The 239,498-nt window shown below is 43.5% G+C and overlaps 5 protein-coding genes and 1 non-coding gene across 12 annotated transcripts; 3 read left to right on the plus strand and 3 right to left on the minus strand.

The window, feature by feature from the left end:
- Window positions 1–3,540: 3,540 nt before the first annotated feature.
- On the plus strand, window positions 3,541–3,623 carry TRNAL-CAG (transfer RNA leucine (anticodon CAG)). Its single transcript has one exon. It is a non-coding gene; the product is annotated as a tRNA-Leu (tRNA).
- Window positions 3,624–8,157: 4,534 nt separating this feature from the next.
- Window positions 8,158–38,939, plus strand: PLLP (plasmolipin). The gene is made up of 4 exons (XM_026714478.2): window positions 8,158–8,719; window positions 23,752–23,925; window positions 31,569–31,691; window positions 37,330–38,939. The coding sequence occupies exons 1-4, from the start codon at window positions 8,591–8,593 to the stop codon at window positions 37,447–37,449; spliced, it is 546 nt and encodes a 181-aa protein (XP_026570263.2). The 5' UTR covers window positions 8,158–8,590; the 3' UTR covers window positions 37,450–38,939.
- Window positions 38,940–40,272: 1,333 nt separating this feature from the next.
- ARL2BP (ARF like GTPase 2 binding protein) lies at window positions 40,273–54,766 on the minus strand. 2 transcript variants are annotated; one of them, XM_026714430.2, is made up of 7 exons: window positions 54,670–54,766; window positions 52,537–52,588; window positions 51,607–51,668; window positions 48,807–48,913; window positions 46,887–46,972; window positions 43,359–43,455; window positions 40,273–42,484 (listed from the first exon to the last, which is right to left on the minus strand). In XM_026714430.2, exons 2-7 carry the CDS (start codon window positions 52,572–52,574, stop codon window positions 42,386–42,388), a joined length of 489 nt encoding a protein of 162 aa, XP_026570215.1. In that variant the 5' UTR covers window positions 52,575–52,588; window positions 54,670–54,766; the 3' UTR covers window positions 40,273–42,385. The 2 variants fall into 2 exon arrangements, with proteins under 2 accessions (XP_026570215.1, XP_087796612.1); XM_087940486.1 differs by lacking the exon at window positions 52,537–52,588.
- A 2,900-nt stretch (window positions 54,767–57,666) lies between these two features.
- RSPRY1 (ring finger and SPRY domain containing 1) lies at window positions 57,667–88,909 on the minus strand. 2 transcript variants are annotated; one of them, XM_026714367.2, is made up of 15 exons: window positions 88,434–88,909; window positions 78,288–78,781; window positions 74,806–74,858; window positions 73,485–73,597; window positions 71,874–72,000; window positions 71,167–71,225; window positions 69,255–69,321; window positions 67,968–68,099; window positions 66,111–66,226; window positions 64,090–64,233; window positions 63,479–63,590; window positions 61,782–61,884; window positions 60,579–60,731; window positions 60,253–60,357; window positions 57,667–58,613 (listed from the first exon to the last, which is right to left on the minus strand). In XM_026714367.2, exons 2-15 carry the CDS (start codon window positions 78,632–78,634, stop codon window positions 58,517–58,519), a joined length of 1,728 nt encoding a protein of 575 aa, XP_026570152.1. In that variant the 5' UTR covers window positions 78,635–78,781; window positions 88,434–88,909; the 3' UTR covers window positions 57,667–58,516. The 2 variants fall into 2 exon arrangements, with proteins under 2 accessions (XP_026570152.1, XP_087796588.1); XM_087940462.1 differs by lacking the exons at window positions 57,667–58,613; window positions 60,253–60,357; window positions 60,579–60,731; ... (8 more) ...; window positions 73,485–73,597; window positions 74,806–74,858 and having other exon boundaries at window positions 78,284–78,781; window positions 88,434–88,720.
- A 165-nt stretch (window positions 88,910–89,074) lies between these two features.
- PSME3IP1 (proteasome activator subunit 3 interacting protein 1) lies at window positions 89,075–107,864 on the plus strand. 4 transcript variants are annotated; one of them, XM_087940482.1, is made up of 7 exons: window positions 89,075–89,164; window positions 90,838–90,978; window positions 91,973–92,071; window positions 94,224–94,350; window positions 98,104–98,229; window positions 100,838–100,905; window positions 106,653–107,864. In XM_087940482.1, the coding sequence occupies exons 2-7, from the start codon at window positions 90,849–90,851 to the stop codon at window positions 106,871–106,873; spliced, it is 771 nt and encodes a 256-aa protein (XP_087796608.1). In that variant the 5' UTR covers window positions 89,075–89,164; window positions 90,838–90,848; the 3' UTR covers window positions 106,874–107,864. The 4 variants fall into 4 exon arrangements, with proteins under 4 accessions (XP_087796608.1, XP_087796610.1, XP_087796609.1 ...); XM_087940484.1 differs by having other exon boundaries at window positions 94,224–94,345; window positions 98,102–98,229; XM_087940483.1 differs by having other exon boundaries at window positions 89,075–89,114.
- Window positions 107,865–111,677: 3,813 nt separating this feature from the next.
- On the minus strand, window positions 111,678–234,305 carry CPNE2 (copine 2). Of its 2 annotated transcripts, XM_087940461.1 has the most exons (17): window positions 232,272–234,305; window positions 209,493–209,591; window positions 208,554–208,750; window positions 196,140–196,319; window positions 186,950–187,024; window positions 164,088–164,159; window positions 159,639–159,722; window positions 155,260–155,349; window positions 154,094–154,186; window positions 145,637–145,723; window positions 138,618–138,677; window positions 128,892–129,025; window positions 127,789–127,843; window positions 120,859–120,910; window positions 116,158–116,291; window positions 113,760–113,996; window positions 111,678–112,268 (listed from the first exon to the last, which is right to left on the minus strand). In XM_087940461.1, the coding sequence occupies exons 3-17, from the start codon at window positions 208,719–208,721 to the stop codon at window positions 112,161–112,163; spliced, it is 1,629 nt and encodes a 542-aa protein (XP_087796587.1). In that variant the 5' UTR covers window positions 208,722–208,750; window positions 209,493–209,591; window positions 232,272–234,305; the 3' UTR covers window positions 111,678–112,160. The 2 variants fall into 2 exon arrangements, with proteins under 2 accessions (XP_087796587.1, XP_026570155.1); XM_026714370.2 differs by lacking the exon at window positions 209,493–209,591.
- Window positions 234,306–239,498: the final 5,193 nt, after the last annotated feature.

A 239,498-nucleotide genomic window follows, 5' to 3' on the forward strand; every position in this document is an offset into this window, starting at 1 on the left:
TCTCAAGTGAACTGCTAAGATATGGACTAAGGTCTGCACAAAATATTAGGATGGAACTGTGCTAGTTTAAGGGACATAGAAATAATGGGCAACATGAGAGGAGAAGGGGAGCAATCCATGCAGCAGCCCCTCTATCAATATACAGATAGTCCTCAACTTATGATCACAACTAGCCCAATATTTATATTGCTAAGTGAGAAATTTGTTCAGTGAGTTTTGCCCCATTATTTTATGACTTTTTCTTGCCAGCTTTGTTAAATGAATCACTGCAATCGTTAAATGAGTAAAACGGTTCTTAAGTGAATCTGGTTTTCCCCATTCACTGAGATTGTCAGGTCGTCGCAAAAGGGGATCACATGACCCTGGGAGGCATTGCAACCGTCATAAACGTGAGTCAGTTGTCAAGCATCCGAGTGTAAGTCATGTGACCCTGTGAGGGCTTTCTTAAGTTTAACAGACTGAACTGATAATCAGAGTTGGAAGGGACTTTGTAGGTCATCTAGTCCAACCCACTGCCAAAGCAGTAGACTCTACAGTATTTCTGACAGAGGGCAGTCCAATCGCTTCTTGAAAGCCTCCAGGGATGAAACTCCCACAACTTCTGAAGGCAACTTCTGTTCTATTGATTGATTGTTCTCACTGTCAGAAAATTCCTCCTTATTTCCAGGTTGAATCTCTCCTTGTTCGGTTTCCATCCATGATTCCTTGTCTGGCCTTCAAGTGCTTTGGAGAATAGCTTGACCCCTTCCTCCTCCCTAGGGCAGCCCCTCAAATATTGGAAGATGCTCTCCTATCTCCCCTGATCCTTCTCTTCTGTGAACTGCTAAGATATGGAGCTTAGTCCGCGCAAAATAGTAGGATGGAACCATGCATTTTTCCAAAAGAGTCAGTTTAAGGAATGCTAGTTTAAGGGACATTTTGAGGGAAATTGGTAACACGAGAGGAGAAGGAGAGAAATCCATCCAGAAGTCCTTCTTTCAATCTAGTCTGAACAACAAGGAGATTCGGACTTTACAGGGAGCAAAAAAAAACCACACTGCTGTTATTTGGGCTGGGCTACAATTCTGCAGCTGGTGTTGCCCTCCTGTGGCAATTTCATAATTGCTGCTACTATTTTCAGACTAATGAAAACAATGATGCTGTTCCGTGGCTTTCTCTGGAAGTGAAAGTTGGATTTTGAAGAAGCGGATAGGAAGAGAACCCACATTATTTTCAGATTACCACAGAAAAACATCAAAGCAAACTAACGGGTTCATGACCCTTGGGGTGTTTTTCCGAAAGGAAACTGGACTTTCTCGGTTTCATATCTTGAAAACATTTCATTTCTCATCCGAGAACTTCCTTTAGTTCTTCTTGGAGGAGAAGGGGGGATTTAAAACAAAAACAAAAAACACAAGGAAGTACAGTTGCATTTTGGAAATGCAGCTTTGAGGTAATGATGACAAGGATGATTGAGAATCTCCGTAGACTTAATGGTTCATGATTACACCAAATCAAAGTTATCGCTCAAGAGACACAAATGACTAGGTTCAAATTGTTGGCTTGCCTCAATATAAAAAAGATGCTGAGACTTTAGAAAGAATGTAGAGAAGAGCAACAAAGATGATTAGAGGCCTAGAGGCTAAAACATATGAAGAACCATTGCAGGAACTAAGTATGTCTAGTCTACTGAAAAGAAGGACCAGGGGAGACAGGAGAGCAGCCTTCCAATATTTGAGGGGCTGCCACAGAGAGGAGGAAGGGGTCAAGCTATTTTCCAAAGCCCCCAAAGGCCAGAATGGAATGAATGAATGTTTCCATGAATGGAAACTGATCAGGCAGAGATTCAACCTGGAAATAAGGAGAAATTTTATGGCAGTGAGAACAATCAACTCATGGAACAGAAGTTGCCTCCAGAAGTTGTGGGTGCTTCATCACTGGAGGTGTTTAAGAAGAGATTGGACAGCCATCTGTCTGAAATGGTATAGTCTCCTCCTTGAGCACGGGGCTGGACTAGAAGACCTCCAAGATCCCTTTCAAAATTGTTACTCTGCTTTTTTATTCTGTAAATTATAATCTTTTGGACCTAGCAGCCTTCTAGAGAAGGCTCTAATGAGGGGAAAGATGGATGGAAGGATATGACCAGCTCAGTGGTGGGATTCCATTTTTTTTTTACTACCGGTTCTGTGGGCGTGGCTTGGTGGGTGTGGCTTGGCTTGGTGGGCGTGGCAGGGGAAGGATACCGTAAAATCCCCCTTCCCTTCCCACCCCACTAACCTGCTTTCCAGCTCCGTTCTTCTGTGCAGGGCAACCGAAGGAGACTCAGCTGATCAGCTGGGATTCAATGGGAGGCAGAGAAGAGATGGGGTTAGCGGATCAGGTGGCATTGGCCGGTTCTCTGAACTATTCAAAATTTCCACTACTGGTTCTTCAAAACTGGTCAGAACCTGCTGAATACCACCTCTGGACCAGCTACAAGGGGGATGGATTCAGTTACATCGATGGGTGCACCTTTGGAAAATGCAAAGAACCAGGTTGGAGATATACCAACCTGAAGAAGGTTTGTCTACCTGGCTGCTAACAGTCAACATCAACTTGATGGTATATGATCCATCAATTTCTTTTCCCCAAGACCACCGCTTGTTAAGGAGGCAATGGTGCATTTCTGCTTTTCTGACCTAGGAAGGAGAACCTCAAGTCTTCATTGACAAGAATTTTTCCGAAGAAGAATGCTGCTGCTGTCCCTTTCCATGATATTTTTACATATTTCTCTGAAAAGCCATCTGAGGTTTACAGCCAGTGGGGTCTGATTATTAGAGCCACATCCCCAGTAAATTGTCAGGTTTTCCTTTACTGACATCTGTCAGAAATGGTGTAGGGTCTCCTTCTTGGTTGCAATGAGGGGTTGGACTAGATGATCTTCAAGGTCCCTTCCAACTCTGTGGTTCTGTTCTGTTCTTTATGGTTTTGATGTTCGGTGGTTTTTATGCTATTCCCCTTATTTATTTATTATTATTTTTTGAGGCAAAGTGAGATGTTCAGGCTGGATCTGGCATTTTTATTTTCACATTGAGTCCTTCCAAAGGGTCTGGGATAGACAGATCCTGTTGCTTCATACACAATAACAAGAGTTGGGAGGGACCCTGTAGGTCAGCTAGTCCAACCCCGCGCCCAAGCTGGAGACCCTCCACCATTTCTGATAGATGTCAGTAAATGAAAACCTGACCACTCCACCCCAAGCTGGAGACTCTACTACACCATCTTTGATGGTCTCGAAGTTTCTTCTCTTTTTTTTTATGGGCGTCTTGCGGACGATCAGCGAAACGCGGGTCGAAAAGGAATCGCGTCCAGATGGGCGCTAAGACCCAGAGGACACCGCCGATCCCTTTCCCGCCGCGGTGAGCCCGTTGTCTCCGACAGAAGAACCCAGCAAAGGAATATTAATAGCGGCCACTGAACGCCCAACTGCGCCTGCGCAAATAACCTGCCTGGTAAAATAAGCGACGTCACCAGCCTGTTTTGCCAATTTTGTATGAAAGAAAAGAGCGGATTGGCTAAGCAGTCAGGATGGCCGAGCGGTCTAAGGCGCTGCGTTCAGGTCGCAGTCTCCCCTGGAGGCGTGGGTTCGAATCCCACTTCTGACAAATGCTCATTTTTGTTTTTATTTTTGCAGAAGGTCTCTCGATGAGTTCTTCCTTTACCAGCCGCCACCAAAGCCCCGAATCTCAGCAGGCGAGAGGGAAAAGCCGCCAACTTCAACTGCTCCGGGCTTGGGAAGTAGCGCCTGTGCTCCCTCCGAATTAAGAGCAGCCCCGTGTAAACGGCTGCGTCCGAATCCGGATAGACAAGGCTTAAGACAGAAAAATTGGACCGCAAGTCCGGGTCCTTCGTCTTCCGTGGCTTCTTGGTTACTCCTCTTGATTGCAGCCTTCCAAAGCCAGTATATACACAGAAATTTTATCTATCTATCTATCTATCTATCTATCTATCTATCTATCTATCTATCTATCTATCTATGAGAGAGAGAGAGAGAGAGAGAGAGAGAGAGAGAGGTTGAGATGATAGAGATATAGAGATAGATAGATAGTTATAGTTATAGTTAAAGTTATATAGTGTGTGTGTGTATATATATCACAGACAGACACAATACAGAAGCCTGATGATGGCAGATGAGATTCTGCCGAAACGTCACTACAACTTTAAAAGCACAACTACAATGACGTGGGAAAATACCCGAACAAAGCTGAATGCCATACATGTAAGTACCCGCGAAAACTTAAGAAAACATATATATACACACACACACAATAAAACTAATTAGTTAACTAAAGTTAACTAAAACTAATACACACACATAATTAATAAAACTAGTTAACTAATTAGTTTTATTAATTATGTGTGTGTGTATTAGTGTATTAACTAAGTTAACTAAAACTAATACACACACCCACAAGCATTATATATCCTACAAATTTCTGTGCTTTTTCACCCTCTGAAGACCCCTTTCGGTTGCAGCCTTTTTCCTTTCCAGGGAAAAGCTAATAGAAGAGATCTCTGATGAGGTGGGAAAAGGGATGTTCCTTTTATTTATTAAAAAAAACAGGCATTAGTTTGTTGATTTATTTCTTTTCATTAATTTGTTGGGGTCTGTACTGTCTGCAGCAAAGCACATCCATGCAGCTTATTATAACCATCCAGAAAAACCCAAATGTCCTGTTTGAGAGACCAAAAGTGGCCAGAGGTGAAACAAAAAATTTTTTCCTAATGAATAACGATTGACTTCTGTTGATAAAATCTAATGCTTTCTTTAATTTTTCATAACACAGAGAGTTCACACACAAGGAGAGAGACATACAGCCAGTTAGAGAAATAAAGAGATAGAAAAAAATATAGATTAAATAATTAGACGGATGGATGAATGGATGGATGAAAAATAGAGACAGATATACTGTAGATAGATGATAGAGACAGAGATTGAGATAGATAGATGATTGATAGGTGATACATAGAAATAGATGGATGGATGGATGGATGGATGGATGGATGGATGGATGGATGGATAGATGGATAGATAGATAGACAGACAGACAGACAGACAGACAGACAGACAGACAGACAGACAGACAGACAGACCGATGGATGGATGGATGGATGGATAGGGATAGATAGGTGGATGGATGATAGATAGAGACAGAGATGATGATAGATAGAGACAGAAATAGAGATAGATGATAGAGATAAATAGATATAGATTGAGATAGATTGATAGATGATAGATGATTGATACAGATAAATAGGTAGGTGGGTAGGTAGACAAACAGACATATATAAAGCAGAATAAAGTACACATAGATATACACAGAAAAATAGAGATAGAAGAAAGATAAATGGATGAATTAAAGATAGATAGATAGACAGACAGACAGACAGACAGACAGACAGACAGACAGACAGATGATAGTTATAGGCAGAGCCTACCATGACCATATTTTTTGGAAAACAAACAAAGGGCAATCCTGCTAAAGAGGTAAATGTGAAAGAGGTTCAGAAGGACAAAAAATGTTTATAATTTTGCTTCACAAAGGAGAATTCAAGAGCAAACTTGAAGAAAGTAATTGAAATAAATATATATCTAAAGAACAGCTTTTTGAAGTAAAGGGCTGTCCCTTTATGACCCTACAATATAGATAGATATATAAAAGGAAAGACCTATTTGAAGGGAGGGAGGGAGGGAGGAAAGCGGGAGATGGCTACATTATGAGAATGAAGGATCTATTTACTGACTAGGACTGAATTCCAGAATGTCTTTTCATATCAAAACTGAGCTCAGGGCTCCTTTCAGCAGGGAGTTGCAGAACGTTACAGAAAGGTAACTCGGGGGGTGAGGGCTGTGTTAAATGGGGACGTTTCAGGGGTCCCTCCTCCTCCTCCTCCTCAGGGGCCACAGACTATGGGAAACTGCAACATCACCAATGCTAAAAGTGGGAGTGGGGTTTGCAGGGAGGAGAGGGAGGAAGGAAGGAGGAGGGGAGGGGAGGGGAGGAGGAGGAAGAGGACAACTTACAGTCCTTGATGCTCTTTGAGCCTTGTGGTTGCTTGCAAACATTTCATTACCCAACTAGGTAACTTCATCAGCGCTAGGAGGGAGTGGGGTTTGCAAGGAATAGTATCAGGAATTTCACCTTTCAACTTTGATTCGTAACTGCTGGCTAATTTTATATTCTGGGTTTCAACCCCTACCAATATCAGGACTGGGTCCCAAGGGCCGGCTTCCCTCAACTTACTGAACCCAACCACTTAAAGAGATACTCATTTTAATCATACTCCCTCTCCCCCGTTTTTTGCTTAGCCTGTAAGTGACTCCCTTGCGGTTAATATACTGGTGCAACAGATTGTAACCAAGGTAACTCCACATCTGCGGATTAAGCTTCAGTCGGGGGAGTTCACCTCTCAGAGGAAGATACAAATCACAGCTTAAAAGATGCAACGGTTGGAATCATGTCCGGGGAGATGCCAAAATTCAACCCCTTTTAAGCAACAGAGCACTGCTGTGAACCTGGCTGTGACTACACAGACTTTACTGGGACCTGTTGCGATTTGTGCCTCCATCCTTGGGGGGGGGCAGGGGGAGAGCAGCTGCCTGCCACAAATTTTGGGGCTAATAGTTAATGCTTTGGCGAGTTGAGAGAACCAGTAAAAGCACGAATAACAGAGTTGGAAGGGACCTTGGAGGTCTTCTAGTCCAACCCCCTGCTTGGGCAGGAAACCCTACACCACTTCAGACAAATTATTTTCCAAAGCACCTGAAGGCAGGACAAGAAGCAAACTGACCAAGGAGAGAAGCGACTTAGAACTAAGGAGGAATTTACTAACAGAACAATTGATCAGTGGAGCAACTTGCCTCCAGAAGCTGTGAATGCTCCAAAACCAGGAGTTTTAAAGAAGAGATTGGATAACCATTTGTTTGAAATTCAGGGGGTTGGACTAGAAGACCTCCAAGGTTCTGTTCTATTCTATTCTATTCTATTCCATTCCATTCCATTCCATTCCATATTCTATTCCATTCCATATTCCATTCCATTCCATTCCATATTCTATTCCATTCCATATTCCATATTCCATTCCATTCCATTCCATTCCATTCTAAATAGTTGTCCAATCTCTTCTTAAAAACTTCCAGTGTTTGGAGCATTCACAATTTCTAAGCTATTTTCCAAGGCACCCGAAGGCCAGACAAGGAATCATGGATGGAAACTGAACAAGGAGAGATTCAACCTGGAAATAAGGAGGAATTTTCTGAGAACAATCAACCCATGGAAGTTGTGGGAGCTTCATCCCTTCAGGCTTTCAAGAAGAGACTGGACATTCAGAAATGGACTGTCAGAAATGGTGTAGGGTCTCCTGCTTGGGCAGTGGGGGTGAACTAGATGACCTTCAAGGCCCCTTCCAACTCTGATTATCTGGAGGCAAGCCATTCCACTAGTTGATTGTTCTCACCGTCGGGAAATGTCTCCTTAGTTCTAGGTTGCTTCTATCCTTGTTTACTTTCCATCCATTTTCCTGCCCTCGGGTGCTTTGGAGACTAGCTTGACTCCCTCTTCTTTGGGGCAGCCCTTTCAGACATTGGAAGGCTGCTCTCGTGTCACCCCTGGTCCTTCTTTCCATTAAGCCACACCTCCCCAACTCCCGCACCCGTCCTTCATAGGTCGTAGCCTCCAGCCCTCCTAAGCATCTTCGTTGCTCTTCTCTCCACTCCTTTCTAGAGAGCACGTTGAGCCCCGAGCCGGCGCCCTTCCTGGGAGCGGTGTGGATGTGACCGTGGTCAGATTGAACAGATTTAAAACAGAGCGGAAGGGACCTTGGAGGTCATCTAGTCCAACCCCTCCCCCCCCCCCCAATATCCACCCATCCAAGCAGGAGGCCCTACACCAGGGGCGTCCAACCTTGGCAACTTTAAGACTTGTGGACTTCAACTCCCAGAATTCCTCAGCCAGCAAAGCTGGCTGAGGAATTCTGGGAGTTGAAGTCCACAAGCTGGCTGAGGAATTCTGGGAGTTGAAGTCCACAAGTCTTAAAGTTGCCAAGGTTGGACGCCCCTCCCCTTCACCATTTCTGACCAATGGCAGTCGAGTCTCTTCTTGAAAGCCTCCAGGGCGTGTGAACGCGGCCGCTGGGGGCAAACCCGCGTGGAAGTGGCCCGAAAGCGGCTGGTCCTCAGTGCCGGGGCTCCCGCGGATCCTCCTCCCCGCCTAAGGTCGGGCCAGCAGGTGGAAAGGGAGGGCTGCGGGCGAGGGGCGCGGCTCCTCCGCCCGGCTCGTCCCTCCTCCGACTCCCGGCGCCGCCAACCAGCAACCGGAGCGCCTCTCCGGCCGCGCCCCGGGCAAGGTGTCCCCCCTCCCTCCACCACCACCCCAGCTCCAAGCCGCAGCAGCCCCAGCGCCACCCACCCCGGCCGGCACCGGCACTTCCAGCTCGCCCGGCTGCTGCTGCGCTCCGGAGCCGCGTCCCCCCATCGCTCTGCGATCTCGCCTCAGCTTCCCCCCCAAACCCACCTCCACCGCCCCCCCGGGCTCAGCGCGTCTCCTCCGGGCTGGGGGGCCCCGCCGGCGGGATGGCCGAATTCCCGGCCAAAGTCAGCACCCGCACCAGCACCCCCGCCGGGGAGCCGGCTTTCCACGCCCCCGCCTTGGATCTGAATTTCGTCAAGTCCCCCTTCGGGATCCTGATGATCGTGGAAATCGTGAGTAGCCCACCCACCCCACCCCCGTGTGCCTCTGAGCTCCCGCGGAGGGTCCCCGGTCCCGCGGGGTGGCGGGGGTTGGACTAGATGACCTCCAAGGTCCCTTCCAACTCCGCTTAGCTGGAAATTGATTGAAAAGCAGCCGGCCGGCCGCCCTTCTGCCGCTGTGCAGCGGACCTGTGGGTGGGTGGCGGGGTCCCTGAAGCCGGGGGTGGGTTGGAGTCAGTTGCTCCTCTCGCTGCGCCCAAGAACGGTTCTTTTGCCCGGGGCGGAGAGAAGCCCGTCGGCTCCTTCCCCAGGTTGAGCTTTTCTTCCGAAGGAGGGCTAACCCCGAATCCTGGTTTGTGAACCGCGATTGTTTGGGCTTCGTCCCAGCTATTAACCCAGATGCGGAGAAAGTCACCTGCTCACACTTTGCGCGTTTGGTTTCTGTCCTTATTGCGCCCAGGAGAAAGGATGGGTGGGTGGGGGAACCACAAGGCGATTCCTTTTCTTACAACGATCTTCTTGCTAGGTAGGCTGGTCTGAGAGTAAGGGATAGATCCAAAGTCTGTGGCCGGAGTAAGATTTGAATCGGAGTCTCCCAAGCCTCTCCGCTACCCGTAGGGACTTTATATGGATTTTCTTCTCTCAGCTAAGAACAATCCTATTCCATAAAACCCAGCTGTATGCAATTACTATTAGTTTGTATAAACAATTAGTTTCAAGCTTAACTTGGTCTTTTTATTATATTTTATAGTAATCGTTCTTTTCAGTTCTTTGTGATTAATGCCCCAGAATTATTTTAATCTTGCAGGATAATTCTCCTTATATTGTACTTCCTTCTAAGTTGAATATTTGCTTCCTCTTCAGAAATTTAGAGAGACGTTTTATCTAAGAATTTTAGTTCTAATAATGTGCACCGTTCTAGCATTTGTGTTATTATATCATGTTAGCGCACTTGATCTTATAATACCTTTCCCTTTTCTCTTTTCCCTTCCCTCCCTTCCCTTCCCTTATCCCTTCCTTTCCTTTTCCGTTCTCTTCTCTTCTCTCTTCTCCCTTCCCTTCTCCCTTCCCTTTTCCCTCCCTTCCCTTCCCTCTTCCCCCTTCCCTTATTCTTTCCTTTATCCCTCTCCTCCCTTATTTTTTCCCTGGCTTCTTTCCTCTTTTTATCCCTTCTCTTCCCCCCTTTTTTTGCTTTCTTTTTAAGCTAGCCATGGATCAAAATTAATAAAATCTAACTTCCTCATTACACCCAGGCTAAGTCTCCGTGTAAGCTCAGCCTGCAGTATTCAAAAGGGCCATTTTCTTCAGCAGTGGGGGGGTCATTGCGCCACAACAGGACTCTGTAGAAAGATTTAGGGGAGTGAAAGAAATCCCCCCCCCAAGCGACCAAGACTGGAGTGGACAACTGGAAAAACAAACACACGCACACCCCAAGGCAGAAATCTCACAGGACTACTGGTCACAGAGCCACTATTGGTTGGGTCTCAATTGGCCCAGAGCCAGCAATAAGCTTGAGATCATCTCTAAGATGATCATCTCTACCTTTGATCTTTGAGAAAGGGCAAAATAATTCCATTTGGCTGGGGAATTCTGGGAGCTGAAGTCTACAAGTTTTAAAGTTGCCAAGGTTTGGACACCCCTGGTCTAAAGTAATAGGGCTTGAATGAAGTTTTAACAGATTAAGAGTTGGAAGGGACCTTGTACTAGGTCATCTAATCCAACCCCACTCCCACCCATCCAAGCAGGAAACCCTACACAGCATTTTTGACAAATGGCAGTTCAGTCTCTTCCTGAAAGCCTCCAAGTGATGAAGCTCCCACAACTTCTGAATGCAACTTCTGTTTCATGGGTGGGTTTGTTCTCCCTGTCAGAAAATTTATCCCTGTCAGAAAATTTCTTTAAATTTTTATTTCTAGGTTGTATTTCTCCTTGATCAGTTTCCATCCATTATTCCTTGTCTGGCCTTCGGGTGCCTTGGAAAAATTGCTCGACCCCCTCCTCCTCTCTGTGGCAGCCCCTCAAATATTGGAAGACTGTTCTCCTGTCTCCCCTGGTCCTTCTCTTCACTAGACCAGCCAGGCCCAGTTCCTGCAACCATTCTTCATATGTTTTAGTCTCCAGTCCCCCAATTATCTTGGTTGCTCTTCTCTTTCTAGAGTCTCAACATCTTTTTTTATAGTGTGGTGAGCAAAACTGGATGCAGTACTCTAGGCGTGGCCTTACTAAGGCTTTGTAGAGTGGTATTAGTACCTCCCTTGATCTTGATTGTATCCCTCTGTTAATACAGCTTAGGATTGCGTTGGCTTTTTTGGCCAGACACTGCTAGAATAGAAGCTTCTAGGATTTCTGCCTTTAAATAACCGGACAGTGTAAAACTGTGATGGGTGGAGTAGCCTTCAGTGCAGGGAGAGGCAAAGAATCTTTCCAGGGCTTGTGTGCAAATATATAAACATCCACACTTTCCTGTGAGTGGAATAAAAATAGTACTGCATGGAGTAGTGTTTTTCCCATAATAATCCAGCTGAGAATAGTGTTTCCTGTTTCTTTTTTTAAATTCTAATCAAGTAGGTGAAACCCGCATCGTATTTCCCAAGAGACCAGAGTCAGAGCCATAGATTGATTGAGGGGACCATTCTTATACAACCTGTGTTGCTCAGCTGAGTCATCCAGTAGCATGAGCTTTGTAGTGTCACTTGGAGGACATCCGACCTGGGGAAAGGCTGAAGGCTGAGATGTTCAGGGTGCAAGGATGTGGGACTGCAAGGAACAAGGGGAGTTCATGTTTCCTTCGTTGGGCTTTCGGATGCCAAGCTCACAGACTGTCATGAGGGGTGGCAGATGGGGGTGGGTTTGATAGAGCCAATAGAGCCAGTTCAGTCTAGTGGTTAAGGCATCAAGCTAGAAACTAGGAGATGGTGAGTTCTAGTTCCACTTTAGGCATGAAAGCTGGCTGGGTGATTTTGGGCCAATCACCAGGCAATGGTGAGTTCTAGTCCAGCCTTAGCCAAGAAAACTGGCTGGGTGACTTTGGATTATTCACCAAGAGATGGTGAGTTCTAGTCCAGTCTTAGACATGAAAACCAATTGGGTGATTTGGGGTCAATCACCAGGAGGCGATGAGTTGTAGTTCTGCCTTAGCCATGAAAGCCAGCTAGGTGACTTTGGACCAATCACCAGGAGATGGTGAGTTCTAGTCCAGCCTTAGCCAAGGAAACTGGCTGGGTGACTTTGGATCCTTCACCAGGAGATGGAGAGTTGTAGTCCTGCCTTAGGTAAGAAAAGTCAGCTGGGCGATTTGGGTCAATCACCAGGAGGCGATGGGTTCTAGTCCTGGTTTAGGTCTGAAAGCCAACTGGGTGACTTGGGCCAGTCCCTCTCCCTTAGCCCAAACCTCTACACAAGGTTGTTCTTGTGGGTAAATGAGGAGAAAGGAGTACGTTTCCTGAGTAACATAAATTAATAAAGACGGAAGTCACTAATGCATAATAGCTAAATGGCAAATACCAATGCCTGATTTTTTCCTAAGACCAGGAGGAAAAAAAGGTGATTATACAGAGCAGAGATGTATCTCAAAAGGGGAAAGCAGTAGATAATGCCAGGAAATTCCCATGCTATTTCTCATGACCCCTGTCCCAATTCTTCTCTTGACCCCTTCCTCTAGAAAAATGTACAAAATTTGGACCCTGCTTTGAAAGGGCCAAAAAATCCTCCCACGTGTTCAGGGAGGACAATGAACACACAACAAAACAGTCATGGTGGCAGAACACTTCATACAACCCCGGAGTTGTTTTCAGCAAACCGAGTCATGATGGCGGCTAAACAGGCTGCCAGTCTTCCCACAAACCTGAGCTACAGTACAGATATTTGTTTGTTTGTTTGTTTGTTTGCTCAATTTATAGAATCATTTATTGTTTATATTCCAGCTAGGGTGACGCGTTGTGCTTGCATCCCCATGACAGGCTTCCCGGTGAGGTTTTGCAGCAGGCAAGCAGGGTTCGTTTGCGGTAGCCGAAAGCTCCAGGAAAAGCACAAGGCTTTTCGTAAAATGCGTTAATTGGAAAATGTGCTTGCAAGCTTCTTCTGATTTGAGATTAGTTTGGGAATGATTTTGTGTATTGGTTTAATCCATCCTCTTCGGTTAGTTGAGGGTACCGTATGCAGAAGTAGAAAATGTTTTCAAACCAAATCTTGCATGAATTACTGACTAGCTAAAACGAATCCCATGTTAAAAAATATTCTGTTTCTTCCTTCTCCTTAATTTTAAGTGTTAATCTATCCATTTCTGCACATTCTAGGTTTTTTTATTACACTTCCTTCTGTAGGGATTTCTTCTTTTTTTTCCCACTGTTGTGCAAACACAATTCTTGCCACGGTTAACACATGTAAAATTAAATATGTATTTATTGTACTTTTCTGGTAAGATAGCCAACAAAAATATTTCTGGTTTTGGGTCTATATGTTGCTTTACTATTTTTTCTAATAGTAATAATATTTTTCTACTTTTTCTACATTTTTCCATGTATGTATTTTGTCCAATGACTAACTAACAGAAACAGAAGATAGAATTTTAAAAGCTTAAGGGAATGATTATTTATATAGTGAGGTTTTATTGAAATGGATAAGCTATTATGATGATGGTGATGGTTATTGTTATTAATGCTATGAATATTGTTGTTATTATTGTTGTTATTGTTGTTGTTGTTTAATCTTTAATGAGCCTTTGGGGCTGGTTGGTAGCTCAACAGCTCGAGTCCTAACCAAGGAACTGTTCAGGTAGCGTCGGAGGATATAAGCTGTTCCAAGTAGGGTGGTTTTTTGTAGACTCGGTATTCAAGTCTGATAAATTCAGGATTTCCAAATAGCGAGGTAGCCCTTTAGGTATTGCTCCAAGGGCTCCAATTACAATGGGGAAAACACGCAATTTCTTTTTCCGAAGTCGCTCAACTTCGATTTGGAAGTCCCGATACTTTGTGATTTTTTTCTTGCTGCGTGTCTACAATTCGTGCATCACTAGGTATTGCAATGTCAGTGAACCAAACCCTTTTCTTCTCAAGTATTGTTATGTCAGGCGTGTTGTGGGCCAAATGCCTGTCCGTCTGAATTCTGAAATTATTATTACTATTATTTCTCAAAATTAACTGTACTCATGAATTACTGACTAGCGATTCATTTTCAGGGGACAATTGTCTCCCCGGTTTCTTGACACAATAGTGGGTGCTTCAGAAGTGCCACTCCCTTCAACATCAATCAGAATAGAGCTGGAAGGGACCCTGGAGGTCTTCTAGTCCAACCCCCTGCTCAAGCAGGAGACCAGGCCTAGACCATTTCAATCAATCAACATCCCACCCTCCATCTGCTAAGGCTTTTGAGCCAAGTTGGATGGGGGGTTGGCTGAGCTGTTTTCTTTTCCTTTGTTTCACGCTAAGAATACTTTCAGGGCAACACTGAGCCAACCTTCCTCTGAATTTCTTTATTGCTCTGGGAAAAAGAAAAGGTGGAACACTCCCTTTTCCCCCCTCTTCCAACTGGTTGAAGATGGGTAGGGGAGAAAAAAAAATCAGGCTGAAAAGGTTTTCACTGCCCAGATTCAAAACATTTATTAGATTTTTTTAAATCCTGCTTTTATTACTTTGTAAGTACTTCAAAGTGGGGTGAATGTTCATAATACTCCTTGCTCCTCCTCTTTCCCCCCACAACAGTTCTGTGAGGTGGGCTGGGGTGGAAGAGAGTGATTGGGACAAGGTCACCCAGTCTTTTATGCCTAAAAGGGGACTAGAACTTACCTGCACCTGGTGATTGGCCCAAAGCCACCCACCCAGCTTTTATGCCTAAGGTGGAACTACAACTCACCCTCCCCTAGTGATTGGCCCAAAGCTACCCAGCCAACTTTCATGCCTAAGGAGGGACTAGAACTCACCCTCTCCTGGTGATTGTCCCAAAGCCACCCAGCCCCCTTTTATGCCTAAGGTAGAACTACAACTCACCTTCTCCTAGTGATGGTCCCAAAGCCACCCAGCTGGCTTTTATGCTTAAGGTGGAACTAGAACTCACCCTCTCCTGGTGATTGGCCCAAAGCTATCCAACGGGCTTTCATGCCCAAGAGGGACTAGAATTCACCATCTCCTGGTTTCTAGGCTCGCACCTTCACCAATACAATATTCTCTTCTTCTGGAGCCATCTTGCTGGATTAGAAGGTGGGAGATGCGAACTCTCTCAACCTACAGAAGCCAGTCAGATGCCTGTGAGCCAGCCAGTCCGTCTCTGCCAAGAACTAAAGGAGTGTAAAGATTCAGGTGCTGGCCCATAAATGGAAAGTCCCACTCGGAGCTCCCCCCCACTCAAGCACAGAAGCTCCCTAGGGGATTCCTGGACCCCTCCCTCAACCCGGAAGAAGACAGTGGCCAAATTAACCATGGGGTTGAGGGCTGGGGTGTGGTCAGAACCAAACCTGGTTCGTCAGACCTAGGAAATGGGGTCGGTTTTGATAAGCTGCGGCAGTTTGGTGGCTAGAAAGCAAACAATCCACCATTCAAACTGCAGATTCAGAAGTGGAGAAGAGGTCTGATTGTAGAAGGTCCTAAAAAGAAGGTAAAAATGAAAACAGGCAGAAGTATCTCTCTCTATAGGTTTGTATTGCTCAGGGGGCTGGACTAGAAGACCTCCCAGGTCCCTTCCTATTCCTAAATCACTTTTGAAAATGGAGATCCCAAAACTTCATGGCCTCATTATTGCTTCTTCTTCTTCTTCTTCTTCTTCTTCTTCTTCTTCTTCTTCTTCTTCTTCTTCTTCTTCTTCTTCTTCTTCTTCTTCTTCTTCTTCTTCTTCTTCTTCTTCTTCTTCTTCTTCTTCTTCTTCTTCTTCTTCTTCTTCTTCTTCTTCTTCTTCTTCTTCTTCTTCTTCTTCTTCTTCTTCTTCTTCTTCTTCTTCTTCTTCTTCTTCTTCTTTCTGATCGACAAGCTCAGCGTCTTAGCCTCTGAGCCACCGCATCCCTGGAAAAACTTGAAAACACCAGCATAAATCTGACCAGGGGTGTCCACAAGCTATGGACCTTGTTGCAGTCACCATCTTGATTGTTTTAACTGCGATTTGTGGACATTCCTGAATCTGTCCATTTTTCCAATGAAAATTTTTCCAGATGGGCTGTGGTCAAGCTAGAGATGTCCTCCAAAGAACTTCATATAGAAGTTGAAAAGGTTAATAGTAGTTGTAGGGTTTCGATGCTTGCATGAACCGTTGGGGATACGGCTTGTGAATGAAGCTGTGGGTGTCCTCACTAAATGAACTGGGTTTTGTTGCTTGTGAAGGTCTGTGGATGGCTTGGCAGCCCAGCTGGGAATGTGACCAGTCCACTTTACACACACACACATTGCATGGTAGGATGTCACACAAAAGGAATATCAATAGGTTTTAGAAGGAGGGAGGAAGAGGAGGAGGAGGAGGAAGGAAGGAAGGAGAAGGAGAAGAAGAGATAAGAAACCATAGATTTGAATTTTTGGAAGGCCAATTATAATTGGTGAAGAAATAGTAACATCTATCCTGCATTTAGCAACAGTTCTAAGAAATAGGTACAGATTTCAAGGAGGACATGAGGATGGAAAAATTTCTGCACTAGGAACTTATGAGGACATAGTCATCTAGTCCAACCATACCCCCACCCTATACCATTTCTGACAAATGGCAGTCCAGTTTCTTCTTGAAAGTCTCAAGTGATGAAGCTCCTACAACTTCCGAAAGCAACTTCTGTTCCATGAATTGATTATTCTGTCAGAAAATTTCTCCTTATTTCTAGGTTGAATCTCTCCTTGATCAGTTTCCATCCATTTTTCCTTGTCCGGCCTTCAGGTGCCTTGGAAAATAGCTTGATCCCTTCCTTCCCTCTGTGGCAGCCCCTCAAATATTGGAAGACTGCTATCATATCTCCCCTGGTCCTTCTCTTCCCTAGACTAGCCAGGCCCAGTTCCTGCAATCATTCTTTGTATGTTCTAACTTCCAGTCCCCTCATCATCCTGGTTGCTCTTCTCTGCACTCTTTCTAGAGTCTCAACATCTTCTTATAGTGTGGTGACCAAACTGGATGGCGTACCTTAGATGTGGCCTTACTAAGGCTTTATAGAGTAGAATTAGAATCTCCCTTCATCTTGATTGTATCCCTCTGTTAATGCAATTTAGAATTGCAAATTGTGTGGGGAAGGACTCGACCGGATGGGGAAGTCACAGACCGAGGAAGAAGGCGGCAGGGCAAAGTTGTTTCTGGCCAAGAAAACTCCATGGAAGATTGACTCAAAAGTGTACACATAAAGTGTATCAGTTGCCATCAATGCCTTGATTTAATTTATGGACTTCCCACAAACCAGAACTAAATTGGGAATTGAGCTGGCCACACGATGAGGTCGTTGCATACAAGTGGTTCAGAGGACATCGTTCAAATAAGCACACAGTTGTGCAAGTGGCCCAGATGACACCACTTGTATCAGTTGCTGCCAGCTGTGTGATGGCCTCATTACACAAATGGTGCTTGGGTTGTGTCATGACGTCATCATAGAAATTGGCCTCATTTACATCGCTGGGTACCTACTTTTCAGTTTATGAGATTTTGGAGCATAATTGGCACCTGTTTTTCTCTTGTGAATCCATTATTGTTATTATTTAGCATGTGATGAGTACACGACCAAAGAGAAGTAAACATATACAGGTGGTCCTTGGTTTACAATTGAGCCCAAAATGTATGTTGCTAAGTGAGAAGTGAGTTTTGCCTCATTTTGCAGTCTCCCTTGCCACAGCTGGTGAGTGAATCACTGCTGTGGTTAAGTTAGTAACTCAGTTATTAAGCGAATCACATGCCCCCCGCCCCAGGACATAGGAACGGTCATAGGTATGATCCAGTGGCCAAACATCTGAATTGTGATCACATGAACAAAAGTACTTTTGTTTCCACATGGAAACCGCTTCTGAACTTAGTGCTTGATGTGGAAAAGAATGAAACTTTGACTTTGGGTTTTATAGATTAGACTGATAGATTTTTATAGGAGTGACTGGTTCATATTATTATGGAAAAGCAAAAAGCGGCGATTTGATGCTAATGCAACAGAGAGAGTTGGAAGTCAATGCTTCTTTTTCTTCTCTTTTCCCTACCTTTCCTCTTTCCTCTCCCTCCTCACTGCTCTTTTATTTATTTTTGTATTTTATAATACTTTATAACTTAATTAAAAAAATGGTTGCAAAATGAATTTTGATTACATGACCAGGGAGATGCTACAAGGGTCGTAACCAGTGGTGGGATTCAAATTTTTTTACTACCGGTTCTGTGGGTGTGGCTTGGTGGGCGTGGCAGGGGAAGGATACTGCAAAATCCCCATTCCTTCCCGACCCCACTGACCTGCTTTCCAGCTTCGTTCTCCTGTGCAGGGCAACCAAAGAAGACCCAGCCGATCAGCTGGGACTCGATGGGAGGCAGAAAATGGATGGGGATAGGGCCAAGTCAGAAGTGGGATTTGCCGGTTCTCTGAACTACTCAAAATACCCGCTGTCAGTTCTCCAGATAAATACAAATCCGTTCATTCGGATGGGCATTTTTTTTCCTTGTCAGAAACCAGCCCAAACGTTGCAAATTGTACTTACGTGACTGCAGAATGCTGCAACCGGTCATAAAAGTTGCCATGTGGTTGTATGACCATGGACAGGTGGTGCAGCAATTTATGATGGCTGGGGTTTTGCTTTACAGCAGGGGTGGGATTCTACTGGTTTGGCCCGTTTCAAGTTAAGGTTAGAGTTCCGGCGTTCATTTGGCCCCGCCTACCCACCCCTGTCCTAGTCTGTCGGTTCTTTCCGTGTTTTGCAGCTCAGCTGATTAGCACTGTGCCACGCCTCAGCTGTTTTACTCACCGGGGCTGAAAATGGGTTGTTCTTAAAACGCTGCACGCTCACTGAATCAGTTGCTACAAGGGTTGAATCCCAGCACCGCTTTACAGCTTGTAAACTTATTCTGCTTTAGACACTATAAATGCCAGTGGCCTTTAAGCGATGGTCATAAGTGGAGGAATAATACCTGCATATTTATTTCCTTGTATTCTGAAACCTCTTTCCGTGTGCTACTCGATCTGTGCTTGCCTGACATTTTCTAACCTGTATTTCCCACCGAAGAGCAATTTGGCTTTCACCTCTCGTAGCGTTTCATAATCCATGGAGGAAACAAAAGACGGCAAGGCGGAAGAAAGAGGAAAGACAAAGAAATAAATCTGAAAGCAAGTGGGCCAGGAGGAGAGCTGCAGCTTTCAAGCAAAGACTTGAGGATTAGCCGTTAAATGAAGCATGAAAGGGAAAGGAGTTTCTCTCCGCTTGTTCTCACCAAACTGAAAGTCCAAAGTGCCTGAGGGCAGGACCAGAAGCAACTGGTGGAATGTCATTCAAGAGAGATTCAACCTGGAACTAAGGAGAAATTTCCGGTCAGTGAGAACAATTAACCAGTGGAATGACTTGCCACCAGAAATTGTGGGTGTTCCATCACTGGAGGCTTTCAAGAAGAGACTGGACAACCATTTGCCTGAAATGGTATAGGGTCTCCTGCTTGAGCAAGGGGTTGGACTAGAAGACCTCCAAGGTCCCTTCCAGCTCCTCTCCTCTCCTCTCCCTCTTCTTGTTATTCTATGTTTTATGTTTTATGAGCATTTGCTAATTCGAATAAAGTCTCCTAACCATGAATCACTCTTGCTCTGTTAAAGTTTTTATCTGCTGTGGGGGTTTGTTTAAAGATAGATGAGTTTAATGTGTTTCAGAGTCATCGGATATGGGATGGATGGCAAATATATTTTATAAAGTAAATGAACAAGCAAATAGCTGTATTTTTAGACCTCCAAGGTTGTCCTACCGTCAGCCTACTATGGACCTTGCTGAAGGCAAAATACCTTGGAGGAAGACCCAGCATCCTGTTTTCGGTGGCCTTTTGGGTTGCAGATTTTATATATATGTAAATTATAGTAACGTTCAGTGCAAATACAGATAATAAGGAAACGGGAAGGGGGGGAAACGAAGTGAGAAATAAAGGGGAAAAAAATGATTTCCAACTTTTTTTTCAGTGCGATAAAATACTAAAGAGAATTACTGCCTCGACTTTTTACTTTTACGTACTCAGGGGTTAGTTTGGGACAGGGGTACCTGTGAGGAAGGAATATGGGGGCATTAAAAAATAAGTCCGGGTTATGACTGCAACCGCAGGACCAAAATCCCACCCTATTGTGCATGTATCATTGTGATGTACTATACATAGAATAGCTTGGAGGTTCAATTGCGCGGTCACATCTTGTCTAGACACACCAAAGACATAACCCACTAATAAACACAGAGTTGGAGGTGACTATAGTCTAGATCAGGGGTGTCCAACCTTGGCAACTTTAAGGCTAGTGGAGTTCTACTCCCAGAAGTCTATGCTGGCTGAGGAATTCTGGGAATGGAAGTCCACAAGTTTTAAAATGGCCAAGGTTGGACACCCCTGGTCTAAAAGCTATACTTGATATCACAGGCCTGTTTTCCACCAAGATCTTAAGACAGACCATGACTGTGAGCCCAGAGAACAAGGATTAACAACTTGGACATGCTATATATATTTTTTGCCTCCATCCAATCATTGTTCTTTCACGGAAACGTCTCAGCTGGATTCCTAGTTAACACTCCCTCCTACTGGGCACGATTTGATCTCTTCCCAGAGCAGTGGAGAGGAATTTCCATCCTGCTCCATGGAACTGGACATCTAGTCCTCAGACCCTGTTTTTCTTGGCAGCCTCCCACCCCACAGTCCCTATGTCCAACTGTAGTCTCGTGGCTTGGTTTGTAGAAGAGCAGTGCAAAATGGAAGGGCACTTTGTGCGAGGTTCCTAAGCATCTAAGTCATGGCAGCCATGTCAATAATTCAGAGACCACTAATCAATAGAAGAGAATCTGTGTAACTGTGGGATCCCTGGTCTGTAGGCAAACAAAAGAGCATCAAGGCCGCCCCCCCCCCAGTTATCTTCCTCCTCCTCCTCCTCTTCGTCCTCTTCTTCCATCACTTCCCCTTCTCATTCTCCTCTACTTCCACAATTCCTACTCCCTTTTGACCGCCGATGATGTTCCCTAGTTGTGTCAAGAAACGTCTGTAGGAAAACAACCAAGCTTACAGAGCATCAAGGACCCCACAGTTCTCCCCCTCCTCTGCAAAAAAGGGTAGAATTGAACTCCACCCATCTTCTGGGAGTTGAAGTCCACCCATGTTCAAGGGGCCAAGGTTAAGAAACGCTTCTTCAGACCGTCTCGAATTATTTTTTTTTTTGTGGGTTGCTTTTTGTTCTGCTCCTAACAAAAATGGGAGTTTAGAGGGAAGAACACCAACAAATGTTCTAAAATAAAATTCTAAATAAAATAAAAGTCCACATGTGGTGGACTTGTCCTCATGCATGAAAATTTTGGCAAAAAAAATTAGAATTTGGATAGAGGAAATAACAAAGCAGAAAGGACAATTCAAACCGGATATTTTTTTTTTACTAGGCATGCTAGAACCAATTGTGAAGAAGCACCAATATTTGATTTTGCATATTGTAACAGCAGCTGGAATAAGTTTTGCTCAAAATTGGAAGTTGGCTACGACCCCTTCAGAAAACATGATAATCAATAACATACACGAATGTGCCGAGATGGATAGACTAACTGAACTGCTAAAAGATAATCAGGACAGTGAATATTACAAAACATGGGATACCTGGTACGACTGGCTAAAGAAATGGTGATATCCGATGACCCAGTAACATTTTGAAAATAAGGGTGACGTGTAAATAAATGTAAATAATCTATATGTATGCATATATAGAGCTTAAAAGGACGAAGGAGTTTTTATGACGATGTATAACACACTATCAGAAGGAAAGTACAAGTGTATCTATTGCTCAAACAATGCTGTAAAATGTACATATATGTTTTTAATTTTACAAACTTTGAATGAATATATTTAAAAAAAATAAAATAAATAAAATAAAATTCTCCCTTTTTCTTCCCCTTTCTGGAAAAATGAAATGTTACCCAATTCTTTTTTTCCCACTGGAAAAAAATTCTCTCATCTAGAGCGATGCCAGTGTGGGAACCTGGGCTCAATTAAGAGCTGTGTGTGTGTGTGTGTGTGTGTGTGTGTGTGTGTGTGTGCTGTAATTTTCATCTCCTAAACAAATGATCTTTTTTTTTAAAAAAAAATGCTTGTACTTCATCTGTTCTGGGAGCCGCTGGGAGCATTTGTGTTGAGTCAAACAATGTCTCTTTGGCAGCTGTGTGGCTGGCTTGTGGCTGCAACTGAGCGAGAGCTTTGTAGGACATAGAATGCTGGGGCTGGAAGGGACCTTGGAGGTCATCTAGTCCAACCCCCTGCTTAAGGCAGGAGACCTAATACTATCCTGGTCAAATAGTTGCCCCCATTTTTATTTTTATTTTGCCATGGCTGCATCTCTCCTGTCGAAGCTTCATGACAGCCTGACATTCGCCAAGGATGTGGGGGAAAGATTGGAATGTAAGGTGGAAGAAGGGCGGGATGGAAGCCCAGCCTAGCCTTGTGTGAGAAGCTTCTGCCAGCCAAGGTCAACCATCTGGATGCAGAGGTGGCCACCGAGAACCTGTTTCCTAAACAATATAGAAGCACCGGATTGGACATTTACAGATAACCGCGGCATGGCCGGGGGGAGGAAGAGGGAGTTTTACTTTGCATTGTTTGCGTGGGAAAATCTCAGATTCAGCTTCGCAACTTCTGCAATCTCTGAAGCTTCAGCAAAAGTATGTAGTCTTGGCAAAAAACATGTGGCCAGGGGTCTTTGTTTACTAGGTGACTGAGTGGGATGGTCGACACTTTCTTTGCAAAACCTCCAGTGAGGGAGCTCCCGCAACTTCTAGAAGCAAGCTGTCCTGGGGCTTGATTTTTCTCACGGTCAGGAAATTCCTCCTTAGCCCTGGGTTGCACCTCTCTTTGACAAGCTTTCATCCCTTGTTTCAAGGGGTTTGGAGAAGAGGTTGACCCTCTCTTGCCTGTGGCAGCCCCTCAAGTATATGAAGGCTGCTGTCATGTCACACTTGAGTCCTTCTCTTCCATAGGCTAGGCGTGCCAAGAGATTTACTGAGTTTCAGCAATTGCTGAAAAGTTTTGGTTTTTTTTTCTCAGGGTTGAATACAAGTGGTTTTCAATTAGAAATAAAAATAGAATCTTTTCTTTAATAAAACAGTCAATTTTGCCATCTCCACCAATTCCACCATTCATTCCTCTATTAGGGGAAAGAATGGTATGGAATGGAATAGAGATAGAGAGGAATAGAATAGAATGGAATGGAATGGAATGGAATGGAATAGAATAGAATAGAATGGAATGGAATGGAATAGAATAGAATAGAATAGAATAGAATGGAATGGAATGGAATGGAATGGAATGGAATGGAATGGAATGGAATGGAATGGAATGGAATAGAATAGTTGGGATGAAGAATATAATAAGATAGAATAGAACAGAATAGATTATTGGGATGAAGAATAGAATAGGAATAGAATAGAATAGAATAGGAAGAGAGTAGAGTAGAATAAGAAAGGAATAGGATAGACTAGACTAGAGTAGAGTAGACTAGACTAGAATATTGGTATGAAGGATAGAATAGAATATTGGGATGCAGAATAGAATAGAATAAATTTTATTGTCATTTTGAACGTACACTAATTGGCATACATTAAAAATGAAATTTCGTTGCATACAGCTCTTAGAGGACTTATGAGAACCCAAATTGTTGGGGGCAAGAGGCTGACTCTGTAAACCGCTTAGAGAGGACTGTAAAGCACTATAAAGTGGTATATAAGTCTAAGTGCTATTGCTATTGTTATTAAAGAGTCACCACCTCCAATTTTACATTGCATGAACATGACAAAATAACTAAATAACTGAATAAATACAAGATGATGTATATACTCACATATATGACACTAATGCATATAGCCTAAAGAAGATAGTGATCAGATCCCAGGGCGAGTGTGACCTTCTTCTTCTTGTGTTTTGCACAGGTGCTGGGCTGCTTGGTGTGGGCCCTGATTGCGGACACGTACTACCAACCCTACCCGTCCTACGGCTGGGTGATGTTTGTAGCTATCTTCTTCTGGATGGTGACGGTCATTCTTTTTGTGATGTACCTGTTTCAGCTTCAGTTGAAATTCTACATGATCCCTTGGCCTATTGTGGTGAGTGTGGAAGGCTGGGGAAAATATATAATTTAGGCTTCCTCCCAGGGGACCTGGGCTGAACTGGAATACCTTTCACATTTGGGGGTGTAACGATGGGAGTTGGGTTAGCTTTGAGGTCCTTGTGTGGTGTCAGATCTCCTGACCTTTCCCGGGTTACCTTGACTCCTCATCTTGACTTGGCTAAAACTTCTCCAAAGTGGCTTTGTTAGCTTAAGATCTTTATTGCAGAGAATAAAACTACACCAAGAGTTGATTGTCTACTGGCTGTAAGAAGATGTACATTATTTTTCCATCCTTGGGAATTTAAACTCCAAGTTTCTTACAAATTATTGGATACTCGGTGGCCTTCAAATCTAGGGGACAAGTCTATTGGTGGCTTCTAGCTGCTCCCTCCGGGCATGGAACAGTTCACTCTAGGTATTGGGTGCACAAGAGCCTGAATAGGAAAGGAAGACAAACTTGATAGCAATAGCCCTTAGACCTATATACCGCTTTACGGTGCTTTTCCTCTCTAAGCAGTTTGCAGAATCAGCCTCTTGCCCCCAATGATCTGGGTCCTCCTTTTACCCATCTTGGAAGGATGGAAGGCTGAGTCAAGGATTGAACTTCTGGCAGTGGGCAGAGTCAGCCTGCAATATTGCATTCTAACCACTGCTCCACCATGGCTCTCCCTCCCTCCCTTCTTCCCTACTTTCCTTAGCACTTAAATTTATATACTGCTTCACAGTGCTTTCCAGCCCTCTCTAAGCGGTTTACAGAGTCAGCCTCTTGCCCCCAACAATCTGGCTCCTCATTTTAACCACCTTGGAAGGATGGAAGGCTGAGTCAACCTTCAGCTGGTCAGGATTGAACTCCTGGCAGTGGGCAGAGTTTACCTGCAATACTGCATTCTTAACCACTTACGCCACCACGGCTCTTAGATAGATATAGAGATGGATGGATGGATGGGTAGGTGGATGTATAGATAGATAGATATAGATAAACAGATAGATGATAGATAGATAGAGAAGAGAGAGACAGACAGACAGATAGATAGCAATAGCCCTTAGACTTATATACTGCTTCACAGTGCTTCACAGCTCTCTCTAAGCAGTTTACAGAGTCAGCGTATTTCCCGCAATGATCTGGGTCCCCATTTTACCCACCTCAGAAGGACGGAAGGCTGAGTCAACCTTGAGCCAGTCAGAATCGAACTGCTGGCAGTGGGCAGTGAGTTAGCCCTGCAGTGCTGCATTCTAACCACTGCGCCACCACGGCTCTTTTTGGTGTGTGTATTGATTCTTAGCTGCTTCTGATAGGTTACCATGAAAGGTTGAAATGCTGGTTCCGAAGACTCACGTCTGTTTTCAGGTTCCCGAGCCAGGTAGTTATTTTAAGTTTACATAAAAGCGATCTTTTGCCTGGGAATCTCTGACCTCACCTGAAGCCTAACATGTAACTGTAGTTAGCAGTAGACCTTAAAGCTGTAGTTTTTTTGGCCTAATCACCCCCCCAAAGGAAAAAAAATAAGGTGGGAGGTAAAGAAGAGGAATATTTCACATCCCTATCAGAGAGTCTGTCATGTACAGTTAGTCCTTGACTCATGACCGGTGGTCTAACAACCATTCAAAGTTACAATGGCCTCAGAAAGGGGGCTTTTCAGCATGTCTGGCTGTAATAAAATGTTGCCCCCCCCTCTCCTGCAGTCATATGAACATGATGTGGGTGCTTAGCAATCTGTTTACACCAATAATTGGTTGGTGTAAAGTACCCCATGATTATGTGGACATTTGCAAACTTCTCTGCTGGCTTCCCCAGAAAGTCATTGGGGAAGCCAGCAGGAACGGTTGAAAGTTGATACTGTTGTCTACTTAGGAGACTCCCTCATCTCTGGGAGCTGGCTAGAAGAGCTCCCACTGAGGGGAGCTGAACTTCCCTGGCGGCTTGCAGAAACAGAACTCAAAACCCGAAATCCAAGGTCCGTTCCTGCAGCCTGCCGGGGCGGTTCTTTCCCTTGCGCAGAGGGGAGCTGGACTCTGCTGGCAGCTCTTTCTCTCTGTCCACTTAACAACCCGAGAGATCTTTTAAGGATCACAATCGTGAGTGCTGGGATTGCAGTTGTTGAGCAAAGCATCCATGTGAGCATCTCACAAAGTGACCGTTGGGCTTAATGACCGAGATCTTGGTCCCGTTGGTGCTTGTATCTCAAAGACTACCCACAGGATAAAAGAAAATTCAAGAGAATAGCAAGGAATAAGTCCACCTCGTTGCTTCTATCTTCAATGACGTGTTATCCCAGGGCATCTTGCGAGAGCCTCTACAATAAATGCACGTGTCTCATCCCTTCTCAAAAGATCTTATTCTCTTGAAGCTCTTCTGAGAGCTGAAATGCTCCTTCAGCTTTGAAGAATGGCATCTGGCATCTGGAGAGGTCCAGACCGATCCCTTGATTTCTCCAGCTAGGGTGACTCACCCTGTGAGATGCTGCTGGTCAAAGGCCAATATGCACCAGGCGTGGAACTCAGTTCCTGCACGGATTTCATTTTCTGCACTCACAACTTATGGTGAGCCGTGACATCCCTGAATGAACTTTGCCCAGCACCCTTAGCCACAAAAAAAAAAAAAACCTTCGTATTTGTGGCAAGTCACTACTTGAGTAATTTGTTCAAACAGGTTGGGTAAATAGAGCCAATACTGAGCTAGATGAAATAGGCTTATGCCTTGATTGTTCCCTAAATGAATCATGCCTTCAATTTTGTCCCTTTTCTTCTGCTTTAAATCATAAGACCGAGGAAATGCATTTTAAATCATAATTTAACAGATTTACAGAGTTGGTCATCTAGTCCAACCCCCTGCCCAAGCAGGAGACCCTACACCATTTCTGACAAATGACAGTCCAGTCTCTTCTTGAAAGCCTCCAGTGATGAAGCTCCCACAACTTCCGAAGGCAAGGTGCTTTTGAATAATGTCCCCAAAGGTGCTTTCAACTGGATTTTCTTGCTTTTTCTCTGAAGACATTTCGCTTCTCCTCCAAGAAGCTTCTTCAGCTCTGACTGGATGGTGGGGAATGGAAGGATTTATATTCCTTGCAGACAGCTGGTCATTTGCATCCTTTTTGCAAGTCCAGTTCCGCCTGAAAAAAAGCACCTTTGGGACTGCCATGACCTGGAGGGCTGAGACTCTCTACAGACTTTTAGCTATAACATTTGGGATGAACACCCTTGGAATGGTGTGGGAATAGGGAATGGGTTTCCAGAGGAAAAAATCGCAGACTACAGGCACCATTTACACCACTCAGGTGACCCTGAGGACACAGAAAAACCTCCAAGTGGCCTCAACAACCCTCTAAAAGGATGCAAATGACCAGCTGTCTTCAAGGAGTTTAAATCCTTCCCTTCCCCACCATTCAGTCAGAGCTGAAGAAGCTTCTTGGATGAGAAGCGAAACATCTTCAAAGAAAAAACAAGGGAGTCCAGTTGCCTCCTGAAAAAGCACCTTTGGGACAACCGTGACCTGAGAATTTCTACAGATTTTTATTATAAGTTTTTAAAAGCAAAGAACATAGGAGAGTTGGAAGAGACCCCAGAGGTCTTCTACTTCAGCCCCCTACTCAAGCGAAGGATTGTCTGGAAAACCAATCCAGACAAATGGCTGTCCAGTCATTAAAACCTTACAGTGATGGAGCCCCCATAACCCCTGAAGACAAGCTGTTCCACTGATTAATTGTTCTCACCTTTATGACATTTCTTCTTATTTCTGAGTGGCTTTTGAGATTATCTTGGTATTCCAACTAAGCAGAATAATGACTCACTATTCAAATAGTCTTCTTGCTGTTATCACCCAAAAGGATAAGTTTTATTGGTTGCTTAACAGGGAGGTAGACAGCATATAAAGAGATTATCAGTCCTTCTGTGATTAATATTTCACTTGTGCACACACCCTACACCCATACAATGAAAGAAGAGCCACATTGTGTTCACAAATAAGAAAAGCTTGTGAGAAACTTGGCTTTTAGATGTTGGTAAGAAAAACCCTTCCTTGGGAATTAACCTTCCTGGACTGAGGCACATCTTATTTTTGTACATGCTGTGGCCTGAGTTCTATTTTGGGTTTAATTGTGATTTTACAGAACTGGCTGTTTAAGGAAGCTTTTTGGGTTTGCACCGGCTTTCTCATAAGTGTAACCAGACTGTACATTCATTATTTTTAATTCCAACGCAATTGTTCTGAAGGTGGTTTCCAAAAGGCAACTGGACTTGCTTATTTTTTTTTCCCCCTTGAAAACATTTCACTTCTCATCTTTAAGCTTCCTCAGTTCTTCTTTCAATTCAGAAGCTTCTTGGATGAGAAGTGAAACATTTTCAAGGGAGGAAAAAAACCCCAAAAAGTCCAATTGCCTTTTGAAAAAGCTCCTTTGGGGCAACCATGATCTGGATGATTGAGAAGCTCCATAGATGCTTGCAACACAGAGAATTGCTCAAATTCGGTCTAGCTAGGAAAAAAATTGGTCATGCTACAGTACAGAGGTGGGATTCAGCCGGTTCTGACTGGTTCTGGAGAACTGGTCGTGGGAATGTTGAGTAGTTCGGAGAACCGGCTAATCCCACTTCTGACTGGCCCCACCAACCCCATCTCTTCTCTGCCTCCCATCGAGTCCCAGCTGATCGGCTGGGTCTCCTTTGGTTGCCCTGCACAGGAGAACAGAACTGGAAAGCAGGCTAGTGGGGTGGGGAGGGAAGGGGGATTTTGCAGTATCCTTCCCCTGCCACGCCCACCAAGCCATGCCCACCAAGCAACACCGCACCCACCAAGTCACATCCACAGAACCAGTAGTAAAAGTTTTTGAATCCCACCACTGCTACCATAACAGAAATTGGGGTCAGCGTTCCAGGTAACACACCCATAGGAAGCAGATCTTGGAGGCAGGAAAATTCCTCAAAGAGCAATCGATTGGATACATCATATTGGCACAACTGGGGAAAGCCAACTCTGAAAGTGCCTGTAGCTTTCACCTAATTAAAAAGTAAATGTTCCCCCTTTTTCCAAAGTCACTGGTCACGCCGTCCAATCAAGGTGCTGGCTGGTTGCTTGGTTACTTCACTCCTCCCCTGGCCAGCCACTTGTTGGGATGTTCTTGGTTCCCACAGGAAAACTTTTCTTGTTCTGGCTACAAAACCGCATCTCGCTATTTTTTCCCCCTCCTTTCCCTTTCTTCTGCTGTGTGGCAACCCTGAAGCCCCCAAGATGGCTTCAGCCAGGTTCACTTCAGGGTTGACAATGGGGTTTCCATTCCATCTCCATCTATAGCTCCAATTCAGAGTCCTCACCCCCAGCACTTAAGAGTCCCATCTCATGTGTCCTAGAGTGGCCAACAACCGCCTCTCCATTTCTGGTGGCCTTGCCCTGGGTGCCGGACAGTAATAGTGCTGCTTTTGTTACCCTTCTCTAAGCTGAAAGGGCAGTGCTGACTGGCAAGTCAGAGAAATACGGCTTGTTTCAGCCAGAAAACATCCCACGTCACCACCGTGGGGCAGCTATTTAAAAAAAAAAATGTGACCAATCACCACTGAATGGGTCGCTTACAGAATACAGAATAACAAACCTGGAAGGGACCTGGAGGTCTTAAAAGTCCAAACCTCCTGCTCTTGTTTTGCTTTCTACGTTGTTTCTTTGAATGGTGGCTCTGCTCCCAGGAATGACTGCATCAATCATGTTTAGATAATGGGAAACCAGCATACTGTAAAAGAAAGCACCACCGTGGAGCATTAGGGCTGAGTAGGCTGGCAAAAAAAAACAAAAAACCTAGAAATGTTATGTTCAGGAACGCCAATGAAGCCCTTGCCTGCAACTCATTAAAGCAGCTGCATCTTCTTACAGGTTCCCTGGCTGCAGAAATTTGCCCCAAACAGCTGGGGGATCCCAGAAAAAAAAAAAAAAGCGTTTTAGGGAGTTGTAGCTAAGGGTTGCCTTTCCACTCTTGTGCATGTCATTTCACTTGTCGGTGTCATATTCCGTGGCTCCAGGTCTCATGCCTTGAAAATAAGATGAATAGCTGCACCTCATCCCATCGTTCACCTTCTGCATTTGGCTGCCCTGTCAGTCGACACTAAAATATGACTTGCTTTATATAGTACATCTGTTGACTCAATTCTTCTCTTCGTTTGGATGAGCAGTTCTCTGCAACCCAGGCTCTTGAAAATCCCCCATTTTATTTACATCTTCTCCCTGTGTGGCAGAAGTGACCCAGAAGTGCCTTCACTGATCTGAAAGTGAATCTAATTTTTAGTATCTCCTATAATACCTGTTTTTCCTCTCCTCTTTGAAAAGGAAGATTTCCTACAGGTTAAAGCAACTAACCAGGATGGGCATCCACTAGTGAGTGTCCTTGTGATCCAAGCAAAGTTTTTTTGTCTTTTTCCAAAAGCAGGATGACGAACTGTTTAAGGATGTATGAGACATAGTGGCTCAGTGGTTAGAATGCAGTATTGCAGGCTAATTCTGCTCACTGCCAACAGTTCGATCCTGACCAAAGGCTGAAGGTGTCAAGCATCCAGAAGGTATCCATGATATCAATCCCTCCGAAACGTTATCTGTCCAATTGATTTATTAGGAACAGATCTGGCATGTTCAAAAGCAATTTCCCAAGGGAAAGCTTTTGTTGTGCGTTACACAGAATCCACTTTCTCTCTTCCCACTTCTACACTTCATAAATCAATGAGAACCAATTAACTGCAACTGGAAATTCTTAAGATGACACACAGAATAACCTTGAACTTTTCAACTCCTCTAACTCTCTAAAAATAAATATGTGGCAGTTGAATTTCAAAGCTGACACAAGGTAGACTCAGCCTTCCATCTTTCCGAGGTGGGTAAAATGAGGATTCAGATTGTTGTGGGGTGAGTCTCTTTATTGCTCAAAGAGGGCTGTAAAACATTGTGAAGTGATATATAAGCCTAAGTGCTATTGCTATTGCAATATAACGTTAAATAGGTGAGAGATGAAAGAGGAAGCCAATTTGTCAGTATAACCTATTGTATTCCACCAAAAATAAAACTGGGTCTTATATTAATTTTTGCTCCAAAAGATGCAGTAGGGCTTATTTTCTGGTTAGGCCTTATTTTCAGGAAAATATGGATAAATGCACCCATCTAGTTGATGATCTTAACTAGGGCTTATTTTGGGATAGAGCTTAATTAAGAGTGTCCCGTAAAATCATGATAGGGCTTATTTTCCAGTTAGGTCTTATTATCAGAAAACACGGTGTTTTTTTTAATCAAAAAGGAAGTGGAGAGAGCAAATTGGATGAGTAAATAGAGTTGTAAACATAAACTATGAGCCTGTTTCACAAGGGTGGGAGATATATTTATTTATCAGTATTCAACTAGGGGGAACAATTCATGTGTATGTTTTTTTTCTCTTTCTTTCTTGTATGTACTATGTTTTTATTTTATATGTTGTTTAGCTCTTTTTTGTATTTTTTCCTTTCTTTTTGGACTTTGTATTTTTTTAACATTGCAAATAAAATAATGAAAAAGAAAAAAAGAAACTGGGGCCAGCAAGGCTAAAACTTGGGCTGAGAGCCTTGGCCAAGACCCAGTCCAGAATCTTAAAGAGATTTTCACCTCAGGATCCCATGGTTCTCTCCTCTCTTCTCTCCCAGCTTGTGGTGTTAAATGTCTCAGCCTCCGTCATGTATGCAACAGCCTTCATAACCAGCGCTGCATCGGTTGAACCGTATTCCTGGCCCCATTCCCCAGACTACAACAAGAGGGCCTCGGCATCGGTAGGTAACCATTAAGCCATGTTATTTCTTTACGCTGAGCTATATGGAGTAGCTGTCAGTCCCAACAAGTTTTTGTTGCCCCCTTCCAAATGGGATTGAGCCCCCGTCCCTTTCCCCAATCATAGCAGAATAGAATAATAATGGAATGAGATAGGATGGGATGGGATAGGATACCATGCAGTGCAATGCAATGCAGTGCAGTGCAGTGCAGTGCAATGCAATGCAGTGCAGTGCAATGCAATGCAGTGCAATGCAATGCAATGCAATGCAATGCAATGCAATACAGGAGTGGAGTGGAATGGAATGGAATGGAATAGAATAGAATAGAATAGAATAGAATAGAATAGAATAGAATAGAATAGAATAGAATAGAACATAATTCTTTATTGGCCAAGTGTGACTGGACACACAGGAATTTATTTCTGTTGCATAAGCTCTCGGTGTACATACAAACAACAAAATGATAGGTCATAGATGATAAAGACTCATTAATCATAAGATATAAACAAGTGATATATCATAGGAGAAGATAGTACGAAATATTAGAAGATGAGAAATGAAAAGATAAGAAACGAGAAAGATGAAGATAATAGCTATATAGCGATATTTTATAGTTTTATAGTTGCCATCTACTACATCTTTAGGCCTAAGACAACGCTTTAGGAATTAAGTGTTCAGCGGAACGATGGCGTGGGCAAAAAACAACAACCCCTTTGTGTCTAGTTGTTTTGGCATGCAATGTCCTATTGTGGCATCCTGAGAGAAGTTGAAACAATTTATGTCCAGGATGTGAGGGGTCTGCAACCTTTTTCTCAGCCCTCAATGGAAGCCAGGGTTCTGTGACAATTTGCCACGGCCAACTTGCCACCAACTCACCAGAGCCAATTCACTGCGGGACAAGAGATTCACTAATATCAAAGAAATAATGGATTGGAATCATTAAAGAAAGGATGCCAAATGAGGGACAGAATGAAATGTGAATCGCAAAAATTATTATTCTTTAATTTGTTTTAAATAATTAGATAGAATTGTTAAATTGTTCTGCATCTAGTTGTCCCATGTGAGTGGCCCTGTTCCAGGAAGGCAGGCTGGTTGCAATAGTTCTTTCTGCAGTGCTAACCAGGAATGGGCTGCTGGGGGTTCGTGAGAGCCCTTAGCTAAGATTCGGTGCAGTTCGGAGAAGCCCCCAAATCCCATTCCTGGCTGGTCCCTCTCACCCTTCCCCTCAGGGGCGGGATTCTACCAGTTCGCACCTATTCGCTAGAACCAGTTGTTAACATTCTAAGCAGTTCAGAGAACCGGTTGTTAGAAGAAATTACTGGCCTAATCCTGTAAGGAAGGCAGGAAGGAAACATCCTGGTGTTGCTTACAGAAATTGCCTCTCCGTTAACCCTTATTACCTTCTTGGCAGGACTGGACTTCCTGTCTCTGGAATTTCTCTGAGTTTTTTTCCCCTTCTTTGCTGGTACTTTGCTTGTGTGGAGTGACCATTCAAAGTTACAACGGCACTGAAAAAAGTGACTTATGACCATTTTTCACACTTAGGACTGTTGCAGCATCCCCACAGTCATGAGAGGCCAGGCGAGGAGATGCGTGCCTCGATGTGAGTGATATTGAGTTGGCCATGCCCAGTCACATGACCACCAAGCTATGCCCACCAATCAAGCCACGCACACAGAACCGGTTAAAATTTTTGAATCCCACCTCTGCTTCCCCTCCCCTCCCAGGCATCCCCATGTGCAGGGCAGAGGCTCAGGGACTCCTGGAAGGCCGGGAAGACCAGAAATGGCCCCACTTCTGGCCTCCAGAGATCCTCCGGAGTCTGGGAAGGGCAAAAACGCCCCCTTTCCCACCATGGTGCAGGAGGCCGGCTAGGCCACACCCACCATGGCCACATCCACCCCAGCAACCAGGCAGAGAACTTTTGAAGTTCTAACATTTTTGAAGCCCACCTCTGGTCCTAACCTGTGTCTTGTTTGGTTGCTGTGCCAAACCAGACAGTTCTAGAGGTGCAAACGACAGACTCAATAATTCCTCTGCAGGAATGTATGATGCTATGAAGATGATTTATCATACGTTGATAAGAAATATGATGATTTCTCCCACACGTCTTGTTCTCCTCATCTTCTGTCTTTTCTAAAACAGGGCTGGCTTTTTAAGACCCCAAGTCTTGCAATGCCAGCCATGAGCTCATCTTGGTTCATGAAGGAAGCAGCAGCTGAGAGCTACATCATGCACCCAGAGATCCCTTCGCTTTCCAAGAGGGCCACATTTGGGCTCAAGGGTCAGTCACCAGCACGTAAACTGGGCCTTCCTCAAGGTGGCACCATCTGTGGGCCCCGGGTCCCACCTGCCACCCCAGTGGGGTCCTTGGCACAACTTCACTGAAGGAACCAGAGGGAGAGAGAGCCAGCTCTCAAAACAGCTGGGCTTCTTTGCCTTGGGTGAAATAGGAACTGGTACATTTTGGACTTTTTAGCATCATTGGCCTCCTGGGAAGTGACCAACTCTTCCCCCTTCCAAATTTTACTTCGATGGTGCACGAGGTTTTTTTTTTTTGTGACGGACCCAAGACTGATTTTTATGGACGCTGTTTCAGTTTCTCGGCTCCTGCCTGAACCTATTTGCATTTTGAACTGAATAGTGAATGGTGTGATTGTTTGTATGTGAAAATCGAAAAGAAACTCTAGCATTGTCTCCGCTTTTAACTAAATATTTTCACTGTCTTCGGCTGAACAGGCGGCTGGGCAGCTCATGTACAGCCAGTGGGAAGAATCAAAGTCTCTGACTTGCCAAGATCAGGTGGTCCTCGACTCAATTCAGCCCCAAATTCCTGTTCTTTAAGCGAGACATTTGTTCAGTTGAGTTCTGCCCCATTTTGACAAGCTGCCTTGCCACAGTTGTTACTCAGTTATTAAGTTACGAAGTTATTAAGTTAGCAACCTGGTTGTTAAGTGAATCGGGCTTCCCCATGGACTTTTGCTTGTCAAAAGATTGCAAAAGGGGATTACATGATCCCGGGACATTGCAGCTGTCATAAATATGAGTCAGTTGCCAATCGAGTGAATTTTGATCATGTGACCATGGGGAATGCTGCAATAGTCCCAATTGTGAAAAATGATCAAAAGTTGTTTTTTTTCAGTGCTGTTGCAACTGTTCTGACCAAGGCTTTCTGAGACCGTAATTAATCACACGCTTAGTCCAAACAACCCTCTTTTTATTTCAACGGCTGGGAATTATGTTCATTCACAGCCTGTAATGAGTCCCAAACAGTCTCTCGAGATAAGCGCCGACCTTTCTCTCCTTTGAATTGCTGCCGACGACTAAAGTGCTAAATTAACTGTAAAAAGCCAACCAAAGTACGAAGTCCACACAGAGCTTCAAGGTTTAATCTGACCAGAATGAACAAAGTTGCTTCCTGCAAAGGTTCCTGTCCCTTTGCTCCTCCTTTATGTCTTATGGGAGAGCGAATCACCTCCAAGCCTTTCTCCTGAGTTGCTCCTTTTGTCTTAGCTGCTCTTGCCTTCTGGCAGCTCTGCACATACGCGCACCGGGAACAGGCTCCCCTTGTTCCTCTGCCTTGCTCCTGTCAGATTCCGGAGGCTCCAGAGTCAGCACATAACTCCCAGATGGCCCTGGCCCCATCTCTGTACTGGACACAGTACCTTTGTCCCAGTCCTCCCCAGATTCCCGGATTGGCCCATGTTCCTCCCCACTGTCCGACTCTGCTGTCATCTCCGCAGGCTGCCAATGGATCACAACAGTAACTTTGAATAGTCACTAACTGAACTCTTGTAAGTCGAAGATTATCTGTAATTTTATGCTTTTTCTCTATCAGGTTTGAAGTTCCAGATGGCCTAGAAAGGGACTTCAGATCCAGTCCCAAAGGTGATTTTTTTTCGAGAGGCAACTGGACTTTGTTTCTTCTTTGAAGAGGTTTCGCTTCTCCTCCAAGAAGCTTCTTCAGCTCTGACTAGATGGTGGGGGATGGAAGGATTTATACTCCTTGCAGACAGCTGGTCATTTGCATCCTTATTAGAGAGTCGTTGAGGCCGCTTGGAGCTTCTTTCATTGAGAAGTTTGAGTTGTACTTTCTGCAGGATGTTTTTCTGCCCTGCGCCCCTTCCCTGCTGATGATAGGCAGAGGCTTTTGGGGATAACTCTGGGTTGTCTGCATCTCAAACTGAAGTGCAAATGGTTCCTGTAGTCTGTGATTTTTCTGGGAATCCTTCCATTCCCCACCATCCGGTCAGAACGGAAGAAGCTTCTTGGAGAAGTGACACATCTTCAAAGAAAAAAACAAAAAACAGAAAGTCCAATTGCCTCTTGAAAAAAAAAAAAAGCACCTTTGGGACAACAATGACCTGGAAGACTGAGAATCTACATAGATACTTCACATCCAGAGTACAGATAGAGATTGAGAGAATTGGAAGGTACCATGTAGGTCCGTGATGGCGAACCTATGGCCTCCGTGCCACAGACGGCACGCAGAGCCATTTCTGCAGGCACGTGAGCCCCAGCCAAACTTGCTTTCACTGCATGTGCACATGCCTCCCAACTGGTTTTGGGGGCCATTGGAGGCTGGTTTTGCCCTCCCAGAGGATTGAGGGAAGGCTCTGCAGCTTCGGGAGGCTAAAAAAACGGGCCTTCCGGAAATACCGGAAGTGCCGAAATGGGCCCGTTTTCAGTCACCGGAGGCTGCAGAGGCTTCCCTTGAGCCTCTGGGAGGACAAAAATGGCCTCAAACGGGCCAAAAATCAGCAGGGAGGCACGTGCATGCACAGTGCAGGTAAGGGGGCAGGGTGGGTGTATTTCGCGTGCATGTGCATGGGGGGGGCACGCGTTCGCACGTGTGCTTTCAAGCACACCACAACAAAAAGGTTCGCCATCACTGTTGTAGGTCATCTAGTCCAACCCTCCACCCAAGCAGGAGACCCTACTACACCATTTCTGATAGATGTCAATTCAGTCTCTTCTTGAAAGCCTCCAGTGATGAAGCTCCCACAACTTCTGAAGGCAACTTCTGTTCCTTTGGTTGATTGTTCTCACTGCCAGAAAATTCCTCCTTATTTCCAGGTTGAAGCTCTCCTTGGTCAGTTTCCATCAATTATTCCTTGTCTGGCCTTTGGGGGCTTTGGAAAATAGTTTGACCCCTTCCTCCTCTCTGTGGCAGCCCCTCAAATACTGAAAGATGCTCTCCTGTCTCCCCTGGTCCTTCTCTTCCCTAGACTAGCCAGGCCCAGTTCCTGCAACCATTCATGGTTCATCGTATATTTTAGTCTCGAGTCCCTAATCTTAACAGATTAAGAGAGTTGGAAGGGACCTTTTAGGTCATCTAGTCCAACCCCCACCCACCCAAGCAGGAGACCCTACACCATTCCTGACAGATGGCAGTCCAGTCTCTTCTCGAAGGCCTCCAATGATGAAGCCCCCACAATTTCCGAAGGCAACTTCTGTTCCATCGGTTGATTGTTCTCACGGTCAGAAAATATCTCCTTATTTCCAGGTTGAATCTCTCCTCGTTCAGTTTCCATCCGTTGTTCCTTGCCTGGCCTTCGGGTGCCTTGGGAAATAGCTTGATCCCCTTCCTCCCTTGACTTGACATTGCTTTAACTCCTACGCCTCTTGTCTTTCCCAGTTCTTTGCCTGCCTGGTGATGATCGGCTACGGCGTCAGTTCCTGCCTCAGCATCCGAGCCTGGAGGGGTTATGGGAGCAACGCGGCCACCAGCCAAGCGAGCATCTCCAATCATGCTTAAAAGAACTGTGCCTCCTTTTGAATCAACAGGGGCCAAGCTGGTGGCTTTTGCAGCTTCTGTCGCTTCTCTTCCACATGGGGCTTGGCCTGGAAACGATGCCCCGTCCCAGCTTCAGTAGGGCTGTTCCGATCACAGGGCTCACCTCCCTCTCCCGTGCTCTTAACTGGCACCCTCGACAGAGTGGCGAAGGCCCGGATGAGATAGGCAGCCTCATGCTGGTTTTCATGATTCCTGGTTTGTCTCTAACCCCCGAGCTAGACCTTTCAGTGTGCCTAATGCGACTTTCAGTGATTAACCTTTATGATGTATTTATATGTTATGGGTGCAAGTATATACATGTGTGTGTGTGTATGGCATGTCTTATATGTGCGCTGGGTGCGTGTACACGTTTGACTGCAGGCAAGAGAATTTCATTTTTTAATGCGTGCCACTGGGCCCAGTTTTAAAAAAAATGACAGTAACGGTGATCAACCTTCTCCCCGTTGTCAAAGATGATGTTAGCGGAGTATTGCAGCTGAGCATTAGTGTTACACTACAGGGGAGCGGAAGGGCACAAAGAGAGCCTTTAATGTCTCTTGGCTAAACAATTGGGATTATTAATATTGGGATAGTGTCAGAGCAAGGCGTGGCTGTCTTAATTTAAGCTAACTTGACTGTTCTCGTAGCGGTGTCCAACCTTGGCCATGTTAAAGACTTGTGGACTTCAACTCCCAGATTTCCCCAGTCAGCTGGTTAGGGAATTCTGGGAGTGAAAACTCCACAAGTCTTAACATTGTCAAGATTGGACACACCTGCATCACAATTTCTAGGAGTTGGAAGTCCACAGATCTTCAACCCTTGCATTACAGAATTCTGGGAGTTGAAGTCCACAGGTCTTAAAGTTGCCAAGGACGGACACTCCTGCTAGAATGTTTGCAGAGGAACGCAGCAAAGATGTGCAAAGCAATCCGGAGATTGCGTGTCTCTAGGGATGGCCAAGCGTTTCTCACCGGAACCAAGCAAACTGAAACCTGCTTGCAGCTAAAGCTTGTAAATAACGTTTAATTACTACTTTGTTAAAAACTACTTTGATTCAAGGAAAAAACGTAAGTACTTCATGCTTGAAGTGGAAAAGAATGAAACATTGATTTGGGGTTTTACCGAGTGGACTGTATAGAAATGGCTTGTTCATATTATTATGAAAAAGCAGAAAGTTGAGATTTGATGTTACTGCTTTATTTTACTGCAAGAGAGAGAGTGGGGAGTCAATGCTTTTTCTTTCTTTTTTAAAATCCTTCCTCACTCCTCTTCTCCCTCTTCCTCCCCACTGTTTTCCCATTTACTTTGGTATTTTGTATCTTATATTTTATAACTCAATAAAAATGTTAAACTGAAAAATTAATGTTGAATTATTAATTCCATTTTGTTTCATAGTAGCAGAAATGTGTATACACCCAACAAATGTTTTATTTCTAAAAAATAAAGCCTGTTTTAAATACATTTTTAAAAGACCTTCTCTGCCTTGTTCTCGTTCGTAAAAAGGAAGGTTCTTCAGAACATAATTTGCTTGGAAAAGATGCACGCAGAATCCTCGGGGAAAGTCTCTCCCTTCGATTTTAAAGATTTAGATAGCGTCGGGTATGATCTAGATAGGGATATCCAACCTTGGCCAACTTTTAAGACTTGTAGACTTCAACTCCCAGAATTCCCCAGTGTTGGCTAGGGAATTCTGGGAGTTGGAAGTCCCCGTAGTCTTAAAAGTCAACAAGGTTGGACACCCTTGATCTAGGGCTTCCAAGGTAGGAGTGTGTAAAATATACCCTGCAAATCTAACAATAATGACTTAGTATGAGAGAACCGTACTAGTTGTTTTCCTTCCGTGGCTACTCAGACTGTTGAACAGCGTTTTCAGTTTTTCCACTGGTAGAAATAAAAGGGAAGGACAGCAGAAGTCCAGTAGAATTTCAGAAGACTCAGCAACTAAGAATTAATGAGTCTCAAGCATACCAGGACATCTTAACTATTAAAGCTACTTATTACACTTTCTCATGCTTTCCTGAAGAATCTTGTATCTGGATGCCAAATGACTTTTTCTCCCAGGCACTGCTGGGGTGCTGGAGGATACATTTAAAATTACACAGAAAGCTGAATTATGAGCCTGCTCTCTGGCTCCCACATCTCTTCCCTTCATTAGTTCCACCTCAAAATCCGAAGGGAATATCAACAGCCACCTCCACCCTCTGCCGTGGAAACCGAACAAACAAGCCACGAAGGAGAACAGGGGGGTTGCGGTACCCCTTGGAGGCCTGCTGTGTTCTCCCATCAGCAGGGCTGACTTCTTTTTGAAACAGAGTAACAGAGAGTTGGAAGGGACCTTGGAGGTCTTCTAGTCCAGCCCTCTTCTCAAGCAGGAGAACCTGCACTATTTCAGGTAAGTGGCTGTCCGGCCTCTTCTTGAAAACCTCTGGTGATGGAGCGACCACAAATTTCTGAAGGGAATTTGTTTCCCTGGTTAATTGTTCTCACGGTGAGGAGGTTTCTCCAGATGGCTTCTCTCCTGGATAAATTTCCATCCATCGCTTTCTTCACCTTGGACAATTTAAGCAGCTGACAGAATACGAGGCTATTTCGGAGCTACTTCGGAGTCAAAGAACAGAGCAGAATGAAAATTGAGACCCACACTTACGTGCTTCGTTGATTAAGATCAGGAAATTGGGGAAGGGGATACGGAGGAGAAGGGCGTATCAAATGGCAAGAGCCATTGAATAAATGACTCAAAAATCTTTTTTTTTTTCTCTCTCCAAAAAGCTCCATCAGTTTTTTATCTGCACACAGAGGCTCATCTTTAACCTGTTGGAATAATTTATTTGCTACATGCCACAAGATATCTTTTTTTTTTTAAATCAAGCACACAGATTTTTTTATTAGCACAAAGCAAGCGAAATGCAGGAACAGTGTTCACATACCACCATAGGTGTTACTGCCACGAGACTCTGGAAGGCGGAGGTTTCCTAGATGCTACCTCTGTAACATTTTCTATGCAATGCTCTAAGGACCTCCCAAGCCTATTCCGTACTACAGGGAGTATCTTAAAAAAAACAGAAAACCCAAAGGTAGCCTATAGCGTTGTGAATCCGGCATACTTAACTCAGCCTTGCTGACTCTCCCTGGCTGTGTTGACTTCTAATTCCCCCTTATCCTAGCCCATCTGTTATCCAAGGTCTCCAGCCTTGGCAACTTTTAAGCAAAGCTGGCTGGGGCGTTCTGGGAGTTGAAGTCCGCCAGGCTTAAAGTTGCCAAGGTTGGAGACCCCTGATCTCACACGCCTGAAATGCCATTTCAACTAAGGAAGACAGACAAACGAACATTTTCCTTATTGTTCTTTTCGATGCAGCTCTGGCCTCTGGGATACCAAAACCTAGCGCCTTCCCATTTAAATTGGCAATCATGGCGAAATGAAAAAGAGAAATTCTGGATAGGATCCTGCAGTCTTATCCTAGCTAGCCAAATACGGAGAGACTGGACTTTTGAAAAAAGCAAAACAGTGCCAAGGTAAATACTGATTTAAGATTTCTAGCATGCTTGACTAGCTCTGTTTGCTTAACGCACCACCTGCACAATTCAATCTTTGGTAATGCTCAATACCTTTACATTTCGTGAGCAAGAACCCGAAACAACGAATACTTTTGGCTGAAAAGTTAGAATAAATTATCTTTTGCAAAGCTGAACGTGCTTCCGGATAAAGATCTCGAAAATGCTGCTGAAGACCAACTTCCAGGCTGAGAACATTACAGAAAAGAAATGTGCAAGGGAAACAACTGCAGCAAGTGTAAATATTATAACTGCTTATTAGAAACACTACGTTCTCTTTACCCTCCAGGCTGAAAACGTTGTCTGCGAGGGGGTTCCTGATTCTGTACTGAAGAGGATCTCCCTTACCCAAGGGGCACCTAGAAAACATTTTTCAGCCCCCATCAAGGAGCCACAGGGGAACATACTCGGGCTCCTACCAAGTGAGAACGTCAAGAACAGCTGCCTACTAACTATGGCTGGTCTTCCTGGATGGCACTCAAGATGGCTACAACTGCTCCGTTCTTCCCAGCCGGTGGAAGGCAAACTTATTCAAGGGTCAAAGACAAGGAGCTAGCTGTGAGTGGGCAATTCACATCACTGGCACTTGATTTGGCTCAATATGGAGGGCAGCAAGACTTGATGAACAAGAATGTGACTGAAGGAACCAGAAATGTTCTCAAAATACCTCGTGGGAAGTCACAAGAGCTACAGGGTCATTGCAGGACATGGCTGTATCCTTCTATTACGAGCTTACAGATCGTAGCGTGGATACTGCGTGGTAGTTTTCCTAGAAAGGATGAAATGTATATTTAAAAAATATGACCTCTCAGGTATGGGGGTGAAAGCCCTCTAAAGTGGAGAGAAAAAAGCCTGTTGACTGGAGAAGGACTCAAGTTCACCATCAGTTAGAAAACATTTTCATGCTATATATACAAAAAAAAAAAAAATACACATTTGCATCGAACACCGACATAAAGCACCCAAATGCGTATTACCTGTTAAGTCAACATGTTTCATTCTCAGTCCCAGACAACAAAGACAATTTGCCAGAGGTCCTGTGCTTGTGAACTCGGGGCAGAGTTTCACAAGCACGGCCCCCTCACACCCAAAACTAGTCCTCCATGTCCATTGTCCCACCCAAAAAAAAAAAGAAAAGAGCTTAGGATATCCTCAGAGAAACGATTGCACATTGATCTCCGCAATGTAAAATCTGGTTGGGTGGGAACCGCAAGAGTCCCGGTGCTCTGATGGAGAGACGATGATGGCGGCGGTGATGGAACCATCCATAGAAGGAGCCGAAGAGAAGACCAAGCCCGCTGAAATTCCTTCATTCCTCTCTTTCGTGTTGGAGGCACCCCAGCAGGCCTCCTCTGGAGCACACACCCTAATGCCAGAGGCTGTTCTGGGCGGGTGACCTGGAGGGCTTGCTTAAAGGGGTGACCACCAACCCGGCACTGAGGTCCAGGCCCCGTCCTTCTTTCTCCTAGAGCGAGACCCAAAAACACACTTCAGTTCGGGGGCATTTGTAAAGAAGAGACAGGTAGATGAAAAAAAGGGAAGGCCATTTACAAACACTGGGCTTTTATTTTGTCCCGGGCTCTGGAGCAGATATCCCAATGCCATCTAACCCCTCCTGAAAAAAGGTAGAATATTTTAACAACCATGGAAAGCAAGGGTTTTAGCGGTGGGACGCTGTGGGGAGGGAAAGCTCAGAGAGGATTCTAAGGGATCGTTGGTCCCCTACACAGCTACCTGCTCTTTCTTATAGAATAGAATAATGACTTTATTGTCACTTTGAATGTACACTAATAGGCATACATTAAAATGAAACTTCATGGCATACAGCTCTCAAAGGGTCACCACTTCCAATATACACTACATAACCACGACAGAACAAAGAAACAAATACAAAATTATGCACGTACCCACATATATCCTATGACCCAAATGCCACAGCCCCGTTCAGATGTAAACATGTACATGGTGAGAAAAAACTAATCTTGCAAGTTTGCCAGGGGGATGGCCTAGGGAACAAAGCTGTTACAGAATCTGGCAGTGCTTCATAACCTCCTCCCAGAGGGGAGCAACAGAAACAGAGACCGTGAAGTGGGTGTGTGGGGTCTCTAACAATGCTTTGAGCTTTAAGCACATAGTGCTTATAAGCAGTATCCTGAATAATGGGAAGTGAGCTTCCTATAATCTTCTCGGTTGTCCTTACCACTCTCTGTAGGGACTTTCTATCTGAGGCACTTCTCTTCCCATGACCCCGGAGAACCACTGTTAATGGGAAAACATGACTCCAGGTCAGAGGGACCAGCATACTGGTGTTCAGCTCAGCTCAGTTTTGAAATACTTACAGCTCTATAATCCAGGAACATCTCTTTAAATGCCAGAAAGTCAGTGAACGTGAGAAGCATATCAAAAATATCTCCAGCTATTTCATCCTTGTGCTGCCTGCAAGTGAGAGATTTGGATAGGTAATTAATGTGGAAAAGGTATTTGAGACTGTAAAGGATTACAAAATCTGTTCTGGAGAAGTGAAGAAGAAAACACTAGAGGTAGTCCTTGCTTAAAGACAACAGCTGGGACTGGCAACTTGGTTGATGAGTGCCATGGTCATTAAGTGAAACGTCGCGTGGCCATGACTTGCAGTTTCACTGCCAGCCTCTCCACTTGCTCTTCTCATCAGAAGCCAGTTATGAAGCCCTCAAATGGTGATCACATGCCTGCAGGATGTTGCAATGGTCATAAGTGTGAGGACCGTTCATAGTTATTTTTTCAGCATCACTGTAACCCCGAATGGTCGCAAAGCAGGAGGCTCTTAAGCATTGACTGCCTGTTGCCCCTTCCATAAATGTGATTGTGCAGAAAATGACAGGGTTACTTAGAATATTTCCAATAATCCCTGAAGAATTACTATACCATAAGTATTACATCATTACTACAATGAAGAATTAAGACGACAAGGAAAAAGGCCACACCTACAAAAAAGCAAATAAACCAACAAATAAGGCAAATAGAAGGAATTTCATAAATCAAAATGAAAACCCTGACATTAGCTTTGATCTAATTTAAAGAGGGATGACTAGCAGCCGTCATTGGAGGAAGGGCTGCCCCATTTTCTTCACGCTTCTCCAAGGGAGAATTTAACACCAAAGCCACCCAACAAATTGCATTAAGTTCAAATCTCAGTGTTAAATGAAACTCCCGCTCAAGGGTTCTGTCTTGAGATTGGTTCTTTCACTACCGTGTTCGGTGCCAAGCAATCTTGTGAAATTAGAAATTACCGCTTTGGCTGATCCCTTCATGCATCTCTTGTTCGTTGGAGACTCTCTGAAGTTGTAGTAGGTAGGCAGACCTCCTTGGGCAGGCAATCCCCCACTCCATATGGGGCTTAGGAAACGCAATCCCCCATTAAGAGGGAAGGATTAGGCCCCCAGCCTGCTGCCAGGTGCCACCTGCTAAGGGTCTGGGGGACGCTCTAAGAAATGATTTGAGAGTCTCTAGCTGCTGCAAATTCTCCCACCCAACGACTTGCAGCTTCTCCTCTCCAAAAGACTCTTACCATTGCTTTGCTGTTAGATCCGGGAAGTGACCACAGGACGAAGTTCCCGGCTTTGTGGACTGGTGGAGATGGGACAGGTCCACGCGAGTGGCTGACAAACGCACGCATGGCAGCTCCATTTGTGGAGCGGCACACACACGTGCGACCATGGTTCCCGCAAATGGAGTGCACAGGCATGTCGCTCGTGCAAACGGGGCTGAATGCGTGCCCTTGATGGCCACTCACGTGGAACCGTTCTCCCTCCGCCGGTCCACACAGCCAGAAAGGGGAATCCTCCCCTAGAACGTCATCCTGTAGTTACTTGCCAGAGCTAACAGCAAAACAATGGTGGAAGCATTGGGGAGACAAGAAGTTGCACATCGGCGGGTGGGGAGAATTTGCGGCAGCTAGAGGTGCTCCATTCATTTCTGTTTCCGCGGCAAACCTTTTGCCATGCCAACATTTCGGGGCTCACTGGTGGCCCAGGGGTTGGGGATCCTTCTTCTAGGGCAGGGGTCCCCAACCACCAGGCCCCGGACTGGTACCGGTCCGTGGAACATTTTCTACTGGGCCGCCGGTTTGCTGGGCGCCGCCATCTTGTTTTGATGAGAAAGTGCTTCCGGGTGAGCTTTTCCGGTTGGAAAGCGGCGTTTGGGTCCTGAAGGAATCCTCACGCCTTAGTTTCATCGAAGGGGGGGGGGCTTTGAACGAAACTAAGGCGCGAGGATTCTTTCAGCACCCAAGGCAAGGCGAGCCGAGCCGGGCGACCGTCCCGAAGCGAAGCCCATCGACAAAGGTACAAAGGAGGAGTTGAAGGTGGCGGGGAGAAGCGGGGCACGGCTGGCTGGCCGGTCGCTCGGCTCGCCTTGCCTTGTCATGCGTGCTGATGCCGGTACTGGGCCGCGGATCATTTTGTGATGCCGGTACCGGGCCGTGGCACATAAAAGGTTGGGGACCACTGTTCTAGGGGGCACAAAGACAAGAGAGTCTAATATAGATAGCCCTCGACTTAGGCCACGACTGAGCCATGGTGGGATTCAAATTTTTTTACTACTGGTTCTGTAGGCGTGGCTTGGTGGGCGTGGCAGAGGAAGGATATACTGCAAAATCCCCCTTCCCTCCCCACCCCACTAACCTGCTTTCCAGCTCCGTTCTCCTGTGCAGGGCAACCAAAGAAGACCCAGCCAATCAGCTGGGACTCAATGGGAGGCAGAGAAGAGAGATGGGGTTGGCGGGGCCAGTCAGAGGTGGGATTTGCTGGTTCTCTAAACTACTCAAAATTTCTGCTATTGGTTCTCCAGGTCGGAACCTGCTAAATGCCACCTCTGGACTGAGCCGGAAATTTCCATTGCTAAGCAAGACAGTCGTTAAGTGAGTTTTGCCCCATTTTCCGACCTTTTTTGCCACAGTTGTTAAATGAATCTGGTTTCCGTATTGACACTGCTTGTTGGAGGGTTGCAAAAGGGGATCACATGACCCAGGGACCCTGCAGCTCTCATAAATACACGCCAGTTGCCAAGTGTCCGAATTTTGATAATATGACACGGGGATGTTGCAACGGTTGTAAGTGTGAAAAACAGTCATAGGTCACTTTTTTCAGTGTCGCTGTACTTTCTGAATTGTCATGAAGCAAACAGTTGCAAGTTGAGAACTACCTCTAATCCATTTGTCCCTGTTGTCTGTAACAGATGTCAGGGTTTGTCTTGCTATTATTTCACTGGGTACCCATATGGGGGGGGGGGAAGATAGTATATATATGGTGGTACCCCAAGAATACACCCAGGTCCATATGCCATGAAACCCAATGGCAGCAGTTCACTTGCCCAAGATTCAAAAGATTCAAAAGGAGAGAGAAAGAATTACTGGGAGTCCTCGGCTTACAGCAGTTCACTTAGTGACTGTTTTAAAGGTACAACAGCACTGGAAAAAAATGATTTTTCACTCTTATGAAGGTTGCAGCATCCCCATGGTTGCGTGATTTGCATCTGGGTGCTTGGCAACTGACTCACATTTGTGATGGTGGCCGTGTACCAGGGCCATGTGCGATCACCTTTTTTGTGATATTCTGGCAAGCAAAGTCGATGGGGAAGCCATAATCACTTAAAAACAGTGTTACTAATTTAACAAACTGCAGTGATTCACTTAACAACAGTGGCAAGAAAAGCCATAAAAATGGGCAACACTCGCTTTACAAATTTCTCATTTAGCATCATAAATTTTGGGCTCAACTGTGCTGATAAGTTGAGGACTACTTGTACAGAGGAAAAACAGAGGAAGACTTCAGAACAGAAAGAACCCCACCAGCTTGAAAGGCCAAAAAGAAGACAGAAACTCAACTTACTGTAAAGACAAGGTGAAGGCAGACATGTTGAAACCAGGAATCCGGTCCAAGAGTTTCGCTTCAATGTATTTTTCAACTAAGCAGATCTAAAATGAGAAAGTTTTTATTTGCTTCTTCTTGAATTTATATGCCAATCCAATTGTGAGCAGGATACATAGCTGTACATCATGTGAGGAGAGGAGAGGGGGAGAGGAGAGGAGAGGAGAGGAGAGGAGAGGATAAAAATATAGAAATATAGGAATATAGGACAATAGGAAAATAGAATAGAATAGGATGGGATGGGATGAAGATGCAATGCAATGCAACGCAATGCAATACAATACAGGAGTGGGGTGGAGTGGAGTGGAGTGGAGTGGAGTGGAGTGGAAGAGAAGAGAAGAGAAGAGAAGAGAAGAGAAGAGAAGAGAAGAGAAGAGAAGAGAAGAGAAGAGAAGAGAAGAGAAGAGAGTAGAATATAGGAATACAGAAATATAGGAAAATAGAAGAGTAGAATACAGAAATATAGGAATATAGAATAGAATAGAATTCTTTATTGGCCAAGTGTGACGGGACACACAAGGAATTTGTCTTTGGTGCATATGCTCTCAGTGTACATAAAGGAAAAATAAAATACATTCATCAAGAATCATAAGATACAACACTTAGTGATAGTCATAGGTTACTAATAAGCAATCAAATCGTACTAGGAAACAAGTAAAACAACATAAATTGTAAAGACCAAGCAACATGGTCATAAGTGGGTAGAGATAGGTAATAGGAAGGATGAGAAGAAGAATAGTAATACAGTCTTAGTAAATCGTTTGACAGTGTTGTGGGAATTAGCAGAGTGATGGCATGCCGGGAAAAAACTAAATAGGATCTGGAGATAGACCATGCATTACTCCTCTTTAAAAAGGAACAACTTCTCCTTATTTAACATCGTAACATTAATTGTACAGGTAATCCTCAACTTACAACAGTTAATTTAGTGACCGTTCAAAGTTACAACGGCACTAAAAAAGTGACTTATGACTATTTTTCACACTTATAACCATTATAGCATCCTCATGGTCACGTGTTCAAAATTCAGGTGCTTGGCAACTGACTCATACTTATGATGGTTGCAGGTCACATGATCCCATTTTGTGACCTTCTGACAAGCAAAGTCAATGGGGGAGCCAGGTTCACTTAACAACCGTGTCACTAACTTAACTTAGTTTCACTTAAACCACTGTTGCAAGGAAGGTCGTAAAATGGGGCAAAACTCATTTAACAGCTGTCTCGCTTAGCATTTTGTGTTTGGTTGTGCTTCTTTCTCTAAGAGTCAAGGACATGTCGCCCTGCACCTGGAGAGAGTGTCTGGAGAGATGTCTCCAGTTGGGATGACGATTTGATTGGACCATGTGATGGACTGATGGGTGCAGAGGATGGATCTTGGATTTCTCTTTTGGGAAGGGAAAACCCGGAACTCTCAGATTCGGCTTTTCCCAGGTGTGCCAATATGACAACTCTAATAAATTGGAACTTTGAGAAGAAGCTGGTCTCGGAGTTTATTGGTTTGGAGTTTGTTAAGTTGGAACGCTGACAACGAACACATATCCCTACTTGCACGAGTGAGCATGGGTGAGCACACTCCATTTGTGAGTGGCGGGCATGTGGGCCTGCCACTCACGCAAACTGAGCTGCACGCACACTCACCCATCACCCGCATGGAACCATCCCCTCTCCTCCCCCTCCTGGGGTCCGCAAAGCCCCCCCAAAAATTGGGGAACTCTGTTTTATCAAGTTATACATTTCTCTGTATTTGAGTGAAGTCAGAAGACTCTCTGCACATTCTTACCCAGTTCAAGTTTTTAGCATCTTTATAAAACAGCAATTCAACCTCTAAGTGGGGAAAACAAATCTTATCCGTATGGACCAAAAAGACCATGACAAACTTACATATTCATTAAAGATAGGTGTGTAGACCAGTTTATTCTCTTCTGTGTCGTCAAACTCTCTGTAGTATTTATCCATGAAGTTTCTTTGCATAAGCTGGAAGTCATCGTCTGAAATCACAAAACAGCTGCTAAATAGGGTGGCTATTGAGCTGAAAGACAGTGACCCCATTGTTTGGGCCTGCTATGCTCAACTTGCAATCCAGCACATTGTGCTCTGGGTCAGGCATGACAACAGCACAGCTGCAACTTGGGGGGAGGGGCGCCATCTATGCAACCACTTCCATTTTTTGCTAGCTAGGAAGGCTCTTGTAGGACCAGAGTTCTTGGAAGCAAATCTCCTCAAAATCTTTTGGAGAAAGGACCTATTCCTACAACAGTGCTCCCTTCATCGTGATTAACAAGCTGGTTGATACAGAAAGAGCGAATTGACATTAAGCAGATTGTCTGGTCATTCCAAATCATCATGGAATCCTATTGGCTTTGGCATGTAGTTTGAAGAGCTGTGTTCCAGACAATGTGTGCAATGACAAAACACAGATCAAATCCATCCATTAAAAGGAGCAACACTGAAGATGTGTTTAAAATCTTCCATGAACTTTGAACTAAGAGATTTAACCAGCCATCTAGCAATGATCAGGGTTCTGCTTCAAGTGTCTTCCTCAGGTGAAGAGCAGGGCCAGAAGGAGGCAAATGACCCTGGACATCCTCTCGCCATTCTGGCAAAAGTCATGGATTCAGCAGAAGCTTCTGATCCCAGAGCAGAAGCAATATTTATAAACCAAGTCAAAAACAGATGACCACTATCCTCAGAAGGAGCTGAGGGTAGAAGAGTCAAAAGTGAGGCACAGAAAGAATTATCCTTAGAAACTTGGGACTACTCAGGAGAAAACCTTGTGAGAGAAGTCAGGTCTTCTCAAAGCTAGTCATGCTCAAATTAGGGCAAGGTGACATCTTATGCAGAAAATAGCCTGCCTTGGCGTATCTGCTAGAGCAACATCGCTCGAGCATGATAACTGCTTGGTATGAAGAGCATACCCATGTTCGACTTGGCTGCCTCCTCCTCATGCTGTCTTCCTGGTGAACTGGACAGACTACATTCATGACTGTGAGATTAGGAAAATATACACTGCTCAAAAAAATAAACAAAGGGAACACAAAAATAAGACATCCTAGATCTGAATGAAATATTCTTATGAAATACTTTGTTCATTACATAGTTGAGTGTGCTGACAACAAAATCATACAAAAATTATCAATGGAAATCAAATTGAGCAACCCATGGAGGTCTGGATTTGGAGTTACACTCAAAATTAAAGTGGAAAAAAACACTACAGGCTGATCCCAACTTTGATGTAATGTCCTTAAAATAAGTCAAAATGAGGCTCAGTAGTGTGTGTGGCCTCCATGTGCCTGTATGACCTCCCTACAACGCTTGGGCATGCTCCTGATGAGGTGGCGGATGGTCTCCTGAGGGATCTCCTCCCACACCTGGACTAAAGCATCCCCCAACTCCTGGACAGTCTGTGGTGCAAAGTGGTGTTGGTGGATGGAGCGAGACATAATGTCCCAGATGTGCTCAACTGGATTCAGGTCTGGGGAACGGGCGGGCCAGTCCGTAGCATCAATGCCTTCGTCTTGCAGGAACTGCTGACACACTCCGGCCACATGAGGTCTAGCATTGTTGTGCATTAGGAGGAACCCAGGGCCAACCGCACCAGCATATGGTCTCACAAGGGGTCTGAGGATCTCATCTCGGTACCTAATGGCAGTCAGGCTACCTCTGGTGAGCACATGGAGGGCTGTGCGGCCCCCTAAAGAAATGCCACCCCACACCATTACTGATCCACTGCCAAACCAGTCATGCTGGAGGATGTTGCAGGCAGGCAGACCGTTCTCCACGGTGATTCCAGACCCTGTCACGTCTGTCACATGTGCTCAGTGTGAACCTGCTTTCATCTGTGAAGAGCACAGGGCACCAGTGGCGAATTTGCCAATCTTGGTTTTCTCTGGCAAATGCCAAACGTCCTGCACAGTGTTGGGCTGTAAACACAACCCCCACCTGTGGACGTTGGGCCCTCATACTTCCCTCATGGAGTCTGTTTCTGACCGTTTGAGCAGCCACATGCACATTTGTGGCCCGCTGGAGGTCATTTTGCAGGGCTCTGGCAGTGTTCCTCCTGTCCCTCCTTGCACAAAGGCGGAGGTGGCAGTCCTGATGCTGGGTTGTTGCCCTCCTACGGCCTCCTCCACGTCTCCTGATGTACTGGCCTGTCTCCTGGTAGCACCTTCATGCTCTGGACACTACACTGACAGACACAGCAAACCTTCTTGCCACAGCTTGCATTGATGTGCCATCCTGGATGAGCTGCACTACCTGAGCCCCTTGTGTGGGTTGTAGACTCCGTCTCATGCTACCACTAGAGTGAAAGCACCGCCAACATTCAAAAATGACCAAACCATCAGCCAGAAAGCATAGGAACTGAGAAGTGGTCTGTGGTCACCACCTGCAGAACCACTCCTTTACTGGGGATGTCTTGCTAACTGCCTCTGCTTTCCATCTGTTGTCTATTCCATTTGCACAACAGCATGTGAAATTGATTGTCAATCGGTGTTGCTGCCTAAGTGGACAATTTGATTTCACAGAAGTGTGATTGACCTGGAGTTACATTGTGTTGTTTAAATGTTCCCTTTATACTTTTGAGCTGTATATTTTTAGGCCTATCAATCAAATACAACCAGTGAGGCTGGAGTACTGAGGGAGGCCTTTGAGGGGCAGTGTTAACTATTAAAGCAGAACTCACCCATTACGATATCTTCCAAATAGCCTACAATAGCATCGAATTCAGCATCAGAGGGTGATGAGCTGAAATAAAGAGATGAATGGTTTAGATTTCAGTAACCAGGAAAGGCAAAATGCACATCATGTAAAATGGGCTGGCATTGAATTTATTAAGAATTACATTAACTAACGCAGGCTTCTATTAGAAGTCTATCGTTTTGTGGCCTTTCAAGGATTTTTATTAATATTTGGCAGGAATTGAAGGACATAGAATAACAGGGTTGGAAGGGACCTGGGAGGCCTTCCAGTCTTAACCCCTTGAGTGAACAGATGATCCCCATACCATTTCGGACAAATGGCCGTCCAGTCTCTTCTTAAAACCCTCCAGTGATGGGAGCACCCACAACTTCTGGAGGGAAGCCATTCCACTGATTAACCGTTCTCACTCTCAAGAGATGTCTCCTTATTTCTAGGTCGGATCTCTCTTTAATGATCCTCTTGTTACTCCTTGTCCTGCCCTACGGTGTCTTAGAGTAGACAGTAAGTCAATCTTCTCCGCTTTGGGATAGCCCCTCGAGTACTGGAAGAGAGTTATGTCCTGTCTTTGTTAGGTAAGACATACTCAGCTCCCTCAACCATTCATATGATTTTGCCTCTAGAACCTTTATCGTTTTTGTTGCTGTTCCCTGCCCTCTTGCCAGCGAAATATCTTGGGAAACCTTCTGTTTCACTCCAAAATTTGCCACAATTGGTTGTTCCAGTTTCCCAGAGTCTCCCCTTTCCCTCTTGTACCCTTAACCACTCCCCCAAAAGAACCAGAATTTTCATCCCATCCTCTCAGGGCCCTATAGAAGATCACAAAGATGAGTTACCGCTCCCAATCCTCCAACATGTTGGTGTCTTTATGTTCCCAATGAAGTTGCATGCCTTGCAGAAGTACAAATAGACTTACATGGATACCCCGAAATTTTCTTCTTCTAAAGTCTCCATTCTTGTTTTGCTACCTGTGTTTACGAAGGAAAGATTTGAATATGGTTGACTGGTTTTCAGAACCCAGGGCACATCCCAGACACCCCTGATATGAATATTCCTCATAGGAGTGGACTTAAAATTCCCAGGATTGGGATTCTTTGCAACAGCCAGTTGGGGATGCCTCTTCTAAATGAAAATCGCTTGCCATTTTGTCACCAGGAAGTCTTCGTCTTAATCAGGGGTCCCCAAACTTGGCAACTTTAAGACGTGTGGACTTCAACTCCCAGAATTCTCCAGCCAGCAAATACTGGAACACTGCCATCATGTCACCCTTGTCCTCCTTTTCATTAAAATCAAATCAAATATTTCTGGTTGGTAATCAGACTAGAGCTGGAAGGGACCTTGGAGATCTTCTAGTCCAGCCTCCTGCTCAAGCAGGAGACCCTATACCAGGGGTGTCAAACTCGATTTCATTGAAGGCCGCATCAGGGTTGTATTTTATCTCTAAGGGCCAGAGTGGGCGTGGCCAGAGTGGGCGTGGTCAGCTCGACATCACTCGTGTCAGGAGTGCCTGTGGTGGCCTGAACCCTCTGCCAGAGAAAACTGAGCTCTGTTTTCGGCTGCAACGGCCTCCTGTAAGTAACCTTTTGCCAGAGAAAACAGAGGTCAAGAGGGCTGTGGGCAGCCCACCCGAGTTCTGTTTTGGCTGGCAGAGGCACCGCAGGTCAGTCTTTTGCCGTTTCCAGGGTGGCCCTTTGGGCCAGATCTAATCACCCCACGGGCCGGATCTGGCCCCCAGGCCTTGAGTTTGACACCCCTGCCCTATACCATTTGAGACAAATGGTTGCCCAGTCACTTCTTAAAAATCTCCAGTGATGGAGCACCCACAACTTCTGAAGGCAATTTGTTCCCCTGGTTAATTGTTCTCACTGTTAGAAGTTTCTCCTTAATTTCAGGTTGCTTCTCTCCTCGATTAGTTTCCATCCATTGTTTCTTGTCCTGCTTTCAAGTGCCTTGGAAAATAAGTGGACCCCCTCCTCTTTGTTAAAGCATTTAAAAAGTCGTAAGTCAAAAACTACCTATATTTACACAGTTCGGAACTGCTCCTCTTATTTAATTTTTCAGGAAGTTAATTTTGTTCCTTTGGAAACCTTTTACGGTATTGCCATAGACATGAATGAGTGGGGTGACATTAGGCTGAGCAATGCAAGAGGCTCCAGAATTTATTTATCAAATATATTTATATAGCTGCCCATCTCACCAAAGGCAGCATACCACCAATGTGAGCAATGAGCATGGGGAATTCTGGGAGATGAAGTGCACCCATTTGGAGGTCATCCAAACTGACCCAACAGGGATCCAGTATCAACGTTTATATTATTGGTGGGCTTTTTTATCAGCAGAGGAAGAGCCATAAAGGCAAATGTCAGGAAGGCTGCAAAAGTCAACCTTAATAGAGCCCTTTCGGCTGGGGCGGCTTTGCAATGCTGCTCAATCAATTCATCTAATTAAGTTAGGATTAAATAACTCTTTCCTTTGGGCTTGGAGAGGCTTTGAAATGCTGCTAAATCAAATAGGGGATATTATAAATTAAACAGGGAGCTTCTTCAGGCCCCGGGGGCCGCCCTCGAAATGCTGCTGAATCAATGAAATGCAATCAATTGAAATAAACCAGAATAAATAAGGCCTCCAGGCCTTTGAAAGGCCGCTACAGGATTAAATAAACAAACCTAAGTAAATAAGCGCTTGAGGCCCGGGGCAGCTTTGAAACGCTGCTCAATTAATGGAAAAACTGCCAGAACAAACCAACCCTCAGGGCTTTGGGGGCCCCAATAAATTGAAATATATTTTAATTTAGGCCGCCCAGAGATTTAAGCCGATTTCACTGAAAGGGGGGGGGGGGAGGCAGCCCCCCCCCAATCGGGGCTGCAGCGGCTCTTTCCCGCCGAAGCGCGCCCCTCTTGACTCGGGAGATGGAGCCTCCCGCTCCAAGCGCAGTCTACCTGCGGCCACACGCGGCGGGCGGGGCGGCCAGGGCCCTCTCCCCTCCCATCTTCAAAACCGACGGAGGGAGGGAAGAGGTCCTCTCTGCCCGGTTCTCCGCGCTACTCACCGGGATCAAAGCAGAAGCCAAGGCCGCGGCGGCGCCGCCATCGAAGTCCGTTAAAAGGGCCGCGGCTTCTCACTCTTCCACCCGTCGTCCGGGCAACGGCCGCTTCCGGTAACGCAAGCTTGAGCAAGGAGCCAATTGGGAGGAAGGGAGCGGGGGAAGGGGAGGGGCTTCTGGTCACCAAGGAAAGGCCAGTCAGAAGCCGAGGGGGCGGAGCTTCTCGCTTCTCACACCCTTGCAAAGGTGGGGTGGCAGTAGCGCTCCGCGAGGCGTGAAAATGCGCGCGCTTCCTTAGGTTGTGTAAATATTTGCAGCTTTGTGTGTGCTAATCAAATGGACTCGCATCTTGGGATAGACGCCACCCCTTTTATTAAGGTCTGAATCCAAAGGAAGGAAACGAATTAAAGTGATCACTCAGAGTAGAGCTGGAAGGGACCTTGGAGGTCTTCTCGTCCAGCTCCCTGATCAAGCAGGAGAACCTCTACTATTTCAGATAAGTGACCGTCCAGTCTCTTCTTAAAAAGCATCCACTGATGGAGCATTCACGACTTCTGAAGGCAAAGCTGTTCCACCGGTTAAATGTCCTCCCTGTTAGGAAGTTTCCCCTTAGTTCCAGGTCGCTTCTTTCCTTTGATGAGTTTCCATCCATTTGCTTGTTTTGGCTATTGGCAGCAATCTGCTTCGTTTTGCCTGTTTTCTACAGCATGTGTTAAAATTTTTGAACCTTGCTCTAATGATAGCATGATAGCAATGTTCCAATATCTCAGGGGCTGCCACAGAGAGGAGGGGGTCAAGCTATTTTCCAAGGCACCCGAAGGCCAGACAAGGAATAATGGATGAACTGACCAAGGAGAGATTCAACCTGGAAATAAGGAGGAATTTTTCTGACGGAGAGCAATCAACCCATGGAACGAGAAGTTGCCTTCGGAAGTTGTGGGACCTTCATCCCTGTAGGCTTTCAAGAAGAGATTGGACTGCCCTCTGTCAGAAATGGTGTAGGGTCTCCTGCTTGGGCGGAGGGGGGGGTTAGACTAGATAACCTACAAGGTCCCTTCCAACTCTGTTAGTCAAGTTAATGATTTTTTAAAAGAACATTTAGCATTTAAACTACTGCTAAAGATTATTTGTTTTGAAATTTATACTTATCTTTCTTATTTATGGTAACCAGCTCTGAGTTTGGTAGACACACCTCACCCATGTAGCTATCTAGGTCAAATCACTTATTATATGGAGGACAAATGCTGACTGAGCGCAGAACAAGGCAGGTGCAGATATTCTGGGGCGAGCAATCTAACAAAGCAATTGTTCCGGAAACAATTTTAGTTTGCACATTAACCAGCTTCCACTGTTCATTAACAGCTTGAGGAATTGTGCTGGTTTAGTTCTTGACTTACAATTGGGGCCAGAATTTCCATTGCTCAGCAAGGCAGTTGTTAAGTTGCACCCAACTTTACCATCGTTTTTGACATTGGGCACTGCAACTATCATAAATACGTGCCAGTTGCCAAGTATCCAAACTCTGATCATGTGACCCTATGGATGCTGTAATGGTCAAGTGTGAAAAATGGCCATGTCACATTTTTTTTCAGTGCACTCACTAAAACGAAGTTTTAAGTCAAGAACTACCTGTACGGATCAAAGCCATATATTGAACTACAGCACAGGCTTAATATCTAGAGCAGGGTTTCCAACCTTGGCAACTTTTAAGACGTGACGACTTCAACTCCTAGAATGCCCCAGCCAGCCATGCTGGGAGAATGAAATCCACCACCTCTGAATGTTGCTAAGGGTTGGGAAACCCTGATCTAGGGAGTCTTCTATGTTGCAAGAAGGAAAACTTCAGCCAACAATAAAAATAGACTTAATCCCCAAGGGAAGTGTTGGAGAAAGTAGTTTCCACATTAAGGATGGGGTTGCAAGGCAGCTATCGGATACAATAAATACATCCGCACGCTGGCTTGGGTTTGGCTTGACAATCACTGTTGTTGGACACCAGGATGGTACTGGTTTATTTTAACCTACACAGCCCTCCAATAAGAGATCGGCAATACAGGTGGTCCTCGGCTTTTAACAGTTCGTTTACTGACTGTTCAAAGTAACAACGGCAGTGAAAAAAAGTACCATTTTTACCGTTGTAGCATCCCCAGGGTCAAGTGATTTGCATTTGGATGCTTGACAACTGGTTCATATTTATGACAGTCGCAGTGTCACGTGATTCCCTTTTGCGACCTTCTGACAAGCGAAGTCCATGGGGGAAGCCGGATTCAATTAACAGCCACGTTGCTACTTTAACTGCAGTGGTTCATTTAACGACCGTGGCAAGAAAAGTTAAAGTTCCACTTAGCGCATTTCTCACTTAGCAATATAAATCTGTACCTGAGAATTTTTTTATAAAAGGTTCCTGGCATACATACTACTGGGAATCCATTTTGAGGCAGGGAGCCGCTAAACGCTCGGCACGTGTTAAATATTAACAATTACTCCCTAGTCCCCATCCACTTTTAATTTTTTTTTTTTATGGGACTGGTTTTGTGGTGCAACTTGTATTCCAGTGAGAGCTGCATTTCCCTGACTCTGCAAAAGATAAATGTGCTAGCATTAAGTGTGGCAATGCCATAAATTTGAAGAGGATTACACAATTTCTTTTACTCAGTCGTTCCTGAGTACTTTTTCTAACGTTTTATTCTGTTCTTGTCGGAAAAAGCTCATGTGTATCGTTATGACGACAAGCATCTTAAGGAAGGAGTCCATTAATTGTGAAGTTGGGATTCCCGCCTCCCCGCTTCTCTCTTCTTAAGGTCTAGCACAGCTTATTTCCTATCTCAGGATGAACAGTTCGATATGGCTTTGAATTATCTTACAACGTCTGCTTCTTCAGAAATCCACGGGGAACTCAGAGCAAGATTGAGGCAGCTGTTTTACAGGAGTCCCGTGAGCCAAACACCATAACATAAAAAATAGTTGGAATCGTCTTAAACAGGAGTTAACCCAATCAAGCTATTTGCTATTCAAACATGTATTTCTTCAAAACAATATTAACACATTCTTCCCGGATCTTAAGATCCATAGCTCACTATTTTCAAAATGTACAGAACTTGCAAGAACAGATTGTTTTTTTAAAAAAGCAATGATCAATGGTACCTTAAAAATGCCTAGAATATCAAACTATCTCCAGTCTCTTGCTGCATTTACAAGAATTCCTCCTGAAAATTAGTTTTTTTCTTTTTCACAAAATTGTAGGTACTGAAACTGAAGGAATTAGAAATACTATGAATGAAAATAACCAATTTTCCTCAGAAATCAGTTTCTTCATGTAGATTTCAAGTCTCTTTAACATTTCCATGCTAACAGTCCAAAATATATATATATATAGGGGTGTACTCTGACCAGCAGGAAGCTACAGTGACAAAGTAATAAAAAAATAATGCATAATGGCTGCCAAAAACAAAGGCTTTGGGAAACAGCTACGTCCCCGTTTTAGGAGATTATGCATTAAACGTTTCCAGTGCAAAAGTCTTCAGTGTGTGAGTGGAAGGAGTTGAGAAGGGAAGGCAAAAAAGAAAGGAATGAAGAAGGCTTTCCTAACAGTCTTGAATGAGGAATAAATTAAACGGTAAATCAGCTTTCACCACCAACTTTCATGACCGCTAAAAGAAAGCATCTGGCGAGGATGAGACGGTGCAGCAATTCAACAGGCTTCCCATCTGTGGCCCTTATGGGTATGAGGCTGGGCTTCGGCCCGGGGGTGGGGTGGGGTGGACGAGATGGAGCTTGTTTTGAGCTGCCTTTTTTCTGGCGCTGGAAGGAATGGACCGGAGGCAAATCTACACAAGAGACCGTTCTCCCCGTGTCATGAAATGTGAGCAATCTGTCGGACGCGGGTCTGAATTTCTTGCCGACACAAAGGGCAGGTTTCTAGTTGCAAGGCACATTCCATGCACAGATCGCTGAAAGAGACAAGGATGCAAGAGAGGTTATTCAGTTGGCTTCCTTCGGAAGAACGTCAAGCAAACTTTAAAAAGGTGCAAAATATATTGAGGGCTACTGTGGGTTTGGCCCACCCACCTCTACCTTGAAGGAAATTATTTGGAATGAACGGGGGAGTATGGTGCCTTCTAGGGCAGGAACTTCTTATACTGGTGTGGGAATGCATAGATTAGTGATGCTCAACATTGGCAATGGCAAGATACAGGGACTTCAACTCCCAGAATTCTATGCTGGCTGGGGACTTCTGGGAGTTGAAGTCCATGTATCTTAAGGTTGCCAACGTTGAGCAACACTGGCATAGATTTTAAGCAAGCAATGTTTACTTCCTCTTGGATCTAATCCAGGGATAATTAGGAATGATAACATGAACAACTGAGAGATTTGCTCTTGGTAACTCCATTGCTGAGGGATCCATTTTATTCTCCCTCCATTTATGGTTCTATTTGGGGCTTTTAGGATATTTATTATGATGGTTCTTATATTTGAATTTGCTGGGGGGGGGGGTGTTATACTTTTTGGTTTCTGTTGTGTACTGTGGCTCGCGGAGTTGCCTTTGGTGAGATGGGCGGCTACATAAATTCGATAAATAAATAAATGGGATAGAATCTTGTGGAAAAGAAGGAATTGGGTCTTCTCAGGCTGTGGGTAGGGAGTCACCCACGTAAGGCCCAGCTTGCAAGACTTGAACAGGGAAAGCAGCACACAAAAACAACCTTCCCCTCTTGCACGCTGAAGCTGTGTGTCAGTCAGCAAGATGGTGATCAGAGTGGTGTGAGGCAAGACCAGTCACTGAGGCACAGGCAGGGTTTGCAACACAACGCTCTGTCTATCACGGGGTTGATTTGGACACAATGCTGAATATTGCTTGAGGGAAAGCGGGGTTTACAGGTAGTCCTTGACTTACAACCATTTGTTTATGGGTAAAGTTACAACTGCATTGAAAAAAGTGACTTAGGACCAATGTTCACTCTTATGACCGTTGCAGCATCTCCATGGTCATGTGATCAAAATTCAGATGCAACTGGCATGTATTAATGGTGGTTGCAGTGTCCCAGGATAATGGGATGACCTTTTGTGACTTTCTGACAAGCAAAGTCAATGAAGGAAGCCAAATTTGATTAACGGATGCAGGATTCTTTTAAAAACTGTAATGATTCGCTTAACAACTGTGGCGAGAAAAGTTGTAAAATGGGGCAAAAGTCACTTAACAACTGGCTTCCATTTAGCAATAGAACTTTGGGACTAAATCATAAGTTGAGGACTCTATATACCGTTTCCCTGAAAATTAAGATCCAACCGGAAAATAAGCCCTAGTATGACTCGTAATATAAGCCCTACTCCAAAAATAAGCCCCAATTAAGATTGTCAGCCAGACGGACACATTTAGTATCATGTTTCCCTGAAAATAAGACCTAACACGTCTTTTGGAGCAAAAATTAATATAAGACCTGATCTTACTTTGGGGGAAACACGGATATATATATTTAGACCAGATGTGCTTGGTATGTATTCACTCTGCCAAAGACAATTGATGGGGGGTGGGGATGGGGAGAATTATAAGAAACAGAATCAGTCAAAAGTCCCTGTTTCTCAAAATACCTGTGTCCACAAGGCCTGAGTTCTGTGTCAGCTATTTCATCACAGCAAAGCGTACAGCAATTTTCTCGAATGCTCACTTGCTTTAACAAGGCCAGGCGTCTATGTCTGAAAATTAAAAAGGAGGAGGTGAAAAACAGACACACAATGGCTGAGGCGTTTGTTTGCACACTAATGTCTTCCTTGGGTGAGAAGTTAATGTATTGCTTGCTAACCTAAGCAAGGCATTAACTCCTCACCCAAGGAAGACAATCATTTACTATCTGCAAATAAAGGTAAGATGCAGAGCACAACAGTGCGCCCCAGCTTTCCAGATCCATGCACGTTACCTTGGTAAAATGATTTTCTCTTCGGCTGTCAGAAACGCATAATCGTTAAAGGTGTTAAATTTTGCAGAGGGTGGATATTTGAAAGGCTTTGCTCCAAAATTGAACTCACACTGTTGATAGGACATGAAACTAGCTGCAGCGAAGAAGCCAGAACTGTGCAGTGAAAGAGGAAAAACAAAAATCAGCGTGACAATGCAAGCTATCTATTGGAGTTAATTCTTCATAGTGAGTGGCTGAGTATTTCCCATGATTTATCATGATTTTAAAAGCTACCCAATGGCTGTGCAACTTTTGTGGCTCTCCGAATGCTGGACTAAAACTTTCATCACCTCCAACACTTTTATCGGCATAGGTTGATGGGCATTCTCTGCATCATCAAGTCAACCTAGATGACTTGAAGATGTGTGGACTTCAAGTCCCAGAATTCTCCAGTCAGAAAAGGGTGATCCAATTTACAATCAACACAAGTTATCTTCATGATGGGCAGGCCCCATTATGGTTGTAACTTGAGGACAGCATACAGGTGGTCTTCAAATTATGATTGTAAGGGAGCCTGTCCTTCACGATTATAACTTGTGATGGTCAAAAATCAGATCACCCACGACCCAATTTTTTTCTTTGCAACTGTTGTTAAGGTGTCACTTTGAGCAATTGCCTCTCCTTTTCTTAGCTGCAGGGACTGCAAATTCAAAATTGTTATGACCCACTAAGGAAGCAGCAAAATAAGCTTTGAGAGTTTACAAATAGGGACAGAAAAACAGTCACAGAAAACACAAAACTAGGATCTCCCCAAGAAAATAGGCTGGTGGAGGAAGGGAAAGCATATAGGAACTGGGTCAGCTATGCTTGAAAATAAAAGAACTATTTTAAAAGGCCACAGCAAAGCCATACTAGTGTTCACATCCAAGAACTTTTAAAAGCCATGATTTATTACACAAGCCACAGTGATTTAATACTGCATTAAATCAAAATGAGTGGATTTACCCATCATGCTTAGTAAAAACACAAGCCAATAAATCCTCATTGGGGATTAACGTTTTGTATGAATCAGACCAATCTGTATATACAGCTGGGTTCCTTCGGGTACATCAGGTTCTGGGCCTCCCCAAGGTCAAGTCTTACTTTACTAAATATTTATTGCTAATTCTGCAAAGATGGACCTCTACTGCAAAATGGGCATTGCCCTCAGAAGAACATACTTACACAGCTGATGAAAACACTTGCTTCTCAGCAGGAAGCTGGTTCCCATTTAAATAAAAAACCATCTTCTTCTCTTGCAAATCCAGTAAAAATCCTATTGTGTCACCTTAGTTAACATAAGAAAAGTTACTGAAACACAGCTATCACCAAGACACCATCACTGTGTCTTGACAAAGAGAAATAGGTCTTATCCATATGCCCCAAATCCATTTCAGCTGGGTTACGTTAGTGTTCCCCATAACACCCAATCCATACTATGGAAGGGGCTTGAAACGATCTGTGGACTTGTGTTTCCACCTTCCCCACTTTTGTATGTTTCTATCTCTATCTCTATATTTCAATCAATATTCAGATACGTGGAGAAAATATTTGACTGTTCTCTATAAATTACGTGTCTACAAATTAAGAGCCGGTATGACAAACAGGGGCACTACCTTAGATGCTATCTTCTTCCTTTAAGCAGTTTTAAACATATTTATTCCATCTAATAAAATCAAGAAATCTACCAACACCAGGTGTTATCTCAACCAGGATTGTAAACCTGCTTCAAATCTTTAAGATAAAATCTAAATTAGCATCTGAATTGATATTAGTTATTCTAGAAACAGTGGTATGCAGGGGGATAAAAATTCATATATGAGAAGAGAAAAAGAAAGAACCCATTTATGAAGTTGGCTTCTGATATGCCAACCATGGTTTACTAGTTGGGTTACTAGCAGCATTGTCATCAAAGGCATTTTAGCATGTTAAAAAAAGGATTTAGAAAATTACACAGAATTTGGCTGCAGGAAAATGTTTTCTTCTTAAAACTGAGCTATTTACAATTTGCAATATGAAGGGATGCTGCAAAAATTCCACCCCAAGATGAATTAATATGTTTATGTCTTAATAGGTTTGACATATTAAGAGAAGTATGGTCCTCATCAATGTGATATTCATGAAATGCAGCTGTGTCATAAATGACCGACAAATTCAGGCTTACTACAAAGCCCACTGCCATCTTCACAACATGCTGTCCATTGATTTTATTCTGCCTACCAAATATTAGCCTACTAATTAGCTACAGTATTTGCAATTTACTCCGTTTCCATGGAGGAAGCCCTCCTGAACTCACAAGACCACTGCGGGAAGCGCTGAACTAATAATAAGCACAGGAAACAGGTGTAGACATCCCCATAAAAAGATTACTGGGGAGCGGGACTCCTGCAGCTGCAGGTATCTTGCTCCATTGTTCAAAAATCTATTTCATGACATTTTTCTTCTGATTTTTAAGTTTCTGTGCTAGAATCACAGACAGGAAGGGTCCACTGAGCCCAACTCCTTTGCTCAATGCGGTCATCCAAATTAAGCCATCCCTGAGAAATGGCTGCCCACCTTCGGGTTGAATACCTGGAGCAAAAGGAAGCCGGCTATTTGTAATTGGTTCCACCTGCTCCCATGGTTAGATTTCCTAGCACTGGAAACTAGATAATTGTGCTCTAGGACAGGGGTCTTCAACCTTGACAGCTTTAAGACTTGTGGACTTTAACTCCCAGAATTCCTCCTCTAGTCATGTTAGCCTAGGAATTCTGGGAGTTGAAGTCCACAAGTCTTAAACTTGCCAAGTTTGAAGACCCTTGCTCTAGGATAATAGAAAACAAATGAAGGGCAACTGGATAGTGACATCAGCCAACGAGGAAACAAGTGGGACAATATCATACCTTCCTTCCAGCATGGGTGGGAATGTGGTTTACTTCGGGCATTATACCAGATCAGCTGCCGGCAGCCGTCGTAAGCACAGGAGTATTCATCGTCCCCGATACCATAACCTTCCTTCAGGAAATAGAGAATACAGTATTTCATTCTCTGAATTTGAGCCAGAATCACTTCAAGAGCTTTTTCCAATCCTTTTTTTAAAAAATTTAAAAACAGTATTTAAGCTGATTGCATCTTTTCTTAAGAATTTAAAGGACCCGCTGTGCTCTGCCTACACAAAATTATTTGGCTAATAATCAGGAGCAATACCAGCAGGGTGAAGGTCTCACCGTGCCCTCTGTAAGGAATGACTACCTTCTCTGCTCTGTGTAAAAGATACAAGTTACCAGGAGCCAGAGTTTACTTGGCTTCTACGAATACCTCAGTACAGCAAAATCCAGGAAAATATTGCTAGGGCAGATAGTTTAGCAAACTTGGCACCAAAAAATACTGTCCATGCAGGTTGCTTTCAAGTCAAACTTTCAGAAGTAGGATGAAGATGTAAGAGGATAGGGGGACTTGCCCGGTGCCAGTTCAATTGGCTGGACAGATTCCCACTGAAGAGAGCGGCACTTACGTGATTGAGAAACTTGCTGTCTTTCGTAGCCCATCCTATCTGCATCACTCCGGAAGTAATGACTGTGACTTCATAGTACCAAGCTCCAGAATCTACACAGAAGGTACATCGGACACTTTCAAAAGACGAAGCATCGCATCGGGCCTAGCAAACAGAAACGTGAAGGGAAAAAAAAAAAGTAAAGTCCATGTACAAACTTAGCGCCGAAGGGCACATTAAAGTGCTCAGCTTCCCAATTTGTTAATCTCACACTTGTTGGGAACTGTAAGTCTCATAAACCTCAACCAGCACAGTCTGGTTGGGCTGGCTAGGGATGAAGAATGCTGCAATATTATTCATCTTGAGGCTGGGAGCTGGAGAGTGCAGCACTGATTTGAGGCAGATCACTGAGCATCTGATAGAGAAAGGATGAAGAGGTGCAAAGAATATCGAGGAGACATGTGGTCAACCATCCCACTCAGTCATCCAGCAAAGAAAGACCCCCGGCCCATTGTTTTACCAAGAGTAATACTTGACTGAAGTTTAAGTGATTACAGAAGTAATGAAGCTGGATCTGGCATTTTCACTTGCAAAGTGATACAATTAGCTTTCCCTTCCCCCCTGGCCATCCCCCTATTATCAATTAATGTCCAATTAGGTGCCCATATGTTGTTTGGGGAAAGGACCCTCAGTTCAAGGGCTTTCCAGCTCTGCATTCCTATGAGTGACCTTTGGCTGGCTGATGTTCCTCCTTCCTGTGGTTGGTTCCCATTCTCTCTTCCCCCCACCCCAATTCCTCCCTACATTCCAATCCTCTCCTCCCTCCCCCCCATTGTCAGTCTATCAGTAAGCGATCCTTGGCTAGCAGAATGGCAGCCATGACACATGTACTGTTAATCCTCACTTAATTGCCCTGTTTAGCGACCACTTGAAATTACAACAATAATGAAAAAACTCTAGGACTGGCCCTCACACTTAGGATCTTTGGGGTGTCCCCTCGGACAAGTGTTGAGATTTAGTTGCTTCCAACCAGCAGGAATTTATGACTGTCGCTGCATCCCATGGTTATGTGACTGCCATTAGGCATGCTTCATAGCAGTGCAAGAACCAGCGGAATCAATGGAGAAATAAACAGCAAAATTGCGAGTCATGGCCACATGATGCTTTGCTTAATGTCCATGTTGCTGGACCCAATTATGATCTTTTGGGGACTACACAGATTTGAAAAACCGCCATTTTGAATTTTAACAGAAATTCAAGACCATCTGCATTTCACTAGACATTCTCTGACTTCGGAAACACCAACTTCTGAATAGGAGTTTGGAGAACACCTAGTGATCACCGTATCAGGTCTTTAGTCAATTTTTAAACAATGAGGGGAAATCCTGATGTGGTCTTTTACAAAATAGCATGCCAGGTTCGATGGGGTATGACTTCACTGGAACCTTTCATCGCTGTACAGGTAGACCTCGACTTACAACCATTTCTTTAGTGACTTGTTCAAAGTTAGAACAGCACTGAAAAGTGACCTATGACGGGTTCTCACATTTAGGACGTTCATAACATCATAGCATAAAAGGTCATAGAACTGGGCATGACTCACTTAACAACCACCTTGTTTAGCAACGGATATTCTGGTCCCAATTATAGTTATAAGCCAAGGATTGGCCTGACTGTATAGTATATTTTCATGCACTTATTAATAAAGGGGGGCCCATGTCCGTTTCTCAAGCTAAAAATCCATGTGGTGAGACAATCAGGAATGATGTATTTGTTTTGCGACTCCAAAAAGCTACACATCTTACCCAGCAGGCCTTTATACTATGCACTTTCCTCCATTAATTTGACAGAAATCTTATTTTTTTAAAAATGCTGTTTGATTTGAGTCAAAAGCAAAATAATTAAAACATACGCTCTGAAAGCAATATATCTTTTAGTTCATAGAAACGCCCTCCCTCCAGACCTCCCCTGCTATTCAGGGAAATTGAGCAAGCATAACAGTATTTCATAATTAATGCACAAAAACACACACACAAGGCTACCTCCAACCCATGCGGCGAGATCTTCAAATATTCACTGACATCATTGCTGTTCAGCATGGCCCTAATATTGGTCAGGTCGACTTTCTCGTATGTAAACTGTCTCCCTTCTTTCAAAACTGCAGGAAATAAGAAGAAAGGTTATAAAGGCCATCCTAGGAATGTAGAAATGCTAACCTGAATTCAGCTATCCTAATCTGGCCATTTTAAGAATAAATCAAATACTTTCTGAATCAGCAACTAACCCTTTAAATAACAGGCATTCAAAGACCAAATTCTTTAGAATTTGGGCTTAAGGGGAATGAGCCCACATGCTAAATGCTTCCTGCTTGTCTTCTGCCAGCAAAAGCAATTAAGCATAACTGCTCCATCTGTGCTTTGCTTAGCATTATGTGCAAATGGGAATCCCTAGCTGATTTTTCTTCCAACTAATTGAAGTCATTAGCTTGCCTTACAATTTGAGCATATCAAAAGACGAGCAATCCAGGGACTATGATTTCTAACCAAGATGAGAGAGGATCCATTCTCACCACCCCAGAAGAGCATACAAAAAGAAGCCTTCAAACAGCAGATACTAATATACAATATCCCCCAAAATGCAATTATATATTGAATTTAAGAGTGTCAGCTAAGGGTATAAATATTGACTAGGATACGGTAGTTGATATTTTTCCAGAAGGCTTATTTCTCTGATTAGAGATGGAAGAGAACAAAACCAGCGAATCGGTGCTTCTATACACATTCTATTAATACTAACTACATTTAGGTGCTGGCAGGAGATTATTTTCAATTTACTAATTAAGAAATTCAATTTCAATGGCTTTTCATTAATGGACTTCAAAATTGATACGGTATTTGTTTCAGGAATGAATTAGATTATCTAATATCTGCATTCAAAAGAGGACAAATAACACTGGGGTCATCCATTTTGTATTCTTTACCCTCCTGAGCTGGGTCTCAAACCAATTTATCTTTTTGGCTGACATTATTTAATCTACAAGATACAAGCCTAGAGAACCCAGTTTGAAGACTAAATAGACAGTTTAGAATCTTCAATTAAAACCTCTTCAGTCAGAAAACCCAACTATTTACCAGTTAAAACAGACAAGTTCATGGCTATGTTTCATTAAGACACTTGATTAACAGTGTAATTTGTATCTGCCACTTTCGTTGGAATTACCAACAGTGGAGAATTGGGTCTATAGCTAAATGCCAGCACAGGTACTAAAACAAGACCTTTGCAGAAATGGAGAAATGCGCTAATTTACCTGCTCCCTTTTAGTAATGGAGAATCCTGATAGGTTGTACTCTTCTATAACAGGAGTCTCCAAACCTGACAACTTTATGACTTATGGACTTCAACTCCCAGAATTCCTCAGCCAGCACATTGAAGTCTACAAGTTTTAAAGTTGTCAAGTTTGGACCCCCCCGATCTACAACAAAACAATGTATTATTTCTATTCATCTAATTTCCCAATTTATACTATATTGTGCCCTAATAATCACCATTACTAGTGTCTCAGATCTCTCACCAAGAGAATATTACATTTTAAGCGCAGATCCTAAAAACAATACGGGGTTTAGAAGAATTAAAATTCACAACAGCAGTATGTCAATGAAACGGCTGCTTTCCTCAGTTTTCCTCCTCCTGCTCCATCTTATACATGTAAGTTCAGGCACACCACTTATACACCACTCAGGAACTGTACCCCAAATATTTGATGAAATGAATATGCAAGTTTATTTTATAAGCATATTAGTTTTAAGGGTTGTTACTTTTGCTGCAAAGACTAGACATTTCTAATAACCATGCCACTTTCGAAGATTATCACTTCACAGTAGAAAAATATTATTACTTACATAGATTGTCTAAACTCCACTGAGCACAGAATCCAACTTGGCGTTTTAAATAGTCCGGATTATTTGTCCATTTCTCTAACAAAACCAGCTGATCACTGATGCAGGTATCAGAAACTGTCATTTTATTCTCACCTGGAGATAGAATGTGTTCACAATTATGAAAAAAAAAATCATGATCATTAAAAACCCAGCATTTCCAAGAGGAAAAAAGGGCTCTTGTGTTTCCCTCCCCACTTTTTTTTCCATATTCCCCATTCTCATACTATATAAATTCCACCAAAATCCATTAAAGCTTCAGCAGCTAGTAGCTGCTGGCAGACAGACAGACAGACAGGGACAGAGGCCAAGGAAACAACTCCAGCTGCAGCCATCATCAGGAGCTGAATTCATCTCAGGGGCATCTTGATTTTACTATCCATTTGTTCTTCAGGATATGAAAATGTTTGAACACAGACCACGCATGTCAAGCCAGAGGCATATTCAGGTCTGCCCCCATTTCTTGACAACGAATTTAGTCCCTTGCAGCTTTGAAATTTGGGGAAGAAGCCCTCAACAGCACCATCAAGGTCCTAATGGATGACGGAATTTGTCTTGCTTCTCCGCCCCTGAAGTCACATCTAGGGGTGGCTGAGGATTCAAAGCTTATGCTCTCAATTTGACACGCCTTCCTGCTTTCTCCACTGCCATCTCCAGTGGTGTGAAAGGAACAGCAGGAAGGAGATCTTGGAACCCACACAAATTGCTACCTGCTGGCTAGTTGCTTAAAACAGGGGTGATATCACCACTCCTGACATAGCCAAGTAGGATTTTAGAAGAAAGGAATAAATCCAACCCATGAAGACTTTCAAAAAGGCAGTTGAGGTCTGGTTCTTTCCCCAGGCCTTTGAGTCAGTGTGAACAGAGCAGATTTCAGAAGTAGTTTGCCACTGCCTCCTTCTTAGGGCAAGACAGACTGGCTGGCTCAAGGTCACCCAGTTGGCTTCATGTGTAATGCAAGTCTAGAACTCACATCTTCCCATTTTGTAACCCAGTGCTTTAATTACAGCACTGAACAGGCTCTCTAGAGGAGCTATAATGGAATGTATTTTAGTTCTGGCTGCATGTTATTATTTTAATTGGTTTTTAATGGTACATGTTTTTTGTATTGTTTATTTGTATCCTGGCCAAGTCTTGCTGTTTGATTTGGACAGCCATATAAATGCTCAAAATACTGTAAATATCCCACATAATAACCCATCCTGGGACATGTTTTGTTTTTAACTCTGCATTTCAAATGAGCACTCTTACTTGTTTGTGCAAACTTCTCCAGGGCTATTAGTGCAAAAAGCATGACTGTCGGATGGGACTGGAACTCCTAAGATAAAGAAGGAAAATTATTGCATTCAATATTCCCCAAAGTTGTCTTTAAAATCAAGCGTTGGTTAGTTTTTCCAACACAGGGAAAAAAGTGTAAAAAAAAATACTCTTTAACACAATAAAAATAGACTAAAGACAAGGTTTATTTCAGAGAGCCAGGCATCAATACAAACTGCTTTCCTACACAAAAGGAAATAAGATAACTCTTCTAGTTTAGCAAGTGAAAAAGCCAGAGGTTCTAGCTACAGGATCATCCCCTCCTCTTCCCCATTCAAAAGGTTCCTCATCTTCCAAACCACAGTTCCTGCACAGGTAAATTACACCAGAGGTCCCCAACCTTTCTAGCTTGGTGGCCCCGCATGGAGGTGGGGGACAAGGGTTCTTTGTCATTGGTAGGAGTGTGTGTGAATGTGCATAGCTCCATTTGCGCTCCCACAAACAGAGCTTTGTGCACAAGTGCAAGCACCTGACACTCATGCAAGTAAAGATGTGCGTGTGCACAGTCGCCCACTGCTTGCCTGGACTGGTTCTGCTCACTTCTGGGGAAGGGGGATGGTTCAGTGTGACTGCCCACCCTTCATGCAAGTGGAGCCGAGTGCATGCACACACACACACACTCGCCCACTGCTCACAGGATCCGGTTCCAAATGGGGGAGGGGTGATGCTTCTGTGCGAGTGCCCAACATTCGTGCAAGCACAGCTGCGTGCGTGCAAACACGCTCGCCCACTGGTCACAGGATCCAGTTCCAAATGGGCCGTAGCCCAGGGGTTGGGGGACATCCCATCCATTTGCAGCCTTCAGCACATCTTCCAGAATGTCAGAAACACTTCAAACCTTCATCCCAATTCAGATACATTTATTTCTTTGGAGGAAGGTTTAAAGATTAAATGGGGACTTTAAGGTTTTGATTCCAGGCCCACCTACCCTGTTACCATAAGCCACTTTTCTGCAGCCTCCAGGCAAGGCTGAAGGAGAGGCCTTTATCATTTTAATAGTCCTTCTAATAGTCCACTTTAGTGTAACTAATGACAAGATTCCCACGCCCCATGTAAATTATACTGCTAAAATGAAGAAAAGCAGGCACGGATTTCATGTAAAATGACAGTGACTGCAATTTTAATACTAAAAGGCAGCTGTGCCTTAAGCCAGGATCCTTATATTACCATGCTCTGCATGACTCTAGATATTGATCAATGATTAGAGAAAAGAATGCAGTAGATGCACAAGTATATTTAGTAGCACATAAGTAATTTACAGGAACTTTCCTTTAAGTTTTCAAATACATGTTGCTTGACCGCCTTAAAAAATGAAAAGGTTGTTAAATGTAAATGTTGCTGGTATTTCTATATTTCTCTACAGACGAAAATGGAGTGATTCACAACTTTTACTTATAATTACATATATAAATTCACAAAAAGCAAAAATAGGATTGTGATCAAGTGAGCATGACGTTTGTGTTTTGCCCAAGAAAATATGTTAGTAGTTATGTGATTGTTTCACTAAATGATAACATTCAAAATATCCTACAGTTGGACTGCTAGTCCATCCAGCTAGCAAAAATATTAAGTGCATTAGTAGCAGCTTTTGGCAGTAACCATGTAGAGACTGGCTTGGAAGGACGTCAGTGTCTTAAGCAAGTATGCTAACTTCTGAACTATGGCTCTTCTCTTCTTCACCAAAACTTATCAACCTTCACTGTGCCACTGAAAAATAATTGCAAGACACTATGCTGCGGTTTCCTTTTTTTTTTTAGTGACACAAGACTAAATGGGATCAGGACATAGAAATCCCTTGAAATGTTTACACACAATATTTAGCATACTGTTTTATTTTGGTACTCACCAAGCTCTGCAGTAAGTACTCCAAGATTCCTTGGCTGAGTAAACCTACACTTGCAGGGCCTGTAAAAACACTAAAAATGAAACACATGCATCGAAGGTGCTGTTTTACATTGTTTAAGAAGTCTCTTCAGAAAAGTTTAGGATCCTGCACTGCCTTCCCAGTTCTCTTGTTTTACGGAAGGAAGAAGCATGCAGCAAAGAAGATATAGCTGCAAAAATCTTTTTTGACTAAAGTTTTTTCTCTCTCATTATACAAGCAACACATAAAGTGATTTACATAATCTGACACCTCCAGTCTTGTTTGTCCTTCTAAAAAGGTTGGTTAAATTCAGTAGTGACATTTTGTTTCCCACCTTCCTTCTGATAAAACAAATTATAGACTTCCCCTCTGTAGATATTACCATATAAGGGGGAGTCAAAGGAAGAACAGGAATCTATATGTAAACATCTCACTCCTACCCACTCATAAACCACTGTACTGCATTCTGGCAAATGGCATCAGGGATTACAAATTAATTTAAAGAGATTAAAACACTCATGTCATCTGAAGGATGCTCTATGAGCAGATGTCTAATTATAGACAATATGTTTATTACAGATTAGAAGAGGGTGAAGCTGTAAAACCTAGAAACATGGTGTGTGGAGAAATCCTACAGAACTGAACTGTAACCTCCCCAAAGAGACATAAAGACATCCCAGAATCCTTACCTGCAAGCTTTTCTGCCAAACAGCCCAGGACTGCAGTGGTGTTCCGATGTTTGGCAGGATGACAGGCATCCTGGAGAGCCACTGCTCCATTTAAATTTAATATTTCTGTCAATTTCTGCAATGCATCCTACACAGGAAAAGGAGCAGGCTGTTGAATGTCAGATCACCAAAAGAAACGTTCCATTCCATTCATTTCTTAGTACCGTATAAGATAACGTATCTATACTTATACAGGCACAAGCTGAATTTAAAATAACCCTTGATTCTAATAGTAAGCACTGAATTTGCACCAACAAAATTTATAAAATAAAATAAAAATAATTAAAAAATAAAGGAGTGAATTAAAAAGAAAACAATAACAAAAACCCTTGAGAGGCAGATTCAATGGACCATTGAGTCTTTTTCTGCCATCCACTTTCTATGTTTCTATGAAATAACAAAACCAAGTTTTTTTCTTTTGGAGAGACTGTCCTTAAGACAACTTTCCAATACGGACGATAAGACACCAACCGTGATGGCTCACAACATTTAACTAGAAGTCACAAGAGTGAAGGAAGCTGAGAAACACTATTAAACACGTGAAAACTAGAAACCATATTTTCTCTGATTATGCTTCAAACAAATTTGCATTGTAAGTAGAATATATTTAAGTTTTACATCTGAAAGTCACAACTAAGAAAACACCCAAGGCCATTCTGCACGATGTCTGTTAACCTTGTCCCTACAATGGGTATCACTGTGGATTGTGGACTGAAGCAAAAGATCAGCAATCTGGAGAAAACTGATATACACAACATAATTGAATAATAATCAGTTAGCAAATGTAACCATTTTGAAGCTGCTTCAAATTTCTACTGTTTTTTGTTTTTTATATCTATATTGATACTCAAATTATATGTTCAAATATACAGCATTAGGAATCATATACTGAATTCTGATTATCTAAGATTTAGTTATTTAAAATAACTATTCAATTTTTTCAGAGCAAATAACTTTTTAGACCATTTTATAATAGAATTATCAGAATTTCAAAATTAGAGAAAAAAATACAAAAATGAAAGCGAGAGTTCTTAAGTTTCCTATTATTGAACTGCAAATACTTTTGATATTTTGATATTATGAGAAAAAAACATCGATATACAGCAATAGAATACAAAAACAACTATGAATTAACAAGGCACAAACTATAGATCTTTTTATATGAACAACTAGTGATGATGAATTAAAATAAATAATATAGAACTTGGAAAATTAATTACATAAACAATATCTGTATGTTTAGCATTACTCTGAGGACACATTACACAATGACCTTCCATGAAAGATATTGTATTGATTAAAATCAAATTGGTTTTGCTAGAACACATAGTTCGAATCACTGGTTTTTTATTTTCTGAATTTTTATTCAAGTTATATTTTTGATATAAAACTGACAAACATCTCCCATTCAATCACACTGAGGTATTTCATTCATTTGAGACCTGCATTTTTTTAAAAGGCACACACTTATAAAGATTACAATCAAGGAGATTAAAGTAGACTTTTAAAGCGGTTGCTTTAATTTTAAATTTAATCAGGTATTTATTTGACCAATTTGTATATTTAACTTACTTTGGTTGGTAATGGGCACTCATCCAAGAGTAAAGTTATAACAGCTGGTCCCAAGGGGTCTTCTAATGGAATAACTCTTATTAAGGACTGGACAACTTCCAGCCATCCTTCATCTGTCAACCACCAAAGAATAAAAGCAAAAATCTTAACTTAATGAAATAAAGAGACGTACCACTAATCAAAAGCAGGATTTTATCAGCATTTGAATAATTCAACGGGACAAATTCTCTCAGACATGTTAAAAATAAAATGATTGGCTGTTGATCCAGAGTGGAATGGCAGGACAAATTAGGCCTCTTGGAGTCAAGACAGATACTCTTAATACCCAAATGGAATGTCAGGGCAAACTTTCATTTGTACAAAATACAGCAACACAAGTTTGTGGAACCCAGGATGCTTTGGGCAGATGGTGCTAGAGAAAGAATTTAACACTTTTCACAGGTGAAACACACAATCAGTTGTGCAGCAAAATATTCTCCACTGAAGACAATGCATCTCATGGCATGCAAGATTATTAATGAGTTTCTACAATCCCTGCAGGGTCAGATTTTGTTCTCTTTAATGTGTGTGGGATGGGAAAGTTTATGTGACTTTGGGATAAAGCAATGGTCATAAGTAGGTATGTAACACTGTTTCCCATAAGTTATGCAACCAAACTGCAGAATTTTATGAGCAGCTTCCAGTTTCTTCAGCTGATCATGGAGCCTCAGAATAGAACAATTTAGACTTTCTGTAACTGTGCCAAGCAATCAAATACTTAATATGCATAGCAGCTTGGGGGAAATCTAGAGATATCCATACACCCTGGAGGTCTTCCCTGATCCTGCAAACCTTCTTGGTTTTTAATTACAACTTTCTTTTCCATTTAGATGGAAAGTACCATTCAGACAGCCCGCCGTGGTCCAAGTTTTGCAAAATTGCAAAATTCCCCTGCACAAAGAACAACTTGCAGGAAAACCTTCTACTTCAACTTTCTTCTGTAATTTCAGAACCCTTCCCCAACCTGTGGCTCTTTCTAGATTCCTTTGGGGATTCTAAGATCAATTACTCAATCACAATAGAAACAAAATAAGTCAGCTGGCAGGCTGATTTCCTCCAACGGCATAAGTCATAAATTTAGCCAGATTAAGCAGGTATGCTTATAATTATCAAAGAAATAGTTATTTTATTTTACCAAGCTTGCTGCCAGGCAGAAGTATCATTTAAATGATTGCTCAACCTCACATAATAAACAAACACGGCAACTCTGTATGTCTTTCCAGAGTGAAAAGTTTATTTCAACAAAGAATATCTGAAGTGCCACACAATGGAATGGAAATACCTGTTTCTGCCATTTCGTGCAAGGTCATCATCGAATAAGGAGGTTCCTGATCACTAAAAGAAAAAAAAAACCCTTGTTAATTATTACCGAGTTGGTACATTGCTATCTGCTCACATTGAATGAAAAACAGTACAGATAGTCAGGTAGTCCTCAACTTACGACCACAATTCAGCCCCAAATTTCCATTTCTAAGCAAGACAGTTAAGTGAGTTTTGCCCCATTTTACAACCATTCTTACCACAATTATTAAGTGAATCACTGCAGTTGTTAAGTTGGTAACATAGTTGTTAAGTAAATCTGGCTTCCCCATGGACTTTGCTTGTCAGAAAGTTGCAAAAGGGGATCATGTAAACTCAGGGCACCGCAACCGTGGTAAATGTGTGTGTTGCCAAGCGTCTGAATTTTGATCACGTGACCATGGGGATGCCGCAGTTGTCATAAATGTTTCGGTGCTGGTGTAAATTTGAATGGTCACTAAATGAATATTTGTAAGTCAAGGACTACCAACAGTCCCAACTCATGACAAAGCTCTCTATCTAATCTGTAGAATGGTCATGCTCTACTATCCAAGAAATTCTTCTTACATCATCCTTTCTTTAAGGAGTTTAGACCAGCAGGTATATCTTGCCTTTCATCCTTACAACAATTCTGCCAGCCTCTCTCCTAAAATGGAGGGCTTTTACTACTGCTAGCTTACAAAATAACATTAAGTGCAAGACCTCAGACAGACAACGCAGTTCAACTGCGGGTCTTTAGCATAGCTAATGTGATAGGATTATTTGGGGGATAAAATGGGGTAACTTTCTGGACACTGGATTCCATGGAAGGATAACTGGAGCCAAGTGAAATAAATGGCCATTCAAGCTACTGCTGCAGAGACCAAAATAACAATTACAGCTGTTTATCCAAGGATGTGCCAAAAAAAAAGGGGGGGGGTCGTACAATTTTGTGAAAAACTAGTCATTTCCCCCCCATAACAAAAGACCGATGGAAATAGGAACAGAACTAATTAGCCAACGAGGGGACTTCATAAAGAGCACCTGCAAAATCCAATGCAAGCAAAGGTCTGGCATGACATTGATATTCTGCCTGTCTTTTAATTATAGAACTCCAAGGAGAATATGCAGGGTTGCCTGGCTCTTTTACCTCCTTATATCAGTAACAGCCAGCATGATCATCTTTACTTCAGTGAAGTTACAATATTGCATGCCTTCCAAACATGCTTCGTTCCTTGCCGGAAAAGACACAAGAGGTACAGAATGACTGATAAAGAATTACCATCTGAAGAATTATGAGAGCTTTTGTTAACAGCAAAGGTACCCTGGAACAGGACTCTCCAATCTTGGCAACTCCCAGAATTCCCCACCAAGCCATGCTTCAGAGAGCAAGCTACAGGGTCGGGTGGGGTGGGAAGCAACTTGCAACCTTCTTCTAGCTTCCCCATTGACTCTGCTTGTGGGAAGTCAGCAGGGAAGATAGTGAATGGCAGTTATGTGATCAGGGGATGCTGCCGCTCTCTGAATTGCAACAAGCTAGTTGCCAAGCGGCTCAATCTTGATCACGGGCTGAAAGTTTGAGAACTGGTCATCCTTTCCTTAATTCAGCATTGTTGTAACTTCAAACAAGTGGTTGTAACCTGAAGGTTACCCGTAATAAGTGACATATGTTCAACTTTGTTTAAAATCACTTCTTTCATTCTTCTAGCATCCCAAGTTACCTACATAGCATCCCTTCTACTTTCACCATAACAAGTAAATGATGAGCTACATGGGCAATGACTAGTAAACCAGTGAGCTTCAACAGCTGAGGGTAGAATTGAAGCTGGATCTGATTCAACATCTTCACAACTACAGGTAGTTCTCAACTTACAAGTTTTCTTAGTGACCGTTCAAAGTTACAACAGCACTGAAAGAAGCAACTTATGGCCATTTCCCATACTTAGGACCACTGCAGCATCTCCACGGTCACATAATTTACATTCTGATACTTGGCAAGTGACTTGTATTTATGACGGTTGCAGAGTCCTGGGGTCATGTGATCCTCTTTTGCGACCCTCTGATAAGCAAAGTCAATGGGGAAGCCAGATTCCTTTAATAACTGTGTTACTAACTTAACAACTGCAGTGATTCACTTAACAAATGTGGCAAAAAAGTTGTAAAATGGGGCAAAACTCACTTCACAAATTTCTCACTTAGCAACATAAATGTTGGGTCCAATTGTGGTCGTAAGTTGATGACGACCTGTACCCATGTAGTATTTTTCCTCCAGCGAGTAATCAAATGCCAATAACAATTCAGGGGAACAACAGCTGTATCTTGATCCTTTGTCTAAATGCCTAGTATTTGGTGTATATGATTCTAATCTTATTGATGATCATGTCATCATAAGAGACACTGAGAAACCCATCCTCCACGACTTTATCTAGTCTTCTTTTAAAGCCACAAACTACTTTGCACTCTTCCTTCTCCATCACTTCTTTTTGTAACATGTCTATTACATCATCCAGAAACCAGTGCAACAGGGATGTCGTAGTAGAAGGCCACAGCTTGCTGGCTTGGCACCTCTGTGGTTTAAAAAACAGTTTTCTTTGTTAAGTTTGACTTCTGGTGACTGGATGGACACACACCCTATGCCATTTTTGGCAACAAAATGCAATGATCTCAAATTCCAGAGAGAGGAGTCAGATAAAGGTTTCTCCCAAAACTGTGTTGTAAGCAGGCATTTTCCAAAGTTTTCATCTAGTGATTCACTGTCAACATCCTGAAAAAGCGGTTTATGGAAAAAGTGGTTTATGGAAAAAGTGGTTTATGGAAATCCTGCATCAACAATGATCCCAGGAGTATTTACAAGTAACACACATTCTTTCCTCTGTCAAAAATGTGTGTGCTTTCAAAGACTGTGGAACCAGCTTTAGCCTCTTTCATTACAACTTGTGTGTGATTAATGCCTATTAACAACTTTTATATTGTACTTATATTGCTTAATTTGGTTATGTCACCCTTGACTGATGAAAGGCTATAAAGCAGAACTAGGGTGTGTTGGGTTACAAACCTAAAACAAAAGTTATAATCCAGGGAGCGTTAAAACTAAGGCTGGACCCAAAGAAACATAAATAGCTTCCCTATATCATTGAACTGCAGTTCCCCAAGTTCTCCAAGCAGCACGACCAAAAGTGGCTGGTCTAATATCTAATCCATTCAATCTTTTTTGAAAAGTTAGCAGAAATTACAAATCTGCTACCCTCAGACACCAAAAAACAGGGTTTAGCTAAGAGTTTCTCTCCAAAACTACCTTCTTAATAGGTACTTTCCAATGCTACTAATGATTCAGCATCCTGAAAACGTGTCTCAAGGAAGCCACAAACACACCCACTTTTATCTCATTAAGTCTACAGCTTCAGCCCCCTGATGGCTCCAGATAGCAACTGAGGAATCTGTAGCACTCGGGTTCATTCACTGCCTTATTGCTCTCCAGATACTTACTTGTCTACTAATGTCCGAATTACTGCCAGCGTGTCCAGTACTAACACATCGACATTATGTTTTTTCCTTCTGGGTTCATGTGGCCCCCTCCCCCGCCGAGGGGGACGTACTGGGTCCCTCTGATGGCTCCTTGTTTCAGGTACAGGCATTCTGCTGTTCTCTGCCTGGTGATTCCTGGATTCTGCATTCTCTTCTGCACCGCTGTCTTCTCGACAAACACAGGAATTGCCCATGCTGCTAACTCCCAAGGTTTGTAGCAAACAGAGAATATGCTGTTCAAAGGTCAGCCGTAAACCTTGGAAAAGGTTTCTGCTTGCATAGAGCACAACCAAAGCAACAACAATCATCTAGACAGTTTTAAAATCAATGTTTTTGGGAAGTTGAATTGTAGCCTTTGCATCATACAAGTTTGTAAAAACTGGAATGGGCAGGAAATGGTTGGTTTACTTTCTGACATCATCACTGGTGATACTCATTGGTTATCCAAAAGAGGCCTGCAAAAAAAAAAATCAATCTGGATTTAAATTATAATGAAGCAAACAAGCCTCCCACACCTCCATATTCAAATCATAGATTGACAGTGGCATGTCATTGTGCGTTAAACTCACCAATTACCTTTAGCAGAAAATATAAAATTTGGAATCTGTCCCACCTGCAAACCTTGCCTGATTATTCCAAAATTTGCTAAGGTCCACCAATGGTTTATTTATTATCTGTTCTAGGTTCAGACACGTTGTTATTCAAAGCTACATCAAGGACAATAAGCTAGAGCATGCCACAATTTATTTATTTATTTCTCTATAGCTTCTCCCCATATTAGAAAGCTTTGTATTCTTTGCAAGAAGTAATTTTCCAGGCTTTGTCTTCTTTGCTGCCCATCAATAATAGATTGATTGGTTCCAAGAAAAGACAAAGGGAGCACCAGTTAGTACAACAGATGACAGGGGGAGAAATTGAGGCCATCCAGCTTGGAGTTTCTTACCTATGATTATTTTGGGGGGGCTGTGCATACTTCTTGAAAATGATGCAAAAAGAACACACAGCCTTCTATTTATCTATCTATACCCAGAAAAAATAGTTTGGAAGCCAATGAACACAGAAAATCCTTCAGTTAATTCTCAGACATACTTTTTTCAGACTTCTACAAAGGAACATATCTGTCAATCACCCCAAGTCTTCCCAATATAAGGCAACCTGTTAGATGGACTGTCTACCAAATGAGACAATGCAAATGTAACAGGTAGCACAAAAAACTTTATGTCAAACAATTCACTTATAAATCACAAGTAGCAAAATTTGTGGAGACACATAATTTTAAATAGATTTAAGTAGAATTCTAGGACTCTTCCAAGGCAATGTGGTCTCTTTACTAATAAAGGGTAACTTGTTTCTCTTGTGTTTGCTAAGATACTCTTCCTTGAAATTGCAGCTCTGTAGAAACTGCAAAAACACCACAAAATCTTGTAATTAAAATGCCACTCTATTTATAAATGTATATGGCTATTTGGTTCAAATGTATGTCTTTGGGTGACTAAGAATAATTAAATACTACGCAAAAGCATAGGACATTATACAAACAGCATAAATATAGCAGCTGAAGTAAAAAGTGTCCCACTACCAAATTAACATGACCATTATTATGCTACAAGTTTTCCTATCTACCTATTCTTTTCACTATTATCTTTCTTCTACAAAGCCTTCCTCAACAGCTGCTTTCATCTCTCTTATGGCCGAGTATGTATTAAATAAATGGACATTAGCGGCTACATACTGTATATAAAGGTTAAGCCAAACCAGTGTTAGCATCCAATCTGCTGCCCGAAGCTGATGGACCACAGCCTTTTCTTTCGCAGCTCTGTTCTTTTTTTTAACCATTCAAAGGTTGGGATAGACTTAGCAGGATGCATCTTAAGGAAACTTCCTATCCTGAAAATACACTTATAGAAGTCAGCGCTTTTAAAAAGAATTTTATGAGCGTGCCAATGAAGTATGTGCAATACTACCAGTATGCTGCTTCGTACAGAACCAAAATCAACAGATCAGAGACTTCAGAAGACCATGCATGCATATTCAACAACGGTATCAATGGAAGCTCAGAGCTGAGCTGGGGATTCCTTGATGCTCTCAGAGCTTGGTGGTTTGTTTGCAAAGGTTTCGGTACCAGAATAGGGAACATTTTCTAGCACTGAAGATATTCTCTGAGCTTGGTTGTTTTCTTATAGTCGTTTCATTATCCAAACTAGGTAATATCATCAGTTGCTAGTTTCAACCCTGAGCTACAAATACTCTCTTTTATGCTACTGAAGATATTATCTAGCCTGGTAACAAAACATCTGTAAGCAAACCACCAGGCTCAGTCAGCACCAAGGACTTCACGTTCCACAATAACGGTTGGCAGCACTAAATACTTATGAAATGAGATTTGCAGAGAACAAGGACTTCAAACTACCAAGTTGCTTTCAGCTGTTATATCTTACTTGCCATTGGTATTTTTAGCAACATTCACCAACCAATTGCATCAGATATAAATACTTGGAGCAAGAATTCTATTTTTTTGAGTGACCCAGACATAAAACTGTGAATATGTTTCAGGATCTTTTGATATCTATTTCTTTATCAGAATAAAAGCTGCACACCATACTTCCTATGAGGTAGCTTAATGAACATAATCATGCAATTGCCATCTTTTATGCAATACATTTATTTAATTTGTTGGACAATGTACTCACATATGTATTTCCTCCTAAACATTGTTTTAAATCACAAATATATTTTCAAAGCTGATGAGGACTCTTTTGTAAGATATCCAAATGACTGAAAATTATAGAAATAGTACCAGTCCACTTATTTGTGTAACATGCAATGAAATAACCACTATTTCAGAGGTTCTTTTTACATCGTAACCATCAGGTAGAAAAAAATCCTTGCTCTAAATTATTGCTAAAATACCACATTTGAATATTTCAACCACCAAGCTTATCTCAATTTCTTTAGTGATTGCCAATATATGAAAACTCAGCTTTCAGATAGCTAACCCATAAAAGTTATTAGCAACATTGTTGTGATCACAGAAAATAAAAATATTTTTGTCTCTCTTGCAAAACATCCATATACGTGAGAACTTCCAATATGATGAATTACTGAGGACATGCCTTATCTCACCACATCAAGATTTGCCTTATATTCTAATATTAGATTTCTTTATATAAGTTCATATTTAATAAATTCCTATTTTAAAAAACATTTTCTTACCACAAGTTTGCCCTTCTTGTTTTTGTTAAATTCATTGGTCATTACAAAACATTCCAGAATCTCTATTTTAATCATAAAGTTGTTTTAACTGCAAGAATACTACAGCCTAAAGTCTGGATGACATTTGGCATTAACCTCAAAACTGCTTTTCAGGTTGACAAACCATTAATGGTGAACATAAATAAGCATGTATAAATAATTAAATGTTCATATCTTACTGGCCATTAGGCCATCTTCAATCAAAGCTTGAAGTTTGTCGAAGTGCAAAATATATCAACACATCAATTTCTGCTAATGGCTTGATCCTTATCCAACTTGAAATAGCGAGATGTTCAAGAACAGGCTAGATCAAGCATTCTGATAGCAAACTTCCTAAGAGAATACTGTACACAACACTTTCAAAGAACCATCAAAACAAAACACACAATTAATATATTCACATTCACTCCAGTTTCCATCATGATAAATAAAGGGCCACAATAAGAGGCATATGGCATTTTTTGAAGATAAGTTGGGGAAAAAGATTTTATGAGCTACAACAATACTATCTTAAGCATCTGCACGACTGGTTTTCTAGGCATATTTGAACCACAACTAAAGTCAATAAAATATAATTCAACTGTTATCAAATGTGAAAAGTTGGCTTAATCATAGTTTATTGAACAGGCCACAATTGGCTCGATTCAAACAGAGGAAACCAAACAAATGGATTATGGTTTAGTTAATATATAGTCTCCCGTAATGCAACACCCACAAAGAGCGGGAAGGACCAGGAGCCAGCCTTTTGAACAATAACTTACTCCACATTAGAACATGGATATGAATTTTATTCATAAAATTGCTGCAAACTAAAACCTATATTCTCCCATGAACAGTTTTAGGTTTTTTTCCTGAACCCTTGATTTTAAGACACCTTCTGCTCTGTTGAACAGTTTCAAACAACAGCCACAGATCTACGTGGCTCATAGTTCATCATACTATGCGCTGACTGGGATAAAATAATGCATTCCCACCCATTTTCTTCAAGTAATAAAAAACTACACAGATCCACAGGCTATGAAATTGTCTTTGAGGGAGATGGGTGATACATAAACGTGAAAAATAAAAAAAATACTGTAAGATTTTATATGTTGAACCAAGATCACTCAGTTATCCTGAGTCTATTGAAAAAAGCTGTAGGTCTGTAACCATTTTATTTCTTTCAACTACTACTGGAAAGTCCTAGCATTCTTTTCAATACATGTCTAGCAAATATGCTAAATCGCAAGCATTGGCTTTAGTCAGATATATATACATAGAACATGCCTTACTCGAGTCAAAATTAAGAAAATACTAATTCGAGATTTGACTTACAGGAATATTCATTTGAATCCATACCCTGTATATTTTCTCAACTTCACTTCTTTTTCTTTTCTATAACTTCAGTTCCTGGTGAGAGCATCCATGCATTTCGAATAGGTTGTCATGATGTTCTCGTAGGATGTTTTTCAATTTACAAATTTAGCGAATAGTCTGGGAATTTCAAGATAGTTTTCCAATCCAAAAAAAGCAGCTCAATTAATTTTTATCACAAACAAAGCAATCCAGGAGAATTCCACAATTTTTTCCATGCTGTCATTGAGTAGTTAAACTATTCTCTGTTCTCTGCCCAGTTTCTTATGAGAAAATGTGTGGGAAGAATTGTTGGAATGCCATAAAAATTTCACAGGCAGGTGAAATGTGTCTCAGCGTTCTGACCTCCCATCACAGTCAAATGAAACAAAAATACAGCTCATAATACTCAACTTGAAGGGCAGAAGACAGTTTTCGTTCTCTTCCAAGACTACCCATAACATTTCTCTTATTCTCAAAGTAGCAAACAACACCATCTGTAAAATTGGAAGAAACAAAGTTCCAAAATACAGATGGCTAAATTGCTTCCAGTTCCCATTGTTCAGCCATATTCAATCTCTTCAGTCACCAATATGGAGGAAAATTCAGCACTGTTGGATCATTTTTGTGTTTGAAGCTACAAATGTTCACCATCATTTGCAAGGAATCTACTGGATAGTTGTGTAGGGCTAGTAAGTATGCTGTTAGAACACAGAAAAGTAGCCAGGTAGTCCTTGATTTACAACAGTTCATTTAGTGACCGTTCAAAGTTGCAATGGCACAAAAATGACTTAGGACCAGTTTTTACTTATAACTGTTGTAGCATCCCCCTGATCAAGTGATCAAAATTCAGCTACTTGGCTTATTTATGATGGTTGCAATGTTACAGGGACACGATTCCCTCTTTGCGATCTTCTGACAAGTGAATTCAATGGGGAAGTCAGATTCACTTAACAACAGTGTTACTAATTTAACTACAGTGATTCACTTAACAACTGTGGCAAGAAAGGTTGTAAAATTGGTGAAATTAACTTAACAAATGCTTCACTTAGCAACAGATATTTTGGGGTCAATTGTGGTCGTAAATCGAAGACCTGTACCTGTAATCCACATTAAAATTATGAGAGGAACCTGCAGCCTCAGATTGAAATAGAGCTTCTTCACATGCAGCTTTATGACACTGTTTGGATCTTGCACGTGAATTTTAGAGCAGGGTAAATATTATTATCTTTTTCTTTGCCTTCCTATTCTACTGCAACAATCCTTTATTTTAAGACATAGTGCTAGCCAGCCCTGAAATCAAAACCTTAATTCCAATAACTTAGAAGGACTGGGGTGACATGATAGCAGTCTTCCAATGTCTAAGGCGTTGACACAAAAAACAGGGGGCCAACCTATATTCCCCAAAGCACCTGAAGGCAGCAAAGAATGGTAATTAATCAAGGAGAAAACCAACCTAAAACTAAGGAGAAATTTCCTTACAGTTAGAACAATTAGTGGAATGACTTGCCTGCAGAAGTTGTGGGTGCTCCAACACTGGAGGTTTTTTAAGAAAAGACTGGCCAGCCATTTGCCTGATATGGTACAGAGCAGGGGTCGCCAACCTTTTGGACCTCAGGGACCACCAAACTCATAATTTTAAATCCCGTGAATCAGAGACCCTGGGAAAATCCCCCCCAAAGTCTGCAGGAAAATTCCCCTACTGATCGACCATCTCCAGCTCTCAGGGGGACAGAGAGAGAGACACTTTTGACTTCATGCAAGGAAAGCAGCAAAAATCTTTCTTTCCCCCAAATTCCACCAGAAATGAGTCTTTGTGAGACTTGTGCACAGGCGCTGCCTCTTGGAGCGGGAGGCCTTGCAGGATCCCAAAGACTAATTTCTGGCAGAGTTTCGGGGAGTGAAAGAAAGACTTTTGATACTTTCTTTGCATGCAGCTGAAAGCAGGAGAAGAAAGAAGTGGAAATAAGTAGTCCGATGGCCAGGTGAGGCACATGGGGCGAGTGGGGCAAATTTCCCCCTTCCGTCCATTCCCCCTTCCACCCACTACCTCGTGTTGGTTGCAATGCAAGCGACGCAAGCCTTGTGTTCCCACAGGCCATGTGGGCAGCGCAGTCTTGTGCAGCCTGGATTAATTACTTTGGGGGGTGCTTTGGGGGTGACATTTCTCTGTGGACCACCACAATTTTCTCAAAGACCACTAGTGGTCCCTGGTCCACTGATTGGTGACCACTGGTATAGAATGTCCTGCTTCAGCAGGGAGTAGAAGACCTCCAAGGTCCCTTCCGACTCTGTTATTCTGTTAAATTCTATTAAATATTCTGAGATCCTAGTCTTGTTAAATCCATAATGGCTACATGAACAGTATGAACCAATTCTATGTGAAGAACTAGTTCTAGGTGAGGAAAATTAAAAAATTCAGAAGAAAAAGCAATCTCACTTAGAAGCATGCAAAACATTTAATAGTCAAAATATTTTGATTTCAAAACAGGCTGTTTTAAAAATACAGATTTCAAAATGATTGTGATTTCAAAATAAGTATTGTATATTTCATTTTGAGATTTATTACACAGTAACTTCCCCCTTTAATAGTTTTAATGTTTAAAAAATCCTTTTAATTTATTGTCAATTTTTCTACAAACATGAGAAGATCGGTAACTATGCAGAAACAGCAATTTTATTTGCAGGTTATTTCATTTTTCTACCCAACTGATAAGCACAAAATTGCAAGAAAACCTTAAAGGACACTTCTGCTAGCCTTAAGTAAACCAATAAAAGCAGTTATCTAGGGATGTGCAACATTTCATATCTGAAGCCAAAAAATGTGTTCCAAGTAAATGTGGGCATGTTGTTGGTGTTTCCTTAACTCAAATGCTTGTTTTCTTGGGAGCCAAGGAAACACACAGATTCTCTAAGGAGGCACTAACAGTTCCATCTTGATTTAGGATCCAAAGGGTCACTTACTGGTAGAAATCCCTAAAAACCAGAGCAACAGAGTCAAAAGAGAGATAAATCATGATATAGGAAGTAAAGATAAGCATTTAAAAGGAATAGACAGAAAATCCACAATTTCTTTAAAATTCTTATCAAAGTGATTTTTTTTTGGTGAGTCCTTTTCCTTTAGCATACTACTATGGGGAGAGGGGAGATTATAACAAAAAAAAGGAAAAAGGGAGATATCCAAAAATATGTATTCACCCACTGCTTGCTCCAACCATTACCACCACATATCCCTCAAAGATGACTCTTGAAGGAATGCTGCTTAAAATATCTGGAATATGAAATTTAACATTATGGGGAGCTTATCCCTCCATTTTGAACAGAGATAAATCCAGGGCAGGAACTCAAGAAGAGAAGCAACAGACAACCTCTCTCAAGAGATGGATAATTTTACTGTTTTGAAAGTGACTCAGTAATGCAAATAGGTCAGAATTATCTATATCCTGAGGAAGCCTACAATATTAGAAAAATACAAAGCTAATCACTGAAGCACAAAGAGGCAGCTATTTCACTGAGTTCGTATTTTGGGCTTTTAATAACCTCTCTTTCCTTACTTATCAGCAGCACATGTGATCTGTGCATTACTGGACTTAAGAAGAAAGAGGAAATAGCTGCCAATCTCCGAGAAACTCCAGTTTGTGATAAAAATACAATATCGAGCAAAGTCTGACGTCCTCAATCATTCCACTTCTGTGCATTTGGGGTGGGGAGGGCATTAAAATTCACAGTTCTTTCCAACAGATGTTTATCTCCAGTGAAACTTTCTTACCCTCTGGCTCTCCTTTCAGTAAAGTATCTCTTTCTTCACATTTCAGTTTTTTCGAGTTTCCAAACCTTTGAATCATAGAAATACATTTCCTCCTTCCCAAGATAAGGATGGGTTCACATTCACGGTTGTACTGGGTAGAGGTTCATAGGCACCTTAGCCTTAACGGCGAACAATTATGCTTATCTCTCTGCCAATGGAACTATACTGTGCATTGTGTACAGACCAAGAGAATAGCATGCAGGTGCTCCTCAACTTATGACCATCACTGAGTCCACAGTTTCAGTCATAAGGCAGGCCATCAATTTTACTGTGACCAATTTTACCATCTGGTTGTCAAGTGCATGCCACCATTGTGAACTCATTTGTTGCTATTTTTTAGCAACTAAAAGCTAGCAAAAATGGTGATTTATGCTGGGTTTGATAACTTTCAGTGAAAATGGCATAAATTGCCGTCATGTGACCCTGCAGCATTGCAAATGGTTGTAAATGGGGGCTGGTTGTTGAGTGCCCAAAATGCAGTCATGCGACTGGTGTGAGACACACACACACTTTGAATCCTCTGTTGGGATCTGTCGTAACTTCAGTCAGTAAGTGGCCAGTCATTAAGTCCCGGACTATCTGAATTGCCTCTCTTGTATTTTCTCTTTAGTTCCACTTATGAAAGGACAAAAGAAAATTAATGCAAGGCAAGGAGGCTGTTCTAGAGAAGAGGAATATAATGGAAGTGAGGAAGAAATTGCATTCGCTTTTTAGATTTAGTCATGCTTACAGACAGGCAACCACAGTATTGGGAGGCAAAGCAGAACAAATCAATAAAGAGGAAAGCCTATTTCAAAAAAAAAAAGATTCCCGAAAAGATTCCCGAAAATAGAAAGAAAAGCTACATCACCCTAATAAAATTTAAGCTGGAATAGTGCGTTTTAAAATGCTACCAGGGATATTTATTTTGGCAAACCAGAGCACCAGACCCCAAGAGTCTTGCATGTGAATGGCTGTTTTGTGCAAAATGCCAATTTTTCTTTCCCCCTCTCCCTTCTTTGATAATCTGCATTACATGAATATGTATGAATGTCTTTGAATTATTTACACAGCTACCACCACCTTAAAAATCACTCGAGGCAATTTGCTACCCGACCAAACCGTGTAAACCAGTATAAAAAACCAAGCTGGAGTCAGAAAATTGGGATGGCAAGCAGACAATTATATGCAGGCATCAAAGGGTCCCTTTCTACTGAATTGGGGCAGCTGATAAAATAAAAAAAGACCTCTCAAATCCGGTTGTACATATATATCTGCCCGCATATCTGCATCTCCAAAGGCGGGCAGGGGTTTAAATCCATGCATAAGTACCCAGATAGACCCCTCCCCTCATTGCACCCCCATATGCAAACGTGCAAATCTCCCCTGCCTGTATTTGTGGGCACGGCAGAGGAAGGGCAAACCCACCCACCCACCCATCCATCCATTCACACACACACACCTTTTGCACGTGTGCGTGCGTGTTCTCTCTCTCTGTGTGAATGCCGTATCGGAAGCGAGCCTGCAGAGAGCCCTCCTCCTCTGCGGAGACCAGGGAGCGCCAACGTGGGACCCCTCCCGGGAAGGGTGTGCAAGCGCTGCCTACGAGGAACAATGAAGCCCGCGGCGACACGTGTCTGCGCGAACGTGTGAACGGGGGCGGGTGGGCGGCGGCAGGGCATATTACCTCCCTCCCAAGGGGTCTCGCGCGAGGGCAGCCGGGCGCTCCTCCTCACCTCCCCAGACGAAGAAGACGCCTCAGGCGGCGGGGGGAGGAGCGGTTGCTCTTCCCCTCACTAGACGCCGCGGCGCTTTTCCTCCTTCTCCAGTCGCTCGGCAGGGGCTTCCCCGAAGGGCGAGACCCGGCTTCGCCTCAGGGCCTCGAGGGCGAAGCGGAAGCGGCAGCGGCAGTAACAACCCTCCCGTCTCTCCTCGCCATCAATTCTCCTCAGCAGCGGCCAGGCGGAAAGGCCCGGCGCGCCCGCCCTGAGCGCGCGCCTGCGCACGAGCGAGCCACTGAGCGCGCGCGCCCGGGAGGGGAGCGGGGCAGCCCCGCCCACTCCTCAGCGCCGCATCTCCGAGCAACCCAGCCGCGCCCCTTCCCCCCCACCCTCTCTCTGCCCCTCCCACTCTAAACTATAGCGAGGCCGAACCAATCGCTTCTCCCCTTCGTTGATTGACGACGGGTTCTGCAAGGCAGAGGAAGCGGGGGGGGAGGGGGAACCTTTCGGTGACTTGGATTGGAGGGTTAACCCCGCCCACCTGCCACGGATTTTGATTTCTCATTGGCCAGCAAGGCCGGCAGGCTTGGACGGGGACGCCGGGCGGCCTGAGAGCGGGCGGAAGAGGCGGTGCGGAAGTGCGGAGGGGTTGGTCGGGGGCGTGTCCTCGGGGAAGCCGGGCCTGTTGGCCGCGAGGTGGGTGTTGAGGGAAAGAAGCGGTCGCTTGAAGGGTCCATGGCGGCGAGGTGGGTGCTGAGGGGCGGCCTTTTTTGGACCTCTTGAGAGGCCAAAGAGTGGCTGGTCTTCGGAGGAGGAAGGGGTCGCGTGAGGAGAAGGCGGAGCGAAGACGAGGGAGGGACAAAACCTGATTCGAATCGGCCTTTGCGAAGCGCTCCCGGTTCGGCGTTTGCCAGGGACGCCGAGGATCCGGCGACAGACCAGTTTAAATTCATGATTGGGATGACGTGAACCCGCCCTTCATGCAAAAAGTCGGCTTCCCGAAATGGGGGCCCTCCGGATTCCCGCTCCCATCATTCCCAGCCAACTCCGCATGGGCTCGTTGGAGGCTACCGGAATGGCGGGGGGGGGTGTCTCTCGAGGGTCCAGAACCCTTTGGGGTCCCTTATAAAGTAAACGACCTCGAGCCAGGCCGGGAATCAGTAGGATGGGAGACCACCAACTGCCTGAGGCCTGTCTAAAAGTTAGAATAGCAGTAGAAATGAGAGAGAGAGAGAATTTAGTATTCACATTTTTATATTATAATAACAGGATAAAAGTAATCACTAGATGAAAAGGTTAGAGGTTGAAAAAGGGTATCACTGTCAAATAATATTGTGATTGGCATTGGAATGGCACATCGAAACAGTAAACTAAATAATGAAAGATAGCCTAATACAAATATGCGTACTAATATTAAAATTATATGTTTGATTAACGGGATAAATATTAACATTGTTATTTGTATCAAAATGAATGACATCCAGATGCCGCTCTGTTCACGTATTGATATTGATGTATATTTTAAAAATTTTATGTGTGTGTGTGTGCACACACACACAGACACACACACATAAAGGATGGGAGACCACCAGGAAACCATTCCAGATTTCAGGGAAAGAGCCATTTCAGGGAGAGAGCCATTCTGTACAGGTAGTCCTCTGCTTACAACAGTCCATTTAGTGACCCTTCAAAGTTGCAACAGCGCCAAAAACAATTACTCATTTTTTTATTTTTTTTATTTATTTTATCAAGCGATTATAACAGGTATAAGTATAAACATAGTTATGAATACATGAAATGGATACAAGAAAAATAAAAAGAAACAATAGGACAGGGACTGTAGGCACGTTGGTGCGCTTATGCACGCCCCCTTGGGACTATTTTTCGCACTTAACCGTTGCTGCGTCCCCATGTGATCAAAATTCAGCCATGTGATAATTGACTCGTATTTATGACTGTTGCAGCATCCCTGGGGTTAGATGATCCCCTTTTGTGACCTTCTGACAAGCAAAGTCAATGGGGAAGCCATAAGGTAGTAAAATGGGGAAAATATAACAATGTTTCACTTAGCAACATAAATTTTAGGCTCACTTGTGGTCATAAGTCAAGGATTACCTGTACTTCCAGTGTAGTAGTGAGCAATTGGGTAGGGAAGAGGAGATACGTAATAGAGACAGATCCACCGCTAAGAAAATCTAAAATGTTTGCTGGGCAAAATCAGAATACAGGTAACTCCTCAGGTTACATATCCTTTGTGTTCTCAGCTTCCTTTGTCTGTTTGCAAATGATCACACTTGCGAAGTGCTAGACCTGTGTTGTTAAGTCAAGATACAAGGCAAAAATTGCATTATTGACCATTCCAGGCCAGAAAGCCTAGCTTATGAATACAGGCCTGGTTCTAACCCTTTTCTCTGCATAGGCTGCTCCAGAATGGAAGGTGGAGAAAGCAGCACGGACCTGGTAATTAACAAAAGATTTGTCTCGGAGGCGGAGCTAGAAGAACGTCGCAAGCGAAGGCAGGAGGAATGGGAGAAGGTTCGGAAACCTGAAGACCCCAAAGGTACTTAACTGTCAGTTGGGGGATTGACTAAAGGGTCACAATCCCAAACAGTGGGATTAAATTGGTACGTTCAGCCAAGTTCTGGTCCATGGACAATGGCTGACCGGAAGGATATTTGAGCAAAATTATACGTAACAACCAAAATGAAACTAACAGACCAGTTCAGTGTCATCCTGAAAATATTCCTATTTATTTCACTGGAAAAGGAAGCTAAGGAAGAAAGTACAGTAACACAGAACAGATGACAGTCTTCCAATATCGAAGAGGTTGCATCGAAGAGGTTGCCGCAAAGAAGAGGGGGTCAACCTATTCTCCAAAGCACCAGAGGACAGGACAAGAAGCAACAGGTGGAAACTAATGAAGGAGAAACTAATGAAGCAGCCTGGAACTAAGGAGAAACTTCCTAACAGAACAATTAACCAGTGGAACAACTTGCCTCCAGAAGTCGTGAATGCTCCAACGCTGGAAGTTTTAAAGAAGAGATTGGACAACCATTTGTCTGAAATGATATAGGGTTTCCTGACTAAGTAGGGGTTGGACTAGAAGACCCCCAGAATCCCTTCCAATTCTGTTATTTTATGTTCTGTGTTCAAATCTTCCTGGGCATACGAGTGTTAGGAAGAGGTCAAAGGAAAATTCACATACTCAGCTATTAGCTTTTAGCACTCATCACATTTTTCAGTACTTCTGTGGGTTTTTTTTTAAAATATGGGAAACAAGTCATAATTTGCCAGGATAGAGGGAGGCTAATGGTTTTCTTGAAGTTTTGTAGAAAATGTGCATTAATTTCACCAATCACAATTGTAAACTCAATCATGTCTGGAATCGACAGATTAAAGTTTACAGGTATCAGTTCTTTTCCTAACATTAAAAAATGGCTAGTTGGATGTGCTTTAAGGCAGGAAGGCTTGTTATTACCTGTGGTAGATTAACTTGATGGATGGAGTAAATTTTCTATTAGAGCAATTCCTGACAGATCTATTTCTTCTTCTAGAATGTCCCGAAGAAGCGTATGACCCTCGATCTCTCTATGAAAGGCTTCAGGAACAGAAGGACAAGAAGCAGCAGGAGTTTGAAGAACAGTTCAAATTCAGTAAGTTTCACTAAGCGTCCCTGAAATTCAGTCACACGATGTGACCCCCTTCTGTGTGTGTGGTGTTTTTTTTTTCTTATCTCCCTCGTGTGGTAGCCTTAAGAACAGAACTGTCTCTCCTGAAATGCTTCCTTATGGCTTTGCCATCTTCTTACAGTTGTGCCAAGGTAACACAGCTGGCTTCCAGGAACCAGTCTGCCCACCTCTGCAGAGGAAAGGAAAAAGCATTGCCATCTGAAGCTTGGCATAGCTACCTGCTTTTTCTTCTTGGCTTCAAAAGTGGCAGATTCAGTTGCAGGTTTATTCCGCCTTCATACGTCTATGGACAATGGGGAAATGACCTGCAGGCGAAAGCATTTGTGTTTTATCTTTCCATCTGGCAGCACTTGTTGTTAACTTCCTGATCTTTCTTGCCTAGGTGAAGCTTTATGTCAAGGGTTTGACTTTAAGGCTCGTGGATTTCAACTCCCAGAATTCCCCAACCAAACATGGGAATTTGAAGTCCACCTATCTTAAAGTTGCTAAGTTTGATAAAGGCTGCCTTAGAGAAGTCCTATGATCCTTAAAAAAGAGGTGCATTGCCGCTGCTTTGAAGCATTAACAAATAGATGTTATGGTTGCGTTCCTGCATGCTCAGAAACATCTTTTGATGTTTGAATATAATGTGTTCTCCCATCCAGAATTATCTCAGTGTGGCCACTATATCCAATTATTCAGCTCCCTAGCTCAGTATTCCACAGTCTTGGCAGCTTTAAACTGTATGGATTTTCTGGCTGGGGAATTCTGGGAATTGTAGCCCACACAAGTTGCTAAAGGTAAGGATCATCCGGAGAGTTGTGAGATACGACATTTTTAGACTAGCCCTTTTTCACGGGCTTTCCTTCATTCTGTCGTGGAATCATTGGCTTTTGGGAAGGAGTGGCGGTACATTGTGCTGAGCCCCAATTGTCTTGGTTTCGGTTCAAAGGGTCCATTGATGCATTTTAAGTAATTGATTTTGTCTGCCCGTTGTGCTGCTTCATCGCCACCTCTCTTTATTGTATTTTGTTATCTTGGTGTACAAAGCATCACCTGGTCTGCAGACATCGGCTGTGTTCAGGGCTTGCTGATGATGAATAGAATTTCATATAGTTAACACACCATACTGTTTTGTTAATGTTTCTAGTCCTTAAGATTATAAAAATGGATGGGAATGTTTTTACTTAGCCTTTGGGCTAAGATCAAGCATTGTATCTTCAGTGGCCTTTAATCTCAGAGCCCAGGTTGTTGAATGAACCCCCAGATTTCATAGTGAGAAATTTTAGTTCAGGGTAACGCTCTTTCCTATAGTTATGTTTTCTGTTTCTGCATTCTGATAGGTTCACACATTATAGCAAGCAGTAAAAGTGGCTTGATTTTGCCTTAGCATGTTGCATTTTCCTGACCATTGGGTTCTATAAACAAAGCTTTCTCATTTCCATGATACACGTAAACCAGGTCACTGCAAGCTAGTTCATCAAATTGCAGTGAAGTTAAGCTTCATATAGTTTGGCAGCCCAGGCCCTAATATGATGAAACCTGTTTCTGGGCTGCTTCAGGTCGGCTGTGGGGTGTATGGGTAAGTGCTCCTCGGGCCAAAAAAATATTCCTGTATGTAGGAAGCTATAATGTTATAAAAGAAGGTTGTGTGAACTTTCCCATTCTTGGAAAATGTAGATCTTGAAAGCAGATTAAATGGGCAATCAAACAGGTAAATATGAATGTGTTATTTACTGTGATAGCATCAGCCAGGATGGTGGTTCAGCCTTTTTTTCAAAATTCAGTAGAACCTTGAATGGTGGAAGGAGCAGGTTTGTTGGAACCAAAGTCCGTTAAAGCCGTTTGATGACATTTCCATAATTAATGCAATTGTCAGACAAGTAAATCTACATAAACGATATAAGTTATTACATCAATTGTCTGGCGTTCTCCAGAAACAGAGTTTGTAAGTTGGAGGCGAGGTCCAAATGAAGATGTGGCCCATTGCATCAGAATGGGAGGTCCATCAAACGGGCTGTCCCGTATCTTCCTAACGGATGGAATAAAAAGGTGCTGAAATGAGACGGCAGAGGTGCTGTAGCCAAATTTGTGGGTTTATCGCAGCCTTGTGATAATCTTGGCTTGTTCTCTGCAGAAAATATGGTCAGGGGCCTGGATGAAGATGAGTCCAAGTTCCTTGATGAAGTTTCTCAGCAGCAAGCTCTGATAGAAAAGCAGCGTCACGAAGAAGACCTCAAGGAGCTGAATGAGTACCGGATATCCTTGGCCCTGAAAAGGGGTGTGGTCCTTCTTCCTCTTGGGGTGTGGCGGGGTTCAGAAGCAGCCCTTCGCATGTTTCTGGGAAGCCTTGTTCTTGTCTTTGAACTCTTTGGCGGGTTAAATTATTCTAAGACAGGTGCCAAGTTTACATTATTGGTGTGCAAGGCATTACAACTATTCCTCAATTTACCACCACAGTGGAGCCCAAAATTTCTGTGGCTGAGCGAGACAGTTGTTAAGTGAGTTTTGCCCCGTCCTTTGATCTTTCTTGCCACAGTTGCTAAGTGAATCCTTGTAGTTGTTAAGTCAGTACCCCGGTTGTTAAATGAATCTGGCTTCCCCGCTGACTTTGCTTGTCAGAAGGTCACAAAAAGGATGAGATGACTCCTGGGACGCTGCCCCCATCAGAAATACATGTCCAAATGCCAAGCATCCAATTTTTTGATCACATGACCTTGGGGATGCTCAACAATCCTAAGTGTGTAAAACGGTCATAAATCACTTTTTTAGTGTCGTCATAACTTTGGTCACTAAATTAATGGCTTTAATAGTTTAGTTGGGGTGAATAAGCTTCATTGCTATGCTATGATGTGTCACACTTTTAAACTATTTTACTGCTTTAAATTTTACTTTGGTCTGAGACAGTCAATACAATTTGATTTGAAAAGTAGACCGTCATGATATCCACACATTTATATTTATATTGCCACTTTTAGATTCTATTTTGTCATGAACTTTTAACATAGGACAACATTGTGCAGATAGTCCCCGATTTTCAGCCGTTTGTTTAGCTACGGTTCAAAGTTACAGTGCAATGAAAAAAGTTTTTTATGACCAGTCTTAACAATCATCACAACATAATCACATGGTCAACATTTGGGCACTTGGGCAGCCTTTCTCCTTTGCAGGGAGCGTCAATTTTTTCCATCCCTGTGCCTACAGGTAGTCCTCAGATTATGTCTGGTTTATACCAGACCTCCCATTTGTGTAGTTCCAACAGCTGCCTCCCTCTCCCTGGTCATCTGATTACATTTTGGGCATTTGGCAACCGATTTGCATTTTTGACCCAACTTTATGACATGGTTTGCAGATTTCTTCAGGTTTCCAGCAAAAAAAAAAATCCATTAGGTAAAAGAGCCTCATTTAATGACTGTCATGACTTACAACCCTCATTCTGGGCTTAATTACAGCCATAAGTTGAAGACTGCTGAAATAGTAATCTCACTGCAAACTGACTCCCATTTAAGATTTATAGTATTTTCTCTTCTTTAGTGACCAAACCAGTCAACTTGTACAAATCTAGAAATAACCATAAGGAATCATCATAAAAGTCCAAGTTCTTCTTTTTTTTTAAAAAAAAATGACCACAGAGTGTGAACATGTCTGCCCAGATCTCCAATTCAGGGAGTCCCTCATCATGGTCTGCCTGTCTCTTTAATTTTAAATATTTAAAACACCAAGTTTGTTGGATGTGGATTGGACAAACAGCAGGCTAGAATAAGAATAATAGAATAGAATAAGAATAGAATTAGAATAGAATAGAATAGAATAGAATAGAATAGAATAGAATAGAATAGAATAGAATAGAATAGAATAGAATACTTTATCGGCCAGGTGTGATTGGACACACAAGGAATTTGTCTTGGTGTAAAAGATTATTAGTGCAGCTAATAATGTAAATAAAATTTGTGGTGTGGGGAGGGAGAGAGATGAAAAGCCATTGAATTCCTGATCGAGCACACGTCTGCTAGCCTTTGCCAGACTAAGCTTCTCAGTGGCTAAGCTGTGTGCTGGCTGGTTGGGCTGGTTTGACTGAGGCTCTCTGCTCTAAATTTTCCATGATTTCATCCTTTTTATTTTTTGTTGGCTTAGTTCTTTCCAGTTTCCATCTGTGACTTACCAGTTCCTGCTTTGTGGGCTGTGCAGGACTATGCAGCGTCTATGAAAAAGAAACGCTAACGATTCTCTTTTTGCCCAGCAAACATTTTAGGTTGTTTATTAAGTATCTCCTCTTCCCCAACCAATGGCTTATGATTGCACTGGAAGTACAGGTAATCTTCACCTCACGACCACAGTTGAGCCCAAAATGTCTGTTATTAAATGAAACATTTGTGGTGTGAGTTTTGCCCCCATTTTACGACCTTTCTTCCCGCCGTCATTAAGTAAATCATCGCAATTGACAAGTTAGCCACCTGATTATTAAGTGAATGTGGCTTCCCAATTGACTTTGCTTTGCAAAGGGGGATCACATGACTTTGGGACAAGCCATGGTCATAAGTATGAACCAGTTGCCAAGCACCTGAATTTTGATCACCTGTTCATGGGGATTCAGGTTGTAACTATGAAAAATGGCCTTAAGCCGCTTTATTTCAGTCCCGTTGTAACTTTGAATGGTCACTAATGAACTGTTGTAAGTCGAGGACTACCTGTATTTTCCATCATGGAACTTTTGGGGAATCATTTTGAAGCCTCTCCCAGGTGTTTTCCCTCTTTTCCATGAAGATGGAAAACATGGTTTCATCATTCTGGTAGGTGAGGTTATCAGGGTCGTTAATTTTGCTCTGGAATGGCGTGAAAATTACCAAGGAGTCTCCTGTGGGTTTTACTCCACTAGTTAAAAGTCTGTAGAGATTCTCAGACATCCAGGTTATGGTTGTTCCAAAGGTGCTTTTTCAGGAGGCAGCTGGACTTTCTTGTTTTTTTTCTAAGAAGACATTTCACTTCTCATCCAAGAAACTTCTCCAGCTCTGACAAGATGATGGGGAATAGAAGGATTTATATTTCTTGCAGACAGCTGGTCATTTGTGTCCTTTTAGAGAGTAGTTGAAGCCACTTGGAGGTGTATCTGTGTCCTCGGGGTTACCTGAGTGGTGCTCTTGGTTCCTGTAGTCTGCATTTTTTCCTCTGGAAATCCATTTATACTCCCACACCATTCCAAAGGAGTTCGTCCCAAACTGTATAGCTAAAAATCTGTAGAGATTCTCAGTCCTCCAGGTCTGTAAACCACTTAGAGGATGCTGTAAAGCAGTGTGAAGCAGTATATAAGTCTAAGTGCTATTGCTATTTTGAGCTTCTTTCAAGAAAGATCCTGCCCAATCTTGGTTTTTGGTAAGTGTGCCATTCTTGGATTCAGTTGGTGGCACTAGAGAGCTAACTTAGTGGAGCTGCAAGCTAGTCATGATATGAAATTGATCTTGCAGAGATTAGGTCTCTAGACAGAAGGAAAGAGAGAGAGAAGGAGGGCAAGAGAGAGATGCATACATACACAGAAATATACACAGATTAGCTGGGGTAAAAACTAGGAAGGGTGGAATTTGAATCTAATCCTTATTTGGTTTTAAGAAAAAGCTCTTTGTTCGAACTCTGGTATTATAATAGACCAAGTTACATAGCTCAGTGGATGGTTAACTGGAATGGATTTGGTGTGCCACGTGCAAATTTTTTTGCTTTAGCTGAATAGGTCTTTCTATTAGTCCTCTTATGCTTGCTGGTGGGGGAAAAGTCCATTAAAGTTAGCTTACAGCCTTACACATACAGTACATACAGTACTCTCTTTCCAAACTTGTATGCCAGAACCAGATGCTAAGTAAGTATAGTAGCAAAGATATAAGAAAAAAAAACCTACTTGTTAATGCTTGAAGAACTGCAAATACGGCTATACCACAGTGTATAAAGCTGTAGCACAATTTTGTTGTGTGTCTTCTGTGTTTTCCCCCACTGCATTCTTTTTCTCCTTAACTTTGAGTTCACAACACTTTGTCAAAAGTCGGAGCCAGTGCTGACTTGAAAAAGGAAGTGGACAAGAAACCCTCGGTAAAATCAGAAAACAAGAGCAAATTCTCTCAGGCCAAGTTGTTGGCAGGAGCTGTGAAACACAGAAGGTATGTTTTGCAATTCAGTGGTTTTTGCCCCCATGGCTCAGAGTGGCAGCAGTAACAAAGGACTCAAGTCTTTAGATTTTTCCGTGCAATAAAACTAATTAAATGGCAGATATTTTTTTTTTTGCAGTTGGATGAAATCCATCTCTTTTTTTCTCTGTGGAATTAGAGAGAGTCTGTGACATGTATGTAAGTCTGGAAATGAGGTTCCACGTATCCAGAAGCATCTGGATATGTTCAGTTACCCTTGGACCCACAATGGGCAGCAGGTCTTCCCAAAGATCTCATGAGGAATTGCACCTCCCCCTGGACAACTTCCAGGCAAAGGAGGGGCCAGGCTTCACTAACAGATTCCTCAACTCTTTGTTCAGTGACAGTGGCACTGAAAAAAAGGGATGTGACCGTTTTTCACACTGACCAGCCTTGCAGCCTCTTCACGGTCATGCAATCAAAATCCAGACACTTGGCAACTGGTTCGTGTTTATGACGGTTGCCGTATTCTGGGAATCACGTGATTCCCCTTTTGCAACCTTCAGAGAAGCAAAAAATGGGGAAGCCAGATTCCCTTAACAACTGGGTTATTAACATCATAACTGCAGTTATTCCCTTAACAACTGTGGCAAGAAAGTTCATAAAATGGGGCAGAATTCACTTAAGTGTCTTATTTAGTAGTGGAAATTGGGGACTCAGTGGTGGTTGTATGTCGAGTATTACCCGTAACGCGGAGGAGAGCAATAGAATCGTCGTATAATGGATTCTCACCCCCAAAGTAGCCACGGTTTGGAGCCCTTAAGGCTGTGCTGAGTGCCGACAGACTTGACCTATGCCTGACGGGCTCCTGTCTCCCTCTTCACTATTTTTAGATTGTGAAGGTCAGTAGGTGGAAAACTGACACGTTGGGAGACACTGTTCCTCGACCCTGTAGCCTTTCCCAAAAGCCTCAGAGACAGGTTGATGGGATGCTTGTTAGGGATACACCCTAGCAGAATCTGCACGGCAGTCAGGCAAAATATGTGAGATAAACGTTTTTGTAGCTTACATTCAGTAAAACAGATACACCATGCTAGTTAAATAGTTTATTCCAGTAAGAGTTATAGCATAGTCAAACAGTCCGTATATCGTTCACTAATTCAGTCCGTCCAGGGATTATTCAGTTGCAAAGTCCAGTGTCGAAAAAGAGAGGTCAGTAAACTTACAAATATCAGTCCAGTAATATATCTCCTCGCAGTAGAAATATGAAGAAGTCAAAACTCCTCTCTTCCTTCAGCAACTCAGCAGTAGGGAAAACAAGCAGTTAGCAAACCATCAATCCATCAAACCATCAATCATCAGGAATCGTCAGCAATCAATCAGGTTCTCTTGCTCCCTCTTACGGCGGTTCAACACCGCACCCAAAATTACATGCTTTGCAGTTTAAAGTGACACACACTTAAACTTACTATCATAGTTTATATATATTATTTTACCCAAACTACGTTAGGTAACCTTGTTATTCCTAACAATGCTGACCTGATCAGGAGAAACAAGGGGTGAGCTGGGAGGACAGAATGAGAAAAGGCCTTGGAAGTCATCTAACCCAACTCCTCTGCCCAAGCAGGAGACTCGATACCATTTGGAACAAGCGTCTGTCCAGTCTCTTCTTAAAAGCCTCCAGTAATGGAGCACCCATAACTTTGGAAGCCATTCCAACTGATTTATTCAATTGAGCGCTACCCTCCATTCCTGCATGGTCGTGCCCAACGAAGATTCTTGGAATGGGTGGTAGGAAGCCACTTCTGAGTTGGCATTTGTGATTTGGAATGGGTTACAGGAGAGCATTATTTTCTTCTGGAGGAGGAAGGCTATCCAATGGGTGAACTATCAAGGAGACAAGCAACCTAGAACTAAGAAGAAATTAAAAGTGATTAAAATAAGATAACCTGTATTGTCATTTTTTTTCTTTTACTGTGACTGAGCACACTGGCCCACATTAAAAATGAAATTCTGTTGCCTGCTCTCAAAAGAAAGTATTATTAACCAGTGAAACAGCTTGCCTTCAGAAGTTGTGGGAGCAGGTTAGGCTAGAAAACCCTCCAGCTCCGTTCCAACTCTGTCCTCCTGCAGCCGTTTTTGTTCAGGCCTGTATCGCTTGCTCTCTTCATGGCTAATTTGCAAAGATAGTCTTGTCTTGTGATAAGCCACAAGGATGGTAGCATTCTTGGGTTTCTCTTCCTGTGACGGCTCACTAGCAGGCTAGCAACAGCACGAGAAGCAACAGCACGAGAAGCACTGGTGATGTTCCCTAGTCTGTCAATCAAACATGTGCAGGAAGAAAGCCAAGTTCAGACAAAAGCCACCTCTGTCCAGGTCTGAGCTACCTCTCTTCTCCATTCTTAATGCCACAATAGGGCTGTAAAAATTTTTTACATCTTCGGTTTACCATGCCAGATGAAAGCTTCCTTGTAGTTTGTAGCTCACCATTTATGGAGGATTGATGTACAACTTCAGCCAGCTGTGGCATCTGAACCAACTCTGGTCACCTTAGCATGATGTGCGCCTCTGATTGTGTCTTTTTGCCTGCCTGTTTTCCATAATTTTAAGTTCCGCTCTTTGGATTTGTGTCTCTTTGCAGTTCAGAAGGTGCCAACAGCGTAAAAAGGTTGAAACTGGACCCGGATCCTGACCATGATAAGGTTCCAGGTATGTATCTGCATGTGTCGGGAAGGTTCCAGGTTTATGGGCTTCAGTGCTTGGCATGGTTAGCTCTGCCCTGCTTTCACGCGTTGCCTTTGAGCGGTTGAGGTGGAAGGGGATTTTACTAATGTGACATTGGGGTGTTTCTCAGCCCTTGGCAACTTCAAGAGGGGTGAACTTCAAATCCCAGAATTCCCCAGCCAGCCTTTGACTGCGCTCTTCTTGGAAGAAGCTCTCCAGGGGTGGAATTCTACCGGTTCGGCCCAGTTTAGGCAAACCAGTAGCTCCGAGGATCATCTGTGAGCACCGGTTTGCTCCAACAATCAGCTGTTGGGCCCACCTGCCTACCCTGACTCTGTTCTGACCTTTTATTTCCTGGTTTTCAAGCTCAGCTGCTTTGTGTAGCACAGCGGATTGCCACGCACCAACTGTTTAACATACAGGATTGCAGAAGGTCAGCAGCAAACCCCGCTGCACTTCCATTTGGCATGTGTGCGCACGCTCACCAAAATGGTTGTTCTTACACCGGTTGAATCGCACCCCTGAAGCTCTCCGTGCAAGGGGGGCTGGTATGAGAAGCTGTTTATTTAGCGTATGGCAACAATATTAAAAAGAAAAACGTCCCAATTAACATTCTCAGTGAGCAATTCTGAAACTATTTCTTTACAAATTCAAAAGCAGGCTACTTGTCAAGTCAGCGTATGATGGAGTTGCAGGCAGAAAGTCTCCGTTCCAAGGGGCCATCCCACAACACGTCGCACTGTCTGCTTTGGAGCACCACAGCTACACTCCGAAGAGGGGAGCTTTCCCCATTTAGGGAGGAAATGAGCTCAACTGCCGTGTCGGGTCCTAACCCTATTAAGGTCTTGAGGGGTAGATAGAATGCAAGTTGAATATTTTGGTTCAGCTGCAATGCACCTGCCGTGTTGACTCCTAGTCCTGTTGTGGTCTTCTGGGGCAGACAGAATCCAGATAGACTGGAGTAGAGGAAACTGGAAGTGGAGCAGAACAGAATAAAATAGAATAGACTGGAATAGAACAGAACAAACTAGAATAGAATAGACTGGGGTGGAGTGGAGTAGAGTAGAGTAGAGTTAGGAAAAAGCACCTTTGGGCCAACTGTGATATGGATCTCCAACCTTGACAACTTTTAAGACTTGTGGACTTCAACTCCCAGAGTTCCTCTTAAAGTTGCCACGGTTGGGGACCCCTGACATGGATGATCGAAAATCTCTGTGAACATTCAGACAGAATTAATGTGGTCCAGCGCTGCAGTTGGAGGGGGGAGTAACCCAGTGTCCGAAAAGAGCAAAGATGACTTTTCCAAGCTCAGTATCCTGGTTTGAGAACAAGCGCCACTAGCCTCCATACAGATACGCCACTCTTTGTTCTCCTTGACCTAAATCACGCTCTGTTTTACTGATTGTGACCCTCGACGTCTCTCCCAACGCAGAACTGCTAGAGAACTCTGGGCAGAAGCTTCACCAAATTGCCCCCTGTCTTGTCTTTGTGATTGGGCCTGGTCCAGACTTTGGGCCGTTTGCTTCCAGAGGCAAGGCTTGTGCTTAATTCAAGAGATTTGCTGTTGCTGTTGCACATCGCCATCTGCTCACTGAGTTCTCCTTCTAAGGTCTCCAGGCTAATTAGCCACAGAAGGTTGGCCGTCTCTAATCTCTTTCAATATTAGTCATCCTCCCAACTGCTTGGCAGGGATGGTTGATCATTCATTCTGTGTGGCACTTGGCCCACAATGGCACGTTGCGCACACGCACACACAAAGTGGCATTTGAAGAGATGTTTCACTTCACTGGAGACAGAATGGGGCTTAGATCTTCTGGATGGAGAGTCTTCTGAGCCAAAGTTTTCAAATTCTTTCCCAGAGCCAGATATTTTTACTTTTTTATTTAATCCTACCTTTACTCTCTTTTTTTATTTATAAATAACACCAGGTGGCGAACAGTTCTAATCCTCTTCCCCCCTCTTTTCCCCACAAGAACCCTGTGAGGTGGGTTGTGCTGGGAGAGAATGACTGACCCAAACTCATCCAGCCGGTTTTCATGCTGTCTCCTAGGGATTGGCCCAAAGTCATCCAACTAGCTTTCATGCCTAAGGTGGGACTAGAATTCACCATCTCCTGGTGGTTGGCCCAGAGTCACCGAGCTGTGTTGATGCCAAAGGCTAATGGGTTTCATGCCTAAGACTAGAGTTCACCACCTCCTGGTTTCCAGCCCGATGCCTTCACTGCTAGACCCTCAGAACAGATGTTTTGTCATCCCCCACCTGCTCTTGCCTTTTCCCTTCAGTTTGATGTTTGATTGGCACCTGTGATGACATGGAGGGCCTGGGCTCACCAGTAAGATAGAAGCAGACTGCAACTTTGGGTGTACTTAGGCTGCAGTCAAGCAAAACAAAAACATAAAGACTGAGATTAAGAGGGCTGTTAAGATCAATTTTTATAAATGTGATAATGGTAATATCACTATTAAAGAGATGGAGAAAAAGACTACATAAAACAAGAAAAGTGAAAAAAATATGACAAGATATACCATTGTAACTAGTTACAATTCTATATATGCTTGTCTAAGGCAAACATTAGATAGATAGATAGATAGATAGATAGATAGATAGATGATAGAAAGAAAGAAAGAAAGAAAGAAAGAAAGAAAGAAAGAAAGAAAGAAAGAAAGAAAGAAAAAAAAAATACCCCTCAGGCATCATCAGAAAATCTCCAGAACCGTAAAGCCTACAAGCTTGAAATTTGGCACGTATGTTCATCTTGGCTTCTAGGTGCTCACTAAGAAAGGATTTTTCAAAATGACCATCAGAGCATTAGTATTTCATATATTATTATCATTAACACGCTCTGATGTTAAGGAGTTCTACTCCCCCTCCCCACCTGAAAAGAAATCTGTTCCAAATGCAAAACACAAGCAGAGGAGTTTCAGCTTAAGAGCACCAAGCAGCTTTAGTACAGAAACAGTTGAGCTAAGGCACGCCCAGGCTCCTTGCTGTCTCCTTGCTCACACAGCAAATACTGTTTTAGTTTCCAAACAGCCCTCAACTCACACACACTGACAGGACGCTAGCCAGATGAATACCGATGGATACTGGTAGGCAGAGGCAGAATTTTTTTTCTCCTTATTTTCCTCCCCAAAAACTAAGCGCGACCACATAGTTTCATAGCGAAGCGTGGCTATCGAGCTAGTATGTATATATTTCTGATACATTTTCACAACTATCTTTTTTATTTTAACCTACCGTGTTCTGTATAAAAGAGACCCATATTTATTTCATTACCCTTGCCCACACAAAGTCTGCATCTGGACAATCTGTTCAGAGACGACAACTGCAATCAGGACTTCAATCCGCTGGACTGTTTATAGGGCTATAAATTTTATCTTCCCAGTGTTCTCACCACGGCCAAAAGACTGAAATCGCAGCATTGCAGTTAAAGGGTTTTCATTGAAATGTCAAAATACGCGATTCGGCTTTTGATTGCCAAATCCAGTTGACCATCGATCATTTGGGTAGATCTGCAGCGGCATTCATCCAAACTCCTTCGCTCTTTGCAAACTTGAGAGAGCTCCAGCAAATAAAGATCAGAGGATATGCAAGTCAGGGATTCTAAGCGATTTCACTGGAGCTAAGAGCTCTTAACATTTTCTTTTGGATTTTGCATTCCGCCCCCGCCGCTCTTAGATCCAGGAAGCTGTTGCTCATGTAGCTTCCTGGACCATCTTGGAGCAATGTACCAAATAGCGAGGGAGTCGTGGAAGAGATTTTCAGTAGCAGGAATTTATTTCAATTCAGAACTGAGTTTGGGGTACGGATAGTCCTTGAGTTACGACCGTTAGGGAGCCTGTCCATGACAGTCGTAAGTCATAGCCACAAAACAGGTCGTGTGACAGAGCAAAGTTTATGCCTGTTTCCGTGGCAGTCATTAAGCAACTCCCGTGATCGTTAAGCAAACCCATTGACCACTGTGACCAGCTTTGCCTTCAGGCGTTGTGGGTGCTCCATCACTGGGGGTTTTTAAGAAGAGACTGGGCAGCCACTTGTCTGGAATGATAGAGGGACTCCTGCTTGAGCAGGGGGCTGGGCTAGATGACCTCCAAGGTCCCTTCCAATTCTGATTGACTGATTGATTGCTATGGTGTGGCTTGGCCAAAAACTAGAAGTGATGATTTTCAGCAAAACCGCCATAAAACACAGAGCCACGAGGCCACGGGACTCTGTAAACGGCTATAAATGCCGCAATGTTCTAAGCATCTGAAGTGCAGTCACATGACCAGAGGCGGGCAAGCATTGGAACTTCAGATCTGAGTCCCAGGTCCCCTTTTTCGGGTCCGTCGTACCTTTGAAGAGTCACTAAGCGACCAGTTACAAGTCAAGGACTACCTATACTGGAGGCAGAATTTCTAAAGAGATGAGAGCATTGTTTCTCAACCTCGGCAACTTTTTAAGACGTGTGGACTTCAACTCCCAGAATTGCCCAGCCAGGCATGGGAATTCTTGCTCTTGAGGGAATTTGGGGAGTTGGAAGTCCACATGTCTTAAAAGTTGCCACAGTTGAAGAGCGCTGGATTAAGGGGTTAAATGCCCATTTGGCTCCTGTCCTCACTTTTGGGCAGAAACCCCCTGCGGTCTATATGGCAAGAGCTGATTCTTTCACACAACTCTTTGTCTACCCAATCCTTCATTTTGACTGAAGACGTTAACTTGGATGTGTAAGAAGACATCTCAGTTTTAATAAACTTTGGTCCAGTGACCTTGGTTTAACCTTTTTAAGATATCCTGTCCTCAGTGATGTTCTATTCAACAGGAAACTGGACATGGAGCATACGATCCTAAGCCTTTACCAGATAGTCCTCGACTTAAAACAGTTCACTTAGTGACTGTTGGAAGTTTACAACAGCTGGAAAAAGTGACTTAGGACCATTTTCCACACTTATATGACCGTTACAGCATCCCCAGGGTCACGAGATTTACATTCAGCTGCTTGGCAACTGACTCACATTTATGACGGTTGCAGTGTCTCTGGGTCATGTGATCACCTGTGAATTTCGGATGAGCAACGTCAGTGGAGAAGCCAGGTCCGCTTAACAACCGTGTTTCTGACTTAACAACTGCAGTGATTCTCTTAACACTGGTTAAGCAGGATCGTAAAATGAGGTAAAACTTACCTGTAGCGAGAAAATATTGGATAAGGACCCAAAAATGGATAGAAGAAATAATCAAACAGCAAATTGAATAAAGACCGAAGGTTTTTCTATGAGGTGTAATAATGAGAAAATATGATAAGAAAACAGAGTATTAATGCTACACTTATTAATGGCAGCAAGAATAACTTATGCACAGAATTGGACAAACGATAGTATGCCACCAGAGGGAAAGGTGATAAGAAAAATCCTAGAGTGCCGAGATGGGTAAGTTGACCATGGAGACAAAGGAAAGAGAGGAAACGGAATGTACTGTAGGATTGGCTAAATAATAGACATAGAGTCGAACAGAGAAGAAGACAATAAGCTAAGGGATATAGTGGACAAAAAAGTTAAGATTTATGTAAAAGTGTATATATATCATCACGAAAGAAAAATAGTTTCATAAAAAAAAATTTTTTTTAAATGGGGCAAAACTCAACCCATTTCTTCTCACTTAGCATCGTAAATGTGTTGGGCTCCATTGTGGTCATAAGCTGAGGATCACCTGCATTCCCACAGTTCTTTTTTTTTTTTCCCCCCCTTCTCTTTCAGAAAAAGCATCGTGCGTCCCCCTGGGCGGCAGTGCCATGAGCGGCTCCGCCCTCCACTGCCCCTCGGCCGCCGTGTGCATCGGCATCCTGCCCGGCCTCGGGGCTTACTCAGGAAGCAGCGACTCCGAATCCAGCTCGGACAGCGAGGGCACCATCAATTCGACGGGCAAGATTGTCTCTTCCGTCTTCCGGGGCAGCAATTTTTTCGATGCGCCACTCTAGGCCGCTTCTTGGAGTCTCGCTCAGAACTCGTGTCCTCCTTCAGCCCAGGCGTTCCCTCGAGCTCACCCCCCCTTTCCCCCCCCCACCTCCTTTTTTGGGGGGGAGGGGACAATGCAAAAATCACGTCCTGCAATAGTTTTTCACAATGTTTCGGCCTCTTTCCTCCTGTCTCCCTCCTTCCCCCCCCCCCAAAAAAAAGGTCTTCCCCCCAAGACTCTGAGGGGAGTCTAGCCAGGCAGAAGTTTCAGGGGTACCCCTTGAGAATAAAGCAGTCCCCTGAAGCGGGGGGAGGTTGAGAAGAGCCTTCAGGGTGAAAGGCGATGTGGGTGACTGCCTGTCATTTTTGGAAATATTTTCAGATCAACGGCAGCATCTCTGCAAGGCGAAAATGCTCCTTTAGCTGTTAAGGGGCATTGTGTGACGTAATTAAAGAGGACGGGAGAGGCCACATAATCACACTAGTGACAAGAAGTGAATTTTGAGAAGTGTCAGAACCAAGTTCCCATGTTGTGTTCGATTAAAATATATATATATATCTCAAAGCATTTTTTTTAAAAAAAAGTCTTGGATTTTGCCCTTCGTGTTTCTCCACGTAGTCCTGCCGTGCTTTGCCATCATCTCTTGGTCTCCCTGCTGGATCTCCTTGGTAGCCCAAATTCCTTTTAACTGGGGTTTTAAAGGTGATGGTCAGTTCCAGGAAATCTTGAGCTTCCATTTAAGGCTATCGTGATTTTTTTTTCCCCCCCCTACAAGATGACTAAGGAGCTTTTGAAGGAGTGGCTGGCTTAGTGGAGGCATTACTGAAAAAAAATAACATCCCTGGTAGTTACTTCACAAGGCCTGAAACGCTAGAGTTCTTTCATAACAACTAGAAATCTGGGAGGAGGCCAGTCAAGCAACTGGGATTCTCTGGACTGGAGGACCTACCGTGCATGTAGTTCTACTTTAATGCTTTGATTGATGTACAAATGAAACCTTAAATGTTCACCCAGTTGATATTGTGAGCTCTGTTTATTGAAGAAAAGCTATTAAACCCCTGGCTCTTGGACAGCCTCCCTTGATCCTGGCTGCCTTGGGAGGAAGGCCTTAGAATCCAGGTTCTATTGGGCCAAGTTCCAACCACTTGGAGGGATGCGCTTTCGGCATCGAAACAAAGCTTGTGGTTTGGAGTAGTCCTAGGAAGAACGAGGCGCAAGTGCAGGTACAACTTCTGTTGCTAAGTGAGACAGTTGTTGAGTGAGTTTTGGCCCATGTTACGACCTTCCTTGCCACCGTTGTAAAGTGCATAACTTCACATAACTAAGTTACATAGCTAGCAACAACCGTAGTAGTTAAGTTAGTAACCCAGTTGTTAAAAAGAATCTGGCTTCCCCATTGGAGCTTTGCTTGTCGGAAGGTCACTGCACCCATCATAAATATGAGTCAGTTGCCAGTCTGAATTTTGATCACGTGACCCTGGGAATGCAGCACTGGTCGTGTGAAAAATGGTCATGAGTCCCTTTTTTCCAATGCCGCTGTAACTTCAAATGGTCACTAAGCATAAGTCAGGCGCTAGTAGTGTTCCCATGCTGTTTTAAGTTTCTGAGAACCAGCAGGGCAAATGTCAGCTTGATCTACATCTGTCCTCAATCACTGTAAAGAAAAAATATATTTTTGTTTTTTTACTATGTCATGATTGCTGACAAGGAAAACTCTAAATCAGTCAAGACGTTGCTATTTGCAGCTCAAGCTGTCACCTTGTAAAACAGCCCCTCCAGTGCACTATGTCTGTCTGTCTATTATCTATTTATTGTATATCACCTCTACTGTATATCATCTATATCTCATCTCTACTGTATATTACCTATATCTATTTGTCTGCCTCTTTTGTCTATATTTGTCGATTTGTCTATCCATCTATTATCTATGTCGATCGTCTGTCTATTTGTATCTATATATCTATTTATTATTTATCTAATCTATCTCTAATTTTGTTTTCTCCCCAACAATAGAACTTGGCAAAATGGACACTGGCATAATTTTTTGGCTAAATAATTCATAGACTGAATTCTCTAGCCAGATCACTTCAAATCTGATGTCAGTATGCTGAATGTAATTAATTTCACTTAGGGTGCAAGTGTGTCACTCACATTATGCAAATCCAGACCTTTTGATTAGTCATTTAGTCACTGCGTTTGTTACCCTGGAGTTAAATGTGTATTGTCATAACAGCCCTAAAGTTGAGACAATGCAACATTCCCTGGAATAGAAAGCGGCTTGATAAGCTTCTCCTGAACTTAACATTCAAATTAATCTTAACAGTTTAAAACAGGACTTTACTCAGCAATAAAATAGATGTATTCTCATGAACACAATTGTGAAAATGAGCCCAAAGTATATTTGCTGTGTGATACCTTTTAGTGAAATTAGCTGTACTCTGTTAAGTACTTAATGATATTACCAATACCTAAGATTTAGTCTGGTTTTATTTTGCATAGCACGCTAAATTTCTTGACTGAAGCCCCTTGAATGAGTTTGCCTCATATACAATATGAAGCCGCAAGAAAAAATAAAGTTAACATTAACCAAGCTTAAATCATTCTGTTTGCAGGTCTGAATTTAAAAATCAGACTCAGCAAAAACAGAGACGGCCCTAATTTAAGGCAGGTAACTCTCATCTGCTGAAGCCAAACTCTGGGAAGAAAAGCTCATTTGTCTCTAAATTATATTTTCAAATATATTTAATCCAAGACCACTTTAAAACTGGGGGGAAATTAACCAGTGCATATCAGATAAGATAAGATTTTATCTTTACTTTCAGGTTTGATTTAACTCCAGTTTAATTCCTGGTGAGATACATTCAGGTATTTTCTGGATTACAATATTAAAGTGGTTCTTCACTGACTTTTATCATCCAAGCTGACCGAAAAACCAGCAATGTCTTATTTTTATGGAAATTCATGTCTGAAAACAGCAACGGCTTATTTTTATGGAAATTTATTATTGAAACCAGCAATCTTTTTACTTTATGTAAATTCAGTAAGGTTCTGAGAATTCACGGCTGAATAGTAACAATCCTGAAATGCTCCCAATATTATTTGTTTCTTGGTATCAAAAGTTACAGGAATTGTGTTGCCCTGTACGTTGCTAAACTATAATACGTTCATTTAGTGCTAGGTAGGATGTACAGGTAAGCCATGACTTACGACTGGTTGCTTAGCAACCGTTTGAAGTTACAGTGGACCCTGAAAATGGGGCTTATGACCCAGATTTAAAGGTACAATATCTGGGGACCCCTTGCCGTCACATGGCTGGGCAGTTGGCCTACATTTATGGCTGTTTGCAGTGCCTTGTAACCATGCCTTACAATGTTTCTGCAAGAAATTGGGGTTTACTTCTGGTTTCCGGCATAAAAACCAATCCATAGCAAACAGTGTTTGCTTAATGACTGCCACGTTTGCTTAATGACCATCCATGGTGTTCACTTTACAGCTGTTGCAACATCAGGGTCACGCAGCAAGCTTGAGATTAGAACTATTGTGACTTATAATCAAAATTGTGGCCTCAGTTACAGCAAACCCTCGACTTAATGACCATAACTGCGAGCAGAATTTCCACTGCTAAGCAAACCATTGTGGTGGTTTAGGGAATCGTGCCTGATTTCTATGAACTTTTTGTAATGGTTGTTAAGTGAATCCTTTGGTCATTAAATGAATCCAGCTTTCCCCATTGACTTGTCAGAAGTTGGCTGGGACAGCTCCAAATATCAAATACATGACCCCAGCACACTGCAACTGCCCAGCACAAGGGCCCAAAGTGCGATCTTTGTGATCATAGGGATAGCCATAAGTGCGAGGACCAGTCATAAGTCTCCTTTTTTTTTTTTTATAGTGGCATTGTAACTTCAAACGGTTGCTAAACTGAGGTTTGTAAATCAAGGGTGAGCCCAATTATTCAGTTGGAGCTCACCCTTTTGCTCAACACAGATCCAGCATGTTTTGCAAATTCAACTGAGGTTATGAGAGTTGTAACCTGGCATTTAGGGAAGGGGGTCCCCCCCAGGATTCTCCTTGGGAGAGGCAAAGAGGGAGGGGAGAGACAGGCCAGGTGGCACAGCCACAACGTCAAAAAAGAGGATGAACATTTAGAACGAGTGCAGAAAAGATGATGACTGAAGCCCAGAACACCTGAGAAATGGTTGCAGGAATTACAGTAAGTCTAGCTGAATGGGGAGAGAAAAAAAGATTGGGGTGACATGATTATCTCATGTTTCAGTATCTGAAGGGGCTGCCGCAATAAAAAGTGGGGGTCAATATATTTTCCAAAGCACCAGAAAAATGCGGTACGTCTAATGAAAACAAGGACTAGGGGTGACATGATAGCAGTGTTCCAATATTGTGTGACTAAGTTAGCAACTGCAGTGGTTCACTGAACAACTGGCAGGAAAGGTCGTGGGATGGGGCAGAATTCACTTAGCAGCTGTCTCGCTTAGCAACGGAGACCTTGGCCTCAGTTGTGGTCTTACATCAAGGATTATCTGTACAGTATATGGAACAATGTTGACCATACCAGCCCCTGCAGGTTTCTAAAAAGAGGCCGAGCGACCATTTGTCCAGGATGCAATAAGGTTTCCTGCCTTGAGCAGAGGGTTGGACTAGAAGACCTCCAAGGTCCCTTCCAGCCCTCTGAAAAATGTAAGCACCAGATGGGTATTTGGTACAACCCTGGTCAGGAGTTGAGATGTAATTCACCTGGAGGGATTTGGTTCAAAGGAGCTGCAGGAGGACTCAGTGGGATCAAATCACAGCAGGCCTCAACGGAGATGTGAAGAGTTCAGGGTTCTTTATTAACCTGAGTATAACAAATAATCATGTGTACATGGTATAAAAATGAACGTAGAGCAAAGTACAAGTTACAACACGTTGTAGGACGGTCCACATTTCTTTGGGCAATGAGATTGTGAGAACGTCACACTTGGAGACAGTAAGTTGTGGCTGTAAAAAAAGTCATTCCACAAAACTCGTACAAAGTACATCCAGATACTTAAAAGTTGGATCTGTGGATTCGAGGCAGGGGAAATGTCCAGGATCCGGCCACGGTGGGTTCTTTCCTTCCAGGATTCTTGGATGCGGATCCCTAAACTGCTCACGATGCAAGTTGCCTTGGGAAGGAATCGGGTTATGCTTTGATCCTTTTGATTAAATGAATTTGGTTAAACGAAAAGTTATTGGAAACCACGTGAGACATGCAATCTTCTGCCACCAACGGATGTGGGATACATGCAGGCCAGGAGCAAACAGTTTGACTTCTAAGCGGGTTCTGAGTTGAGGGGTGGCAAATTCTGGTGCTTGAAGAATTGAACCACTTGCTGTGGGAGTTCTGCCAACACGGCCTTGGCCAACGTTTCTTTGGGTGCCTGAAACAACAAGAAAGCCAGAATGACAAAGGGCTGGTCCATATATCTGAGAAAGTGGAACCCCTTTTGCAGGGGGAAACGGAAGAAAACATGAAACTCTGCCTCGACCATGGTTAATCAGAATAGAGCTGGAAAGGACCTTGAAGGTCGTCTAGTCCAGCCCCCTGCTCAATCAGGAGACCCTATACAATTTGAGATAAGGGGCTGTCCAGTCTCTTCTTAAAAACCTCCAGTGTGCCTCCAGCACACGATTTCTAGAGATAAGTTGTTCCATTGGTTAATTGTTCTCACTATTAGGAAGTTTCTCCTTAATTCCAGGTTGATTCCTTGATCAGTTCCCAGCCATTGTTCCTTGTTCTCAACCGGGTCTTCCTGGCTTTCAGTTTTAATTTTAATTTTTATTTATTTATTTTGATTTGTCAATCGCTTTACAAGGTAATAGGTATAAGTATATACATAGTCATGAATACATGAAATGGGTACATCTAAGAAAAACAAACAATAGGACAGGGACGGGAGGCACGTTGGTGCTCCTGTACTCTGACATGGTTGGCCATACCCTGGATGGGCACCACCAAGCCTTTCCCTAGGTCCTCACATAGCAACCACCTGGCATAGCAGCAGCTTGGCATGCAAGTTTCCCTTTTGACCGTTTCATCCAAAGGTCCCTCTTCACAGAGTAAGGAAAATATCCCTGGCCAGTTCCAGAACCTATCAACATAGGACAGCCTTCTCCAAGGTTGAGTGGGAATTCTTTACAGGTTGAATGGGAATTCTAGCAGTTGTAAACAATAGTACACTCGGAAAGTACCATTGTAGGAAAAGCTTGGATGGCATTTTAGGTAACTCCAGAACTGGCATGAGGAGGAAAGGGGATCCTTCTGCTTCAGCAAGATTGCTGGGTCTTTGCTATTTTATCATATGCCAGCTCACTTATGAGGCTTCTCTGGAGTATCCAAGGAAGACTGTTACTTTCCTGAAGGAAAACTGAAAAATTGTATGCTGGAGGATTCCCTAAAACAAATAATGTGTAGAATAAAAGCCAATAAGGGCACAGCTGTGGTTCCATCTTAAAGATGGTATTTTTATAGACTCAATTCCTTAGGTATTGACAATGCTTTCCTTCCTTCCTTCTCTCCCTCCCTCCTTCCTTCCTTCCTTCCTTCCTTCCTTCCTTCCTTCCTTCCTTCCCTCCCTCCTTCCTTCCTTCTTTTTTCCCTCCCTCCACCCTTTCTTCTTTTCCTTCCCTTCTTTCCTTTCCTCCCTCCCTCCTTTTTCCATTTCCTTCTTTTCCTTCCTCCCTCTCTCCCTCCCTCCTTCCTTTCAGCTCTCCCTCCTTCCCTCCCTCCCTCCTCCCTTCCCTTCCTTTTCTTTCCTTCCTCTCCCTCCCTCCTTCCTTCCCTCTCTCCTTTCCCCCATTCCCTTGTTCCCTCCTCCCTTCCCTTCCTTTTCCTCCCTCTAATGCAAACAAGGAAATCCTTCTGCACTTACACTGCGGAATTCACGGAATGGCACAAACTGGACAATATCCCGCACCGCCTCCTCGCCCGTGTACGACCGAAGCATGCGGTTGTCTGCGTCCAGAAACTCCATGGCTGCAAAGTCTGCATTCCCAACCCCAACGATGATGATGGACATGGGCAGCCTGGAGGCTTGGACGACAGCATGCCGTGTCTCGTCCATGTCGCTGATGACACCATCGGTGATGATCAGGAGGATGAAATATTGCTGGGGAGGGAAAGCGGAGGAGAAAAATCAGGCCTCCCAGGAGGAGGGGACCAGCTCGTCTGTATGAAACCAAACTCGGCAACTTTAAAGACCCGTGAATTTAAAGACAACCATGTCTCCACGGAGTGTCACAGTCCTCCAGGTTGTCCCAGAGGTGCATTTTTCAAAAGGCAAGTGGACTTTCTCTGTTTTTCCTGGAGGCCATTTCGCTTCTCATCCAAGAAGCTTCTTCAGTTCTAAATGAATGGTGGCGAGAACAATGGAAGGATTCGGGATATCAGGAGTCACAAAAGGAGCAAAGATCATGAAACAGGATCAAAACTCCTTTCTGGAGAGGCAGGACCTGGCTCGGGATTGGCGAGGGGATGCTTACTGCCACACAGAGCAATTAAACACTTCCTTAATTATCATCGTCATCGTGTGATTGGAACCCCCTGCAATTTTAATCCAATTAAGCGCTCTTCTGTTCTTTGTGAGACCTGCAGAATACTCTGTTCCTCCCTTCAAAGGACGTCACGGGGGGGGGGTAGAAGGAGGGGGGGTTGCCCAAATGAAATGTGAATTCAATTGGGCCCCGATTCGATCCATCGGGAATACAAGAACATCTCTGTCCCCACAGTACAAGTCATTACAGGGCCTCAATTGTGCGGAAAGCTTTTTTTTACAGGCGATGTGAATCCGAACGAGGATATCTCAAAGGAGAATAGAGGTGGCTGTGTAACCACCGAGGCAGAATTTTGTTCTATCCTACATTGGCTCAAGACTAAATGAAGTTGGCTTCATTTAGAGTTCCAAGTTTTCATAGTTCAAGCTCACTGTGTCCTGTAAAGGCACAGGCCAATCAGAGCTATAAGCCACCTTTAAACTGGAGTTCGCTGTTTGTGGTTTGGAAATCTAGACTCGTCAGATGCAGCGGCAGCATTAACTCACATTTGGATGACCTCTTTCTGGCTTTCTTACCTTCTTTCATGAAGGCAAAGGGGTTGCATGTAGAAGAAAATGGTTGATTTGCATTACCATTTACAACATCAGGAAGGTCTCTGTCAATAACAGCTAATATGACACACGCACACACATACATATTTCAGAGTGGCAGCGCACAAAATGCAAAGCATGCTTTGGGCCGGAAATATCAAGCTAGAAACCAGACGTGCAAAAGTTTAAGCTGGAGAATGGAGGCTTCCGATTTGCTTCAACAGCACCTCCCAGGCCCTGGCTTGAAAGTCTGGCTAGGTGCGGGGGAGGTTTCCCCAAGCATTCAAAGCAAAATCCAAGTCAAGGTGCTCCCCTGAGCTTGGTTGTTTTGTTGCAGGTGTTTCAATGCCCAAAGTAGATAACATCATCACTGGGGGGGAGGAGGAGGAGAGGAGGAGGAAGAAAAGAAGAGGAGGAGGAGGAGGGGGGGGAGGAGAAGAAGAGGAAGAGGAAGTGGAAGAAGAGGAAGAAGAAGAAAAGAAGAAGAAGAAGAAGAAGAAGAAGAAGAAGAAGAAGAAGAAGAAGAAGAAGAAGAAGAAGAAGAAGAAGAAGAAGAAGAAGAAGAAGAAGAAGAAGAAGAAAGGGACAGGGAAGAAAGAGGAGGGAGGAGGAGGAGGAGGAGGAGGAGGAGGAGGAGGAGGAGGAGGAGGAGGAGGAGGAGGAGGAGGAGGAAAGAAGAATTAGAAGAAGAAGAGGAGGAGGAGGAAGAGGAGGAGGAAAGAAGAAGAAGAAGAAGAAGAAGAAGAAGAAGAAGAAGAAGAAGAAGAAGAAGAAGAAGAAGAAGAAGAAGAAGAAGAAGAAGAAGAAGAAGAAGAAGAAGAAGAAGAAATAATAATATCATCATCATCCTTGGTTGTTTTCTTGTGTATGTATCATTACTAAGCCTAGGTAACAGCAGGAGGAGGAGGAGGATTGAGCTTGATTGTTTTCTTTGCAGACATTTCATTACCCAAACTAGGTAACGTCATCAGTGCTAGAACTTCTCGCCCTTCTAGCACTGATGATGTTATACCTACTTTGGGTAACGAAACGTCTGCAAGAAACTGAACGAGCTCAGGGAGCACCAAGGACCCTTCAATCCAACCCTGAGCTACAAATATCCTCTCCTTTACTAGAATCCAAGTGAGGAAGGTGAAAGAGCACGAAAGACCCTTCTGGAACCGCAACAGGCGGTAAGAGAACTTACGCTGGCCGATTCCTGCTGGGTCGCTTGGGCCGCGAACCGAGCCACGTGGTTAATAATAGGGGAGAAGTTGGTTGGTCCGTAAAAGCGAATGTGAGGCAGGCAACTCGAGTAGGCCTGGATGATGCCTTCCACACCTGGGGAAGAGGGAGAAGAGAAAGGCAGCGTGAAGGAGGCCGCTCCCAACAGCACCCATGCGAGGCAAACAAACTCCATCCCAATTTGATGTAGGTAGTCTTCGACTTACGACTTAGCCACTGTTTGACGTTCTAACAAACCCTCACAGGAGTACTTACCCAGTTCTGGTGGTTGCCCACTACCAGGGCCCCAGGATGGATTGCATTTTACAACGTTTTTGCTCAAAACTGGCATTCACTTCCAGTTTTTGACAAAATGGGCACATAGCGCTTAATGACCATTGCAGTTGAATTACGACTGTGGTGTTCACTTAATAATGGCCACAGCAACAACAAGGTTTCAAACTCAGGTTGGTCATAGGGGTGGCCCATTTTATGACCATTGCAACTTACTCCATTGTCATCCTAAGTCGAGGACTATCTGTCTTCCTGTGCTTCTCAAGGAAAGGTGAAGTTTCCCCTGTCCAGTCATGTCCAACTTAAGAGGGTGGTGCTCATCTCCGCTTCCTAGCCAAGGGAGCCACAGTGTTGCCCGAAGACATTTCCATGGTCATGTGACTAACATGGCTATACACCAAGGCACATGGAATGCGGTTAGCAATAGCAATAGCACTTAGACTTATATACTGCTTCGCAATGCTTTACAGCCCTTTCTAAGTGATTTACAGAATGAGCCTATTGCCCCTAACAATCTGGGTCCTCATTTTACCCACCTCTGAAGGATGGAAGGCTGAGTCGACCTGGAGCTGGTCAGGATTGAACTGTTGGCAGTGGGCAGAGTCAGCCTGCAATATTGCATTCTAACCACTGCTCCACCGTGGCCCTCCCTCCCTTCTTCCCTACTTTCCTTAGCACTTAAACTTATATACTTCTTCGCAGTGCTTTCCAGCTCTCTCTTAAGCAGTTTGCAGAGTCAGCCTCTTGCCCCCAACCATCGGCGTCCTCATTTTACCAACCTCGGAAGGATGGAAGGTTGAGTTAACCTTGAGCTGGTCAGGATCGAACTCCAGGCTGTGGGCAGAGTTAGCCTGCAATACTGCATTCTAACCACTGCACACCATGGATGGATGGGCAATAACAATAGCACTTAGCCTTTACATGGCTTTATAGTGCTTTTTTTAAAATAAAGTTTTATTTGGGTTTTCACACAATACAAAAATACAAGTAAAACATCTTTTTTTGAAAATAGCATGATCCCGGGTTGAACTTCTTTATACAGACACAAACTCAATTTCATGCTCATTTTTGTGTTCTATTCCATATCTTAAACTATTCTATATTTTCTATATAGTTTTTCCCACTCTTTTAATTTTCTCAATTTTATTTTGATTATCTCATCTCAATTCAAATCATTATATTTATACTTTTGTCTGCTCTGTTTCAATTTCATATTATCTTTTCTCATTAAACAAATTTTCTCCTGTAGTTACTAATGACACCTTTATCCTTTAATTATATCCATTCAACTCTTATTTAAACTTCAATATATACCTTAAGGTTATGACCTTCAATATAATACATAATACATAACTTCCAATCGAATTCTGCTTGGTACATTCTTATAATACACACTATATTCTTTGAAAAAAAAGAATTATAAATATATGTAATTATAAACCCTCATTCCATTCCAATTCAGTTCTATCATTAATAATCATTAAAATCTTAACATCTTCAACATTTCTTTTCAATTAAATATCATACTTCCTTAAAGACACATATAATCTGCATAATTAATTTTTCTCTTATTTCTCTTCACATATGTTTGGTAAATCATTAAATATTCATTTTGTTACATTTATTGACAAGCATTCCACTGAGTTATGATAGCTATTTTATCAAACATTTTAATCATACATTGTTTCATATTTTCTGAAATTATTTCTATTTTTAATATAACAATACTATCTTATGTACCTTTGCAGAATCCCTTTTTCCATTAGATTTTCACCCATTATCTCTAAATAGGCCCTGTTTCTCTATATTTTGTTTCTGTCCTTTATAATTTCTTTTCCTTTCTTTCTTCCCTCTCATCTTCTCCCTCCCCTTTTTACCCCCTTGTCTCTCTACTTCTAATTCTCTCTTCTGCATTTCCCTCTTCTGTTGCTTTCTGATTTTATACTTATTTTTCAGTCTTTTTTTTTTTTTGGAGTTGTTTTTCCCAATCTTAAACTTTCCATTCTCTTTCCCCCTTTCCCTTTTTCCCCCACCTAAGATTACTTGTTCATTAAAGATGGCTTCTTCTTTGTCGCAATCTTCTTGTTCTGCAGGCATTTCTTGTTTCTCATAGTTCCAAATCTCCATTTCTAAGAACTGAAATATGAAGCCAAAAGAACCTCTCCCTTCTTGTGCATCTTCTTTGTACTTTTTTAGTTCCATTTTCAGTTCTTCTAAAAGTGGAGCCATTTTAAACAGTTTTAAACAACCACCTGATTGATTTTAGTCATTCAAATACAATAACCAAGAAGAATCCAGAGATCACCAAGTAATCCAAATAGTCCCAAGCTGTTTCTGCTTATTTCTTTTTCCACTTTCTCTTCCTGGGGTTTTACTATTTTGTTGTGATGTTTCAGTTAAGATGTATCTTTTGGAAGTCTTGTTGAGATTTTGTTGTAAATTATTTTTAATTCCAGGCAGTCTCCTCCCTTCCAGATCCTGCCCTTTTATTCTTTTTCTCTCCTTTCCTGTTTTCAAAAGCCTTTAATTATCCAGAAATCTTTATTATCCCTTTGACTTTTTGTTTTCAGCATTAAATGCCTATTAATGTCAAAGTGGATTTTTTTTCCAAGTTCTTGCTTAAGTCTCTTAGCTGTCAGTATAGGAAAAGGAGAAAAAAATACCAAATCTTTTCCCTTTTCTCTCTCCTTCGCAGCTTAAAAATCTTCTTAGGAAACAATTTCATTGTTTTTTTTAATAGTTTCAATTCCAGGGTACCTTATTTGTTGCTTTTGCTGTTTGACCCGGTCAAGCAAAACTTTCTCTTCATATCTCCCTCCTGCACATTCTTTTCTGGTTGAGTTCTTCTTGGTGGTGGCCATTTTTGACCACTGCTACAACCGCCTTCGGGAAAGGGAGTAATGGCCGGCTGGGGAGGAGAGATGCGGCTCTCCTCAACCCTGCAGGCAGTCTCCCCCTTCTTCACCACCTCTACGGAGTGGCTTAGCCCCGAAACCAGCTGGCTCAGGGCCCTCCAGCAGCGAGCACGGATCGAAACCATGCAGAGACGCAGCTTCAGTCTGTCGCCAAAGAAGCTCAAACCGGAAGTTCCTGCTTTATAGTGCTTTACAGCTCACTCTAAGAGGTTTTACAGAGTCAGCCTCCTGCCCCCAACAATCTGGATCCTCATTTTATCCACCTCGGAAGGATGGAAGACTAAGTCAACCTTGAGCCTGGTGAGATTCAAACTGCTGGCAGCCAGCAGATGTAGCCTGAAGTACTGCATTCAAACCACTGCGCCATCGCAGCTCTTACCTTATCACAGAAGTAGTACCTATTTATCTACTCGCATTTGCATGCTTTCAAACTGTTAAAAAATGGAAAGAGCTGAGGCAAGTAATGGGAACCCAATCCATCTCACAGCGTTTGGGCCTCAAACCTGGGCTGTCAGCTGACAAAATCAGCATCTTTAACCGCTGAGCCATCATGGCCCCTTTGCTCCCTCTCACTTACTTTGCCAGAAATACCTTGTTTCCTTCCCTTTCAGTTTTCCTCTTTTATTCCGCCAGAGGCCGAGAGGATGCGTACATCAATTCATATAATTTAATTTGATTGACAGGCCCAGGATATCGCATCAACCCAAATATTAGGGTTCAAAGTGCTCAGTTGCTGAACTCAGCTAATCTTGATGTATTCAATGGGCTGCAGTTCAACTCAATCATGGTCTCCGATATGCTTGGATGAAAAAGCGTCACAGATCTTCCACCACCACTCCACGGCTTTTGAAGAATCTGGTGGTGTTTTTATTCCTTTTAATTTTTATTGCAGAGGCCATGCTACATGGCTATTCCACCCCCATCTTACGTCTACCACTGTTCTGTGACATTTATGTCAAAGCTTGCCTTGAGTCAAGAAAAGATAATATTGATGGTGATTTGGTTTGATTTATCAAGGAAACTTCATTTAACGGTCTAAAAAGTGCATTATTTTTGTTGGCAGCTGCCCTGGAAGATCACTCAGAAAATATATAAGTTATATGTTCAGCCCTGTTCCTTACCATAATACATAAAATACATTTATTTGTATTGTTTATTTATTCATGTCAAGTGTTTAAGATGTTAGCCTAAAAATCGGAAGTTGGTGAGTTCTAGTCCCACATTAGACATGAAATCTAGCATGGTGACTTTGGCCAATCACTAGGAGACAATGAGTTCTAGTCCTGCCTTAGCCAATGAAGGCTGGCTAGGTGACTTTGGTCAATCACCAGGAGACCATGAGTTCTAGTCCTGCTCTAGGCACAAAAGCAGACTGGATGAGTCACTGTCTCTCAGTTCAACCGAACTCACAAGGTTGTTGTGGTAAAAACAGAGATTTCAAGGACTTGCTTTCAAGCCACTGTAGATGCACTTACCAAGGCAAAAAGGGTTGGTGGGATTAAAATTAATGGCAAATTCATGAGAAACCTGCAAAAGACAAAAGAAAAGGGGGAAAATGATTAAATTTAACAAGCCCGAAGCATCTCTTGTCATCAAAGCTTTAGGACAAAGCTTGAAATAGTATATTCACATGTCAATGTAAGCCTCAAACACAGACAACAAACCATCATAACTACATCTGTACCACATTCTAAACCAAAAGAAACTAAGTTATGGCTTACCATAAACTCATGTCACACAACTCCAGGGCACTGCAGTGATCATAAATACATGCCACTTGCCAAGTGCCCCAAATTTGAGCATGTTACCATGGGAGAATGCTGAAATGGTTGTAAGTGAGAGGACTGGTTACAAGTCATTTTTTTCAGTGCTATTCTAACTTCAAACAGACGCTAAATGAATGGTTGTAAGTTGAGGATGTCAGGATTCTGACACTTAACCCCCATTTAAATCATGAGTCTCAAGCCAAACTCCCAAAAGATTTATTGGGAGTTAAAAGGTCCAGCACTGCCTGGGTGTAGCCGACTCTGAGACACATCATTCATTGTCACCCTTGACCCTGGTTTTCCCCTCACCCCCTGGGTGTATCATAATTCATATTCTCCAATGGGACACACCCATAGCCCAGAGTCATCAATCATTACGAATGGTTAGACAGAAGAATAAGAAACTGAAATATGTGGTAATAGTAATAATATACTATAATTGATTAATCTTGAATGAGTAAGAGAATGAATATAATTTAGCAAGAATGAAATATGTCGTTGTTTTTTTAAAAAAAATCATATTCTCCAGTTAGAATTTTGCGTGGCAGAAACTTCCGTCACTTAGTTACTATCTTTGAAAACATTTATGGAATGTGCTTTCTGTTTGCAAGCTGCTGCACTGCTTCCCACTCCCTTTCTGTTGGCAACTCTAAAAAGACCACAGAAATATTTTATGAGTTGACAGAGGACTACCTATGTAAATGAACCTGATAACTCATCACCCCTTACAAAGGTTATAAACAAACCTCTCTTCTTCCGATAACCCATCCCTTATATACATCCATAAATAACCAGCTGTCTGGCAGAAAGCCCATAAAGGGTTTCCAGAGAAACCTACCTATCTTCAACTTTATGGGAAGCAAACCCCCCGGGGGCATTTTTTTTCTCCCCAGGCGGAGCTGCTTCCTCTCCTCTTTCCCAAACAGCTGGAATTTCTGATGTTATTTGACATTTGCAGCACGACTCCTGCGTCGGCCAGCCACCGTCTTCTCTCGGTTCTATGAAAGTATTTGTGCAGCACCATAGCAACAGGAGCATCAGGAGAACAAAGCATGATCTCTTTACGCCTTATCTTTCCATTTATATCTGACATCGGGTTTTATTACAGAATACAGAATGACAGAGTTGGAAGGGCCCTTGGAGATCTTCTAGTCTAACCCCCCCCCAAGTAGGAGATCCTATACTCGTGATGGCGAACCTATGGCACGCATGCCAGAGGTGGCACGCAGAACCCTCTCTGTGGGCATCCGTGCCATTGCCAGCTCCTCTTTTGTTTTCTGGTCTTTGCGGGAGCTGGAGCACTGGAAAATGGCTTGAAAACAGCCCGGAAAATGGCCAAAAAACCAGGCATGTGCACACCAGCCAAGTGGTATTCGGGTTTCTGGCACTCAGGCACACTCACATTTGCATCCGCGTTCTGGTTTGGGCACTTGGTACCAAAAAGGTTCGCCATCACTGCCCTAGACCGTTCTGGACGACTATCCAATCTCTTCTTAAAAGCCTCCATTGATGAGGCACCCACAACTTCTGAAGGGAAGATGCTCCGCTGGTTAATTGTTCTCCTTCTCAGGAAGTTTCTCCTTAGTCCTAGGTTGCTTTTCTCCTTGATTAATTTTGTCTTGCATTCTGGTGCTCTGGAGAATAAGTTGACCACCACCCCACCACCCCCGTTCTCTGTGGCAGCCCCTCAAATATTGGAATAAGGTGACTGCTACCATGTTATTCAAGAGCCTTTTATGAGGCACCTCTGTTCTGCATAGCAAATAACATGGTTGTGCGTATTTCTGTTCTCCTCTTGTGTTGCATTGGTGGGTCTGAATCCGGATCAGGATGTCGGGAGCAGGCTGCATACAATCTGCCCCAGGTAATGTGACTGGATCTTGGGGGTGGGTGGGTGGAGGTATTGGCACAATAGGAGCCACTATCCAATTCCCTGTTCCATAAATATACATCCGCGTAGTTTTTTTTTTCTACAAAATGATTTTCTCCACAGCCACGGTCTAGCTAGCTCATTTGACAGAATAATAAAGAGTTGGAAGGGACCTTGGAGGTCTTCTAGTCCAACCCCCTGCTTAGGCAGGAATCCCTATACCATTTCAGACAAATGGTTGTCCAATTTCTTCTTAAAAAACTTCCAGAGTTGGAGCATTCTCAACATCTACAAGTCATTCCCCTCCTTAGTTCTAGGTTGCTTCTCTCCTTGATTAGACCTGCCTTCAGGTCCTTTGGAGAATAGATTGACCCCCTTTTCTCTGGCAGTCTCTGGCAGTTACCCCCACCCACCCTTTTAAAGCTGTATCTTTCTTTTGCTGCTTTCCTCTGCCCTGCCAAATTGGGACTCCTGCTGTTGTGTACCAAATCGGTTGATAGATGGAGTCCCGGGGCCTTTAAATAACTTATTCCCAACATTCGGTTGAGTTGAAAAGGAAAAGGAAAAAAAGACTAGCAAGAGCTAAGTTAATAGCCTGCCTGTGCTTTGAAAGGGTGTGAAACGGTGCTTTTATTTTATTTTTTTTTTACTCCTGCAGGTTGCAAAGCAAAAAGTTCAAAGCAAGTACCGAAAATCTGATAACAGAACATCTGCCTCATTTAATGTTCATTCAGACTAACAATACGCTAGAATTGGGCCAGTGGGAAGTCTCTTCCACCAGAAGAGTGAAACTTTTAAATTTCCCTCTAATTCTTTGATTCTATTTCTGCATTCGGCACCTCCCGTTGAATTTTTAAATGCAGCCTTTCCTGAATATTTGTCCTTCCCAGCACCGGTTAATCAGATAGCAAATGTCCCTTAGGAGCATTGTCTGATACTTTGGATAAATTATCAATAAATAGACGGAGCCTTTCTTCTCCATGGGCAAGAAAAACAAACTTCAGATTATCCTTCCGATGTATACGGGGAAAAAAGATTTCCTATCTTAAACCCTTCAGAAACAAAATAGTACCTCACCCATTGTATGCTTTATTCTTCTACTTTATTTTAAATTCTATTAAAATGCCAGGGGCCACGAAGCAGTCACCTTCAAAAACCAAGCCAAGTTAAAGAGAAAAAGGACGGGTCCAATACCAATCGATGCTCCAGGACAGAATGAATCATTCCTTCAGAAGAACTGCACAGGCTCAGTCTTAGAATAACGGGGCTGCAGAATACAGAATCACAGAGTTGGAAGGGACCTTGGAGATCTTCTAGTCCAACCCCCTGCTGGAGCAGGAGACCCTATACCATTCCAGACAAGTGGCTGTTCAATCTGAAGGGACCTTGGAGGTCTTCTAGTCCAACCCCCTGCTGGAGCAGGAGACCCTATACCATTCCAGACAAGTGGCTGTTCAATCTGAAGGGACCTTGGAGATCTTCTAGTCCAACCCCTGCTGGAGCAGGAGACCCTATACCATTCCAGACAAGTGGCTGTTCAATCTGAAGGGACCTTGGAGATCTTCTAGTCCAACCCCCCCTGCTGGAGCAGGAGACCCTATACCATTCCAGACAAGTGGCTGTTCAATCTGAAGGGACCTTGGAGATCTTCTAGTCCAACCCCCCTGCTGGAGCAGGAGACCCTATACCATTCCAGACAAGTGGCTGTTCAATCTGAAGGGACCTTGGAGATCTTCTAGTCAACCCCTGCTGGAGCAGGAGACCCTACACCATTCCAGACAAGTGGCTGTTCAATCTGAAGGGACCTTGGAGATCTTCTAGTCCAACCCCTGCTGGAGCAGGAGACCCTACACCATTCCAGACAAGTGGCTGTTCAATCTGAAGGGACCTTGGAGATCTTCTAGTCCAACCCCTGCTGGAGCAGGAGACCCTATACCATTCCAGACAAGTGGCTGTTCAATCTGAAGGGACCTTGGAGATCTTCTAGTCCAACCCCTGCTGGAGCAGGAGACCCTACACCATTCCAGACAAGTGGCTGTTCAATCTGAAGGGACCTTGGAGATCTTCTAGTCCAACCCCCTGCTGGAGCAGGAGACCCTATACCATTCCAGACAAGTGGCTGTTCAATCTGAAGGGACCTTGGAGATCTTCTAGTCCAACCCCCTGCTGGAGCAGGAGACCCTATACCATTCCAGACAAGTGGCTGTTCAATCTGAAGGGACCTTGGAGATCTTCTAGTCCAACCCCTGCTGGAGCAGGAGACCCTACACCATTCCAGACAAGTGGCTGTTCAATCTGAAGGGACCTTGGAGATCTTCTAGTCAACCCCTGCTGGAGCAGGAGACCCTATACCATTCCAGACAAGTGGCTGTTCAATCTGAAGGGACCTTGGAGATCTTCTAGTCCAACCCCTGCTGGAGCAGGAGACCCTACACCATTCCAGACAAGTGGCTGTTCAATCTGAAGGGACCTTGGAGATCTTCTAGTCCAACCCCTGCTGGAGCAGGAGACCCTATACCATTCCAGACAAGTGGCTGTTCAATCTGAAGGGACCTTGGAGATCTTCTAGTCCAACCCCTGCTGGAGCAGGAGACCCTATACCATTCCAGACAAGTGGCTGTTCAATCTGAAGGGACCTTGGAGATCTTCTAGTCCAACCCCTGCTGGAGCAGGAGACCCTACACCATTCCAGACAAGTGGCTGTTCAATCTGAAGGGACCTTGGAGATCTTCTAGTCCAACCCCCTGCTGGAGCAGGAGACCCTATACCATTCCAGACAAGTGGCTGTTCAATCTGAAGGGACCTTGGAGATCTTCTAGTCCAACCCCTGCTGGAGCAGGAGACCCTACACCATTCCAGACAAGTGGCTGTTCAATCTGAAGGGACCTTGGAGATCTTCTAGTCCAACCCCCTGCTGGAGCAGGAGACCCTACACCATTCCAGACAAGTGGCTGTTCAATCTGAAGGGACCTTGGAGATCTTCTAGTCCAACCCCCTGCTGGAGCAGGAGACCCTATACCATTCCAGACAAGCGGCTGTTCAATCTGAAGGGACCTTGGAGATCTTCTAGTCAACCCCCTGCTGGAGCAGGAGACCCTATACCATTCCAGACAAGCGGCTGTTCAATCTGAAGGGACCTTGGAGATCTTCTAGTCCAACCCCCTTCTGGAGCAGGAGACCCTATACCATTCCAGACAAGCGGCTGTTCAATCTGAAGGGACCTTGGAGATCTTCTAGTCCAACCCCACTGCTGGAGCAGGAGACCCTATACCATTCCAGACAAGCGGCTGTCCAATCTGAGGGACCTTGGAGGTCTTCTGCAGGTAGTCCTCAACTTAACCACAACGAAGTTCAAAAGTTCTATTGCTAAGCAAGACAGTTGCTAAATGAGTTTCACCCCCATTTTACAGCTGCCCTTGCCATAATTGTTAAAAGAATCGCTGAAGTTCTTAAGTTAGTAACTTGGTTGTTAAGTGGATCTGACTTCCTGATTGACTTAGCTTGTCGGCAGGTCACAAAAAGGGGATCGCTTGGTCTTAGCTGGCTGGGGATTCTGGGAGTTGAAATCTACAAGTCTTAAAAGTTGCTAAGATTGTATAGGATCTCTAGTATAGGATCTCCTACTCCAGCAAGAGGTTGGTCTAGAACTCCCAAGTTCTGTTCCAACTGTGTTTTTCGGTGTTCTGTTCTGTAACCTTAGCAACCTCTTCAAAACTACGTATGACCCAGATTTGAAGTTCTGATGGCCAGAGCCCTCTGTCCTGGCTGTCACAGAATCACATTAATTTCAGGTTTCCATCCCAAAAAATGCCCATTACAGTCAATGGCTTTGCTGAACAATGACTGTGCCACTTTGCTATTGTTGCATGTGCTTAACAACCATTACAAAAAAAGAGTCCTAAAATCCAGTACGGTCATGTGGTGACTCACTTAAGAACTAGGCTGTTGGTTGGAGTTCCGAACTGGGCAATTTTGGTTACAAACATTTCATCACCGTTTGAGGAGACATCGTCAGTCGATTTTGAGTTGTGCTTGTCAGACAAGCACAATTCAAAATGCACCGACGGTGTTTCCTCGAACGATGATGAAACGTTTGCAACCAAATCGCCAAGCTCGGAGCTCAAACCAACAGTCCAACTACCAACCTGAGCTACTAATATTCAAACATATTTCCGTCACTTAACAACTGCCACAATTTAGAATCCTAATTCCATGCTTAATGATGACAGTAAATAGAGGATTACCTGCCATTGTAACCAGTCAAAGACCTAACAGGTGCATTGATACAACAACCTGAATTGAGGAATGTGTTGCGGTTTATCAGGGTGTGTAAACCCAGCTTGTGGAGTTAGGTTTTGATTCCATATGATGTGTTGAGCAACCAGGTTGAAAGGGTTGTGTGGAGATAGCTCTTGAGAGGCTCAACAATACCCAATGACCTCCAGAACTCAAGTAAGGATCTCAGCCTCAGTTACCCTATTAGATAAAAGTGATGATGATGATGGCTTCTTTAGTTTAGAATATTAACTTAAGCAACTACACGCTTTGTCCCCTTTGCAAAGGTCTGGTGGTCAACTCTCACAATTCCTGGCTGTTGCTAAGAATTCTGGGACTTGAAGTCAATCTCTTTTGGCCAGAACATCTCTCTGGGTTCTGAAGGAGCATCCCATTGGTTCAGAACCAAGAAAGAACCACTGAAACTTTCACCCCACCTAGAGATGCTCATACAGCCGTCGTGAGACACTCTAAAGCCAGGAACCCAAATTTACCTTCCAGTCCGGTGGGAGCTGGGCCCCAAATCCCAAGGCAGGAAACATTTTGTCTCTGCAAAAGAATCAAGAAGAAACAGAACAAATATGAGAGGCCCCGTGAGGAAATGTCCTTTGCCAATCCTGCCTTCTCCCATCTTTAACATCTCAAAGCAAACTGCTCCCCATTTGGAGCCGATGTGCAAAATCCTTCCGCTCAATTGTGATAGCAACCACCGAGTAAGTTCGGTTTGCAAACCACTTCTGAGAAACGCTCCAAGTGGCCCTTTTGTGCCTCCGAAGTTGATGTTCAGAATAGGACACTTGGTATGTGAAGCAGAGGTGGTCTTCAGCAGGTTCTGGCCAGTTCTGGAGAACTGGTAGCGGAAATTTTGAGTCGTTTGGAGAACCGGCAAATCCCACCTCTGATTGGAGATTTTATGGTATCCTTCCCCTGCCACACCCACCAAGCCACGCCCACAGAACCGGTAGTAAAATAAATTGAATCCCACCACTGGTCCAAATATAATCCCAGGCTTGAAGAGAGGGGAGGTGAAGGGAGGGGAGAGGAGAGGAGACGAAAAGAAAGGAGAAGGAAGGAAGGAAAAAAGAAAGGGAAAAGAAGAGAAGGAATTATGCTTTTTCTATTAAAAGCGGACTGGTTGAGCGAATGAATTATTTGATTGGCTGATGAAATATTTTTACCACTGTCAGGTTGCATTCCCAGGGAGATTGTGAAGAGAATAAAACAACGCCAATGTAAATGCGCACACACCAGGGGTGGTATTCAGCAGGTTCTGACCAGTTCTGGAGAACCAGTAGTGGAAATTTTGAGTAGTTGGGAGAACTGGCAAATCCCACCTCTGACTGGCCCCACCAACCCCATCTCTTCTCTGCCTCCCATTGAGTCCCAGCTGATTAGCTGAGTCTTCTTTGGTTGCCCTGCCCAGGAGAACAGAGCTGGAAAGCAGGTTAGTGGGGTGGGGAAGGAATGGGGATTTTGCAGTATGCTTCCCCTGCCACGCCCACCAAGCCATGCCCACCAAGCATGCCACGCCCACAGAACCGGTAGTAAAAAAAATGTGAACCCCACCACGGTGTGTGACCTCTTGTGTACCACTCACGTGTCATAGTCTTGGATAATTTGCCCGACTGCCCAGATGGCTGAAAGGTATTCGTTGGTCCCCATGGGGTTAATGTAGTGCAAAGATGTCGGATCCCGAGGATTTCCATTGGATGCTGTGAAGTCAATTCCAACCTGCATGGAAAGATGGCAAACAGACCTGAAGTTGCTCTGGGGGAAAAGGAGAGGCTGGCTGAGAGATTTAGCTTTGCTCCAGCAGGGCAGGTGGACTAGAAGTCCTCTGAGGCCCCTTCCAACTTTTGTTATTCTGTATTCTGTAAAATGAGTAACAGCACTTTCTTCTCCTTTGACCAGAAAGTCTCGTCTGTTGGAATTACATCTAAAAAGCAAGCTTTGATATTTACATCATAGCAGATGGAAGCAAATTAGGATCAGGACTGGTTAGCATTTGAATTGGAGTTCCAAAGGTGCTTATTCAAGAGGCAAACTGGACTTTCTGTTTTTTCTTTGAAGACGTTTCGCTTCTCATCCCAGAAGCTTCTTCAGCTCTGACGGGATGGTGAGGAATGGAATGATTTATATTCCTTACAGACAGCTGGTCATTTGCATCCTTTTACAGGGTCTTTGAGGCCACTTGGAGGTTTATCTGTGTCCTCAGGGTCACCTGAGTAGTTATAGAGTAGTTACAAAGCTACTCAGGTGAGCCTGAGGACACAGACAAACCTCCAAGTGGCCTCAACGACCCTCTAAAAGGACGCAAATGACCAGCTGTCTGCAAGGAATATAAATCATTCCATTCCCCACCAGCCAGTCAGAGCTGAAGAAGCTTCTTGGATGAGAATTGAAAGGTTTTCAAAGAAAAAAGACAGAAAGTCCAGGTTGCCTCTTGAAAAAAGCACCTTTGGAACAACCATGGCCCAGAGGACTGAGAATCTCCATAAATATTTGGATGGGAGATGACCAGGAAGGGCCAGAGCTGCAGATTAGACAGGTAAGTTTAGAAGCATCCTGTGGAAAAAAAAATCATACTACCGAAGCCAAGGAATCCACAAAGAAATCAAGTGTTCCTTGAAGGTAGCTTTTCACGAAATCCTTGAGTTATGACTGGTAATTGGGATCGGAATTTCCATCACTAAGCCATGCAGTCATTAAGTGAGCCATGCCCAATTTTTGCTACGGTTGTTAAGTGAACCACGCAATCGTTAAGCAAATCCAGCTGCCTCCATTGATTTTGCTTGTCCTTGGAAAGATCACAAACGGTGATCACTTGGTCCCAGGATACTCCAACCATTGTCACTAAATGCGAGTTGCCATGGGCTCAAATTTTGATCCTGTGAATGCGGGTATGCTGTGACCGTTGCAATTGTGAGGACCCAGTGATATTTCCCCTTTTTTTAGGGCAGTTGTAACTTTGAATGGTCGCTTAAAAAATCACTGTTAAGTTGAGGACGGTCTGCTTGCAGATGTGATAGGAAAGCTGTCAGGGATCAAAAGTGAGGAAGAGGATCTCCCACAGTGAACCCTTCACCCTCTAAATGGCTGCTCACCTCTGATCCAAACCAACTTCTTAATGTCTTCTACGCTCACCAGATTTAAGCCCAAACTAAGGGTGTCCATCATGGCTGGCTGGAGAATTCTGGCAGTTGGAAGTCCACGAGTCTTAAAAGTTGGCAAAGTTGGACATCCCTATTCTAAAACTTCCCCAAATAATCTACTCTAGAAATACAAAGAAATTTCCTGACAGTGAGAACGATTAACCAGTGGAACGACTTGCTACCAGAAGTTGTGGGTCTTTTATCACTGGAGGCTTTTAAGAAGAGATTGGACAGCTATTTGTCCAGCATGGTGGAGGGTCTCCTGCTTGAGAAGTGGGTTGGGCTAGATGACCTCCAAGGTCCTTTCCATCTCTGCTATTCTGTATTTCTTCCTTGATTTCAGTTTCGGGGAGATGCCAAGGTCCTGGTTTTGCCATTTTATCTGCCCTGAAATGGTGTCATTATGCAACAGTTCATGCTGTGCGAAGAACACGCTTGTGCCCAGTCCCGTTTCTATGGCAATACTTCCTCCCTTTTCCTGTGTGTCTCCTTAAGTCAACACAACAAATCAAAACTGAAGCCCCACATTTGTGCACAGCGCTTCAAAACCCCTGCAGGCTGCACCTCGAAAAGATTAGTTTGACACAAGGGGCTGGAAGGCCAAAATTCATAGCTTTCTCGGGATACCAAGCCAGCTGCCTGTGGGAAGAGAGAGTAAAATCCTCTTATTGCACACAGGAGATTTGAATAGAATAGAGCTGGAAAGGATCTTAGAGGTCTTCTAGTCCAGCCCCCTGCTCAAGCAGGGGACCCTATACCATTTCATACAAATGGCTGTCCAGTCTCTTCTTAAAAACCTCCAGTAATGAAGCACCCACAACTTTTGAAGGTAAGACGTTCCACTGGTTAATTGTCCTCCCTGTTCAGCAGTTTCTCCATTCCGGGTTGCTTCTCTCCTTGATTAATTTCCATCCATTGTTTCTTGTCCTGCCCTCTTCTAATTGGAAAATAAATTGACCCCTCTTCTTTGTGGCAGCCCCTCAAGTACTGGAATACTGCTATCATGTCTCCCCTAGTCCTTCTTTTCACTAGACTTAGCCAAAGCCAAAGCAAACCCTGCCATCATTTTTCATGTTTTAGTCTCTAGGCCTTTAATCATCCTAGTTGCTCTTCTCTGCACTTTTTCCAAAGTCTCAACATCTTTTTTGTAATGTGCTGACCAAAACTGGGCGCAGTATTTCCCTGTGAGGCTTTACTAAGGCTTAGTAAAATGGTATTAATACTTCTTCACAGGATTTTGATACCGTGCCTCTGTTTATACAACCAAGGATTGGTTTGGCCTTTTTGGCTGGTGCCGCAAACTGCTGGCTCATATTGACACATTTTCCAGTGGAAAGAGCTTTGAAGTTTTAATTCCGAATGTTATTAAAATCAGAGCAAGATCAGGCCAGTGGATCTTCTATGAAGCGTCTTGAGATTCTTTACCTAATACAGGTTGTGTTTTCCTATTTGTTTTAGTCCAAAAAAGCAATCACTTGAACATACCAATGTTGAATAACATTGAGCTAAGGTGGCGCAGTGGTTAGAATGCAGTACTGCAGGCTACTTCTGCCATCTGCCTGCAATTTGGCAGTTCAAATCTCACCAGGCTCAAGGTGGACTCTGCCCTCTATCCTTGTGAGGTGGGTAAAATGAGGACCCAGATTGTTGAGGCAAGAGGCTGACACTCTATGAACCACTTAGAGAACCTGTAAAGCACCATGAAGTGGTATACAAGACTAAGTGCTATTGCTATTGCTATTCCTTCCTTCCTTCCTTCCTTCCTTCCTTCCTTGTTGGTACAATAGTTAGAATGCAGTATTGCAAGCTCTGCCCACAGCCATCAGTTCGAATCTCACCAGGCTCAAGATTGATTCAGCCCTCCATCCTTCTGAGGTGGGTAAAATGGGGACTCAGATTGTTGGGGACAAGAGACTGACTCTGTAAACCACTTAGAGAGGGCTGGAAAGTGATATGTAAGTCTAAGTGCTATTGCTATACAGGTAATCCTTGACTTACAATCATTTATTTAGCAATCATTTGAAGATACAATAGCATTGGAAAAAGATGAAATCATTGAGTTCATTCATTCATTCATTGACCATTTCTGGACACAATTCCTGGCAGAGGGTGTGGGTTGTTGTTGTTTTTTATGATGGCATCAACAACTGCTTTGAAGCTATAAAAGGCAAAGGGTTCAAGGGAGGAAGCCTTCTGGTTCAAGTCAGGGAGATGCATTTTACAGCTGCAGCTTTGGAGATAACTCTTCAAGTCCATTTGGAAGCACCAGGAAGCTTTCTGTAAAACCCAGCAGAATTGATATCAGCAAGAAACACACGGACACCGTAATGCAAGGATGAAAGACCATGTTTCCCTCAAGTCAAGCCTGACTCTTTATGACTGTTGTTAGGGAATATAAGTCACCTAACAGGTATTTGGGTTCGAAATATATAAACCAGGAAAAACATTTTCGTGCTATGTCTTTAAGAGATTGCAAAAACTGCAATTGGGTGTGGTTTTTCAAAGGGCCATAAGATGGAGCCAGAAACCTGGGTTGTTTTAGTCTTAGTCTGAGTCTCAGGAGAGAGTGTGAGTGTATCGCTGTTTCCTTCTGTTGGAAAGTGTTGCCGTTCCTCCATTTTTCTTAATTGACTGCTATTTCTGGATTTAATGTAAGTCTGTTACTGAACTGTTTTTGACACTGGACTTTGATACTTGGATTATCCCTGGATTGAAAAACTGACTGATTTACCTGTGAATGATTTTGGATTGCTTGTTTGGACTTTGCTTAACGTTTCTGGAAGTAAAAACCTACATTTACTGTACAGTGTATCTGTGTGCTGTATGTGTATTATTCAAACACTTTTCTCAAATACGTCTCCCTGTATGCGCTCATTCTCCTAACGGGGAATTACCTCAACAACTGTAATGGCATATTAACCTTGGGGGAATGGAGCGAAGTGATGCTGCCTAGGGAACAGTAAGATAAGAGGCGGCATAACCCAGAGCTCCATAATGGGCAAGGCAAGAGGCTCGGAAGAGACCTTCCTTAGTTTCTTGGGCTGTAAAAGAGAGGGGGGAGAATTGCACTTTTAAAACTATCAAGATTCTCTAAAAACTAGTTTTACAACAAAGTAGCATTTGTTTATATGGCTGTGTTTCCTGTTGGGTCTACTTGATAAGGCAGCCAATGATATACAGCCATGATGGTATGGATATTGTTTGGTCGTCCTATCTTGATGGATGATTTTTCATTTTAATTCTTAACTGTAGCCCTGACATTCCTTGGTAGCTGTGAGGCACAAGAAACCAGGAGGCAGGATACGTTGTGGTCCACAGAATCAGAAAGTGGGCCAGTCCTGGAGTCTGGGGAGGGCTTGGATGAGGGATCTCTGTCCAGCACAGAGTTGGGGCCAGGGACATCTGAGAGTTATATGTTGACTCTGGAGCCTCCAAAATCTGACATCAGCGAGGCAGAGGAACAGGGGGAGCCTGTTCTCAGTGGCGCTTGCACAGAGCTGCCAAAAGGCAAGAGCAATTAAGACAAAAGGGGTGACTCAGGAGTAAGGCTTGGAGATGATTGGCCCTCCCATAAGACGTAAAGGAGCAAAGGGACATGAGACTTTGCAGGAAGCAACTTTGTTCATTCTCGTCGGTTTAAAATCTGAAGTTCCGTGTTGACTTTGTGCTCCATTTGGCCTTGTACAGCTAATTGGCAATTTAGTCGCTGGCAGCATTTCAAGGGAGAATAAGGTGGGTGCTTATCAGCCTTATCCTGAAGGATTGTGGCAGACTACTTTTGGACTATTCATAAACACTTTGGGACTCACTGTGGGCTGTGAATGCATATAATTCACAGCTGTTGAAATAAAAACAGGGGTTTTGGGACTAAGCATGTGATTGTTACTGTCTCAAGAAGCCTTGGTCAGAACAGGATAGAATTCAAAAGAGTTCAATAATTCCATGCAACCTATGTAAAAAAACCTGATCTACTAACAGTCAAGGCGAATTGACACTCTATATGAGTCAACAGATTTCAAGGGGGTTAGCAGTTAGGTCTCTTTCGGGGGCATAGGGACTCCAAACTAATGATGCATTTGACCCTACCATCAGGCTCAGCCTGGTCATCTCCTACAGTAGCTTCCCATTCAAATATTGACCAGACCAGACCATGCTTAGCTTCTAAGTTCAAATAAGATCTACCAAAAATTAAGGAATAAAAATGAGCAAACCAAGTCTAGCACAGATACTATGCCCATTTTCCACCATCAATGATTCTTAAAGCCATGGGAATTGTTTAACTGGGGTCCACAGCCCCCTCAAACTGCCAGTCCTGCATGTAAATAATTTAAACCAAATGGTTGAACTAATATTAATATCATTGGATTATAATAATATTAAATGTTATTATATTACAATAAGTATTAGAATAGAATTCTTTATTGGCCAAGCGTTATTTGACACACAAGGAATTTGTCTCTAATGCATAAGCTCACAGTGTACATTTAAACAGAAAGTAATAGGTCATAGATTATAATATAGATTATAATAATATAGCATAGCATAGCGTAACAATAATTATATGTGTGTGTGTGTGTGTGTGTACGTACACATACACACGATTGGCTTCTAGGTGCTCACTAAGAAAGGATTTTTCGAAATGACCATCGGAGTATTAGTATTTAGCATATTATTATTAACATGCTTTGATGCTAAGGAGTTCTACTCCCCCTCCCCACCTGAGAAGAAATCTTGTTCCAAATACAAAACACAAGCAGAGGAGAGGAGTTTCAGTTCCAGTTCCAGTTTCACAGCAGCAAGCAGCTTTAGTACAAAACAGTTGAGCTAAGCCACGCCCAGGCTCCTTGCTGTCTCCTTGCTCACACAGCAAATACTGTTTCAGTTTCCAAACAGCCCTCAACTCTCTCATACACTGACAGGATGCTAGCCAGATGAATACCAATGGATGCTGGTAGGCAGAGGCAGAATTCCCCTCCAACCTTATTTTCCTCCCCCCAAATTAAGCCGGATCACAAAATTTCATAGCAAAGTACGGGTATCCAGCTAGTTTATTAATAAAATTATATATACATATATATGTGTGTGTGTGTGTGTGTGTATGTATATATATCATACTATACTACATTACATTATATTATAATTAATTATTATTAATCCCGATGTCCTCCGTCCTACTGCCTGCTACCACATATAGAGGGATACAGTGATAGATTAATTCAGCAGTAACTTAACCTTTTTTTGCTTCAATATTGGGACTCCTGAGTCCACCCGATAGGTTCTCCCCTCCAAGTTGAACCCAAATCCTGGTTTGGTCAAGGAAATTGGGCCAAACTTTTTGGGGGCACAACGTCCCAAATTAATCAAGAGTGAAAATGTTTGAAAGGAAATTTGGATGTTCTGCCTTAGGCAGCAGCACACTTTATCTGCTTGGATGTGCCTAATTGGAACATAATTCTTTGTTTGCTCAAGTAACAAGGTTACCAAGGAAACGTGCATAAGAAATCGTAACAGGAATGGTCAGTGTGTTTGGGCCAAAGCAAATTCAGCCTGGTTATGGATTCCTAGGTCGAATAAAATGAATACATAGATGTGCTGGGTTGCTCTCCTTAAATCCCAGGGACTGGATTGATGTCATTGAGGATTTTTTGAACTTCAGAAGACAACCACAATCCGAATTGCAACGGATGGATTCCACACCCTCAGTAGGATGACTTTGAGATATATAATTCCCACTTATGCAACGGTGGATCAAAATAATCTTTGTGCATCCGATTTACCTACAGTTCCCAATCTGATCGACTGGAACAGTACTGTGAGAAAAACCGATGCAGGTATCACCCAAAGTCACTGGATTTAGAAGCTACAACTAGTCCAGAATTGAGAATTTGGAGAGCACGTGGCACAGTCATATAATACTTCTACTTGATGAGCTGCACTGGCACCTTGTAGTGGCAATGTGGAAGCCCAGGGTTACTTCTGATTTCTCCTTCATATTAAGAGAAGTCTAGAAGTTTAGAATTGTGATGACCCAGGGTGGGATACAAAATAAACACAGTCACAAAAAACAGGTGAAGCCCCTTTTATTCCTTCACTTTGCTTCCAAGCTCCAAATATCCTTGCCTGGAGACAAAAAACTCCCACATGAGCAGTTACCAGAAGAGGAAATGCCGTTTAAATAATAAAGAGTAAAAAAATAACACAAACCAGGCACGATAAGAGCTGGAGGACGTCCACAGATAACAGAAGACACACTGGGAAGGACTCCAAACTCAGAGAGGAACCATAAACTAGAGATATTTCCATACTTTGTTTCCAGCAGTCGCCCGTACGCATGTCCGTCCCCTTATTCAGTTGTCACAGCTGCAGCCCATGAAGGGGATCAGGGCCCTTTCCTTCCCCGTAGACCACACCACTCACGTTTCTCCCTTATCCACTCCTCCCTGCGTGCCCTAGGATGAAGAGGGGATGGGCCTGGGTCTTCCTCGGAATGCCCAGCCGGCCTGTGCCCTTCCCCAGCCTTCTCCACAACCTCTGGAGCCACACCTCCACTCCCTGTCGGCTGATCCTCCTCTCCCTCAGAGTCCATCTCCACCGGGGGCATAACAAGACTTCATTCTGAACTAGCTTTCCTTAATTTTTATTTCAGGTTATCCTCTACTTACCACCATTCAGTTAGTGACTGTTCAAAGTTATGAAAGTTGTTCACATTTTTCACACAAGCATTGCAACATCTCCAGTCATGTGATCAAAATGAAGGTGTTTGACAACTGACTCATATTTATGACGGTTGTAGCATCCCAGGGTCACGTGATTCCTTTTTGCAACCTTCTGACAAGCAAAGCCAATGGGAAAGCAATTCACTTCATAACCGGGTTACTGACTTAACAACTACAGCGACCCACTTAACAACTGTTGACCTTTAGGACCTTGAGAACGGTTGTAAAACGAGAAAAACTCACGAAACAGCTGTCTTGCTTAACAACAAAAATTCAAGGACTGTGGTTGCAATTCAAGGACTGTCCATTTTGTTGCTTTGGTTTTAAAAGATAGAGTGAGGGAGCTGCATCTCACAAATCGTAACCTACATCATTTCTAATCTTCAACAGAAACATTGCTTTGCGTTATTTTTATTTTTATTTTGCATTTCTATCCTGCCTCCATTGCAGGCAGGAACTCCTGCAATTGGGAGAAATCCCCAACTTGAAATGCCACAAAGAAGATGGGATCAGAATATTCTCCAAAGCACCGGAAGGCAGGACAAGAAGCAACGGTTGGAACTAATCAAGGAGAGAAGCAACCTGGAATTAAGGAGAAACTTCTTAACAATGAGGACAATTAACCCGTGGAAGAGCTGGCCACCAGAAGTTGTGGGCGCTCCATCAATGGAGCTTTTTAAAAAGAGACGGGACAATTACTTGTCTGAAATGATATAAGTTCTCCTGCTTGAGTAGGGGGCTAGACTAGAAGACCTCTAAGGTCCCTTCCAACTCTGTTACTATGTAGAAGTAGCATTCAACTTAACAAGCACAAATTAAGCCCAAAATTTCTATTGCTAAGCAAGAAAGTTGTTAAGTGAGTTTTGCCCCCATTTTAGGTCCTTGCTTGCCATAGTTTTTAAGGGAGTCGCTTAAGTTCTTAAGTTAGTAACCCCGTTGTTAAATGAATCTGGCTTCCCCATTGACTTTGCTTGTCAGAGGGTTGCAAAAGGGGATCACACGACCCAGAAATACTGCAACCGTCATAAATACGAATCACACTTGATCATGGAGATGCTGCAACGGTCATTAAGTGTGAAAAATGACCGCAAGTCCCTTTTTTATCAGGGACCTTGGAACTTTGATTGGTCACTAAATGAACTGTTGTAAGCCGAGGACCTCCTGTGCAGCATGGAAGGCCCCCTCCTGGATCTTTGGCGATGCATCCCCTTGTCGCTATTGCTCATCCTCCCAACGCGTCGCTAAGTGGGTGGCAAACTTCTTGTTGGGGTTTTGTCGAACCTGGGAGCAGCGCGCACCCTATAATTTTGCGGGCCACGGCGGGGCATATTTCTGCTCAGGAAACTTCCAGGCGTGAAGTGATGCTTTAATTAATGCTGAGATTTTAACCCAAAGGCCACAACAGTGATTATGTTGTTAGCGTTCATGGAAAAAAAAAATCACCAAGATCCTTACCGTAAACATTAATTGGCAGCCTCCAAGGATGTAATCCAGGAAGGAATAATCTCGGGTGATCTGAAAGATGAGGGGGAAGATTTGAAAGGAGGAGAGAAAGAAAAGGAGAAACAGAGCAAGTTAATGCAAAAAAGCAAGCTTATTTCACAAAATACTCATTTATTCTACCAAATTAATTCAGTGCTTCTCAACGTTGGCAATTTTAAGACTGTGGGGATTTCAACTCTCGGAATTCCCCAGCCAGGAATTGACGTCAACTCCCAGAATTCCCCAGCATGGCCAGCAAGGGAATTCTGGGAGTTGAAGTCCACATATCTTACAGTTGCCAAAGTTGAGAAACAGGCTTCTAGTTGGAATCTCTTGGCAGCCATCACATTTCCAAAAACTGTGGCTGGATTTACACCATACATTTACCATTTGAACCAAGGAAAATAAAGCCGCAACAGTTGTGCAGTTTGATATCGAGACAGTACATCGTGGTTTCAAGTCATAACTTGGTTCACATGGGGTAGCCTGGGAATGTTACGGTCCTCTGCATCCCAAGCCACTTAACCGTTGTTTTTAACTTCAGCCTGGAACATTGTGTGTATTCAACTGTGCAGCATATCAAAAGCAGCAGACTGGAGGGGTGTATGTTTGTGTATGAGACATTGCTAGCAAGGTTGCTGTTTTGTGTCAACAAAGGTCTTTGTCTTGCAAACATTCTCCTCTATTCTCTTTGACATGTTTGTCCGAGAAATCTCGTGATGTTTGAAGCATTCAGTGTTACTAAGTATGGCAGTGTTTTCCCGACTTCGACGACTGTAGGATGAGTAGACTTCAATTCCCAGAATTCCCCCGTCTTCGTGGGACCATAGGGAGGCTGAGGACTGTAATGGGAAAGTTTGCACACCATGGTAGCCTGTGATGACCCAAAGGGGCGTGGCACAAAAGCAACACAGTCAAAGAAGCAAGAAGAGTCCCTTTATTATCTCCAACTTTGCCCCCAATGTCCAGGTTACCTTCAGCTGGAGAAAAACTCTCCCAGGAACAGCCTTTAACTGTAGAAAATTCAGTCCAAAACAAGGTACATACAGACTGTAACTAAAAATCCAAACAAACCACACTGCAGTAATTAACTTGACAGGGCAGGAAAAGGAATTGCAACCTTGAAAGTACAGCCAAACACACCCAGTTGGAAAGACTCCAGTTGGAAAGACTCCTTGACGATACCAGATAATTCACGATTTGCTCCCAACAAGTTGCTGTGCGCAACTTCCCTTTTTAAACACTGTGTTCCCAGCTGCAGCTAATGAAGGGAATCAGGGCCCTTTCCTCCCCCATAAGCCATGCAACCCAAGTTGCTCCCTTCTCCGTTCCTCCCTGCGTGCCCTGGGATGAAGAGGGGGTGGGCCTGGGTCTTCCTTCGAATTCCCTCTCCCTTGCTCTACCTCTCCCCTGCTCTGCCCAGCCAGACTTTGCCCTTCCCCAGTTTCTTCCACAGCCAAAGGAGCCGCACTCCCATTCCCTGTCAGCAGCTCAGCCTCCCCCTCCGAATCAGATTCAGACAGGGGCACGACATAGCCTAAGCTCAAATGGGACTAGATGCAGAAACCCTGTATTGGCATGTTGTGCGAATTAGACCATGAAGCTTAAATAGGCTTTATATATAGCTCTCAACTTAGGACCATAAAAGAGCCTGCCCATTATAGACAACAGATGTAAACAATTGTAAAGAAGATCATCACATCATAAGACGCCAATTTACAAGTTATTTATTTTGCAGAGGTTTTAAGTGAATGCCATGGTTGTTAAACACACGGGTAAGTTGTTGATGAATTGACACGTACATGGTTTTGTTAAGCTCATCGATCACTATGGGCCTCCTTTGCTGAAAACTTTAAATGCAGAGGTGCTTTTTCAAAAGGCAGATGGTCTTTCTTGTTTTGTTTTGTTTTTTTAACTTTTAAAGATGTTTCACTTCTCCTCCAAGAAGCTTGTTGGAGTAGAAGCAAAATGTCCATAGACATTCTGTAAATGGAGACCTTTAGCAAAACCATCCCAGTCACATGTCCATGGGCAAATGGCCGTAAATGCTGACCAGTTGGTGAGCAGTGGAAATGTGGTCACGTGACCTGGGAGGAGCAGGCGATGGATCTTTGGAACTAGATTTTAAGTAACAGAATAACAAAGTTGGAAATGGACCTTGGAGGTCCTCTAGTCCAACCCCTTGCTCAAGCAGGAGACCCTATGCCGTTTCAGACAAATGGTTGTCCTATCTCTTCTTAAAAACCCCCAACCAATGGAGCACCTACAACTCATCATCTTTTGAGGAGGTCCATCTTAACTTCGAATGGTTGCTACCTGACTGGAGGTAAAGTCAAAGTCTTCTAGTATATATTTTGGGTGCAGCATGTTCCATGCGTCCAGCAATTGTGTTTCATTCATTCTATTGGGGTTTTTATACATTGTGTGAATCCAGGACATAGCACAGAATCAATGTGGAGCGGGGTTCAAATCTGGACCATTAGACTCTGCTGCTCCAGGCTGTTTTAGCTCATTTACTCACTCCTCTGAACTGAGTAAGAGGGAGGGAAGTGAAGAAAGCGATAGACAAGACATGATGTACGTAAACGCATCGGTGTTCAGTCTGAATGTAAATGCAAAATGAGAGCCAGAAAGAAGTACAAGTAGCAGGGACTTAAGAGTCATACATTTAGTGTCCGTTCGAAGTTACAACAGCACTGTCAAAAAAAAAAATCACATCTGACCATTTTTCACACTTGCGACCATTTGCAACATCATGTGTCATGTGATCAAAATTTGGATGCCTGGCAACCGGTATGTATTTATGATGGTTGCAGTGTCCTGGGATCAAGTGATCCACTTTTGGGACTTTCTTGCAAGCAGAGTCATTGGGGAAGCCAGATTCGCTGAACAACCTCGTTACTAAGTGAACAACTGCAGTAATTCATGGAGCAACTTTGGCAAATAGGTCATAAAACAGGGCAAAGCTCACTTAAATGGAAATTTGGGGCTCAACTGTGGCCATTTAGTCAAGGGCTAGCTGCAGCCTTCAAAGCAGGAGTCGAGAGGGACTAGAACCTTGGCCCCTTTGCAAAACCCTTGGCTGGCTTTAGAGCGGAGGGTGGCTCAGGGCCTGGATGGGGCAGCAATGCATCCTCCTCGCTGCCCATCTGACTACTCCAATTTGGTGGAATGACAGGTTAATCAGGCCTTCTGTTTGTCTTCATCCCGGCTTGTCAGAGTTTGGCATTTAAAAAAAATGATTGCATTTGTCCCAGAGTTGAGACCCTGCCCTTTCTGATGATTAGATGCCATTTTGGCAAATCTCGGTATTATGTCAGTAATTATGATTTTAATGCAAATCTGAAAGCAGTTTTAGCAGTTCTAATCCATCAAACGGAAAAGCAAAGGTCTTGTGAGTCTAAAGGAATAGTGAATCACTCAAGAAGGCTGCTATTTCAGAACCGGAGAAGATGTTAATTTATTGACTGCAGCGCTGAGCTAAGTAATAGAGTGTTTTGGCCATAATTTTCTGAGAAGAAGTTTATGCAGGTGAAGGTTCTTTATTTGGACTACTGGATAATATGCCACCGAGGGTTCAAAGGGACTTTTTCATTACAGTAAATTGCAGCATTTATACACTTTTACCAATATCTCAGTATCTCACTTCTACCTTCGCTTATGCTCAAGCATTTAAAAAAATATTTCAGTTCTGAGGCCATAAATACAGGTAGCCCTTGGTTTACAAGTGGTGGGATTCAAAAAATTTTAAGATTGGTTCTGTGGGCGTGGCTTTGTGGGCGTGGCAGGGGAAGGTTACTGCAAAATCCCCATTCTCTCTCCACCCCACAAACCTGCTTTCCAGTTCCGTTCTCCTGTGCAGGGCAACCAAAGGAGACCCAGCCGATCAGCTGGGACTCAATGGGAAGCAGAGAAGAGATGGGGTTGGCGGGGCCAGTCAGAGGTGGGATTTGCCAGTTCTGAACTACTTAAAATGTCCGCTACTGGTTCTCTAGAACTGGTCAGAACCGGCTGAAAACCACCTCTGACTGTGGATGAAATGAAGCAGTGTGTATATTAATAAATGTTTTAGCCTGGAGCTCCTGAGCGGAGTCAGTGTATAAACTGTAGCAGGAAATATTTAGCAAACAATAGAAGCATGTTTGGTACAGAAGAATAATTTCTGTATTGTATTTGTGGTTAGGCTTCAGAAGGAAGTTGGGCAAAGCAGCTAAGCTAGCTGAAGTCATGGTTTGTCATTTAGCAGTCACTTTTAGCCAGTATAAGACAGCAGCTCTGGCCTTTTTTAAACATAGTCTTTTTAATCGTTGATTTGCAACCCATCATACGGATAATCTTGTATTTCCTTGTTGCTGGATTATAAAAACAAACCATTTCCTGTTTGGGAGATCTTTCCTCTGGAGGGTTGCTGGACATATTCCTGCTCGCTTGACCCATCTTTGCAGATGGGGTTGGCGGGGCCAGTCAGAGGTGGGATTAGCCGGTTCTCTGAACTACTCAAAATTTCTCCTGCTGGTTCTCCAGAACTGGTCAGAACCTGCTAAATACCCACCTCTGCTTACAACCATTTATTTAATGACCGCATGATTTACTTAATGACTGTGGCAAAAAAAGGCCGTAAGATGAGTGCAAGTCACTTAACATCTGTCTTGCTTAGCTTAGTCCTCTACTTAGGACCAGTCAGTTAAAGAGTTGAAATTATTATTATTTTTTGTTGAAATTATAACCTAGTTTCAAAGCTTCTAAATAATTTGAAGTATTAACACAGCTTCATAAAACCTTAATAGGACCACATCTGGAATACTGCACCCAGTTTTGCTCACCACCTTTCAAAAAAGATGCTGAGACTTGGAAAAAGTTCCAAGAAGAGCAACTAAGATGATTAAAGGCCTGGAGACTAAACCATATGAAAAATAGTTGCAGAAATTTGGGTTTGGTTAGTCTGGAGTAAAAGAAGGACTAGAAGGGACATGATAGCAGTCTTCCAATATTTGAGGGGCTCCACAAAGAAGAGGGGGTCAACTTATTTTCCAAAGCACCTGCAGTCAAGACAAGAAACAATGGTTGGAAACTGACCAAAGTGAGAAGCATCTTGGAATTAAGGAGAAATTTCCTAAGAGTGAAGATAATCAACCAGGGGAACAGAAGTTGCCTCCAGAAATTGTGGGTGCTTCATCACTGGAGGATTTTAAGAAGGGACTGGACAGTCAACTGTCTGAAATGGTATAGGTTCTCCTGTTTGAGCAGGGGGCTGGACTAGAAGACCTCCAAGGTACCCTCCAGCTCTATTCTGATTGATTGAAAGTTCAGAAGGCTGCCCGTCCATCCTCATAGTCACATTTTGGGCACTTAGCAACCAGCATTTACAGCCATTTGCCGTGCCCTGCAGTCACATGATTATGATTTATAATATTTTGCTGGACACCAGTGTTTACACCCATTGAGTCTAATGGGTTTGTTTAGCCAATGCAGTGTTTGTTTTATGACTGTGGCATTTGTTAAAGACCACTGCAAAAAATTCAGGTGAGGTCCAGGCTTCATTACGGTGACAAATCAAGGACTACCTGTATTTGAGGTCAGCCGTAAAGCAGGGCAAAACTACAAATCCCACAGCTTTCTTCCCATCTACCCAGCACCCTGCCATATTCTACATTTAAACACGAACATGCCACTCAGAGAAGAATACAAGAATGTCTTTTGCAGCGTATCTGGAGGGAAAGAGCAGGCCAGGCTGTCTTAGGATAGAGTCCTTGGAAAGTCAAGTCTCTTCATCTGATTTCCAGCTGTAACATTCCTGTTTTTTTTCCCCTTATGTACAAGCCTATAGCAAACCACGCCCAAACGGCCTTCTTTTCCAATTACTGGTAGTCCTCCTCTTACAAGGTTCATTTAGTGACCGTTTGAAGTTACAATGGCACTGAAAAATGTGCTTATGACCAGTGGTGGGATTCAAAAATGTTTACTACCGGTTCTGTGGGTGTGGCTTGGTGGGCATGGCCATGTGACTGGGTGGGCGTGGCTTTTTTGCAGCATAACACCCCCCCCCCTATTTTGGGGGCCTCCTGGGCCTCAGGCAAGTGTCAGGTGGATGGGGTGTCAACTCATAAAACATTTTGTATACCTGTTTTATAGATGACAACAGAAAGAAGGGGGGGGGGGGTTGAAAGAGCAGGCGGCAGTGTGGAATCCAGAAAGAAGGGGGGGGGGGGTTGAAAGAGCAGGCGGCAGTGTGGAATCGAAAGCACATTCCATTCATATTTTCTTCAAAGACTGACTAGATGACCGAAGCTTCTGCCCCACAAAAATCTAATTGGAGAGCATGATTGACGACTCTTGGCTATGGACATGTTTCGTTGGACGATACACCCAGAGGGGTGTAGGGGAAAGCAGGATCAAGGGTGACAGTGAATTACGTATCTCCGAGTCGGCTACGCCCAGGTTAGTGCCGGACGTAGAATGTTAACTTCTAATAAATCCTTTTTAGTTTTGGGAGTGTGGCTTGAAGCTCATGATTTAATTGGAGTAACTGCCGGGATCCTGACATGGAGTGAGCAAGCAACCGGCGACTGGGTCGGGGGCATGGTTACTATCGGTTCGGCAACCCATGCCAAATCCTTGCTACAAGTTCGCCTGAACAAGTGCAAACCACCTGAACACCACCACTGCTTATGACCATTTTTCTCATGTACGATCGTTACAGGCTCCCCATGGTCACGTGATCAAAATTCAGGTGCTTGGGAACTGACTCATATAGTGTCCTTCCGACAAGCGGGGAAGCCAGATTTGTTGAACAACCATGCTACTAATTTAACAAGCACAGGAATTCGCTTCACGGCTGTGACAAGAAAGGGGCAAGATTCACTTAAGAAATGTCTCGCTTAGCAACGGAAACTGAGAAGGCTCGATTGTGGTCGTAAGTCGAGGACTGCCTGTATGTTATTTCTGAAACAGCCCAAACAAAATCATCGATCCTTCTGAGGAGCAGAACTTACTTTGCAGGACTTGACAATGATGACACCCGAATTCTTGTAGCTCCTTTTCTTCTTCTGTTTCTTGGGATTGATGCATTCAAACTCTACCTGCGTATTATTTTATTTGTAAAAAGAAAGGAAGACCATGGTAAATGCAGTAATCTTGATTTTTCTTTTTCTTTATTAGAGAAAATATATATTTTTTGTCCTGTAATTACTGGGAAAGCTGAGATTTACATTTTCAAAACATTTTAAGGGTAACCAAATTGGGAAATAAAATGGCTTAAATCAGTGTTTCTCAACCGTGGCACTTTAAGACGTGCGGACTTCAATTCCCAGAATTCCCCAGGCTGGAGAATTCTGGGAATTGAAGTCCGCATGTCTTAAAGTGATCACGGTTGAGAGACACTGGAAAACTACAGACATCCCAAACATGGACTCAAAAAATGCCTCTGTTCCCCAGTACTCCCATTGGAACCCCAATATGTATGGGGCAAAATTTCCAACCTTTTGGAGGGAAACTGGGATCATTAAGAAGTGAAAATGTGTGAAGTTTGGGCTCTGAAGATATAGGTATTCCTACCGTACTGACTGCAACCACAGTTAAAAAAACACAACTTTGTGACCAGTCCTTCCACTTATGACCGTCTCAACATCACGTGACTCTCATTTTTGCGCTTCATAGCTGTCTTCCAACAAGTCAATGATGAAGCCAATGGGAAGTTGCCAATTGTGCTCATGTAATGTCTCACTGAATGACCATGCTGATTTAATGGTGGAAGAATATGAGGTCATAAGTCTAGGACATAATGTTTTGCTTAGTGACCAGGGTACTTAGCGATGGAGTTGCCAGTCCCAATTTGGTTGCTAAGCGAAGACTACCTATATAAGAGGCAACAGATATCCTGCTGGTATCCTGGCTCCACCTACTCTAGCAATGTCACAACCACAGGTCACACCCCTCCAATTCTCCCCCCCACCCAAAAAAATCAGCATGGCTTCTGAGTCAAACAAGACTGAAGAATGAATCTGAACATAACTTGATTATTGATAGATAACAACTGAATACACAATGTTCAACTTATTTCATTAGAAGATGAACTTTCACAGGCAAGAAGATATTAGGGAACTTTACAATCCAGAGCGTGGTCTAATCCTGCAAAGTTTATTTTTGTCCTCATCCAGAATTTCACCTTATGAAAATGTGGCGGGAAAAAAAATCTTGATTTACAATAGAATAGAATAACAGAGTGGGAAGGGACCTTGGAGGTCTTCTAGTCTAACCCCCTGCTTAGGCAGGAAACCCTACACCACTTCAGACAAATGGTTATCCAATCTCTTATTAAAAATATCCAGTGATGGAGCATTTATAACTTCTGGAGGCAAGTTGTTGCATTGATTAATTGCCCACCCTGTCAGGAAATTTCTCCTTAGTTCTAAGTTGCTTCTCTCCTTGATTAGTTTCCACCCATTGCTTCTTGTCCTGCCCTCAGGTGCTTTGGAGAATAGCTTGACTCCCTCTTCTTTGGGGCAGCCCCTGAGATATTGGAAGACTGCTATCGTGTCACTCCTAGTCCTTCTTTCCATCAGACACCCCCAATTCCAGCAACCGTTCTTTGTGTGTTTTAACCTCCAGCCCCCTAATCATCTTTGTTGCTCTTCTCTGCACTCTTTCTGGAGTCTCAACATCTTTTTTGACCAAAATCTTTTCAAGAATTACAATCCTGTCACAACAGAAGATGATAGGAGAGCCAAACCCCCAAGGTCCAAGAAGACCTCAGCCCACCACAGTTTGTGTCACAGCCAAGGTTAAAACATTGACATGAATGTAACTTCTCAATCTTGCTTCAGCTACTCGTGAAAATAATGCAATTTACAAACATTCACCTCCTCTGCATGTGAACATTCATGTTAAGTATTTCACATTGCATTTTAATGCCATGACAAAGTGCTTCAGGTCATTTACATCTTAACTTCAAGATGGGCATGTCAGGCCCCTAAACAACAAGATACACAGAGTTTCTTCTAAGCCAGGGGTCTTCAAACTTGATAGCTTGAAGACTTGCAGACTTCAACTCCCAGAATTCCTCCTCCAGTCATGTTAGCTCAGGAATTCTGGGAGTTGAAGTCCACAAATCTTAAACTTGCCAAGTTTGAAGACCCTTGCTCTAAGCAATTTCCTTTATTGTTCTTCACCTCCCTGTTTCCCCGAGAATAAGACCCAACCAGAAAGTAAGCCCTAATGCGTCTTTTGGAACAAAAATTAATATAAGACCCAGTTTTTATTTTCAGGGAAACACAGGCCCACCCAGAAACCTTGCCAAGCTAAAGCAGATTACTTGTACCATAAAACATATGTTCTGGGACTTATTACGGAGGAACGATCTTCACCCTCTTTCGGCCACACAAACTAAAGGTAGTCCTTGATTTACAAGGTGAATATATATGTCCCGGAATAATGTTGCAGGATCTAATCTGGGTCATTCACTGGGACCAAAGATTTTGTCCTCTGCACTTTTGGACTTGTGCTGGAGCCCATTTTCAGGGAATTTCTCTCACACTTACGACCGTTGCAACAGCCCCATGGTCACAGGTTCAAAATTCAGATGCCTGGCACATATTTATGATGTTTGAAGTGTCCAGGGATCATATGATCCCCTTTTGTGACCTTCTGACAAAGCAAAGTCAATGGGGATGCCAGATTCACTTAACAACCGTGTTACTAACTTAACAATTGCAGTGATTCACTTAACAACTGTGTCAGGAAAAGTTGTGAAATGGAGCAAAACTCAAGATTTTCTCACGTAGCAACATAAATTTGGGGCTCCATTGTGGTTGGAAGTTGAGGGATACCTATATCTAACCTTCACAGCCTCTTTGCCTTCTGGAATGCAGCCTCTCTCTCTCTCTTGGGAATCCAGACTACAATCCACCATACTCAAGGCCTCACCTGATCCCTGGTCTCCCCTCAATTGCTCCACTTCCCTGCTTTACTTTCTATCCACACACTTCTGGATGCAACCCTTCAGGTTAGCTCTGGGCAGGCTCATTGGCAAGAATGGTGTGTTGGCTTCAGCCCAGAGCATCGTGCCAGGCCATGTAGCATCCCTAAGGTTTCCCAGAGTTTTGAGATGGGTTGAATATCTGCCTGAGCTATTTACAGCCAGCAACTACATATAGAAACTGTCAGGTTCCAGAGAGAAACCAACGTAGAAGCAGCAGATGAACTCAGTGGGGCTTCGAGCTGAAATGAGGAAGGATGTGATTACTCACTAGGTAAACAAATGCATGTATCCCATTTTATTTTTAAGCTCCTTACGCAGAAGCACAAGCTAGGATTGAGAAAGGCATAAATAAATAGCAGCCCAGAAGACAAAATTAAAATGCCATTTCTAGCCTCCAAAGAGCTTTGAAGTAATAACTGCAAACAGTCATTTAAACAAGAGATCTGCTGACGCTTGATGTCCCTGCAAAAGGGCTGAACATTCCTCACAATTTAGAAAGCATTTTCTTTCAGCCTCTGAGCACTAAGGAGATTCTGATTTTTTAATGGCCTAAATTGTGAAAGTTTGGAATTCTCCATTAGCTTCACATTTCATGAATTTAGACAGTAGGTGAGAAGCTGGCTATTTGCCAACTTACATAACTTTCCATCTGTTTATTTGATTTGGTAATTAAATTTATACCTTGTCTCTCCAAGATGGTAGAGATAGCACTTCCTCCTCCCAATATTTCCTTGCAATATCCCTGTGAGGTAGGCTGAGCTAGGAATGAGTGACTGCCTCACCCTTCCACAGCTGGGACTTCCTTAGTTAGGGTTTTATGACTTGTGGGCTTCAATTCCCAGAATTCCTGAGCCAGCTATGCTCTGGGAGTTGAATTCTGGGAGTTGAAGTCCACAAGTCATAAAAGGGCTATGCTTTCCCACCCCTGCCTTAGTTGATAGGAGACTAAAATTCTCCTAGTCCAATACTTTAACCATTGCCCCATCCTGTCTCTTGGGCTGAGATGGAACGCCTTGCCCCAAACCCTGCCATGGCTGAGGGCAATCTAAAACACTAGGTCTCCCTAGTCCTGGTCCAGAACCTTCACCATGGTCCAGAAGGGCTCTCTGATATTCTGGAATGCTAGAATAGGCAAACTCACATTGCCTGTCTTAACCAAGATCCTCAAAGAACCAAGACTTTCATTCAAAACAAACAGAATTTGAGTGAAACATGAGTGAAACATATTCAGGACCTTGGAGAGCTTTTATTTATTTAGTTAGTTAGTTAGTTAGTTAGTTAGTTAGTTAGTTAGTTAGTCAGTCTCCCCTTCCTTTCAAATCGTGTCCAATTCTTGGCAATTGCTTAGACAAATCCCTGTAATTTTCTGGACAAGGTTTTTCAGAGGTGATTCGCCTTTGCCTCCAAAAGAAAGCCAGTGCAATCTTAGGTTGCATTAACAAGGGATAGAATCAAGATCGTCTGAAGTATTAATACCACTGTCAGCCTTCAAGATTTTCTCCCTTTGCTTTGTATCTTTCGGCTGTCATAAGTAACGGGGGGGAGGAGGGGGGACATGGTTATGGGAAGTGAGCTGGAGGTGTTACAAACCAGAACTGTATAAGCTGGGGGGGTACATTCTTGCTTAGGTTTCTATCCTATGCTATGCGCAGCTGCAACTCTTTATCAAACTATGTCAAGGTCAACGGACAGAAGCCTCATCACCACCTGGAGATGTCCACATGATGATCTACACAACTTTTCATTGGATGAGCCAATTGAACTATTGGGGGTGGGAATGTTGCCATTACTTTGTATATGTGATTTACGCGCCCATTTTCTCAGATTCAGAATTATTTTGTTGCTACCACTTGATTTCCAGTAAAAGATATCTTTTTCTCTGATTAAAGGAGTCTAAGTATTTCTTTCTTGGATTTTGAATGGCGCACCAGCGGACAACCACTCTATAAAGCCTTAGTAAGGGCACACCTAGAATACTGCATCCAGTTTTGGTCACCATATTATAAAACAGAGGTTGAGACCCTGGAAAGAGTGCAGAGAAGAGCAACAAAGATGATTAGAGGGCTGGAGGCTAAAACATACGAAAAATGATTGCAGGAATTGGATATGTCTAGCCTGGTGAAAAGAAGGACCATGGGGACATGATAGCAGTATTTCAGTATTTGAAGGGCTGCCACAAAGAAGAGGGAGTCAAACTATTTTTCAAAACACCAGAGGGCAAGAGAAGAAACAATGGGTGCAAACTAATCCGGAACTAAGGAGAAATTTCCTAACAATGAGAACAAGCAACCAGTGGAATGGTTTGCCTCCAGAAATCACGCGAGCTCCATCACTGGAGGCTTTTAGGAAGAGACTGGACAGCCATTTGTCTGGTATAGGACCCCCTACTTGAGGAGAGGGTTGGACTAGAAGACCTCCAAGGTCCCTTCCAACTCTGTTATTCTATGTTCTATGTTCTGCATTCCTCAGTAGCTGGACTACATCAGGCACAAGAACCCAGGAGCCAGAATAGAATTCAAAAGCACTGCAACTTTATTTCATGCAATCCATTGACAAGAATCTGACCTAGTATTGTGGTTCACCGGCAGCAGGTGCGGACGGCTGAGGTCTCAGAGAGCGAGGACTCGGGTGAGGAGCCTGCGTGTGATGCAGGGATGGGGCCAGGACTATCAGGGAGTGGAGTGCTGCCTTTGGAGCTTGTGGAGGCTGGCACACAGGGCTGCTCGAAGGAAAGAGAAGCAGCAGCAGCATGGGTGACTTGGGAGTAAGACTGCAAGGTGATGGCCCCTCCCATAAGGGATAAAAACCAGCCTTCGGGGTTGGCTTCTTTGCAGGAAGCAAAGAAGTTCTTTCTACTCAGAGTCCTCTTTGAAGCCCTGCTTACTCCAGTTTGTTTTTTGAAACTTCTGGCCTTGGATATTTATCTGCAATTAGGTTTTTGTTCTTGGCAGCCTTTTGCGACCTTGACAGGGCTTGCTCTTATCTGGGACAATTAGTTTTAATGACTCTTTGCTGTGAATGCACAGAATTCACAGAGACGCATTAAAAAGGTTTGCTTTTATATATCCTTTCTGTTTCTTAGATTTGAACGGGGCTTGGGTCAGAACACCTACTAAGGGTCAAGGCAACGCAGAAGACCATTGTTATTTTGAGGAGTTGCAGCACCTCCATAGTCACATGATCAAAATTCAGGCCCTTGGCAACTGACTTGTATTTATGATGGATGAAGTGTCCCAGGGTTATGTGTTCACATTTTGCAACCTTCTGATGAGAAAAGTCAATGGGGAAACCAGATTCATTTAACAATTGTGTTAGTAGCTTTACAACTACGGTGATTCACTTTAACAACTGTGGCAAGAATGTTTGTAAAATGAGGCAAAACTCACTTAACAAATGTCTTGGTTAGCAACATAAAGGTTAGGCTCCATTGTGGTCATAAGTCATAAGGACAACCTTAATTCATATCATTGCTAAGTGCATATCTGTGGTTTTACGTCTTATAACATACAAAGTGTTTACAGTTCCATTCATGGTGGTCACCCCAGCCTTATGAAGTTATTCCCTGTCATTTCTACTCTACTTAATTAGGACTCCTGCCACAAATAACTGGGAGAAGCAAAATAACCATCAGGCTGCAAAGAGAACTCCGAAACCCAACACCATCGATTGTGGGAGCAAGTCCGCAAGACAAACATTCATCACCCATCAGTGGAGATCAGGAGAGAGGTTTAATTGGGCAAGAACCAATCTAGTTTTAGCAGAAGATGAGATGTTTGTTAATGAGGGTCACCACAAACCTTTGACAATGGGCAAACCAGCGCAAATCAAAACTGCAACTGAGGTTGAAAAAGGTTGGTTTTGCCTGGGAAACTTGAGTTCAGGAGAAATAACCAAGAGACACCGTTTTTTCTCTCTCTCTCTCTCTCTCTCCCTCTTAAAGGCACATCAGGAAAGAAACCCATAAGGGGCTTTTTAATTCCATTTCACTGATTAAACCGAGGCCGGTATCTTTGAATTGTACAAGAGACGATCAAACTATTGGGGCTTTTATATTAAAACAAACACTTTTCACGTGCAGTCAGAACTCAAGAATCACATATAACACAGCCCTTCATTTGGAGCCTTTCAGTTGAGATGAACAATCGTCGATTTATAATCAAACTGAACCCCAAATTTCCATTCCTCGGCAAGACAATGGTTAAAGTGAGTTTTGCCCCCATTGTATGACCTTTCTTGCCACTGTTAAGTGAATCACCCCAGTTGTGAAATTAGTCCCATGGTTAAGTGAATCTGGCTTCTCCCATGGACTTTTCTTATCAGAAGGTCTCAAAGGACACGTCATAAGTACGAATCAGTGGCCAAGTGTCTGAATTTTCATCACATGACCATGGGGATGCTGCAATGGTCATAAGTGTGAAAAAACAGTCATAAGTCCCTTTTTTCAGTGGGGCTGAAACTTCAAATGGCCACTAAATGAACTGTTGTAAGATGAGGGCTACCTGTATGTGAGTATGATCAGGGTAGACAGTAGAGGTGACTCAGAAACATTGCGATGACCCAAAGGGGTGTGCACAAAGGCAACCCAGCCAGGTAATTAGGGGTCCTTTTATTAGCTCTAACTTTGCCCCCAATGTCCCGGTTACCTTCCGGTCTGGAGAAAAACTCTCCCAGTAACCGCCTTTGGCTGCAGATATTCCAATCCAAAATGGTGTAAATAGAAAACTTGAAACTATACATCCAGCAAAGCAAGATAAGGTAATAAATCCAGCAGGGCAAGATAAGGAGTTCCAGAAGTGAAGTAACATGACAGTAAATCAAACCAGTTGGGAGGATGCCAGGAACTCAGATAACAGCAGCCAACATTAGATCAACTCAATGTTTGCTCTCGACAAATACCCCTCCCAACTGGTTCTCCTTTAAACTCCCTCCCCAGGTGTGCCTGGTGAAGGGAATCAGGTCCTTTCCTCCCAAGTCACACAACCCATGTTGTTCTCTTCTCCGTTCTTCCCTGCATGCCCTAGGATGAGGAGGGGGTGGGCCTTGGTCTTCCTCTGAACCCCCTATCCCTTGTTCTACCTCTCCCCTGCTCTGCCCAGCCTGACTCGGCTCTTCCCCCATTTCCTCCACAGCCAATGGAGCCATTCTCCTTCTCCCTGTTCATCTTCCTTCTCAGATTCAGACTCCGACGGGGGCATGACAAACATTATATTCTTTATTTTATTATTTTCTTTTAATCTCCCTCTTGTATTTCACTTTTACATATGGTTTTACTGTGTAATGTTTTATGCTTTATTCTGTATTTTGACATGACCTATGGGGTTAATCAACAATACTAAAGAAAGAGAATTAAATGACTAAATGGAAAGATGTCATGGCCGCCATGATGTAAAGCAGGAAGTTCAAACTTCTTCAGACTTAGGGGGGTGAATGACAATGCTCATCTTCAAATCCATTCATTTCCTTCAAAGCTTACCACAGAGCCATCTTTGCACATCGTGTCAACGGAAGTCTGGAACTCCCCAATGAAATCATGTCCTCCGTCATTGTCGTAGTCATAACACACAATCTGGCAGAAGAATCAGAGGAACAATCAGGATTTTCATCCAGTTGACTGAAGTCCCCCCAAAATGACCCCTCCAAATTTAAAATTTTTCATCCTACTTATGAAAGAGAAGAAATTCACAAAGATGCTCATTTCTCCCAGATATAGGACAATTACTATGTTTCCCCAAAAATAAGACTGGGTCTTATGTTAACTTTTGTTCCCAAAGAGGCATGAGAGCTTATTTTCAGGTTAGGGCTTATTTTCAAAGAAATACAGTACTAAATGCATCTGTCTGGCTGATTATCTTAACTGGGGCTTATTTTTAGAGTAGAGCTTACATTACAAAAAATCGTGCCGGCTTATTTTCTGGTTAGGTCTTATTTTTAGGGGAACACAGTATTACCAGGTACCCAAAGGTGCTTTTTCAAGTCATCCATGACCTGGATGGCTGAGAATCTCCATAGACATATTACCAGGTACCCAACTAATGGTCAGATGTTCTCTAGAAGTTGATGGATTAATTTCAGCAGATGTCTCATGAAACAATCTTTTCTATACCAATGTGATGGACGTTGTGGTTTCTTCCCCAAACCCCCAAAACTTTAACCTTAGACTGTCTACTATTGACCTCACCCCATTCCTAAGAGGTCTGTAGGGGACGTGCATAAGTGCCTACCGTCCCTGTCCTATTGTTTCTTTTATTTTCTTATATGTATCCATGTATTCATAACTATATTTATACTTATACCTATTAGCTTGTAAGCAATTGACAAATAAATAAATAAATAAATACGTAGTATTTTTTGTTCTATAAATCACAGCTTAGGATCCATTGACAGCATTCGTGTAAGAGGCGTTAAGATGCTCTCCCATTGCCTAGACCAGGGATCTCTGATCTTGGCAACTTTAAGACTTGTGGATTGCAACACCCAGAATTCCCCAGCCAGCATGGATGGAGACTACAAAGCGTGGGAGCTTTGGGATTAAAATTGGACAGAGAGGGTCAGGAGTAGAATATTCCTAACAAAAATATCAACACTCATCCACAGGGGAGATAATGGATCTGAAATGGAAGAGGGCCGAGAGGACCATACCCTGATCTGCTTTTCTGTGTCCCCATCACACAGAGATATCAAAGGCACCGTGAATGGCTTCCACACAGGATCCAGTGTGTATTTAATCACCTGCAATGGGAAGGAAAAGGCAGCAAGACAAGAAAAACATCAGATGATCTTGTTTATTCATATCCCACCTTTATTGTTTTTACAAATAACTCAAGGGAACAAATATAGCCAACACATCTTTCTCCTATTTTCTCCCACAACAACAACCCTATAAAGTTGGGCTGAGAGAGAGAGGGACTGGCCCAAAGTCACCCACCTGGCTTTCAGAACTAAGGCGAGATTTGAACGCATGGTCTTCTACTTGCTAGCCTGGTGCCTTAACCACTGGCAAAACCGACTCTTAATATTATATCAATACTATAACAATATCTGCACCAGGGATGGGATCAGACATACTGTTTATGCACTCTGGGCATGTCTATTTTAATGAAAAGAAGGACTAGGGGTGACATGATAGCAGTGTTCCTCTGTATGAGGGCCTGCCCCAAAGAAGAGGGAGTCAAATTATTCTCCAAAGCACCTGAGGACAGGACAAGAAACGATGGATGGAAACTAATCGAGGAGAGAAGCAACTTGGAACTAAGGAGAAATTTCCTGACAGTGAGAACCATTAATCAGTGGAACAACTTGCCTCCAGAAGTTGTGGACGCTCCAACCCTGGAAGCTTTTAATTGGATTTGGCTTTGGATTGGATTTGTTTGAAATGGTATAGGGTTTCCTGCATAAGCAGGAGGTTGGGCTAGAAGACCTCCAAGGTCCCTTCCATCTCTGCTATTCTGTTCTGTTCTATTCCTATTCAATTCCTATTCTATTCCATTCTGATTCCTATTCCTAATTATATTCTATTCTATTCTACTCTATGCCATTCTAATTTCTACTCTATTCTATTCTAATTTCTATTCTATGCTATGCTATGCTATGCTATTCTAATTTCTACTCTATGCCATTCTAATTTCTACTCTATTCTATTCTAATTTCTATTCTATTCTTTTCTATTCCATTCTATTTCTATTCTATTCTATTTCTATTCTATTCTATTCTATTCTAATTTCTACTCCATTCCATTCTAATTTCTATTCTATTCTATTCTATTCTACTCTATTCTATTCTATTTCTATTCTATTCTATTCTAATTTCTACTCTATTCCATTCTAATTTCTATTCTATTCTATTCCAATTTCTATTCTATTCTATTCTATTCTATTCTATTCTATTCTATTCTAATTTCTACTCCATTCCATTCTAATTTCTATTCTATTCTACTTTCTATTCTATTCTATTCTATTCTATTCTATTCTATTCTAATTTCTACTCTATTCCATTCCAATTTCTATTCTATTCTATTCTATTCTATTCTATTCTAATTTCTACTCTATTCTATTCTAATTTCTATTCTATTCTATTCCATTCTAATTTCTACTCTACTCTATTCTAATTTCTATTCTATTCTAATTTCTACTCTATTCTAATTTCTATTCTATTCTAATTTCTACTCTATTCTATTCTAATTTCTATTCTATTCTAATTTCTACTCTATTCTATTCTAATTTCTATTCTAATTTCTATTCTATTCTAATTTCTACTCTATTCTATTCTAATTTCCATTGTAATTTCTATTCTAGTCTATTCTAAATTCCTCCTTATTTTGAATTTGGATCTCACTCTGTTAAGTTTCCACCCAGGGGTTCTCCTCTTACCCTCTGGAGTTCTGGAGACTAAATCCGCATCTTCTTCCTTGTGACCTCCTTTTATGTATCCGAAGACTGTAATCACGCCTGCCTTTAAGCCAGGGTGCCCAGCCTTGTCGTCTTTAAGACCTGTGGATTTCAACTACCAGAATTCCCCAGCCAGCCATAAGTTGAAGTCCACGCCTCTTGAAACAGCCAAGGTTGGACACCCTTGCTTTATGGCTCCACTTCTTTATTCTAAACGACTTCACTCAACTTTATGCAAGGACTACTGTCGTTTACTGGTTGCCTCTTAATAAAAATTATTTCTCAGTTCTGGGGTCCTGCTTTATGCTTTAAAAAAAAAAATCTTATGAACCAGGAATGATGTGCACATATGTGTTTCCTTAGGGGCTTTGTTAAAAAGAGCCATGCTAAAAACAACGTGCACCAGAGGTTGGGGAACAGAAGGCCCTGGGGGATTGTAGGTGTGCTATTTCTGAACAAAAGTACTTTGGTCTCTTTGGATGCAAGTCCTGACTTCTGAATGGTGGCTAACTTTAGCTGGATGTCCCTGGATGGTTTATCTGCTGAGGTGAGAGCTCCATTCCTTGCAGGATTGCTGCTTTCATACACATCTTGCTTTCTAGAGCAATGAAAACAAGCCTCATCCTTTGAGTGAGGCACCCTGTGGACTGAGCCTCTTTCTAAACGATGCATTCTGGCGCCTCATTCATTCATTACAACAACTGCATGAAAAGAGGGTTCCTTTCCTGCTGTCAACAGATGTTCCAAAGTCATTTTAAAAAAAGGCCACCTGGAGCAGATGTCCCAATGTATAAATGTGCAAAGGGGCAACCTATTTTCCAAGGCACCTGATGACCAAACAAGTAACAATAGATGGAAACTGGTCAAGGAGACATCCAACTTAGAACTAAGGAGGACTTCCTGGCAGAACAATCACCATTCACAGTGCTGCTTGCCAAGTAGCGGCTGCAGGACCTGGGTAGATCTAGTTTAATGAAGAAAAGGAGTAAAGGTGACATAATAACAGTCTGCCAATATTTGCAGGGGGCTATCACAGAGGAGAGGGAGATCGGCCTATTCTCCAAAGCACCTGAAGGCAAGAGGAGAAGCAAGGAAGGAAACTTATCAAAGCGAGATCTGATCTAGAACTAAGGATGATTTTCCTAACAGGGAGGACAATTAACCAGGAGAACAGCTTGCCTTCAGAAGTTGTGGGTGCTCCTAAAATAAAACTTAAAATAATACATAAGAATTACAAATTATGTATTATTTTAAGTTTTATTTTAGGAGAAGGCGTCATACTTCAAAAGCGATTACAGGGGAAATTTTTTGGTTAAAGGGAAGAGATACATAGATGTTTACTAAAGAACAGACAAAAGACATAAGTATAATGACTTTGAAATAAGATGAAATAAATAAAATATAATTAAGAGAGTGAAAAGATGGGAGAAGTTATATAGAAAATACAAAATGGTTAATAAGATATGAAGGGTATATAAGGTGGGCATGAATTTGATTTAGGTCTGTCAAAAAAGATGTAACCTGGGGCCAAGTCACTTTTCAAAGAAGTTTTATGTTTTATGTTTAGTGTGTGGATTATGTTTGATTCTAAATTAATAAAATCTTGGAGAAATGAAATTAAAGGGAGAGAAATTGGGAAAAGATATGTATAAATGATAACTAAGGAGGTTTTTTTTTTCTCCAATGTTTTGCTTCAAGTGTGATAATGTGGAACCATGTTTTAAAGAATAATGCTTTGTTTGTCTTGTTGAAGTTTATGGGTAGTTCTTGGAAAGGAGGTTTTATATGTTTTGTTTGTCTTGAAAAATCAATAAAACTTGTTTAAAAAAAAAAAAGAAGTTATGGGTGATCCATCACCGGAGGCTTTTAAGAAGGGACTGGACAGCCTGGAATGGGATACAATCTCCTGTTTGAACAGTGGGTTGGACTAGAAGACCCCCCAAGGTCCCTTTCAATCTTATTATTCTAGGTTCCTCTGGGTGGAGTCACTAGATCCTAAACTGGAAGGGTGGGGAGAGGTGAGCATTCTTGGGGCTTTTTAAAACTATTTTTTTGTCTTGTGCTGATGGTTTATTTTTCACGCTTTATAATCGTGAACCATAGTTTGGCAGCTGTTGGGCTTCTAGGATAGTGGTCGCCATCCATCATGCTCTCTTAATAACCTTCTTATGCTCCGACAACTTTCAGCTGCTGAGTTGATATCTAGGCATTTCAAGAATGCCTTGTTTCCCATCTCCCACTGCCTTTTTCTGGCAGCTAAAAAGACCAAAGGAGTATCTTTTTAGTTGACACTCGGCAACTGGCATATATTTACGATGGGTTGCAGCATTCTGGGGTCACGTGATCCCCTTTTGCGACCTTCTGACAAGGCGAATCAACGGGGAAGCCCGATTCGCTTAACAACCGGATTACTGATTTAACAATTGCAGGGATTCGCTTAATAATAGCGGCAAGGCAGGTCCTAAAATTGTGTGTGGGGGGGAATTCACTTAACAACTGTTTTGCTTCACAACAGAAATTTGGGGTTCAGTTGTGGTCATAAGATGAGGACTACCTGTAGTATTTGGCTGAAAAAAAAACCCTGAAATGATACAAGGTGATCACCTTATAATATAATGTCCATACATGACTTACCTCTGTCCTGTGGACCAGCATCCATTTCCCATCATCCCCTTGTTTATAAAACTCTAAAAATGGATCCGATTTTCCAAACAAATCCTGAAAGAGAGAGAGGGGGGTGGGGAGAATGAAAAGCACGTGGAGGATTGTCAAGTGATTTCGGTTCTCGGAAGCAACAGCCAACGTGTCTTGTAAATAGATCTTTTAGGACCCTCACCCTCCCCTGCACAGCTCCGTGTAGATATTGCGATGGCTGAACACAAGTTTGTCTTTCCTCAGTGCAATTAATGTTCTCTCTATGAAGCCGATCCCGACCGGCTATTCACAAAAGAAAATCAATTTACGATCAAAGAGAAATTCTCGAGGTTGTTAATGAGAGAACAGCTTGAGTGGCAGTCACTTTGTCTGCTGCTGGAAGAATTACCCAACCTGGTATGTCCAAGGAAGAAATGAGACGGGATGTGGGTGAGGTGTGAATATCCTCCTTGCTTAAGCAAGAAGAACACACACACACACACACACACACACAGAGGGAGGAAGGGAGAGAGAAAGAGAAAGAGAGAGGAGAGAGGGAGGGAGGGACAGAGGGAGGGAGGGAGAAAGAGAAAGGGAGGGAGGAAGAGTAAGAAAGAGAAAGGGGAGAGGAAGGGAGGGAGGGAGAGAGAGAAAGAGAAAAAGAAAGAGAAGGGAGGGAGAGAGAGAGAAAGAGATGGGGAGGGAGAGAGAGAAAGAGTCATATGGAAGGAAAGTATAAAATATGGGCACTTGTTCTCCATTGTATTGCAGAGCCTATCTCTTCTTTTTCTTCCCAACCTGCATGACAGTTCAGCTAGACCTCGACTTGGAACAGTTTGTTCAGCGACCGTTTGAAGCTGCAATGTCACTGACAAAGTGATGATTTTTCACACTTAGGACTGCTGCAGCATCCCCAGGGTCAGTTTTGATTGTTAAGTCAAGAACAATCTATATTTCTTCAATTGCTTGACCCTTTTACCTCTTTGCCCAGTCTTGAAAATAGCAACGGCAATAGCAAAAGCGCCTCGACTTATATACCGCTTCACAGTGCTGTACAGCCCTCTCTAAGCGGTTTACAGAGTCAGACGCCTGCCCCCAACAATCATTTTACTGACTTTGGAAGGATGGAAGGCTGAGTCAACCTGGAGCCCCATCAAAATCAAATTCCTGGCAGTGGGCAGAATTAGCCTGCAATAGTGCATTCTAAGCACTGCACAGGATGGATGGATGCATGCATGGATGGATGGATGCATGGATGGATGGAAGAAAGGAAGGAGGGAAGGAAGGAAGGAAGGGAGGAAAGAAGAGAAATAGCACTTAGACTTATATACTACTTTACAGTGCTTTACAGCTAAGCTGTTTTACAGAGTCAGCCTTTTGCCCCCAACGATCTGGGTCCTCATTTTACCCTCCTTGGAAGGATGGAAGGTTGAGTCAACCTTGAGCCAGTCAGGATCGAACTCCTGGCAGTGGGCAGAATTAGCCCACTATACTGCATTCTAACCACTGGGAGGAAGGGAGGAAGGAATAGCAATAGCACTTAGACTTATATACCACTTTACAGTGCTTTTACAGCCTTCTCTAAGCGGTTTACAGAATCAGCCTCTTTCTGGGTCCTCATTTTACCAACCTTGGAAGGACAGAAGGCTGAGTCAACCTTGACAAGTGTCTCAGCAGCAGAAGTCCCAAAGGGACCCTTGACCAACAATTACAAATTGTTCCATTATCCCTTATAATTACCCTCAGTTTAAGAACCAATGCTGTATGAGAAAACAACTGGATTTGCAAGGTTAATAATAAAGCAACTGAGATAAGATGACATTTTTTTAAAAAAGGATTAATTAGGGCTACATTTGGATTTACGTTGGAAAACTATTCACTGCCCTCTCGGGTCTGCTTCAGTCTAGTCTGTAATTCCAATTCCGTGTATTGATGCTAAATTGCATCACTGGGAACGAAGTGCTAAGTAATTAATTTTTTAGGGCATGACCCTTCCTCCGGCTTGAAAGGTCTAACAAGGCAGGAGAGCTGTCAAAAATGAAAAAGGATAATTTTTAATAGAAACTTTTGAGAAATAGTAATTGACCTGCCATATATGAAAATGCCACTTGGCTATATTAAGTAACCCAGTGTAATTTCCCCTATGGTCTCTCTCTTTCTCTCTCTTTCTCTCTCTCTCCATCTCTGTCTTTATCTTTCTCTCTGTCTCTCTTTCTCTCTTTCTCCCTCTTTCTTTCTCTCTCTCTTTCTCTCTTCTATCTCTCTTTCTCTCTCTTTCTCTCTTTCTTTTTCTCCCCGTCTCCCCCTCCATACACATACAATTAAGGCCATTGTCTTGGTGAATGCACAGGTGTCAGGTGCAAAGGAACAGGATCACACATTAAGTCGATGAAGATTCTCAGCAATCCAGGAAGAATTGTTTAAAGGTTGAGTCGTCGCAACTAGACCCATTTTTGTTGTCAGTTCGAGACATTCTCGCTGCTCATCCAAGCAGCTTCATCCGTCAGAGCGAGCTGGTTAGGCAGAGATTCATGAGAATGTACCATCTCCTACTCCACCGACCTCAGGGGTGTCAGCTCACACCTCATGCTTGCTGTGTTTTGCTGCTGGGCAGTGACAGACTGCCACAGACTCTGGGGAATGATGCGAGGAATGCTTGGGAAAGAGAAAGTAGAAGCTGTAGCTTCCTCAAGGTGCTGCCCCAAGGACACCCAGCTGCAAAAAAGGCGAGAGCTGCAAACCCATCTACCCTTGAAGTGACCGTTTCAAAAACATCTTGCTTGAATCTGATTGGTCAAGCGGGGGGAGGTCAGCAATGGGAGGCAGTTAAGGAAGGGAAACTTGGGGATTTGGGGGCGCGATTGCCGGTTCTGCCTATGTACTTGTGCATTGCACTTGATCTCTAATAAAACGATATCTTCGGACCCAAGGATGGTTTCTATCTATAGGTTCAAGTCGTGGGCAGCCTGAGGCTCTCAGGGGTTTCCTCCCCAAAGTGCATGGCAATATGTCAAAGAAGATTACAGGTGGTCCTCAACTTACAATAGTTCATTTAGTGACCGCTCAAAGTTACAACGGCACTGAAAAAAAGGGACCATTTTTCACACTTGCAACCATTGCAGCATTCCCATGGTCACACGATCAAAATTCAGATTGTCATGCCCTTATTGGAGACTGGCTCTGAAGAGAGGAGGAACAGCCGACAGGGAGTGGGAGTGTGGCTCCGGAGGTTATGGAGGAGGCTGGGGAAGGGCAGAAGCTGGCTGGACAGTCAGAGGAGGACCCAGGCCCATCCCCACTTCATCCTAGGGCATGCAGTGAGGTGAGGATAAGGGAGAGACTGGTCTATAGGGGAGGAAAGGGCCTTGATCCTCTTCATGGGCTGCAGCTGTGAGAACTGGTTAAAAGGACGGACATGCATATGGGTCAGTGCTGGAAACAAAGCATGGAAATATCTCTAGTCTGTCGTTCCTCTCTGAGTTTGGTGTCCTTCCCAGTGTGTGTTCCGATATCTGTGGACGTTTTCAAGCCCTTATCTTGCCTGGTTCCTTTAATTGCTTCAGTGTGGTTTGTGTTGTTTTTACTCTTTATAATTTATAGGCATTTTTAGTTTAAACAGCATTTCCTCCTTTTCGTAACTGCTTGTGGGGGAGTTTTTTTGTCTCCAGTCAAGGATATTTGGAGCTTTGAAGCAAAGTGAAGGAATAAAAGGGGCTGTATGACTGTGTTTATTTTGCATCCCACCCTGGGTCATTACACAGATGTTCATATCTATGACGGTTGCACTGTCCCGGGATCATGTGATCTCCTTTTGCGACCTTGCAACAAGCAAAGTCAATGGGGAAGCCAGATTCATTTAACAACCATGTAACTCACTTAAGAACTTCAGTGACTCCCTGAACAACTGTGGTAAGCAAGGTCATAAAAGGTCACAAAAACCACTTAACAACTTTCTTGCTTAGCGACAAAAAAAGGGTTTAATTGTGGTTGTAAGTTGAACACAACCTGTACATAATAACAGAGTTGAAAGGGACTTTGGAGGTCTTCTAGTCCAACCATGTGCTCAAGCAGGAGACCGTAACTATGCCGTTCACTTAACAACTGCAGTGATTCACTTAATAACTATGGGAAGAAAGTCATAAAATGGGGCAAAACAAATGTCTCACTTGGCAAAAGAAATTTTGGGCTCTATTGCTGGTCGTGCTACCTGAGCTACCACCGAGGGCTACCTGGAATCCAGATTCCAGGTAGAGTTGTTTGAAGGTAGAGTTTCAGGTAGGATTCCAGGTAGAGTTGTCACTGCAACTGGACTCATTTTTGTGGATAGTTTCAGGCAACATACATTAAGTTGCAGTTCAAAGAATTGTTGTTGCTCAAGTCTCTACACAAAATCTGGTCAATTGCTACTGCATGCACGCATCAATGAGGGTGGGGGATTCGAACACAGACCTTCTTATCCAACTTCCTTCCGGCCATGCTGAGCGTGATCACCCGATTGTCCAGCAACTCCTGGGCTGCTATCTGAAAAGCAAAGAGGAGAAAGGGGTCATTCTTAGCAAACCAGCCATTGGATCCCTTCGGGGAGTCCTTAAATGGAGGAAGAGACACCTCAGAGCTTTTCCTTGGGAAAAAAATTCAACAGGGGAAAAAGACAAATTAACAGGTAGTCCTTGATTAACAACAATTTGTTTAGCAACTGCTGAAATTGTAATGGCACAAAAAATTCACTCTTGACTGGTTTTCACACATAGAATAGAATAGGATTCTTTTATTGGCCAAGTGTGATTGGACACACAAGGAATTTGTCTTGATGCAAATGCTCTCAGTGCACATAAAAGAAAAGATACATTCATCAAGAGTCAAGAATCATCAGGTACAACACTTAATAGTAGTCACAGGGTACAATAAGCAATCAAATCATACTAGGAAACAGTCAGTTTAAAGAATAGAACAGAACAGAATAAAATAGAATTCTTTATTGGCCAAGTGTGATTGGACACACAAGGAATTTGTCTTGGTGCAAATACTCTCAGTGCACATAAAAGAAAACATACATTTGTCAAGAGTCAAGAATCATCAGGTCCAACACTTAATAATAGTCATAGGGTACAATAAGCAATTAAATCATACTGGAAACAGTCAATGTAAATCGTAAGGATACAAGTGACAAAGTTACAGTTATACAGTCACAAGTGGGAGGGGATGAGTGATAAGGAGTGATGAGAAGATTAATAGTAATAGTAGTGCAGACTTTGTAAATAGTTGAACAGTGTTGAGGGAATTGTTTAGCAGAGTGATGGCATTCAGGGAAAAACTGTCCTTGTGTCTAGTTGTTCTGGTGTGCAGTGCCCTATAGCATCATTCTGATGGTAGGAGTTGAAACAGTTTATGTCCGGGATGTGAGGACATAAGAGAGAAGAAAGAGAAAAAGAAGAAAAGAAAAAGGAGAATGAGAAAACGTATGATTGTTGCAGCATTCCCATGGTCACGTGATCAAAATTCAGGTCCTGGGCAACTGGCATGTACTTATGACAAATCTAGAATCTCCCGCAAAACTCAAGTCCCAGGACTGTGTTTCCACACCCTGGCAGAAACTTCTCAAGAAGTCCACCTGTGCGAAGGCCAAGGGCTCCTTGTCTTGGCAAGGTGGTGCAGACACACTCAAGGTCACTCAAGGTGCTGATGTTCACACAATACGCTTGGCCAGGCCAGTAAAAAGAACTGGAGGCTGCATCTATACTATATAAGGAGCCTCGGTGGCGCAGTGGTTAGAGTGCAGTACTACAAGCTACTTCTGCAGCCAGCTGCCTACAACTTGGCAGTTCAAATCTCAGCAATGAATAAAGTGACTTACGACCATTTTTCGCACTTACAACCATTGCAGCATCCCCATGGACTCATGATCAAACCTCAGACTCTTGTGGCAACTGACTCATACTTATGATGGTTGCAGAGCACCAGGGTCATCTTGTGATCATCTTTTGTGACCTCTGACAAGAAAAGTCAACAGGGAAACCAGTTTCACTTAACAACCATGTTACTAACTTAATTCACTTAACAACTGTAGTAAGAAAGACTGTAAAATAGCGCAAAACTCACTTAACAACTGTCTTGCTTAGCAACAGAAATTCTGGGCTCAGCTGTGGTCATAACTTGAGCACTACCTGTACGGTGGGTTGTAGGGTGTTTTATTTTTGTTCTTGTGTATGATTTGAGAGTTGGAATGGAAATATTACCAGTAATAAATAAAAATCAAGCAAGCCTACAATGCAGATTGGAATGGGGGCTAAAATTGGGGATTTGAGCCAGATGTACTTTGAATATCTTAAATTTATTTGGAGGAAATTAAGAGCTAAATATGACAACTAAATAACACATGTTGGCAGGCACAGCCTGAGTCAATCTCCAGAAAGAATCTTGAGTTATCTGCTCAATTGGTGAGAATGACTGAAGTTTCCATAATTTACCTTTTCTTGGAATCACTGAGACTTTTTTCCCCTTGTAAGTACCATGGCATTCTCACATGGCTGCTTCCTTTTTATTCCCACACGTTTGCTTCAAGGAGGAGGAGGAGGAGGAGGAGGAGGAAGAGGAGGAGGAGGAGGAGGAGGAAGAGGAGGAGGAGGAGGAGGAAGAAGAAGAAGAGGAGGAGGAGGAGAGGAGGAGGAGGAGGAAAAGAAGAGGAAGAAGAGAAGAGAAGAAGAAGAAGAAGAAGAAGAAGAAGAAGAAGAAGAAGAAGAAGAAGAAGAAGAAGAAGAAGAAGAAGAAGAAGAAGAAGAAAAGAAAAAAGAAAAAAGAGCTTGAAATGGGAAAGATGCAAGTAAAAGAGAAGTTGAGGCAATAAGAGTGGGGGGTTTCTTGTCTGAAAAAATAACAGAATTTCATGCACAGAAGACAAACCCATTGTTGGCCCGGAAAGTACTCTATGCGCCAACCATTTCATCATATTTGAATCACCATTAAATGAGTGCGTTTTTTGGAAGCACATAAAAGCAGCAGAATTGTGCCAGTTCTTAAAAAAAAAAAATCCAAAGTACAACATTGGATGATACGTTTATTGAGATAAAGCCAAGGGTGCATGAAAGATCGTACAAGCTTTTGGATTCTTCAGAACTTAACAATCTTGAGCCAGTGTTGTGGTCTGCTGGAGACCTGTGGAGCTGGCAGCAGAGTCAGACAGTGGGGAGGAACATGGGCCAGTCCAGGAGTCTGGGGAGGGCTCGGACGAGGGATCTGTGTCCGACACAGAGGTGGGGCCAGGACCATCTGAGAGTTATGTGCTGACTCTGGAGCCTCCAGAATCTGACATCAGCGAGGCAGAGGAACAGGGGGAGCCTGTTCCCAATGCGCGCTTGCGCAGAGCTGCCAGAAGGCAAGAACAGTTAAGACAAAAGAGGCAACTCGGGAGTAAGGCTTGGAGATTATTGGCCCCTCTCATAAGACATAAAGGAGGAGCAAAGGGACATGAGCCTTTGCAGGAAGCAACTTTGTTCATTCTCGTCGGTTTAAAATCTGAAGCTCCATGTTGACTTTGTGCTCCATTTGGCCTTGGTATAGGGCTTCCTGCCTGAGCAGGGGTTGGACTAGAAGACCTCCAAGGTCCCTTACAACTCTGATGTTCTATGTTCTACGTTCTGAAGGTTGCAATCAGGGCTACTGAAGGGTTATGTGGTCTGCAGGTACCCTACATAGCTACTCCCCAAGTATTCTCCTCCTCTTTCCAGATCTTGCCTGGAAAATGTCGGTGTGTAGGTGAGGAGAGAAACAGATAGACAAAAAGAATGACACTGGCCAGGGCTGAAAATAGCTTTTTCCTATTAGCCACTATTTGCTTTCAAAGTGATCTGAACAAACTCAATGAGTCACAGAGATTTTGCTGGTGGAAGTGACCCAAATCAGCTGGTAGTTGACTTTTTCTCTTCTTCCATTGTTCAGCTGAGGAAAATCTGAAGTTGGAAAGCAAACTTATCTTAGACCCAGAAAGAGGTCCAATTATTCTGGGCGGCCTTATTTATCAATGCTTTCAAGTCCACTGTTGCCAACTTCACCATGACAAAAAGGTACTCCGCTTTTTCCTCCTAAATGAATTTTCTATTTACAAAAAGATGAAATACAGCAGGGCGAAATAAGAGAAGGACGCCAACACCATGGTAAAAAGTATATGTTTGAGATAATTGCACGGTAGTGGATTCCTCTGGACTGCACTCAAAACATCATTGGTGTAATTGATTGAAAAACAGTTGATCTGTACAGAGATGTTAATGGAGGCTTTCTTCTAAATTCCTGGGACAGCAAAAAGGACTCACAAGCAAGTGCTGGACCACATAACACCAGTTTTGTCACTGGAAGGCAAAATCTCAAAACTGCGTCTTACTTGCTTTGGCCGTGTCATGAAGGGGAATTCACTGGAGAAAGCAATTATGCTTGGAAGAGTCAGAGGTAAAAGAAAACCAGGCCATCAAAGAACATGACGGTTGGACTCCATCAATGCTGACACCAGCCATAGCATAGAAAAACTCAAAAGATGTAGTGGACGATCAGAAGATGTGGAGAGACCTGGCCCACAGAATCGCCAAGAGTCAGACACAACTGAATGGATAATATCATAATTGTTGTGGTTCACCGGCAGCTGGCACAGTTGGCAGCGGAGTCGGACAGTGAGGAAGAAAAGGAACCGGTCAGGGAGACTGGAGAGGACTCGGATGAGGGTCCTGCATCCAATGCAGGGATGGGGCCAGGACCATCTGGGAGTGGGGTGCTGCTTTCAGAGCCTTCGGAGTCTGGCAGCAGCAAGGCAGAGGAACAAGGGGAGCCTGTTGCCAGTATGCGTATGCACAGAGCTGCTAGAAGGTGAAAGCAGCTGAAACAAAAGGGGCGGCTCAGGAGTAAGGCTGGGAGGTGATTTCCCCTCCCATAAGGGATAAAAGTCAGACCTCAATGACGAAACCTTTGCAGGAAGCAAAGTAGTTCAATTAGATTCGGAGTCCTTCTTGAGGTTCTGTGTATTCTGGTTGGTTTTTTCTGGTACTTTGGATGGTTTCCGTTACAATTAATTTGGAAACTTCTTTTTTTGGCAGCATTCCATAGCACTGACAGGCATGTGCTTATCCTGGGGGACTGTTTATGATTAGTTCTGGTTGAGAATTAAAGTAACTCCCAGCGTTGCATTAAAATAGGTTTTGCTTTTAAAACAGGTTTGTGTTTAATTATGTTTGACGAAGCCTGGGTCAGAACAATAATCACAAATTTAAACACCATACCTAAAATGTTTCAATTATGAAGGACAAGCAGTAACCCATGAACTTGAATTTTGAGGTCTGTTTAGTTTAGTTTTAGTTTAGTTTATTGCCACTGCACCTCGTACAATGAAATTAAATACCATCTTCAGTGGACATTATGACTATGAAAATAAACACAAACACAAATCCTTCACATTCTATACACTGAATTGAAAACCTCTGATACTACATTAATATTGCACTAGACAGCAGAATTCAAAAGAGCTCCTGCCCTGGGATAGAAGCTGTTTTTCAGCCTATTTGTCCTTGTTTTTATTATCCTGTACTGTCTGCCAGATGGTAATAGTTTTAAAAAAGGGTTCCCAGGATGAGATGGATCTTTGAGAATGTTTTGAACTTTCTTAAGGCAGTTTGGAAGTACTGTGGTATTGTGCCAATCAACACATGACACGGACATGTTTTCCTATCCCTGACTAATTCATCCTCATCTTCCAGTACTTGAGGGAAGAGAAGAGGCAGTCAACTAATTCTCCAAAGCACCTGAGAAGCAGCATAAGGTGGTAGATCATTGGAAAGGGACCAACCTAGAACTAAGGAGAGACTTCCTGACAGTGGGAACAATTAGTAGAATGGCTTGCCTTCAGAAGTTGTGTGAGTTCCATCACTGGAGATTTTCAAAAAGAGATTGGATAGCCATTTGTCTAGAATGGCATAAGGCAAAGGTGTCCAACCTTGGCAACTTTAAGACCTGTGGGCTTCAGACAGCACAGCATAGGTGGCTGGGGAATTCTGGGAGTTGATGTCTTAAAGTTGCCAGGGTTGGATACTTCTAATATAGGTTATCCTACTTGAGCAATGGATTGGACTAGAAGACCCCCGAGGTCCCTTCCAACCCTATTATTCTATGTTCTATACATCTCAGAGTAGATCTGTGGGGCCCTGAGCTTTTTACTTTATAATCTCTGCTACTCCAAATTTTATCTCAGCCCCCCTTTTAGCTAAGGAAGGTATTAAGATCTAAAGAAACGTACTTCCAGAGCAATGTTAAGCATGCATAAAACTGAGAAACCCTGAAACGTACATATAAATAACACCGGAAACAACTGCCAAACTACATTTTAATATATAACATTTATTTAAATGGTAATCATCTCCTTTAAAGTTAAAGGCTATGAAATGCAACCTTTTGCCTGCCTGCCTGCCTGCCAGCTTTGGCACCACACAATTGCGCTCAAAAGCAGAGACGCTGCGGAGGACATTTGCAAAAGCTTTGGCACCACTTTCCTTTCCACCCACTTCGCTTCTGTGTTCTGAACAGCACCTGTTTGGGGCAAAGAAACATTCCAGCAGCCTTCTCCAAACTGGCCTTCTCCAGATGCTGTTACTACTATCTCCAGCTCATCCAGCCAGCACCCCCAGAGCGAAGATGGCAATCCTGAAATACATTTATTTACCGCAGCATCCAATCTTAGTCAGTCACCTGGACCAAAAGTTTATTCTTACCAGCTTTGGGGCTCATGCTGGAGCCCATCCCCAGGGAACAAGGCAGGAGAAGAAGCAATGGGTGGAAACTAATCAAGGAGACAAGCAACCTGGAACGAAGGAGAAACTGCCTAATGGTGAGGACAGTTAAGCAGTGGAACAGAAGTTGCCACCAGAAGTGGTGGGTGATCCATCGCTGGAGGTTTTTAAGAAGAGACTGGGCAGCCACTTGTCTGAAATTGTATAGGATTTCCTGCTTGAGCATAGGGCTGGACTAGAAGACCTCCAAGGTCCCTTCCAGCTCTATTCTGATTGATTGATTAACATTTCCTCTCTCCAGAATATTAAACCAAACCAATCTTTATTGTCAAGAGTACAACCCGTGCACGATGAGATTGGCACACTGGATTGTGTTATGCGTTGCTTGGTTGTGTGTGGATTTTAGTTGTTCCCTAGGGTGTTGCCAGACCATCAGACCCAGGATCCAAGAGGGAAATGGGTCACACTGAGTTTCCTCATGCTGTGGCACCCCTGTGGGGACCGAGACCGGATGAAGTGGGTGGTTATACAGCAAGATCTGGGGCAGCCCCACCGAAAGCGCAGCCTTGAACTGTGGGGAGGTGGAGACTCCTGCCAGCTTCTCTCCACTTTCTTGCCCTCACAATACTGGCTGCGCACACAATTCAAGCCACCTACGTGCGCTGGCAGCTGCTTGGCTGCGCTGCCTCCTTCGAGCATGGGGCGATGGGGGCGGATCTCTAAGCAGATCGCCGTTTAGCTGCCGGCTTTTGTGAAGCCTGCTGGCCGGTGATTCTCCTAGCAGCTGTCTCGGGCACAGACATGCCAAAGCCCTTGCCTTGGCCAAGAAGAGCGTTCAACAACTTTGCTCAAAGCCAGCCTCCCTGCCGATCTGCCCAGTTTTCAACCATTTTAAAAAGACTAACACAGGGGTCCCCCAAACTTGGCAACTTGAAGACTTGTGGACTTCAACTCCCCGAATTCTCCAGCCAGCTATGCTCCACCAAGTTTGGAGACCTCTGGACTAACAGAATAACAGAATTGGAAATGGATAAACTCGCCCCAAAGTTAAAAGATAAGGAAGACTCAAAATATTTTACAGTTTGGGAAAACTGGTATAATTGGATAAAGGATAGAAACCTGCGAGTAAACAGGTAGGGAAGGGAAAATATAAAGAGATTATGATAGGAGTATTTACCAGATATAGGAAGTAAGTATCGGAAAATTGTTTGATAAGAACACACCGTCTAAGCAATTAGAAATGTTTATGCTTTTACATTTTTTGGTTATGTATATCTTTTTGGTTTCGTATTTTATGAAATGTTTTGTATTATATATATATTTTTAATGTTTAATAAAGTTTATTTTTAAATTTTAAAAAAACAGAGTTGGAAGGGAACTCAGAAAGAGGTCCAATTATTCTGGGTGGCCTTATTTATCAATGCTTTCAAGTCCACTGTTGCTAACTTCACCATGACAAAAAGGTACTCCGCTTTTTCCTCCTAAATGAATTTTCTATTTACAAAAAGATGAAATACAGCAGGGCGAAATAAGAGAAGGACGCCAACACCATGGTAAAAGTATATGTTTGAGGTAATTGCACGGTACTGGATTCCTCTGGACTGCACCCAAAATGTCATTGGTGTAATTGATTGAAAAACGGTTGATCTGTGCAGAGATGTTAATGGAGGCTTTCTTCTAAATTCCCGGGACAGCAAAAAGGACACAAAATCAGTCTCCCTGCTGCCCTGCCCAGTTCTCAACTATTTTAGCAGACTAATAACAGGATTGGAAGGGACCTTGGAGATCTTCTATTCCACCCCGCTGCTAAATCAGGAGACCGTATACCATCTCAAACAAATGTTTGTGCAATCTCTTCTTTAAAAACCTCCAGTGTTGGAGCACCCACTATTTCTGGTGGCAAGCTGTTCCACTGGTTAATTGTTCTCACCGTTAGGAAGTTCCTCCTCAATTCCAGGCTGGTTTTTGTCTTTGATCAGTTTCTATCCATTGCTTCTTATTTTTGCCTTCTGGGGTTTTGGAAAATAGATTGATCCCCTTCTTCTTTGTGGCAGACCCTCAAATACTGGAATTTGTCCTTCTTTTCACCAGACTAGAAGTACCCAATTCCTTCAACTGTTCAACTCTCCTGGGGAAGCTACATGGGAGCATCGCTCCAGCTGCAATCTAAGCCAGGGGTCTCCAAACTTGGCAACGTTAAGACTTGTAGACTTCAACTCCCAGAATTCTGGGAGTGGCTGTGTCAGCCTTCAAGATTTTCTCCCTTTGCTTTGCATCTTTCGGCTGTCATAAGTAACGGGGGGAGGAGGGGGGGAAAGTACAGGAAGTGAGCTGGAGGTGTTACAAACTAGTACTGTATTAACTGAGGGGGGTGGAGAGTGCCTTCTTGCTTAGGTTTCTATTTCTTGCTTAGCTTTCTCTTCTATGCGCAGCTGCAAACCTTTATCAAGCTATGCCAAGGTCAACAGACAGAAGCCTCATCATCACCTGAAGATGCCCACATGATGATATTCACAACTTTTAATTGGGAGAACCATTTGAACTATTGGGGGTAGGAACATGGCCATCACTTTGTAGATGTGATTTGCGCGCCTATTTCCTCAGATTCAGAATCCTCTTGTTGCTACCACTTCATTTTCAGTAAAAGATATCTTTTCTCTAATTAAAAGAGTCTAAGTATTTCTTTCTTGGATTTTGAATGGAGCACCAGCTGACAGGCTGGAGAATTCTGGGGGTTGAAATCTACAAGTCTTAAAGTTTGCCAAGTTTGGAGATTCTTGATTTAAGCCAAAATTAGGCCATCCAGTCTCCAAGGTCTCAGCAGTGTGCAGCCTCTGAAAGACTCAGGTTGTGGAGCTTTTGCAGGCTGCCAAAGTTTAATTCTCACGTAACCGAAGTGAGGCAATGATTCGACACCTGGAGAGGAAAGCAATGAACCGTATTTAATGTTGATTTAAAAAAAGAACAAAATGAGTTTTTTGGCCTAGTCTATCTTCTAGAGAACAGCTCACGCAGAGAGCAGGGTTTGGACTAGGCACGAGGCCTCACTTCTTTTTCATCTCTGTTTTTATTTTCCTTTTCCTCCTTCACTTTTTCCACCTTCAGCGCTTCTTTTTGCTTTGCCAAGCTTCGACGACAGCGCCTTGTCATTGTCTCACCATTTGCATTTCCTTAGGTTGCTTTAAAAGAAAAAGAAAGAAAGAAAGAACAACTCCATCCAACGTTTCATCCTTGAGGACGTACCGCTTTATCATTAGGCATTATTACTTCCTGTTATTGTTGCTTTTCGAGAAGCAGGCTCATTATGGAGCCATCTCAAATGACAGAGCGGAAAAGAAATCGAATAGTTCTTGTCTCGGAGTCTTTTTATTTTTCCGGAAGAGGAAAAAGTCTCCATTTAAACTTCTACTACTTTGGAGAAAGCCCAGAGCAATGGACCATTAAGAGAAGCTGCTGGGGAGAAAAGCGCTGGGAGGGCAAAGCAATTAAAGCTGAAATAAGAAACTCGGTGGCTCCCTCCCACCTTTCTATGCCGCATTTCACACAATCCTAGGACTGGAAGAGACATTCGAGGTCTTCTAGTCCAGGGATCACCAACTTTTTAGACCTCAGGGGCCACCAAACCCATAATTTTAAATCCCACGGACCAAAGACCCTGGGAAAATCCCCCCCAAAGTCTGTAGGAAAATCCCCCACCCTGTTTTCCTACTGACCGATCATTCTTTATTTGGGATCGCAGGATACCGTCTCCAGCTCTGTTATCAGGGGGAGAGAGAGAGAGAGACTTTTGGCTTCATGCAAGGAAAGCAGCAGAAGCAGCAGAAGTCTTTCTTTCTCTCCCCCAAACTCTGCCACAAACGAGTCTTTGTGAGATTTGTCACACCGGCACAGCCTCTTGGAGCAGGATCAGTGGTGGTATTCAGCCGGTTCGTACCAGATCTGGAGAACCGGTAGCAAGACTTTGGCACGGGTCACGGAACTGGTAATAAGTTCTGGCTGGCCACGTCCCCCACCCGGTCACCCGCCTGCCTGCCTGACATTCACCTACGGTATTTCTTTTTTCCCCCCTCCCGACAATCAGCTGTAGATTCGATCAGCTGTGCCGCGATTCCCCTTGCTGAGGCCCAGGAAGGCAAAAAATGGAGGGAGGAGCTCAGCCCCCGCCCTTCCATTTTTTGCCTTCCAGAGCCCCAGAGGAGACTTAAGGGGGGGCAAAAATGCCCCCTCCCCAAGTCTTCTCTGAAGCTAGGAAGCTCCCAAAACGGAGCTTGGAGGGGTGTTGCATGACCCTCCTATGCTCTGTTCCAAAAATGCTCCCCCCCGAGGCTCCTCTGTGGCTAAAAAGCTCCCCCAAACAGGTGGGGGCTGCAAAAAAGGCCACGTCTACCCAGTCACATGGCCACGCCCCCAAGCCACACCCACAGAACTGGTAGTAAAAGGTTTTGATTCCCACCAATGAGAAGGAGGCCTTGCAGGGTCCCAAAGACTCATTTCTGGCAGAGTTTGGGGGAGAGAAAGAAAGACTTTGGCTGCTTTCCTTGCGTGCAGCCAAAAGCAGAAGAAGAAAGAAGCAGAAAGAAGCATCCTGGTGGCCAGGCGCATGGGGAGAGTGAGGTAACTTCCCCCCCTTCACCCTTTCCCCCCTCTCCCGTCACGCAAGCCTTGTGTTCCCTCAGGCCATGTGGGCAGTGTAGCCTTGTGCATCCTGGATTACTTGTTTGGGGGATGCTTTGCGGACGACATTTCTCCGCGGATCACCACAATTTTCTCACGGACCACCAGTGGTCCCCAGCCCACCGGTTGGCGACCACTCTTCTAGTCCAGCCCCCTGCTCAAGGCAGGCATCTTAATTCCACACCAGACAAATGGCTGTCCAAGTTTTTCTTGAAAACTTCCGGTGGGTGTCCATAACTCTGGGAGATGAGCTGTTCCACTGCTTAGTAGTTCTCTTTATTTCCAGATTGGATCTCTCTCTGACGAATTTCTACTCATTGCTTCTTATCCTGCCCCCCTGATGCTATGGAGAGTAAATTGACACCCTCTTCTCTGTGACAGCTGATCATACAAACATTTGCTAGACCAATTCTCGAATACAGCTCATCTGTCTGGAACCCACACTGTATATCGGACATTAAGACAGTCGAGAGAGTCCAGAGATATTTCACAAGGAGAGTCTTCCACTCCTCTACTCACAAGAGGATCCACAGCCCAACTTATTGTGTCTGGAAAGGTTCCTAATGGGGGCAGCACAAGGAGCGGTGTTGTTGAGATGTAAAAGCCTACTCCGGAGTAATGTAATGTAATGTAATGTAATGTAAGGATAGAATGGAATAATGGAATGGAATGGAATGGAATGGAATAGAATAGAATTAGAATAGAACAGGAATTAGAATAGGAATTAGAATAGGGATAAGGATACAGAATACCCTGTGCCTCTAGACTTGTCCTACCCATCAATGACTACTTCAGCCTCAACCTCAACAATACACGAGCACACAATAGATACAAAGTTAAGGCAAACCGCACCAAACTCGATTGCAGGAAATACAACTTCAGCAACAGGGTGGTCAGTGCCTGGAATGCACTACCTGACTCTGTGGTTTCTTCCACTAACCCCAAACACTTTAACCTCGGATGTCCACTGTTGACCTCACCCGATTCCTACGAGATCTTTATAAGCGCACCAACGCGCCTACCGTCCCTGTCCTAATGTACCCGTTTTATTCGTATCCATTTCTTGTATTAATAATCATGTTTATTCTTATATCTGTTATCTAATACATATTTGACAAAATAAATAAATAAAATAAAATATTATTCCTTTCTTGATAGGCTAGATTTACCTAGCTCCCCCCATTGTTATGATTTACCTTCCAGGCCCCTTAACATATTTGATGCTTTACTATGCACTCTTTCTAGTGTGTCAGCATCATTTTTGAATCGTGGTGAACAGAGTATTGAAAACGTAGCCTCACTTTTTGTGCGCTATAGAGTGGTACTATCACTTCTTGTGACCTTGATGCTATCCTTCTGTTTATGCAATTGTGTTGGCATTTCTGGCCGCTACAGCACATTGTTGGCTCATACTTTAGTGGTGGTACACTAGGACACATTGTGGACCTCTAGATCTCATCTCACAGGTACTACAGTTGAGTCAAGCACTGCCTGTCCTGTAGCACAGCTTTCATGACAGAAGCACTGAGGTGTTTCCAGGTTGAAAAGGTTCGCAATGACATCACCATTGCCCAGGAGTACACAACTGGGAGCTCTTCATCTCCCCAGCAGGAGCTGGAGTGAACCTGGAGCCAAGGATGGGAGTTCAACCCCATCCCATGGCACAACTCAGGTCTCAAGCTTGCTAACTCCATCCCAACATCCTAACCCCAGGAGCCACCATGTTGCTTGCCTATCCTCTACCTGTGCATTTGGGATTTTTATCCTGCCTAATGCAGGACCTCGCTTTTCTTGTTTGCCTGGAACCAAAGTAGATCTTCTGAATTGGCTCCACGTCTAAGTTCTCAAGGGAAAACTGGCAGAAATCCGAGATCTTCTTCAAGATACTTTTTCTCTGAAAGTTTATCCAACTCAGGACGAGAGCAGCTGGAGGTCTGGAGGTCTGGATTCTCGGTGGGCCACTTGGACAAAGGCCTAACACATAAGACTACACAGACTCGGGATCCTTCGGTTTAAAACTAGATGGGTAGAGACTGAAACTTAAAACATACATTGTTGGTAGGGCACTGCAACTCCTTCATTCATACTAATGGGGCAAATCCTCCAAAGTCAACTGTGCCATGAATCGATGAATGAATCAGTTTGAATGAACCAAGGGGTTGTGTATTGTACAAAAGCCCTATTCATTCAACCCCGGTTGATGTGGCCTTCTCTCCTTCTGACTAATACTGCCAAGTCTTCTCCCCCCTCAGGTTTCTTTCAGGAAAAGGAAAACTCAAAGGTAGTTTTTAAAAAGAGGCAATTGGGCTTTCTTTGTATTTCCTGGAAAACATTTCGCTTCTCCCCCTTCTTGGAACTGCTGAAAGGACACCCACTGGTACTGTTCAGGTGACCCTGAGGGCCTAGATAATCCTCCAGTAGCCTCAATGACTCTTAGAGAGACTGCAAACGATCAGGTGATTGCAAGGAAAATAAATCCTTCCCTTCTCCACCATTCGGCTAGAACTGAAGAAGCTTCTTGGATGAGAAGTGAAATGTCTTCAAGGAAGCAAAAAAAACAAACAAAGAAACAGTTGCCTTTTGAAAAAAAATAAAAAGCACCTTAGGGACACCTGTGACCTGGATGACTGAGAATCTCAGGAGACTTCCAGGCGAAGGCTTCCTTCAACTGCAAGAGAGCAACAGAGCCCTTCTTGGCCAAGCCATCTGCAATCTGTACAGCGGGCAAAGAGTTCAGACTTTAAAGTGTTGACCTGATTCCTCTCCATTCCATGGAAATAATTCTTTTGCAGCCTTTCCTACTTGATTGCTGACCAACTGAATGCAGACTGAATGGCACTAGGAGGGTTTTCAAGCAGCAGCAACGGCAGGTTTGCTACTCAGCAGGGCACAGTCAAATCAGAGCAACTTGTAATCTGTATTCATGAGGCAGCCATAGAACCCAGCTTATTTTCTTCCGTATTGCCCCGACACACAATGCTTTGATAAAGAAACTTCTTACAAGAGGAGGAGGAGGAGGAGGAGGAGGAGGAGGAGGAGGAGGAGGAGGAGTTGTTCCATCTTTATTATAAAAATTATTTCTTATTACATTAACACAATCTTTCAAGACTTCCCCTTGGGATTAAATGAAGAATGCACAGCCCACAAGATTCTAATGGTATCTGAAATGGTATAGGATTGCTCTCCTGCCTGGGCAGGAGGCTGGACTAGAAGACCTCCATGATCCCTTTCAGATTCTATTTTCTATGTGAATTTTTCTGAGCTTGCTGCCAAGTGCCTGGACTTTTGCCTTTCATGGCCATCCCTTTCTCCCATTGTCATCCCCAATTCCAGTTGGGCGTTTTTCTCGCATAGATTGAAATGCTCCTTTGAAATAAGTCCCGGTCCTGCTGGCAAGGGAATTGACACCATTTTCCCCAAACCAAAATCCCCCCCCCAGATGTGGTGGGGCCACACAGACAGGTCGTTCTCCAGCACATCTGGAGAGCAGGATTGGCCCAGATGTCGGTCCGAGACTCCACGTCCCTCCAAGGCTCAGGATTCCCTCATCAATGGTCCTCTGTAGCAGAAGAAACACAATTCCACCAGAAGAAGACTTGGAAAAGCTCAACCCTGTTATGGCCAAACCTGAGATCAGCAAAGCACATAATTAAGGCCCTATTAAGGCTGTCCACAGAAATAGCAAAACAACCATCTTTTGGCTCAGTGAAATCAAGCAGCCAGATGGACCTGCTGTATGTTCTTTTAAAAATGGTTATTTTCCACTTTCAGTGCTGGAAATCACAAGTCCTGGGCCTTCTTTAGAGACAGATTTGGGCAAAGTTCATCAAGCATCTTGAGTTGTATGGGCAAGTCTGCAGTATCTGTTGGTATCCTTCTCAGGGAATCGACAGGGTGCAAATGAGGAGGGCCGGAGGGAAAGCTCCAAGAGACATTCCACAAAGAAACACCCCAACGTTCAGCCATCTGAATGAAAACAAGGAAGAGTTGCTTGACTCTGGCATCCGAGCCCTAGAAACAGGCAGAATCCTCACCATTTACAGAATGACAGAATTTTTACAGAATAAGAGTTGGAAGGGGCCTTGGAGGTCTTCTAGTCCAACCCCCTGCTCAAGCAGGAGACCCTATGCAATTCCAGATAAGTGGCTGCCCAGTCTCTTCTTCAAAGCCTCCAGGGATGGGAACCTCCACAACTTCTGAAGCCGAGCCCTTCTACTGGTTAATTATTAATTGCCTTCGATGTGTTTTGTTGTTGTTCAATCACTAAGTTGTGTCCAACTCTTTGCAGCCTAATGGACCGTAGCTTGCCAGGCCCTTCCATCCTCCAGTCTCCCAAGGTTTGCCCAAATCTATTTTTATTGTGTCGACAATAATATATATAATCTTCTCATCCTCCATCGTCCCCTTCTCTTTTTGACTTCCATCTTTCCCAACATCCGGGTCTTCTCCAATAAATCCTCTTTTCTCATTAGGGGGCCAAAGCTTCAAATATCTGTCCTTCCCAAGGGCTGTCTCGGTTGGTTTCCTTTAGGAAATCACCTCCATGGCCTGAATCTATTATAAATATATCCAATCTTTTTACAGCCATATAATGCCGTATGCAAAGGTTAGTCAATCCACCAGTCAATCAAATCTTTATTACGGTCAAAGACCAGCATATGGAGGGTGAGATGCAGTCAATTAAAAAAAACATAAAGAAGATACATAAGAAAAATTAGGAGGTACGATGGCTCCACAGTTGAAGACGCTCAACTGGAAAGCTGACAGTCCAGGTTCGAGACCCAGGAGCCAAGCAACTGGGTGAGTCCCCCTTCCTTCTCCAGCTCCTGCTCACCAAGCAGTTCGAAAGCATGCAAATGTAAGTAGATAAATAGGTACCACTTCGGTGGGAAGGTAAACTGTTCTTTGGCGTATAGCCATGCAGGCCAGATGACCACAAAAGTGTCTTCGGACAACACGGGTTCCCTCAGTCAAGCACCAGAGATGAGTATCATACCCTAGACAAGTCTTCTCCAATCTTTTCGGTTGGCACCCGGTTCATGGGGATGAGGGGATAGTTTTGTGCAAGCAGTGTGTCAGGATTCCAGCAGTTACCCCCAATTAAATCATGAATCTCAAGACAAACTTCCAAAACTTCAAAAGGATTTATGGGGAGTTAACATGCCGGCACTGTCTGGGTGTAGTCGACTCTGAGGCACATCATTCATTGTCACCCTGGACCCTAGTTTTCCCCCACCTCCTGGGTGTATCATAATTCATATTCTCCAATGGGACACATCCATAGCCAAGAGTCATCAATCAGGATCTCCAGTTAGAATTTTGCGTGGCAGAAACTTCAGTCACCTAGTTACTATCTTTGAAAACTATTTATGGAATGCACTTTTGATTTCCAAGCTGTCGCACTGCTCCCCCCCTTTCTGTTGGCAACTCTAAAAAGACCAGAGAAATATTGTATGCATTGACATGGTGTGCATGTGCAGGCCACTTGTGTGAATAGGGCTGCGAGCTCAGGTGCCTGCCACTCATGTGAGTGGGGTTGCACATACACACACACACATACATCAATCCATCACTCACACAGCCCAGTTGCAAATTGGCCAAGGCCTGATAGTGGCCCAGGGTCCACAGGTTGGGGACCCCTGCCCTAGGACTGGACAAGGAAACCTTAACCTTTACACAAAAATTATGAAAAGCTAGAATTTGATATAAATATATTACAACAGAAGAAAGTACATAGAAAACGAGAATCTAAAAGTATCTAAATGTAGTACACAAAGAGGAGTCAATCCAACCTTTATTACCGTCATAGATCTGCATAAAGAGAATCAAACAAAGTTGACGGTTTAACCGAGTTGGAAGGGACCTTGTAGGTCATCTAGTCCAACCCCCACCCACCCAAGCAGGAGACCCTATACCATTTCTGACAAATACAATCAATGAAAATATATATGATACATAAACATTATGAGAAGCTGGAAGATATTAAAATAGATTTAAATAGAAAGCAGATATGGGGGTGGGGAAGAGTCTAAAAGAAACTAAAAGGTGAGATTGGAGCATTTGGGATAGGCGTAAGGGAGCAGACTGCATCACATTACAGAGCACTCTTGGGTGGTGAACTAAATGCCCATTAAGTCTGGTTTTATGGCACAGGGCATCACCTGGTGGATTTTAAGTGCTGCTGTACAAAACCTGGCAATAAAATATATGTTTAGTAAGGTTGGTATCCGGGAACAGCAGGGCAGGTATAAGATTGACCTCTGCCCCCTGGGTATTTAGGCCGCAATGGTGAAATGAAGCTAGCAAAGCTGTTTCTGTAGGGCAGCCAAGGGGGAAATACACGTTCCATTGTTTGGGTGTGTCCAGAGTCAGAGGGGCCTTGCCTCTCCAAGGAAGAAATCTTCCCACCTTCAAGGTCAGCTGGGGTGGGGGCAGGATATTGGGCCAGGCCCCTCATCTTCCTCATCATCTCTTATCTTTCCTATATATAACCATCTCCTATTATTATCTATGATTATCACTTGTTGATGTATCTTATGGTTAATGATTAAAACTATGGTGTATGATGTGTCACTTTGTTGTTTGCATGTACCCTGAGAGCTTATGCATCGGAGAGAAATTCCTTGTGTGTCCAGTCATACCTAGCAAATAAAGAATTATATTCTGTTCAGTTCTCTCCTGTCCTGTCCTGTCCTGGTCTGGTCTAATCTAATTTCTTTTCTTTTCTTTTCTTTTCTTTTCTTTTCTTTTCTTTTCTTTTTCTGTCCTACTCTACTCTACTCTACTCTACTCTACTCTACTCTACTCTACTCTACTCTATTCTACTCTACTCTACCCTACTCTATTTTCTGGTCTAGTCTAGTCCAATCCAGTCCATTCTATTCTTTCTCTATTCCATTCCATTCCTTCGTTCTATTTTGTTCTGTTCTATTCTACTTCAAGTCTAATTAGGTATATCATAGGGGAGACAAGAGTACCTGTGCATTCACTGGCAATAAAGGTTGCAGGTCTGGTTTGTAACCTTCCCCCAGGAGTGAGGAGGGAATGGGGATTTTGCAGTAACCTTCCCCTCCCACGCCCACCAAGCCACGGCATACCCACCAAGCCACGCCCACAGAACCAGTAGTAAACAAATCTGAATCCCACCACTGGCTAGATCCCTAATCTCTAATGATCCCTAGATCCCTCAGGTATTGTATGATTTCGCCTCTGGGCACTTTTCCACCTTTGCTCCTTTTTTGGTTGCTTTCTAGGATTGCCTCTTTGGCAGTCAGTTAAACCTTCAAAGACATTTTGAGGATTCTTGGTTCTTTTCCTCTCTTGTTCTCCATACAGCACAGGAATTAAACCGTTTAAAACTTCCCCAGAGATTGTTGAGTGATCTCCTAACACAGATTACCTCTCACAAGCCCTCTAGCTCATCTCATAGCTTCATATCATTATTAAGCGTGGAACAAGCTGCTCTCCCCAACTGAAGGATAAAGAGATAAAAGAGAACAAGACGCAGAGAGGGGGGAAAAAAACCCTTTTAAAATACGGTTCAGAGAGGGCGAGTTTTGGCTTTACTCCATGTGCAGGCTGAGAGTGCTCCTTCGCATTAGCACAACTAACTGATGGAAAAGGCAGGCCTCCATGTGCCGCCAGAAGAAGGCCCGTTGCTAAGATACCTGTTGCTAAGTAGTAAGTTTGCTCTTACTCACAAATGCTCCAGATTATCTCTCTATCAAGCCCTTTGCAATCATTTCGGTCTCATGGCTCTTTTGCACATGAAAGAACTGGCAAAAATAAACGGATCCAGGTTTGGGGGCAGGAGTGTGCCTTTGCACACCCATGCACACATTGGGGCAAATGCTAATAATGACTTCATAGCAGTGGCACTTAGACTTACGTACCGCTTAACTGTGCTTTACAGCCCTCTCTAAATGGTTTAGAGAGTCAGCCTATTGCCCCCAACCACCTGGGTCCACTGACCTCAGGAGAGTCAATTTTGAGCCGGTCAAGATTGAACTAGTGGCAGTGGGCAGTCAACCTGCAATATTGCATTCTAACCACTGTGCATCATGGATGGACGGATGGATGGATGGATGGATGGATGGATGGATGGATGGATGGATAGGTAATAGCATTTAGACTTATATACCGTTTTAGAGTGCTTTACAGCCCTCTAAGCAGTTTACAGAATTGCCCTCAACAATCCTCATTTTACCCACCTCAGAAGGATGGGAGGGAGGGAGGGAGGGAGGGAGGGAGGGAGGGAGGAAGGAAGGGAAGATAGCAATATCACTTAGACTTATATAACACTTCACAATGCTTGATAGGCCTCTCTAAGCTGTTTACAGAGTCAGCCTCTTGCCCCCAACAATTTTGGTCCTCATTTTAACCACCTTGGAAGGATGGAAGACTGAGTCAACCTGAAGCCTGGTGGGATTCGAACTGCCAAATTGCAGGCAGCAGAAGTAGCCTGCAGTGCCACATTCTAACCACTGTGCCTCCATGGCTGAACGGTGCTCTGCCCCTCCCCACTTTTATATTATACCTCTTCAGAAAGCAAGCCTTGAAAACAAGGTTTCAATGACTTGTTTGCCGTTCCATGGCATTTCTGTCTGAATATAAAGAAATAAATAAATCTCAAACCCTGCTCTCTGGAAAAAAAAAACACCCCAAAAAACGTTAGTAGGAAAGAAAAGAAGAGGACGGCCAACAGCAAGATTTAAAGTTAGAGTGGCAATCCGTGCATTATTGAGAGATCCGAAGGACAAAGTTGGTGCCATACCTTCGTGGAAAAAAAATCTATCCTTGCGGTTGCTAAGAATCAATACCAACACAATGGCCCATAATCAATCAATTTTGTGACAACCGATCTTTGACCGACTGCATAGAGAATTCTACCCTACTGAAAAGAATGGAAATATAGCAATAGCACTCAGACTTATATACCACTTCCCAGTGCTTTCCAGCCCTCTCTAAGTGGTTTACAGAGTCAGCCTCTTGCCCTCAACAATCTCACTCCTCATTTTACCCACCTGGGAAGGATGGAAGGCTGAGTCAACTTTGAGCTTGGTGGGATTTGAACTGCCAAACTGTAGGCAGCTGGCGGTCAGCAGAAGTAGCCTGCAGTACTGCACTCTAACCACTGGGCCACAGAGGCTTCTTATATCGTTGTGATTTCCGAACCAGGAAGCAGAGGAACACAACAACAGGATTTGAACCAACAGTTGAGCCAGCCCCAAAGGATTCGACCCTTGAAACACACGAACAACTCTCTTCCAACACACTGATGTACCTGTGTAGCCCATGTCTCCACTGCCAATCAGAACACAGAATCATAGGGTGGAATGGACCTTGGAATTCTCCTAGTACAGCCCACTTTCCAGGACAGGTCACTTATACCAAGCTGGTCAAGTGGCTGTCCAATCTCTTCTTGAAAACCTCCAGCGATATCGCCATGTCACTGATTAATTGTTCTCAATGTCAGGAAATTTCTCCTTCCTTCCCGGTAGGATCTCTCTTTAACAATCCTGCACCCATTATATTCTGATCTAGGCTTCCCACGATCATGAAGCAGACTCCTCATCCCGATAAAACCCTTTTTATTTAGGTCAAGAGAATTCCTCTCCAACAAAGTCCCGGCAAACAGTCTTTCATAAGATTTCACAACTCCAGACCTTTATCAGGCTTGGAGAGTTGCCAGGCCGATATCTTCCAAACACCACACTGTAGCAGAAATTACTTGGCAAGAAGTCAGGAACAGATCTTCACACTAATTAAACGAACTAATTGTCTCCTGCAAACACCACTCCCCTTTTGCTCCTCTTTATTCCCTATGGGAGGGGCCATTCACTGTCCACCTGTGTCTTTACTCCTGAGTCGGCCCTTGTTCCTTAACTGTCTGCTTCTCCTGGCAGCTCTGCGCATGCACATATCGGGAACGGGCTCCAGCTGTTTTTCTGCCCCACTGATCTCCAATTCTGAAGGCAGCTGATAACTGTCAAGACGGCCCTGGTCCCATCTCTGCCTCTGATGCAGAGCCCTCATCAAAGCCTTCCCCAGACTCCAGGACTGGCCCATGTTCCTCCCCAACCTCCTCACTGTCTGAGTCTGCCACCAGCTCCGCTGACCACTGGCAGGCCACAACACATTACTTCCTAACCTCAAGTCCTTTGCAGAATAGGCTGACCCCCTTTTCTTTGTGGCAGCCCCTCAAGTACTGGAAGATAGCTATCACGTCACACCTAGTCCTTCTCTTTGTTAGGCTGGACATAACCCAGTTCTCTCGAGTATTCATTGTATGGTTTGGCCCTCTGACCCTTATTGCCTTTGTTGCTCTTCTCTGTAAACATGCTGGACTGAGGCTTACACCTCACAGGCGATATCTAGCCTCAAATCCTCACCTACCCATAAATTCAGTCAACTGAACCTACCAGCCATATGGCCATTTTTACTCCTACAAAGGGATTAACAACGCAACATCCACAACGGTTGGAAGTTGCCGGAAATATCACGTTATTCTGAGCACTTTTACAAAAAAGTCATGCAAAATCTCAAGAGCTTGATTGCCAAAAGCTCAACAATTAAAAAAACAACAACCATATATATTTGTATTCACTGCTTGGAAACAAAAGTTCCACTCTGGACTTAGTCCAAGAAACTTGATGAATAGACCTCGATCTCTGTCTCACTTCAGGCCCCCTTAGATGGATAGTAATGGTGAGATACTTTTCTATCACTTCACCATTTCACTATCAATACAATGGTGTTCACTAACAATAAAGATACAACAGCGAAATCCAGTAAAAAATAAACTTGATAATTAAAAAACCCCACAAGCATTTAGTTAAAGTGTAAAAATACTCCCACCTTAATTATTAATTATTATTAATTATTCTGGTGGCAGCATTAGACTTCAGGAACCAAATCTGGGATGCCTTTTGTAGGGAAAATCAGTTTTCAGGTGAATAGCAATAGCACTTAGTCCTATATACCGCTTCAGAGTGCTTTACAGCCCCCTCTAAGCTATTAGGTTTACTGAGTCAGCCTATTGCCTGCCTGCCTGCCTTCTTCCCATAGCACTTAAACTTATATACCTCTTCACGGTGCTTTCCAGCCCTCTCTAAGTGGTTTGCAGAGTCAGCCTCTCGCCCCCAACAATCTGGGTCCTCATTTTACTGACTTCTGAAGGATGGAAGGATGAGTCAACCTTGAGCTGGTCAGGATTGAACTCCAGGCCATGGGCAGAGTCAGCCTGCAATGCTGCATTCTAACCACTGCACGCCATGGATGGATGGATGGATGGGCAATAGCAATAGCACTTAGACTTATACACTACGTCATTGTGCTTTACAGCTCTCCATAAGTCATTTATAGAGTCAGCCTCTTGCCCCCACCAACAATCTGGCTCCTCATTTTACCCACCTCGGAAGGGTGGAAGGCTGAGTCAACCTGGAGCTGGTCAGTATTGAACTCCTGGCCTTGGGCAGCCTGCAATACTGCATTCTAGCCACTGAACCATCAAGGCTCACGGAGACAAATGGAGACATAACGAGGGGTGTCTGCAGAGCTCACAGTGGCCTGTGGCAAGTTTTATCAGAACATTCCCATAGCAACCCCTGAATGTGCAAATGCTTCTTTTAACTAAGGCAATTGTTCTCGGCAGATAACAGAAGGGCGGGAAGTAACCGAGATATATTGCACTGTTGCTTATGAATATGCATGCATGCTTGCTTTTTGAAATCTCTCCTTTTGAAATGCCTCTCTGCCTGCAGTGATGTGTCTCCCGCTATTCTTTTGTTCGAGACCCGCCTCCGTTATGTCCTCCTAATAAATCACTGTGCTTTGATTCCATACTTTAATGCCACCTGTCTGAAAAGATCACCCTACCGTTATTATTCCTTTTCCGGCTGGTTTTCCATTCCCGAGAACGAGGGCTCTTGTTACTTTCTTGCTGGAGACAATCTAAACAAGAAAAGGAAGAAGAAAATAGGTTACGGTAGGTCCTCCCTTACTGAACACTCGTGCAGAGGTCATTCAAAGTTTACGATGGCACTGAAATAGGAGATTGATGACTGGTCCTTGAATCAGCAGCTGTTGCATCATCGCAGGATGATGAGATCACAATTTGTGAGTTCCTCTTCTGCTTTCCAGACACACAAAGTCGATGGAGAAGCTGGAGGTTGGAAGTCGCAAATGACGATATGGAATTTGCTTAATAATGGCAAGGAGAAGTGTCGGAACTGCTATCACATGGTCATGTTTAGTGTGGTTTGGTGTAGTTTGGTGTAGTTTTGTGTGGTGTGGTATGGTATGATATGATTTGATGTGGTGTGGTGTACTATAGTTTATTCATTAGATTACAGATAATCAGAGAGTTGGAAGGGACCTTGTAGGTCATCTAGTCCAACCCCCCACCAAAGTGGGAGACCCTACACCATTTCTGACAAATGGCAGTCCAATCTCTTCTTGAAAGTCTCAAGTGATGGCGCTCCCACAACTTCCGAGGGCAACTTCTGTTCCATCGGTTGATTGTTCTCACTGTCAGAAAGTTTCTCCTTGTTTCCAGGTTAAATCTCTCCTTGTTCAGTTTCCATCCATTATTCCTTGTCTGGCCTAAAGGAGCTTTAGAAAATAGCTTGACCCCTTCCTCCTCTCTGGGGCATCCCCTCAAATATTGGAAGACTGCTATCATGTCTCCCCTGGTCCTTCTCTTTATTAGACTAGCCAAGCCCAGTTCCTGCAACCGTCCGTTGTATGTTTTAGCCTCCAGTCCCCTAATCATCCTCGTTGCTCTTCTCTGTACTTTTTCTAGAGTCTCAACATCTTTCTTATAATGTGGTAACCAAAACTGGATGAAGTACTATAGGTGTGGTCTTACTAAGGCTTTATAGAGTGGTATTAATACTTCCCTTGATCTTGACTGTATCCCTCTGTTAATACAACTTAGGATTGCATTAGCCTTTTTGGCTGTTGCTGCACACGGCCGGCTCATATTTAGCTGGTTGTTCACTAAGGCTCCAAGATCCCTCTCACGGTTACTGCTATTGAGCCTGGTTTCACCTGGTGTATATGTGTCCTTTTGGTTTTTCTTGCCTAAGCATAGGACTTTACTTTCATCTACATTGAATTTCATTTTGTTAGATATGGCCCAGTGTTCTAGTCTGTCAAGATCCATTTGGATCTTGAGCCTATCTTCTTGGGTGTTAGCTATTCCTGCCAGCTTAGTATCATCTGCAAATTTGGTAAGTTCCCCTTCTATTCCCTCATATAAGTCGTTAATGAAGATATTGAAGAGTTCGGGGCCTAAGATGGAACCTTGTGACATCCCACTGCTTACTTCCCTCCATGTCAACTTAGATCCATTAAGGACTACTCGTTGAGTATGGTTTGCCAGCCAGCTGCGAATCCATCTAGTGGTGGTGCTATCTATTCCACCTTTTTCTAGCTTACTAAGAAGTAGGTTGTGGTCTACTTTATCGAATGCCTTGCTGAAATCTAAATATGTCCACAGTATTTTGCTGGTCTACTAATTTAATCACTGTGTTGAAGAATGAAATAAGATTGGTTTCGCATGATCTGTTTTTAACAAATTTAAATTTAAAATAAAATTGGAGTAAAATACAATACTTTGATACATAGATAAATGAAATCAGATAAAATTATATTTCAGTATCACCCTTACAATCTACCCCAATTAGTCCCACATATGCTGATCTCAGCCAAACCATTTTGCTCAAGTACTGTGCCATATTAAAATGTTGTTTTTGAATTCTGGCCACACATAAGGTATGTTGTTTTGATATGGGGCTCCCAATGAGTCATTCGTTTCATATACGAGCCACAGTGTCTGCCTCTCACCCTCTTATACAAACAATAATCAAATAGGATGCAAGCCAAATCTTCCACCTGTAATCGTTCCACAAATGTAGGTACATCCATTGTATGGTATAGAATGGAACCTCCCATATCTGACCACTGAATCTCGCTTGAATAAATATCTCCCTAAGATGTTTTGGCAATTGTAACTTTAAGTAGCTGTTTGTTTGAAAAATACATTTATATGTACTCACCCATTTCAAGTAACCAGCCTTACTAAGAGTATTTATTTCATTTTGTGCTTCTTTTGTGTCAGTGATTCTTTGAGCAAAACTCTCTTGTTGCACATGAGACAGGAAGACCGCAGCTTCTCACAAAAATTATCAGTTTAGTAATTCAAGAGACCATGAAATGTGCTTTATGACCAAGTCACTTAAGTATGGAGTTGCCAGTTGCAACTGCAGTAGACAAGACTACTTTTGCGGTACATTTATACAACATGCTAGCTTTGGTTAGGATTAATCTCAGTTAAGGGTGTGTGGGTGCACAGCTTAGTGCAGGGGTCACCAATCCTTTGGACCTCAGGGACCACCAAACTCATAATTGTACATCCTGCAGACCAGAGACCCTGGGAAAATCCCCCAAAAAGTCTACAAGAAAATCCCCCACTCAGTTTTCCTACCGATCCATCATTCTTTATTTGGTATCGCAAGATACCAGCTCCAGCTCCGTTCTCGGGGGAGTGGGGAGAGAGAGACTTTTGGCTTCATGCAAGGAAAGCAGCAGAAGCAGCAGAAGTCTTTCTTTCTCTCCCCCAAACTCTGCCACAAATGAGTCTTTGCTGGCGCAGCCTTTTGGAGCAGGAGGCCTTGCAGGGTCCCAAAGATTCATTTCTGGCAGAGTTTGGGGGGGGGGGGGAGAAAGAAAAACTTCTGCTGCTTTCCTTGCGTGCAGCCAAAAGCAAAAGAAAGAAGCAGAAAGAAGCAGCCCAGTGGCCAGGCGAGGTGCGTGGGGCAAGTTCCCCCCTCCACCCTTTCCCCCCTCCCCTCACTGTCTTGTGTTGTTCACAATGCAAGCGATGCAAGCCTTGTGTTCCTGCGCAGCCTGGATTAATTGCTTTGGGGGGGGGACATTTCTCTGCGGACCACCAAAATTTTCTCGTGGATCACCAGTGGTCCCTGGCCCACTGGCTGATGACCACTGGCTTAATGTGTTCAGATAGTTCATCATTCAATGAATGATGCAAACATAGAAAAAAGGTCAGTTTTGAAATCAAGTTAAGAGTGATACCCCAAAGCAGTCCAGGTATATCTCAGTGGGATTGAAATTAAAGTAAGTATCTTTCCTCCAACCTGAATTCAACTCTCAGAAACATCAGAGATATTCTTTCTTTTCTTCCCTTTCCTTTTTTTCAATGTGGAATAGAGCTGGAAGGGGCCTTGGAGATCTTCTAGTCCAACCCAGACCAGAAGGCTACCTCTATTGGCTCACATCCATCTTCAATCGGTAGAAAATTCCAAACTCGGCCAACTTTTGAGAAGAGAGAAGGGAGAAACATCCCGAGGGAAGGATAGATTTGCCTCATGTGACTCAATCAGGAACTGAAATTTTTTTTCCCTCCTAATCTGTGCCAAGCAGGCAGTTCACGTCTGATCTGATGCATTAAAAATATCGGGCTAAGCTGCCCGGCCTCCTGACGTAAAAATGAAATTAAAAAGAAGGAGAAAAGTAGGCCGAACCATGTTTCCTTAAAAACTCTCTCCAAATTCGCTGATGGGCTGCTTGTGAACCATGCACCTGAAAGTGCACACGAACATACATGTGTTGTGGTCTGCGGAGCTGACCGCAAAAGTGGATAGTGGGGAAGAACAGGGACCAGTCTGGGAATCTGGAGAGGACTCAGAGGAGGGTCCTGCATGCTGGCTCATATTTAGCTGGTGGACAACCAGCTAAATAGGAGCCAGCCATGTGCAGCAGCAGCCAAAAAAGCCAATGCAATCCTAAATTGCATTAACAGAGGGATACAATCCAGATCAAGGGAGGTACTAATACCACTCTATAAAGCCTTAGTAAGACCACACCTAGAGTACTTCATCCAGTTTTGGTCACCACACCACAAAAAAGATGTTGAGACTCTAGAAAAAGTGCAGAGAAGAGCAACCAGGATGATTAGGGGATTGGAGGCTAAAACATACAATAATGGTTGCAGGAACTGGGCCTGGCTAGTCTAGTGAAGAGAAGGACGAGGGGAGAAAGGAGAGCAGTCTTCCAATATTTGAGGGGCTGCCCCAGAGAGGAGGAAGGGGTCAAGCTATTCTCCAAGGCACCCAAAGGCCAGACAAGGAATAATGGATGGAAACTGAACAAGGAGAGATTCAACCTGGAAATAAGTCCATCAAAACCTGGCACTCCACAAACAACTCCATCAACAGACACACTGACCCACAACCAGCCTACGGACCACCCAGAATCCAAATCAACCCCACAGCCAACCAGAGGCAGCCCCGACCCACGACCAACCTATGCAAACCTCCCAACCAGAAGTTCAATCCCAATGACCCTCACCTGATGTAATCTCCTTATCACAAGACCCACTGGTGATTCATACCTGACCCATCACAAGACCCTCACTTGATACACCCACACCTGAAGCCCTTATAAACAGAGAAATATGGACATTCCCTAAACTCTGCTCAATGTTTGGAAACCAACCCACAAGCTTGGAGAATGAACCATCCCCCTCATTTGGATTTTGTTGTTAGTTGTTGTTAGTTGTGAAGTTGTATCCGACCCATCGTGACCCCATGGACAATGTTCCTCCAAGATGTTGTGGCTCTCCAGCGGCTGACAAAGCTGGCAGCAGAATCGGACAGTAGTAAGGAGGTTGGGGAGGAACCTGGGCCAGTCTTGGAGGCTGAGGAGGGCTCGGACGAGGGCTCTGCATCAGAGGCAGGGATGGGGCCAGGGCAGGCTAGCAATCATCAGCTGCCTTCAGACTCAGACAGCAGTGAGGCGGGGGTGATTCTGGAACTGGTTCCCAGCCTGCACATGCAAAGGGCTAGCAGAAAACAAGAACAACTGAGAAAGCAGGGTCAACTGAGAAGTAAGGCCACACCTCGGAGATGGTTGGCTCCTCCGATAGGACATAAAAGAACAGCAAATGGGACGTGAGCTTTTGCAGGAAGCAATTAGTTCGTCTGGTCGATTCAAGCTTTGAAAAGTTCTGTTGGACTCTGTGTTGAGTTTGGCCTTGCCCTGCGTTTGGCAATTAGTTCCCTGGCAGCATTCCAAGTTGTGATAAGGTAGGTGTTTATAAATATTCCCCTGAAAGACTGTTTGGGAAGCCTGGCTGGCTGTGAATGAACGTAATTCACAGCTGTGGAAATAAAAGAGGTTTTGCCAGAACTAAGATTGTGTTTTATGCTTTCTAAGGAAACCTAGCTGAGACACAGGCCTTCCTGTCCTCCACTATCCTCCGGAGTCCATTTAACCCAACTGCTTCAGTGACTCCATCCAGCCCCCTCCTCCTCTGCCGTCCCCTTCTTCTTCTTCTTTTGCCCTCAATCGTTCCCAGCATTAGGCTCTTGTCCAGTGAGTCCTTCCTTCCTTCTCATGAGGTGGCCAAAGTCTTTGAGTTTCCTCTTCAGGATCTGGCCTTCTAAAGAGCAGTCAGGGTTGATCTCCTCCAGGACTGATCGGTTTGATCACCTTGCAGTCCAAGGGACTCACAGGAGTCTTCTCCAGCACCAGTGTTCAAAGGCCTCCATTCTTTGGCGCTCAGCCTTACACCCTATCAATATACACGCCTGCGCACACACACACACACAAACACCATGCACATATGGGTGTTCACATGGAAATAAGGGTTGCCATTTGTACAAGAGGTGGAATTCTCAGCCTACAGAGGAGGCTGCTTCTTCTTCAGTGCAGGAGAGACGCAAGCTGGTTTCTGTTTGCCCACTGACGGTACCCATGGCTACCTGCAGAACGTAGCTTCCCTCCTGCAGGAGGGAGAACCACATGGCATAACCTTAGCAGAGCTAGTTCTATTTAGTCGGAAATATCTCCTACATTCTTGGCAGAATTGGTGGGCAGGAGAGCTGAAGGTGTTGGACTAGGAATAGAGAAGTGTTGGTCCTCGTTCGCGCAGACAAGCATCTCGGGGAAATTTAGGGCAATTTCTCCTTCTTGGCCCCAGAGACAGTGGGGCTCAGTGGTGAAGGGTTGCTGGCTAGGAGACAGGAGGACCCCCAAATCCTGGCTGGCCGCACCTATCCTGCCCCTCCCCTGCCAGCAGTCTCCACGTGGCCTGTTTTGTATGCAGGTAAGCGCAGGGCACATACAGAGGCTCGGAAAGGGTGAAAAATGGGCCTCCCGAAAGCTCAGGAAGGCCGGAAATGGGCCCATTTCTGGCTTCTAGAGAGCCTCCGGAGTCCGGGGAGGCTGTTTTTGCTCCCGGAGCCCGGGGAGGGCAGCCTCATCCTTGCCGTGGTGCAGGAGGCCGACTAGGCCACACCCACCATGGCCACGCCCACCCAGCAACCAGGCAGAGAATTGCTAAAATTGCAAAAATTGCAAAAAAAATTTTTGAAGCTCACCACTGCCTCGGATGCAGTTCCCGCCCCCCAAATAAGTCTCAGAAGCTCCTGGAAGATTTTGAACCAGTCATTCTCTCAGTACAATCCACCCCACCAAACAGCAAACCGTGGATCGACTGAAGAAATTTAGGGGGAGGAAATGTATTTGGGGATTTTCTTCCAGCCACAACTTAAATGATAAACAGAGTTACAGTATTTGATTCTACTGATCACATCCTTTCCTTTTCTTTCCTTTCCTTTCCTTTCCTTTCCTTTCCTTTCCTTTCCTTTCCTTTCCTTTCCTTTCCTTTCCTTTCCTTTCCTTTCCTTTCCTTTCCTTTCCTTTCCTTTCCTTTCCTTTCCTTTCCTTCCCTTTCCTTTCCTTTCCTCTCCTCTTCTTTCCTCTCCCTCTCTTCTTGTCCCTTCCCTTCCCTCCTTTTTCTTTCCCTTCCCTCCCCTCTGTCCCTTTCCTCCCCTCCCCTCCTGACCCCTCTCCTTCCTTTCCTTGCTCTGCTCTCCTTCCCCTCCCTTCTCTTCTCCACCCCTTGCCCCTCCCTTTCCCCTGCCTCCCACTCTTTCTCTCCTTGTCTTAACTCATCGTTTATCTTCTTTGTATATGAACATTCTACTACAAGAGTAATCATGAGTTTAGACAATTATTAAAAGGGCAGGCAAATTCTTGGATGATTAGACCTTAAGCAAGCACCAGCCACAATGTCTTCACTGAACTGTTACAGACAGAAACAGTTCAAATGTCTGAATGGCTCTGAGAATAAGTGACAGAAGCATTGAGGCCTTTATAGCGGAGGGAGGGAGAGTAACTCGCATGTAGTCCCCAACCCCGTTTGGGGGGGGGAGGGGGGCTCCTACAATCCCTTTCCCCACCATATTGCTTACCTTATTAAAACAAACCACCAGTTCCCAGAGGTGGTGGGCCTTTCCATTTTTAAAAGCACCCAATTTTGCTTCGAACCTTTTTTTTTTCCCCGCTAAGGCTCCAAAATAATAGAATACCAGGTTGAATAACATCACTCCACACGCCAGGGAAGAAGAAGAAAAAATCAAAATGTGATTCGCTGCTTTATGTTCCCCTTGTTTTTGATTGTCTAGTACCAAAGAACAAGATCCAGAATGTCACTGATCTTTGGTGCCATGTGTCTCAATGGGTGACCTGGTCTGGATTGGAGAACTAAGCAGGGTTGAGTCCAGAGGTCGCCAACCTTTTCGACTTCAGGGATCACCAAACTCGTAATTTTAAAATTCACTAATATGAATTTTGACAGACGGTAGCTTGCTGACGTTGGTGGGAGAGGGAGAGGGTGAGAGAGAGGGAGAGAGAGGGAGAGAGAGAGAGGGAGAGACAGAGAGAGGAAGAGAGGAAGAAAGGGAGAGAGGAAGAGAGGGAGGGAGGGCGAGAGAGAAAGAGAGGAGAGAGAAAAAGAGAGAGAGGAAGAGAGGGGAAGAGAGAGACAGAGAAAGAGAGAGAGAAAAAGAGAAAGAGAAAGGAAGAGAGAGAGAAAGACAAAGAGAGAGAAAGAGACAGAGAAGAGAAGAGAAGAGAAGAGAAGAGAAGAGAAGAGAAGAGAAGAGAAGAGAGAGAGAGAGAGAGAGAGAGAGATCTGATCTAACCTCTCTCCCCCCTCCTCCCCCCACAGCATGAGGGGTGGAATTCAAATTTCTTAACAATCTGTTCTGTGGGCATGGCCTAATTTGTGGCTGTGGCTTGGTGGTCATGTGACTGGTTGGGCATAGCTTGTAGGTAAATATTATAAATATTTATATAAATATTGAATTTTTTATTTAAAAAGCGCAAATTTTTCCCAAAATCAGGCAAAGCAGGCAGGCGGATTGAGTTGCTCACAGAATCACAGATTCATTCAGAGATCTATGTATCTGCCATTGGCTACCTGAGTCTGCAGTGCTTCAGTCCTAAGGAAGGTTCCGCTCTGCGTAAAAGCAGAGCCAAAGATCTAAAGAGTAGCTAGAAAGCAAGAAATCCAACCATTTCCTGCTTTCTAGCTAATCTAAAATCTCCCAGCACAGCAGAACAGCTGATGGTGAGAAAAAGGAAAAATAGCAATTTAGCAGGCAAGTTTGCCGGGTAAGGAGTGAGTGGGCGGGGAGGGTTCCCGCAGGCCATGTGGGTGGTGCAGCCTTGGGTTCCCACGCAGCCTGGATTAATTGCTTTGGGGGGTGCTCTGGGGGTGACATTTCTCTGCGGACCACCAAAATTTTCTCACAGATCACCAGTGGGCCACAGCCCATTGGTTGGCGACCGCTGATCTAGTCTACTCTTGAATGGGAGACTATCACAAAAGCCCAAAGCTTTGAACTTTCTAGAAGACAGCAAAGTACTTTCATACTGTTGCCAAGGAAACAACAAGGATGAGTCTATGAAGTCACCAGGAATTGAGCTTGTTTCGAAGAAACTGAAGGTGGGGCTTTGATCTAAGAGATATCACAAAAAAGTGGTGGACCAACTTCTCTGGATGTCCTGCAGCAGAGGATGGAGAGGCATGTGTCAGGGACGTTTCAGCTTGGATTCTTGACCTGATCAGAGGGTTCAGCTTGATGGACTCAATGGCTCCCACCAGCTTAAGGATTCAACCTTCTTTCCCATCACTTTTTCCTACCCTCTTTCTTCCAAAGAGCATTGGTAGTCAGAAATTCACAGCCACACTCACCGATCCCAGAGTACAAGAAAATTCGCCCAGGAAGTCATGTTCGTACAGTTGCATGCTTGATTTGTCTTGGTCAAACAAGGCAAATTTCAACTTCTGGACCTCCTCAAAGTGATAATCTACGATGAACTTTTTGGAGAAAGCCGGGTTGAGATTGTTCACTGCCGTTTCTGTCCTGTCGATCTACAAAACAAGAAAGTGGAAGGAAAGAACCAGTGAGTTCAATCAATCCTCGTGAATGAAGTGATATTTCCTTGAGAGCAATTCAAGGCTGAGGACATATGGTGGAAGTACCTTTGTGAGGCTCAATCTGAAAATAACTTTTTTCTTCATAATGGTCCACCAGATACTCAACCCATAGTTTAGCAAAGTTGCATCTGCAAACTGTACCAGTTGGTGGGTAACTGGGTAACAAGGACATTTCTCACATCTGTTGAATTATTATATACTTTTTAATATTAATTAACTTACCAATGTGTGACTAGCTATCAACAGAGCAAGACTGAATTTTTTACAAATGGAGGCTGACCAAAAAAAGTTATCATCCTACACTGGAAACAAACATCTTGCACCTGATTTGATATGTGTTGCTTTGCCAACATTTGAATCAATCTTTTTTTTCAATAGAACGAGACTAAAGCAATACTGTATGAACCAAAGTTTGGGGACTTGTCCCATTCATAAAACTATTACCAGTCCTCCTTTATTGCTACACTTATCAGTGTGGTTGTGTCGATCTTTTAATACTACTGGTTACATTTGTTCTATTTTTTTATTAGTTCATGTAATAACACTGTTTAAAAATAAAAGTGATTAACAGAGACCCTGCTGGATCTGAGCACAGCTTTCTTGCAGTTTCTCTAGTTTTTCACACCAGCCGTCCAAATCCCCATTGGGCTTTTCAACAGCTGCCTAAAAAAAACCCCAAGGGATCCTTCACCGAGCCTGCTTCTCACCTTTTGGAGTCATTTATTAATTGAATTAGTCTTATGACCATATCAAACCCCGTTAACCAGGTGCAATGAAGCGCAAAGGATGGATTTAGAAAAACTTCAGCACCCCAACGATTTCCAATTTAGATCCGGAGTATATCTCCATATACATAGGGTAGAGTCCTTTCACTGGTAATGAAGAGGATTGCAACTAGCTGTTTACATAACTGTCTGCTGAATCTTTATCTCTTTAGGAACAAACTGTTACAATCCCGCCCGCCCCCCCAGGGAAGCCGACAAACACAACAGGAATGTCGTTTGTGCTTTTCCCCACTGAGATTTCACAGCAAGGAACACTAGAGAGTGATGCTATTTCTGAAATTGAAGCGTGCGTATAGCTTACCTAACGTGCAACCTTCGCGCTGATAACTTTCTAATTCTCCTTTTCCCCATCCTCTTATCCAGGTCCCTAGCCACTGTGTCCCTTTCTCAGGTAAAGTGTCTCTTTTAACGACAGATAGTCCTCAACTACACTAAACTTGATTGCAGGAAATACGACTTCAGCCACAGAGCGGTCAATGTCTGGAATACTCTACCTGACTCTGTGGTTTCTTCCCCAAACCCCAAAAACTTCAACCTTAGACTGTCTACTATCAACCTCACCCCTTTCCTAAGGGGTCTGTAGAGGGCGTGCATAAGCGCACCAACGTGCATACGGTCCCTGTCCTATTGTTTCTTTTTAATTTTTCTTATATGTATCCATTTCATGTATCCATAACTATGTTTATACTTATACCTGTTATCTTATAATTGCTTGACAAAATAAATAAATATAAATAAATAAATACACTTATGGACACGATTGAGCCTCAGATTTTCTGTTGAATCGGAATAGGTCCAAATTTGGTATGGACGGAGAACCTAACAAAAGAAAGGCAAGGTCCAAAAAAGGAGCTGGATCTAGCTGGAGGCTGTGTAGAGAATGAAAAATCCCCCCGAAATCTTTTGGTGAATTACTACGGGAGATGCAACTAGGTAGTAACTCAGACTGCCTTATTTGCCCGTTAACGCCAGGAAAATCAAGAGACCCATATTCAAATGGATATAAAGATTTATTGAGAATAAATTTTGTAGCGAACTTGATTTCTCTACAAGAATCTGAACTACTAACCCCAAAGGAAATTAGTGGGGGATAAGAGTCAGTGGAATTCAAGATGGGCTGGACTTAGATCACCTGTGGGTGTGAAGGGACTCTGGACTGATGTGTTTGACCCCTCCTCTGGGTCAGCTTGGTCATCTCCGAAATAAATATTTAAATTCCTTTTTAAAGCAGGGGACCCCAACCTTTTGGGCATCAGGGACTGGTTCCGTGGAAAACAATTTTTCCATGAACTAAGGGGGGAAGGGGAGCACTGTGGTTTCGTGCACTACCTAGATCTCACTCATGCACAGATGAAGCTTCTCTCGCTTGGGCAGGGAAATGGAATGTAGGCTCCAGACATCAAGAAGGCGACCCATGAGAACCAAGGACACTTCTGCAGGTGTTTTCCAACCTCCCAAAGACATTTTCTCATAACAATACCATGACATTTTTGTTTTTCAGCCTTGCAGGATCTTGTTTTATGAAATAAAGAGGGGAGAAGAGGTTCACATCTCCCAACCTGTCTGCAAACATTCTATTGTTGACATCTCTCACAAAAAATCTAGGAAGTGCCAATCAACCAAACTCGGCCAAGCCAACTAGGATGCCAACCCCAAACTAAAGAAACTGGCAATATTTCATCATATCAATCTGGGCACGTTGACTGAATAAATGCCAGAAATACCTTCAGTACTAAGACATGCTGAGCATACTGTTAAAAAAAACACTCCCTTGCTCAACCAGGAACTCACAGAAGGGTCAATGCTGAAACGTGTCTCGCTTACACTCTTCCTGTTAATCATTTCAGTGCATGCTTTGTGGAAATACACAAACACGTGTACTATACACAGGGGGAAAGAACAAGAGAAATGGAGCCTGAAAGGACAAATGCAATTCAAAACAACCGGTGCTACACAACGGTTCTCAAAGCACCACACAACATTCCCACAAAAATCACTCCCCACTCATGCATGACTTTTGGACACTGGGGAGACCACATGAGGGCATGGCCCATGCTTTCCACAGCCTCCCAAAATCATACCAAATGCATGCCCATTCGCACATGACTTTTGCAGGCTGTGGAGGTGATGCGAGCATGGCTTTCTTGCATGATTTCTAGAGGGTCAGGTGGTGACACAAAACCTCACATACCTGATTAACAGAGTTGGAAGGGGCCTTGTAGTTCATCTAGTCCAACCCCCACCCAAGCAGGAGACCCTATATACCAGTTCTGACAAATGGCAGTCCAATCTCTTCTTGAAAGAGATGAAGCTCCCACAACTTCTGAAGGCAACTTCCGTTCCATGGGTTGACTGTTCTCCCTGTCAGAAAATGTCTCTTTGTTTCCAGGTTAAGTCTCTCCTTGTTCAGTTTCATCCATTATTCCTTGTCTGGCCTATAGGTTTGGTATATATATCATGTGCACAATATCTATAATCCTTTCCTCTTAACTTTACATTCGTATTGTATCTTAATCAACATTCCATATCATATTATCTCATTATTATGCTATCATTAAAATTTTAGTTTCATTTCCAGGCTATCTTTAAAAGCAAATCTCAATTCTTACTAGATTACACTCATAGTATAACTTATTCAAAAATAATCAATTATAGTATATCATGACTATTACAATATACTTCAATTTTTTACTCTTCCATTTAGCCATTGATAAAATAAATCCCAAATCTTAAAAGTACTCTTTTTCTTCTTGCTTTCTAATTGCTAACGTTAATCTACTCATTTCTACACATTGCATTATTTTCTTAATCACCTCCTCTTCCATTGCAATTTTCTCATTTTTCCAATTTTGAGCAAATACAATTCTAGCTGCAGTAGCTTCTGACCAATCCTCTCACATCACATCATCCCTAGAATTAAACGATCCCAGTTTGGGGCTCTTGTCAAACAGGATGTATTGATAACAGTTGCAGAATCCTCGAATCACCCGTGATCACCCATTTACAACCTTCCCAGCTGGCTTCCAACAGAGAAGCTGGATTCAATTAATGACCCTGTGCTTCACTTAACAACTGCAATAAATGATTCACACCATGGCAAAGGAAGTCGTAAAAATTGAATGCCCTGAACCGTCATCTTGCTTAGCAACGGAAGCTCTGGTCCCAGTTACGGCCATAAGGTGAGGATGACGTACAATTTGCTTGCATCGGTCCCCAATTTACCAAGCTCAGTAGGTAGCAACGGTTTTGTTTCCTGTTGAAAGCAGCCCCCTCGTTATCTCCTGCGACCACAACGTCCACAACCAACTTACAGTTGGCAACTGCAAATGGCTCCTTTAATATTTACTCTGAGATCTATCAGCGTTGGCAAAGGGAAAAGGTTAAAACAAAAACTGCCAACGTTTTGAAAGCTAGAAATAAATCTATCTTGGGGGAAGGGAAGGGAAGTTGCAGAAAAGAGCGGGAAGGAGAAGAAAAAAAAACAGCTTTCTGCAGAAATATGTGTGTTTTTTTAAAAAAAAAATTGGAGAGAAATTTTTGGAAAGGCACAACACAATATGGTAATTTTGCTAAAAATACCGGAAGGTTGGTAGGGAAATGGAACAGCGAGTTACTGCAAGGCAGCTGTCAGGGAGGAGAAAGCGAAGAAAAAACTCAAGCTATCTTCTCCAAACCGATTCTTACATGATTGTTTGGGAGGGTAGCAATCAAGCAATCAGCTATGTATTAGTAGTAATTACACAGCAGAACTTAGAAACCCGGGATTGATGGTTTGGGATGCGGCTTTTCTGCGCATAGAATGCTATACGCTTGCATCTGCAAAAACAAATATTTTTGCTTTCTTTATGGTTCTCCTTTTCTTTGAGCAGTTACATACCTATCTCCAGTCCTTTGCAGCCAGCATAGCTTCAGATCGAGGTTCACAGACCGGCTCTTGTTACATTCACCATTGAGTAAAGTATTTGTACCGCTTTACAAAACCTTAGTAGGACCACCTCTGGAATCCTGCTTCCAGTTTTGGTCATTGCATTGCAAAAAAAAAGATGCTGAGACTTTGGAAAAAGTGCAGAGAACTAAGATGAATCAAGGCCCTGAGACTAAAACATATGAAGAAGAGCTGCAGAAACTGGGCATGTCTAGCAGTGGTGGGATTCAAATAAATTAACAACCGGTTCTCTGCCCTAATGATTTTTTCCAACAACCGGTTGTTCAAATTACTCAGAAACTTCACAACCGGTTCTCCTGAAATGGTGCAAACTGGCTGAATCCCACCACTAATGTCTAGTCTAAAGAAAAGAAGAATGAGGGGTGACATGATAGTAGTATTTCAATATCTGAGGGGCTGCCATAAAGAAGAGGGGTTCAAATTATTCTCCAAAACACCTGAGGGCAGGACAAGAAACAATGGATGGAAACTAACCAAGGAGAGATTCAACCTGGAATTAAAGAGAAACTCCCTAACAGGGAGGACAATTAACCAGTGGAACAGCTTGTCTCCAGAAGTTCTGGGTGATCCATCACTGGAGGTTTTTAAGAAGAGACTGGACAGCTCTCTTTCTGAAATGTTATATGGTTTCCATGACCTGGATGACTGAGAATCTCCATAGACTTTCGATATAAGGTCTCTTTCTTGAGCAGAGGGTTGGACTAGAAGACCTCCAAGGTCCCTTCCAACTCTGTTCTGACTTAGTTTTTTGAATGGATAAGGGGGACAAAGCCCCCCCTACTCTTTATTTGCACAGGATTCCCGGACTGCTGTTTAAACAAAAATGCACTTTTCGGATGATTTTTACAGGAGCTATTTAATTGAATCTCTGTGTGCTTTGATGGATGAATGAGGTGAGGAAAAACCCATTAAACATCTTTCAGACAGATATGAAATTATCGGCTCTTGATGCCAGCTTTCAGCTCAACTTCAGGAAGGAGACTGCGACACAAAGCTGTTGCAAATAAATACACAGATCCGAAAAGGGCAGATATGCTCTTTCCTGCAAAGATGGAGGAAAGGCAGATAAATGATAAATGGCAGTCCAGTCTCTTCTTGAAATCCTCCAGGGATGAAGATCCCACAACTTCCGAAAGCAACTTCTGTTCCATGGGTTGATTGCTATCCCTATCAGAAACTTCCTCCTTATTTCCAGATTGAATCTCTCCTTGATCAGTTTCCATCCATTCTTCCTTGTCTGGCCTTCAGGTGCTTTGGAGAATAGCTTGACCCCTTCCTCCTCCCTGTGGCAGCCTCTCAAGTACTGGAAGGCTGCTCTCCTGTCTCCCCTGATCCTTCTCTTCCCTAGACTAGCCATGCCCAGTTCCTGCAACCATTCATTGTATGTTTTAGCCTCCAGTCCAGGATTTTTACTACCGGTTTTGTGGGCGTGACTTGGTGGGCATGGCAGGGGAAGGATACTGCAAAATCTCCAGTCAGAGGTAGAATTTGCTGGTTCTCAGAACTACTCAAAATTGCCACTACCGGTTCTCCAGAACTGGTCAGAACCTGCTGAATACCACCTCTGCTCCAGTCCCCTAATCATCCTGGTTGCTCTTGTCTGTACTTTTTCTAGAGTCTCAACATCTTTTTTATAGTGTGGTGACCAAAACTGGATGCGGTACCCTAGGTGTGGTCTTACTAAGGCTTTATAGAGTGGCATCTTTATGGGCATTGCAACAGACAAAACTGGGTGAAGTTTTCAATTGCACCACCGGTGTGCCTGCCCTCACAGAAATCGTACGTCTCAGAAATGATTAGACTCCAAACTCCTGACCAAGTTATGAGAGTTATCTTGACTCTTTTTTTATCATATCCTGCTATCAAGGCAAACAATATCCCAGTCCGCTAATGCGGGCTGTATGTTTTGTGCCACATTAAAATCAAAGGCAATTTAAACTACCCTATGAAAAGAGCAAAGAGGTTGCAAAATTGAATGAGACTCAATTGATCTACAATATTTTGGCGGGGGTGACATTATCACCCCAAACCAGAATAAGAGCTGTATCCCCAATGTATCTGGAGGTGGGATTTTAGGAAAAGAGGCAGAATGTTATGAATATTGAAAAGGAAGCAAGAATAACAAAATAATACAGTTGGAAGGGACCTTAGTGGTCTTCTAGTCTGACCCACTGCTCAAGGCAGGAAACTTTGTACCATCCTGGACAAATGGTTGCTTAATCTCTTCTTAAACGGCAGAGTTGCACAGGAAAAGATTACATCAACCAAAAGCAAGACTGGAAAGAAAATATTGTTCAAGTGCAGGCAAGCCATTCGCAACACCAATAAGAGAGCAATAACAGATTAAAAAAAAAAACAGGTATCAAAATAAAATTAGTTCTTTTCTTGCCCTGTTGGATTCTTTTTGGCGTTCCTCATGGCTTGGAAAAAGTTGCACGTTTCTGGTCCGTGGCTTGGCATGCACAGCTAATTGTGGCTTCCTGCCCAAACTAGGGTTAATTAAAGATTGACAACTGCGTTGTTCTTGAATGAGCCCACTGTTACTTTAGTTAAAAGGGACAAGATGTGGAGGAAGCATTCGGAACACTTCATTTTTTTTTTCTTCTTCCTGGGATGAGCTTCCCATGGCGGCAGCCTCCCCGCTCTTCCCATTACAGATTCTCCCCAGTTCTTGCCACCCTTCCTGCTCTCCCCGCATCTCACAGTGAGTCCATTCAGAGCTTGTTCCTTTCATTCCTCAATGGGCACTTTATGAAACAGCAACAGCTGTCTAAAAATAACCCAGAATATATATTTACACATACGTCAAAAAAAAAAAAAAGTTAAAGCCTACATCATAAATGCTCCAGTGCTAAAGCCAGGAGGATCAGAACGCACAGCGTGAGGAAGCCTTGATCAACCGAAGAACAAAGACACCGCTTGAAAAAGTTGCTCTCTGACTCTCAGAAAAATCCTGCCTTTAATTTCCAGAGAACTAGTGGGGGGCCGTCTCTTCTGAGAGCTTTCTCAAATTACTTTTCTGATTGGGACTCAGGTTTCTCTTATTGGATTGTTTTTTTTTTTCTTCCTCCTGTCTCCCAAGGTTATTCTCACAATCCATTAGGTCCTATTCCTTCTTCCGTCAATTATTTACCTCAGAGTTTCTCAACTCCAGCCATTTTAAGCTGCGTGGACTTCAACTCCCAGAATTCCCCAGTCAACTGGGGGATTGTGGGAGTTGAATTCCATTTAGCTTAAAGTTGTGCTGATGTTGAGAAGCACTGGCTTACATTATCTTGGTCTTCAGAAACAAGAACTCAAATTGCCCATACCAACTTTCTGGGCTATGCATTCAAGGGACACCAAGTCATTTGAATAATTAAATTGCAATTGAGGTTCTAGGTCACAATCAAGATCTTTCAGTTTTCCCTCAAGTTTTCCCTGGCTACTTCAGTTTTCTCCTCCACCTCCTTTGAACAACAATTGAAGCCTGGTTTCCTGAGGTTTTAAAAGGCCCTTCAAACGCTTCTCTTGTTCTCGGGGCTTTTACAAAGCTAGAATAAATATTCTTATCATCTGTAATGCCTGCCACTAATATAAATTACGATCGTGCTAGGGTTAGATAAAGCCGGTAAAGTAGATAGATTTTTTTTTAGGTTTAGACCACAATGCAATTGTTATTAGTGTCTGTACTGTGCTTAGATAACAAACACAGAACAACTAAAAATACTGTACTGTTTTAAAATATAGTACAGGTCTTACATTAGAGACGTGAGCATTACACCATTGCGCATGTATTCAGGTGGTATTTTTTAAAAGGGGGGTTGTAGTGAATTTAGTGCAAAGACACAGAGAAAAAGGAGCCATTTTCATATTTCCCCCAAAGGAGAATATTTGTTGAAATGAGGGGTCCTTGGTGCTCTCTGACATTGTTGGTTTTCTTGCAGATGTTTCATTACCCAACCTAGGTAACATCATCAGGGCTAGTAAAGAACGTAATTTGGGGAGGGGGGAGGAGGAGGAAGAGGAGGAGGAGGAGGAAATGATTGTGGTGCTCTCTGAGGTTGACAGTTTTCTTGCTGACATTTCATTACCAAACTAGGAGGGAGTAGAGTTTGCACTGATGATGATATCTAGTTTTGGTAATGAAGCAAAGAGCACCAAGGACTCCTCATTAGAATACATATGTCAGCTCCATTAGGAAGACCTGACCAAGAAATCACCTCCACAGGGACCCTAAAACTCTGTTTACTGAAATTGGATTTAATAACAGCATTTTGCAAGACTGATTGAGCTGTACTTCCCTACCACCCACCAGAACAAAGTTGCCACCCGATTTGCAAAATTGCAGAAAGTAGCAATACATTTGGCTGTAAGAAACCAGGGTCCACTTAATTTTTTTTTTTTTAAATGATATTCACAGAGAAATCCCAACAGCTTGCAAATATCAGCTCCGAGCTCTTGGGCGGTACAGCTTGTCTCCTCTCTGAATATATTAGCATTGAAGACAATGATATATTTTTTTTCCATTCTGATTTCTGTCCATCCCGTTTTGTGCCATTTTGTCAAAGGAAAGCAATAGGAACATCTGCCTAGAGAACATTACTAAACAAATCCCTCGTTCACACTGCTCACAATAATTAATTTCCACGTTCACTGCCACACAACAGAATGACAAATTCGAAATGACCCTTAAGAAATGAAGTCCTCTAAGCAATGACAACACCTGCCACCATAAGACAAACTCATTTATTATCCTAAATGTAACTGGTGGTCCCAGAAAGCTTAAGGAGTAATCAGAGTGCTAGTCTTGAAGCATTCCAGGTTTCTTCAATGATTGGTGGCAACTTCAGAGAAGATTGTTAGCTGTTAAGACAATTTGGATGCTCTGTCATCAGAGGTGGTGCATCTTTGAGTCCCAAGTGCTTGAGAGCATCTATTCTATGAATAGAATGAATGAGCTGGGAGGGACTTTGGAGGTCTTCTAGTCCAGCCCCCTGCTCAGACAGGAGAACCTATACAATCTCAGACAAGTGACTGTCCAGTCTCTTTTTAAAAAACCTCCAGTGATGAAGCACCCACAACTTCTGGAGACCAGCTGTTCCACTGGTTAATTGTCCTCACTGTTAGGAAGTTTCTCCTCAATTCCAGGTTGCTTCTCTCCTTGATTAGTTTCCATCCATTGCTTCTGATCCTGCCTTCAAGTGCTTTGAAGCCTAGGTTGCCCCTTCCTCTTTGTGGCAGCCCCTCAAATACTGAAACACTGCTATCATGTCACCCCTGGTCCTTCTTTTCTCTAGACTAGCCATATCTTTCTTGCGATCACATTGTTCTGTTAGATAAAGAAGGAAATACAGCTAGTCCTCAAATCATAACCACAATGGAGCCCAAAATTTCCATTGCTAAGTGAGACAGTTTTCAAGTGAGGTTTGCCCCATTTTACGACTTTTCTTGCCAACTGAATCACTGCAGTCGTTCAGTGAACCTGGCTTCCCCATTGACTTTGTTTGTCAGAGGGTTGAAAAAGGAGATCAGGTAACCCCAAGGGGATACTGTAACCATCATAAATATGAGTTGCCAAGCATCTCCATTTGGATCACGTGACCTTGGGGATTCCATAATGGTCATAAGTGTGAAGAACGTTCGTAAGTCACCTTTTTTTTCAGCGCCGTTGTACCTTCGGTCACTAAATTAACGGTTGAAAGTTGAAGTCTACTTGCATCTGTATTTTGCCAAAATCTGAGAACTATAAAGTACCCCTCAGACTGCAGACATCACAATAACCCCAAATTCTTTTGAATTCTGCTGCCAGAATTTATTCTCAGTTTATAATTTCTGCTTCTGAAAAGCCAGCAGGTGGACTTGTCAGAATCTATTGCTAAGCAAACTCAAGAGGGGAGATTTTGGCATCTCCTCCTGACAAGAAGGGCCAACTAAGAGCAGCCACAAAACAAGCATCAGTGTGTTTGCTCATGCATAATGTACTTGCTTTGCGCAGGAAATGTCAAAAGCTTGTTCCTAATTTGCTATCCAGGGGAAACCGCTGGAAGGTTTTTGCATGTGGTAGGTGAATTTTTCTGGTCCCGACTGAAGTTGAGGGTCAAGAACTACCCGTATCCCTAATTCTAAACAAATTCAGTACGTTCAAGCAATATATTGTGCCACAAAAAAACAAGATTAAAGCTAAACAAGCTGACCAGGTTCTTTGAATGCAACAACTCCAACTTTAACTGAATTTTTAAGCATATTGTCACAATTGAGCTGAAGACAGCAACTTTGTGGGCTCTCTCTTTTCGAGATTTAAATGTACTCAACTCCTCCATCTCGCCTCACTGGGCCCCATCCCAGATGAACACAGACAATATTAATACATAACTACAATGGAATGAGCTTTATTTCTCTTCCACTCAGATCCACAAATCCTATTTTAGAACTGACCTAATAAGGGCATAGCTTAATTAGATAGCGAAGTACAGAAGTCTTGAGAGAGATGAAGAGGAGATTAAATTTTGGATCAAAGGCCTAGACAGTCCACAATTATGTTTCTACAAAAAGCCTACAATGTAAAGACCTCAAGCAAGAAGGGTTTAAAAAAAACAACAACAATTGGGTTGAGAACAATTAACCACTGGAACAGCTTTGCCTTCAGAAGTTGTGGATGCTCCATCACTGGAGGTTTTTAAGAAGAGATCGGACAGCCACTTGTGTGAAATACTACAGGGTCTCCTGCTTGAATAGGAGGCTGGACTAGAAGACCTCCAAAGTCCCATCCAACTCTGTTATTCTGTTCTGTTCTGTTTTTCTGTTCTGTTCTGTTCCATTCCATTCTCTATTATTTCTGTTCCGATCCATTCCATTCCACCTCATTCTTATTCCATTCTGCATTCTGCATTCTGTTCTATGCTATGCCATGCCATGCCATTATTCTATTCTATTCCATGCCATTCCATTCCATGCCATTATTCTATTTCTATTTCTATTCAATGCCATGCCATGCCATGCCATGCCATGCCATGCCATTATTCTATTCTATTCCATGCCATTCCATTCCATGCCATTATTCTATTTCTATTTCTATTTCTATTCGATGCCATGCCATGCCATGCCATTATTCTATTCTATTCTATTCTATTCTATTCTATTCTATTCTATTCTATTCTATTCTATTCTATTCCATTCCATTCCATTCCATTCTTCTTCTCTTTGACATCCCTTTAGGTCCCTGAAAAGGGATACCTGTCGGACACCACAAGACAAAGGCACGTTTGTCTGAACACAACCCCCAAAAGCCAAAACTATCTCTCCCCTTGGAAAGAAGGTATCCCATAAACAGGACCCCTGCCTCAGCTTCCAGTCTCAGCTCCATTGCTGACCCACCTGGTCCTTGGATCACCTTCCTGTAAGGCTTAAGACTTTCAGCACAAGTTAGAAAGACTCGGGACAATCTTTGGGTCTTACCTCTGTCCATTTTTCATTGATTTCCATAAACAAGACACAAAAAGGATCTGATTTCGAGGTCACATCTCTATCCAAAAGGTTTTGGCCGCACACGGACAGTTCCACTTTGCAGACACAATTCAGGGTTCCCACCGGCACAGACGGGCTGGGGCTGATGGTGTAGGCCATTGGTTCAGGCAGAAGCAGCTCTTGGCAGTCTGCAGGAGAGAAGAGGCATTTTAGCAAAAAAAGAAAAAGAAAAAGGGAACAGTCCTGCTTGGAGACCCAAAAATATTGGTTAAAAATCCAAAAATGGTTACAGAAGATTACCAATGAGCAAACAGAATTAAAACCGGAATTATTTTTATTGGGGATATTCAGAAAGAAATATGGGAGAAATATAAAATATGTAATATTGCACATTTTAACTGCAGCCAGGATTGGCTATGCCCAATGTTGGAAACACACATGTATACCACCAGAGGAACTGACCATTCAAAAACTGATGAGCTGTGCCGAGATGGACAAAATGACTTTGAGTTTACAAGAGAAAGAGGAATCTGATTATTACAAGATGTGGGAAAAGTGGTATGACTGGATTGAGCAAAGATAGATTGTTGGATAGATAAGTGGATTGTAAATAAATAGGGATAAGCACTAGATCAGTTCATGATTTATATCCGCACAAATTCTATATATTTGTAAATAATGCACAAAATATTAGTATAAGATGAATGTCACAAACTGTTGATGTTATAAGATTTATATTTTTTTGTTGTTTGTCATTTTTAAAATTAGAAAAGATTAAATAAAATTTATTTTAAAAGGGGGGGGAGGGGTGGAACGAAAGTAAAATAGGAAAAATAAGCCCATTTACTGTAGGTAGCCCTTAACTTACAATGGTTTGTTTAGTGACAACAGGACTGAGAAAAATGACTTATAACCGTTTTTCACACTTACAACTGTTGGGGCAGCCTCATGGTCATTTGATCAAAATGTAGACCTCTGGCAACCCATGTTTTTGATGGTTGCATTGTCCTGGGGTCATGTCATCAGCCTCTGTGAAAAAAATATGAAGATTCTCAGTCCTCCAGGTGATGGTTGTCCCATAACTAAACATTTTAGACTTTAGCCATACACTTTGGGATAGATTCCCTTGGAATGGTGTGGGTGTATGAACGGATTTCCAGAAAAATTGCAGACTACAAGAACTATTTGCACCACTTAGGTGACCGTGAGGACACAGAAAAACCTCCAAGTGGCCTCAACGATCCTCTAAAAAGATGTCTGCAAGAAATATAAATCCTTCCGTTCTCCACCATCCAGCCAGAGCTGAAGAAGCTTCTTGGATGAAAAGTGAAATATATTCAAAGAAGAAAAAAAGAAAGTCTTGAAAAAAGCACCTTTGGGACAACCATGAGCTGGAGGACTGATAATCTCCATAGACATTTAGCTATCCAATTTGGGATGAACACCCTTGGAATGGTAGGGGAGTATGAGCGGATTTCCTGTTATGTTGCTCTTTAACCTCTATTTTGCCCCTAAAATTTTATTCACTGTTGAGAGGTATGAATATTATTATTATTCACTGTTGAGAGGTATGTCCACCATATGTTTATATTCATTTCTAGGGTCAAACAAAGAAGATAACAGTGAGAGAATTTAGGAAAAACCGTGATCATCATCAGTTACAGCCACTTCCACCCAGGACAGCTATCTCATTCTACCTAATGATGGTTCTTCAAGGAAGTATAGCAATAGCAGTAGCCCTTAGACTTATATACCACTTCACAGTGCTTTTACAGCCTTCTCTAAGCAGTTTACAGAGTCAGCCTCTTGTCCCCAACAATCTGGGTCCTCATTTTAGCCACCTTGGAAAGATGGAAGTCTGAGTCAACCTTGAGCCAGTCAGGATCGAACCGCTGGCAGTGGGCAGAGTTTAGCCTGCAATACTGCAGTCTAACCACTGGGAGGGAGGGAGGGCAAAAGCAATAGCACTTAGGCTTATATACCGCTTCACAGTGCTTTCCAGCTCTCTAAGTGGTTTACAGAGTCAGCCTCTTGCCCCCAACAATCTGGGTCCTCATTTTACCCTCCTCAGAAGGGTGGAAAGCTGAGTCAACCTTGAGCCTGGTGAGATTCGATCTGCCAAATTGCAGGCAGCCGGCAGTCAGCAGACATATCAGCAGACGTAGCTTGCAATACTGTACTCTAACCACTGCACCACCGAAGCTAATAATTAACCAATAATCCAATAACCCAGAACCTCCTTGGCTAAGGATGGAGGTAAGAATACTTAAATATCAACATCTACCTTCTCCTTAGATACATGTTCCCAATACAGGTAATTGTCAATCACAATGGAGTCCAAATTATTGTTCCTACACAAGAGAGTTGGTAAGTGAGTTTTGGTCCCATTTTACGACCTTTCTTGCCAGAGTTGTTAAGTGAATCACTGCAGCTGTTGAGTTAGTAACAGGATTGTTAAGTGAATCTGGTTTCCCCATTGACTTGCTTGTCAGAAGGTCACAAAAGGGGATCAAAGACTGATTATATAACCAGTCTGGACACTGCAACCGTCATAAATATGAGTCACTTGCCAAGCGTCTGCATTTTTTATCATGTGACCATGGGGGTGCTGCCATGGTCATAAGTGTGAAAAGGTGAAAACAAATAAGTCACTTTTTCAGCGCCGTTGAAACCTTGGCCGCGAGAAGAATGGCTATAAATTGAGGATGACTTGGATTCAGAATTATTCCAGTTATCAAGAATGAAGGGTCTTTCCTATGCTAGGGCAACCATTACACTACAATTGGAAGGATAAAACTAGCTTGGATGCGAAGAGCTTGTCTAGAGCTGATTTATTCATTGTTAAGAGTGCAACACTAGGAAGGTGTGATCTGAAAGGATAGTGTGATGATGCAATTATATTTTCCCTCCGTTGTGATGGTATTTTTGAGTGGCTTGCTGAAGGAATTATTCACACAATCCTAGCCCATCTCGGAACTTGCACTTCTATTGTGTTAGGAGAGAGCGAGTGCACTTCAGGTCACTTTTCTGCCATCTTCTAGGACCAAAGAAGAGGACCTTTTCTGCCATGGCCCCCGACTGCTAGAATAGCACACACACACACACACACAAGATATGGTTGACCTCCGCTCTTTTTGGGTTTTAGAAAGCCTTAAGACCTGATTCTAATGGATGATGTATTAGTGGGGGCCCTAGGTTACTGTTACTGTTAATGACTGTTTTCAGTTTTGGCTGTCTTTTCAGTTTACTGGTTATAAATGTTTTAATGGCTTATTTGGATTTTATGAGCCACCCAGAGTCTATTGAAGTTGAAAGTATTGGAGGAAAATCTGTAGGAAGGGATATCTGAATTTCCATCCCATGGGTGATTCTCCCTTCTCAAGGTAAGGTTTGTCCAGATATTTGTGAATATCTGAATTTCCATCCCATTGTTGACTCACCCTTCTCAAGCTAAGGTTTGTTTTGTCTCCTCTTGAGTAATTCAGCCTACAAACACTTGAAGGTGGGTTTGCAAAGATGGGTAAAGCAAGCAGGAATATGTCCAGCAAGCCTCCAGAGGCAAGATCTCCCAAACAGGAAACGGTTTGTTTTTATAATCCAGCAACAAGGAAATACCAGATTATCCGTGTGATGGGTTGCAAATCAATGATTAAAAAGACTATGTTTAAAACAGGCCAGAGCTGCTGTCTTATACTGGCTAAAAGTGACTGCTAAATGGCAAACCATGACTTCAGCTAGCTTAGCTGCTTTGCCCAACTTCCTTCTGAAGCCTAACCACAAATACAATACAGAAATTATTCTTCTGTACCAAACCTGCTTCTATTGTTTGCTAAATATTTCCTGGTACAGTTTATACACTGACTCCACTCAGAAGCTCCAGGCTAAAACATTTATTAATATACACACTACTTCATTTCATCCACAGTCAGAGGTGGTTTTCAGCCGTTTCTGACCGGTTCTAGAGAACCAGTAGCAGACATTTTGAGTAGTTCAGAGAACTGGCAAATCCCAACTCTGACTGGCCCCACCAACCCCATCTCTTCTCTGCCTCCCATTGAGTCCCAGCTGATTGGCTGGGTCTTCTCAGGTTGCCTTGCACAGGAGAACAGAGCTGGAAAGCAGGTCAGTGGGGTGGGGAGGGAATGGGGATTTGGCAGTATATTCTTCCCTTCAGCCAGCTTTCATGGTTAAAGTGAGACTAAAACTCACAATCTCCTAATGTTTAGCCCAAAGTCACCTAGCCAGCTCTCATTCCTAAGGTGGGACTAAAACTCGCTATCTCCTAGTGATTGTCCCCAATTCAACCCAGCTGGCTTTCATGCCTAAGGCCGTTCTCTGACCCACGCCCTTTCCCAACAAATCAAACCCAATCCAAAAGGAACAGAAACCTTGCAATGCTTTTGCAAAATGATCAGCTGTGATAAGCACAAGTCTTACCAAGCTGTGCAAGACTTGTCAAAAGATAACAGACAAGAAATAATTTGCAGTACAAGAATGTTCAAATACAAACTCAGGATACTGGAATGTCCACGAGGCTCGAGTTTCAAAACGTCTTTGCCTTCTGCAAAGAACGTCTGATTCACAGCTGGCTTTTATCTTCTTGAAGATAATCTGCCATTACCTTGCAGCCTTACTCCCGAGTCCCCCGTGCTGTTGTAGCTGATCTTTCCTGCAAGCAATCCTGTGCGCACAAGCACTTAGCACAAGCTCCTCGGGAACCTCCTCATCGCTGCTGCCAGCCCACACAATCTCCGAAGGCAGCAGTCTACTCCCTGATGGTCCTGGCTCCTCATCTGAGTCCTCGCTCTCCTCAGACGTCCGCACCTGCTGCCAGCTAACCACAACAAAGGCAGGACTTGAACTCATGGCCTCTTGTTTTCTAATCTGGCGCCTTCATCACTAGATCAAACCGGTATAATATCTTGTTCTAATAAATCATCATCGTCTGGACTCACTAGCACCACACATTGAATCCTACACTGGCTGACTTCATTGTGCACTGTGTGATTTGTGTATCACGTAAACCCACATTACCAAGGAGAGCAAAATTGTATTGAATTCGGTCAAGCCCATGCCTTGAATCTGGAGGCTTTTTTCCTTATCCAAACCATTTTGCAAGATCCGTTACTTATAAATGCTGGGGAGAAAGAGGGTGACCAGGAAGTACAAAGTTTTGTTGCAACCTGAACATAGATAGCTATTTGGGTCTGCTAGATGCTAATCCGGACTTTTGCAAGCCAGCGCCAATTTTTTTCCATCTGGAAGAGCATCTTGGTTTTGTTAATAAGCAAACGCTAACTGGAGAGTTAAAGTTACATAAGGGAAAAAGTGTTGATGTCACCAACCACACACTTAATCCTTATCCACTATTCCTCCAGGGAGATGAACCTAGAAGACTGTGTTTCCACAGGCTCATTAAAGACTAAAATTCCAGACGGGCTTGAACTGACTTCTACCTGCTTTCTTAAAAAAAAAAAAAAATTACACTTTCCATGCAACTAAACCTTAAAATAACCAGGCTTTATTCTATTTATATCACCTTGTTTCTTTTTCCACACCAAACACAAATTCAGAAACAGCTGCGTTGTCACAAGCTCTTATCTTTCCGAAAAGCAGGAAAGAGTGGTTTAAGTTTGCAAGCAAATCTGTGCGCACGTGTGTATGGAGGTTGCATGTGTGTTTGAGCAACTTCCACCCGGTTGCAGGATTTGGGTATGGTTCGTCCAGAGAAAAGAAGGACTACGGGTGACATGATAGCAGTGCTTCAGTTTTGAGGAGCTGACACAAGGAAGAAGAGAACAAATTATTCTCCAAAGCACCAGAGGGCAGGACAAGAAACAATGGATGGAAATTAATTAAGGAGAGAAGCAACCTGGAATTGGGGAGAAACTTCTTAAAGGTGAGAGCATGACTTGCCTTCAGAAGTTGTGGCAGTCGTTAAGCGAACCCTTGTTTGTTGTGGGCCAGTTTACAGAAGTCTGGCCCGTAAGCCAAGGACTGCCTTTATTCTGTTTCCTTGACAGACTCCTGGAAAATCATTTTGCCCATCAAAGGGGCCCGAGCAACAATGATCAAACTGTTTTTTTCAGGGCCTGAGTCATCCCACAATTACTTGTTCCACAACCCCAGCAACTTCTACTCACAAGGCACCTTCTCCCCACCTGGGTGTGGTCCAACAACCACAATCTGAATGAACAAGTCCACATTCACAACAGTTCCACATGAATTGTGTTAATCCCAGCAGCTCTTAGCCGACTCCCACGTTCCAGTATTAAAGGTAGGGTACAAATACACAAACAAACAAACTTTGTGGGCCAACCCAGCAGTGGCTCCGTGTGCCCAAACATCGAGAGATGCATCAGCTTACTTCTAGCTATTTGAGGGGAGGTCATATCTAGCTCCAAGTCCAGAAAACCATTTTGGTAGCAGCCTTAATTGGTTTGTGTTTTTGCAGCAAAAACAAGAAGGAATTGTGCTTATTCCTTATTAGCCAAAGAGTTGGGGTGAGAAATCCAGAAAGACCAGCAAAGTTTCTTAGGCTGGCTTCTTGCTCCCATGGCAAGGAGAAATTATGGTCTGTGGTTGGGACAACCGAGTGTTACTGATCCCCAGGGATCATCAGTTAAACTTTAGTCCAGATAAGCTGGCAAAAAGGATCAGAGTTGCTCACTTCAAACAGAGAGTCACTCTCTTGCTGGATATGCTACACTAGGAAGGAGTCTGGGAGGCAGATTCCCTCTGTCCTTTTCTTTTTCTGGATTTTTTTTGGAAAAACAAAAGAGAAATCCGTGTTGATCCAATTGAGGTTGAGGCCTTGGCAAACCGATTGAAGACCCCTGACCTATTCCCAGTTTTTTAACTCTTTGTTTTACTCTCTCCCAGGTGGTCAAAAGGAAGGGAAGGGAAGGGAAGGGAGGGGAAGGGAGAAAAAAGGGAGAGGAAAAGAGAAGGGAGAGGAAAAAGGAAGGGAAGGGGAAAAAGAAGGGAAGGGAAAAAAAGAAGGGGAAGGGGAAGGGGGAAAAGAGAAGAGAAGAGAAGAGAAGAGAAGAGAAGAGAAGAGAAGAGAAGAGAAGAGAAGAGAAGAGAATTCTAGGAGTTGAAGTCCACGTCATGCAGGATCTCATCAGCTCCATTCACCTGCAGCCTTCTTGGTCTTCTGCTTCCTCCCAGCCATTTCCCTTTTTCATTCACACCTTTTGTTTTGCAAATCCTATCCTGACTCCGCCTATGTAACCAAAGCACCCACGACATCCATCTCCGTGCAGCCCTGTCCATTCTTGACTCTTCCTCTTCTGCCTTCGTCCCAAACAGTTCTACAATTCCCCGTTTCCACCAGGTTTTACTGCCTTTCATTTCTTGCAACAGCCGTGGCCAGGACGACATTCGTATGCGCAACGATGTCTCCTCTTTTTAAGAAATCAAAACGTTGCAATTACCACAATGCTACCCGCCCCTTTTCTGCCGGCTTTTGCAAAAAATCCTCTATTTCCCATCTTTTCGTCAATGCTCTGTTTTGCCACCATCGATGACACAATTTGATGACTCAGTTTCCCCTGTCAAACACAACTCCCTGAGTACTTGATATATTCATTTTCTCATCCTTATTCAACACTCTCTGTTTCAACAGTACAGGTAGTTTCTCGACCTACGACCACAAGTGAGCCCAAAATTTATGTTGCTATGCGAGACATTTATTAAGCAAAATTCTGCCTTATTTTATTACCTTTCTTGCCAAGTTGTTAAATGAATCATTATCGATGCTTCTTTTTCTTTTCTTTTTCCTACCTTTCCTCACATCTCTCTCCCGCTTCCCCTTTACATTTGCACGTTGCATTTTATAATATTTTATAACCTAATTAAAAATGTTTGGAAAAAAAGCTAAAGGAAAGGTTGTAAATAAAGGATGATCTTCTGCAATTCAGCAGACAAATTTCAGAGATGCATCAGGTTCCCGAATCGTCTTTCCATCTGTCGTTCATCTAAGGCTGTAGCTCAAAAGTTGCAGTGGGATAATTGGCTTCACTCCCAGGACATTTTTTATTTTTATTTTTTTGCATCTAGTTCAGCCTTCCTCAATCTCAACCTTCTAGCTAAGTTGGAATTTCACACCCCTACAGTCCAGCCAGCATATTCATTAATGCAAATTAAATGTAATGTATTTAAAGGACACCAGTAGGAGTGGGCTGATTTAGCGCCATCATCCTTTAAGGTGGCTTTAGGGTTCTCATAAAAATCAGAGAAACCTACAAAGCTTTAAATCTGTCTGCATCCTAAGAATCGTGCTCTTTCACATAAGGCGGCCAGTCTGGGTCTTAACAGAATAAGAGTACTGTAAGGGACCTTAGAGGTCTTGTAGTCCACCCCCTGCTCAAGCAGGAGACCCTGTACCATTCCAGACAAATAACTGTCCAGTCTCTTTCTTAAACATTTGCAATGGTGGAGCACCCACAATTTATGAGGGCAAACCCTTTCACTGGTTTATTGTTTCTCACCATTAAGAAATCTACATTTTAATTATGAACGGGGAACTTAATTCCATATGTGGTGGACATGCCCTCAAGCTAAAAATTACTGGTTTAAAAATTAGGAAACGGCTGGAGAAAATTACAAAACAGATAATTGAATTGAGACCAGAGACATTCCTATTGTGTATATTAAGAGATAAAGTAAGTAAGAAACTCCAATATATTATACTAGATATAATAACTGCAGCAAGAATAGCCTTTGTCCAGAATTGGAAAAGTGACAGCATTGCCTCTGATATTATGATAATAAAAAAGGTTTTAGACTGTGCAGAAATGAATAGGCCTTCAATGGAAATGAAGGAGAGAGAAGAGACGGAGTACTATGAAATTGGGAATTTATGGTATAATTGGCTGCGAGGTAGACACAAGATAGAGAGATGAAATGAAAGGTGCGATGAAATAATTTGGTATGAATAGGCATAGCTATGTATACTTATGTATAAATGTGTAAATAACTACATAAATATATGAAAATATGACATAAATCAAATGTAAAATAATTGTAATAATACATAGTAATATTCTATATACATAAAAACATGTCAAAGTGGGTGAATATGCTGCAATGAATGGAAATATGTTTTTAAATTGCTTTTTAATTGTAGAATTTGTTTAATAAAGTTTTTTTTTCTTTTTCGGAAGGATGGAAGGCTGAGTCAACCTTATCCAAACAAGGTAACATTATCAGTGCTGGAAGGGAATGGGGTTTGGGGTGAGGAGGAGGAGGAGGAGGAGGAGGAGGAGGAAAAGGAGAAGAACTATGGGGGTCCTTGGTGCTCTCTGAGCTTGGCGGTTTTCTTGCAGACGTTTCGTGACCCAAACTAGGTAACTTCATCAATGCTAGAAGGGAATTAGGGGGAGGAAGAGGGGTTATTTATGAAATTTCCCCAGTCAGCTCCTTCTTCAAGAGGCTACTGGTTTGCAAAGTCTCTGGGGAGGATGGTTGGGTGCCTTAAAAAGATGCTGCAAGGATTCTCTTTTCCAACCCTGAATTTTCCCATGGCAGCCTGGAGGGTCTGCCAGCTCGCACCTGGTTTTAACAGCAGATTTGCAGCTCAGCTGTTCCTCTCTGTATTAGTCATACATGTAGCAGGGCTCACCGACAGCCTGGCCCTCCCCCCCTTGGTTCTGCCAGGATAAAGATACCGGGGTGGGTGGCATTCTTCTTCTTTATGAACAGAACAGTTAGAGGGATGCTGCCCAGCTGGCAGGGACTCCCAATGCAAAGGGTCGTCGGAAGACAGTGGGGCATTGAGGCTGGCAGAGGAGGAAGGAGAAGAAGTTTGGAGATGTTCTCCACCCTTCTAGCTTCAGGCAGCTCTGTGTCCTGAATCCAAAGTCAAAAAATGCCCCCTAAATCAGAGGTGGCATTCAGCCGGTTCTGACCAGTTCTAGAGAACCGGTAGTGGAAATTCTGAGTAGTTTGGAGAACTGGTAAATGCCACCTCTGACCGGCCCCGCCAACCCCATCTCTTCTCTGCCTCCCATGGAGGCCCAGCTGATCAGCTGGGTCTCCTTTGGTTGCCCTACACAGGAGAATGGAGCTGGAAAGCAGGTCAGGGGAGTGGAGAGGGAAGGGGGATTTTGCAGTATCCATCCCCTGGCACGCCCACCAAGTCACACCCACCAAGCCACACTCACAGAACTGGTAGTAAAAAATGGGTAGGTACCTCATTCTGTCATAGAACCAGAGGTGGTATTCAGCCGGTTCTGACCAGTTCTGGAGAACTGATAGTGGAACTTTTGAGTAGTTCAGAGAACCGGCCAATCCCACCTCTGACTGGCCCCGCCAACCCCATCTCTTCTCTGCCTCCCATTGAGTCCCAGCTGACTAGCTGGGTCTCCTTTGGTTGCCCTACACAGGAGAATGGAGCTGGAAAGCAGGTTAGTGGGGTGGGGAGGGAATGGGGATTTTGCAGTATCCTACCCCTGCCACGCCCACCAAGCCATGCCACGCCCACCAAGCCACACCCACAGAACCGGTAGTAAAAATTTTTGAATCCCACCGCTGTCCTAAATAATAAGATGAACAACTACATAACTTTGCTGAACGATTAAAGAAATAAGTTTTCAAGATGTTCTCCACCATGCCCAGCTCCAGGCAGGTCTATATCCTAACTTTAAAAGTGTTTTTTAAGTCCTATTTGTTATTTAGAGGAAGGTCGCCTAGGGGCATCGGCAGGGGTGTGTCCTTGCACCCAAAGCCCAGACCTTAAGTACATCATGCCTTGTGATGTGGTCTCCTAATCTTCTTCGCTGCTCTTCTCTGCACACTTTCCAGCATCACAACATCTTTTTTTGTTGTTTTTTTTGGTATTGTGGTGACCAGAACTGGGTGCAGAATTCTGAGTGTGGTCTCACCAGTGCGATATAAATATTGCGATATTAAAGTTGGTGGGGGTTCTTGCTTCGTGGATTGGGCTTCCAGTGCAGAACCCCTCTTCTGACATGTTCATTTACACAAATATCCACTATAGAGGGTTTTCCAAGTGTGCACCAACCCTCAAAAGATTTTTAAAAAATAGTCAAAGCCCTTATTCTTAACACTGGTACACCACAGGGTTGCGTGTTGAGTCCCTTACTCTATACTCTTTACGTGCATGACTGCATTCCCACTCACGCTAGTAATACTATGGCTAAATTTGCAGTTGATACAACAGTGGTGGGACTTATCTCTCGGGGGGGGTGAGTCTGCCTACCAAGATGAGGTGGACTGGTTGCTTTTATGGTGTGGAGACAATAACTTGGTCCTCAACACCAATAAGTCCAAGGAGCTTATAGTGGATTATAGAAGGAACAGATCAGACATCCAACCCTTGCTTATCAATGGAGACCAAGTGGAGCAAGTGGCCAGTTTTAAGTTTCTGGGTGTTACCCTAAAAGAGGACCTGACTTGGGGTGCTCACCTTGCAGCCCTGGTCAAAAAGGCCCAGCAGAGATTATACTACTTGAGGCTTCTCAGAAAACAACAAAGGAATGAAAAACTGCTGGTGATCTTCTCCCGCTGCACCATAGAGAGCATTTTAACATACTGCCCCTCTGTATGGTTTGCCAATTGCACAGGGGCAGATAGGAAAGCACTCCAGAGGGTGAACGTCATTGCCCAGAGGATCATGGGTTGCCCTCTCCCCTTTTTGGAACAGCTTTATAGTTTCCACTGCCTTAAGAAAGTTCAAAACATCCTCAAAGATCCATCTCATCCTGGGAATGGATTTTGTGTAGTGAAAGAGTAGGAAAAGGGGAGGAGGACTGTGGGATCCTTGCTCCTCTCTGGGCTTGGTAGTTTTCTTGTAGACATTTCATTACCCAACTGAGTAACATCATCAGTGCGAGAACTACCTGTAAACCTGCGTTGTGCAAAGACTGCCTGATGTAACTTTCCCTTTGGGGCAGGGAAGAGCATTTGGGTGAATCATCTATGCAAACAAGATTTGGTCCAGTACAAGATTTTGCCTTCCTGTCTGCAACACTAAACATGTGCTGGACACTGAATATGTTCCAATTTTATAAGGCTTCTGTTCTTCTATTCCCCCCAGAGGCTGATGGGAGTCGTAGCCAGCACACTCGTGAAATTCAATTAGTGACAATCAACATTCGGATAATCCATTTCAAATGTCCACATGCAGTTGTCCCCGACCACGCCCTCTTCCGGGACGTTGCACAACAACTCCTGTCATCTCCACCGTGGAGGAAAAGTTGTGGCCCAACCCAGCTGAAGGGGTGCCAGATCTGGGGAAAGCAGCAGACTTTTAAGCAACAAGATGGAATGAACCGTCCCGAACAGAGGCAAGATCAAATTAAATCAAATCATAATTAAAATGAGCAAGCTAATGCTTCTTCAACGGCAGTGTATTTATATCATCAGCTCTTGTTTAAAATCCAAAGCCTGAAAAGTGTTTGCTAGCCAGAGCGAACAGTGTGGAGTGCGATAATTAAACTCAGCAAAAATTATTTTAAGATTTAAGGACTGACCGCCATTCTGCACCCAGCAGCTGCCAAATGCACCAAGCCAGCTGCTTGGGATCGGTTGACGAGAGTCCAAAAAGGAGATGCAGAAGAAATCTTCAACCCCAAACACCTCCTTTTTTCCCCTAGCCCAAGACTCACAAACACCCAACCCAAACCACAAAGAGAGGTCTTGTATTGCGCCTAAGGTGACTCTTCTAGATTTCAGAATAACACCGTGAGAAGGAACCTCAGAGATCTTCTAGTCCAACCCCCTGCTCCGGCGGGAAATCCTATCCGTTTGTCCAATCTCTTCCTAAAAACTTCCATAGGGATCAGACTCAAAATCCCGGGAGTCTGTGCACCAATTGAAAATAACTTTGCCGAGTTCAAGACCAGCATGGAGAAGGCGTGGAGACAACATCCTGGATCAAGCAATCACCAACTACTCACCATCGATCTCAATCGACTTTTGCAAGCTAAAGATGGAACACATTTCAGAGTCTGCAGTGGCGGAGGGATACTCCTGGTAGCAGGAGGAGGATTTAGATTCAGATTAGTTATCCGCGAGAAAAGGACCACCGAGGCTCCTTTCTCAGCCTGCAACTCTTTGAGTAAAGAGCTGTGGAAAACAGAGATGCGACTCGGGAGTGAGGTGCGGAGAGGGCAAAAAATAGAAGAAAAGCCTCGGGACGATTTTAAAGATGTAATTAAGGAAAAGTAAACCTTGCTCAGTGGAAACGCTGAGTAGCAGAGCAATAGCAGGTAATCAGCACTTGCGGACAGCAACACCGACTTTTCAACTTTACTAATAACACCCTGCACGGGTAAGCACAGATTTGTGATTTTGTTTTTAGAAGGTATTGTCCAAATGGGCTTTTGCATCAGCCTAGGAAGAAGGGGAGTTTGAAATTGGGGTGCCTCTGGTTTGCCCAGGCCTACTATGACATGGGGAGGGGGGGGGAGAGGCAGATCACCCCACTAAAAGCCATGCCGCCCCACTACCAGAAAAAAGAGCCTTTGTGTAGCCGATCACTGAGAAATGATTGGGGAAGAAATAGCCAAGTCAGTTTGTAAGGCTCTGGTCACACAGGGTTAATTGGTTTATTTATTTGTAAAAGAAGTCCCTACTGATTTTACCCGGCCATTTGTAGGCGCGCCACTCATCTCTGTTTCAGGGCCATTCAGACAGCACTCTGAGAAGGCGTTTCCACTGTCATGTAGCCAGCATAACGTCACAGAATGCCGTTTCCTCCCCACCAAAGGGGTACCTATTTATCTATTCGCGTTTGCATGCTTTCGAACTGCTAGGTTGGCAGGAGCTTATTTCTTTCTATCCCTCCTTGATTATTTTTTTACTAATAACTCAAGGTGGCGAAGTATCCAGCACACCTTCCTCCTCCTCTTCCTCCCCCCTCCCCACAATAACAGCCGAGTAAGGTGGGCTGGGCTGAGAGGCAGCAAAGTCACTCAGCTGGCTGGTTAAGGCGAGGCTTCAACTCACCGTCTGTGGCTTTGTAGCCTGGCGCCAACAGGTGACTCCCAGTTCTTCTTTCTCTCCATTTTTTTTATTACATGCTCTGCAGATAGCACCAGTTCCAAGAAGCTCAATGGGGCCGGATAATTTCATCCTTCATAACTTTCATGTTTAAAGTTACTGAGAGGCAGGAAATACCCTTGGAGAACAGACAGGTGCGGGTGACCTGGAACTTTGGGCTGTATAAATGAGCCCAAGCGGCCAATTTGAAGCTGCAGAGTCTTCCTGGATAAGTAAGCAGGGACAATTTCCTTCCTTCCTTCCTTCCTTCCTTCCTTCCTTCCTTCCTGCACTCCCTCTCCTCTTTCCTTCCACCCTTCCACCCTTGCTCCCATTTCTTTCCTACCCTTTTTACTTCCTTTCTCCCTTCTTTCCTCTGTCCCTCCCTTCTTCCTTCCTACTCTCCTTCTCCTCTTTCCTTCCCTTTTTTCCTACTTTTTTCTTTCTTTCTTCCCTTCTTCTCTTCTTTCCCTCCTTCTTTCCTCCCTCCCGCCTCTCTCTCTCTCTCTCTCTCTCCCCTCCATCTCTCCCTCCCTTCTTCCTCTGTGGAATCTGGAGGGGTTTAAGGGACAAAATAGGTTGCCCGAAAGCCCCACTGAATTTTTTTTTTCAGTTTAAGTTTAAAACCCTGGTCATGGTTGGCCTATTTATCTTTTGGACATCTCCTGCGCTGTGGTTTTGTTCTAATCCAGGCGTCGTCCAAATTAAGGAAACACAAACTGAGTGCAAAATCAAACTTATTTTAATGCAACGCCGGGAATTTCTTGAATTCCCAGCCAAAACTCATTCTCTGAGGTAAGCCCATGCCTTTCAGGGTTGTAGAAGGCTGCCAAGAAACAATTACTAGAACATAAACCGACAGAAGTTCCAGCAAAGACAAACCAGAATTCGCAGGGCTTCAATGAGGAATCAGAATCTAATGGTCTTCTTTGCTTCCTGCAAAGAGCACGTCACCAAGGGCTGACTTTTATCCCTTATGGGAGGAGCAATCACCTCCCAGCCTTACTTCCAAGTCGCCCCTTCTGCTTCAGCTTCTCTCTCCTTCTAGCAGTCCTGTGCACACACGCACTGGGAACAGGCTCCCCTGGGTCCTCTGCCTCGCTGCTGCCGGACTCCAAAGGCAGCACCCCACTCCCAGATAGTCCTGGCCCCATCTCTGCATCGGATGCACGATTCTCATACAAGTCCACCCCAGACTCCCTAACTAGTTCCCTTTCTTCCTCACTGTCCAATATCTCTGACATCCTCACCAGCTGCTGGTGAACCACAACCAGTTTCCCATCAGGCTTAAGCCTCCCATTTTGTCCCTGAAGTTTCCCCTCCATCTCTTAAACCAGTAGTCCCCAACCTTTTTTCTACCAGGGACCAGTTTCACGCAGAAACACTTTTTCAAGGACCGGTTAGGGGCGTGAAGGTTCCAATAACAGTAAATAAATAAGCGATGAACCTGTAACTTAGCCTTTCCAAAAAAAACCTCTCATTTTGCGAGGGCTAGCTTGCATTGCTGATGCAGGATAAATACGCGCCAAAGAGTCAAGCGCGGAAGTTAGGCGGGGGCGGAAGTGGTTGTCTTTCAAAATAAGACACCCGGAAGCAAAAACATATTTATATATATATTTTAATCACGATTATTCATTCTTTGCGGCCCGGTACAAAATGATCCACGGACCGGTACCAGTCCGGGGCCCAGTGGTTGGGGACCTCTGTCTTAAAAAACATATTCAGAGTTCAAAATGTTGAACCTACCTACCCAAAACCTCTTGCAGCTCCACGTAGCGGGAACACGGCCAGATCACAAAAAGGGGCTCCCTCCTGCACTTTTAACAGAACTAAATAATCCACTACACCAGTGTTTTGGCAACTTGAAGAAGTGGGGATTCAACGCCCAGAATTCAACTTATTGATGGACGGATTTCGATTTCTGCAAAAGCCCTTAACACAGAGGTCTCCAAACTTGGAAACTTTAAGACTTGTGGACTTTGGAGTTGCCAAGTTTGGGGCCCCCTGCCTTAAAGCATCTTTTCTCAACCCTTTTGAGGATCCCACAAAGAAGTAACTGCCTTTTGCCTGCCTTGTGTTCAGGTTCTGGTTACTTTCTTGCAATCCTGGTTGTTATTTGTTTCATGCTTTGTAACAGTGGCTGGATTGTTTAATTAAAGGTTGTGCTAAGCAGCCCAGGGGCCCGTGAGGTGTACAGTTATATAAATTTGCTGAATAAATCAGTTTGCTACATCAAGGAGATTGCTCAGGCAAAAGGTTTGCACCTCTGCCTTTAACCACAAATATTGCCTTTGGGGTGGTTGTGCTCTCTCAAAATCATAAAATGGGTCTTTAGCTTCTTCGCTTTACAACTGTCAAGCTTATGACCGTAATTACCATGCTCAATTTTGGTTATAAGTCAAGGATTACCCATAATTCTTTTTAAATGTACAAAACTGTTATCATACTGCTGAAATGATAAGAAGGTTATGCAATACGGTTTGCCAGGTGGATTAAAGACCCAGTAAGCTATATACGCTATATATAAATTTAGGGCAGTTTTTCTGTGGATCTTTTTGCTGGTTTCATGGATTGTGTGAACCCAGGAGTCAGATTGATGGGCTCAAAAAACATAGCATGCGGTGTGAATGAGCCACAAGCAGTCCTGTCAGAGAAGGCGGGTTAAATTTGAATTAAGCATGAGTATGAATGAAAAGGAAAGGAAATGTGCAAAGCTGCTTTTCCAAGAATTTGTCAGCCCAATCTGGCACCCTCCAGGCAGGATCAGCGACAAGTCCCATCGTCCTTGTCAGACTGGATCCAAAGATAATCTTTACAAACTTTATGCTAAAATAAATTGCCCAATCTTAGGAAAATAGCAATAGCTGAGTGCTTCTTTAGTTTGTTTATTTCGCTGAAACCTATATTGTTGTTTTAAATCACATGTGTAAATATTATTTTGGATGAAGTTCTCTTTATAGGCAAAAAAACTCTTGTACCACAAGGTGGTCATAAACCTTTTTATTATCTTTTTCATCTACTGTTCCTCCTCTTTTATGTATCTGGGAACCTATGCTCCTTTCCCTTTGGTTTTTCTTAATTTGCCTGCGTCACAGAACTGATAACCAAATCCCTTTTTAGATTATCAATTCATCTGGAAACGAAATGAAATGAACTTTCCTTTGGCTTCCTAACCCAACATCCCAAACACGCCGGGGCTGCATTGACTTCAAATTGTAACACAGAAGTACTGCAATGTTTCCCAAACTTGGCAACTTTAAGACATGTGGATTTTTTTTCTTTTAATATTCAATAAAGTTTGCTTTAAAAAAAAAAAGACATGTGGATTTTTAGCCCTCAGAATTCCCCATGGCTGGCTGGGGAATTCTGGGAGTTGAAGTCCACACATCTTAAAGCCATCAAGTTTGAGAAACATTGCTAAAGGATCCTTCCTTCCTTCTTTTCCTTCCCTTCCCTTCCTTTCCTTCCTTCCTGCCCTTCCCTTCCTGCCCTCCCTTCCTTCCTTCCTTCCTTCCTTCCTTTCCTTCCTTCCTGCTCTTCCTTCCTTCCCTTCCTTCCTTCCCTTCCTGCCTGCCCTTCCCTTCCTTCCTTTCCTTCGTTCCCTTCCTTCCTTCCTGCCCTTCCCTTCCTTCCTTTCCTTCCTTCCTGCTCTTCCTTCCTTCCTTCCTTCCTTCCTTCCTTCCCTTCCTGCCTGCCTTTTCCTTCCTTCCATCCTTCCTTCCTTCCTTCCTTCCTGCCTGCCTTCCTTCCTTCCTGCCTTCCTTCCTTCCTTCCTTCCTTCCTTTCCTTCCTTCCCTCCTTCCTTCCTTCCTTTCCTTCGTTCCCTTCCTTCCTTCCTGCCCTTCCTTCCTTCCTTCCTGCCTGCCTTTTCCTTCCTTCCTGCCTTCCCTTCCTTCCTTCCTTTCCTGCCTGCTCTTCCTTCCTTCCTTCCTTTCCTTCCTTCCTTCCTTCCTTCCTTCCTGCTCTTCCTTCCTGCCTTCCTTCCTTCCTTCCTTCGCCCTTCCTTCCTTCCTTCCTTTCCTTCCTTCTCTTCCTTCCTTCCTTCCTTCCTTCCTTCCTTCCTTCCTTCCTGCCCTTCCTTCCTTCCTTCCTTCCTTCCTTCCTTCCTTCCTTCCTTCCTTCCTTCCTTCCTTCCTTCCTTTCTTTCCTCCCTCTTCCTGCCTGCCTACCTGTTAAAAACACAAAACAACACTGGCAGTTGTGATATTGTTACAACCCTGACAATCAGAAGAAACCAGATACTAAAAGCCTCACTCAAACATGATCCCCAGATCTGGGACCCGAACCCAAGTCTTAAGGCTTTCTAAAACCCAAAGGGAGTGGGTACCACCCTATCTCAGGGGTGGGGGGGGAGTCCCAGAGTGCAGGCTGGCCAGAGAAGATCCCCTTGCCCTCTCCCATAAAATGACACATTTTAACAGGGAGAACCTGGAGTGTATCCATGCTGCCCCAATTACCAGCCTGCTTTGCAAAAGTTGCCAAAGGCTGGGGATGATGGGATGTGGAGTCTAACCCAGCCAGAATGCCCCTGTCCCTACCAGCTATTGGGTGAGCTTTCGTTTTCTCCAAAAGCGTCAATTCCAAAAAACATTCTTTTAATCCAGATTAAAAGAGGGCCTCTTTTTTTGGAAGGTGATGCAGGATTTAAATCAGCGGCGCTCGAAAACTCTGTGCCGATCTTGCTTGCGCACAACTAATGACAACATTTGGCGCTTTCTCAATAAAGCTCGCCCTTAGGAGTCGCAGGTGCTCAATTGGGCGTTAATGAATTAATGAATTAAACTTATAGACGCGCACACACACCTCCTTCTCTTCCCCGTGGTGACCAGTAAGCGTTCTATTGCAGAACGAAGCTTCTGCTTGCAAATAAATTCAATTTCAATTTCATAATGCCGAGCATAAATGTTGGGCCAGAGAAGGGAAACCTCAGCTAACTTCAATCTCATTTCCTCTGCAATGTTTCACAGCCATCTCACTGGCCGAGAACGTAATGTCGGTACTCCTTGACTTACAACCACAATTGAGCCCAACGTTTCTGTTGTGAAGTGAGTCTGGCCCCATTTCATGACCTTTCTTGCCACCGTTGTTAAGTGAATCCCTGCAGTTTATAAGTTGTAACCCGGTTGTTAAGTGAATCCGATTTCCCCTTTGCATGGCAGAGGGTCGCAAAAAGGGATCACCCTGCAGCCATCATAAATATGAGCCAGCTGCTAAGCATCTGGATTTTGATCACATGACCCTAGGGATGTTGCAACAGTTGTAATTGTGAAAAACGGTCACAAGGCACTTTTTTTCAGTGCCATCGTAACTTTGAACCATCACTAAATGAATTGTTATAAGTCAAGGACTACCTGTAGGCCAGGAGTTCCCACCCAAAGATCGCTGTCGCCTTCAATGGGAAACGTTTGTACAAACAGTCCTGGACTTGCCACCACAATTGGGACTGGGCACTTCGGTCACTAAGTGAGGCAATTGTTAAGCGAATCCTGTCCAATTCTACTACCTTTTTTTTTTTTGCTACAGCTGTTAAGTGAATCACGTGGGCCTTAAGTGAATCCAGATCCCTCACTGACTTTGTAGGATGGTTGCAAATGGATTGTGTGATTTAATGACCGCATGGTTCACTTAAGAACGGCAGTGATTCGCTTAAGCCAAAAGAAAAATGGACACGAATCACTTAACAGCCACAAACCCAGTTCCAGTTCTTCATGTTTTAGCCTCCAGCTGTCAGGATTCCGGCAGTTCCCCCCATTTAAATCATGAGTCTCAAGCCAAACTTTCAAAAATTCAAAAGTATTTATTGGGAGTTAACACTGTCCGGCACTGCCTGGGTGTAGTCGACTCTGAGACACATCATTCATTGTCACCCTTGACCCTGGTTTTCCCCCACCCCCTGGGTGTATCATAATTCATATTCTCCAATGGGACACATCCATAGCCAAGAGTCATCAATCATGCTCTCCAGTTAGATGTTTGCGCGGCAGAAACTTCAGTCACCTAGTTACTATCTTTGAAAACATTTATGGAATATACTTTCGGTTTCCAAACTGCTGCACTGCTCCCCCCTCCCTTTTAGTTGGCAACTCTAAAAAGACCAGAGAAATATTTTATGAGTTGACACCAGCCCTCTGGTCGTCTTTGTTGCCCTTCTCTGCACTCTTTCCAGAATCTCAACATCTTTTTTAAAAAAAAAAAAATTAACTTTTTATTTTATTTTTTTTCTCTGGTTTCTCTTCAATTCGTATAAATCTTTTGCCTTTTACCCAACGTCTTTTTTTAATATCGTGGGCAACCCAAACGGGATGCAGTGTTCCAAGTGTGGCCTTACTAAGGCATTCATAAAGTGGTACTTAAACACTTCATGATTCAATCCCTCTGGGATGAGTAAAAGCCGATCAAGCCAGGAATGTCTCGAGATACAATAGACAGCCTGCTGGGAATCCACTCCTTCCACCCCTCCAGTTCAAGAACAGGAAGAAGGAAACATGGATGGCACGAATATTAATGCCTGATAAATTGCAAATTTGCATCCACTTCTCCTCGGATGTTTCAGCCTGCTTTGCCTATCAAGGAAATAACTCACCCAGCTCCGTTCGCTCCTTGTAGAAAGGTTTCCCAAGAAGTTCAGGGCATCCTTCCAAGTCTCAGATCATTTCTATTTATGTTTTTAGGAGGCTGGGAGTATCACCACCCATCTTTGACACAGCAGAAAAATATTTGGCGGGATATTGGCTTTCCTCATACTTTGCGTTTTTCTTGCCACCCGAGGACCGCCCTCTAAGCTGGAGAGGGTCAAACTTAAAGATATCGGACAGAGCTGCACAGCCTAGCGTAGGGTTTTCTCAATTTTGGCAACTTTTAAGACGTGTGGGCTTCCAACTCCTAGAATTCCCCCACCAGAGTTGAGGCCCACACATCTTCAAGTAGTTAAGGTTCAGAAACACTGCCCTATAAAATGATGCAGAGGGTCCTGGAAGCTCATTTCTTCCTTAAGACGCTCTATTTAGCCTAAAAACCATCCAGGACATGCTGACTGCAATATGGGTAATGAGTTGGTGGCTGGGGAATGCTGGGAGTTGAAGTCCACAGGTCTTAAAATCCCGGAATTGAGAAAGACTGAATGCCATTTCTCACTCAGCCTGAGCAAAAGAGAAATGTGTCCTGACATTTTTTGCATCCACGTCTTTCTCTCATCTCAAGGCCATGAGTGAGATACATACTTTTGATATCTCAGTGATATATCAGTGTTCATTCTGATCCTGCCAAAGCCATGCCAGAATTATCTGGCAGGATTTGGCAGAGGACAGAAGGGGAGGTTGCTCCGAACGATGGCTTGTCGAGCAAGGGATAGTAGAGCTGTGTGTGTGATCCCGTGCCTGCAAACCTCTAGCCCAAGGATGTCCAACCTTGGCAACTTTAAGACTTGTGGACTTCAACTCCCAGAATTCCTCAGCCAGCAAAGCTCCACAAGTCTTAAAGTTGTCAAGGTTGGACACCCCTGGGCTAGCCGGTCATAACATTTTTATTTTTTAATTTATTTTAGGGTTTTTTTAAAGCCTACCTTTATTATTTTTTCTAAATAACTCAAGTGGGGAACACACCTAATCCTCCCTTCTCCTCCTCTTTCCTGACAATGACCACCTTGTGGGATGGGTTGGGCTGGGACTGAATGGCCCAAAGTCTCCCACCCAGTTTTATGTCTAAAGGCAGGACTAGAATTCACTTTCTCCTGGTGATTGGCCTGAAGTCACCCAGGCAGCTTTTACACTGACGTGGAACTAGAACTCACCATCTTCTGGTAACTGGCCAAAAGTCACCTAGCTGGTGTTCATGCCTTAAGGCCTGAACTCATGGTCTCCTGGTGATTGGCCCAAAATCAGCCAGCTGGCTTTCATGTCTAAGGCAAAACTAGAACTCATTATCTCTTGGAGATAGGCCCAAAGACTCTCGGCCAGCTTTCGTGCCTAAAATGGGACTAGAACTCACCGTCTCCTGGTGGTTAGTCCAAAGTCACCCAGGTGGCTTTTGTTCGTAAGGCAGGACTAAAGCTCACCATCTCACCACCATTTTTAGCCTGGCGCCTTCAGCACTTAAGTATTGTTTTTTTTTTAAATATTGCTGTTCTCTTGTGGTGAGCAAGATTTTTACAGACTAGATACGGCAAGCCTAGATTTTACTCTGATTCATGCTTCGCACTACTGTACTATGGAAATTCCAGATATCAGTTTACTATAATTGTGTAATTGCAGCTGTAATGGTTGGCCTAAGCCATCATGCTAAGCCATGGGTTATCTAGCCTGTTATTGTCCTTCTGGAAGCAGGAACTGAGATGAATACTGCCGATAATAATTATACAAACTGAAAATCATTACCAAAAGGATGATAAAACCGAAATTTGTGGCGTAATGTGTGAAAACACGTTCCCTAGCCCATTTCCTTTCCGATTCAGGAAGCCAAGGCAATGTTTGTCTTTCTCAATGGTGCCCAGACAATCTTCTCTTCCTCAATTAGTTAATCATTCGTATTATATTTCAGATCCATACAAGGTCAATTGATAAAAGCCAAAGCTATAAACATAAAAATCAGAGGTGCAGATCAGGTATTATACAAAGCATGACACCAGAAATACTGAAGCCTCTGAAGCGTCCTCAGCTTGTATTGATTGATTGACTGATTGATTGATTGATTATTTTTGGGTTCTGGAGACTTCGGTCCCTCAGGGGCCCCCAAAGGCAGCCCTGTGCCTAGCCAACCATCATTAGGGGGACCAGTAAATTTCAGGACAATCTCAAATAAATAGAATAGGAGAAGGAAGGAGTGTGACTTGAGGTGGACGCCTTGAGTTGCTTACCAAAAATAATGGGATGAAAATAAAGAAAAAAAATAAACCCAGGTTTAATGAAAGTTGGTGTAGTTTCCACTTGTTAGGGCTATTGCTGTGTGTGTGTGTGTGTGTGTGTGTGTGTGTGTGTGTGTGTCACAACAAAGCCTTCCAGTGTTTAGAAAAGCGCCCCCATCTTAATAAAAAACAAATAATACAATCTAAGAGCAGCCGAGTTGGCTAACTAAGCACGTAACGCTATTTGCACTCTGCACTTGCCCAGAGGCACGCTCTTCCTATTCTCTGTTCTGCGGCTCTTTCAGCGATTCCATTTCTAAGCTGTGCCGGGAAAGAAAAAAGAAAAACCCGGCTAACCGGATCAGCAGTTAACGAATGAACTCAACTGGCTAGATTCGCACAACCTTAAGACTCGCCGAGCAGATTCAGGTACCCCGGGCGGCGCGAATTCGATCCCTCCAAGCTGTTTCGCCGTCGGCTCCGGGCGAGCAAAAGAGACAGAAAGTGAAAGCTACGCCGAGGCGAGAAAAGGAGCGACGCGAAAAGACCCGCGTTTTGCGATTCACACGTGAACCTCGCCGCAACCCCACAGGAGCGCGGAGCCTCGCTCCACTAAGCCTGCCTTTCCCAACGCCCCGACGACGAAGGTGGCTCGGGAGCACCCGCCGTCTTCCGCGCTGGACACGCGTCACGTGTGAAAAGGCCCCCGGGAAGCCAAGTCTTGCCTCCCTCCGACGCGCTCCGGAGCGAGGAGAGGGAACTCCCCGACGGAAGGACGGACGGACGGACGGACGGACCGGCAGCTGGGCAGGGGCGCGCCCAGTCCGAGGCTCTTTGCCCTGCCGGAGGAGAGAGAGACTCACCGCTCAGCCGCGTTCCGACGCTCCTCTCGGCGCCGCTTCAGGGCAGCAACAGCCCGCCGCCGGGGCAGAGCATCGCCGCCGCTCCAGGGCTCCCCGCCGCCTCGCAGCGCCGGCCCGCTTGAGTCAACGCCCGTCTGTCCGACCGACCCAAGCCGGGCTCGGGCGCCGCTCCGCTGCGAGGCTGCGAGCGAGGCTGGTGCGCCAGGCGCGGCGGCCGGAAAGCGGCGGGCGGGGAGGAAGGGGCGGAGGAGCTCAGCCGCCTTCGGGGGCGGAGAGGCGAGAGCCCGCCGGGGGGCCGCCAGTCTCGGGGCTTCCTCGGCAGCGCCGCCCGCCTGTCCAACCGGGCGGGTGGTGGGGGGTGGAGAGGACCCAACCCGGCCGCCTCTCGGGAGAGCAACTCGCGCTCAGCCTTCCTCCGCGGGGACGGGGCTCTTCGTCCCCCCCACCGCCCCGAAGGATCGGGCGCAAACGGCGGGGAGGGGAAATCGATCCCGGCGTGGCTCTTGACGTTGATTCGTCGGGGTTTTAAGGGGTCGTGTGGACGGGCGGGACAGGGCTCGCGTGCCCGCTTTCTGCGGAGGGAACTCGGAGCGCCTTCTCATGCGCCTCCGTCACGGGGAGCCGTCCCGAGCTGGCCCGCTTTGCAACGGGTCTTTCCCCCCCTCTTTTTCCGAAGGGAATTGTGTCCCTCCCCCGTCCCCTTCGATCCGAGGACCCCCCTTTCCTTCCATCCAGGGGTCTCTGCATGCAATCGGGGTGGGGCTGAGAGCCGCCCACGTCCCCGGTCACTCTGGGAGTCCCGGAGGCTCCTTCGATTTATCTCCCCGCCTTGAAATCTGCATTGAAACACGAAGTAGGACTGACGCGCCGTGTGAACCGGGAAGGTGCTGAGCTCTGCTAGGTGTGCCTGACTTGGTTCTCGTTGAGGCAGATGAAAGCGCCTCTCGCCGCTTTTGCCCACAAGGGACTTCCTGTCACTTTTTTATTGATTTATTGGGTGTCAACACATTCCCCTCCCCTTCCTAGACTACTACTTGGGGTCTTTCCAGCCACTGCCCACTTGTTGCCAAGCGCGTTTTGGTTGTTTCCTGGCAGCCCTTATGGATTGAAATGGTATACGGTGTCCTTGAGCAAGGGTTGGACTAGAAGACCTCCAAGGGCCCCTCCAGCTCTATTCCGATTGATTGATTTCATACAGACATTATCTGCTCCATCGGTTCCCAGCTCCATTATTCCCTTGGAATCTCAGCCTCTCTGGAGTTGCTTTGCTGCCTGTGAGTAGTAGTCTCTTAGTAGTAGGCTCTTGCTGCTGGGCCAGCCCCACAAGGAGCCCCCAGCCCACCCCGGGTGAAATGAAGGTGAGCTCTGCCTCTCTCTCCTTAGAGTAAGCTGGCTGGGGATATTCTGGGAATTGAAGTCCACCGGGCTTAAAGTTGCCAAGGTTGGAGACCCCTGGCCTTAGACCCCCCAAGGCAAAAAAAGATGCTTGAAACCCTAGAACCGTGTTGGAGGACCTATGGCACACGTGCTGAAAGTGGCGCGCAGAGCCATCTTCGCCGGCATGCAAACCGTCATCCCGGAGCAGGTCCCCTGAGCATGTGTGCATGCCACACACCCGCCAGCTGATCGTTGGGTAGCTTCCACGCATGTGCAAGGTGTTAGGAATCTGTCCACCGATTAGTTGGGTTGGCAATATATAAACCAACAATGTATGTTTGTAGCTTTAAGACAAAGTTGCTGTATTGATTTGTACTATGTTCCGATTGGTTGATTGTATTGTGAATTGCCACAAGAGGGAGCTAGAGATCATGGCTTGCTCTCTCTGACATTCTATATCTCTGACATTCTGTTGCTATCTCAGTTTGACTCTGAGACTCTGTTGTATTTATGCTGTGCTTATACTTCGATATTTTTGTTTACTGGAAATGACAAAGGGAACCGGTAAGAAGACTTTGTAATTGGATATTCTTTGGACTGTAAAATGTACATGACCTGGACCGTTTATTGGACTGTGCTATTTCTTCAAGTAAACTTTAACTCAATTTAGTGTATCTGTGTGTGGCTGAATAATTATTCATAACTACTCTCATAAACGTTTCCATGTGCATATCCTTGTTACTCAAGAGTTATTCTGTACATATCATAACATGAGGGGGCAGGGGGGGGATTCAAAATTTTTAACAACCGGTTCTGTGGGCGTGGCTTGCTGGGCATGGTTTGGTGGTCATGTGACTGGATGGACATGGCTTGGTGGTCATGTTGTTGGCTGGATCCGGCCAACTCAATATCACTCACATCGAGGCACGCATCTCCTTGCCTGGCCTCTCGTGACTGTGAGGATGCTGCAACAGTCGTAACACTGAAAAATGGTCATAAGTCACTTTTTTCAGTGCCATTGTAACTTTGAATGGTCACTCCATGCAAGCAAAGTACCAGCAAAGGAGGGGGAAAAAACTCCAGAGAAGTTCCAAAGGCAGGAAGTCTAGTCCTGCCAAGAATGGAATAAGGGTTAACAGAGAGGCAGTTTCTGTAAGCAACACCAGAATGTTTCCTTCCTGCCTTCCTTACAGGATTAGGCCAGTAATTTCTTCTAACAACCGGTTCTCCAAACTGCTTAGAATGTTAACAACCGGTTCTAGTGAATAGGTTCTAGTGAATAGGTGCGAACCGGTAGAATCCCACCCCTGGGGTGGGGGGGGCTGTGTACATTGCCTTATGGGTATTGGCATGCACACTTTTGGCCTGCAAGGATGGAAAAGTTAGCCATCACTGCCCTAGAAAGAGCACAGAGAAGGGCAACGAAGAGGATAGAAGATCTGGAGGTCGAATCATATGATGAGCAGTTGCAGGAACTGGGCAGGTCTCGTCTAAGGATGAGAAATTTGAGGGGTGATGTGGTAGCAATCTTCCAGTTCTTGAGGGGCTGACACAGAGAAGAGGAATCGACCTATTCTCCAAAGCATCAGACGGCAGGACAAGAAGGAAGCAGAATTACAGGAAGGCCTCGATTTCCAGCTGTTCATTTAGTCACCATTCAAAGTTGCAACGGCACTGAAAAAAGCGACTTACGACCATGTTTCACACTTACAACCGTTGCAGCCTCCCCTGGGTCACGGGATCAAAATTAAGACGCTTGGCAAGTGGTTCATATTGATGATGGTTGCAGTGTCCCAGGGTCAACTGATCCCTTTTTTTGAGAAATTCTGACAAACAGGAATCCAAATTCACTTCATAACTATGTTACTAAGTTAACAACTTCGGCGATTCACTTAACAACTGTGGCAAGAAAAGTCGTAAAATGGGGCAAACTCGCTTAACGAAGGTTTCACTTAGCAAAACAAATTTTGGGCTGAATTGTGGTCATAACTCGAGGAGTACCAGTAATAGAATGCTGGAAGCACCAAAGATAGACCATGGTAAGAGTAAAATACGCCACACACACCTCCGCCAAGTAATTAAATCCATAAAAAGCCACACAAACTCCTTTCTGGACAACAATAGCAGGAGGGTCATTCGTTTGCCACAAAACCAGTTATGCACCCTTAGCAGAGCCTGGCTACTTCCTGGTTCACACGGAGTGTTACATCTACTTTTTGTTAAATGCAGAATTAAACGTGGGTATGGAAGGAGGCCAGGGGCCCACACAGCAGCCTGGAGTGATTTCAAGGTGGAAGATTATTAATTCTAGATCCAACCTAGAATTAAGGAGAAATTTCCTGACAGCAAGAACAGCAGAACCAATCCAGTCTATTTTGGAAAACCTCTAACACAGAGCACTCACCACTCTGGATCAACAGAGAAGTCCTCAGTGGTGGGATTCAAATAATTTAACAACCGGTTCTCTGCCCCAAGGATTTCTTCCAACAACCAGTTCACCAAACTGCTCCGAAAGTTAACAACCAGTTCTCCTGAACTGGTGCAAACTGGCTGAATCCCACCCCTGGATGTCCTCAACTAGGAGATCCACTTGAGGAGATCCACATCTTGAGAATCTAATGACCAGGTTCAAATCTGGAGACCTGATGCAAAGATAACAGTCTAATGCTGGAAAAGGTGGAAGGAAAGAAGGGGAGGACAATCCATAGCAAGGTGGAGGGACTCTTTTGAAGTAGTGATGGGGACATTGTTGGAAAATTGGAAAGATCAGGTTAGGGACAGATTGTCAAGAAAAGTATCTATGTGGTTGCTAAGTCAACATCAAGTTGATGGCGCATTGTCCATCCAAATCAGTTGTATGATTTAGCCAAGACAATTATATGGATGATGAACTCACCAACAGCTCAGCCTGAGATGAAGGCTAGAATAATAGTTGGAAGGGACCCTTGTGGTCTTCTAGTCCAACCCCTGCTCAAGCAGGAAACCTGTTCAATCCCTTCTTGAAAAGCTCTAGTGATGGAGCACCCACAACTTCTGAAGGTAAGCCATTCCACTATTTTAATTGTTCTCATTGCCAGGAAAAATATCCGTGGAACAGCTTACCTCCAGAAGTTATGAAGAATTTACATCTCACTGGACCTTCTATCTGGGCTCACCCATTCGTTTTTGAGTCGGGTGGAGAGATCATGTTTATTACCGTATTAGACCACCATTGTAAAAGAATTACACTGACCAAAATTTGCAGAAGCAATATCAAGCCAAAGGAAAGAGGTATAATTCAACGGTAGCACGGTAAGATTTTTTGGTTTTTTTTGTATTTGAGAAGTAAATGCATTTTCGAGACAAAAAAGATTCCATGAATGACACATTGGTTCAGACAACCTGGATTCACACCCTGGTTTGTTTGTTGAAGCTTAGCGTACCAAACATATGTTATCATGCCCAGATGGCCAAGTTAAGTAGACAGGAAACTTGTTGGCTGCTACACCGTGTGGGAATAGTGACCCGGAAAATTGATGATTACTGTCACACGGGGAAGTGTCAGATATTAATCACACACACACACACACACACACACACACACATATCCCTCACAGCACAAGCACACAAGAAAAAGTGCCACTCTCTTCATTTCTCTTGTCAGCTTGATATTGGAGTGGGATTAAAACAGACCCTTGGAAATGATAAGAGGAATATAAGTGGTCTTCCATTTACGACCAGAATTTCCATTGGTAAGCAAGGTGTTTATGTGAATCGTGCCTGATTTTACTACCATTTTTGCCACGGTTGTGTTGTGGTTAGCCGGCAGCAGTTGCAGACGGCTGAGGAGAGCGAGGACTCAGATGAGGGGCCAGGACCATCAGGGAGTGGACCGCTGCCTTCAGAGATTGTGGGGGCTGGCAGCAGCGATGAGGAGGTTCCCGAGGAGCCTGTGCCAAGTGCGTGTGTTACACCGGTAGGATCCCACCTGTGCTTGGAATCTTTTTGAAAGAGTTGAAACTGTTCTTCCCAAATTTCTTGCCCCATGAACTAACGTGCCATTTATGAGACCACAAAGTTGCTTTCTATCCTTTGTTTAGACTTCTCCTTCGTTTCTCAGCTTGCTCAAGTGTGCTGTGTGAACACCCTCCAAACTGAATAAATTGTGGCTCATTAGGTTTCTCGTTAGCATATAAAAATATTACCTCCAAAGTTCCTTTGTTCTATATTGAGGGTGCTATATTTTTTAAATCTATATCCCATTTTGAGGGGTGGGGGGGAAGCTAATGGTAGCTAGTGTGTTATTTTTGTGTGCTTTGCTTATAGCAATAATATTGATGTTTGCAGGCTAAAAATTCCATTTCTATCACTCATCAAAGAGGTATTTCTTTTGATTGTGTTTCTCTGAAGGATATAATACCTTTGAGTCTCTCAAGTTAGAGAGAGGCAGAATGCAACATTTTATTATGTGCTTTATAGATCATTTAGTGACCGTTCAAAGTTACAACAGTACTGAAAAACGTGACTTATGACTGCTTTTCTAACTTACAACTGCTGCAGCATCCCCACAAACAACATTCAGAATATTTCAAAGCCCAGATTCTGCCCCGTTTTGCCAAATCTTTGGCATTCCCAATACTGTTTAATGCAATATGACCAGCTAGAAACTGGAGGATGCTCTTCACCAGTGGTGGGATTCAAATTTTTTTACTACCGGTTCTGTGGACATGGTTTGGTGGGTGTGGCTTGGCAGGCGTGGCAGGGGAAGGTTACTGCAAAATCCCCCTTCCCTTCCCTCCCCACCCCACTATCCTGCTTTCCAGCTCCATTCTCCTGTGCAGGGCAACCTAAGAAGACCTAGCCGATCAGCTGGGACTCAATGGGAGGCAGAGAAGAGATGGGGTTGGCGGGGCCAGTCAGAGGTGGGATTTGCCGGTTCTCCGAACTACTCAAAATTTCCGCTCCCAGTTCTCCAGAACTGGTCAGAACCAGTTGAATACCATTTCTGCTCTTCACCCCTAATTTAATGGACTTAGATGGGACACACACACCCATGTCATAGTCAAAAGTTAGGATTCACATGCAATATTAAGACTTGGATTAATCTTCTAATACATTTTCTAAAAAATGAATTTCTAATTAACTTTTGAACAAACACAGTTGACTTTCACAACATAGTAAGCCAAGCACCATCAATATCATGATTTGTGCAAGGTGTGAATCACACCTAAGTCTAGACATGATTTGCCAAGATATTCATGAAAACAGTTTTCTCTGTTCAATTGTTCTCGTATGATTGGTCTTGAAAGCTCCTCTGTGTGCTCAGTTACTGTTTATTCCAGTATTTGACTAGGTGGCTCAGAACAGGAGTTACAGGAAGACGGAAACTGCTTTTATTGAGACTGGCTGTGGTAACAGAGGGGTGGGGGCAGGATCGCTCGGTGGATAAAGACACAGGTTTGAGACTGAGTGCCGTGCAAGAGTGAGCTTCCATCCTCCCCTCAGCGCCTACCCACCTAGCAGTTTAAAAGCATGCAAAAGTGAGTAGATAAATAGGTACTATTTCTGTGAGAAGGTAACAGTATCCGGTGTGCCTCGGCATATAGTCATGCTGGCAACATGACCACAGAAGTGTTTTTGGATAATGCTGCCCCCCTCAGCTAAGAAATAGATGAGCACCACCCTCTAAAATCAGGCATGACTGAACAAGAGAAACTTACCTTTTATAGTAACAGAATCAAACAGTCTGATGATACTGTGCCACTCTCTCCTCGTTTTCCCCCCCTCAAAATTATATATTTATTTTATTCATACTGTATGTTAACTTATCTCACTCTGAAAGTTACAAATATATTTATCTAAAGCCATGGT

The sequence above is a fragment of the Pseudonaja textilis genome, chromosome 11, assembly GCF_049901715.1.
Source record: "Pseudonaja textilis isolate UNSWEBS1 chromosome 11, rPseTex1.2, whole genome shotgun sequence".
NCBI classification, from domain to species: domain Eukaryota; kingdom Metazoa; phylum Chordata; class Lepidosauria; order Squamata; family Elapidae; genus Pseudonaja; species Pseudonaja textilis.

What these genes read in the sequence shown, in the direction of transcription:
- PSME3IP1 (XM_087940482.1), top strand. Translation starts at nt 90,849, where the DNA reads ATGGAAGGTGGAGAAAGCAGCACGGACCTGGTAATTAACAAAAGATTT. An exon ending in TGAAGAACAGTTCAAATTCA is followed by an intron (nt 92,072 to 94,223) that starts GTAAGTTTCACT and finishes TGTTCTCTGCAG; the next exon opens with AAAATATGGTCAGGGGCCTG. An exon ending in TGACCATGATAAGGTTCCAG is followed by an intron (nt 100,906 to 106,652) that starts GTATGTATCTGC and finishes CTTCTCTTTCAG; the next exon opens with AAAAAGCATCGTGCGTCCCC.
- RSPRY1 (XM_026714367.2), bottom strand. Translation starts at nt 78,634, where the DNA reads ATGATTGTTGTTGCTTTGGTTGTGCTCTATGCAAGCAGAAACCTTTTC. An exon ending in GGAGAAGTTTGCACAAACAA is followed by an intron (nt 68,100 to 69,254) that starts GTAAGAGTGCTC and finishes TTCTATCTCCAG; the next exon opens with GTGAGAATAAAATGACAGTT. An exon ending in GTGGAGTTTAGACAATCTAT is followed by an intron (nt 66,227 to 67,967) that starts GTAAGTAATAAT and finishes TATTTCCTGCAG; the next exon opens with TTTTGAAAGAAGGGAGACAG.
- ARL2BP (XM_026714430.2), bottom strand. Translation starts at nt 52,574, where the DNA reads ATGGAGACTTTAGAAGAAGAAAATTTCGGGGTATCCAT. An exon ending in GAAAATTTCGGGGTATCCAT is followed by an intron (nt 51,669 to 52,536) that starts GTAAGTCTATTT and finishes TCTTTATTTCAG; the next exon opens with CTCATCACCCTCTGATGCTG. An exon ending in TTTGGAAGATATCGTAATGG is followed by an intron (nt 48,914 to 51,606) that starts GTGAGTTCTGCT and finishes TTGTGATTTCAG; the next exon opens with ACGATGACTTCCAGCTTATG.
- CPNE2 (XM_026714370.2), bottom strand. Translation starts at nt 208,721, where the DNA reads ATGGCCTACACCATCAGCCCCAGCCCGTCTGTGCCGGTGGGAACCCTG. An exon ending in TTTCTTGTACTCTGGGATCG is followed by an intron (nt 187,025 to 196,139) that starts GTGAGTGTGGCT and finishes TTTCTTGTTTAG; the next exon opens with ATTGTCTCCAGCAAGAAAGT. An exon ending in ACACAGAAAAGCAGATCAGG is followed by an intron (nt 154,187 to 155,259) that starts GTATGGTCCTCT and finishes TTCTTCTGCCAG; the next exon opens with ATTGTGTGTTATGACTACGA.
- PLLP (XM_026714478.2), top strand. Translation starts at nt 8,591, where the DNA reads ATGGCCGAATTCCCGGCCAAAGTCAGCACCCGCACCAGCACCCCCGCC. An exon ending in TGATCCCTTGGCCTATTGTG is followed by an intron (nt 23,926 to 31,568) that starts GTGAGTGTGGAA and finishes CTTCTCTCCCAG; the next exon opens with CTTGTGGTGTTAAATGTCTC. An exon ending in ACAAGAGGGCCTCGGCATCG is followed by an intron (nt 31,692 to 37,329) that starts GTAGGTAACCAT and finishes TGTCTTTCCCAG; the next exon opens with TTCTTTGCCTGCCTGGTGAT.